Source organism: Cuculus canorus, chromosome 2 (assembly GCF_017976375.1).
Source record: "Cuculus canorus isolate bCucCan1 chromosome 2, bCucCan1.pri, whole genome shotgun sequence".
Lineage (NCBI taxonomy): Eukaryota > Metazoa > Chordata > Aves > Cuculiformes > Cuculidae > Cuculus > Cuculus canorus.
Genome location: NC_071402.1, coordinates 69,616,773 through 69,905,130, shown reverse-complemented (window position 1 = coordinate 69,905,130; position 288,358 = coordinate 69,616,773). Strand labels below are relative to the sequence as shown.

The 288,358-nt window shown below is 41.0% G+C and overlaps 3 protein-coding genes across 15 annotated transcripts in view; 1 reads left to right on the top strand and 2 right to left on the bottom strand.

The window, feature by feature from the left end:
- The window catches only part of LOC104061761 (pleckstrin homology domain-containing family G member 7), a 40,016-nt gene extending 18,865 nt beyond the window's left edge, over nucleotides 1-21,151 (top strand). For 7 of the 10 annotated variants that reach the window (XM_054060321.1, XM_054060319.1, XM_054060318.1 and 4 more), the window contains 10 exons: nucleotides 1,344-1,439; nucleotides 3,692-3,787; nucleotides 5,407-5,520; nucleotides 7,154-7,331; nucleotides 9,127-9,242; nucleotides 10,013-10,106; nucleotides 12,778-12,857; nucleotides 13,957-14,116; nucleotides 14,972-15,069; nucleotides 17,667-21,151. In XM_054060321.1, the coding sequence (XP_053916296.1) occupies nucleotides 1,344-1,439; nucleotides 3,692-3,787; nucleotides 5,407-5,520; nucleotides 7,154-7,331; nucleotides 9,127-9,242; nucleotides 10,013-10,106; nucleotides 12,778-12,857; nucleotides 13,957-14,116; nucleotides 14,972-15,069; nucleotides 17,667-17,774 (1,140 nt within the window). In that variant the 3' untranslated portion in view covers nucleotides 17,775-21,151. The remainder of the gene's footprint in view (nucleotides 1-1,343; nucleotides 1,440-3,691; nucleotides 3,788-5,406; nucleotides 5,521-7,153; nucleotides 7,332-9,126; nucleotides 9,243-10,012; nucleotides 10,107-12,777; nucleotides 12,858-13,956; nucleotides 14,117-14,971; nucleotides 15,070-17,666) is intronic. The other 3 variants (XM_054060325.1, XM_054060322.1, XM_054060326.1) reach the window with 2 other exon arrangements.
- Nucleotides 21,152-33,288: 12,137 nt separating this feature from the next.
- Nucleotides 33,289-48,010, bottom strand: FRRS1L (ferric chelate reductase 1 like). The gene is made up of 5 exons (XM_054060165.1): nucleotides 47,788-48,010; nucleotides 45,762-45,846; nucleotides 45,128-45,266; nucleotides 41,602-41,848; nucleotides 33,289-41,129 (listed from the first exon to the last, which is right to left on the bottom strand). Exons 1-5 carry the CDS (start codon nucleotides 47,993-47,995, stop codon nucleotides 40,957-40,959), a joined length of 852 nt encoding a protein of 283 aa, XP_053916140.1. The 5' UTR covers nucleotides 47,996-48,010; the 3' UTR covers nucleotides 33,289-40,956.
- Nucleotides 48,011-76,344: 28,334 nt separating this feature from the next.
- On the bottom strand, nucleotides 76,345-254,985 carry EPB41L4B (erythrocyte membrane protein band 4.1 like 4B). Of its 4 annotated transcripts, XM_054058998.1 has the most exons (25): nucleotides 254,645-254,985; nucleotides 201,995-202,099; nucleotides 191,330-191,372; nucleotides 189,094-189,172; nucleotides 185,711-185,755; nucleotides 184,971-185,023; nucleotides 182,012-182,132; nucleotides 181,292-181,379; nucleotides 180,285-180,373; nucleotides 179,899-179,968; nucleotides 179,566-179,735; nucleotides 179,353-179,462; nucleotides 177,282-177,312; nucleotides 176,737-176,770; nucleotides 175,836-175,903; nucleotides 157,931-158,112; nucleotides 151,659-151,774; nucleotides 141,901-142,026; nucleotides 130,646-130,713; nucleotides 116,953-117,057; nucleotides 111,563-111,692; nucleotides 111,036-111,113; nucleotides 86,925-86,993; nucleotides 82,777-82,940; nucleotides 76,345-81,435 (listed from the first exon to the last, which is right to left on the bottom strand). In XM_054058998.1, the coding sequence occupies exons 1-25, from the start codon at nucleotides 254,927-254,929 to the stop codon at nucleotides 81,366-81,368; spliced, it is 2,499 nt and encodes an 832-aa protein (XP_053914973.1). In that variant the 5' UTR covers nucleotides 254,930-254,985; the 3' UTR covers nucleotides 76,345-81,365. The 4 variants fall into 4 exon arrangements, with proteins under 4 accessions (XP_053914973.1, XP_053914974.1, XP_053914975.1 ...); XM_054058999.1 differs by lacking the exon at nucleotides 86,925-86,993; XM_054059000.1 differs by lacking the exons at nucleotides 76,345-81,435; nucleotides 82,777-82,940; nucleotides 86,925-86,993 and adding an exon at nucleotides 94,295-94,315 and having other exon boundaries at nucleotides 254,645-254,984.
- Nucleotides 254,986-288,358: the final 33,373 nt, after the last annotated feature.

Below are 288,358 nucleotides of genomic sequence, written 5' to 3'. Positions count from 1 at the left end.
CAATTTAAGCACTTGGGTTTTCTCCTACGTTGCCTGCTCATTCTGCTTTCCAAAATTCCCTTTGGCTTTTATCTTCTAGATGTGTCTCTTCTTCTGGACATCACTTTCTAGTGCTTTTAAACACCATCTCTTTGCAGATTCTTCTAGTAATTTCAGCTGTTGTTTTTCAACTTTTTCTCTCACTAGCTCTGAACTGAAGCCACTTTCCAATTTACTGTACTGGATATTTCAGCAATGCTGAAAAGTTAGCCGAGGCAGTTCAAGAACTATTGCAAAGTAAAGGCGATAAATAGTGGAGTGGGTTGAATTCCTCTCTGGTGGGACGGAACAGGAAGAGAGAGGAAGGAAGTCAACAGGACCAGCTGTAAGTCCAAGGCAGGATGGAAGTGTCCTTCCTTCTAGACTCTTTCTCCTGAAAAGATAAAAAATAGGTGGTTCCGGGAAAGGGTGAGGACATGCAGGTCCCTTGATGAGTCTAATGTAGGAACCCACAGAACTCTAAGTACTTCTGATACAGCAATATTCCACTGATTTTAATGAATCTGCACAGAGAACTTTAAGACCACTGTAAAACTTCTTTAAGCTGTCAGGTCAGCTCTTCATGGCAAATGAAGAATCACACAAGGGTAAGCAAACACAGCCACCAGCTCTTCAGTCATAGCACCTGGACGACGTTTGGTTTTTTGTTATTAATGCTTCTCACATATAAACAAATAATTCTACTTGGTAATCTACATTTTATAAGCCTCATTCAGATTTAGGTCAGATTCAGCACAGCTCCAAGATCATCATAAGAGCTTAAATAATATAAAACCTTAAACAGCCAATAAATACATGTGCATTTATCACTCAATACAGGTTAACGATTTGAAGAGATTCAAAACCTTCATGAACCCTCTGCTTATGCTATTCCAACATTCCCCTCACTCCCGAGTCCCTCTAATCAACTGATATATCAGCAGTTGCATGAAGTAGGAAAGAAAGCATTTGGAAAAGTCATAGAAATCTGCAGCTCCAACTGTGATGTTATTAATTCCTTCACATGGATCTGCAGGGGGCTCAGTTGCCCCTGTTCAGCCAGAGAGCACAGCTGGGACATAGCTACCTCTGTGATGGCTGCAAAGATACCCTAGAGATATCACTTATACCCCAGTGCTCACACAAAGCCCAATATTTAGCCTTCAGGCAGGTAATTAAATGTTTCTCAGAGTGTCATCTTCTGCCCTCCATAAATCAAATGATCATTTCACGAGACTTACAAAGCAAAAACATTCTTTTGGGAAAAAATAAGATACATTGAATTGGAATAAATAGTGAATAACACAGATTTGCTTTGTTTAAAGGTATTTATGAACACTCTAAAATACCTCCAAAGTAATGAATTACTCTTGGATGTGGATTTGTGGAGGCTTTTTGCAAACCTAGAAGAGTTAAACAAGGTGAGTAAAAAAATAAAAGTCTTACTGAGTTCAGAAATCCACCAGCCCAATAAAAGGAGATGAGAAACCATCTGTAAAGCTTCTATTCAGTTTCCAAGCCCACATTCAGAACTTAGTTCAAATAGTTAGCCTTTCCTTCATTTCTGTTTGTTCTATAAAGTGGGGGTCAAATTTTGCCGCTGTAAGTTATTTTCATGTGCCTCCAGCAAAAGATAAACAGGCATTTGAACAGAGGAGAGCTGATTTGGCAGTTGTTTCTGAAGTAAAGACAAATTTAAGACTAATTCTTAAAAGCAGCACCCTTTTAAAAAAGATTTGTTAAGGTAAACTCTGGCTGCACTATCCTTACAGCAAAACAGTAAGAATGGCAAAATAACTACAATAAGTTTGCATTCACAAAGAGAGGGGCACAAGGACTTTGCAATCAACTATGCCACTCCAGTACAGCCAGTGAAAATGATATGATGACCACTTCTCTCCATTTAGGATTTCCCTCAGTGTTGGTGGGAGGCTGTCTCCCACACAGAGCAGATCCTCAGTGTTCATGTGCTACTTACCCTCCAGCTTCCAGGAGGAGGGGGACCACAAGGCTTGGCTCTGACAGGCTCACACCTTTGCTGCTTATGGCTAGCTCCTGAAAGTTAAAGGAGCCGTAAGTCCAAATTAGCTTTTAGATAACTTTAGAAGCAAACCAGAAGGGTTTTTTTAGCTCAAGAGCTCTTTTGCAGGACTGCAGAGATAAACCCAGCAAACACCTCACCCTTAATAGCAAAACGAATTTTGGAAGGCACTCTTCAGCTGCATACATTGAATAATTGCTCACAATCACATCACATGCCCTAAACAAACTGCTTATTTCAAGTTCTTTCCTTTATTGTAAATGCCTTGCAGTAACAGTTAACATGTCCAGTTCTAGCAAAAACAAGAAAAGCAGGAAAAATCTTCAGATTAGAGACAATTAACCAGAGCTCAAACACATGAGCAAGTTACTTTTTCTCAGTCACTGACCACACACTAGGTGAACTCCTGTAAGTAACCACCTGAGCAGGCTTGGAGATACAAGGAAAGAGATTTTTAGCCGATGTGTTTCACCTTGCACTTCTCATGAGCTAAGACCATACATGCAGCCAAATACAAGAGTTCAGTCAATGTGTGGTTGCCAATTCCTTCCTTCTTCTTCAAAGAAAGGAGTGAGGTATATTGCTGTGTGCCATTTGGTGACCACAAAAGCTTTGAGCTCGGCTGGAGCTTGGTAATGTCTTGAGACAACTATCTTAAATAAATTCTCTGTTTTCTAATTTTATTGTTCTTATTAATTAAGATTATAAATGATCATCTATTATGCGTACTTGTATATGAAATAGTAATCAAATGTAGGAGAAAGTGGCTGGTCTCGATGCCTTTTATACTTATTTAATGCATTTTACAGCATACATTTCTTCTTGACAGCAGGCTGAATTCATGAAAAAAATGCATGCTGTAAAAGGTGTAAAATGCACCCCTGTCAAAATGAAAGAATAAGCATTCCTGCCCACATAAATACACCTAACAAAACAGTGCATTCAGCTACCACAGTAGTTCATAGCAGTATCACAGAGGATGATGTTCCCTTTTGGCCTAAAATTTGGCCTAAACCTGAGCCTGGTCATGAAATTGTGTGCAAATATGAAATGTGTTCAGGAGGCAAGCGTGGGCTTGGGAGCAGGCTTTCACCCACATCTGACAGACAGTGTGGGCACCCTTGAATCTAGTGCAGACATATCATGTTAACTTATGGGAACTTTTTAAAGCATTTTATAGAAATTTCCCTCTTCTCCAATAGCATGAAACAAACTCAGATTATAAAAGATGGTATCTTCTTCAAATGACCATGAAGACTTCCTTAATTGTCACAGCTCTATCATGCAATGTTTTCCAGCAAATACTATTCACCCACTGTAATTTTTCATGTCAATTCACACTGAATACAGCTGCTACTCTAAAATAAGTTTAAGCAGAGTAACTAATATTATTTCAAATCTTTTGCCGTATTGCATTATCACAGAGTACGTGGGTATTTGTATAGATTTGTCTTAACTTCTAACTAATTAAAGCATTCCTGGCTTAATTCTGAGGCAGTGCCAGGGAGATAAGTTTAGGCATCCTATTAGGCTTGAAGCCTTTGGAGAGACCAGGGATGGAAATAACACTTTATACATTTAACTTCAGAAGATCACAGATGCTGATGTCTCCTTTTTGTCCCCGTTACTTAGATAAGTCTCAGCTTTGTGAAAAATTTTTTTGAGTTTGTGAAGAAGCATGTCAGCAAATCAGACTCTCCTATGGATTTCAGCTCTATACTCAGAAAGGTAACATAATTACAAGTATTCTTGCTTAATCTCAGCTTGTCCTTGCAGCAGAGTGTTCATCATAGCATGCAGATGCTTTATAACAACCAAGTCATTCAAGGGCATGCAGTATGTCACATGCAGTTTGATCTCAGCCTCAAACACCTGCTGTCAGTAGGATGTTCTTCTTTTTATTGATTCACATGCTTGAAGTGGTCATGGAAAGGTGCTCTATTGCGGAACAAAGTGTGGAAAGATTTTCCTTTCCTGGTGAACAGTAACCCAGAACTTGAGTAGACTTTGCCAGTAGATGAGAGCTTTTCCCTCTATGAAGATGCTTTCCTGAGACCAGACAGCAGCCCCACTGCTGGATGTTTCCTGCCTCTCTCCAATCCATCACGTAGATCCCTCCTTTGCTCCATGGACCAAACACACAAGGGTATTTAAGTGCTTAAGAGCTCAGTGGGGTTGAAATACCTCTTGGATTTTGGCCTGTGTCTGCTAAGTAACTGTCCCACCACTGCCGAGCACTGCTGTGCAACCCTTCTGCGTAGTCTTCATGGTAAAAAGTCAGTTGTCCAGACATTATTCAGGGGCTCTACCACATGTATAGTATTTCCTGCACAAGTTCTTGTTTAGCCTAGAGAAAAGAAGGCTCTTAGGGAGACCTTATAGCAGCCTTCCAGTACTTAAAAGGGAGCCTACAGGAAAACTGGGGAGGGGCTTTTTGTCAGGGAGTGCAGTGATAGGATGAAAGGTAGCAGTTTTAAACTGAGAGATGGGAGGTTTCGAGTAGATATTAGGAAGAAATTTTTTTACTGTGAGGGTAGTGAGGCACTGGAACAGGTTGCCCTGAGAAGTTGTAGATGCCCCATCCCTGGAGGTGTTCAAGGCCAGGTTGGATGAGTCTTTGAGCAACCTGATATACTGGAGAGTGCCCGTGGCAAAAGGGCTGGAGCTAGATGATCTTCAAGGTCCCTTCCAGCCCAAATCATTCTATGATTCTGTGAAATATCAATACAGACAGAAAACCAATTCATAGACCTGAACTTTCCCTAGCAGTAGATTCTACTAGATAACTTCTGGGAAAATTTTAAAATAGACCCCATCTCGGGATTAGGATATTAAAAAGGGAAAGGGAGGCTAAAGTTTGGCTTCTCACACCTTTTACCTCTGACTTCAGATGTTCTTATAGATATTTTTTGTGTGAGAGAGAAAAAATCCCAGAAAAAAGTTTTATCATTGATGTCTTTCAACATTTTTAAGAGCTATCTACAATACTTGTGTATAAAGTGACATGCTATATGAGGCTATGTAAAGCTTTTGCATTGATAGTGGGTTTTATGTTCTGCTTCTATCTGAATTTCATATAATTTATTTGTATTGAGAACAAATTCTGATAATGCTTCTTGCCCCGGCAGAACTATTAGACCTGTGCTCCCAGGCATTGCTTGAGCACTGTTGTGGATTTTTTACTACTGTACCACTTGCCCTTTTTACTTTTTTAAATCCCCTTTTCCCTGTTTTCCTAGGTATGAGGAAATCTCAGGTAAAATGCATGTTACAAAACGAAAACAGTTGCTTTTTCCTTTATAATGGCATTTTTCATTTGTTGATAAATTTCCAAATATTTTGTGCAGTTTTTTCAGGGTGATCTCTGCCAGACGCACCAGATTTATTGCCTTAATTATGCGTCAGCTGTCTTCTACTTGGAAAACCTGAGACAGAGAGAAGATTTTGGCATCTACCTGAAAGTAAAGTGATGGTTTTGTTGTTGTTGTTGGCTTTAGCTTTCCTGCCTTATGACAGAATTTTAACATCAGATTAGGAAATTTGCTGGGAGCAAAACTATGTAGACAGCATTTTACACAGATCTTTTTTGAACTGCAGAGGTTATCATAGATATGAAGTCACTCTTCTGAGTGTATGTTCCCCTACACATGTGAAAGTCCATATTTGTGATCTAGAACAGGCAAGGGAGGAGGGGGGGGAGAAGTCAGAATGGAACAATTGGTTGCATTTTTGCAGGCAGAAAATATGTACTACCAGCCTCTATCATTAATATGTTTTGTACATAATGCATTGACTTGAAGGCCTCTACCTTAGCAAAATGAAACTGTTACAGAAAAAAAAAAGAATGAGGCACATTATAAAATCTCTCTTGAGTATTTTACTTTGATATATCCTGCATATCAGCTTGGTTTAGATGTTGGGTGGCACCACAATATGTAGGATATTATGTGCTTTAGACACTCCCTGTGTACAAAACAGCCTGTGTGCTATGCCACATCAGCAGGGACACAGACAAACCTCAAAACTGGAGAAGCATATCATGATTTCTTTCACTTGAGGAAAAGGGTACAGGACACAAGCCAAAACAGGGGGAAGAGAAAGCCAGGAGTGTGTCTATGCTTTCATGTGTCTTGGGAGCCTGTGGTGAGAAAGTAAGGTGGATTTGGTGATAAAGTAAGGTGGATTTGGTGAGAAATCCAGGCTGCTTTCTTTGCTCATGTGTATTCACAGACCCATGTGCCCACAAGGAGGAGTCCACCCCTCTACAATGGCTGTAGTTTAGCTCCTGTAACAGGTTTTGCTTGACCATAGGTGAAGCAAATGTAAATTTTGCTATCAAAACACCACCAGTAAGCATAGAGAGGAAGGCTCTCTCACATAAGGCAGGAAAGAGCGATCAATGATCTCTTTGTAAAGTTACAGCACTAAAGTGTTGTCTTTGCCAGCACTGCCTCTGCCTGAAAGCCACAACCCCAGCCAGCACAGTGATGGGGCTCCCAGCCAGAGAGCTCTGCTCTTTCTGACTTATCATAAGCAGGCCACTGTGTCCTGTAAATACTTAAAATTGATCTTAAATATTACAAGCTTAGAAAGAGAAACCTGAAGAAGTGGGCTTTTCTCACAGGCAGCCCAAGATCTGTAGGACACCACATTGTAGTGAAATGCACGAAAACTGCAGCATTCATGGCCTGGGAGGTTCACATCACTCTCTGCCTGTCAAGGATTTCAGGCGCTCATGGCTAGGAAGAAGGTCCCCCGCGGGAAGCAGCAAGTGACCCTAAAAAATAAGGTGGCCCTCAGATGTAACTGAGATCATCCTTATGAGATTCAAGTGGCAGATAAATAAGAGCATTGCTTGATCCACTAGCACAGCCAGAGCATGCAAAATAGGAAGCAATGATGCAGAAAGAGAATCTGAAGGAGTGATGTGATTCCCCTTGTAGAGAGCCTTTACACTGCCCTTGCTCTCACTGTGTGAGAAGGTTCATCGTTAGCCAGTCCCTGTCTCATTAGAGTCAGCTGATGATGCAGAAAACTGTTTACTACCTCCCTGCCATGGAGCTGATGCCTGAGGCAGGTTTTCCTTGTCTTCAGCAGTGGTGTGAACAAAATGAACAGTGTAAGAGGCTGCATCTGCCAGAGCTGCTGGTCGCTCCTTTGCAACGACTGACGCGCTATCCTCTCCTCCTTAACAACATCTGGAAGAGGAGCGTTGATGAAGCAGAGAAAAGCTTTATCTGGTCTCTTAAAGAGAAGGTGGAAAAGTCCATATGTAAGTAACTAAGGTTAAAAGTCAAGTGTGCAGTTAACGGTTAGCAAGTTCTGTGGCCTTTTTGGGCATGTACTTTGAGTGTGGATGCGTCCAGCCTCCCTGTGGAGATGAAATGAGGATGTGCATGCCTTTCTACAATCCTGAGCATTTCCTCATTCTGTAGGAAGTGATTGGTGCCATCTTTGAGCTTCTCTGAGGAAGGTCACAGGACTCTCAAATCAGTGAGTCAGTTGTATTTGCTCAGAATCTTCTGCAGTGACATTCAAACAATTAAGAGCAGGTAAAAAATTGGAACAAATCAAGAAAGATCTCAAACAAAGAAGTTTTTCAGTTGGATTTATGTCTAGGGAGGATTTGTTTGGGCTAATCCTTAATAGGATAAAATTGCACTCACAAGGGGAATATTATGTCAGTGACCTTTTACTAAAAGACAAGAGTCTTACCACACAAAGTAGCTGAAGAGATATCTCAGCTACAGATTTTCTCTAGCTGTTATGAAAAAAGAAGGGGTTGGACCAGGAAGAATTTTTTTTTTTCCTGTGTTAAGTAAATAATTTATCTCAGGAAGCCATAAATGTATCTTTAAGTGTCTTATAGTCATATAGTACATCAGCAGATAATTTTTTTCTCCAAAGGCCTCATGCAGCTCCCACTGAAATCACAGACAAGACAGTGCATCAGCAAAATGCCCATCCTGCCACTCTTGTCAGGGAGAGGCACCAGGCAGTGCTCATGTCAACCAGCAGCACACCAGGGCCACGACACTGCCTTGAGACACCCAGCATGGTGGCACTCTCTCTGCCTCTGTCCTTCTCCCTCTCCTTGAGATTGAAGACTCAAACATCTCCTTGGGAGATGAAGCAAAGAGTCTTCTAAAGATAGATAAATCCATGACTGCTGCTTCATGGGTAAATACTCCGATGACAGAATTACCACCTTAAAGAGACACTCGTGTTGTTTTTCTTCTTGCCAAGTCTTATGAGGAGTCTAGCCTAATGGCCACAGAAAGAGCACACTTTCTGGCACAAAATGAGTCCAACAGGAAAATAAGATGGTTTTGTCTCTGGTCTGGGGACTTCTGCTGGGAGGACAGCGATTTTAAGTATGGCCCTGAAAGACCGTGTGCTATCTGGGGAACATCACTGGCATAGAAAGAAGTCATTCCAGAGTTTAGATACCTCTGGTCCAAGGAAACTAAAGATAGAGGGGTGACCCCTCTTTATTCACAAACCTGACAAAAATCTGCCTTCATTTTCTGATCAGTGAATCAGTGACATAAGGAACCATAATGGCCTTGAATCAGCAAAGACTTAGTCCCCACTTTTTACAATGTGAGGGACCTCCATCTCAGTTAAATACTTCAGTTACTTCTGGCACCCCTTCACTTGATATTAATTCTCATTAATTTCAACAGTCTTTTGATCAGGCTGTATATAATGAAAATTATTTTTCTCACACTACTCCAGATAGTTTAGAAAGGTGGGATTGTTTTTAAAGAACTTCTTGAGTTTAATTGAGTTTTACATGATACCTCTTCTTCCTCAGTCAGATTAGTAAACACAATCCTTGCAATTAGCAGTGAATTTAAGCCTGTTTGAATGCATGGTTTGAAACTCTGGCTTTGCCAGCCTAAGAAGAGTTTAGTCATTTCTTACGATGAGGCCAAGATTTCGTTTGGGGCTTTACATGTGAGGTGCTCTGGCTTCTAACTGGATAAAATCAGTTGTTCAGCATCTTCTAGAAACAGGACTGGTTTTGCCAGCCTTGGCAGTAACTGGTATTTCGCATATTTCAGGGGATCTAGAAGGTAAAGTCAAATGGTTGGACAACTTTCAAAAGCTGAGGCAGTTGCAAGAGATCATAATGTGGCCTCAAGTCTGGGATCGCGACAAGAGATTTTTTGTTCCAGAGGTAAGTGGTTTTAAAGGGCATTTTTCCTGGTGGAAGATTTAGTTCCTTATCTTTATAATGTGTTCTGAAGCAGGCAGGCTGCCTATATTCTAGTTGCTGGGAGTGGCTCTGCTCTAACAGGAGCAGATGCAGCCTGAGCTTTGTAGCTGAACACGCAGGCTGTGCCTTGGATGGCAGCATGGGTTGCTCTCTGCTAGCACCTGAGAGAATACAATTGTATGATCCAGGAGCACTCTCCAGCATTTGCTTTTAGGGGACAGAATGAAATGGAATGGATGTAAATATTGCTACCTTTTTATAAGGAAGATACAAAGTAGAAATTATTTGCCTTTTTCATTCATCAAGCTGAGCGAAAGAAATTTCTGGTTTCATTAAAATAGCATTAAAAATATATACAACATACCTAGGAACATGAGGACTTTTCTGCTGTGGTTGCCCCCTTACCCATACTGACAGACCTTAAGCAGCATTACATTAACATCATCAAGCAGGTCTTAACTCAAGGATTATGTCTGTTTATTGGCAGGGCTGCAAAAACCATTAAACTCACTCCAGAAAAGAAAAACCCCAGCTTAACATTTCGAAAGCATAAACACATTGCAGCAAGAGCACTGCTGAAGTGACTCAGTCATGCTCGGTTATTAACTGTGTGATGTGTTTAGTCTGAGATAACAGTACCAACGTGCTCAGTTTATTTAACTGCTGGTTGCCTCCAGTTGATCACCAGATATGCAAGATTCCCCATTCTCTCTCTCTTTTTTTGGGTCAAGTGTTTGAAGCAAAGCTTAAGAGAAAACAGCAGTGAAAACATTTTGTCTTCAGCGAACAGACTTCTCCTTCATGAAGGGAGGCTAACGCTAGCAGGTAATGTTCCTAAATGTCCCAGTATCAGGTATTAACTTAACAGAATCGTATCTTGTTATGGCAGCTCCAAATGAACCTCTGCAGCAGTATTTGGGCAGGTGCAGGAAAGAGAAAACAAATGTACAGGTTGTCAGAGAGAGATTGAGAAACAGCCAGACTGCTAAAAGGATGAATAATCTGCGTATTCAGGCTACTAGTTCTGAAGAAATGAGCCTGACTAGCCAATGCTTTCCACCAAAGGGGAAGTTTTACTGTCATGTTCAAAAACATGGCAAAAGTCAAACAGGAAGTCTACACTGTCCTATAGAAGGTGCCTCACGTGTCCAGGGACTGATGTCAACATACCTCACCTCTCTGGCACTGTTTCTGCGATGTGTTTCATTGAAAATTACTGAAAAGTCCAGAGGTTTTTCCTATTTTTATTTCATACTTCATCTCTGCTAAGGCTGCTGTTTTGATGGAGACCTTGGAACAAGAAGATGTTATCCTGCTGTGTCATTTCCCTTTTGTGAACATAGCACTCGTACAACATGCTATTAACTCCACAGGTAGCACCGTGGTCCCACGAGAGCACGTTGATTTCTACACCAGCACTCGCAGCTTTCTGTCACCCCAGCAGAGTGGAGACTCATGCCTCCAGACATACGGGCTCCATTTTGTAGCAGGATAGAGGCTGCTTTGCTGGGGAGCTGCTGCACAATTTCTATCTGCAGGGGAGAAAATTTCTGCCTTGCATGAACAGGAAGCAGACCCTAGGCAGTTTGGAGAGGACCATCGTCTGAAAGGATGCTGATGCTGCATGCCATGGTGGCTGCAGGGCTGTAGCAATGAATTGACAGAAATGAGCATGGCCCATATCTTACATTTCCTTTACTACCTCCTCAGGAGCAGAGGTGAAGGCAGGCACAGAATACTTTCTGACTCCCACCACCAATATTACTGTTATGAAGGGAGCAGCAAAAGGGACGCAGTCCATTTTTCGGTGGTTTTGTTTTCTTTCCCACATAAGGAGAATTATAGTAGCAGAGGAGAAGGCGCACCATCAGGAACTTGGAGAGCAGAAGAAAAAGTTGCTGATGATGTTTGTGGGGATGAGACACAGAGTCTTCTACTGCTAGTCCTTCTCTCTGCACTTATTGCCCCCCTGATGAGGGTTCACCTCCTGGTGTAGGAAGTAAGACTGGCTGTAAGGTGTCCATATTTCTTTCTGCAATACATAATTAGAAAAATGGAAAAGGAAGCATGGGTGTAACTCATATCCACTAAGACAGCCAGCTGCCCACAATCTGCAATACAAAAGTGCTTGGCATTTGGCCACTTACCTGAATGAAGTATCTTTTAAGACAAAAATGAAATCACTAATCAAATATAATGCCACACAATCATTATAAGCATGTTGTAAAGTTCCTAAACTCTGAACAGTCTCATACAAATTTGGTGTTAAGGTGAACTGTGCTTATTTGAATTAAACTGAGATCGCCGAGACAACAGTTGCATGTTTTATCTGTAATCCTGTAACTGAGATTAGGAGCAGCTGAGAGAATTGGGATTGCTTAAATCTAGGAAGAGAAGGCCCAGAGAAGACATTAGTGTGGTCTTCAACTGCCTAATGGTTGGTTTAAGGCAGATGGAGGTAAAGAGAGTTGCAGAGAGAAAGGATTAGACGTAACAGTGCAAGTTGCACCATGAGGTGTTGTGTCATTAGATATTTGGGAAAACTTGTTAACACTTAGGGTGGTGAAATGGTGGTATGGGGGACCAGAGGGGTTGCAGAGTCTCCTTGCTTAGATATAGTCAAAGCTTGACTGAAAAACCTGCTCTAGGTTTGCCTGCTTGGAGCGGTGGGTTGGACCAGAGACCTCCAGAGGTTCCTTCCAACAAATGCCATTCAACATCTCTGTGAATGCACTATAAATCAAAGAAACAGAAAAGTTTATCCGTGGAAGACAATAGAGTTTACAACAAATAATTCCTTCCTGTGTAATGCCCATAAAAGCCTGTGGCTGTACAAGAGATGCTGCAGAGAACCTCCTATCAAGTTTTTGAATTAATAGAAACTTACAGAAAGTAAAGTTACACTTTAACTTGCTTGTTTATAGTCTTCTGAATTGCCACTGGCACATAAAAAGGTCCTGATGGTAGTTTCTTTCTTGTCCAGGCAGCTGACCAATGACCTAGTTAAAGTTTTAATTTTCAGTAGTTACTGATATTGCTTTCTACAACATTAACAAGACAAAAAGTTTTCAAGCCAAACTTTTCAGAACCAGACACCCAAGAAAGTATTTTAGAATCCTGCAAGATTCCCTGAAAGCAATAGCTCTGATCAACCACATTTGCTGTGAAGAGTAACTGGGCATTTTCATGCCTTCATTTCACACGCTCTATTAGTACAAAGTAGCCAGAGGACAGATAATGAAGAATAATGCCTGCAGCAGAAAAATGAGGTGATTCTGAAGGTGAAAAAGGGTAGTAAGTTGGGACATATGCATTTTTAAGTGCTGCATTTGAAAGTATGGTCTAGGGGATGAGTTGTGTACTGTACTGGAAATCATGTTTCTTTGTTAAAAGCATTTTGTAAGATGCAGTGATTCATAGATGTGCCTGATCTTGGAAGCAGCAATTCCTTGAGATAACCATGCCATCGAACTGATTTTTTTGTTTTCCTCCTCAGAAAGCACAAGACTGCTTGAAGTCTACCTCTTCTTATTTGATGATTTTCTATTAATTACCAAAATTAAACATAACAAAAAGGTAATAATGGATACAGATGTACAAGCTTGTGGTTGTTATAATTTTTTAGATTATTAAATATTTTGAATATACTTTGGAAGACTGATCTAACGATAAAGATACAAAATGACTTATCAGCACGAAGGATGGGTGATAATTCCTTATGCTAATAGCAAAACACAACACTGATTCAAAACCCTGCTTCTAGGCTTAGTACGTTACAGGAATACTACGACAGGCAGAATTTAAATCACAAGACCTTAATATTTCCTGGTGTGGTGTTGTTTGATGTGCTGGATTCCCAGAGCTCAGTAAAGTTTCAAGAACATCAGAATTTTTTAAATTTTTTTACTGCTTCTCTCATGACTTAGTCCAACAACCTGAGAAATTTTTATCCCAGAATTACCAGAACTGCTGGAAAGAAGTTAAAAAAAGGGAAGAAAACAGGGAAATGCTAAAATAGATGGAAGGTTTGCCTTATTCCGAGTTCCAACACAGCCTGTTGTATGTGTTCTCTCTTTGCCCTGGTTTCCCCTAGCTTAAAATGGAGATACAATGACTCTTCTTAAGAATTTTTTTATTGATGAAAGATACAATAGACTGAGTTCTATAGATGATCAATATCTGTATTTAGCCGCCAAAAAACGGCACTGGATGACGTGAAATTCGTAAAGCTTCAGTGTAGGCGGGTGGATCTGGCTGAATAAATTTATGAAGATGATTTAAATTAAGGCTAAGTGGACCTGTGCTAAGTCTCAAGAAGTTTTTGTCTGATTTAAAGACTTCTTGTGTTTGCCTTATTTTTAAAGAAGCACCTGTTCTGCCTTTGTATGAGAACAGTGAGAACAGCATGCCTTTGTAGGCATACAGTGAGAGACGGTAGAACAGCAGTACCATTGGTTAGCAATGGGGTGGATGAAGGGAGCAGGAATTTAAGGGAACTAGTGCCCTTGGGCAAATCTTTTTGAGGATTGCCCCACATATGTGTGTTGCTAAACCTTCTGTGAAAGGGTGCAACCCATCTCATTGATAAGAGAAAGTGCATAATTTAGGGCTATTTTGCACCTGTATTTCATAAGCAGATGACAAACAGCTAATCAACTTCATTTTCTATTCCCAGAAACACGGGGGCTCAGATACCAACTTAATCCCAGTCTGTCCTTCGCTCACTCCTGAGCTGCAGTCATTCATAAGAGAGGGTGGGATTTGCACGGTCCTAGACCAGCCCATCCCACTAGACAGACTGATACTGAAAAACACTGACCCCGTTCACATTACAGGTATGTACCCACGTGTATTTAAACACCTTCATAAACACCATCTGTGCCCATTAATAAGCTATATAAAAACCCCCAAACAGTAGTGCTATGTGAACCTGGTGCATTAAAATGGGCTGCTGTGCCCCCTCCCTGCTACTAGCAGCCCACCCAAGCACGCCCGCTATCTGCCCCAGGAATTTGATTACTGGAATATGCTTTCACCTCCTCCTCCCCTAAGCTTGCTCCACAGCAGACTTAAGCCACATCTTCACTCCAGACATGTGACAGCAGTGCCCATTTGTCCCCTCACAGGGAAACCTGCTACATGATGATCAGAGTAAACCACAGGGCCTGGGAGATGCTGCTGTCACCGATTAACTTTTCCTGCAGAAGTTTGGCAGGAACCAGAGCGCTGCTGGCAACATGCCCTGGGCAGCAGCACCAGCTCATGCACACATCCCACAGAGAGCCCAAACCCACCATCAGCCTGAGTGTAGCCATCATACAGACCTGTTTGAAATAAAATAAAAATGGGTCATTTATGTTAATTTTTGATATTTGTTTTTCTCTAACACCAGTTATGATTTAGTCCACATTGAACGGAAACTTCTTTTAATGATCCCTAGCTAGACTCAAAAGCACCTTAGCTGCACAATGATTAAGTAAGTTAAAATAAAACAAACGCAAGCAGAATTAACTTTTTGAAATAACAAAGCTTCTCGCACAACAAAAACCCTAACTCTATGGAGGTGCTCTTGAATCGGAAAATAGGCTTACATGCATAATTTCTTCAATCAAAATCAGACAATGTGATATAAAATCTGACTGACAGATGCATGAGGGAATTTATATAATTTCTCCATATTTTTTCCACAGTCTTCAGCCTGCGAAATGCTTTCCTATTACAGCATGAAAACAGGTATCGCCAGTGCATAGCAGTCTTCTTGCTACAAGCTCAGACAGAGACCAGCAAGGTAAGTAGCACGCAATTTTTTTCTTCTCTACAGAACTATGCTTTACCTAAATGAGGATCTTGGCCTAAAAATGGCTATGTTGTGCTAAGAATCTATTACAATTGTGACATTTGACCAAAACCAAACCAAAATATCCCAGTGCTCTGGCTCACACATTTATTACAGAATTATTACTGTTGAATATCTACCAATTTTATATCACTGTTGAGAGCAGGTCATACTCTTGTTGAAAAACATTATCATTTCTAATTACTAAATAAAAAATACCATTTCTTGCATAACAGGAATGGAGATGGGCAGCCCCTTCAGAGAAACCAACAACAAAACAACACACACACACACACATAACTTATATGTAGTAGTACTCAGATCAGAAAATCAAATCACACTCATCTATGCACAGCAGACATCTTGCAATTTCGAATCGAGCAGATGGTATGATTAATTCCACTGTTACATAACTTTGCCCCTCATTTTCATACCACATCACATTTCTAGTAAGAGTGCTGTATATAACATCTGAAAGTTTGATAGGCACTTCATAGAAGTATTTTTCTCCTCTAAGTTGAGTGTTCCATTTCCAAGTCACTGGTTAGTACCTTGAATAGGTACCTACTACAGGTGTCTACTCAAGAAGTCATTACCTCCTTCTGTTATTGAAATACTACCTTTCTCTTACAAAGCTTCCTTTACAGAAGGTGGCTACCATCTTCTTCTCAATGTCTCCCAAGCCCAGTTTACCAAATGAGAAAACCCTGCAGTAAAAGGTTCTTTTTAACTTGGATGTGATGTCATTACTGCATTTTGTTGCCTTTGAGCTCTCTGAGCCCTAGGAAAGGCAGACTTTCTAGTACCGGCTGAATGAAGCGAACCACCTTATTTCAGCTCCCAAGGATCCCAATCTCAATGCGATCAATATATTTTTTAAAGAAACTTTGCTGGCCACAATGAGCTGCTGGGTTTAGCTGATTTGATTCTGTAAGGCAGAAAGGAAGATGATCTGGTTAAGATCAATACTGGTGAGAACCATCGGATCAGGACCTCAACCTAGCTATGCTATGTCAAAGGGAGACAGAAAACTGAACGAAGCTCTAAGTGCCACAGTCTCATTGACTTGTGCCAAGCAGAGGGCTGTTACTTTGTCAGCTACCTCTTAGATCTCCTAATGTTTGCAAGGTGCCTGCCTCAGCTCCCAGCTCACCCTGCCTGCCCACCTCTCGCTGCCATACTGTGCTCTACCGACTGCATGGGGAGCACACTCAATGCATTGGACACAGGTGCAGTGAATCCCTTGCCCCACTTCCACCTGTCTCCAGAGACTCAATACTCAGCAGACATGTGAGAACACCAACCTGAAACGCGCTGCTGTTGCCCAGCCTGCCCATACCACTGCCCTGCCCTCTGTTCCCTTCCCCTGTGCCCTGCTCTCCTTCCTGAGCCTTCACAAGCTCAACAGTTTACATCCTGCCTCCTATGGGTCCACTAATACCTGGCAAACCCCTGTGTAACCACCACCGCACTGCATGTCGGACTCCACGCCACCAGCAGTTCCAGGGGAGCCAGAGCAGCCACCTCACGCTGAAGCCAGGCTGCGTGCTCTGCCAGACACACATGGGTTGTGCACGTGTACTCTGCTGGCATCCACTCCTGGGGCTCCTTAGATCTATTGGTCATGCAATTTATCTCTCCAGCTTTCTTTCTTTTCTTTTTTTTTTCAAATTGATGTATTTAACTTATTCAGGGTGTAAACACACACGAAAAACAATCAGATAGGTCAATAACAAAAATCTATGAATCCCAGCGTGGCATGAAGAGGAAAAGGCTGCCCCTTCTCATGCATTTCTACTCTTTGCACCAGAACTCATTGTCTCTACATGCACTACAGCAGGGAGAGCAGTCCCTGACTAGGCAAAGTAAAAATTCCGAGGTGGGAGATGCACAGCTAGACCTTAAGCTCATATTACTGCCAACTGATTTTTAATGTCTAATTATAGCAATGCAGAGACAGCTCAGCTTCTGTGACCCAGACCATCTGGGCTAGCACAAAGAGAAGGAAGTTATGTATTTTAAATCTCTCCAGCATCATCCCCTACCCTCTCACCTGGATGACAGCAGTTATAGAGCTGAATGCTGTCAGCATGATGCTAGAAACTGAAATTCAGTGGCAGCGCATGACAGATCTTGGAGGGGGACAGAACTTGTAATGCTGATAGCATCCGAGCTGTCTTAATCAGAGGAACAGGGAGCCCAAACTGCAAGCACAGTTAAATTAATAAATATTACACAAAAATGTGTGAAATAGCCTGCAGCGAGCTTTACCATTTCAAAAAAAAAAAAAAAAGGAACATGATAATGCTACCTTCCAAGCAAAAAGAAAATCTTCACTGGAAATCCTTGGCCCCAGACACAGAATCAAGTGGTGTGTAATGTCCTGAGCAACTGTGAGAGTCTCAGTTCTGGGATGATTGATATTCAGTTCAGGAATTATGAGCCTGGGTATGAAGAAAAACTAAAATAAAGGCTCTGCTTGGCTTTTATCAGAATTGCTGGAACTTTTTGAGATTGTCTGGGTTTACAAATCTTTTCTTGTGTTACAGAAAACGTGGATGTCACAGATAGAAATGGCAATCTCCAATTACACCACACAACATGAAACCAAGCAAAGCACAACTTTCTGCTTCCCAGCTGAATCCTCTGAAATTTAATAATGTCAGCACAGCACCAACAGATTCAGTGGAAGACTACTGTGCTGAAAACACACTTATTTCTCCCAGCATGCCTTAAGTTTCTGAAGCTAACAGATTTGACTTGACTAGACAGAGGTGATGAGTTTTGACCACAGGATGTTGGAATAAACTGCAAGGGGAAAATGAGCCATGCAACAAACAGTTCGCTCTTAGATACATTTTTGTTGCAGCTAGAGGAAGGCTCTTTCCATCCAGGGAAGTTTTAATAAAGCTTGTCTTTTTCTAGAGAGCAGGATGGGGAAAACCTACATTGGTGAGGAGAAGTTATTCCAGAAAAGTTTAGAAAGTTTATTCCAAGATCAAGCAAACTGTATTAATAAATTTCACAAAATTGAAATTGTGTAGCCATAGCTCCCTATAGTTACCTCTACCTATTAAAGATGTTGAGGCTTTGGAATGTCTCCACAGAAGAGCAACAAAGCTGGTGAAGGGGCTGGAGAACAAGTCTTATGAGGAGCGGCTGAGGGAGCTGGGGTTGTTTAGCCTGGAGAAGAGGAGGCTGAGGGGAGACCTTATTACTCTCTACAACTACCTGAAAGGAGGTTGCGGAGAGGAGGGACCTGGCTTCTTCTCCCAAGTGACAGGGGACAAGGGGGAATGGCCTCAAGCTGCATCAGGGGAGGTTCAGGCTGGACATCAGAAAAAAATTTTTTCACAGAAAGGTTCACCGGGCACTGGCAGAGGCTGCCCAGGGAGGGGGTTGAGTCCCCATCCCTGGAGGTATTTGAAAGACAGGTAGATGAGGTGCTTAGGGGCATTGTTTAGTGGTTGATAGGAATGGTTGGACACGACGATCCAAGAGGTCTTTTCCAACCTAGTGATTCTATGATTCTATGTTTTCTGAATTAACATTGAGCTTGTGGAGGCAGATCGGTAAAAGCACGTATTGTGTTGACTCCCCACTAATTTTTAAAGAGAGTTTATTTAATTTACTTTGAAAAAGTTCGTAAGTATATATAACATTCTGTTAAACTAGAGATGGTACAGAATATGTAAACAGAACAAAAACGCAATGATGCCCTGTTTTATTGGGATTTTTTTTTAATCTGAGGTCTTTCACTACTTGATTAACAGCAGATATGTTATTATGCCTTGCTTACGCTCATTGCAGCCTTTAGAGTTCAAATTGCTTCACAAACTTGAGTGTTCCTTTTACATTAAACCATTTGATACTTAACTGCTATCCCAGATCTGTGGTTCACATAGCACGCGTGCCCCTGTTAATCACTTCTTTCCCTCCCTTTTTTTTGAGTTACTGGAAGATACCCACATCACAGCCTGAAACCGCTTTCTACAACATTCATTCAGGCTGCTACCTTGGAAGGAGGCTGGTCTCACCAGGTTAGCTGAGCCCTTGAGATTAGCCATAGTCAAAGGAGAAAGGGAGACTTCCCTAAAGCCACTCTTAAGTGGCTCTGTCAATTCTCTCACTTTCTGTGCCCAATCAACTAGTCTCCCACAGCAGAGGTTAGTTGGACCTTAGAATAGCCCCTCAGTGTCAGAAATTACTTCAGGGGGCATCAAACGCAGATGAGTACTGAAGAAATAGTAGAAGCACCATTCCAGCTGTTTGTATCATTCATGGGGAAATCAGCATTCACTTTACATTCACCTCTACTCCACAGTGGAATTACTCATGAGTTCAGGTGTTGCCCCTAACCCAGCTCCTTCCAGCTCCACCCGTTAGGATGTGACAGTACATTTTATCCACTTGAGCTGGTTTACCTGTACATATGAACTACGATCTGGAAGCTGTATGTCTGTACTTACCTGGTTCAGCACCTTCCAGATGCAGCCTAGGCCCCTGCAGTACACACTCCTGCTCTTCAGCCTGTGCCTGTGATGGACAAGCTTTTGTCACAGCTTCCTAGGAAAAAAAACAGGCTCTGTGCCAAATGGTTTATGAGTAAGGCAGGAGAGCAGAATAGAGTGGAGACAGTAGATCTGCTCCAGGACACCATGCAAGCTGCAAACACATAGCCACAACTTGGCTTACACAGCTGCACTGAATGTCCCTGTGATCCCAGAATCTGCTGCACACTGTGTCAGACACTCCCCTGTCCACCTGTCCTTCTGCAATGGTACATTCATGTTCAGTACTATACAATACCTTTGTCCAATTCCTGGAGCTCAACATATCTGTTGGGGAGGGAAGCGGGAGGTGAAGCCCTAAGGAGTTTAGAATAATGCCAGGCAGCCCTTCCCTAAAGCTCTGTAGTGCAAATGAAAAAATAGAAAGCTAAAACTTCAGTCCTGAAACCTAGGGTACATGAAACCGTAGAATAACAAGATGTCAGGAATCCCTCACATCCACAAATCTCAACAGGACAGAGGATACCAGGAACCCTAGAGAAACTCCAGGCATTCCCTCATGTAAGCTGCAGAACTCCGCCTGAACCCCACTTCACTAGTTAAGAGGAACCTGTATTTATAGAATCATAGAATAGTTAGGGTTGGAAGGGACCTTAAAGATCATCTAGTTCCAACCCTCTGCTATGGGCAGGGACATCCCACTAGACAAGGCTGCCCAAGGCCACATCTTCCCCGGGCAACCTGTGCCAGTGGCTCACTGCTCTCATGGTGAAGAAATTCTTCCTTATATCAGGCCTAAATCTGCCCCTCTCCAGTTAGTACCTGTTCCCCCTTGTCCTATCACCGCAAGCCTTTATGAACAGTCCCTCCCCAGCTTTCTTGTAGCCCCCTTTCAGGTAGTGGAAGGTCGCCATAAGATCTCCTCGGAGCCTTCTCTTCTTCAGGCTGAGCAACCCCAACTCTCTCAGCCTGTCCTCGTATGGAAGGTGCTCCATCCCTCTGATCATCCTTGTAGCCCTCCTCCTCTGGACCCATTCCAACAGCTCCACATCCTTCTTACGTTGAGGATTCCATACCTGGACACAGTACTCCAGGTGAGGTCTCACAAGAGAGGAACAGAGGGGCAGAATCACTTCCCTCGACCTGCTAGCTACACTTCTTTTGATGCAGCCCAGGATACAGTTGGCCTTCTGGGCTGCAAGCGCACATTGCCAGCTCATGTTGAGCTTCTCATCAATGAGGACCCCCAGGTCATTCTCCGCAGGGCTGCTCTCAATCACGTCATCCCCCATCTTGTATTGAAACCAAGGATTGCCCTGACCCAGGTGTCGGACCTTGCGCTTGGCCTTGTTGAACCTCATGACATTCACACAGGCCCACTTTTCCTGTCCAGGTCCCTCTGGACGACATCCCATCCTTCCACTGTGGCAACTGCACCACTCACTTTGGTGTATTTTTTCTGCCACAATCCTAAAAATCCTTCTAATCTGTAATACTGCGTCAGATGCATGAGAAACAGGTGATTTAATTAACAACATAAATGTGTATATTTGATTTTCATTATTATCAAATCAATATCAGCCAATGTAAGTTTCCAGCTGCTTTTTAATTGTAGTTGGAAATAGGGCATGAACATTTAAATACTTGGCTGGATAATTAAGTGCTAAGATTAATACAGCCTTCAGTATAATTAGAAGCAGCTCAACTCTGACGCAAAAGCACATGCACACATGCTCTTCTGGTGACAGATAACCTTCCCCTCCACGAGCTGAATTAATACCAGAATTATATGATCAACTTCATGGTGCTTGAACAGGTCCTCAGCTGATCCATGAAACTTCACACACCAACATACTTCAAACACAGAGGACAAATAAAGCCCTGCTATAAAAAGAAAAAGGAAAAAAGGAGTGAGAAACAGAATTTTAATTTTTCCATCTAAGAATTCTAAATTTTGTTTGTGCATGTAAAAGGTAGCAGATACAATCATTAGGATTAAGTAGATACATTTGTTAAGAACCATACCGATTATTGGTAATTAAAAAGTTAAAAAATGCCCACAAAATAATGTTCCATTTTTCAGTGGGTTTTGTCCCAACAGCATTACATACTAACAACAAAACCTTTATGACGAAACATAAGAAGTCTCTACTGAAGGACTGCTCTGCAATTTCTTCTCTCCCACCTCCAAGAAAAGAGTTTTTTGTATTACTTTTCAGATTCTTCTTCCATAGAGGAAAGAGAGTTTGGAGTTTGATCTTAGAAAAAAAAGGAGATACCAAACACCACTCTAAAACACAGCTATTCATATGCTTACTACCACTATATTGAAGCTACTGATTATAATATGAGCTTAAGAACTACTTTTTACCTTACATATTATTAATTAGTAAATGCAATTCAAAGAAGTGGTACCTCAAGAAAACTAGATCTCTACAGCCTGAAGAATCAGGGATCGTTCATTTCAATTCCAGCATATTTACTGAAAACTTACCAGAGTAAAAATTCAGCAGAGCAATACCCTCATTCTACCCATTAGCACACAGACAAAAAAACCCTGTAAATATTATGTGCCTCTAAACATTTGTGGAGTGTCCAAACTGCCCTTTATCAGAAGCACCATCCATCTCATTTTATCTAGCAACTTATTACACCTGCTTTTAAGGGCTGTTTCTCTTTCAGGTGGATACCTGTGAGCCATGCCTAGCACCCAGCACCTCCACAGTAACATACTGGTTGTGGTGGGACAGGTCTTCCTTGATGCAAAAACTCCAAAATGTACCAGTATCACTTGGAGCAGAACAGAAATTGTTATGTAGGAGTCTGTTAGGAAAGTATTTTGCCTCAGCTTGAGTTGTAATGCCAAACTTCACAAAATATCAGACTCCATGGAAGCACCAGAAGATTCTTTACTTGCCCTTCTCAAGAAAGACTTGTGAATAGGATCATAGAAGAATATTTGTAGCTATTTTTCTCCCTTCTAACTGTTAAGATTTACTTTCAGACCTGTTAAAGTTAAGCTTCTCCATGCTCTCTTTCCTAAAAGGCACATGAGAAAAATTATTACTTTCAGGTAAAATTAATATTCAAACAAATCATTAATACAGCATTCCTGAAGTATGCCGGGATGCTAAATGCAACACTGGAAGGAAACTCTTATCACAAGCACTACCACGTTCTTTTTACTGTACCAATATAGTTTACAGGGCTATCAACTGTCAGAAAAACTTCAGCCTCCCACATCAAAACACTCTGCCCAGTGAGAGCAGGAGCACAGTCCCACAGTGTAGAACCAGACTGACCGAAGGCTATTGTAGAGCCCTCCTAATCCTCAGAATATTTTAAAACTGATTCAGAAATAGCTTACATAACATAAAAATATAATAAATCGAACTGAATAGATTCTGTTTCTCTGGCTTTTCCTTGTATGAATCTGTGAGACTAGGGGGGAACGGGATGGTGGTGTAAAAGTTTATTTCTGAAAATTTCATTCTTCTCAGAATATTGTCTCACTTGTAATGGTGTTTTCCTCGCTGTTCTGTACAAAACTGATCTAATGAAGTTGTTTAGTGTGACAAGACAAGTGGAAAAGAAATATTTTCATTGCTCTCTTACAAAGAAAATTGAAGAGTTTCAAAGATACTCCTTCAACAGGTTGAAGCCTCTCTCTTGAGGTTTAAAAAATAACCAAACATTTACATGTAGGTGTCTATTTCCAACCCACTATCAATGGAGATCAGTTCAGCACTGTTAAAGAGAAAGAAACCAGTCAGCTGACCTAAAAAATGTGTATACCTCATGTAGGGTCAGCTTAATTGCTCCCTGGGCTCCATCATCAATAACTGGAGCTTGAGAAGCCTACATATACATGCATTAAATATGTCTTCATCTGCCAACTGCTCTTTTTTCCCCAGACCTTTAATGAAACAGTCTTTTTATGAAATCTTGTTTTAAGTAACCACTAATCAGAAAAGTCTCCTTTTTCATAAATTAAAACTGGCAGAAAGATGATGACACTTCTTAAAGAACAGTCCCATGGGCAAAGCAGTTTTTACAGGATGGAATTCAGCTTTGCTTGTATAGATGGAGTCCCAGAAAAAAGATATCCTATTTAAATTTGAAAGTCACAGCCATAGTTACACAGATTCCTTAGCATTTTCATGTAATATCTAATGTCTGGCTAGTCTGTTTTCCAATCCCCTTTTAATGCTGTGTAGAACTGAACAAGTGGTCCCATTTAGGCTGCTACAATTGCTGCTGGTCTACAGCTGTATGTAGTAGAGGACGATATAGCACAAATAGAATCATAGAATCACTAGGTTGGAAGGGACCCACTGGGTCATCGAGTCCAACCATTCCTAACACTCCCTAAACCATGCCCCTCAGCACCTTGTCCACCTTTCCCTTAAACACCTCCAGGGAAGGTGACTCAACCACCTCCTGGGCAGCCTCTGCCAGTGCCCAATGACTCTATCTGTGAAAAATTTGTTCCTGATGTCCAGCCTGAACCTCCCCTGGTGCAGCTTCAGGCCATTCCCCCTTGTCCTGTCCCCTGTCACTTGGGAGAAGAGGTCAGCTCCCTCCTCTCCCCCAACCTCCTTTCAGGTAGTTGTAGAGAGCAATAAGGTCTCCTCTTCTCAAGGCTAAACAACCCCAGCTCTCCCAGCTGCTCCTCATAAGATTTGTTCTCCCGCCCCCCTCACCAGCTTCATTGCTTTTCTCTGGACACGCTCCAGAGCCTCAACAGCCTTCTTGTGGTGAGGGGCCCAGAACCGAACACAGTACTCAAGGTGTGGTCTCACCAGTGTCGAGTACAGAGGGAGAGTAACCTCCCTGGACCTGCTGGTCACGCCATTTCTGATACAAGCCAAGATGCCATTGGCCTTCTTGGCCACCTGGGCACACTGCTGGCTCATGTTCAGTCATCTGTCAACCAACACCCGCAGGTCCTTCTCCTCTAGGCAGCTTTCTAGCCATACTTCTCCTAGTCTGTAGCACTGCATAGGGTTGTTATGCCCCAAGCGCAGGACCCGACATTTGGCCTTGTTAAACCTCATGCCATTGGTCTCAGCCCAGCGGTCCAGCCTGTTCAGATCCCTTTGCAGAGCCTCCCTACCCTCCAGCAGATCCACGCTTCCACCCAGCTTAGTGTCATCTGCAAACTTGCTAAGGGTGCACTCGATGCCTTCATCCAGGTCATTGATAAAGACATTGAACAGGGCTGGACCCAGTACCGAGCCCTGAGGAACTCCACTTGTGACTGGCCTCCAGCTGGAGTTAACTCCATTGACCACCACTCTCTGGGCTCGGCCATCCAACCAATTTTCAACCCAGGAGAGTGTGCACCTGTCCAGTCCAGAGGCTGACAGTTTCTGAAGCAGAATGCTGTGAGAAATTGTATCAAAGGCTTTACTGAAGCCCAAGAAGACTACATCCACAGCCTTTCCTTGTCTTCCCACTGGATAGTGGTCGAGTCACTTTGTCATAGAAGGCGATCAGGTTAGTTTGGCAAGACCTGCCTTTCATGAACCCATGTTGACTGGGCCTGATCACCCGGTTCTCTTGCATGTGCTTCATGATAGCACTCAAGATCACCTGTTCCTTGACTTTCCCCAGCACTGAGGTCAGACTGACAGGCTTGTAGTTCCCTGGATCCTCCCTGCAACACTTCTTGTAGATGGGCACAACATCAGCCAGCCTCCAGTCCAGTGGAACTTCCCCAGTCAGCCAGGACCACTGGAAGATGATGGAAAGGGGTTTGGAAAGGACATCCGCCAGCTCCTTCAATACTGTTGAGTGGATCCCATCTGGCCCCATAGACTTGTGGGTGTCTAGCTGGATGAGCAAGTCTCTAAGTGCCTCCTCTTGGATCATGGGAGCCTCATTCTGCTCCTCTAACTCCTGGGTTTGTAAACAGGGGGAACAACTTCCCTTACTATTAAAGACTGAGGCAAAAAAGGCATTAAGTACCTCAGCCTTGTCCTTATCCCCTGTCACTGTTGTTCCTTCTGCATCCAGTAGGGACTGAATGTTCTCCCTAGTCCTCCTTTTCTTGTTAATGTATTTGTAGAAAGATTTTTTATTATCTTTCACAGACGTAGCCAGTTTGATTTCTAGTTGGGCCTTAGCCCTCCTGATTTTTTCCCTGGACGATCTCATTTCCTCCCTGTAGTCTACCCAAGATGCCTGTCCCTTCTTCCAAAGCTCATAGACATTCCTCTTCTTTTTGATATCTCTCAAGATCTCCCTACTCAACCAAGCTGTTGTTTTCCCCTGCCGGCTCCTTTTCCGGAACGTGGGGCTGGCTTGCTCCTGAACTGCTAGGATTTTATTTTTGAAGAGCACTCAGCCCTCGTGGGCTCCCTTGTCCTTACGGACTGTTTCCCATGGGACTTTGCTAACCAGCCTTCTGAACAGTCCAAAGTCTGCCCTCTGCAAGTTTAATGTTACTGTTTTGCTAATCCCTTTCTTCATCCCACCTAGAACTGATAACCCTATCATCTCATGATCGCTTTGTCCCAGGCGTCCTCAAACCGTCACATCCCCCACAAGGCCTTCTCTGTCCACAAACAGCAGGTCAAGGAGGGCACCCTCCCTCGTCGGCTCACTCACCAGTTGTGTGAGGAAATTGTCTTCCATGCAATCCAGGAACCTCCTAGACTGCTTCCTTTCTGCTGTACTGTACTTCCAGCAGATATCAGGAAGATCAAAGTCTCCCATGAAGACAAGAGGTAGCAATCTAGAGACTAACCCCAGCTGTTTATAGGAGAGCTCATCAGCTGCTTCTTCTTGGCTGGGTGGTCTGTAGCAGACTCCCATCACAATGTTTGCCTTCTTGTGGGCTCCTCTGATTTTAACCTATAAGCACTCAGTCCGTTCCTCACCGTAACTGAGCTCAAGGGTATCAAAGCACTCTCTAACATAGAGGGCTACACCACCTCCTCTCCTACCCTTCCTGTCCTGCCTGAAGAGTTTATACCCCCCATAGCTGCACTCCAGTTATACGAGTCATCCCACCATGTTTCCATGATGGCAACAACATCGTAGTCACCTTGCCCTACAACAGCTTCCAACTCCTCCTTCTTATTGCCCTTACTGCGTGCATTGGTGTAAATGCACTTGGGCTGGTGAACCTTCAGCCCTCATAAAGGGAATAGAGTTCATTCCCAATTGACTGGTCCTTGGAATAACTAACGCCACAGTGCCAGTTTCATCCTTACTGTCCCCAGGTATAATCGCCCCCACGTGCTCTGAGGTGATGTACTGGTGGTCCTCTCCAGCACACCATCTCTCAGTCACTGGAGTCCTACTTCCAGGCTCACTCCTAACTAGCCTGGTCTCGTCCCCCCTTCCCCTTCACATCTAGTTTAAAGCTCTATTTAAGAGCAGAGCTAGATTTTTAGTAAGGACTTTAGTTCCCCTAGGAGACAAGTGTGTCCCATCCCTAGTAAGAAAGCCTGGGGGTGGGTGGGTCACCCTATGATCAAAGAACCCAAAGCCTTTCTCCTCACGTGAGCCTCGAAGCCAGGCATTAATCAACTGTTTCTCTTTGACCTCCTGCTCCTCATTCCTTAGCGTTGGAATGGAACTAAACACTACTTGTGCCCCAGAGCGCTCCATCGTTCTCCCTAGAGTCCTGAAGTCTCTCCTGATGGCTTTCAGCTTTCTGCGCTGTATGTCATCATTACAGATTTGAAATACTACCAGAGGGTAATAATCTGTCTCTTTGACCAAGGAAGGAACTTTTCTAGTTACATCCTTCACTGATGCCCCCGGTAAGCAGCAGACCTCCTTGTGGAGCGGGTACAGTCTGCATATGGGTCCCTCTGTTCCTTTTAGAAGGGAATCCCCTAAGACAATCACTCTCCTCTTCTTATTTATGGAGGATGTTTTTGTGGTTGTCTGAGGATGGTTCAGCCTAGGGAATGTTTCTAGGCTGTGGGATCCATCTTCTTCATCCTTGGGGATGGGTTCCACCTGCAGTGGTGCATATTTGTTCCTCAGGGGGATCTTGGGGCTTGTTGTCTGGGTGGGGGGAGCAGGTTTCCTGTGCCGGGCAGGAACTTGCTGCCATTCCCCATCTTTTGTTCCCCCAACCTTACAGTTCGCAGGTGGGAGTTGCTCAGCTGCACTAACTCAAGCAGCCTGCTGATCTTGTGAGAGGGTGCTGCTCCAGTGATCCATCTCCCTCTCACATTCCCTGATGGTCCTTAGTCTATTCACCTCCTCCCTCAGATCTGCCACCAGGCAAAGGAGTTCCCACACACGAGCTCAGCTTTCACAAGTGGAGCAGAGCCAGAGGTGTAAGCTGATGTGGGAGGGGAGCACTGCCTACAGCCCAGGCTCTGGGGAGCTGCATGGACTCACTGAGGCTCTGTCTGGGTGGTAACATCCATCCTGCTCGCTGCAGCATTTGGAGTGGTTTTAATCTTCTGCCGACTTGCCACCATGGTCCATGGTCCCTTCTGGACGGCCTCCAGCCCCTCCCTGCACCCTCCCTGCTCAAACTGCCGCTCAAACTGCCCCGTTACACTAACGTGCCACACTCGTCTTCGCCATGCTCCGGGTCACCGTGCTCCCAAGGGACTCTATTTGCTAATACACACAGAGCTCCTGCAACATCTTGAATTTGTATTCCAGCAATGTCATGAGTCAAGCTTAAAGAACCAAGTAACTTTGCTGCTTTCCACTGAGAAGTCAGTTTTATTTCACAACCACTCTTCTTGGAGAACGTTTAAGTACCGTGGTGAACAACAACAATTAAAAAAACCCACCAAAACAAAAAAAAAAAACTCCACAGAATTTCAATATAATTGATAATTTTACCATGTGGAAAAGATGAGTAACTATTCTGCCATAGGACAGAATTATTCTGCCATAGGAATTAGTCCAATTCAATATGCATTTTAACATAATTGGCATTCACATGAACAGGCTTTAAGTTGAAATAAACTTGATTTTCTGGGCTTCATCTTTGACCTTCCAGGAATACTGGGTCAGCACTCAAGCCTACAGCCTTTTTCCTGTGAGGCACATGAACAAAAAGCAATATTTGTGATTCAGGCCCAAAGTTTTAACACCTTCCAGTGACAAACTATGTTTGCCCATTTCTCAGGATGCAGACTTACATTAAAAACTCTTTTAAAACAATATTGGTATGACGAGCTGTATGCTGTGAATAAAGTCCAGCATGATTAAAAACTGAAAGTAAGTTCAAGACTTGGTTCATGGCATGGTCATGCGCTCAGAGGCGTAAGTTACAGGAATTTGGGGTTTTTTTCCCCCCCTTATTTTTCCCCTCTTTTTTTTAGGATTTACATGCAAATTATGTACCTTTATGGTACTTTTGTGCCTACTAGGACTTTGGTGGAGCGTTTCTTGCATGATACAGATGTCTAAATGCTGAAATTACCCTGAGCGCAATTGTTTTAAACTTGTAAAACAGGAACACAACTGTTCATACCCAGGCTTTTAAAGCCAGAGCAATATAAAGACAAGAGACTATAGCTGAGAGCTATCCCTATAGTCATTTCAAGGAGGAAAGGTAGTGTTTTTCTCCACACACCTCCTGTACCAGCATTGCAACCTATAGCTGTAGGCAAGGCTCGGTCCAGCCAGTTTCCTAGAGCTTTTGCCTTGTGGTTCCTACTTTTACGTGCTGCAAAGCCTTTCCTGACAGTTATACACTCGTTCATGCTTATAAGTCCCTCTTGGCTCTTGCAGCTCCTTGTTTTCCATTGCTGAACAGTTCACATTTAAATTTGACAAAGCGCTTTAATTTCATGCAGTGGAGGCATTTATAGACCTACAGGTAACTTGTTTCATCCTGGCAGTGTTGAGGAGCTACAAGGAGTTGTCCATATGAGAAGCTTTTATTGCAGTTGAAAACGATACTGTCGCTCACTGCTCTTTGATCAAATAGATCTGCCTCCTGGGAGGGTGTTGAAATAGGTAACAAGCATGCATCACTACCTGAACCTTTTCTCTTTGGTTCTTGCACAGTGGAGGAATCATGCCAAAACCAGATTCTGATGGCTCATTATAATACTTTTTTTTTTTGCATTAAAATTCAACTAGCAAGTGTCAGTTAAGGTTTACGTGGGGGGGAGTTGAGAGTACAAATGCTTCTGTTAGATAAGCAGAGATGCCAGCAAATCAAATCTTCACAGGTACATCTTTATTCCTTTGATTTTTCTTAACAGACTCAGGCAGTCATGTTTTTCACAAATAGAAATTAATGTCACCTCTTTGACTTGCGTGAAGCTATAAACATGGATTTACATAAGCTGAGGATTTGGTCCCTGCTGCAGAAAATCTTCCCTTCACAATTCTGTGTTTCAATATTTGTTAAAAACAACTAAATGTATCAGAAATAAAATTAAAAAAACCACCAAACAACACATAATGCAATAATATAAAGATTTCTAACTCAAGTACTGTCACAACATGAAAATTTAAGAGCACAGGTATGACCATAAAACAATCACTAAGGTGACAGCTGAGGGAGGATGGGTGATTTTCACAGGACAAACCTCAAACTCTAAACATTTAATTCCACAACATATTTCAAATCTTAAACAAAGCCAGCTGTTAAGGCTGCAGTGATTGAAATGGTGTGTGATTTTAGATTAGACGCAAATTTAGGTATAAATTGTGCTGAAACATTGTGATTTACGCATTTTTATGGCCATAGATAAATAGTGCACTTCAGGGCCCTATACTACCAGAAATTCTCCAGCTGTCCCTAAGAATGTATTTTTGCTATTAGTATTTCCTCAAGAAGAGGGCAGCAAAGGAATGCTTTTGCGTCGATGTAGAACACATATATGGGCCTAAAACTACATGCGTTAAAATCCTCAGTGTTCTGTAGAGGGAAATATGAAATGAGCTGTTAACTAGTAAGAGAAGCTTGTAACTTATTGCTGCTGCACTAGCACCCATGATTTTGTGCACTGAACTGAAGCTTTTAAATTCCTCCTCAAGAAGATCCCAGATACGCTTAGTTTTTATTCGCTCAATGTGCGGTCAAAGCCCAAAGTTACAAGGTGTCTTAAGTGAGATACAAAAATACCAGGTACTGAGGTGGCCATGAAGCACAGGAGGCAGACAAGAGCAAATTGGTCATCATTTATACCTGAAATAACCACATGAAGTTATTAAATAACTCAGTAATGAAGCCACAAGGTGTCAGCACTGGCCTGTGTATTTAGAAAGTAACTCCTATCCCTGTATGTGAAACTTTTCTTCTATTTTAAGCCGTGTTACTGAACATTTGTGAACATTCAGTTGAGGTTAATCCCACTTCATCAATTCACCTCAGCTTAATGACAAAGTAATATTCTCTTCAGACGAATGAAAATTACTCAATGTAAATTACTATAGATTCAATAGTAGCAGGACCAAAATAAAAATATGTAATAAAAATACACAATCTGTAAACTTCATCTTTAAGATATAAATTTTATATCTTGAGGTCATCAGAATGTACCTTTGTATTTTGGGTTAAAAAAAAATTATATTTTATGCAGATTAACTACTAAATGAGATTACTCCAGATTAAACATAATTTACAAAATAGCAGTAATACGACAATGAAAACCAGCTCTTGGGAACACCAGCTCTGGTTGTACTCACTGATTACAGCAATAACTGACTTTATTGCAGAAACAATTTTGTTCAGTATCTGATATATTAAAGTTAATGGTATTATCAGCAGCTTTATACTCGAATGATTCATGGAGAAGACTGTGAATCTTATTCATTTTAAAAGGGGAATGAAATGCGTGGTAGTAAAGCAAAGCAGTCAAAAACACCAACACAAAGATGTTCTCCCAGTGGGCCAGCATGTAAAACACAGCACTCGTTAAGACGCTGGGATGAACAACACCAGGAGAGCTCCCTTGCAGGGTCAGCCCATATGGTAGTTGCGTGCATGGAACTATGGTTGGATATATAGAGATCTGAGTAACAGAAGAATATTTCGGCCTTGTCAGGTTTGGGACAAAAATGCCTTGTCAGGCTGTCAGACGTTATGTAGCACAAACAGAAAAGAATTTAAGACCCTCTACTGACTATACTTAAGGCCTCTATTGATTGTTATCAGTTGGACAGTACACAAGCAGCTAACACCCACGAGATCCATCCTTTCTTGCAGCCTGCAACTACAGGGTAGTGATACTACAAACACCACAACCAGAGCACACAGTGTAAAAAAGCAATATATTTCTTGGTGCCTTGAGCCAACTCTTCTCATTACGCTAGTAAGGAGCACTAAAATAGCTGCTCAAACCTGAGCGATTTCAGAAACTGAACCATATCTGTTTGAGAAACTCACCTACTTTTTCTTGCTGAGAATTATGGGAATTCCTCCTGTCTGTTCTCAATCTCTAATGTAATTGCATCACCACCTTTTCTGCAAAAGCCTTTTCTGACTACTTCAGGAGCTATTCCATCTGGCCAACCCATGGGGCAGTGATGACAGTAGATAAAGAACACCCAGATTTGTGATATTGGCAACTTAACTGCATCAGATAGGGTACAAAAACACAGCATATAGGTCACCACAAGAACCTCTACACTCTACTTAAAACTTCGTTAAAATACAGAAGATTACATTTATTTACAGCTTCCCTGTGATCATGATGGTGACAGGAAAAAAAATGTAACTGTAATGTAATGTGAAAGAATTGTTCAGACAGGGTAGCAGCAGAGACTTCTTTAGCCTCACAGAGACCTTTTATTCCCTTTTTATAAATGCCACACCACACATTTTCTTAGACTAAAAAGGCATTTATTATAACAGGTTTATAAACATTGTTTTCTGTCACTGTCAAATAGCTAACAAGGCTCACTGGAACACCAACATTGAGTATAAAACAGATGTTACAAAGCAATTATTTCAGAGCATGCACTGATTGTAACGTAGTTCTGCAGGTCATCATAATTCCATTATATGTATTCATCGAGTGTTATTTTTCTGAAAACACAAGTGCATAAATACACAGAAATTTGATGATTACTTCTGGACTACAAGACACCAGTTCTGTGCTCCTACCCAGCCAAGCACTCATTGACTTCACATGGATACTGGGGATTGGCATACAGAACTGAGCCTAGCATAAAGGATGCAGAACACCGCCTAACACTATAGTTGCAAGTTGCTTTTTTGTATGTTTTACCTATGTATTAGTCTTGAGAACACTGAACACAGTCCAAAGGTAGAGATGACATTTCAGGTTTGACCATTACACTTCATGTAATACAAAACAAAGTGTCAAGAGTTAACATAGTTATAACAGCCTGCTTATTTGCAAAGAGGTTAAAGCAAACCAGGATTCAGGATATATTAATCTAGAAATACCAAGGCCTACAAGGAATCTGTTTTAACCTAAACAAAACTCATGATGCTTCACATATGCTAACTAAATAAATCTGCCTAAATAATGCTGGGGACATCACACAAATATCAGGGCCCCATCATTTAATTTTTCTAATTAGTTAATAGGTTTGGAATTTAATCTCTGACTATCTGTCTCAAGACATGAATGATAATTCCAGCTTAACAGAAAATCTAGTGCAGCAATTTTTTTTCTATTTCAGTTTTTATCACTGGTTTCATATCACCAACTGTAAAAAACCTGAAAAAAAGAAATCATTTTATATGTGAAGTCAAATATTTCAAAAGCAGATATCACATTTTATATGTAAATAATAAGTTTTTTTCCCCCCTATATTTACATATGGCATCTGTGCTTCCTCTCCTATTATCCTAATACTCTACGACAGTATTGTCTTGACTTACTGAACTTATCCTCTTTTCATCTTGGCTGGGAAAGAAAGAAAGATAATACTGTAAAAAACCTAATGTGTGGTTAATTTTTGCACTGAAGAAGGTGGCAAAAGGTTAATATATAAAAGCTGGTAACATCTCAGTATTCTATATATTCTTCCATATCACTCTGCCCTCCAATAAATCAGCTAGGAGTCAGGGAACATGTAGGATTCTATGTTTTGTCTTCTTTTCTCTCTAAAGCAGAGTCTACCTTTTTGTTTTTAAACTCTCTAATATAATTCTCAAACTCACACACACACACAAATACCTTCATCAAATTTACATTGCCTAAATATTAAACCTGAGAATAATTAATAATTAATAATTAATAATTTTTCATTAGTCTAAACTTTGCAGATCACTGTTGTAAAATGTCTGCAACAATATTTTTATTCCTCAGTACACAAACTAAGTTAATTGTTCCTTTACTTAGTCTTCCATTATTACCATCTTATGAAATTGAACTGAACGTTGTCAAGCATAAAAGAGAGATGTGAAAGTAAATTAGGCAATACATTGCAATTACCATTTGCCATAAAACAGTCTCTGTCCTCAGTAGCCATTGGAACCATAAAAGATTTGCAGCTGCTCGGCGCTTTTGAAAAATCCAATTAATTCTTTAAAAATGTAAAAATGAATTTAAGCAAGCATAATTTAAAAACAGCTCAGAAAAGTACTGCTATCAGGTAATTCTGTAATGCTTTAGTCTATAAAGAGTGCAAGATTTTTAAAGAGAGTTTCTTAAGAGTACCACATAAAAGCTCACCTTGTAAGGGCATTCCTAAGTAGCCTCTGATTACAGATCAAAAGTAGCCTAGATGGAGCAGCAGCTGTTCTAACATAGCGTCTGTGATGTTTTGCACGTATTCCAACCTCACATGGTTTGAAAGAGCATTCTTACTTAGAGACAAAATGCAGAAGTGGGGCAAAAGAACAGTTGTGAGTGACTACGAAGGTCTGTCAGGGGAAGTTCAGATTGGACATTAGGAAAATGTTCTTCACCGCGAGGATGTTTGGTCACTGGAACAGGCTCTTCAGGGAAGCGATCATGGCACCAAGTCTGACAGAATTCTAGGAGCATCTAGACGAAGTTTAGCCATATGGCTTCATTGCAGGCAGTCCGGCTGGGAGCAAGGAGTTGGACTCAACAATCCTTATAGGTCCCTTCCAACTTGAAATATTCTGAGTCTATGAGTGCAATTCAAACTACTTAGCAATGAAAGAAAAGAAAAAAAACAACCTGCCCTTTTCCTTACAGCAGATTCACTGTTACTGCCAACTCAAATCACAGATTTTCAAAGAAAGTAATGTCTTTCCAGTTTGATTTTTCACACCTATCAGCTCCACAAGCTGCACACGTCCTCCTCGACATTTCAAAATTACACTGGTTTTGCCTAACAATCTGAGCCCAAATTAGATGAGTTAAATAACCAAGTTCAAGTATACATAATTTTACCAAACCGACTATAAAAATCAAAATACAAAAAGGAAGTTACCTAAATGATTATTTCATACTAATAAAATAGGTTTAGAAAAGGAAAGTTTACCTAGCTCTTACTTTGTATCTGCAAAAATCAGATACTTTGACATATAAATTACACAGAAGTAATTAGATACAGAAAAAGATGTGGCAAGAAGTTGACATATCATCAATAAATAGAAGAGATGTAGAGCCTCCATCTTTTGATATTCCTGCTGCTCCAGCAGTAGTTTGTAAAATGGCCAGTGAGCAGGTACAGAGGCAGCAGCCAACTGTCACTACTGTCTACAGGGTCTTGACAGGTTCTCATACTTCCAAAGGCAAGTTTGATCCTCTAGCTCTTACCTTGGAGTTTCATGGGAGTACACATCTTGAGGCACAATCCGATCTTCTGCCCACACTGGCCCTTATACTGGTAGAACTTGCATAAAAGCTAACTTCTCATTGAAGTCAATTCTCTTCCTTCTAGTCACATCAAGTAATATTTGCTTGTGATTAAAAGTAACAGGTATGCTCTGCCACATGTAAACTCATGCAAAAACAGGACATATGCCAAAACCACTAGCTCTTCCTTGTGATTCAGCCTTACCACTAGTCTTTCTGCTCCTCTATCCCAAACTGTTTGAGGTCACCTATGCCTTGCTGTATAGTATTCAAGCAGATCACTTTGACTATTCATTACACATTGTGGAGTCAGGGCTGAAAAGGAGGGGGCCAATTCACGCAAGTTATGTACATACACAGGCCCATGAAGCACTGAAACAATGGTAATAGGTATTTTTCTGCTTCTATCATAAATCTAAGACTCTAGACCAGTTCTACCTCATATAACTGGTATAACTCATATAACTCAGCACTCTCAAAAACAGGTATCTCTGAAAACAAGTGATATTAGACTTCTTGTAAATCTGTAAAATACATGCTTCCTTCTCTTAAAGCTATTACCCAACACTTTTCTTTGAGGAAACTATTTGAAGATGCTAAATAAAGGGGGGAGGCATAAACCCACTTCACTGGGTGGCCAAACCATCAAAACCACAGAGTCACGAAATGGAATTTAATGCTAGTAAAAGTTACGAAGCTTGCATATAAGCTTTAATTCTGCCTATACAGTACAGCATAGTGAAAACTTCCATTGGTCTCAGAAGAGATGAAACAGACCAGACAGAGGGTCTGTTCCCCAAAAGGAGAATAATTTGCTTCTTTGTAAATGCCTGATGTGTTGGAGGGATGGGAAAATAAGAAAAAAACAGACAAAAACCAGGCAGATGCGTCTCTTCCCTTTCCCTTACTCTTAGAACAGTCATTTACTTACAGGTAACTGGAGTGTCATCAATGACACAGGTTTCGAATTGTGACCTGGATAACCAGGAAGACAGCTGTGTGTCAGTCCACCTTACCCACTAACTCCTCTTCACAGCTGGACTAGGATTTCTCGGGATCACCTCAAGAAACAGCATAAGGCAGCTGTGGAAAAGGGGACAGGATGCAGGCCACTGACAAGGAGCACAGTACTTTTCAGAGGACGACTAGGCATAAAAACTCACAGTAAAAACACCATCCGCAGTTTGGTAAAAGAAGATAGACGTATTTAAGGGATTTGGTGCAGGCTGAGTTGTGCTGTTCGTTATTTCCATTTTGCAGTAGCCACTGAGCATATGGAAGTACTTGCAGGACTCCTCTTCTTGGTTCAGACCCAGGATATGGTGCTCCAAGCCAGCTTCAAAACTGCTGCTTGGGTTTACTAATATACACGACACTCCAGTCATTCTCTAACCCCTGCATTGAAGACTGGAAAGGTCAGTGACAAATAAAACTTTGATAACTTTTAACCCAATCTGGGGGTTTCTTCAGATTAGGAAAACTACAAGTGTTTATTTTCTTCTTGTCCAAGTATTTAAAAATCAATCAAGAAGGACAAGAAGGCCACAGAGGGATTTCAAACTTTTCTCATCAATATGTTCTCTTTCAAACCCAGAGTATTTCCCTTACAATAACAGAATTCTCAAGACAGCACCATCCAGTATCCATTGAAATCATCAAATCAGATAGGCATTTGGGGGGTGGGGGGTGAATTATTATGTGGGAGTATCTCACCTATGCATAAAAATACATATAGCTATTTTATTACAGTGAATTAAACAAAAACATTACAACTGCTTTTCCTTGCCACTTATTTTTCTCTCTCTCCTATCCCACTTTTTATTAATGTGATTTTAAGCCTAGCTTACTATTTGTAGCAGCGTACCAGTCAGACATTACAGTCAAAAACATAAGGACCCTTTGCAATACCGTCACAAATATAAGTAGCTGATTTCACTTCCACCTGACTTACAAAAAAAGTATAAAACATTCTAGATAAGATGGGCAGAGTAAGGAAAGGGTGGTGATATGGTTAATGTATTGCAATGGTGAGCAATGGTCACAACTAAATTTTGCTCTACATGGAAGGAGCATATTCAAGGACATTAACTGAAGCCCTAAGATCTTTGCCAGTACTATCTTTGTAATTAATAATCAAAGTTAAATTTCCAAAGGACACCAAACTCTAAACAGGCACTTTCTAAACTCTATGCATCTGTGTCAGGTCACCCTGCAGCAAGTAATTCTCAAAATAAAAGTACTTTGAAAATGTGTTCGGTAACAGCTGCTTGCTAGTAGTCACCATAAGGGAACTAAAAATTAATTTGATTTATAGAAGGAAATGTCTGCTTTTCTTTCTGAGGGAGACATTTTCCTTTGGTTGGTGTTGATACCTGCTAATTAGAGAAATCCAACAAACTATCTGCCATGTCATAAACACTTAAAAATTACTTTGAAGAAAGTTAATTTGTAGTAACTTTGTGTAGCATGGATCAATTCTACTTTTCCATGTTAAAAAGAAAAAAACATATGAAAACCAGAAAACCTTCCATGACGTCACTATGCCCACTCAAATGTTAAGACTTACGAAGTATCATACAAAGTTAAGTACTACTGATAAAGCCTCCTCATTTCTCTTATGCCCATTTTGTTCTCATATTTCTTCCCAACTACTAGTTTCCAAGCACCCACACCTTTCTTTGCCTACTTAACTCTCCCATTCCTGCTTTTCCCAATCTGAAGAGCACCTCTCAGATAAAATGCCACAAGACAGCAAACTTCTTTCACTAAAAGAAACTTACCCCAACCCCTGCTTCTAACCTGCCACAGCTATTCTGAGCTCTCCTTAAACTTTCGTCTATTTGACCTCTGCTACGAGCAAAGTGTTCAAAGCTGGATTTATGGTTTTTGATACCTGGGAAGTAGTATGCAAAATTTTGGAATAGTTTATTAATGAATAATAATAAAGCTAAACTCAACCATCAGTTGAAATGTAAATAATAGATTGCTTGACTGCTTGTTGTGGGCTTCTGTTTCCTCTCATTTGATTAAAAACACATAATTAGTGATAGTTAAGTATTTTGAAGCTTGTGTGAGTTTTTTAAAAAAGTGCAGGTTTCTGCCAATGCTTCAAAAAAGAACATACAACAAAACCCACCAGACAGCACACTTAACAAGCAACCTGAAAAGGGAAATAAACTTACTTTTACCCTAACTGAGAACGTGCATAATGCAGCTGAAGACTGAAGCAGTTTATACTTTGCAGTGGACATATACTGTCCGCCACAAAAACCAGCTGTGCCTCTACTCTGCATTTGCTATTGCTTTAGAGCCTGAACTTTAAACACAGCTGATTCCACGTAAGTGGAAAGCAGGTTTAAGGGTGTTGCATGTTTACTTTCATATTATAATTGTCATCTTTACTGTACCTCCATGCTTGGACCCAGCCAGCTATCCTAAATCTAGCACTGTACTATAGAAGAAAAGAGGAGCCAAAATGGGTTTTTCTCCTACTTCAATACCTTTAAATGATTAGATTAGCCCTTTAGCCAGTAATCAGGTAAATACCTGAAACTAAAACAGTAAATACAAGGCCATAAACTAAAGCAACCCTGAGGCTACTTAAAATAGCTGTAATCTCTGAGAAGGAACTGCAGTACTTCAGCTATCACAGCTGCATATAAATTAGCACAAAGGAAAAAGAATTTGCCCTAATCATTTCTTCACCTGGTTGCTGAATACCGAACTCATTATTCAAGGCTTCAAGCCCCTGCTTCAGCCAATCTTAAGTCTTAGTTTCACAGCCACGATAGAACAAAGCCAGTCTTCCTCATTAAGTGGTCTCCACTATGTATATCATCAAATGATGAGTAGATTATTCAACTTGGGAAAGGTAATTTATTCTACGTAAAGCTATTATATGTATTTTCAAAGTTCACTTCATTCTGAATTTCTCTCCGCCCTCTTGAACTTAATCCAGCAATTTTAAGTGAGCAAAGTCTTAAAGACATCAATGAAAACGCATATTACTAAGCAATCTTTCTTCTGAAATAGGGATAAAGTGTGATGGAGAGAAATTCCTTTTCAAAACTAGATAATATACTAATATGCTATAAGCATAGGTTTGAAGAATGCAGAAAGTGAAAAAAAAGATTGTCTAAGAACTTCAGTCCATGAATAACAATGCTAATCCAGCAAGGGTAGTGAATGCTCTTCACTCTATGCAGCAAGGACAATAGAAAGAAGGTCCATCGTATCCTTTACCAGATCCTATGTTACAGAGTCCTCAAGCATACTACATCAGGTAGAACTTTGATACAATTTAAATTTTAATTCTATTTAAAGAGAATTTTAATGCAAGTTAGAACCTTACCTAAGCACTCATATACATATGTCATACACTTCCTATTATGTGAAGAATGTAAATTCTCCACAAGAAATCAAAGTTTTTCATATTATTCTGTGGCTCATAAATACATTTTGACTTTCCATTTTGGTAATATTTAGCTTTCATCTTTGTAATATTTATTGGTGATAGAAAAAAATGCTATATTTTCTTTTTATCTCATCTTTTCCCACAGTAACTACATTTTAGCAATGGTTTGATGAAACCAAAGATGCTGCTTTTCTTATCCCTATCTTTCCTTACAAATAATCTCAATTATATTTTCATTTATTTGTAAGTTAACACTAGCTGCCCATATTCATATTTAACATGAATGGGATATACAGGCATAAAACACAGAAAACCAGATTACTTCATGCTACTACACAACGGCTTAAAAACATATTTACATGTCAGCAATATTACTGTTTTTTCATAAAAAGAAAAAGAATTATTTAATCTATTGGGAGGACGTCCTATGGCTTGTTGGGAACTTCTGTATCCTCTATGTTTTACACCTGTTCTGCCTGTGTATGGAGAATTTACATTACTTGATTGCCCCTGTATCAATAACTTTATACCTTACTCATAAAAGAAGTGGCTATTTCTTTCAAGAAGGCTGTTGAAACACCACCGTTATGAAGACATTCATCACCTCTTTTCTATTCAATAATAAGTCACATTAATGCTTGATTATGCAGGTTTAGTTTTGGAAAGTGCCAGAGTAAGTAAACTTTTATAAATATCAAAAAAGAAAGGGAGAACTGTCGATTATTGAAGGGCAGATTTTATATTGCTGTGTCGGTATTCAGATCTTAAGTTCTGAAACTATACCTGGAGTCATTCTGTCTCCTCCAGAAGTACCAACCAGCATTCTAATATTTTCCCAAATTTGCTTTTTGGAAGCAATTTGGAAGGCAATGTTGTTATTTGATAAGATGTTCATCATCAAATTCACCTAAATACCCATACAGACACCCCCCCCAAAGCACACATATGCACACACACGCATTGATTTTACAAAAGTAAGTAGTCACAACACTGAAAATATTCTCCTATGTGTTCACTGATTATTCTAAAATGATTTTTCCCCACTCTGCCACTCAAAGCAGATGGTTATTTCATTCTTCTGAGAAGCTAACTATGTTCAAAAGCAGCTAGATGATGGTGATGATGTGATATAAATCCCAATACAAAAATGCATCGTCCATCTGTATAGCTGTCCATCCTGAGAAACTTCCACTGACAAATTCTTGGTATTTTCCATCAGTCATGGGGTTCCCATCAATAAATAGAAGGTCAGTGCAACAATGAGGAGCAAGCAGAATGGAGAAGAGAAGGTCTGATAGGCAGCTGATGGCATGAAAATGTCTTCATACTTGTAAATACTGACAACACGCTCTGATACCGGTGGTGAGTCTATATCATGACGAGTTATAGAACCTTTAATAGGTAAGGGCAGAAAGAAATAATGTCAGATGCTTTTTTTTTTTGCTATAACCAAATAAACAGGTAGAAAGCCAGGTAATTGTCAAACCTACAGCAGCATGCAAGATTACACTGTCAGTGAGTAGGGTCATTTCTCTGCTTTCTGAAATTAAACTCCTGCATAAACCAAATGAAATTCATGTAAACAATAAACATCCTTCAGAGGAATTCAGAACTTTTAGTCATGAAAGAATTCTAAATTTAGCTTTTGGAAGTAAGAATAATAACTATGTAGTCAGGAAAACACAACATGTAGGACTGTTATTTATCCCGTCTTCCTTCTTATCTGTTTTTCAGCCTCATGCTGCCACAATTTTAGTTCATTAAAGAAAGGGGCGCGGGGGCTGTCTAGTAAGAATAATGTAATTGAAAGACATTTATCAATCTTGGCACCTGAGTTCTGTTGACAACACAGAAATCAACTTACCCTGAATTGCTGGACCCCAAGCAAACAGATAGTACCAACTCAAGTGCAGATCTACAATGGTTTCTTCTCGGGGAACATATACAGGACGCTTGAATCGACATGTTACACGATTGTTTTCAAAAACCCCTTCTTCATCTCTAGCAGGATTCCTCTGGATTTCTTTAGCCCACTGACCGACATTATAAAAGTGCTGTATTCGGACCCTTCCATTATCATCATGAACACAAGCCATGACATCATCTCCTCCCTACATGGTAAAAACATGTTAGTAGAAGGAAAACAATAGTTTCACAAACCTGTTCATTTATTTATGTAATTTTAATTACTAAAAATGATTACTGGGGCTTTCACTCCCTTTTTCAAAGTTACATACACAGAAATGTTTGTTTCCCTGACAATGTGTCAATCAACCTGATGGAACAGCACAAAGTCGATAGTAATATTTACTTACTCTTACTATCTCTGAATGCTCTTCTGGATCTTTCTGAGAGTTATTTTGCTTAACACATATAAGATATTTGTAAGGCATGATATCACCCCGATGTCACCCAACTAATTGATCTGTGGAAGGCTGTTTTCTTTTGTAATTTGTTCTGGGATCCTGTTTCATAAAAACTGACAGTCCTGAATCCTTGACGTGTACAAAATCCACTGCACAAAATCACTGACAGAAATCCAATATAATTTAGTAAATTAGGGGAGATTAATTTACTAAATCTGGACAAATAATAGTATAAATTGAGGTGTGTGTTTTCTAATGTCTTTTCATGTTCACTTAAGGGGATATCGCTACTTTTATCTCTCAAGAGAAAATAAAAAACGTTCAGCACGTAGTAACAGAATATAGAACACCATAAGATACAAAAAGAGAGTAATAAATATGTCCTTCTTCACATAGCATAAACAGCCACTAAGCATTACAATCAAGCAAAGAAATAACGGACAGAAGGAAGTGTAAGACAATTGTTTGTAGAAGTCATTCATAGAAATATTAAGCCAGTTGCTACAACAGTTACTCACGGTCACTGCCAAAGTGATAGGGCAGTGTTATCACTAAGGGACTAGCATTAATTTTAGAAGTACTATCTCACAGAAGCCTTAGAACCATTAAAACACTGTGCAAGTTGTATGAATGGCATTTTACTAAAGACCACTATCTCACAGGTATCTGTGTCATATTAAATACAGGTCCTGTTCCTCCACCGCTAATCTTTCTGATATGTCATGCCGATAATAGACAAAGATGCTCACTAGCGTTATCATCTCTGAGTTCTTTGTTACAGGGAAAGGAGAAAAAAAGGGTGCAGTTCAGCTGTCTGGCAATATTGCTATATGGATTTGCAAAAGATGTGCCAAAAGTGAGGGAAAAAGAGGACAACTAAGTAAAACACATGCTTGAAAAGTTTCTGCATCTCAGTTCTGCTGCAGTCGACCTTTCCAGTTTCCATCTTGAACCTATCTTTGCTCTCCATAACTTATTTTCCAAGTTTAATTTTCATACATCTGAGTACAAATCCCTCATTTTTAAGTACTGAGGCAAAAATAAAGCTGGTTTCACATGGAAAAAGATAAAAAAAAGAAAGAAAACCCCCATTCTCAGTTAATAGAATAACATCACAAAATACTGCCTAAGCACAAAAGCCTGCAAGTGGAAAATCATAAAGCTATTTGAGACAAAGAAATAGGTCACAGGACTTAAAAAAATCTATTTAGGACAGAAAATACATTTTTTTTTCCAGAACTTCCGTAGCTATCCAGGCCACACCACTTTGATTGGGGCCTCCAAGGCACAGCCCACTTCTCATAGCCAAGCTGTTTTGACCAAGAGTCATTTTACCATTACAGTCTCTGTATCCCAGGACACCAAAAAATCCTGTGAGTTATGACAAAGAACGAGGTCAGCAGGGGAACAAGTGAGGAAGACAAATGCTATCCAGTTCAGTTCAGCTGACTGACAGGCATTAGTTTACATATGTAGCAAATGTGGAAGCAAACCCTTTTACTATATACTTTATTCTTCCTATTGGAAGGAGAAACTTACCACGCTGTTTGGTGTGCCTGGGCTGGTAAGACGCAGGTAGTGGGATCTACTGCAGGTATTTCAGAGTTACAAACTGATAACAGGATCTCTGATAGCTTAGGGCCACATACTTAAAGGTGATGAGCTGCTTGGAAGACTCTGTTGAGTACGTGCATTGGTAGGCATGCAAACTCTTCCCAATATTTTCCTGATAAACCACTCCTCACAACATTAAATGTGAACTGATTCGTATGATATGAACTGTACTTTATGATACAAAAGACTGCCAGCTTTATTGTGTTTATTTACAGTATCATATTAAAACATATATTGCAATGAGTGAAAACCACCTGCCATCACATATTCTTTCTGTTTCTCATTTTGGGTCTGATAAAAAAGTTATTCAGTCCATGCAAGTCTTGCCACTGATTTTTGTGAGTCCTAGCCTAGGACTTCTATATTCCATATTTCTTTCAGACTACTGCTTACAACTATACAAGAAACGTCCCTGCTCTCTGAGTTGTGATTTAGGATTTACGCTCAGTATTTTATTTGTGGAGTGTTTCTGCATATGAACACCAACATTATGAACTGCATTTTAATCCTAAACATTTTACCACAGATCAGAGACAAGACATGTCTGCATTAGTCATCTGTTGCTCAGATTTTTTTTAAGTCTGTACAGTATATGTTTGCTCCTGTTTTGCTCATCCAGACACAATGAAAAATGAAGCTTTCGAATGAAAATATAAGTACAGTGATAAGCATAAAACCAATTAAATAAAATCCAAGACAGACTGAAGAAGAAATCTTGACAAGATTGCTTTCTAGAGCATGTTTAAATTTGCAGTAATCATTTTGTCGCTCATTTGTGGCTTCCCCGGGACAACACACAGATACAAAAAACCTCAAAAATATTTCCAAAGTTGAATAGTAAAAGCTATATTCATATCACTGAAAGTCAGTTGATTTACTGAAGAATAAAATTATCTGCTACTTAGTTTCTGATGTGCCTTTTGGCCAAAGAACACTGCCATGAAGCATTGACAGGACCTTTTCATGTGAACTAGCTTACCCGTGAGGGCTTTTCTAATACAAAAGCAAAGAGCTAATAACATTGAGAGCTTGACTGAAATAGCATTATAATTCTCAGTGAATCATAGAATGGTTTGGGTTGGAAGAGACCTTAAAGATCATCCAGTTCCAAACCCCCCTACTATGGTCAGCGAACACCTTCCAACTAGATCAGGTTGCTCATAGCCTCATCCCAGCTGGTCTTGAACACTTCCAGAAGAAGGGGAAAGACATGTTAGGAAGGATGAGTCAGTTTTCTGGGAGGCAGTAGGTCTAGTTTCTCCTCCCTGCCTGCTTATCAAAAGGTGCTTTGTTTTCAGCAAGTCAGTTTTAACTCACATGCTCTGTTTGTGACACATCAAATCTATATCACTTGTATAATAGTACATAAAAGAGTACACTTTTCCACATGAAGAACTGTACATATCTTACCATTTTCTTGTCTGAGGAAAATCCCACTGCCACCCAGCCATCAGTATCGGCACTCAGCTCAAATTCAACATCAGCTCCAATTCTACGGTAACTTAGAAAGTAGTCACAAGTCTCTGCATTGCATCCAGGTTTACCGTACCTAAATGAATTGCAAATACATGTAACTTTTCCTTGCAATTCCCTGTTATGGAACTTAAATAAGTTTCTGCAAGAAAAAAACTAAAAGAAAGCATTTTGGTATAATGGCAGTAAAACATTATATTATGCTATACACAAAGTATCATTAATTAAATCTTTGCAATTATTACTCTTCTAGTGGAAGGAAGTATAGTATTTAAACAGTATGGCAAGCAATTAATTACAGACTGCATTACTCTGTTGACCTTCCTAGCCCTGGCTGTGTAAGCGCTTCATGAAAATACAAGAAATACTAAATAATTTCACGACCATTACTATGACGTATATTCTTAAATAACATAGTTTCTTCAAATAATACAGTCCATAACTAAAAAGCACATTCTTAAATAATAAACTTCTATGAAAATGAATAAAGAACATCTACCAAAGTCTCTAATGCAATTAGCCAGCATTTGCGAACATCATAAAGATATCTGCACTCTTATTGCAGACTGACCTGAAGCATCCCTTGGTTTTTCCACAGTCATCCACTCTGATTTTTGCAAAAGGATCCACAGGAGGAGCAGTAGGGAAAGGGTAACCTGTGTAATAAGAATAAATCATTACTAAATAAATAACAAGGAATAAAAAGCAATACTACTAAAGAGGAAGGTTTCCAAGAGCATTTACTTTGGCTTCTGATAACTGGGCTGTTCAGATGAGGGACTACTTTGTCACATACACAATCCCTTGCTCAGATGGTCCTGGATGCAGGTACCAAGGTAACACTGGTAAGTGAAAACAAAAGTCTTCTCAGGTTTCCTACATTTGTCAAGAAGGGAGAAGGATGCTTGATCAGGCTTTGCTACAGCAAGGGCAAAAGTTAACTTAAGGGAGCAGGCACACAAAGCAGTGAAGTCAACTAACAGTTAGGGATTTCCACTCAGCTATCTCATTGTCCACTCTCAGTGCCACTCAGCTATCTCACTGTCCACTCTTAGTGCCCTCAAGATATCTGCAAGGGAACTAAATCTGACTCCTTAACTATAAACAACAGTTTTAAGCATAAATTCAGGACACCAGATCTCTCGGAAAGAATACTGAAAGGACCCTATGATACATCCTCCATAACAAGTAAAATAAAGTATGCAGAGAATTAAAAGGCAAGAGTATAAAGATGGGTCATTGCCTGCAGTGATGACCTGCAATTACATGTGAAGTAATACCCAGAAAAGACACAACGAAAGCCATGACTCCAAACAATCCGTGTTTCCTGCACGACAGCGTGAACACTTGCAAACAGACTTTTTAAGTCTTGGCTTTTAGAAGTTTGTGTCTGTGGCATGAACACAGATACTTTAATAGGATGTTCTTTTATTTAGTCAACTGGAAACCAAATGGCCAGTTGTGAAACTACAGAGTCCTCTGAAAGTGCTTCATCGAATAGGAAACAAACACTGCAGTGAGGTACAGCATCTACGAACAGTTAACCCACACAACTTTAGGCATCTGGGAGTCCTGATTCGCTTTCCTAGATTTCTGACAATGCCAGTGGGGAAAGAAAGCATGCTGTAAACTGCAAACTATAGCCTCCGTTAAGTGGATCGGGGGCCTGGGTGAATTACCTAGCATAAGCACACAAATCTGGCAAAATTTTACTGCAGCATCCCCAAGAGACTGGTCACAAGGTGCCCTGTCTTCTCACTTCCTCCTTTTATTTTTTTCCCCCCCAAATATATCAAACAACCAGTTTTCAACGCAGCCTCCCCACAAAATTGGAGTTTTAACATCCAGTCATTTATAACTCAAAACAAGAAACCCATAAGACCCAGATGCAACCACAACGTGCCTTAGCACTCAACACATCACACGGCATTTAGAAAACCACAAAAAAACCCCAGAACTCCTTCTCAGTTAGCAGCCCAGAAAGCTTTCCACAAGCAGGTGTGCACCTTGGAAGGCGAGCCACCGCCAGCCTGCCCCGCTCAGCGGGATGGGGACGGGGACAGCGATGGGGACGGGGAGAGAGATGAGGACAATCACGGGACAGGGATGGGGATGGATGTTGGGGCAGAGATAGGGGCAATCCCGGGGCAGGGACGGGGGCGATCCCGGGGCTAGGACAAGGGCGATCTCAGGACCAGGGACGGGGATGATCCCGGGGCAGGGATGCGGTCGAATCCCGGGCAGGGATGGGGCCGATCCCGCGGCAGGGATGCGGACAGGGACGATCCCGGGCAAGAATGCGGGCGATCCCGGGCAGGGATGCGGTTGCTCCCCGGGCAGGGATACGGGCGATCCGGGCAGCGATGGGGCCGATCCCGGGGGCAGGATGCGGCCGATCTCGGGGGCATGATAGGGCCGATCCCTGGCAGGGATGGGGCCGATCCCGGGCAGGGACGCCGCCGCCTCCCGGCTCGCGGCTCGGCAGCGCTGCCGTCCCGGTGCGGAAGATGGCGGCGGGCGCTGGCCTTTGTGCTGAACGCCTCCGCCCCGACCCGCGAAGCTGCCCCCCCGGCCCGCGCTCCCCGCGGCCGCCGCACCCTCCTCGGAGAGGTAGCGCAGGTCGTAGAACTCGTTGGCGAAGGTGCCGTACGAGGAGTCGTGGTGGGGCCGCGCCGCCTCCTCGCCTTGCTCGCCGCCGCCCGCCTCCCGCCGCCCGCCGCCCTCCTCTGCGGGGCTGGCGGCCGAGCCGGCCAGCAGCAGCAGCAGCACCAACCCCCGCCCGGCGCCGCGGCTCCGCTCCGCCATGGCCGCTCCGAGCGGGGGCGGCGCGGCGCGGGGGGACCGGCCCCGGGGACGGGCGGGGCGGGGGACGGGGGAGATGGGAGCGTGGCAGCCCTCAGCGTTGCGGCTGTGCACTGTGCATGGGGGCTGTGTGCGTGGGAGATGGGAGCATGGGAGCCCTTAAGCGTTGCAGATGTGCATTGTGCGTGGGAGCCGTGTGCGTGGGAGATGTGAGCGTGGGAGCCGTGAGCATTGCAACTGTGCGCTGTGCGTGGGAGCCGTGTGCGTCGGACGTGGGACCCCTAAGTGTTGCAGCTGTGTGCTGCGTATGGGAGCTGGGCGCGTGGGAACCGTGTGTGTGGGAGCCGTGTGCTGTGCGTGGCAGCCGTGTGTGGGAGATGGGAGCATGGGAGCCATGAGCGTTGCAGCTGTGCATGGGAGCTGTGTGCTTAGGAAACGTTTGTGTGGAAGCCATGTACTGTGCGTGAGAGCAGTGCGCATCCGAGCCATGTGTGTGGGTGTTGTGTGTGTGTGAGAGACGTGTTCATGGGCTATTTGAGCATGGGAGCATTGAGCGCTGCAGCTGTGCACTGTGCATGGGAGCCGTGTGCTTGGGAACCCTGTGTTCAGGAGCTGTGTGCATGGGCCTTGTGTGTGTGAGAGCCATTTTCTTGGGAGATGTGAACATGGGAGCCTTGAGCGTTGCAGCTGTGGACTGTGCATGGGAGCTGTCTTGGGAACCATGTGTGTGTGCGCCATGTTCATGGGCCGTGTGTGTGTGTTTGTGAGTTATGTTCATGGGAGATGTGAGCATGGGAGCCTTGCAGCTGTACACTGTGCATGGTAGTCATATCTGTGGGAGCTGTGTGTTGTGCATGGGAGCCATGTGTGTGGGAGGTCGGAGCGTGGGAGCCTTGAGTGTTGCAGCTGTGCACTGTGCGTGGGAGCCATGTGCTTGGGAACCATGTGCATGGGAGTCAAGGAGTCATGTGCTGTGCGTGGGAGCTGTGTATGTGAGCTGTGCGCCGTGTCTGGGAGCCGTGTGCACATGAGCCGTGCTGTGCATGGGAGACAGATGCATGGGAGCTGTGTGCATAGGAGCATTGCAGCTGTGCAGTGTGCATGGCAGCTGTGCATGAGAGTCGTGTGCTGTCCGTGGGAGCTGTGTATTTGAGAGCAATGTGCTCTTCATGGGAGCCATGTGCGGGAGCAGTGTACGTGGAAGCTTTGTGCTGCGTATGGGAGCCAAGAGCATGGGAGCTCTGTGCATAAGATTTGTGTACTGTGCATGGGAGCTGTGAGTGTGGGAGCTGCGTGCATGGGAACTGTGTGCTGTGCATGAGAGCTGTGTGCATGGGAGCTGTGTGCTGTGTGTGGGAGCTGTGCACGTAGGACCCTTAAGCACTGCAGCTGTGCACTGTGCATGGGAGCTGTGCATGAGAGCTGTGTGCGTAGGAGCTGAGTGCATAGGAGTCATGCTGTGCGTGGGAGCTGTGTGCCTGGGAGAAGTATGCGTTAGAGCCATGTGGTTGGAGCCATGTGCTGTGCGTGGGAACTGTGTCATATGCCAGGGAGCCATGTGCACGGGAGCCATGAGCATGGGAGCTATGTGCATGACAGCCATGTGCTGCACATGGGAGCCATGTGCGTCATAGCCGTGTGCTGTATGTGGGAGCTGTGTACTGTGTGTAGGAACTTTATGTGTGGGAGACTTGTACTGTGCGTGAGAGCTCTGTGGGGGAGCCATTTGCTGTGTGCTGTGCATAGGAGTTGGGTGCACAGGGATCTTGTGCTGCGTATGGGAGCTGTGTATGTGAGAGCTGTGCACTGTTTATGGGAGCTGTGTGAGTGGGAACCATGCGTGTGGGAGTCATGCTGTGCGTGGGAGCTGTGTGCGTGGGAGGACCATGTGTGTTGGAGCTGTGAGTGGGAGCTATGTGCATGGGACCTCTGTGTATGAGGGCCATGTGCATGGGAACTGTGTGTGTGGGAGCTGTGAGCATGGGAGCCTTGAGCATTGCAGCTGTGCTGTGCATGGGACCTGTGTGTATGACAGCTGTGTGTGTGGGAGCCATATACAAGGAGGCTGTGCACTGTGCGTGGGAGCCATGTGTGCATGGGAGCCTTGTGCTGTGCGTGGGGCTGTGTGCTGTCCAAAGGAGATGTGTGCGTGAGAACTATGTGCGTGAGACATGTGAGCATGGGAGCTGTGTGGTTGGAGCCACGTGCATGGGGTCCGTGAGCATGGGAGACATGTACTGTGGGGGGGGAGCTATGTGCCTGGGAGATGTGTGCATGGGAGCTGTATGTGGGGGGGGTTGGAGTCATGTGCTGTGTAGGGGAGCTGTGTGCGTGGGAGCTGTGTGCATGGGAGCTGCGTGTGTGGGACCTGTTCACTGTGCATGCGAGTCATGTGCGTGGGAGCTCTGTGTGTAGTTGTGTGCTGGGAGTGGGAGCCATGTGTGGGGGTGGTGCAAGTCATCCCCAGCTCTGTCCCAGGCAGAGCCCTCATGGCACTGAGCCCTCCTGTAGGGACCACCACCAAAAGGACGCATAATGGCCTTCCTGCTTGCCACCTTCCCACCCTTGCCAGCCCTATTCCTGCACAGCCCATCCCACATGGCAGTGTCTGTGCTGCTGGGACACTGTCTCCGGTAGACCATTGCACATATCTTGTGGAGCAGCATCAGGCCCTCCCCGTCTGCCCCCATGGCCTCAATTCACCAAAACCTCTCAGCATGTGCTTCAAAAGGACGTGATAAATCCTGCTCAGTAGTCGCTGGGTGAACTTATCTCTTTTCTTAATTTTTATTTTTAATGACTTCTGCGATGGGACTGAAGGCACAGTGCGACTTCACATTCATTTCAGGTAAAACCCAATGCTAGTGAGAGCTTGCTATCTGATTGTTCTTGCTTTCTGTTTTACGCAATATTACTGCAGTGATACAATCATGCTGAAAACTTCGCAGAACTGGAAGAAAGCCCAGCCTGTGCCCCCAAAGTTTGCTTGGACTCTTGTAACTGATGCTGGACTTGCAACTAAGTGATAAGGATACCTTAGTGTTCTCAGCTGTGCCGTGGTATCTACCAGTTGGTGGACGAACAATAACCTTTCATCCCCTGTGTTCACAGAAGTGGCTCTTTTCTCAGGTTTGGATCGTCATCTTCTGATTATAACTTTAATTTCTTTAATATATTGTTATACGTAGTTACACTCCCTCCTCTGAGAGTCTAGATGAAAATACAGCAAGACATTGAGGGGGAGGGAGGCAGAAGAAGATGCAGCAGTCGGCAATATTCTGAAAATTAAAATAACTCTCAATTTAAGTATTTTCTTTTAGTAGCGATGACTGAACTGAATTACTTTGTGATGGGGCACAGAGACTGCCCAAGACATAGGCTGTGTAAGGGATAAGTTCATTCCCTTGGCCTGAGTGGTTGCTTGTAATACCAGAGTGTGCTCTGCTGCCTCAAGTGGGGAACGTTAATTCACATCTCCCCTTTGCAGTCCAGGGAATAGCATGCAATCTCTCACTCCAAATAGAGGAACAGTCAGATAGATGTAAAAAATAAGTCACAAAAGTGGTTTTGATTGCATGTAAATTCAACATGTTCCATAGTAGCATATGGGAAAAGCTATGGGAGAGAAACACTGAGCTCAAGTGCAGAATAGTGAGTTCTTTCTTGCTACCTTGCTGAGCTTGGCAAACTTTACCAGGTCATGGAAAACAAGCAAACAATTGGCAATAGAAAAGCCCTTATAAATCAGGCTAACAGGAAATAAGGCTGCAGCTTATTCTTTCTGGCAATAATCAACTCTGATGAAGGCCCCCTGTCTCCTTTTTTGAAATAGCTAGCCAAGGGTTATGATGCCTGTGAAGAAGCATTTGCTTAGCAAAGGAACAGCTGTCAGCTGCATGCTGTTTTTTCCTCCCTGGAAACAGGCTTTAGCGCACTAAGATACAAGTGATGCTTCGCAGCAATAGTAAATGCTTAGGATGCTTATCATGTGTTGCTTGTACCTACATGACACCTATAATTTTAAATTTGACAGCTGAGATAACTGTCTGTGATTACAGCGAGGCGGTAAGGTAAAGATATGCCTGAGAGACTGACCTTGTTGCATGTGCCTCCCTCCTAGTAAATCCTTAAAAATGAAAATTAAAATAATACCAGATACATGGATTTTTTTCCCTAAAACCTCTAGTGTTTGCCTGAAGGTTGTCCCTATCACATGGGGACAACCCTTCTTATAGGAAGCAACATCATATTGAGGCTGCTGGAGCATTAATGGATACCTTCAGTTTTCAGCAGACAGAAAGGTCTGCGCTGCAACTGGTAGCACTGGCTGTGCAGCAGCAGTTCTGTGGGAAAAATCTTTATCTGATTAAGTAATTTAGGCTACCATCAAAAAAAGCATTAGCAGAAGGAGTCCAAACTGCCATTGCATGAGCAGCCTTGATCCTTGAACACCTGTGTGTTCTGAATGCTGTATTTTGCAGTTTATACATGCTGGTAATGCCTTTCTTCAATACACATGCTACCTCATATACGAACTGCATGGTGGAAGGCATCGCCATCCTCTGACAGCTGAAGTCCTCTTGTTTTTGGTGCATTTGAGATGTCTTTTTACCACTTCTTGTGCCATAACCTCCTGCCTTGAATCCAGCAGTCAAATTCCCTGCAAAATTTAAGTGGTTTCCCTAGTTTGGGCAATTCTCTGGTGCTAGTGCTGAGTCTAGTGGTGTCTTCCCAGAGCTGGAGACTGGGATTATCACCAGCTGTCCCTTAAGGCCCATCCTGCCTCCTCTCTTGGCTGTTTGTCACCCAACCTTTTTCATGGAGGCTAACACATTTGGTGGTATTTGAACTAAATATTTCAGGAACAATCCATAGTTTACATAGCAGACACTCGGAAAAAACAAAAAAAAAACTTGCCTCAAAGTCTCTAACTCAAGAGTGGCTGCAGCTCCTGTATTGGAGTTGGGGGAGGAAGGTGAAACCCCAGTAGTCATGTGAGACCGTGACCTGACTAAGGAAGAGAGGAGTGGGGAGAGGCTAGCAGTGCTGGCAGAGCATTAGGCTACAGAAACCCCTAATACAGCATCCTTTGTGTCCACTCTTCCTTTGGGACCACCTGTGTCAAACAAGTTCCCACCACTCCCTGCTGCTGTGTGGTGGGATCCAGTTAGGCTGGATCCTGCATGATCCAATTGCTTTTGTGCTGTTGTGCATGATCTCTTGAGTTTTCTCCATTTGCTAGTCCTCTTACAAAAGGCTCAACTTCCTTATTCAGCTCTTGATGAGTTATTGCTCACCCCATTTCACCCCCAAAATCCAAAGCTGCTCAAGTTCATATTGCCCTGTCTCTTCCCAGCTCCTTCCTCAGCATATCCATGCCTCAGGAACAGCTCCTTCAAGTCTAGTGCTCCTGGTTATTTCCATCAGATCAGTGTGTATGGAGAAATCAGTATGTATCCACCAGTGCTGACTAACTAAATGGTTCCTGAGACAGCAGATTTCTTACAATAACTCTGCAATAACCTGAACCAGAATTTGTAATTCATCCCCAGTTTTCTCAAACATTTACAAAAATCTTGTTCAATATGGCTAATGTATCTACTCTATCAGTAATTTGTCTTGGGCTTTCCTTTATTAAAAAAACAGTACAAATTTTACAAATTGAGAAATTGCCTTGATTTCACTAATAGTAATTTGTCCCGTGCACTAATTAATTACGTGTGACTCTAGAGAAACATGCTTGCTGTGTTACTTAGACTAAGATATGGGAGAAAATATGCTAGGAATTTCCTGCAAACAGAGCTTTTTCACAATGTTCTACAAAAAACAACTGATGAATAAAAAATGTCAAATACCAATTCATTAATAATATCTCCTATGAGAAAAGTAAAAGCTAAGTAATCGCCTTAGGAAAACCAAAACACTGTGGAGAAAAAACCTGTCTGCTATTTCTGAGAGCTGCTAGACAAAAAGATGAGTGAGACTTTTCAAGGCACGGTACTGCTTCAGGTCTTTTGGAGAAAGGCAAGAAAATAAACCCTCTAAATATGCTGTCATCCAAATAAAAACTCCATTAGGTCATTAGATCATCTTTCGCTCAGCACTGGTAAATCTTTCTTTTGCTGCCTTCCTTGAGTTACATATCTGGTCTTGCTTCAAGGGCAGTTGTGCCTCTGCTGCCAATACTGCTCACATCAGCACTCTTTCTATAAAATTAATCTAATGTAGCAAAAAAGCAGTATCCTCAAATTCTTTTCTGAAAACATGACGTACGCCAATCTAAAGTTGTAGTCCAGAGGTCTTAAACACTAAATCAACATGAGTTTTATTTCAGTGAGCACTCTGGCCCCTTCCCAAGGTACATTAAAACTATGCAGCTTTTTCGTTCTTATATTCCTTTACATCAGGCAGCTTATGTCTTTTCTCCCAAGACTGCATTTTTCACATCTCTGGCACTCTTTGCTACCCCCAGCATGGATGCAGTGCAGCAAGGTAGATCTGCCCTGAAAGCCAGATCTGCCAGATGGTGGCACAATGTGCACCAGCAGGTTCTGGAGCAAAACTTTTCACATTTTTAAAAAAAGTCCTTGTTACAAAGAGGCTATTTATAGAGTTATTCTAATAAGGAGCCAAAACAGAGCAGCCTTTATTAGAACTCGCAATAGAGGGCATTACATTGAGGCCTCCGTGTGCATAAATACCACTTACTTATTGTGAAAAATTGGCCTAGAGAGCTAAAAAATTCAGCTTGTATTAGCAAAGAACTCATTTAGGTAGGAATGTTTTAAAGAGTTTAAGCAGTACTGGCAGAATTCAATTAATTCTCTGCGTGACAATGTCATTTCATCCTAATTAGTTAAGAACTCAGAAAGAAAGAGAAAAAAAAAAACGATAAAACACTGTCCCCTCATGGGACTCCATTTGAAGAGTTATGATGAAAGTTCTGTAAGTTTGCCTGCTGGAAAACAGTCATTTAAAACAGCCTTTCCTCAGCCCGCACTCAGACTGCTCTCAGTCTAAGAAATGTTAATAATAATATCCTTATCTTCCAGCTGAACATAAGCGGGTAGGAGAAATCAGCACAGAAGCTCCTTCTGGATTGCTTCTCTGCAGTGAAGTTGCTTTCTCTATGTCCTAACCGAGGCAGCCAAGGAACATGAGGACCCTAGGTTATTCCTTTTCCGCTCTTGGGTAAAAGCTACAAGAGGGAATGCTTTGCTTCAAACAGCCCAGGGAAAAACTCCGGGATTAGAGAAGTTTTCTCTTCCTCCCAGGGATGCTGGAAGGCTTTAGGCTCCAGGGGCATGCCCCAAGTCTGGCTTTGGGCTGGAGCACCTTGGTTACCCCCAGCTGCCCCCTGGCACTGCACAGCCCAAAACCACCAAGTGCCATCTCCACTCTTTTTCTGGGGCTTGGGTTTCAAGACGGACTCTTTCTTATCTACAAATGAGTTAAAGCCTTACTTCATAGCTATAGAGAGAGAATCATAGAATCAGAGAATGCTTCAGGTTGGAAGGGACCTTTACAGGTCATACAGTCCAACTGCCCTGCAATAAGCAGGGACATCTTTAATTAGATCAGGTTGCTCAGAGCCCCATCCAGCCTGACCTTGAATGTTTCCAGGGATGGCATCTCCACTGCCTTCCTGGGCAACCTGTTCCAGTGTTTCACCAAACTGTATACATGTATGTACATATACAGAATCGTAGAATAGTTTGGGTTGGAAGGGACCTTAAATCTCATCCAGTTCCAACCCCCCTGCCATGGGCAGGGATATCCCACCAGATCAGGCTGCCCAAGACCCCATCCAACCTGGCCTTGAACACCTCCAGGGATGGGGCAGCCACAGCTTCCCTGGGCGACCTGTGCCAGTGCCTCACCACTCTCACCGTGAAGAAATTCTTCATTATGTCTAGTCTACATCTGTGCCTCTCCAGTTTATACCCATTATAAACAACCCCAGTTCCCTCATCCCCTTCTCCTAAGACGGCTAGAGGCAGGGGTGACCCCAGCTGCCCCAATTCCCCCACACTGGCCGTGAGGAGACAGCTCTCGGTTACCCGCGCAGCCGAGCAAACTCGGGAGTTTGTGGGAGAGGAAAGGAGATTGGGGGAGTATAGAGAAGAAATCGGGTAGAAAGAGGCGAGTTTCCCTGGGACACACCCTTTCCCCCCTCGGCTCCGCTCTGGGGCGGGTGCAGCGTGCGGGGCTGCCTCCTGCCCCCTTTCCCACCGTCCCGGCCGTGCCCCTCCAGCCCCTTCCCGAGGCGCAGCGGGTTGGCAGCAGCCGCCGCCGGGGGGCACCACCTGACCGGAGGAGCGCCGGAGCCGCGCAAACTCAACCCGGTGGAGGCGGCGGAGCGCGAGCGGCGGCTGCGCGGGGATCCGAGAGGTGTCTCCTCACTGGCAGTGTGGGGGAATTGGGGGAGCTGGGGTCACCCCTGCCTCTCGCCGTCTTAGGAGAAGGGGCTGAGGGAACTGGGGTTGTTTAGCCTGGAGAAGGAGGGGAGACCTTGTCACTCTCCACAACTCCCTGAAAGGAGGTTATAGGGAGGTGGGTTCTGGTCTCTTCTCCCAAGTGAAGAGTGATAGGATGGGAGGGAATGGCCTCAAGTTGTGTCAGGGGAGGTTTAGGCTGGATATTAGAAAAAAATTCTTTACTGACTGGTCAAGCACTGGCACGGGCTGCCCGCGGGAGTGGCGGGGTCTCCATCCCTGGAGGTGTTCAGAAAGCGTGTAGATGTGGCACTTCAGGACATGGTTTAATAAGCACAGTGGTGTTGGGCTGGCAGTTGGACTTGATGATCTTAGAAGTCTTTTCCACCTTCTGTTATTCTATTTAAATCCATATAAACTAATTTGTTAGAGCTGTCAGCTATTAGAGGAATGGACTTCAGTAAGAGTAGGGTTGGAACTAAATGATCTTTAGGGTCCCTCCCACCTCAAACTATTCTATGATTCTAAGGCATACACACGTATGTCTGGAAAACATCTGTGGGACTGCAGGAGGCAGCCTTCTCTGTCTTTAAACAGCAGTGAGGTACAGGCTTCTTGGGCAGTTGGCCGAGTTACACAGCACTGAAGGAAATAACAGTGCAAATTCCAGCTTTTGCCTCAAGCTTCTCTTTTTTGCATGTCATTATCAATAAGCATGTCGTTACCTGCAGTCACTTGGACAGCAGAGAGAGTGGGGTGCACAAGTGGCTTTGCTGACTAGAAAAATCTGTTCTCCTTGCATTTAAACAAGAGAAAATCACTTGTGCTGAAGGCTTTGGGTACTAAAGAGGTACGCTAATGGGGAAGGTTTAAGCATCTCAAAAGCCTCACTGTAAGTTTTGTTAACATCCATAAGGTACTTAAGAGACTTTGAAACTTTGATGCAGGAGTGAACTAAGCATAAAACCATTTACCCTGGTGTAGAAAAGATCCCAGACATCTGCCAATGGTATAACAACAAGCAGCTTTGGAGAGCTTGGATATATTGTTTTGAAATGCTTGTAAACTAAGTTTTAAAAAAAGAGGAATTTTTGATATTTTAATTTACTGAAGCTGTTACTAATTACTAATGAGAATTTTTTTACGGTAAGGGTGGGGAAGCACTGGCATAGGTTGTCCAGAGGAGTCATAGAAGCCCAATCCCTGTGGTGTTCACGGCCAGGTTTGATGAGGCTTTGAGCAACCTGATCTAGTGGAAGATGTCCCTGCCCATGGCAAGGGGATTGGTACTGGATGATCTTTAGGGCCCCTTCCAATCAAAACCATTCTATGATTCTGTGGTTTAAATTAGTGAAGTCAGATTTACTTCCTACAATGCTAATGAAGTCAGAGTCCAACATTTATTTATCCAGAGATGCTCAATATATATATCGTTTTGTAAAAATACAAAAATGCTTTATAAAACACAGCATTAGTGTGTAATGGTCAAGATTTAGAAACACTTATACTTAGTGTGGGGATAAAAGCATTGTGTTGGAGGGTTGTTAGAGAAGTTACTTCCTTGAGAGAGGATCTCTAACCACGGTTACATCTCTGATTTCTGCTAATGAAAAAGCCTTGATCAATGGTTGTGAGTTTCTTGTTAAGATCTTCATGTGACAACAGCAATAAATAATACTAAACATATGTTTTCTTGTTTCTACTGTGCAGCTACATAATATATCCTGAGGTTACTTCAGTGTTTTTCATACAGATGTTTACAAGAATAAACCTGATTAAAGAACAAGTATTTAACTGGCTTATTGTCATTTGGCAGTCGACATGCAGACAGAGGAAAGGTTTCCAACAGCCTAAGGTGTATACTGTGCAATAACCCCTTCCCTTACACTTCAAATAAGTGAGAGCATATTATGAATTCTGAAGCCATTTCAGTATGTCATTAAGTTGATGCTTTTGAGTTTTGTACTGATGCTGTTGCTATGCCAATTTGAGACAGGAAAACAGCCTTTAAGCATTTACTGAAAACAGTGCTCATCAACAGGGGAAAAAGAAAGCAGAGAAAAAATCCAGACACTAGTCTAGTACTCGGAGAGAAATCCAGACTCTCCTGTTCTGATGGCTGATTATCCCACATGTGCATAGAATCCTATCCCTGCCATTTTAGAGTTTATGTATGTCAACACCCCCAAAATGTAACAGTGGAGAGTGAAAAAGCACTAAGCTGAGGCTTTCTCACCTTTCCTTATAGGCAGTCACAGTGTTCTTTTGCTGGCACCCAACCAACTGCTTTACTGAGCTTAGGTCACTCTGGGGCGAGGTCCTTTTTCTACATAGAAATAAACGTGCACAAATCTTGAACCCAAACATAAAATAAAAGCAGTTCATCTGGCATTTGCTGCATGACACTTTTGATCTGCCATCTGAGTTTTCTTCTAGACATTTCCAAGGGAGATTAGTTTGCCCACTCCCTTACCCTTTTGTACCTTGCCCATATGCTGAAGAGAGATATCCCAGGTGGATAGTGTTCTATGACTGGCTGAGGAGGTGCCGTCATGGAATTGTGCAGGCTCCAGGCAAAATGGTAACTATCAGGCAGGGACCAGATGCTGCTATGATCCCAGCTCCAGGTAACTCACTCAAGGATGGAGTTAATGTTGTGTGGCACTAGTACTTGCGCAATAGCATGTCATTTTCCATCTGTAGTAAGCAATGCTGCTTCTTATGAAATGTCTCAGCATTTAATTGGAGCATTTTCAGAAGCATTAACATTTGCCAAATCAACACAAAACAAAAAAAACTCAAATTCATCAGATCTCTCATTTGTATTGAAGTATCAATACTGTTTTCAAATATTTTCGAAGTGAAAGTCAAGAACAAGGTTTCAGTTTCCTTATTTCCATTAGGAAATCAGAGTTCTTGTTTGATTCTATCATTTTTCTCAAAGTCATGACATCATACTGTTCTTATTAGATTCATATTTATTTTGTTTGCCATTATCCAAAGAGTTTAACACCATCAGAAACCCAAGTTTGGATACTTCGTTTAGTTTTATCCACTGGAAATTTCTCCTTTTCATTCCCAGCTAGGAGAAGGTTCTCAAACCACAACAAATTCCTACTTCTGACCAGTTCTTCTCTGAAGATCAGTCCATGGTGAAGTTAAAGTTGCTGGCAGTCACCCCAGCCCCTCCACTAAGCTCCCTGCCCTCGCATTATGACTCAGCTTCTAATGACATATGAGTTTTTCTGCAGCACCTGTCCTATTTGACAATCTGCAGTGAATGAAAGGATTGAGTGATGTTTATTTTTATCTTCTCTTTTCTATTTGAGCCCTACTTTGGGGGCAACTGCCAAAAGCCTATTTCACTGCTTGCTTCTAAAAACTTGCATGCATGCTTCCAGTTGTGGCCCTACGCTTATGAAATTGACCTTCAGAACTACAGATAAACAAAGTCACATTCCTCAGTAGAAGAATATTTTGCTTTACTTTTCCAATTATATTAAGGAAGGGACCCAGTAGCATTTTGTATTTCTCATAAGGGAACTGAGAGACCTAAATTGGCTTGAGATGCAGTATTTATATTTCAGCTCTGGGGGATGAAGGGAGCTTCTCCAGCTCTTCCACAGCACTGTAGTTTTAACAGAGAGAGTCATCCTGCCCTGTTTCAGAGCAGAACACTGTTAAAGGTATTGCACTTAAAACGTTTAGCAGGACAGCAGGCCACGGGCCCGAGGGACTCACACAGACAACACAAGCTGTGCTGACAAGCGCGAGCTTAACAAGTGTGTAGGCAGGACGGCAAAAATAAACATTTCTTGTGCTTCCCTGATCCTTGTTTGAACAATTGATACTCACTTCACTTCCCTTCTTCTTCGCTGATCATCCTCTGTCATCAGAAGTCTCATCTCCTTGTGCTGCTTTCCTTCTAACTGTTCCCATCCTGGGAGGGTTTAACAGATAGATACCTGACTCCAAGAAGGGGCTGGCAGAAGGCCTGAAAGGTTGCTGGGTGCTCTCTGTAAATCCTGAACACCTTCTCCTATCTCAGAATTTTCTTTTCAGCCCTGGCTTTTCTTCCCCTGCAAGCCCACCCACCCACTCCCACTCCTAGGCGTTTGCACGCAGGAATCATAGACTCATAGAATAGTTGGAAGAGACCTTAAAGATCATCCAGTTCCATCCCCCCTGTGATGGGCAGGGACACTTCCCACTAGATCAGGCTGCCCAAAGCCCTATCCAATCTGGCCTTAAACACCTCCAGGAATGGGGCAGCCACAACTTCCCTGGGCAACCTGTGCCAGTGCCTCACCACCCCCATTATGAAGAATTTCACCCTTATGTGTAGTCTAAATCTTCCCCTCTCCAATTTTAGCCTTCCTCTGGCTGCACATGACCACAACAGGCAAGAGCTTAACTGGCTGCCTGCTCCAGCTCATCAGGTGTGCTGCTCAGCCAACAGAAATAGCAAAGCATATACCCTTTGAGTATAAGAAACATACAGTGAAACCTTTGCTGTCTAACTCTTGCATAGGCAAGAGCGCCAAGCATTTCGATCCATTCGTCAACTGCTTTCACTTCTCCATTTCCTGGAAGGAGTGAATGCGATGACCATTTTGGGGCTGTGCAGGGGACTGAATGTTCAGCTTTGGCGCTCTGGAATGATAGTTTCCATTAGCTTACATCAACCATTGTTTACAGATTAGTCCTGCAAACCTCCATGTCTGGTCAGCAAAGGAGCAATTCAGCCACAGAGGATCATAAAATTCATTAACCCTGACCAGGTTCATTGTTTTTCTCTGGCGTGATGAGTAAACAGAGTGGCTAGTTTCCTAACACACACGTGAGCACCTGTGTTCCCTGTTTGTACAGCTGTGTATCCTTCTGGTGAGCTGCTCATCTAACCTGAACTACTAGGTGCTTGAACTGAGTAAAGTATAGAACTGAGTAAAAAGGAAAGTGCTCCTGGATGCAATTACATACAGTGACTCCCAGTGCACACCGCTTTGCTGTGGTAGAAGCAAGCAGAAAGTAAAGTTAAGGCTACATTTACAGTAGCCATCAGTGGGAAAAAAAGGGAGGCTTTATAAAACAAAAAATCTTTTTCTGTTATAATTCACATTCACATCTAACCTGCCCATCCCACCGCTTTTCTTCTCTCTCAGATTTACACTCAGTAGATACTACAGGGTAAAAAGTGATCTTTAACCAAGATCACTGTTTATAAGCTATTGGTGGTTATTGTCATATGAGGCCCACAGATGAAATCAAGGCTTCATTGTTCCAGGTGATGCATCCATATGGATGTCATGGGTCCCTGCTGTAAGGGCTGGCACTGAAATGAGGCAGCAATTCATAGCGTGCTTCAAAATACTACCTCTAGCTGCTAGTCCATGGTTCAAATAAGCCAGTGGAGTCCCCAGAGAGAGGCATTACCAAAGTCTTTTGGTGAGCTGACTCCACAGGCTAGAAGGGAAGAATAATATTTCAAATAAGTGAACTGGCAGAGTTCAAAGGGATAATAAGCATTTAGATGCAACATGAAAGACATCTGCAGAGCTTTAGGATGGAATGTAGCCAAGCAGATAAACTATTTAAAAGCTCCTTTAATCAAGACTATTAGCATGGAGATTTTTGTCTCCATTAAAAACATCCCTCTCTTCAATCACATTAAAGAGACAGTGATACAAAATGTAATTTGTTTTTCTATTTGCATTTTGTTAAAAATAACAGTAAAAATATTTTTTCCTTGCAGAAAATCATATCACTGCTAGAAGTTATCTTTGAGAGAAGATTCATTTAATTTATTACATTGCTTACAATTTAATTTGAACTGTTGCACTCATATTTTAATGAAAAATGTAGAATGCCTACTTATTTGCTTCCAAAGTGTTTCATTTTCTTATCATAAGTAATAGAGACAACCAGACAACCTAAAGGGAAAATTTTTCTTCTCACAAATTTCCTGGGGTCTCAAAAGATTCTGTAGAAAACAATGCTAGGTCATGTATAAAAAGCAAAGCAGCCAGAATATTATCATGGACTTGTATTCAGCAAAGCTTTTAAGTGAGTAATAAAAAGGGAATTCAACCCTTCAGCAGCCAGAGAGGACTACCAACACCTTTCTCCTTTTCTCAGTAAGGTTCTCGAAGTCCTGCTTGCCAGCAAGCTCTGCTCTTCACTCCAAAATAACCATTGACTATTTAGCTTACAATGATGAAGAACAACTGAAAAATGAATAGGACCAGAGATGCTCTTACAGAATGGCCATGGCAGGGATATTTTACCTGGAGGCATGGCTTCTGAATGGAAATGAGCAGTCTTTGGAAGGACTAGGGTTACTGTTCACTTTATTTTCAGCCACATTTGCAGACCTATGTGGTTACAGAGGAAAAGCAGCATATGGGATATGCGTGAAACCTTATTGGACCTCCTACATGGTGCTAAGCCTGCCTGCTGAGAAACTTAACCCTAGGCAGGGAAAATATCAGCATCTGACAGAACTTTGCCATTGTGAAAATGCGTTTCTCACAAACTTAGAAGTGGTTCAGTGGGACAGCTGTGGTGAAGCTGAGGACACATACCATTAGTGCTACTAGAACAGAAGAGGTTGCAGGGTCATGTGCTCGTTAAGCTCCTATTGCTTTGCAGTCCTCAGACTTTTAGATAATGCCTTTGCTGTGAATCCATCTGCCTTCTCAAGTTGATACTGACTAAACTGGCAAGTCCAGAAGAAGGAGCATATACAGCAATATATCAGTGCAGCACTACATCTGCTTTACAGCACAGCTGTGTTCTATCTCAGCTACGTTACTTTGACTCTCAGACTTGCTTGATTAGCTTCTTCGAAAAGCCTTTTCTCCCTTTAAAATAGCTTTGAAAATGCCCCATGTTATCTATGCTATCTTGAGCAATGTAAAGTCAAGGTCTTTCTAACCCTTTCATGTTTCCCAAAGTGAACAAACATCTCCTTTCCTGAACTGAGCAGTGCTGGAGCAGCAGCATTAACCAACCGTCTGCTTGATAAGATGGAACATCCCCACACAACAACTCATCCATACAGCCTGGTTCTTTTTATCCTCCTCAGCGCTACCACACTTTGCAAGACTAGCTTCAAATGGCAAACATTTCAGCTTCACTGTCATGCAATAGTCACCTTAACTTTGTCCTGGTGTAGCTGCCCTATTTGGGCAGGAGAACATATGTTGTATGGCTACTGTATTCTAAGGCTGCTGCCTGCCAGGGCTCTTCAAAGAGCAAAGCTGCTCCCTGGAGGTCACTAAAAAATTATATGTGTGTTTCTTGTCCTTCAGGTCTATATGTGTACAGAACAGCATCCACCTTTTTATAGAGTGGAAGCATCTGCATCACCATAGCTTTCTACAAACTTAATGTAATCTTTTCCAAGCAGGTCTAAATCACTGGCATCATCTTGCTTTACTTGGTGACTTAGTCCTCTACCTTAGCCCTTCAGGAATGTAATGAAATATGCTAATTTCTACCAGGCTCTATTTGCTCCCGTTTCTTAGAAAGTATTTGTACCAGCTTACAGCAGCAGGCATCTGGCCTCTACCCTCTTGTGCGCCATGGTAAGACTTGCTTACTAAACCTTGAGCATTGCCTTGTGCATTACAGAAAACCTACCCTTGAGCACACATATCTGGATGAACAGAAAAGGAAGGATCTGCCTGATGTGTCTGGATGGTTCCTAGACATTAGATCTATTTAATTGCTACTTGCATTTCCATTTCAGGATTGCTTGATGACTTTGGTTAATTAACCAGGCTTTTATTTGATGCTGGTTACTCTTACATTCAATTAGAAAAAAAGATTATTTCCAGTATTAGCTCCTTTTTCTGATATAAACGCCTCTTAGTAAGTAGTCAAGAAAGATTCATTATTGCCTCTTGGAGATAAAGAAATGTGAAAGGTATTAAACATTGACATTTTGTTGCAGCAAGATCTATGAGATCAGTCAGACAGCTGCCTGAAGGCAAGCTCCAAGATTACTCATCTGATTTTGTTGCTGTGGTATGGTATCGTGGCATACAATTGCTGTGACTCACTGCCTCCCCTGTCAAGCTGCATGCAAATGGCTTTGCCCCACTTGTTGTGGTTATAACGGACTCAAAAGGGTCAGCACTAGAAACCACTTGTGGTATTGATTTTGATGGTGAAATAGGACCTTGCTAGAATCTGTATTTCTGTACCAGGACAAAATGAAATGCTGCACATGACCTGATCAACATGTCCTGAGAAAAACAGTGTAAAATTCTTTGGATGCAGGAAGTTTGGATAGCTCATCAATGTCTAGATGCCCTAAGAAAAGATTATTTCTTCTAAATTACTCTACTTCCTTCCTTCCTTCCTTCCTTCCTTCCTTCCTTCCTTCCTTCCTTCCTTCCTTCCTTCCTTCCTTCCTTCCTTCCTTCCTTCCTTCCTTCCTTCCTTCCTTCCTTCCTTCCTTCCCTTCACCTTTCCTAGTCGCATTTTCGTTTTATTATAGTTCTTTCTAAGAACATTGAGAAGGCAAAATGAAAAAAACCATGCTTGGTGAGAAGACCTTGCCTGCCTGTGTGTCCAAGATGCCCAGTCTTCTTGCTTACCTGCTGTGGACTCTGGCTAAAGTCCAGCTATAGCTCTGTCCTTCAGCCTTGTGCTGGTGCCTTTAAGCTTACCTTTGCCCCTGTTTTTGATCTTGCTTGAATTAGACTGTGCAAAGGCAAAGAACAGTCACCCAGCATGTAGAAGGAGCCTCTGTTTCTCTGTCTGATGGCCAGGATAGGCTGTGAGATGCCCTCGCCTTAATTCACCGGTATTCCAGGCTGCCCGAAACTGTCACAGATCACAGTGAGGCAACAATTACACTAGCACATTTTTTCCCTTTCTTTAAGTATATGTTTTAGAGACATTGAATAGTTCTGGGCATCAGTTTTGTTTTGACAGAAAAAAACAGGACAAGTAGCTTTTTTGACAGTTTGAAAACCACAAATTTACTTTCCTCCATTTCTTTGTTAAAGCATGTGGTAAGAGACGTGCTCTAGCAGTATAGTAGTGAGAGTCATCTCACAGTCATTCCTTCTTCCCTAACCTACACTCAGCTGGGCACACAAACCAGTGCAAAAGCAGAGGCCTGAGTAACATTAGGAAATACCTTTCCTCAAATCTGCACTTTTGAATTAGAATGGATTTTAGGATCAAAAATTACACCACCACCATCACTGCAGTCTTCACAGAGTAAGGAAACTCTACTTAAGCTACAGCAAGACTTTACTGCCTTCTCACCAACGATGTTCTTTGTCTAGGTGTTTCCACTGCATTTTGTGCAACAGTTCAGAGCAGTGCAGTAAGGTCCAGGAAATGCACTTTTACCCAGCTAAATATTTTTTCAGCCTTACCTATATTTTGGAAGTTTTTTAAGTCCAACCCACACAGGAGCATGGTACCTTTACAGATTAAGGTTGTGTGTTTTTTTCTAAGCTAAGTAGTAGCAGATGTTCTCAGAGTTTCTCTCTCACCCACAGTATGCAAAGTCTTGTCTCCATGGTCACAGTAAAAGTCAAATGGGAAGACGGTTTCTTCTCACCTGGAGTACTGCGTTTGGTTCTGGAGTCCTCAGCACAGGAAGGAATCTGTTACAGCGAGTCCAGAGGAGGACTACGAAGATGATCAGAGGACTGGAACAAATCCCCCCCCCCCCCCCCGCCCCCCGTATGAGGACAGGGTGAGAAAATTTGGGCTGAAAAAGAGGAGGCTCCAGGGAGACCTTTTAGCAGCTTTCCAGTACTTGAAGGGGGCCTACAGAAAAGATGGGGAGGGACTTTCTCAGGGATAGTAGTGATAGGACAAGGGATAATGGCTTTAAGCTGAAAGATGGCAGATTTAGTTTAGATGTTAGGAAGAATTTTTTCACTGTTAGGGTGGTGAAGCACTGGAACAAGTTGCTCAGAGAAGTCATGGATGCCCCATCCCTGGGGCACCCATTCAAGACCAGGTTGGATTGAGCTTTGAGCAACCTGATCCAGTGGAAGGTGTCCCTGCCCATGGGCTTTAAGGTCCTTTCCAATCCAAATCATTCTATGATTTTATGATACTATGAGTCTAAATCTTTTTCCATCCCCAAAGCCCCCCAAACTCTTTCTCTGAGCCTGACCTCAAGGGATAAGTTGGCACTCTTTGTGCCTGAGGTCTCGTGGCTGCTTTTCCTCCTGTTCTGATTCTGCCTTTGCCCTTACAGACCATGGTAGCTCTGGAGAAAAGCAAACAGTAAATCCTCTTCAATAGAATTGGTACAGCCACACCTTGCTAGCTTTCATGTGGAGCAGATGATAGCTCTGCCGACAAAAGGCCTTTATTCTGTTGTGTATTTACCATCACCTGCTACCTCTGTGAAGTACAAAGGAGAGCGGGCTGAGGGTAAACCCTTTGGGCAGAAAGAAAGTCCATGGATTAGAGAATACAAGTATGATGGTGGATAAAGCCTTTTCCAGCATGTTTGGAAAGCCACCAAAGCAAATACAGTCAGTTGTTTATTCCTCATTGGTATTATATAGATTTCTTTGCAGGTGTGGACATGAGCATTTATTCATGCATGGTGAGTTATTCTAGTTCTGCCTTTTTATTTCTTAGGATTTTAGCTTTTCTACTGGTTTCCCTCTCTAAGTATTTCTGAAACACTGGTTAGGCTGCAATATGACATCCCCTGGTTAGTGCCAACCCTCAAGTCTTCTTTCTCATGAGAAGGAGAGACCCTGCAGTTTCGAATGATGGTTTGGTTTTTTTCCAGAGCAGAGGCAATGCTATATTCCTGTCAGCTTCTGAACAAGCCTGACAACTGCAGGGTGTATGTTGTAGTCACAGGAAAGGGATTTACATTGGTCTCCATTCCTGTGGAGATGTTCAGCCAAGGAAGCTCTACCAAGATGTAACCTTCTAACTCTTCCCAAACTCTCAACTGTGGGTACCTCTATGGTAACCCATGCTATCGACAATGTCTGTCCATTTTCAAATGTCTCAGTAGTGAGCCCTCTCCCTGACTCCCAAGAGCCCAAAGGAAAGGAAAACCCATTCAGTAGGGCTAATCTGACTGTGGGCTTCAGTTTTGTGCGTGATCTTATGTTAATCACCAGCCTTTGGAAGGATCCCAAATACCTCAATGCCAATGCACCCTGCTTATGCATCTCTTGCTGGGGTGACATCTGGGCTTTCTGCAGCAGAACTATTTTCAGACAACAAGAGCTGAAGCAGTCTGCTGTTCTTTATATCTCAGTGGCATTTTACCCAATAGTAATTCTGTTAACCAATTGCAATTTTCACATCTTCAAGACAAATTCATGATGCTGGCAAGCCAGAATTTTTCAAGGTTAGTTGTTTAGACATCATCCTCTGTGGTGACAGCCCAAGTGCTCCAGACTGGGTCACAACTGTGCTTTTGTAAGGAGGTTGCTGCATTTTTCCAATGTCTTTCTCCTGAAGGAATGCCAGTACAAGGATTTTCTTTAGCTTTCCCTACACCTCTTCTTGTTTTTTGAGAGATCACACTTCTAAGGATTTGATATCCAGTTGACATTTATATGTCCATTGCTCATCTTTCCAAAGTGATCCCATTTCCATGTAGATGCTACAGATGAAATCCCATTGTTTAAAGTTTATTTCTGTGGCAACCATGTACACAAAAGTAGGAGAAACCCAGAAACACAAAAATAAGTCAAGTATGGCAGAGTTAACACTGCAAGCCATAAGCTACCTTTTATTGCAGAAAAGGCCTGGAGAACTATTTCTCCTGTCTCTCAAGTCCACTTCCACTCACTAACACACAATTTTAAATTATCATATTAACAAATAATAAAAGGAAAGAACCCCATGGGTTAACATAGCATGCGGGGCTTATCTATTTGTACTAAAACAAAAAAAATCACCATTCACCATGAAGCAACCAGTTTTCTGCTGTCCACACAGACTTTGATGCAAGTCTCTTTCCTGTTCCATTCCTCTCCTCCAGCTCAGAAAAATGGAAGACTGGTAAGACCTCCATTGTGCTTCCTGGTAACTTTTCCTGGTGGCCATAAAGCCCCTGCACCAGGAAGGGACAACTCTGTGCAGCCAACTCTCTATGGAACAACTCTCCACCAGGACAAGTCTCCACAGGGATCCACTAGAGTTAAGGTTAGGTTTATGGTTAGGCTCAGGGTCAGACTTAGGGTTTGTGTTGTCCTCATAGAGAGTTGTCCTGTAGAGAGTGGCTGTGGAGAGTTGTCTAAGAGCTCTTAGAGAGCTACCTGTGCTGTGCTCTGTCTGCTTTTGCAGGAAGGAAATGGACCAGGCACTTGTACCACTGCCTACTTCTCTCCTGGTCCAAGAAGAACATCTCCTCTTCTCTAACTGGGGGTTCAGCCAAACTATTTTGAGGAATATCCTCTGAAATACAGTCAATGACTTATAGAAGTGCTTTATCTCTCAAGCAGTTCAGCCCCATCAGGCTTTTGCTCAGCCATTGCTGAGGAGTTTACTTTGTGTTTGGGCTCTTACTGCCTCTCAGAAATGTCCACAAAACAAAGAGAGGTGAGCTGCTCTGTCTGCATTTGAATTTTGGTGGCTCAAGTCTCCATGAGATATTTCATGAGAGCCCTCAACCATTCCTCACTTCTCCCTTGCTGGAAAGCAATCATGGCTGCGGTGGCAGCAGGTATGGTCACTTCCCTGAGGAGGAAAAGGAAAGAAAACAGCCGGGTCACCCTGGGCTCTGCAAGCCAGAGGTCATAAATGCATTTTGATGTGGCTCACATTTGAATGGAAAGCTTCTATAGACTCAGTTTGTGAAACATATCCTGTTCCCAGGCGTCTTTTGACATCCCCTCTTCCTCGCTTAAGTTTCACACTCAGATCTTGAGCTTGATTATCTATCCTGTCTTCAGATAAGATACCCTGGAGTATTCCTAAAAGCCTCTTGCTGTGTGTCCAGGGCCAGATGCAACTTGCAGGCGGCCTCAAACCTGTAAGGAGAGCCAAGGTTCACGGTGATGTGTGTGACAAGAACTTAACCAAGAAAGGGACATCACCGAATAAACAACAGTAGCTCAAACCACAGCTTTCAGTTCTCTCTCCTCTGTCTGTAGATTCCCCTGCCTTCAGGGTGCAGAGAATGCGACATACGCCCTATAGCGCACACTAGCAAAAGGTGAACCCTCCTCCCAGCGTTTCTGCCCCAACATCCCCATAGCCTCCATCCTGCTGCAGCAGATGATCAAGGTCCGTGCACATCCTGAGTCAGTGCAGGCTGAAGAGGCAAGGCTCAGCCCTGAAGATTTATCTGAACCTGACCACGCAAGGAACGGAGACGAAAATAACTCTCCATATCTTTCTCAGAGCAGGCTGCAGCTTCTTGCCTTCATTATGTATTATTCCTGTCATCAGCAAAAATGCATGCCGGAAGACAGCCGAGCATAACTTACTAAATGTGCCTGGTAAGAATATTTCATGATTTAAAGCCTTGGCACAGCATGCAGCACAGGCAAGCGCTTTCACTGTGACTGTTGGAATTACCCCTAACTATTTTGGAGGGAGGTGGGGGGAAAGCAGTCCTACCCTGGAGCTGGGCACGTGTAAATGCCTTGCTGAACACAGGCCAAAGTTTCCCTAGAAGAAAAAGACAGAGTTTGTATTATATAAGCACGAAAAAAAAAAAAAACAACCCCAAACTTGTCCATCCTGTATTCCAAATGGCATAGAAATGAGGAAGAAATGAGTAAATAGCTAGAGATTAACATTTGGATTCAGAATTCATAAGCTTGCACATGTGGCTGATAACAAGGCATGATTTATTGCAAACTAACAAGATGTATGGGCCTCTATTAAGTGATTAGGGAGACAAATTTCCCTCCCCCTGTCACTTCCTTTCCTGTTTTAATTTCATAATGGACAGTTTGAATTTTCTACAAACACTAATGGGATCTGTTTTCTCCCATGGGATTTTGCTCCACCACACTTGCTAAACAAAGACATGAGAAGGAAGCAGCCTTTAGCAGAAGATTGATGGTGCAGCCCTGGGCACAATTTGCCAGGATGAGCTTGGCAAAGCTGCAGAGAGCAACCTTCTGCCTTGACAGGGAAGATTTTCTGTTTACCCCAAAGGACAGCAAAGAGTTTATAAAGAGACTCTCTTGCATATTAATGAAATAGCTTGCTTTAAGTTTGCTGAAAGCTGAGCCAAGCCCCACACATCTGATGGGGACATTAGGCACCATGGAGTGGGGATGGCAGTGCTGGCTCTGGGATGCTCTGGGGAGCTGCAGGTGCTGGGACCTTTCCACCACCTAGCCCTGTCCTCTTGTCCTGTCCCTGCTGCGCTGCTGCAGTTCTCAGCTGGTCTGTGGGCCTACATAAGGCTTTATAACCCAGAACTGCAGGATGCTGCCACCTGCATGGCCCCAAGCAGGGCAGGTGTTGGTAGCCCACCCCAATTCTTTCCTTCTCAGCGACTCCCTGCCCTCAAATAGTGTGATTTTAAAGTCTGATGTTGTAGAAGTTGCCCAAGAGGCAGTCTCCAGTCCCCCATAGGGGACACTGGTGGGACGAGATTCACATCCTTTGACAGGTGTCAGAGCAGAAAAGCAAAGGTAACTCCAAGCAAACCCCATATATGTCCTTGTTTACTCTCGTAAAAATTCAGCTGGAGGTGTTAGGTGGTGAGTGAGAAATTAAGCAGCCATGAGTTTCACACAGTACCTAGAGTTGAATGTACTCAGATAATGCTCAAGCCCACACAGTTACAGACTGTGGAAGAGATACATGCATAATTCATATACTTTAATTAAATGGTAGTATCTTTCAGTATATTGCATTTATTGTAATTACATTTATCTCTTCACACTCTTTGACATCACTTGTTTTTTCTTTCAGTTACGATGTGAGCATAAACAACACTGATTGGACTTGAGGACTAGACCTGCTGAAGGACACCCAGAGCTGTGCCAGGCTCTCTCCACTGGAGAGAGCAGTGCCAGAACAGGATGTCCAAGACATACTTGGGGAGATATGAGCTGCCCTTAGCTGGCCTACAGCTGCAGGAAACAAGTCCTGCATGTCCTAAAGCTCCTCTCTGGGGTTTGGGCACAGTGTCAATGGAAGGGTTTTCAAGCAAGCAAAGCTGTCCTGCAATAGTGCTGTTTTCAGTGTCTTAATGTTGCAGAAAGATTTCTTTCAGGAGTAGCATGTCCCTAGAAGGTGGAGGCTCATGTTTTGCCATTCAGTTCATAGGTAATGCACACAGCTCAAAGACTGCAGAGACCTACTAAGGCATGTGCTTCTCTCCAAATTCATGCTGGGCTCCCCAAGGTCTTAAGCTGGGAACCATCAGTCACAGTGAAGGCAGCAGCTTAAGTGAAACTCCCAGTGTTTAGGTCTGCTGAACTGGGTAGGTGATGACACAGCAGCTGGGAGTTAACTGCTGAATGGGGAGATGTTTCAAGCCACTGTGGGTAGGACACAGGACCAGCAGTGCAGGGGTTCAAGTTACTGCACTAATGCAGCTTTTTCAGGGAAGGAACCAAGACCGTGTTGCTGGGGAGACTGGGAGATGGAAATCCCACAAGTGGAGAAGGAGTGCAGATTTCTGGGGAACATCCTTCTGACTGCCAGAGGCAGGATTTTTTACCCTCCAGGAAGAAATTTAACAGTTCCAGTTTGTTAGATGCTGCTCTGTCAGGCTGATTTGTTTTATTTTTCTCAGCACACACACACAAAGGGAAAAAAAAGAATTTAAAAGAGTTTCACTGAGACTTAATTGTATGTTTCTCCTGTGAGACCAGGTGGGCAAACCTAGAAGTTCGTTTTTTATTGCATTGCTAGAGCAAGTAGTTTGGGCTTGAGTTTGGCAGGTGAGAGGTTGTACATCTTAAAAAAGCAAAAGAAAAGAAGACAAAAAGAAAGGCACTGAACTTGGGCTGCCCTCACAATTTATTACCACTCAATATACAGCGAGATTAATTCTAGCTGTTGTGCTTTGCAAAGAGAGCACTTGACATTAGAACACCTGAAAGGGATTAATGAGTTGGCAGTTTGACTTTATGAAGAGATGAGACCCTCTTCCACCCTGTCCCCCATCTCTTTCCAGTGGTTCAGAGTTTAGCATGGCAATATGTAGCAGCATAGCTGAAGACCTCATCTAACTGTAAGGAGGATAAAGGGATGGCCCTGGCTACCTTGCAGGAATATGGAGAGGAGAGGGAGATTGCTGAAACATGCTACTTGAAGCAAGCAGAATGAAGGCAGGCAAGGGTATCTTTGGTCATGTTTCTTCAGAGTGCCTCCGTTCACTAATGCCTTGTTGTTAAAATGGAACCTAACCTTACAAAATGTGAGAACAAACCCACTCATTTCTATGGGCACAGCAAATACTAGTCTCTCCTCTTTAAAAATGCTCCTCTATACCCTTCCTGCCTCTGGTACTCTGGAATAGGTAGGAGCATCACTAAGGCATGGTCCTACACCCACAGGTATTTAGGGTGGACCTGAGGAGAGCCCTGGCAGCTGTAGCTGATGGCAAACCCTCCTCAGGCAGCTGGTCCCTAATGAGAGATCTTTTCATGGGAGTTTTCTGGCTGACAAGAAAACCTGTTGTTCCGTAATGGCTGTCAGATGCTGCTCCCTGGGAAGGCTGGAGACCTGATAGCCATGAGCAGGCAGTGAGCTGAGCCATCTGGGAGAGGGAGGTAACTGTGCCATGGGCAGAGCTGGCCAGACATGGGACAGACAAAGGAAAGGTGAAAAGATGAGTGAGACGGGGGGGGGGGGGGGGGGTGGAAGAGCAGCAGATAAGTTTGGTTGGAGGAGCACCTACTGAGGGTCAGAGAAAGCAAGGGCTGACAAGGGGCTTCAGAAATGCAAAAGATTTTAATCTTGAAAGAGGTATCAGTATGGGAGGCGTGCTCATGGCGGTGACAGAAGCAGATAACTTTGAACCAGTCAGCGGTAAGTGCTGAGAAAAGAAGGGAGGAAGATTAGCAGGAAGGTGTGGAGACACACGAAGGGGCAAAGAAGCAGGTGGTTTGAGGAGATACCTTCTCTTTCCTGAAGTTTGTGGTAACCAGGGCAAGTTGTCAAGCTGGCTAAACCCCTCACTAAGCCTTGGCTTGTCAGGCTGGAGATAGAAAATGGGAATGCTCGGGCTGCAAAGCTAAGTCGGCTCCAGCACTCTCCCTGCCTGTCTTCATACACTGGCAGTATCAGCAGAGGTGATTCTTGGGGTCTGTTGTCCATGTTGCTTCAAAAGAGCTTTGATCCAATGCGATGAGGGTGCTGCTGGTCTTGTTTGGTACTGCTGAAGGCACCAGCCACAGCCCTCCTGCAGACCTCACTCTGTTCCTTCAGTATAGACTGGCCCCGTGGGCTTTAATCAGCTGTGGAGGGTACAGGTAAGAAACTCTTTTGCAGGAGGGAGAAGTGACCAGTCTCACAATGATGTCCCTGCAATAAAATCTTTAACTTCACATACCCAAATAGAGGGCAGTTCATGCTGATTGCCCTTTCCAGGGCATCTCTTCACACCTGCACAATCTGGGAGCAACATAGCCTCCAAAATCTCCAGAGCCCCAGTTGTTAGGTGAGCCTTTTATATACACTTATGCAGGTCTCAGCCTCAACAGCCTCAAACCTCCCTGGGTGACCCCAGAGCTGCAAACATCTCCCCACCTCCCAGCGAGGCAGTGCAGGTCCCACCCTGGAGGATACAGCAGCTGTGTTGGCCACAGCAAGGAATGTACTGCAGGAGGGAAGGAAGTGCTTGGGGTTGTTGGCAGTCCACGTTCTGCCCAAAAAAAAATGAGCCTTGTCCCCCCCCACTGAGCTGCACTATGCTCTTGCCAAGCCTGGCACTGCTGGAGAGGACCAGCAGCCAGGGTGGAGTTATCACAGAAATCACATTGTTGTTGTTGTTTTCGAAAGCAGCAAGATAAATGCTTTTAAAAAAATGATACTTGAGTTCTTCACATCATTGAGGCTCTGTGATGCTAAGCATCACTGACTTAATATCTTTAAAGAAAAGAATTTGTGCTATATTTTCCTTGGATTTTCAAAAGAGTTTGCTAATGAAAGGCAGAGAAGAACGATGGCAGGAGGATAAGCGGCTCTCCGCTTCAAGAGCTGAATAATCAGTGCATGAAACAGTAAAGGTCCATGTAACTTCTATGCCTCACTGCTGTGCCAGATACTGCAATGGCAGAGCTGTGTAGTCACTGGCATTGTTTACCACACTGTAGAGAAATTAATTTTAAAATATATATAATCAGTATCAATTGCATATTACCTATGCAATGATGCAATTTTATATAGGTAGTTTTAAAATAAGTTAAAAAGGCAAATATTGGTTTAGGCAGTGTTTTTTTGTCAGGCCACCCAACACGTGATGGTGTAGGTTGTTTGCTGCTTTCTTTCTCCTTGTTGTTTTCCTCCCTTCTCCCCTGGCTGACCCTAAGACCTGGAGACAGACGACACCACACATACCATATGTGCTAGTGGCAGCATATAAGCCGTAGCCGTAGTGGTCAGGGTTGTCAAACACATCTGATGCCACACCTAAGCCAATCTGATGCCCAGTTTCACATAAAAAGGGCAAGCCTGCTCTCCTCATCTGGCATCAGCAGCTAGGGATGCTCCTGTGAGTCTGTCATGGGATGGCTGGGGGAGGACAATGCTTGATCTTTTATTTCCATCATTCCCTGGCACCTCCTCTGGTGGGTCTGGTGACAGCCAGCCCCGACACTGGGTTTGCTGTAGGGTTTCCCTTTAAAGCAAGTTGCACTTGGGCATGGGGATCCCATTGCGTGCCAGCCTTGAGGACTTCACTGCGGTTGGTGAGAGCATGGCCATCACTTTTTGCAAGAGCTGGAGTTTGTTTGACCAGCCTGCATCTGCACCTGTATGGGCACCTTCAGGCCCTGCTGCTGCAGCAGGATTCGTGCAACACAGCCAGGCTGGTAACTATTGCCTCATCTTCCCCCCCTTCCCCGGGTTAATAGTCCCTGCATGCAAAGTCTGTTTTCAGCTCTAAAAAGTATGTCCCCTGTGAAAAAGAATTTATCTCAATGACCTCGTGCCTATTCCCATAGATCAGTCACCTGATAATAAATAAAAAAATTGTTGAGATTTACATCTCCGAAGTCCTCACACTTCTCAGTTGCAGCCAAGTTACACGGGAGTCTTTGCTGACCTTTCAGTGCACAGCTTCTCATTCCCTTATACTCCAGAACAGTATTTCTTTAGCAAAGACATATTAAGGGGAATTAATTAAGTAGGTTTGCTGTCTAGATAATCAATTTTCTTGGTATAAATTGAGTTCTGATGGAAGAACGTTGATCTGTTGCTCCCTCTGCTTTCCCTCCACAGAGATTAAAAATAGATGAATACGCAGTTGGAGAAATTGGGATGGGAATATATTCCTTCCGAATATAGAGTCTTGGCAACCTCAGAAAATGGGGTGAATATTACTGGGATTTCATTTCATAAGCGCACCGGGAAAGTTAATGTCAAAATGTCCTGATTTAGGGATCTTTCAACAAAAGAAAATGGAAATGTCTCACTCTGAAGCAACTTTCCACTTAGATATTTAAAGAATGGCAAAATCAAGGGCGAAAATCTGAATGAAATGTTTTAATTGTGTTAAGACAAAAAATATTTACAATGAACAGGCTTCGTGTGTTGTTTGGTTTTGTTTGTTTTTTTGTAAATTTTCCTTCGTGAAGTAGTTTTATTACTTGGGGTCCCGCAGGCCTGTGTGAAAAGGAAGATTTCTACCCACCCATACCACTTCAGCAGGGCTTTTTGCCACCTTATGAGCCCCAGCTGAAAGACTAGCAATGTGGCATGTTTTGTGTTTCTCTACCTTGGTCCAGCCAGTTGTTTTTCCAGCTCTGGTATTCAGCAAAGTGTGACCCAGCTGATGACCCAACAGATGACTGGCATCCCACAGGACTGGTCTGTAACTTTAAGCTGGGCTTTTTGAGGATATTTTCTGGGGGTTGGGTTGTTTTTTTTTGCATGGGATGTATTTTGTTTATGAAGGTGGATCCACTTAATTAGCAACCAAATGTTTCCTTTAATTGGCATACTGCCCTGTGCCTCCTAAATTACTGGTTTGACTACAAATTGCTCAGACTCTGTGATTCATTTTTCATCTTATTTATTGCAGGCATGAATACAGGAACAGGTAAACAGCTGAGCCGTAAAAGTTTCTCTCTAGGCATGTTTTCAACAAAATGCCATCATACACTGTCTGATGATACACGCTGCTACTCAGATGAAACAAAATGGTGTGAGCAATCTTACTTTAAAGCTGCCATCCACCAGTCAAAGCTGCAGCTGCCCAAGAAGCCTTCTCCTCCACCTAATCTCTCCCTTCCCTCCTTCTCCATGTCATCTACAGGTTCTTTTACGGCACTTAACTTTACAAAACACAGTTGTGAGGCTGATCTTACATGCAATTACAGATCAACCTCAGTATATTTATTGCAAACTCCTTGAACATTAGGACATTAAAAAAAAAAAAAAAAAGAAATAAATAATAATCCATTGCATAATTTTGACTAGGTTTTTGTAGCCAATGAACCAGAAATGTATTCAGAAAAAAAAAAAAAAGAAAAAAGAAAGTCAACCAAAGGATATTTGTAAACAGTTCAAATAAAACATGACGCTGCCTCCAATGAAACATTTCACTGCATTGCCAGCTCTGTTTCAAATGGGCACGTAGGCATCCTGTTGTAAGAGAGTTGTGAAGCCACAAACTGAAACTTCAGAGGAGTTAATTTTCAAATATTGCACTTTCAGGGCCTAAGTATGTTTGAAAAATGAAAATTCTGCATACACCGTTGGTGCTGATAGAGATGTGGGATCTCAACGTTACTAAAGAAAACCTAGATATTCCTTTTAAAACAAAATTGTGAAAACAGCTGAATCACAAACAAAATAAAAGCACAATTGGTTGGCTTCCATAAGAAATTGCAATATGAGAAAATATTTAACTCCTTGCATGGTTATTTAAATGGCCAATAAATTTTGCTGGAGTCACCTGAATATGACAACATTGCATTCTGCCACTTAGAGACTTCACACTGGAAAGCTGGGGTCTGCTGACTGGGTCAAAGCATCGCTTTGGGCACTGTTAAAAGCCAGGGCCACCCTCAGTAGACTTTGCCGGCATGGTTATAGCAGGAGGTTTCATTGACCAGCTACTCCCAGACTGGGCACAAATCTAACAATGCATCTGTGTCCTTATGCCACTGTAGGCTTCACCAGCTCTCTGTTTTTCCCATAAGTGATAAATGCTGTTCTGACAACAGGGTGTAGCTGGTAGTATATTTACACCTAACGCGCAAGTCTTTTGCTGGCAGAGCTACGCTGATCACAAATCATACCTGAAAGCACCCCTGAATGATGTAGCCGTGTCAGCAAGGGTTTGCAATGTAGACCTAACCAGAGGGATGGAGAGCAGGATTCATCTCACTTAACTTTAAGCAACATAAAGGTAGACATTTAAGTCAGAGGCACCTCCAGAAGGCAGTTCCTTTGTTCTCCCATCAAATGAGAGTTGGGCATATTAACATTAGGTGAGATGAACCCTTTTCTCAGGAGAGCTGAGGAGACAAACTCTCTTCAGTCACCCTTTCCTGTTACCAGCTCTGGACACTATGCTTCAGAAGGCTGTTCAAATGCGTTGTCTTTACACGTGTCAATGTACATGATAATGATAGCCTGTGCTGGGCATCATGCTGCCACAACTACATATGCAAGCTCATTAAAGCTAGCTCGGATACTTCTGCACTATAATATAGACATACCTTCGGGCAAAGTATCCTTTAACACCTGTTAAGTTAAAGTCTAGGGGCAAATTTGGACTATCTGCCCTTCAGCATGTGTTTACGTTGACATTGTATTGTCTACAGTAGTTTTGGGTAACAGGTGTCCTAACACTGTAATTCCCAACCAGAGGTAAGCCAGAAGTGTTTATTCAGAGAATGTGAAAACTGAGATGCTTAAGCGTGGCTGAAGAAGGTATGTAGTAAGAAAGAACAAGGTGATGACACTCTGCAGTTAAAAGTTTAGTTTTATATCAGTCAAACAGTTTTAATAAAGCTCCATTAGACTGCAGAAAAGGAAACAGTGGCAGCCAGTAGATAAGACACTAAAACAAGACAAGGCAACGTAGTTGGGGTTTTTCTGTGGAAAACATCTGACGGGAACTAAGTGGCCGTGCAAGCCTTTCCCCCCTCTCCTAGTGGGAACCAAGGTGAGAGGAGTGTCTGCTCTTCCTCAGCTATGCCAAAGCACTCCTCAGCTATAAAGGTCCCTGTGAAGTAACCTTGATTCACATTTCTTGTTTTCCAGTTCCAACTATTAGAGCTGAAGAATTTTTATACAATGGGAGAAAAATTGTTGTATTTAAAATAATAAACTAATAGCTTGTTTATGAGCCAGAACATCTGATGGGCTGGTCTGAGTCAGGCATTCGTTTTTGCTGAAGGATTTTGTGTATGTGACCAGACTGCCCTAAATGCAGGCAATTGAATCTGTTTGCCCCCAAACCTGAAGGCATTTCGGAAGTTTCTCAAAGTCCTCTCTATGGCAATCAGTACAACTGAACTGCGTGTTCAGATCTGAGTTTTTTTTTTCTCATTTTCTTTGACAATGACTTTGTGAAACCTCTACCAGATCACACACAACTGAGCGTTGCCTAACAGCAGGCGGAAGACCAGTTTGAGCTAGTCAGTGCTGTCGCATTCTCAACCTTACTTTGCTTTCCTCTCCCAAAACAGCACCTCTAATTAAAATTTTCTTTTATTTGTTCTTCACAATGTTCACTTTTACTCAGGCACAGACAAAATCTGCTGCTGCTTCACCTTCCCTCAGTACCTTCTGGGAAGTGGTGAGAGAAGAGTAAGAAGACATGGAAGATGCAGCCTCTTGCATCTGTTGCATTTTAGCCTCCTTTCTGATTTCTTCACAGGGGTTTAATGTTCCTAATCAATTTTTAGTGACTTTGGATTGATGGAGTAGTACATTAAAATACAAGGAACAGAAGCTTTCTGTAACTGGAAGGTGGACAGTGTACAAGCATCTGATTACCCAGCAAAGTCACCTGAGCAATCTGATATCTGCAGCTCAGATGTATTTCTATGGCTCCTTGTGCCCATTCCTCATGTTGAGCTGCTTCATTACATTTTGTATTGTGAGTTTCTACTTAACAGTTGTGCTGTACGTTTTGCCACATTTTAGGGCGACCACAAAGGTTTGGGTTTGGTGGATTTAACTGAGGACCCTAATGTTAATTTCTTGTCCTGGTAAATGTAAAATAGACAAGTCATTTTATACCTCCACATTGCAATCTGCAGTCCTATGATGCTGTCAACAACTCTCATTTCAGAAAAAGAGCACAAACTAACTCTGAAGGAAACCCAGTCTCACAGCAGTCACTTCCCAGACTCCACACAAACAAACTGCTTAAGCTGATATAAAGCCATCGTAATCAGTATCAAATTAAGGGCAATCATTTATCTTAATACAAATAAGAGAACGTAGTATACAGAGTAACAGAAAAATATATATCTTCAGCCATACAAAACGCACAAATGCTTTCCTGTTGGAAGAGTACATTGTAGCTGACAGTCAGTTGTTGGTAGCTTTCTAGATGACCCTGCACTACTGAACAGGGGGAAATGGAGAACTTCCTCCTTTTTTTTTTTCCTAGGACATAGTTGGTAGCATTACCTGTATACCATAAACACCCTCCCTGGGGCTGTGGTTCTGCTAGCACTGGACCACCCACCCCATCTGATGCCTGAGATAGCTCCACTGAATGTCGAGGCTGCTTGCCTGCTGGAGGTGAACAGGACGTATAGCCAGGCATACCCTCCACAGGTTTAACACTAGACACGTGCTGATTAGTAGAGTGAAAAAAATGGGTATAGACACACCTATGCCATAAACTACCATTGTTATTATTCTTTAAAATGATCAATCAATTCATGTCAGTCAGGGAGGTGGTTTATCTACCCAGGAAAGAAAAAAATCCTCCCTGTGCAAGCTACATCCACACCACTGAGGCTCTTCAGCCTTCAGTGCTGGGGCAAAGCTGTCTGAGTGTGGGTGAGCCCTAATACCTAGGCAATCTGGAGAAGGTAAAACCTCACTTAGTTAAAAAAAGTCAGTATCAAGCTAGAAAGTCAGTAGCAAATTTCTTTAAACAACTGATTCTTTTTCATTAATGGAAATACAGCAAGATTTAGTTGAAGGTTTAAGTCAAGATGACAATCTATAGAGATTGTTGGGTGCGTATACCTGTATGGTGGGGTGTCTTTCCCCCTTGCAGCTATTTATATCTCTGAGTGAATATTAAGGTTAGGAATTTAATAAGACAGCCGTATATTTTTTCTGTGGAGACTAACAGTCCTGGGGTTAGGATGTAATAACCGTTCTTCTGCTTTAAAAATGGTTCGTTAACAAATAGCAGTAGCTCATTGCAATTTTCAGTTGTACAAAATGACATATTTTCTGTTACTATCAAAATATTCTGCATAACATTAATTTCTGTGCATTTATTAACATATGTACAGAACAGTGTTTTCCAATAGAAATCAGTATGCTCCTTGCTGATCCTTTTTGCCCTAAATTTACCAAAACCAAACCTGAAATTAATTCTGTTAATAGTATAAAATCTCAGGAGAGATAAAGGATTGAAGGTTTATTTCCCAGCAGCAAATGAATAAAGGAACTTCTTCAAGTTAAAGTCTAGCCAGGACTTAATTTTAACCAACTGTGGTGAATCCAGGCAAGCCAGGAATATCACACATTTTCCCGATGCCGTTATGTTGAGTACACAGAAGCCGAGGAATGTAAACAGACAGAAGGCACATGAAAGGCCCCAATCCATTCTCCATCTGATGGAACTGTGAATTTCATAATTCTGTCATTAAGAGTCTTTTCATCATTTTCTCTCTCTCAAGTTCACGCCTCAGAGTCTCAGCGCTGTGTAATTAAAACACAAACAGCCAATTATGGAAACAACAATAAGTCTCAGATTTCAATTTAAAATAATTAACACTTTCAAAATACCAAAGGAGGGGGGAAAAGGTCAGATTTGATTCAGTGAAAAGGGTGATAATTGATGGCTCTTTCAAAAACAAGTATCAGTTGATATTTCTGAAGAGCAAACAGAGGCAAGAAAAAAGACATAAAAATAGCCACATGTCAAAGGAGTTTAGTATTTAGTCTCACCCCCATTAAAAGCTACTGCTTTCGAAGGAAGCTGGACTAGGACTCTAAAAATGAAACGGCTACAGTAAATGCCATCACAAAAGGCTGGTGTTACAGCCTTCTCCTTCTCAGCATGGCCTGATATTGGATAACACCTATATACTTTGAATTTATTACAGTCATGCATATGTATACAGTCCTGTGTACAGGGTGTGGGAAGCCGAGCCTGAAGTCCTTGCTCTCACACATCAAATACTTGAGAACCTGCAGGCTCTGCAACACTGGAAATGACCTGGGTTAGTGATTCCATTTCTTAATAAATAGTGTGGGGAAAACAACCATGTTCACTGTGTCACTCTGAGAAATAAGTGCATAACACTCATAAAACAGTTTGGAGATTTAAACTGCAGTGCAGAAACTTTGCAGCCCATTCATGGACAGCAGGGGTGGAATCACCCACTTGTGCTTGAGACATTCTACAGAAGCTGAGTTCAGCACTACAGCTTCAGAACTGCATTTTCACCGGAACAATAATTTTTTTAGATGAATTAGCAATGTTGAACAAGTGTGCAGGTGCAAGTAAATCAACATCTGCCAAAAAAATCCACCCTAGGCCTTTTTGTTTTCTAGAAGTACTGAATATATCCACTCCTATGTTTGTACTCAGTAAATTATGAGCTTGGGAAATTCATCTTTGATTAAATTCTAGAATAGGAAGTCAGTATGCAAAACCAGTAGAATTGAAGAATAGAAAACTGAAAGCAGGCTGCCTGTGGAAAGATAGGATGGCTGCTTGTTTCCTAAAGAAACTACATGAAAGACTGCTGTAGCTTGATATTACTAAAAAAAAAAAAAAAAAAAAAAAAGGAAAAAGAAAGAGAACCAGTGCCCATTTTTCATTTAGAAAAGCAGACATCAGACATTTCTCAATTTCAGCTTTTCCTTGTGGACATTTAATTTAAAAAAAAACAACAACAAACCAAATTGCAACAGTAGTCTTTTGTCATCAGGGGAAATGGCACTTCCTGGTAATTATGATAGAAAAGGAGAAATCGGGCTGATTCCAATAGTGCAGAGAGCATCATAGTATTCAGTGAAAAAACTGCACAGTACCTGTCTGCCAGAGAGATTGGTTTATGTGATGTATATACTGTCTGGACCGTTGGATTCGGTATAGTCTCTGGCAAAGATCTCAGAATGGGTGATGGAGTTACTGGTGTTATCTTAGGAGATGACTGTACCACACAGCATTGTAACTTGCCGTCTGTAAATTCTGCCTACAAAAAAAGGTATATAGAAACACAGAAAGAAAAAAAGCATAGATTAGATTTTACTGCTTTTGCTACCTTTTATCATCCAATTAACCGCAAAACACTCAGTAACAACAACTAATAATGAGAACAAAGAGGATGTTGTAGCTATAGCTGCTCAGTGTAACCTCTGTAGATACTGAACAGCCACCTCTTTTGATGGCTCCTTACTGAGGGAAAAGCCTGATGGCAACATGCAGTAAGTGGAATGAAATTCCACATATGGGACTGGCAGTATTCGATACAAGATGTAATTAGTTTGGTGAATGCTGCTTATTTTTATTCTGATTTCCCTAGATCTGATGCAGAATGCTGACCACATGAGATTTCTGGACTGTTCTTCAGAAATCCTATGCAATTTGCTGGTGGGTCCTCTGACTACTCTGTGTTTTGTAACAACCTGGAGTCCGGGTTTCAAAGTATCCATCCCTTTCCCACATTTGCTAACTGAAACATGCCTCAAGAGAACTATTTTTGCAGTCTCAAATGACAGGCAATGTTAAAGCAATATTGGAAGTGCTGGTTTAAGACAAAGAGCAAGCAACCATCTCTTGTGTTTCAGGCCTAACAGCACTGCAATATTACAGCAAAGACTGGGCCAGCCCTATAGACCTGGAGGGGGACGATCTCTAAAAATAAAACAGCCAAACAACCCTGTTTTGCTTTTTGGCATGGACTGCTTTTCATGCCGAACCACAGCAGCTAGTGCCTGTGGCGCATGTATGACCCTGACCTGGGAAAAGCACAGAGCAACTGCAGTTTGTCAGTGCATCAGGACTATTGGGGTGCGCTCCTGCTGGTATCAGTGGTATTTCTGTCTTGACAACTTTTGCTTCTGAACTTGGTTCAGACTTTAAGGCAGGGAGAAATAAAAAGTCACCACCATAAGGTAGCAGATATTTGAATAGCAACTTTCTTTTTCTTTCTCTGAATTGGTTCTCAAATTCTGCAAGCCACACAGGATCAATGCTAAACACAAACAAATGAGTTTAGTCAGTGGGACAATCACTTGAGCCCAGGAGAGAATGGCTGTGTTTGGTTTGTCTGCTTATTGTCATTTTTTAACTTCTCTGCACACATTTCAGCTAAACACATCTGATATGCTCCAAAACAACCTCTGAAGCAAAAGGAATTCTATTAATTCAATTAAATTAGTAAAATGAAAAATGTAAAACCAACTAAAGAAACTCTCCCTCTAACCTTGGCCAATTAGGTGTGCAAATACTGGCTAATACAACTTGTTCAAACATCTCCATCATTTAACTTGTAGAACTCAATCTTTACAAGCTGCAGGAGGTATCAGATTTGGTGTTTCTCATGCAGGATCCCTGTCCTCCGAGGACTGTCAGATCTCACTTCCTGGCATGAGAAGGAGACACCACTCTGTGAGGCTGATGTAAATTCTCCCAGCCTTAATGAAACCAGCAGAGAAATGACAAATTACACTTGCTGAAGATTTGTCCTGAGTCCTAAAGTGTGTTTGCTCTGGATAATGCTTTTACGGTATATATCCAAAGCATCTTTATATATATAAATATATATCTGGTTGAACAGTATGTTTGAGCCAAATATTTAACTGGTCTAGACAGATATCATTTAATTAATTTGAACCTATGTGACTCATACCAGCCTGAGAATATGATCATCAAGCTTGTAATTTCTCTACATAAATCTCCAAAATTCATAGGGGTTCCTGGTATGAAGCTTATTTTTAAACTTTCCAGGCAACAAATTTCTCTGATTTTCTCTCTGATAAAATCAACACAACTATATATAGCACCAAACTAGAAGCCTTATACAAAAGGGAAAGTCTTGCAAATGTCAGTCTTTATAGTTTTTTTCCCCTCAATAACATTTGAATGTTTTGTTCCAAGCAAAAAAAAAAAAAGAAGAAAAAAAAGTGAAGGGGAAGCAAGGAAAGAAAAACAAAAAACAACTAAGGAAAAAGATTAATGAATGTTACCATCTAGGACTCTGTGTGACTAGACAGTCGGGGTTAGGTCTGCAAGTCCTAGCACTGATCTAGACCTTTCCCTTACAGCTCCCACCTGTGGCACAGCTGTCTTCAAGCCCCTGGCAGAGCTAATGCGTCAGGATGAACTGAAATGCTGCTGGGGAGAAGCACGTCTCTTTGGGCTGGGATGGAGGACCATGAAACACAGGACTAAAGTGTAATTAACCTCCCTAATTATTTTCCAATCTTTTTGCATTCCTCTAGGGAGCTGCAATTTTACCACAGATATTTGTACATAATTCTCTTAAAGGACTGCATGATGGATCACACACTACTGGATTTTTATTGCAATGTTTTTTTAAAATATTTGCAATCTAGATTCTCCCTCCACCCTGCCCAGGGAAATGGGACTCTATGGAGAGAGAAGGAAATTTCAGAAAGATTAGTTTGAACTTCACTTTGCTTCTTCTCTCCCGACAGAGCACAACAAAAATCCAACGTTTGAATTTGCTATGAAACAGCCGTTTTCTTCAAGATGAATATTTCTTTAGGGAAGTATATCAGGGTAGCTTCTGTTTATATTTTAAAGTTCTATCACCCCAATGATGAAAAAATATTTTATATAGTCCTCCTAAATTTTACTTTCATCATAACTGTCATAAGCAGTGAAATAATTTCCTGACAATTGTCACTTATTGGTGTTAAAGCAACTCTGGGCATATCTTTTGCCTTATATATAGTACTATGAAAGATACAAACACTGTAACTTTAGTTTAGCTTTTACCACGATTGTGCTATCCAGACTTCACTGACCTAGTGAAAAGTTGTTGTAACATATTCCTATGTGTTTTCAGGTACCTTTAATTAGACCTCGGCAGTGGCACTGACAGCTTGGGAAGCCTAACTAACTCTAGCTTTAAAATACATATTTGGAGAAAAACAACATTTAGATCAAATCTCACGATCAGGTTTATTGTGAAAGATAAGCTTCTTTCTTTATATCATTAAGTACAGACAGTTACTACACACGTCCCAACAGCGATTGAAGTTACTTATCTCTGATTATATGCCAGATATAGATTGCTGCTGCCAGCATAAGTTAAGGTTAAAGTCTGAAATGCTTCATTTTGTGAATATAATTTAGAAACTATACGTCAGTTACTGTGTTTTATGATTATAATCAGATACTCTTTCTTATAGATCAGAATCACTTCACACTCTGAAAAGGACAGAAAGGGTTATAATCAGATCCACATGACATACTCAGTTATATCAAGTCCTCCAAAAACATTTTCAAATGCTCTGAATTGCTTGAATAGGTAATTCTGTCGTTATTACATGATGCCCCTACCCTTAAAGTAGGACTTACTTTTAAATTGTCAAATAATTGTTTCATGCTTGTACGTACCTTACCTTACCAAAACCACTAAATCCTGATTTCCATGGAAGTTTAACAAGATTTAGGTTCAAACTCAATCTAAGTTATTAAGTAAACATGAGAGTCTATATAAGGATACCACTGTAGTCATCAACACACTAATTTTAATTCTTCCTTAAAATTCACATGTAAATTCAACGAAAATTAGGCCGTTTCTTGTGACGGCACAGCAGGCTGTTTCAGGCAGGAGGCCATGCAGTTGCTAAACAGAGGACTAAGACTTCCTACCTCTTTATTGTTCCTTGGAAAGGTACTCTGGAACTTCACAAGTGTCATTTACGGGCCTGAACTGAACAACATTTTGGAACGGACTGCAGTAGCAGTGAGCCTTGACCTTTAACTTTTAGGCCTCTGTCTAGTAAGCAGCAATGTCTGAATGCAGGCAAATTAATTATTTGTATAATGGGAATCTTTGACTGATTTTCACTCTAACTTCTACTTGGAATTTATCTTTTTTTTATTTTTTTTGAGGAATGCTTAGCACATGAGTCTCTGACACTTAAAAAATCAGTTGGAATTGTGTTAAATACACTGTTTTTTAGTTGCATGTTCTACTTACAGAAAACTGTGGTACTGTTGTAAAAGGATCGAAAAAAGGATTAGATGTATCAGCAGGGAATGTCTTTATCTTTAAAAAAGATAAAGAAAAAGGTGTTACTGTCAGAGCATAAAAATGCAAAAGGAAAAAAAAAAGCAGCAAAGCATTGCAACTACAGTAACATATCCAACAAATTAGAGCAGTTCAGCAGTGCTTGGACTAGACAAAAAAAGACCTTTAAAAATGCATACAGAAACCTGATGATGAATAGTCAAAGCATAAATATGAAAACTTAAGAGATTAATTTTACCATGGAAGTAAATGGTGGTGTAAATATGGAGCTGATTGCATACAATGCATCTTCCAATTCTGTCAACAGCCATTGGATCATTACCTGCTTTCTTCAGCAAGCACTACATTTTAAAATATGTAACACGTACTGCAGGAACAAATTCTGCAGTGCAGGAACTCTGGCTAAAGAACTTGTGCTTTGTATGGTTTAGACTTCCAGATTTTCAGTTACACACTTGCTGCCTATGACAAACAATCACAAAAGGTGAGATCAAAAGGAAAACATATATAAAAAAAGGACCAGGAACAACTGTTTTTTTCAGGCAGCTAAGAAGTCCGGTGCCAAGAGGAGGGCTGTGGATAAAGGATAACCTTAGGAGGCTCTTTCAAAAGGCACCTGGAGAGGGAGAGGTGAGAGCCCAAAACATCCATGTGCTGGGAAGCCTGATAGCTCCAAGAGCTCAGTCCAGGAGCGCATGGTCACTGGTTTGACCAGACCCTGCTGGAAGTCGCTTCTGCCCTTAAAATAATTTCAAACATTAACTGAAGTTAAAAAAATATTAAAAGCAGCAACAATCTCTGTCCCACTTCATTGTGAACACTGTTTTCTATGATTTTCCTCTTTAGAATGCAGACTTACTCATTCATTCAAAGGCAGGACAACATTTAAAAAAAAGATATCATTTTGAGCTGGACATCATGCTTTCCGCTTGGAAAAAGGCATTTTTTTTTCACTGTAAAGATATGTTTTTCACTTCAATATTGAAACTTCTGTACATTTGGTTTTATGTCTTCAAGCACAATTCACTAACTACAGCTATATAACTACTGTTTAATAATGAAGAAAGCTATCTGTAGGAAGCCAAAGCAAAACCTGAAATTATGACATCAAATATAATTAAGTAAATGTATAGTGTTTATTTTGTAAATAAAACCCCAGAAACATTATAGGGATGCCAAGGGAAACTAACAGCCATCTATGGGCCCACTTCTGCAAACATGCGGAGTTAATCTTGGCATTCATTGTTGGACTTCTTACACAAGTATTATGGATGGCAAAGATAGAGTTAAGCATGTAAATAACTATTTAATAGAAAAAAGGTGTTTATAAGTCATTTACACAAGCACAAATGAACAAAGAACTGTGCAAGGGAGAAATTATTTTAAATCACGATTTTCACTGCAAACACAATAAAGAAAATTTCACACTCCTTTTATACTCCTATATTACTGCCCATTAGCAAAGCATATGTATTCTACATCGCTGATTGAACCTACTCATTGGATCAAAGCAATAGCTCCTTGCAAGTTTATAATGTCACACCCAGAGCCAAGTCTGTCAACACAAAACATGTACAGCTGTAGCAAGCTTCATTCTTCTGAGAAAATACCTGTAAGCCTGAGTTGTCATTCTCAGGTTATAAAGAATTTACAGTAAAATGTTACAGTACAAAACAGAAGCACATTCCATTGCAAACATGCTCTTTGAGCCAAAGGCAAACAGGGATGGGAAATTGGTTGCTCATATGCAGCATGAGTTTGATATGCTACAGCCAAAATCTCTCTAATTTTGCAGGTTGGTCTCATTATGGAAACAGTTACTGAATATAGAAAAGAAAAATGACGCAGAACAATATTCAAGAGCCCACTGAGATTTGGCACCAGAGGCATATAAGAGGAGTCAGCCCTGATTGCACGCTGCGCCGCACAGCCGTGGAGAAGACTCTTGCAAAATCAGTACTGCAATCTGTAGAAGTGCCGGAGGCCAGCCTATGTATCAAATACAGTAAAACCCAGTTAATCTGGTTTAGTTATTGGTTTGAGTTCCTCTCTTGGGAAGTTCTGCTTATTTAAGCTCAGAAATAAGACAATCTCAACAAATGAAAGGGTTTCTCGGTTCTAAGCCCACCAGTTTCCAGCATTTTAAAGGAACTGAAAACTGAAATGAAAGAATAGAGGGGAAAAAAACATACTTGTGTTCAACTTAAGAATGATAAACAGAAACCATCATGCTCAGCCTTTAGGATTTACTCTTTCTTCCTCTAATCTATTCTTTCTTTGAAAACTGACCATTGCTACTCAAATGGCGTGATAGAGTCTACTGGTTTGTGCCAGGCCTCAATACCAGTGCTGCTGTCAGCTCCCACATGCAAAGTACAGGCACACTATTGTCTCTTCAGCACTGGTGAAAGGTTCTTATCTATTGCTTGGCTTGGCTTTCTAGAGTAAGAAGTAAGTACAACATCTTGGTCCACACAATAGCAGAAAAATTCCATATATTTGAAGAACACTTCTCAGACTGTGACTATGTAGAGTGGAGAGACCATAGCATGGAAGACATCAGCTGAGCAACCGGCTTGTGTAAAGCTGCACATAATTGGAAATTTGAAAAGCCTTTTCACCTGGGAGTACACTTTGGCCTGCCTGTCATGCATGTCCACCATGGCCAGCAGTCTACTGATGACAGCAGCAGTAGCCATCACCTGGAGGAGGAAGATAACCTTGTGATTCCTACCACACAAGGAAAGCAGCATTATAGCTGAGTTTCCTCCTGACCTCTGTCTTGGGGTTGGGTTTATTGCATGAAGTCAAAACTCTCAAAGTAGCTCAGAAAGCAAAACAACTCTCTGACCAGAGCAGGAAGTGAAGACCTAAATGTTATTCATTCCCCGCAAAGGGCATAGCCTCTCTCCCTGCTCTAGGAGGAAGAGAACATCTTTTGTTCTCTTACCTTTGAACGTCTTCTGACTCGTGGCAGAAGGAGTCCTTAAACTTTTCCTGGGTGCTTTCTCCTCCCTGCTGCAGTAGCATCTGTTGAAAGATGCCAACTAAGGTCTGAGAAAGGAAGAAGAGCAGGGCCATTTCCACCAAATACTGCAAACCTGTGGTCCCTCCAGCTTCTGGATAACTTCAGCAGCTTCCAAACTTCAGTTGGGATTGCAAATATGAGGGGAAAAGGAAAAAGGAAGAGCAAGTGGGCAGCCATGTGTGTGGACAGTCTCATGAAGCTGAATTACAGCTGCTCAGACTAGCAAAACACAGTCCTTGTTGTGCGTTGAGTGCCTATAGACAAGCTGCTGAGGCATTCTATCTATTTTAGTACAAGACAAAACAAGAGAAATAATGGCTTTGAAATCCACAATTGAACACAAAAATTCCTATGGGATGGGTGGAGTAGCAATCCTGTCCACATTGCAGAGCTGCTCAGATGAACATTTTATGTTAAAGTCAGGTTCTTCCAGAGGAGCAAAAGGGACTAATTGGTGTCTCAGGGGCTACAGATATATTAGGAGCAAATCAAGATCAGAACTTTGCTCTCAATAAAAACATAGACAGACTTTTAATTATAAATCTTGATTTCAAGCACACCTGCTCTCTCTGCGGAAGTGAAAAACAGTTTTGCAGCCAAAGTCACAACTATAAAACTTTTAAAGCAGGTCTTATAAGTAACTGTCATGTCACGGGGCATCGCATGAAAGGGAAGTGAAGGTGTTTCTGCATTCTAGTGGCATCTCACATGTTCAGAGCTTGTTTCACAACCTCAAATGCCCCTTGTTTGAAAGGTCAGGGTGCATTACCATAGCACAGCTACTTGGACAAACATCTCCTTGTCTAGAATATTTAGCTTGGCAAGTTGAGAATTTAAGCTTAAAAGAAGAGTTGAGACTTAACAAAAAGAAAGAAAAAAGAAAAGAATAATACAAAAAGGATCATTTCAGCCTCAGGAAAAGTCCACTAGTTGAGTAATCTTTAAGGAAAAAAAATCTGAAAACCAGTCAATGTAACAGTCACATTGATATTGTGGGGAAAAGAGTGAAATTTTATTCCTCTGTGAATAATTTTCTTATAGTACTCAAAGATTCCTGTTAGGTGTATTAGGGTGTCATATTTTGGAGGTATGTTTGCCACAACAAGAAAAAATTAATGGCACTAATTTTCCTTGATATTTATACTGCAAAGAAGAATGCAGGAGGGTGAAAGAAGAAAAGGGACAACAGGACAAGAACCTTCTCATTTTCTTTGTATTTCTGCAAAGAGTTTTTCTAGACAGAATTCAAAACCTCAGTAAAACCAACTGCACTTTCCTGAAACACCTTTAGGATGGGCTAGGAGAAAAAAACCCAAACACCTCTAATGCTCTTATAAAAGGAAACAGAAGTGGAGGGACACAAGTAAAGAGAATTCCCACCTGACATGAAAAAAGCAGGAGACTTGTGGAAAAATGAGTCAGTGGTTGGAATGTGTTAATTGATATAAAATTAGCTATTTTTGATGTTTCTGTCAGAGGGGAATACTACAAATGTCCTTGCTGTGCTAAAAAAATACCACTTTGGGGAGAAGTGGGCTTAGTTTGGATATGTGCTCTTACATTTAGGGTACTCATATTCACCGTCCTGCCACAACTTACTTTCCTTCTACAAAAGTCTAGTAACATTTTCTGCGGTTGATACTTCACTCCAGCCTTTGCACCTTGACTGGAGGCTTTTATGACCTTACGGAGAAAAATATGCAATCTCAGTGGGTTTGTGCTGTCACTTTGTATGCCAGCCAGATGGGAGACAAACTTCAGGCCAAACACCTCACTACATTCCTGTGCATTGCAGCAGAAGCAGAGCTGCTAACACATGAAGTGGTGTCATAAACATGGCTCTCAGTATACACATACAGCCAGTGGAATATTCCGTAGTGCTTTATTTAAAAATACATGCTTTAAGTTGAATATCATCACATCCATACAGCGTCGACACTTGTTTCTACTCATCAACATAGAAAACACCAACAACCGAAGCTAGTGGAGTATATTGTGTTAGCATTTCCCAGGCCTGACGTGTGATGTGACTTTAAAAATCATCAATTAACTATTAGACCTGGTTTCCAAATCCAGTGATAAGATTCTTGTCTGCTGTCATACCACTTCAATGGCTGAAATTAATAACGAGGAGGAAAATGTAAAACCAAAGAGTTTCTGATATTTTTCACCATGCAGTACCCCAGGGCCAAACAAATTCTTTTGAGTGAAAGTAGTCCCTGGCTCCAATGACTGATCACTCAGGTAATGTCAAACCCAGTTCACTCTATTTGCATGTGGCAACAAAACAAGCGTGATAGCAGGCAGTCATAATCACTGCCTGGTTCCACAAGGCAAAATTCAGACCAAACCAGAGCATTCCAATAAACTTCTAACAGGATGGAGATTTAAATCAGCAATACTATTGGTTAATCAGTCTTGGAAAAGGCTGTGGGAACTAAATGTCTTGATGCGAATCCCATGCATATTGCATCATGTATCGTCTTCTCTTCACAGGACGCAGGGTTTTTTCCACTTGTTGAAATGATATCCAGGTGTCAGTGTTAGCAGACAGATTTCATTCACACACATTAAAAACATGTAGTTTTGCAGAAATCTACCATTGAAAACATCCTAAGGCACCCAATGTGAAGTTTCTGAAGAGGATAGGTTTCTATGCAAGCCACCAAGCCAGGGAAACACTAAATGTTCAGAATCTCCCTGCCTACAGTCGCTCCCTCTGGGGAGATAACACTGTGAAATCTCCCTCCTAACTCCATCTGGTCTTCAGGTCTGCCTTGCTCGTCTTGCAAATAACTGGCAGAGACTGGAGTTCAAGGAAATGCTTCCGACAACATCCATTGACTTCTAAGAACCAACATAAGTGGATCCAACTGTTTGACTCATCTGACTTATCTTCTTGGTGCTAGTTTCCACAGAACTGCAGGACTGAGTCATCCTCCCCACAGGTACCATACAACTCCATTTGGTAAACTGAGAAAGTTCTATCTTGAAGATAATGTTCACCCTGTGATCAAGTTCTCTCGGGGCGCCCTCAAATGGTGAATTTGCCGTTACTTTACTCACTGACGTACACCAGCTCTTCTCTGGACCTTGCTGCAGGCTGAGTCCACCTGTCCCAGAACATGCTCCAGCAGCATACACTGTGTTCTTGATGTCTTGTTGGGTGTTTGTATAACAGGGCTAATACTTTCCTCTCCATTAGCAATTTTCCTTCATCTTATAGTCACTTTGTGCAACCCTTCCTAATACAAAGGTTTTACCAGGAGGTGGTTATGTGTCTCCTTGGCCATGCTCCAGTGATTTCTGGCTCCCAAATGGATGCTCAAGGGAGTTCACGGGAGTGATGTACAAGGTTCAGCCTCTGCTGAAGCTTGCCTTTGCTGCAGCTATAGCATTTCAGAGATACTTAACGCATAGCAGTTTGTGGCTACAGTATACACTGTACACTATTTACAAGTAGGTATACCTAAAACAGTAATTGAGATGGCCCAGATAAAATCCTGAATCTTCATGCTAACTTCTATACTAAATTGCAAGAGTGGCCCTGTAAACTGTGTTGGTGCTAGTATCTCTCTTCTGCTGCTTTTGAAGATGAAGTACTCTGTTGATCTTCACTCTAAGGACTGTAATAATTAGTTGCTAGCAAAGTCATTTCAGAGGTATTGGGTGGGGATATAGGATGACAGTAGTATTATTAAGTAAGCCCAGCATCTCTACAGCACATCAGCAGGGAATACATGTCCTGGATGATTTTTTAAAATGTAGCTTTCACTTGAGACTATTTTGGAGAAGACATTCTTCAAAAGAATACAGAATAATGACAATGCAGATGTTAACAAAAGCAGGGCAGTGTCCATGCTTTCACAGTCTTCAGGATTTTCAGTGCTCTTTTGCTGATGCTGTAGAGGTGAGCAAACTTAAGCAGAGCATAACCTCAGCATGGGATGTCAGCCCAGTCACCATTCCCTGAGGAAAATGTGGCAAGGCAAAACAATGTCCTGGTCGTGATGTGTTGGCTAAAAGGCAGGCTAAAGATTGCAGCATTTGCTTGGTCTTTGTTTAAAACATGGAAATGCAGCAAACAAAAAGTGGTAGGTATACTCGGTGGATATGTTTGCCCTCCAGCATTGCTGCAGAATAAGATAGTTGCATTGCTAGGACAGCTAATGCAAAGTTATTTTTTTTGTCCCTTGGTCTTTACCAATGAAATCAATGGTGATCCAGTGCCAAATGCCTATTTCTCACACACTGCCAATAAAATCAAGTAGCATCTTCTGCAGATGGAGGATGTTCTTATAGAAGAAAATCACTAAAGATGGATAACATGAAGAGGAAGAAATGAGTACTGTGATTCCTGCCAGTTGAGAGTACCCCAGGTAAGCCATATATTTCCCGGTTTCACTGTCAGCGAGCAGGTTGTACATGCATTTTGTTCCAGATGGAAACTCACCACTAACCACACCTGATTGTTTCTAAGCGTAGACACTGACAGCTCATCATCCAATAGGTTTACTGTGTCCTAATAACACTGAGACTTCAAAGGCAGGGATATTTCAACAAATGTTGACTAAAAACAACATAACATACATGCACTTTTTCAAAAGCATAAGGATCATATTTGTCTATTGAAACGTTATGATAGATTGACTCAGAGCACTGACTAACCCTTGATTAACAGAAACAAATTGTTCGGCTTTCTACTATAATCAATCTCTAGTTATTTAAGAACAAAAGCTGTCTGAAAGTCCTTAAGTGTCCAGAAACTCAACCAATCACAGTCTCCTTGAATGTCGGGATAGAAGAAATACTTTGCATTAATTTTTCATCCCACTTTTCTGGGCTATTGAGCTCTGCAAAAATCCCCAGGAGTTTATACAGTTCATTATTCTAAAGGAAAAGAATAGCACAGGTAGATTAAAGTCAGAAGAGCTGCAGAAAAGTGTTAAAATGACAAACTGGTGCACTACTTTTATATATCTATGCAGGAAGACACTTGAGCATATTTTCAACTTCAGCATATGACTTGTTCCAGTGACTACTGCAGCCTTTATCTGTGCATGTGCCTACAAATTTTGGTGACCTGTCATGGATTAGGACCTACTCAAATACACATAGGAATGCTGACTGATGTGCTGTGCTGTGGTTTGCCAGTCTCACTACCCTAAAAGTCTTCTCTGAATTAAGCTCCTCTATTACAACAATCTTTTCCCATCATAATATGCTACCCTTTCCAAAACACATTGTGGAAACAGCACTACTTCTTTAAATGTAGTGGGTACAAAACTATTTGATCCTATCAACAAGACCAACTGGAGTCAAAGCTAAAAGAGTATAAAGAACAACAGTTTGCTTGGTTTGAGAGTTGTGCATGAAGAAACCCAATCTCATATCTACTAAATCTTTTGTGATACTGTGTATAAGACCCTATTTATTCACAACATCGTGCCCTCGGCTATGGAATCATTCATATCACCAGCCACCAAGCATTTTTAAGCCACATAGATTCTGTTTTAACTGCAAGTAAAATCTTGCTGTGTTCTAACTCAACAGCTCATTAGGCATATACATGAGACACATCAGATGCCTCTGTGTGTGTCTCATTAACGCAATGCAGCATCAAAGTAAATCTATCATTCATTTTCTCATGTTATTCCAGCCTTTTCAATAACAAGTTGGAATGCTACCTTAAAAGCCATTCTCCCTGTGTGAGACACTGTGCTCAGGCATGTTTCATATCTAAAGAGATTAGACCCAGCCAAAGGATAATCCAAATCGATTAGGGCTATTAGCACATAGCTTACTCTTGCCCATACTTAATTACAGCAGAAATTTCTCCTTTGGACTGAGAGGAAAAGTACAGAACTCTTCTGCTTAGCCCCGGAATTACAGCAGTTTCAATGCCAGAAGGCTTCTCTGTCATTTGAGCAGAGCTCCACTTCCCCATAATTTGTTTACTGGGCAAAGGGATCCATTATTAAAGACATCTCTGTGAAAGCAACTGAAGAAGATTATAACACTGCAGTGAACAGGAAAAGAAAAGGGAAATGGGAGAGAGGCCAGACAATGACAGTCCTCTTTCTGGAGGTCTGCTTGTGGCACTTCTTTGGGGAAAGAAATATATTATGAATAAAATGTCACAGGGAGATCCTTGTCCCCAGTCAGTGACTTCCTGCTCATCCCAGCAGGAGCGGAGGTTTCCAGCACCACTGCGTCCAGGGCCTCTTCCCAGGACCATGTGGTGATAGAGGAGGCCAAAACACACTGTTGTCCAACAAGCTCTGCTGATATTATGCTCCCTGAGAAGATTATAATTAACTCATTAGATTCACAAAAATCCTGAAATCTTTTTAAAATGTAAAAGGGGCAGAAATTGGTCCTGTCAACTTCATAACTGGGGAACAATGAGGGGACATACAGCAATTACTATTAACTTTCTCCAAAAGAGCTCTGGGACTGCTGAAGACTAAGACCCTGGAAACTCTCTATTCTTGGGAGAGGGATGTGTGGGTATGTGTGTCATTCAAATTTGTTATCCTGTTTTAGGTTTTGGTTTGGGTTTTTTTTTCAATAATCCTGCGCCCTCTGCTTTTACAGTGTGCTCTTCGTGAGCTTGGGATCTAACTGTTCTTGCTGCAGGAATATGCCCATTTCAGCTACACTGTAAATGTGATCAAAAGCCTTTATCCATACTGCCTCAGTGCCCCTGTTCTTGCTGAAGGAGGAAGGAGAAAGCAAGGTTTCTTGTACCCTTTTTCCAAACTCCTAGCAGCAAGATAGAAAGAGGGCATCATCATTTTAAAGGCCTACAAAAACATGGGCTCTGCTGACCACAGACACTTTTAAGAAAGCAAGCTTTTTCTGATGCTTGGGCAGCTCAAACACTGATGCAAATACATGGGCTCTGCCTGGATGCAAACATTTGAGCTTCATTGTTATTGATTTTGACAGTTTGCTATGCTCAGATGCAGCATGACATGAGTGCCAAATTGTGCACAAATTCAGGTGGTCAGAAGTCCACTGTACTTGGCACACAATTTCCAGTCTCCAGCACTGCCAACGGGATTCTCAGCAGAGCATGTGGACAAGGCTTGGTGTGTGTGCCAGATGGCATGGGCAGATTCTTCATCAAAATCCATCTTGGTAATATCTGGCACTTTGTCTCAAGTGGCCAGGTGATGTTCTACAGCATTGGAGCATTTCCTAGACTCTAGCCAATATTTTTGCAGAGGAACAATAAATGACATTAACTTGCTAAATAGGTTTTGTAGAGGTTCATTTTCCTGACCTCACAGGCTGTTCATCTAAGGAGGGTTCAGTCTTGGACTGCTGAACATGAGATAAATGCCATACTATAAAGCAAGCCATAAACCCACAGTTCTTTCATAATTATGGTTTTATGGCAAAATTCCAAGGAATAACTCTAAGGAGTACGCAAGAACTGTTTTCTAGTCATCAGGTTTAAATGGGACGTACAAGATATCTACCTCTATAAACATTCTTCCTCAGCCCAGAACAGTTCAGCATTTTGTTCTTCAGAGGGTGATACAAGGGGTATCTTCCTGGGGCCTTGGTTAGAGGTATAGCGAGAAAACTACCAACTCTAGCCAGTCTCACGGATAATTAACCGTTACTAATCTTCCAATTAGGTAGTAATGAAATCTCAACAAAAAATTTGTGACTAATTAAAAGGGACTTCAGGGCCCTGGGAAGTATGGTGAAAGGTTTGGGGCCGCAAGTTGTTTTCTCCCCTATCACTCCTACTACTGACAATGATGAAAGAAAGATTAGGAAGTCCTGGGAAATAAATAACTGCCTACAAATCTGGTGTGAGGACCAGAACTTTGGGTTCTTTGATCATGGGCTGACGGGAAAATCATCAGATTTGCTATCCAACGATGAGGTACACCTGACTCCTAGGGGCAAAAAGGTACTCACCAAGAAGACAGCAGGGCTCATTAATAGAGTTTTAAACCAGATGTGAAGGGGGAGGGAGACATAATCAGGCTTGATTGAAAAAAAGCCTGGGAGTGGCACTCCAGTTTCTGAGGGATGGTGTGCTGGCAAGGACCCTTGGTCTGTGCCTCACAAGAAATGAGGAATAGCACTTCAAATGGCTCCACAGAAGGATTAGATAATTCTGTGGGTAGTTGCTTAGGAATTAAGACTGTTCCCCTCAGGAGTGTAGCAGGATCAGCAGCCCAACTGAAGTGCATCTACACCACTGCACGCAGAATGGACAATAAACAAGAGGAGCTAGAAGTTATTGTAAGGCAGGGGGACTATGATATAATTGCTCTCACAGAAACTTGGTGGGATGACTTACATAACTGGAGTGCTGCCATGGAAGGCTACAGACTCTTCAGGCGGAATAGGCAAGGAAGGAGAGGCAGTGCAGTAGCCCTCTATGTTAGAGAGAGTTTTGACAGCTTTGAACTCGTTGACAGTGATGATAGGGTTGAATGTCCATAGGTGAAAATCAGAGGTACACCTAATAAGGCAGATATCATGGTGGGAGTCTGCTATAGAACATCCAGCCAGATGAGAAGGCTGAAGAGTTATTCTGTAAGAAACTGGGAGAAGTCTCACAATCGCTAGCCCTTGTCCTTGTGGGAGATTTCAACTTACCAGATGTCTGCCGGAAGTATAATACAGCAGAGAGGAAACCATCTAGGAGGTTTCTGGAGTCTGTGGAAGACAACTTACTGACATAACTGGTGACTAAGCCAACTAGAGAAGGTGCCCCGCTGGACCTACTGTTTGTTAACAGAGAAGGGCTTGTGGGATATGTGACAGTTGGAGGATGCCTGGAGCATAGCGATCATGAGATGGTAGAATTCTCAGTTCTAGGAGAAGCAAGGTGGGGTTCAGTAGAACGGCCACCTTGGAGTTCCAGAGAGCAGACTTTGGTCTGTTCAGAAGGCTACTTGATCAGGTTCCATGGGAGACAGTCTTTAAGGGCAAAGGAGCTCATGAGGGCCGATTGCTTTTTAAAAAGGAATTCCCAGTGGCACAAGAGCAGGCCATCCCCGTGTGCAGAAAATAAGCCGTCGGGAAAGAAAACCAGCCTGGCTGAGTAAAGAGCTGTGGATGGAAATCATGAAAAAGAGGAAAATATACAAACTGTGAAAGAAGGGGCAGGCAACTCGTGAGGACTACAAAGATGAAGTGACATCCTGTAAAGATAAAATCAGAAGGGCTAAAGACCAACTAGAACTTAGATTGGCCCATTCTATGAAAGATAATAAAAAAATCCTTGTACAAATATCTCAATAGCAAAATAAGGACCAAGGAGAATCTCCGTCCCTTACTGGATGCAAGGGGAACAGTAGTGACAAAGGACGAGGATAAGGCTGAGGTGCTTAATGCTTTCTTTACCTGAGTCTTTAACAGTAAGGTGAAATGTTCCCTGGATACTCAGTCTGCTGAGCCAGAAGACAGGGAAGAAGAGCAGAACAAAGCTCCCTTGATCCAAGAGGAAATGGTTAGAGACCTGTTACGCAAATTAGACATTCACAGTTCTATGGGGCTAGATGGGATCCACCCAAGGGTATTAAGGGAGCTGGAGGAGGTGCTTGCCAAATCTCTTTCCATCATCTACCAGCAGTCCTGGCTGACTGGGGAAGTTCCATTGGACTGGAGGCTGGCAGATGTTACAACCATTTACAAGAATGGGCTGGAGAGAAGATCCAGAAAACTACAGGCCTGTCAGTCTGACCTCAGTGCCAGGGAAGGTGATGGAGCAGGTGATCTTGGGTGCCATCTCACAGCACACACAGGACAATTGAGTAATTAGGCACAGTCATCATGGGCTTCTGAAAGGCAGGTCCTGCCAGACTAAGCTGATCACCTTCCATGACAAGGTGACCCGCTTGATGGGTGAGGGAAAGGTTGTGGACATAGTGTACCTGGACTTTAGTAAAGCCTTTGACACAGTTTCTCACAGTATCCTACTTGAGAAACTGGCTTCCACTGGCCTGGACTGGTGCACACTCTCCTGGGTGAAAAACTGGTTTGCAGGTGACACTAAACTGGGAGGAAGTGTTGATCTGCTGGAGGGTAAGGAGGCTCTACAGAGGGATCTGAACAGGCTGAATTGATGGGCTGAGGCCAATGGGATGAGGTTCAAAAAGGTCAAGTGCAGAGTCCTGCACTTGGGGCACAACAACCCTGTGCAGAGCTACAGGCTTGGGGAAGAGTGGCTACAAAGCTGCCTGGAGGAGAAGGAACTGGGGGTGTTGATTGACAGAACATGAGCTAGCCGGGTGCCCAGGTGGCTAACAAAGCCAATGACATCTTGGCTTGTATCAGAAATATATCAGAATGCAGGACCAGGGAAGTGATCCTCCCCCTGTACTCTGCACTGCTGAGGCTGTACCTTGAATACTGCGTTCAGTTCTGGGCTCCTCACTATAAGAAAGACATTGAGGTCCTGGAGCGTGTCCAGAGAAGAGCAACGAAATTGGTGATGGGGCTGGAAAACAAGTCTTAAGAGGAGTGACTGAGAGAACTGAGGTTGTTTAGCCTGGAGAAGAGGAGGCTGAGAGGAGACTTTATTGCTTTCTACAATACCTAAAGGTAGGTTGTAGAGAGATGGGTGTTGGTCTGTTCACCCAAGTGGTAGGTGATAGGATAAGAGGGAATGGCCTCAAGCTGTGTCAGGAGAAGTTTAGATTGGATATTAGGAAAAATTTCTTCATAGAAAGGGTCCTCAAGCATTGGAACAGGCTGCCCAGGGAGGTGGTTGGGTCATCATCCCTGGAGGTGTTTAAGAGACAGGTGGATGAGGTGCTTGGGGACATGATTTAGTAGTAGACAGGTATGGTTGGAGCTGATAATCTCTAAGGTCCTTTCCAAAATAATGATTCTATGATTCTATGAACAGAAGAGGACCCTTTCTACTAAATTCAATAGGTTTAAATCCAGTTGCCATGACAGTTGATTAGATGAAATAAAGCAACTCCTGTTTTCTTCCTTCCATGATTAAATTACAGTTTTCCTCTATGATCTCCAATATTCAGGACAAGGCACAGAAACTGTGGAGTTGTCACAGACTTGCTGAGATTTATGCAAAGTTCAGTTTACTCGTCCAACTTACTGGTTACTTATACTATTGCCACTCCTCTGAATTACAAGACTTGTATTAGGCTCTGTAAAATTCAAAGCAAAAAGCATGTCCTGAGGTAAATCTCACAAGCCAGTGACTGGGCCTCTGTTTTGGTTTTGCTTGCTAGTAGACAGACCACAATAAGTTAAATAGATAATATGCCTTGGTAGGGGATTTTCCCATTGTGGTGAGTAAGAGTAAAAGGCAGAGGACAAATCAGTAGATGGACCACAAGAGAAAGTTGATGGTCACTTAGGTACTGCTTGTGGTTCATCAGAAGAGACTACTATTGGAAGTGCTTAGGAATTCTCTTCAGAAAATGCCTGTTCATTCAAACTGAATGTGCTACAAAGGAATTGGTGCTGTTTCAATTTTTTCTATACCTGGAAAAAAATAATAATTAGAAATAGTTTTATCTCAGCATTTTGTGAGAGGATGTTTTAGTGCCTAGCTTAAAATGATGTTTTGGTTGAAAACATGAGCTCATTGAAATTAATTAACAAATGTTATTTAAGCTGAAACAGTTCACAACTGCTAAAATAAAACATTCCAAACTGGTCCAATCCTTCTCTCTACCCTTATCACTCTCTGACATTTGATTCAGGATGTTTTCCACAATACAGGCTTTTGAAAGAATATGTAGACAAGTAGATTTTACATTAATCAAAGAAGGAAAAAAATATTTCCTTTCAGTTCTGATTGTTCAATTGAGTGACAAATAAAAGGAAAGTTTACTTGCTCATTTTGCTGAATTTACAAGTTGAGTCACCCAGCCAGTCAAAAAACAGCTCGGAAAGCAGATGTTTCCATTTTCTGTGGGAACTCGGAGGCATTCAATTGAAATTCCACAGAACAGCCAAGCAGTTAGCATCACACTTGCTATCACACTGAAAACATGTGAATTAGAATTACACATACATCAATTCATTAGTGAGTTGGAAAGAAAATAAACACACAATAGTTACTCTCTGAAGTCTAAATTCAATTGTCACTAATCACAGTGAGGAAGAGAGATTATGAACTTCACAGCTGCTGAGACAAAAGGAATTGTATACATCTCAGGCCAAAGGAGAGGTGAATAACATGCCTTTATCAAAAGATTTTGAGACGTAATAACTTCATCATTATATTTGTCTTGTTGAGAGCAAACATAAAAAGACATATCTAGTTTCAAGTAGCTTTTGCACAGAAGCTGAACATTTTTCTGTTACAAGGATTACTATAGAGTGGAAAAGGAAACTCGGCCATTACATCCAAAAAGTTGATTCTCTATGTCTGAAAAGCCCTGTCTATCTGTTGTTCACTTTTACTTTTCTTAGGCTGATGTTATACCTGCTTACTGTTGCTAGGGACATGAAACACATTCACTTGAAAAGTAAAGCAATAACTGAAATAAAAAGATACCGAGAAAAAAGTGTGATTGAACATATCAGACTTGATTTACAACAATACGCAGATTCTAACAGATTTACTAAATATTTGCTTTCTCAGTTTGCAGCAGGATGCAGATATCAGCCAGTTTAAAATCCGTCTGCTTGCATTTACTTGATCCCCTTCACTTATCTGGTGTTGATTTCAAGTAAGAGAGAAAGCTCTTACTGTCACATAATGATCACGTTTTTGATGAGGAGGCAGGAGTAAGGGATTGCAGGTAACATTTTCTTCTTCTATTTTTCTTTTTTAAATTACAATAATATTTATGATTATGAAGTTTTCTGACTTTCCTAACCACTGCTGAAGTGGTGGCAATCTATACAGCTTCAGAGGCACTTAGAAAAGCTTTGGACTAAAAAACGTTATTGCACCAACTACACAAAAAGAGAAGCACACATACCGTCTTGCACAGCCTTGTCGATGGTGTTTGGTATTTTCAGATGCTCTGCATAGTTAGGGAGCAGCCTCCCTAGGATCTTGCCTGTCAATCAGCACCAAGTCACTCTTATCACAGTCAAGCACATCCTAGACTCCCTCACATAAATTGATAAAACTTTACATTAAAATTATTTCAATAACCACGTTAGTCCAATTTGGAGTACTACTCCAGAAACTACACTGCTTGCAAATGTACTTTATCACTCCCACGGTCCTCAGGAGAAGCACCTATGAAACAGATTATTTGACCTAAAGCTAAATCATTTTGTTTGTGGGGTTAGGGTTCAGCTGGATCAATGAGCTGATCCAGTTCCTGTTACAGACCTACTAGAGAATGTGGGACAGATAAAATCATCCAGCACCCTTCCGCAGAAAGACCTGCATGTACCACTGTGACAACACAACTTTAATCCTCCAGCTTCATAGATGAGTCTGTAAATGGCCTTCAAACCATCCACCGTATAGGAACAGCAAATGTCCTACCACAAGGCAACAAACTCACAGACTTTAGTTACAGAGCACTAGTGGTTCTCTAAGCTATTTTCTTAACTGTATTTCCCTGCAGACACACAGGTGAAAGGTCATCCACTATTTTTTTTGGTGTAAATATCTTCTCAGGTGAGCTCCCACCATATGGCAGGCCTGCTATGGAGTCCAGACAAAGTTTTAAGTTCCAAGGCCAGCTCTGCTTGCGTGATTTGGCAAAAACCAGATTTATGGTTAAGCCTTTCCTTGTTTTATAATTTCAACAGGCATGGGGCAGGCACATGGAATGTTGTTTTAGGACAACATCTTAAAATGCACAGAGACGACTAAATGTGATTGTACATGGCAGATTTTGTCACTTCTCCATGTAAAAGCTTACAGTCTCTTGATCCAAATTACCTTCTGACATTCCACCTTTACCATTCACAAGTTTTATTAAAAGTTAGCCAGTGGGTAATTCAGTATTTAAAGCAGTGAATTAGAAAAAGTAGGCACAACGCAGCATCATGCCTGCACTTTTTCCCACTTAACACCTTCTTGGTGTCTTTTCTTGCTCGTGTCCACATCACACCCAATTTATCACACTGTCCACTGGTGCGAAGTCAGCAATGGATTTCAGCTTGTGGGGTTTTTTTTATTTCTTGCAGAATTCACTTTCAATTAGTGAAAAAAATAAGGAAGTGTTGAGTCATCTGTCATACATTTACAGAGTTGTTCTGCTAAGCACACACATGACAGGGAAAAAGCATTCATTTGAATCAATGAAGTTAAATAACTTCAAGTAGGGGTGAAATAAATAGTAAATCTAGCTGTTTACAGTTAATCTTTTAGTATTCTCTTATTTTGTTTCTAACTCTGTGTGTCCTATATAATGGAAGGATGAATGGAAGAATTACTCCAAATAGTTGGGCAGCAGCCACAGAGTTTTACATTTTTAAGTGAGTGTTAAACTAAGATCCAAGAGGGAGTCTCTGAGCCTTACTGTATTCCCAGACACTCAATTATCTTGCATGTTAGTAATTCAATAAACTGCTTATGAGACCGTCATCCACCAGTAAAGCCCTGTGCTTGAACGTGCAGATCTACATATTAGTTGCAAGTCTTATTTGCAGTGTTTTATCTATGTGTACTATAAGAAACAGCTTTCAGGGAGTGTGAAAGTTCTATCCAAAATGTATCGACCCAGTATTCCAGTTGCCCAAGTGGCATGGTTATTTTTGAAAACGTACTAAGTCCCCTTCTAGTTGTTAGCGTGCTGTATATAACTTAAATGATGTTCAGATAATTTGCATTTTCTCGATTTGCATGCCTGTGTGCTTTCAGGAGCCTTGCAGTGCAAGCAGCACTGAGCACTTTCTGCAAACTCCCAGCCTAATATCTCATACTCAATTTGACTGAGCACTACAGTGCACCCCTTTGAATTGTGTTCCTATCTGATTGATGACCTTTTCTTGCAGCAGAAAAAAAGGTCCTTTGCAATATAAGTACATTTAAAATATTACTTGAGTTCCTGTGGAACTAGATTCATTGCCTGTTGTTACAAGGTTTTTGCATTAAAGTTGTTTGCTTTAGCAATTGCTGCTCTTTGCTTTTTCTTATTTTAATACGGAGTGAAAGGGCATGAACTTGAAACTAAATGTACATTTAATATGTTGCTTACTTCTTTGAGTTCTTATCTGTACATATAACTGTACATATAACGGACAGACTGCTTCTTTGTGCAGATTCTTTTGCTCATAATTGGCCATTGCATGTAAGCTTGAATGTGCAAATACTGTTAATTGAGAGGCCAGCTTAGAAAACAGGATTTGTCAACATTCTCCTTTGAATCCATGCTTCCAAATTTTTTCTTGCTATGTGAAGATGTAAAAGTAGAAAGCTTCTAATTCTGTAATATAGCACATAGCCTTCCTAAGTTTTTTAAGAAGACTCTTTTTATCCTCAGGATGTAGTTCACCATAAATAAAGCATTTATAAATCTGCCACTGACTGAGATGTTGTAAAGACCTCTGGGGCATGTAAGAGATACTCGATGCACACTTTCAGTGAGTTAGATGGTAGATACGTGCTATCTAATGCTCTTATCAAACATTAGTCTTGAATTCCGTTATAGCTCCTTTTGCTCAGAATTCAAAGCCGAAAAGACTAATTATGGAACTATTAGAGTTTGATAAAGGTTTCCTATTTTCCACTGAGAAATTGCTTTGCACGGTAAGCAAAAAGGTCTTCAAAATGAATGCAAGATATACCGAACTCATTTCCCATTCTGTTATTCAGTATACTGCAGCCTTGCAAAATTGTCGTTAAAATTTAGTGACTAAAAATCCAATCAACTCTTCTTTATAATATAACAAACATTAATTGGGAATGTAATGAGAAGATCTTTTGCTCATTCTCCTCTATTGACTGATCCTCAGTGAGACTCAGTGATATTACTTCAAATGAATAGGATTTCTTACACTAGTAATGCTATCACTAAAATAAAGGCATTTTTTCCAACTCATCCTAAAGACAAATATCTAGTTTTACACTGAAGGCTATTTAATTTTCATTTTTAAACTATCATACAAAAGGAGAGTTTACTCCTTTTAAATGTTAAATCTCATATTTTGAAGAGGCAAATACTTTTCTACTTACTGCTTTCCACCAATAGATGGCAGATGAAGCCCTAGAAATTTATTCACTAGATACAGCATGAAGTAAGACCACATCGTTCTCATTTTCCAGCTATAAATCAGTGCTCTCTGATATGTCTTTAGACGTGATCATAGTTTAGTCCTAGCCCATCCACCTTGCATTGTAAACCTTGGTCCAAGTTTAGAAATAGCTACATTTTGCATGTAAGACTGTTAATTCTTTTTTATTTTGCCCTACTCTACCAGATCAAACTGAAGTTTGCACACATCGTCTTTCTTGCTTGGGAATATATTTGTCAGCATAGCATAGCAGCAGTTACATTCATTAAGGGTCTTAGGACTAAGCTTTCTATAATGAAAGAAGGAAGCTTTGCATTCATACAGAATAGCTTGGAGCTCAAGCTTTGATTTGTAGTTCCATGAAATCTAGAAACACTAGGAGGAGAGAGGGAGAGAGAGAGAGAGAGAATTTTGTGGCAGAAAGAGCCTATGACAGTGATACAACTAATTTTAATGAACTACAATAATGATGCTCATAATGCGATGCTATAATCCTTCATATGTAATGCTGTATATTTTTAACAATCCAGTTCTTTTCTGAGTCACAGAATGCAGGAGGGATTGGATCTTGTTTATATATAAGCCAGGTACAGTGCCTAAAATCACAGTGAAGTGGTATAAAATGATAGGGATTTTCTTCTGCACATTATAATGAATTTAAGGACAGCATGGATTGTGTTGTAATCAATTAATTGTAGGATTTCCTTGAAAAAAATGAATAGAAGCGTGCCTAAACCACATGGTTTGAGGATTGCAGACCACAAAAAGATATCTTCCCTTCTAGGCACCCTGCATTAGTAAACGTACGTTATTTCTCCTGCAAAATGATTTCCTGAAACCAGTCTGCCTCACAATTAGCCTGCCAGTAACAGCAGGGTAAGTATTGATGACTAAGTGACCATTAGAGCTCAGCTGGTTATTGTGTGTATCACAGTAGCTCCTCCATACTGACTGAGTAGACAAATTTGACTGCTCTGATCCCTGCATGGCAGCCTGGATGAATCCCAGTAATCCAAAATAGTCACTTCAATTTTTATAAGGTAGTCTGGGTTTGTGAGGTCTACTTCTAACTAAACTGTAACTCTTAGCATTTATTAAAGCTCCCACTGTATGAGCAACAGCAGCAAAACACAGATAAAATCCAAGGCCATCAAGAAGCATCAATGACCAGACACTGAACAACGAAGATCATGCAGTTGAGTCAGAGACTATTAATCACTCTCTGCCAGTAATGTTATAAAAGAGAAAGGCAGATTTCTGAAACTGCTTCAAATTAACCGCTCTCCAGTGAACTGGAGAAGCTTGGCAGCATGTATCATGACAAAAATTTTTTTTTAAAGTTGATTTTAAGTGTCCAGTGTAGGTGTCTTAGTCTGTCTAGTCCAGACAACAGACAGCTGTTTGCCTCTCTGCAGAAAAAACCTTGACTATGTAGGAATCTGAATTTCCAACCTTATCACTTCAGGCAAATACCCCAAATCAGGCAGTGTGAATGACCCCTGAATGTGAAACAAATGGGTTCAACTAACAAGCAGCTTCCCGAGGGCCAGGTCATAGCATGCAAAAACAGCACTCTACCACTGACTTGACATAACAAAACTGCTGTTCTGCATGATCTTGAACCTCAAATGACAGCACGTATTATTTCAAAAGAATTATTAAATAATCAGGCTGGCTCAAAGTTATGCATTTCCTCTTAGCTTGCTTTTGTTTGGAGTCTCCCCCCTTAAGAATAAACTTTTCATTCAAACCTCAGTAGAGAGCAGCCTGTAGACAGTGAAACTGCAGAGAAAGGTCTGTAAACAATAACTGCTCTGTAGAGAACAAGCTGACCTTTATAGATGTTAAACAAAACAAGAAGGGTTGATTGATGCTGTGCAGTACAGGCTCTCTGAAATATTAAAACACAGAAAGTAATGTAAGGTTAAGTTTATGAACATACAGTGTGATGTATTATGTCAGCAAATGGTGGGGTAAGAAAAGGGAGAGCACGACCAGGTAAAATATTTAGGGAAAAAAGTCTGTGTCCTCATCTGGAAAAGGAAAAGTGTATAATGCTGATTTCTATTAAATGGAAACAAACCCTAAACTTATGTTATCTAGAGTGAGTCAGTTATTGAAGTGTCCATGAGTAATTTAAAAAAATTCTCATTAGTACAGTAAGATATGGTATAATGATTTTAGAATAAGAAATCTATTAGTAAACTCCAAAGGATAATTACTTAGAGTTTAGCTACAAGCATGTTACTAATACAGAGAAGGACAATCTAACCTATTTACAATTGTAGAATCATTTAAGTTGAAAAAGACTCTTAGGATCATCAAGTCCAATGTTAACCTAACACTGCCAACTCCATCACTAAACTGACATTCCTAAGCACTACAACTACATCTCTTTTAAATACCTTCAGGGATGGTGACTCAACCAATTCCCTGGGCATCCAGCTCCAATGTTAGATAACCTTGTCGGTGAAGAAATTTTTCCTAATATCCAATATAAAACTCCCCTGGCTCAACCCGAGGGCATTTCCTCTCATCTTATAATTTTTTTCTTGGGAAGAGACCAACACCCAACTCCCTGCAACCTCCTTTCAGGTATAATAGATTCAGTTCCAGGCTACCTGTGTCTTGTCAACCCAAACTACAGACAAAGACTGCAGAATGCTGAATTTGTTTCTCCTTCCTTTGCTCCCCTCCTCCAGAAATGTACAGGGGCCAGGAAGGGTAGTTGATCATCTTAAATACATCTCTTTCTGGAACTGGATAGTTTCATCATCCATCACCTCAAGGAGGTTCCAGATAAACCTCATTTCTGTAGCTGCTGCTCAGTCTGCAATAGTTTTTTCCAGTGCAAAAGCAAGTCACTCCTATATGGAACATGTCCAGTGGAGGGCCACGAACATGATCAAAGGGCTGAGCCACCTCTACTATGAGGACAGGCTGAGAGAGTTGGGGTTGTTCAGCCTGGAGAAGTCTCCAGGGAGACCTTATAGCAGCCTTCCAGTACCTGAAGGGGGCCTACAGGAAAGCTGGAGAGGGACTTTTTGCAAGGGCATGTAGTGATAGGATTAGGGGGAATAGCTATAAATTAGAAAGGAGAAGAGTCAGATTTGACATTAGGAAGAAATTGATCACGATGAGGGTGGTGAGACACTGGCATGGATTGCCCAGGGAGGTTATGGTTTACCCATCCCTGGAAGTGTTCAAGGCCAGTCTGGATGGGGCTTTGAGCAGCCTGGTCTGGTGGGAGGTGTTCCTGCCCATGGCAGGGGGGTTGGAACTGAATGTCTTTAAGGTCCCTTCCAATCTAAACCATTCTATGATTCCATGCTATGGTGGATGTAAGAGCAGTAAGCACTGTACTGTCATTGCAAACTGCTGAAACAGTTTCTCGGGTCTCAAGGAGCTAGAGGGAGGCATAAATTTTGTTTTGCAACAGTTTAGAGGTTCAACATCTGCACTAGAAAAGCCTTGAGGCACAAGTACTGTCCAGCTGAGCCAGGTTGAAGGGCAAAGATAAGAAGGGAGTCAGCAGGAACAGGGTGGGAGCTGATAGCACATTGATGGCAAGTGAAGAACATTCTTATTGAGACACCATCAAATCCCCTCAGGGACTTACTGAAGAAACAACCCCACAGGCTTAAAATGAGAGAGAACAGCTATGCAGATCTCTCTGTCCTTCAAGGGCCACTGTCCATTTCCAAAGCACAGTGTATCAGTGACAGTCACAGATGCTCCTTGGCTCCTGCATTGTCCCCTGTATAAAACCTGTCTTCCCACAGTAGCAAGTCTCTAGGCATAGTACACCCCATGCTCATCTTAATGTGCCTCTAAGGCCAAAAAGCCATGGCTGAATACTCACATCCCTTCAGCAAGTAGGGAGGGATCTAGGAGGGATAAGCCTTCACTTCACCAGACTTGCAGGGGAAGTCAGTCTCTCATCCAGTGGTAACAGTACACAAGCAGTTATTTACAAACCAGTACCATACTGTCTCTGAAGCAAAACACACACTCCCACAGAACTTATATGATACTGTAATCAAGGACCTGACTGTGTAGTGAAAGCAATGCCCAGAACAGAAGCAATTTAATATAAAAATATTTATGCCAAAAATGTAGTGCTGCCCCTGTCATGCTTTTAAATGCTTTAAACATGGTTTCAAGAAGACAACAAAGATAGGTTTGGACAGCAAAAGAGCTATCTGGCATTAGAGCTATTTGCAATGCAGGATGACTTGGAGAAAGTTAAGGATCATCCTTCAGGTAATCTGTTGGGAATCTGAAGTGAAAGCCTGAGATCACTGACGTCAAGAGGCATTTTGACTTCAGTGGGAGCAGCATCTCTCCTTGGCTTTTAAGCGAAAATACAAATCACATACCTCTAACAAAACTAGTTAATAATCAACATGTTGTATACTATTTTATCTTGAAGTGAAGCAAAGCACACTGCTAATGGAACATGAAAATGCAGGTACACGTCTTTGGATTGGCTATTGGGTAAGGTCTGAGCAAAACTTGTTGGGAGGAGAAGGGACTTTCCAGACAAATCTATGTTAAAGGGATAAAGAAGCTTGTGAAACCGGTGCAGCAGGGTGTAAAGATACTCAGGTAGGACAGAGAAATGACAAGTCACCCAACAAGAAAGAATCACATTCAAAAGCTCAGCCATAATATTTGTTGGTATGGACTTATCTTCAGAGATCCTGATCCGACTTTGACAGATGCTCAGGATCACCAAATATCAAGGAAACTTACTTCATTCCTATTTATGCACACCATCCAACACACTGCATACTGTCTCATTCATTTTAGCTGCAGGCAAATTATTGAAAACTTTTACATTTTCCTGACTGCAAACTGAAACTATTTACCATAGGTGTGGCCTCTGTGAAATCCATCAGGAGGTCACCCGGCTCCAAAGCAAACGTACTTCCAGCATCTGTGGTACTCTAAAGGCAAAGAACAAACCTAGCATTGAAAAAAACATTTAATTTCTGTAATTTGTTAGTTGGTTTTTGTTTTGTTATGTTTTATTCTGTAAAGCATAGATTGCCAAATGGATTTCAAATTTCAGACCATGTTATTTATATATGGCTGCTCAGAAAATACAGAGAACAATATTATGCATTCTTAATATCAAGGTAAATATTAATTTCATCCTGACCCACTGCCCCTAATGTTGATGAAAAACAATTATTGATTTTATTTGGATCTTTGAGCAGCCTCTAAATATTTCCTTACACAACAGGTTAAACATATTAATTACTACAGCTCTGCACTAAAAACTTCCTTTAAATGTAGAATTACTCCATCTAAGGAAAATATGTTATCTGTAACTGCCTTCTACCCTTCCTGAATACTCTCTGAACTGACATAATCTCATCTCATTGCATATTACCTTGCCACCAGGCGAAACTTGTGTTTGTCCTTCTGATGTCTGTGGCGTACACGTTTTCTGTGAACCAGGAGATGCTGCAGGTGTTGATGCTGCTGCTGCTGCCAGTGCTGGAGGAAGATCATCTTCATCACTGCAGTTGATAAAAGCAGATAGATCTTCTCATTAGAAAATGTCACCAGACTGACCATACATGCAAACCAGCATACGAGCTGTAGTGTTTTGGAGTTAAGTTCTGTTTTACTCTTTCATCTGTAATGCAGCTAACTTTTCAAGTAAATTGGATTTTTTAAGCTTTAAAGATTCCTCAAGAGTCAATTGTCTAGATAACTTTCATCTGTGAATGGAAATCTTATGGACATTATGTGCAAGTATTGTTTCTATGGAGTATGTATATATGAATATACGAACTGATTTGATATTGCTCTGCTTTAATGCTTATTTAATTCTACCAAGGCTGGCTGTATTGATAAGAACAGATCTGGTTAGATCCATCCATGGGACTGAGTGTTTCTTTCGCTTTAGACCAACAGGAGATTTGATACCCATTATTCAGCTAGTCTGAGCTATTTCTTTCAAGCTGTTCTTAAAGGACTTCAATTAAGTCCAGAAAGGAGCTCTTTAGAAACATTCTTGCAAGGCTCTTTTCCCTGTCCTGTTTATTCTGTTTACAGAGAAAACGTTTTATTTAAAACCAAGTTGCATACTCCCCTTGGGCTCTCAGTCACCAAGCTGAGCTCCTTCCTTCTCACCTACTGTCACCACTAAACAAAAGCCAGTAGAGAATATTATATCTTCATTTACTTTTGTAGAACCCCATTGACTACTAATCACTGGAATCAGTCAGGCCTGAGTCAGGATGTTTCCAATTGTTGCTTGCAATTGTACTGAGGTAAACAGAGTCACACTTTGGCCTACAGGACTTTTATTGCTGGGAATGATGTATGAGAAGGAAAGATAACAGTTTGACACTTTAAAGAACATGGGAAAACTATGAGAAAAATTATTTCTGCTCATAAAATGACACTAATTTTACCTATCAATTAGGTAGCCACAGCACATAGATGTTTGCCATGCCAATTTGAACGACACTTCCAGAACATACCTGTACTTGTGTAGGCAGCATGCCTGGGCAACACAACACTTCAAAACTACATGACATGCAGTGTACACAAACTTATGGTGGGTTGTTTGGGTGACAGCAGTGTGGGTTTTATTACAATAGAATGCTAGGGTGATTAATGATATATTTTCCATTCTTCATTCTTTATTTCTTCAAGGTAAGGATAGAATTCAAAACAAGAGCATGTTAAATACACATTTTCTATGGTGGAAAGAAAATACAAAATCATTTGGACCTATTGAGTAGAGGTTTTATTAATTCAACAAGCTAGAGCTGGGCTGTTGACCTAGTTAATCTCTCTTTCAGAAACATGTAGCTGACGTTTTCTTAGTCCTTGGTCCCCACTCTCGGCAGGAATACACTGGCACCCTCCCCATCCTTGCTGGGTAAAGCTGCTTTGCTGTATACAAGGAAATGGAAAATTATCAAGAACTTCCCAGTTTAGGCAGGCTTCTTAGCATCTGAGAACCAATGCTAAGGGTTAGGGCCTGGTCTTATCAGTCATTGAGCTATCAGCATGCAAGCCTAAAGTCTGAGAATTGGCCACCTTCATTGTATTCTTTCACAATACTTCCTCACTATGTCTTTCATTTCCCATATTGGCAGTCCAGGCACAAGATAATTTAAATTTAATAGAACTTCGGTGTATGAAACAAAAAAAATCACAGCCTGTATTTTTAATCGTAGAGTCTTCAGCCCTACACATGGCCATAGCATAGGTGACATCTGTGGTTAGATGTTTTAATGTGCATTTGAGGTGCTGATCCTCATACCTAACACTGAAAATGCACATGGGCGCAAGATATGCTCAAAACTGTTTCCTCAAAAACTAACCAATCAAAACCTGATAATTCACTTCTGAATATAAAAATATTTTTCAAAAAGATATACTGTTTAAATGTTGCTTTTCTCTCTGTATGCAAAACAGTATTGATTTTTCCACTGCACAAGCTTGCCTCTAGTCTCTTTCCCATCCCACTTACCTCCCACTGCACTATTCATCACTTCAGCTCTTGCCTTCCCAAGTTCTGCTCTTCCCAGACACTGCTGAATTCTTTGTGATACCATTACCACTAGTGCCCTTAGCATCCTTTCCCTTCTCTCTAGTACAACCTCTCACTAATTTTCATTTACCCTCACTGCTTTTCCTCAGTGCCATTCTCGGGTGTGGGGCCACTCACTCTGCAGGTGCTCAGCAGCTCTGGGGAACTGTCATGTACAGAAATGGAAGGTACTTAGTCTCCGGACCAAAGATTTTCTCTTTGCCCTTGAAGAACATGTTGGTTAAACACTTTCTCAGACAAGAATCATCTAGGAATAGCTGATTCTTTCTCAACGATGACCCTTTGAAGTACCCATTTTCATTGTTCTATGTCCTAGTACCTATGCGTCTCCTTTGGATATCATCTTCTATTTCTTGGTAAACACACTTTCTCCAGCTGTCACATACCCTAGAGCAATTTTCGTCACCCAGATTCTTAAAAATTTATTTCTTACTAGCTCTGCTGCCTTCAACAATAACTTATCCTACTGCCTTCCTTTGATCATCCGATGGGAAATCTCCTGCTTCTGCATGCATAGCACCACATAGGTAACCTTACATAAAAATTGTCTACACATTCTGTTCTCTTTGTTTGCCGCATAGCAGTATTTAAGGACCAAGTTTAACAACCTGCTTAGGTCAAAACTTAAATAAAAATTTTACAAGTCTGCATACAGAACCTGTGACTATACTTGCAATAGCACATGGATTTCTCAGTTGTCCTTACACACTTGTGTGCTTAATGAACAGGATCACCCACCACACCCTTTTCATTACCTGCCATATGAACTATCAATTAACTGGCCCTCTAAGTGCCACAGCCTTTTCCTTTGCTGACTGCTGTCTACAAGTCCCTGCATTATATAAAATTCAGAAAAATCATATGCATCTTGAAATACATAGGAGGTGTCCTTCCTCTGGTTTCTAGAAAAAGAGGTAGTAGAAGCGGTGTCTCATTCAAGAAAAGCACACTGTTAACTGAGCTATGATGGGCAGAGTGAGCAAGCAGGCTTCATCCAGGCCTTGCAAAACTGCTCTTACCAAAAACCAGCAAGTTCCTTGTCACACATTACCTTCAGGAAAAGCAGGCAGCAAGGGAAGCTGGGTTCTCTTCCTAGTTTGAGCTGTCAATTCCCACCTCCTCTCATGTTTAAACCATATCGGTTGATGTACCATAGTAAAAGAGAACATGTTATGTGGCCTGCTGACCAAGCTGTGGCTACGTGTTCCCATATGTTAGACTTGGTCTCTTGAACAAATACCCACTTGGCTGACTGCTTATATTCCTCCTTGTCTGAATTCGATTCACTCTTTTGTTTCTTCTCCTAAATAATTTTCCAGTTTAGGTGATGTAGACTGTTACCTTTTCTCCATAACAAGAGCCATTCCTAATAGTGAGACAGAAAATGACTACATATTGATATTTATTGAAATTCTTTCGGAGAGAAGGAAAACTTTTGACAATGTTCACAGAATCACACAATCACTAGGTTGGAAAAGACCTCCTGGATCATCGAGGACAACCATTCCTATCAACCACCAAACCATGCCCCTGAGTACCTCATCCACCCGTCTTTTAAATACCTCCAGGGATGGTGATCCATCACCTCCTTGGGCAGCCTTTGCCAGTGCCCAATGACCCTCTCCATAAAAAATTTTCTCCTGATGTCCAGCCTGAACCTCCCCTGGTGGAGCTTCAGTCCATTCCCCCTTGTCCTGTTCTCTGTCACTTGGGAGAAGAGGTCAGCTCCCTCCTCTCCCCCAACCTCCTTTCAGGTAGTTGTAGAGAGCAATAAGGTCTCCCCTCAGCCTCCTCTTCTCCAGGCTAAACAACCCCAGCTCTCTCAGCTGCTACTCATAAGACTTGTTCTCCAGCCCCTTCACCAGCTTCGTTGCTTTTCTCTGGACACGCTCCAGAGCCTCAACATCCTTCTTGTGGTGAGGGGCCCAGAACTGAACACAGTACTCAAGGTGTGGTCTCACCGGTGCTGAGTACAGAGGGAGAATAACCTCCCTGGACCTGCTGGTCACACCGTTTCTGATACAAGCCAAGATGCCATTGGCCTTCTTGGCCACCTGGGCACATTGCTGGCTCATGTTCAGTTCAGTCAGTTGTCAACAAAGACCCCCAGGCCCTTCTCCTCTAGGCAGCTTTCTAGCCAGACTTCTCCTAGTAGCACTGCATAGGGTTGTTGTGCCCCAAGTGCAGGACCCATCATTTGGCCTTGTTAAACCTCATGCCATTGGTCTCAGCCCAGCAGTCCAGCCTGTTCCCTTTGCAGAGCCTCCCTACCCTCCAGCTTCCACCCAGCTTAGTGTCGTCTGCAAACTTACTAAGGGTGCATTCAAGCCCCTTCTCCAGGTCATTGATAAAGATATTGAACAGGACCGGACCCAGCACTGAGCCGTGGGGGACACCCTTGTGACTGGCCTCCAGCTGGAGTTAACTCCATGTTGCTATATATTTAGTGACACTAGAATGTAAATTGCTGGAGGGATGAGCAGTTGCCATTCTATGAAGAAAGCATGCAATGTTTTTCTTCATTATGGTGTTGGTGTTCTTGTACTAAAAAGTTTACGTTGACATTGTCCCTTTTTTCCTTAGTTTCTGGTGGCCTTGTCTATCCTTTCACATGAAGGACAAATCAAGAAACTGATGTCCACATCTCTTCAGTACTTCACATCTCTAGAGGCTCTCAAATCAGATGAATTATGTGTAAATGGGATGCCAAAGTCCTACAGGCACAGATCACTTTTATGGCTGTAGCTGTAGCAGGCTCAGCAATTTCTGCATGTGAAAGAATAACAGAGCGGGGAGAGAGGGTGCATTTTCTGAGGAGGAATGGCTGACAGCACCCCTTGACCATCCAACAACTAAGGACAACTGTTTTTCTTATTTTGCAAATGGACTTGTAATGAAGCAGACAGAAGAACTTGCTGCAGCTCACACCAGGTCTTTGACATTTCATGTAGCAAAGAGGTTTTTTATTCCTAACCTATAAGCTTAGAAAAAGACAGACGTAATTCTGAGGGTTGGCTGCATAGGGATGCCATGTTTTGTATTAAAAACTTAAAGTTTCTCAGTGATGAAAAGAACGGTATCAGTATAAGATCATTATCATATAATTGCACTCACGCCTTTCAGAAAGCATAGCTAGAGCAATAATTAGCACCCCCTTTCATTTTCAGTGTAGTAGGCAAAAACATATAGAGCCATACGTTACTCACAAACTGTACTGCCTTGTTAACTTCCTCACACGAGACGCTTTAATCTCCTGCTTTTCTGTAGGGCCAGTTGATGGCGTAGTTTCAGGTCGCACTGGAGCTGGACTTCTAAAAATAACAAGAAAAATATATGTGGCACAGTCTTTATTTAAACTACTTCAGGCATATCAACAAGGTTCTAACTCATCAACACATATTTATCTTGCAAAGTGGCAAGTGCCCATTGAGGTTCATCCTTTTGTTCCATTTATAGTCCAGACGCCACTGTGCATGAACAGAAAAGGATGTGCGAACTCACTCTCATGTGTGTTGCATACCATTTATAAAAACGGCAACTGATTACAAATACAGATCCTATGTAAAGAGACCATGTGGAAATCATTGTTTCCAAAATACAACATTGTAATAACAGTCCAGCAGTTCAGTCACGTCAGAAATATTTTTACAAAAAATATCTTTAACAAAACCTATTTTACTAATTGTGAAACCAGTCCTGCTTAAAATATTTTTTACCTGAAATTAAACACTATTCTTCTGCATTTGAAAGAGCAGCTCAAAGGAAACTAACCTATTGTTTCGATTCTCAAAAAGGATACTTGCCAGAAAGAAAGCAAAATTCAGATGTTTCAGATGTTCCTGAATGCTCATGCAGAGATCCAGCAAAGGACAGAAATGAAGATGAGGAAACTCACATAAAAGGATCTTCTCTTTAACCATTTATCAGTAGAGATAACTAAGGCTTGAATGCAAATAGCACAAAAACTAAATACAAAATCTTCATGACCTTGGGAGGAAAAAATTTCAATCATATGCTTGAGTGGCATGAAGACACATTAATTATCTTAAATACTACTTATATCTGAAGCAACACATTAAATACAACATAGGTGTATTTGAAATGCTATATGCATAGTAAACATGCCAAACATTAAAGGAGTAATTTGAAAATCTTGATTAATAACATGTGAAATGGTCTTCTGACATCTAATCTGAAGTCAGATACTAAGTTAGTATTTCAGCAGACCTATTGATTGCTGGTGGAACTGCTTATGCACTGAGGCACATTCCACAACCGGCAAAAGTGGCATAATCTTCTTTCTTATGTTAGAAATTAAGGTTGAATTTTTCAAGTCTACTTGCAGCCTATTAAGACTTCTAAAGCCATAATAACAGAAGCATATTTAATCTTCACAACTGCAGTTCCATTTGATGCCCCTGCAGGTTTTAAGCTTCATTAACTCTCTCTGATAACTTCTGAACCTGCTGTCCAGCTACAAATGAACCCACTGAGATGGTGTAGCCATCTTCAATATATCTTCAGTTTTTCTATGTGTTTTTTAGTCTTTGGGGAGGCCACAGAGCATAAGATGGAGGAATAGAAAGTAGGAGAGTACAAAGGACATGAATCATAACCCCAACTCTACTAGTACTTCTCATGGAACAACTTTTGTCAATTCTTGTTCTGTTTTTTTGATCCCATTAATTTCAGGAAGTCTGTACAGATAGTAGCAATATTCATGTCTTGCCCCTTCCCAAACCCAGTTTCAAGGTTCATTTATATCTCAGATTTGCAATGAGATTAGTGCAGAACAATCCAACTAGGTTTTCAGACTTTTTGGTAAGTTTCTTATGCTGGCAAATAAGGGACGATAAGCGAAGAGAAAAGTCCCAACATTCTTGCTTTAATCTTGAAGTCAGTGTGTCTGATCTAGACATCTGTGAATCAACATCACGATGGAAACCTCCATCACGTTATTTTCATCAACTCAGGCTTCGCAGTGGATGGCTGCTTTAGCTATTCTTTTTTTAGACACCTTGAGCTAAAACAAAGGTAGCTTTTGACAACTGAAAAAAATCACTAGTTCAATTTACCCAAAGCGATTTTCAATTCAAATTCTGACATAAGCAATATAAATACGTTAAGACCTGTTCAATGACTGGATCTGATGGTCAAATCCTCAAGGGACGTGAATGTGTGTAATGCCGTTATTCCAGCTCAAACCTTCTGAAATACATTAGCTGAAATTCTTGCTCTGAATGAGCAGGTCCAACAATTCTCCAATAGCTTTCCAAGACAGTAGTTACAAGTTTTAAAGCTTTTCATCAGCCCAGTAAAAGCAGGAACAAAAATAGTGGTATCAACTACATGAGAGCTGAAAAATGTTTGCTTAAAAAGATAATAAGCAGTGAAATCAAGAGGCTCAGGAAACACCACAGTGTGGAACAGCAAAGCTAGTTAGAAATCTATTTCTAGTTCATGTCTACTTCAAGTTTCACAAGACAACATTATAATCTGTAATGAAACTAAATAAGGACTTTTCACACAAAATAAAATTTGAAATTATAATTTCAGTTCCTTTATAAAGTTTAATTTTACAAAGCCTGTGTATCTCCTTTTGATTCTCATCATTTGCAGTTTTAAAAAAGGTGAGTAGGCAGGACTTTTGAAGTAGTTATTTCAATTGCCAAAATAAAACTATTTGAAAAGATATGTGCAATTTTGTAACTAAAGTATCTTATAATGATTTCAAAGCAAATTATGAAACTGATTTGTATATATGAAAAGTTTTAAAGTTCTAAGTCTGAATTCATCTTGAAAAATGTTTCACGTGAAAAATTTCACTCAGCTTAGATTAAAAGTGTTTGAGAACCAAACAGGACCTCCTCTCTAAGCTAATAAATAGATGAAAAACTTATTTTCTTCTTCTGAATGCTGCAAATTTTCAGGTGTACAATATGGTAAAAAAATAAAGCCAAGTCAGAGTACCACCAGATACTTCTACTTGTATTTCAGTGACTGTAACTACTCAGATAAACTTTACTTGTATTATTACCACAGTAAAGCACCTCACTTATTTCACAAAACCAGTACAATTTTAAGAGAAAAAAAACTATTTCCCTTTATTATAAAATGTTGCAATCATTTTTATTAGAGGCTGGATGCAGTGACTATATATCTTTCTCCTGATAGGAGAGACAAAACCACCATTTAATTGTACCTTCGGGCAAGCTGCTGGTTAGCTGGAGTGTAAATTGAAACTGCCTCTGAGTGAAAAGGAACAGTGACAATGCCTCTACCCAAAGAGACTGACTAAATCCAGCCTGCTGTAAGCATGAGATGAATATTAGACCAGTTCTACCAACTGCACAGCTGGATTCTTGCACTCATTAAAACCTTGCTAAGTTCGCTTTTTCCACACCAGACTTAAAAGTCTGTGACAGCTCCTGTTTCATGTCTAAACACTCTTCCTCAGTCTGAACATGCTCAAAATTGTTGCTACTCTCACTTTAGCAACCAGATGCAAGACGTGCTCAGCTTGATCAACACAGAGCCTGATCTGTTTTAGAAATGGCAGGCTTTTAATATCACAGAAACTCTTACAAAAGATCTCATTGATATTCCTGAAAAAGAAGCAACAATAAAGGAGAATAATTTCTATTGTTATCTTTTGAGTTCTACGGGCAGAATATATTATCTTATGTAGAAAGATAAGATTGTTGAAGAGAAGCCTTGCAATTATTTTGGCTATTTAAGTAGAGTTATTATGTGCAGATATTGCCGTTTGTAGTGTAAAGTCCAATATGTATTGACTTGTGTGAGCATGAAAAAAACTGAAGTGTTGGAGGACCAATGGCGCTCAGACTTAAAAAAAAAAAAAAAAGAAGATGAGAAAAAGTGCAATGTGATTTCAATTTAATTAATTCACAGGAAAACTTTTTTCTGTATCAGTATCCAACAAGTATAGCATTAAAATGAAGGTACTGAACCAAGAAAGAGTTACTTAATGACCTGGCACCTTACATAAAAATCTGTCACTTCCTGGTGAGAATGACAATAACAGCCATGAATGTCAGCATGCAGTGGCAGGTCGTCAGAAACTGCCTGTGCACTGAGAGCCTCCGCACACTCCTGAGCAGCAGCCAGCATGTTCTACTGAACCAGCTTCAGCCCATTTCACAAGCCTGCACAGAAACACAAACGAGTCCTAGAGAACGATCCCCCCCAAAACCAATAAAATAATTTTGTTCTCAGAGTAGCAGCCAATAGGGCTACTGACACCAAAACTGCTTACAAAAAAATATGCACTCTGGAAGATTTCAAGTGACCACAGATGTTCACTATGTTAGCTTGAAACTTCTTTGGGGACATGATGTAAATGCTTGTGCCGAGCGACTTGAGGGACCCATCTTGGCTTAGGAAGCATAGTACACAGGGCTGGAGATACGAGGCTGCCTGCACCACCCCTCTGCATACCAAGGCTTCCACAGACTGACATGACTTCCTTGTCCCCTGCTAAGCTGGCTCCCAGCAGGCCTCCAAATTTGTTTGAAACACGGCCAGTGGGCCATGTGGGAGGAAAAAATTCTGCACCTAATAAGCTGTGAGGGATAAAATAATTTGCCTTTCCCTGGAAGATACAGTTTGGAATTCGAAAACCACCCAAGTCTGCTGGGGAAATCTGATTTCTGCATTTTTCTTTTACAGGTTTTATCCTCTATGCTCCTGTCCATGCCTTTTTTTTGCCGTATGGAACAATCTCTCTCCCTCTGTGCTCCCAATCTAAGGCCAACAGGTAGAGGCTAAAAGCGCCATTATTTGCAAGGATACAGCCATCTGCAGGAATGTTGACCTGCCTTCAGGCACTGACTCATGGGGAAAAAAAAAACGATAAAAACCACTGGCTGATATTTTGGCTTCTGACATCGCTTTGTGCGGGAATATGGTAGTGAAATCTTCGGAAGAAAAAGCAAGGAAGAAAGACAAAATATTTGATAGGTGTCCTCTCTTGTGTATCAAAGACATAGCCTAATAAGTTCGGCAAACACACACACACAATCAAACCTTTTCTCAATCCATGCTCAAAAGGTTTCACAATTTTAATTCTTTTTCAAAGTTAAGGCCATCTGACACTAATAAACAATAATATGTACCTTTTCACGCTGATATGGTAGCTTTCCTAAGAAGACAGGGTAGCTGTCCAAAAGGTTATTTGGATTATTGAAAGCTATTGCTAGTATCAGACTTTCTGAATAAAGGTTTTTCCTTAAACTGGTATTGCATATAGATTGCAGATGTACAACAAAGCCCCTTGCTACAGAGCAGCAGCCTGATCCAAAACCAGCTTATCTGCTTCACTTGAGTTCTGTTTCTTTTAAAGGAAAAAAATTCCCTCCCATCCTTTGTCGTTGTAATGAAAAAGTACCTGCAGTCTAGACAAAAAAGTGATGCTCCTGTGGTCTGACAGACAATGATGACAGAAAAACTGTTCTTTTCACCTGTTACCCAGTGTAATGCTGCAGGCCGACATCCAGTATAAAAGGTCAAATTTAGCTACAAATCCCACCTCTCTGTACAGCAACCAGGACAGCCATGCTGTGGTTCCCAAAAGGTCTAGGTGCAGTTTAAGAGACTGTCAAACAAATGTCCCTCGAGTGGGGTATTTCATCAGCTTAAACTCATCTGACAGATCTGACGACTGCTCGTTTGTCTGTAGTTCAGAGAATAAGAATACAATTCCAAACAATCTGTCAAAATCTGACTTCAGGCAACAGGTCAAAGAGGTCTTTAATACTCAAAATGAAGTCAAAGAACATACCTAGGTGTCCTGTGTGCAATCTGTAATGCAGAGTGTCATGCAAAGGGTATGCAAGAGTTCAGCCTGAAGTTATGACTTTGATGCAGAAATTACTGGTTGAGGTTCCTATAAAATGCCATAGTAACAGATCCATTAACTTGTCCACTGGACTGAGGTCAGGCTGATGGGTACTTAGCTATTTACTTCGGTTTTGGAAACATTGGTTGAAATTTTTGATATGGAGAATGACTTTTTTTTTATTTTTGAGGACAAATATTGAATGAAAAAGCAGCTTTTTAAAAGCAATTAATATTTGTTAGGAAGAAGTCAATGTAGATAATGTTTTTAGTTTTCCTAGAGTATTTCACAATACGTTTAGAAGGGGATATTTAAATGTTAAGTTTCAGACTCTGCCTCATAGAGTTAAATCCGTTCTGATTCTAAGAAAACACAACCTGCTTGGATTCACTGAAGTTCATGTCAGGTAAACCGAAGCACTTAATTTCTGATCAGCTTCTGTTCTGACCTGCCTGAAGTCTTTTGTATATGTCTGTTTTCCTAGGGAACTGAAGTCTTTGACTTGAAGAAACAAGCTGTCCATAATCATTCAGGTGACATGCCTATTCTTAGTCTCCAAATGTCAATGTGGACACCTCCCGCTACAGCTCTTGCTGGATGGCTGCTTCAAAACTTCAGCTCTGTGATGCTTAGAAACTACCTACCTAGAAACTGTACATGGATAAGGCCCCAGACTTGAAGACCTGGTGTCGGTTTGCAGTCTTTGCAAGAACTGTTGATAGATAGAGCATCCAAGAGAGCTTCATGGGCCACAGTTATTTCTATAAGTCAAAAATTCTAAATGAAAATCAGTTCATGTTCCTTTAAGTCTTGAGCAGCTGATAAGTAAGTGTACAATAAATCCCACTTCTCTGAGGGCACAATTACCACTTCAGAACCCTTGCTTTCCTTAAAAAAACTAGAAGCTGGCTTTTTTTTTCTTAAAAAAAATAGTCTTGAGTTATGATTCCAAAGAGTCCTGAGTCCCTGTCACTAGTAGGAAAAGGCAGTGCGCAGAGTACATATTGCTGGATAAGCTAAAACAAACTCCCTGTGCACGTGCCTACATGCTGTTGGAAAGCTACCCTGATATTCACTGGAAGCGTATGCATAAAGACAGATATTGAGCTTTCAGATCCAAAATGTATACCATTTAGGCACATGTCAGTATGTTTTGTACCTTGCTCATATTGTCATATGAGCAGAGAGCAAAAAACTGGCTGAGATTCACACTGCACCAAGCACTTCAGCAGGATGTTATCTCACATAGCAAGAAATAGTCATTCAAATTCTAATATAGTCCGTGCAGGTGAGAAAGGAAAGGGAAAAATACAAGAAAGCAGACATTACTTTGAGTGACTCTCCTCCCTTGTTGATACAGAGAAATCATATGGAAGTAAAGGGTCAGAAAATGTGTAGGAAATATCTGTAAAATTTGAAAGGCAGCCCAACTCAAAGCCTAGTGTACATCAGGTGCACAAACCACAGCAGGGCAATCTAATTCTGACAATCTGTATGAGCAATGCTTGCTCTGCATTGAGCACTCAGAAGAGTGTCTGTGATTGCTTCTCCTGATTCATCTGTACCCTGTATAACTTGATATAATTTAATATTTTCCATCCTTCTTTTCTGGTGTGCAGCATCATCAAGCTCTGTGAGATAACATTTAATTTTATGTTACATGTTGAGCAGCTCCTAATGTAATTAGTCTTAATGTAATAGCATAATTTGGTTTTGGATGGGAAGATTTACAAAGAAAATTAGAATAAATGAATGCACAAAGCACCAGCTGGTGCTTATACCTACTCCCACATAAGAAGAATATTGCTATTTGCAATCCTATGAAAGATGATATAATTTGGATAACAAGGATCAACAAAGGGTGATGCAGCAGTTGGTCTAAATTGAAAGAAATCCACAGACAAATCCTAAACCATGTGGGAAGTAAAGCATGCCAAAGCTGGTAGCAATCCAAAAGCATGTTATAAGGGAAAGTAAATATTGCAGTCCACAAGTGTACCACGTGGTGCACAACAACAAGTGGCAACAGTGACAAGAACAGTAATAACTGACCAGCCAAATTGAGGGCTTCAGTTGAAGAGGGCTTTTCACTAGCAATACTTGGTTACCTGCCTCAGAAATGCAGGAACTTATGTTCACACATTTGAACAGTATTTTCCGTAAGAGGCTGTATAATCTCCATCCTTGGAAGTTTTCAAAATTCAGCCAGGCAAAACCATGGCTGATCTGATCTAGTGTTGGTGACAGTCTTGCTTTGAGCATGAGGCTGGACGAGATAACCTCCAAATGTCCCTTCCAAAGAACAGTTCTATAAATCTCTGATAAATAAAATTTCTCAGACGCAACATCAATTACTATTTCAGTTTTTCAAAATAACCTCAAAAGACTGTATCTAAACAATTTTAACATCTGGATAGTCTTTTGCGTCTGTAACAATAAACAGCTACTCACAAAATGAAGAACAACGTTTACCCTATGATGAAGAAGGTGTTAGTGTTTACATGTACCAGCTCTTGAAGACCTTCTGCCAGATCACCCAAATCAGATGTGTATTACATCTAAACTCTCCCGAGTTCCAAGTCACCATGATGAAAAACGTATCTTATCAGCATATCCGATAAATATCAGAAAATTCCTGCCTTACAAATTTTATTTCAGTTGCTTACTCAGCTTTCTGTAGCTTTAGGTATTTTTGCTACATTTCCATTGCCTGACTTGTCCCAAAATGAAAGTTTGGCTTGGTAAACAGGCTATGCCTGAGAACAACAAGTATTTCATCTGGTCCCATAGTATTAGCAATTCTCAACTTCTGTACTAAATTGGTCTGATTCTTCACAAACTAGAATTACCGAAGCTGATGCAGCAGAATTATACCAGGGATTACATTCAGCCATATTTGAAGAAGACAACAAAATAAGAAATGTTAAATTTCACATTAAGTATAACCAAACTCTGTGTGTGACAATGTGTGCACATGCACTCGTATATACACTATAGGCTTACCCAGGTGGTCACAGCCAGAGAGAAAACAGATACTTCAAAGAGTTTTCAGAAGAAGTTTGTGTAAAGGCATTGTGGAAGTTGTACAGATACTGCTTCTGTCTGGCAAAGCTTTGAATAAGGAGAGGAATAATGGAAGGAATTATCTTGATGGGGTTCTGTGGTTAGCCATATATTTATTACATGTAACAAAAGAAGCAGGCTGGCAATTAGGTGGAAATTTTTCTGGAAAGAAAGTTCAAGAGGTTATCTTTCTAGCAGCCCATCCCTTTACTAAGAAATGGGTGAGGTTTATAAAAAGGTGAAAGGTGACTATGTGACTCATATTCACTTGATGTGCCGGAGAAGAGAAACTTCTGCATCCCTGGTCGCTAGGTGGGCAGGGACTCTAAGCACAAGAGTGTGACCAGAGGCGATAACAAACTAGGTGACTACATTTTCATTTGATATTTCCTACAATAAATTATACTTCCTTCATTATACAAATATTCTAGCAGACAGCCTGAACCCTGGTCTCTCAAGGCTAAAAGAATCAAATTAAAAAATCCCAGTTGGAGGCAGGTGATGAGAGCCTTACCAAAACTATACATCAAAACATGCAGTCATCTTAAACCTGAATTAAATTAGATAGCTAATCAGCGAATTCTCCCTCAACACTTCCATCTGGACACTGAACTAGATACCTGGGTATAAGGAAGTTTCCAACAGACAGGGAAATACTTTCTCATAATTATTTCCTCATAGTCCTTTCCGGCCCATTCGGCACCATAACAGGTCCTCCTCTTAAAACAGTAAAGAAGAAAATGTTCTGTTAGAGTGACTTTTCTCGCTCTAGCAGAAGATGAGGTCCTCTTGTTGGTCATAAAAGGGACTGACATGATCACAGCCTCCTTTGCAGACTTTGGCCCTACATCCCAAAAGAATTACTGTTAAAAATCATTGCAAAAATTACTGGTATTCCAAATTCCAAACTAGACCAATGTTCACACAAACAAACATATTATTGTTTTATACATAAATAACACAATTTCCAGGTATTTATTCTTCTGTAAACTAACATTATGTTCTGTCTTGTCCAAAATGCTTATGCCCCAGCAAAACATCTGGGCTGTACTTCTCTGTACATATTATTTGGGTATTGATGAAAACGTGTGTGCTTTTAAGTCTGTTAAAACAGCTGTAATAAGGATATGTTAAACTCTACTTGTGTCTTACCAAGATAACTCATGGCTCTCCTATTTAATCTACATTTGAAAATCCCCTCCCATTAATTGCACTCATTTGACTTTGTTCAGCTAAGAGCTCTGTTTTATGCAGCCCAGATGGATCCAGTCGAGGTACCCATACAACTTCCTCTACTGCCACCATCCAGATCTGCTGCTCTGATAGGGGCTATTTGCAAAGAAGCAGGATCAGCAATGGGAATGTATGACTGTGTCCCAATTCATAGTGCACTATATCAGTCTTAACTGTGGAATAAGCAGAGTGTAAGCTAGGACAGGGCAGCACGTATTCGGTTAATGACTCACCAGCTTTTTCCTCACTGAATGTGGGAACCAGCACTTGAAACAGTCTGAGAGAAAAAAAGAAATCCTATACAGAGGAAGGAAAGCCATAGAGACACACAGAACTGCTTTCCAAAAGCAGGAAGGAGAGAGAACTGCACCCTTCTGTGGTCCCATATCCTCCTGCAGCTTTAATCTGACATGTACAGGTTTGCTATTAACATAAGGAAGATCAGGAGACAACCTTACACTTCCAAACCAAATGACAGAGCAAATTTCACAAGCTTTCTCCTCTGAGAGCTGATAAAATAGAGCAAATTCAGCTTCAGCTGTGGGGTTTTTTCCCCCTCATATTTAAAATGAGTTAGATACAGAAGGATCTGCCGTTTGCCACAGACACAATAAACAGGTGAATAAACTGACTGATGCATGATGATTTTGCATAACCACAACATTGTTCTGAGACAAATATAACAAAATATAACAAAATGACTTGAGACCTGCTCATAGTGAAAGTGGCTATACCACACATACATATGAGTAATTACTAGCTGAACCAGAACTAATTCTACAAAGAGCTATAGCAATTGTTAGCCAAATTGAGTCTGCTGTGGCAGATGCTAAAATAATTGCTCAGGGGGATTACAGGCCATATCCAAGCAGTTAATTCATTAGAAGTGTAATCTTCAGAGTGGCAATGGACAAATAGATAAAATGGTAGCAAAACCAGTACTGTTCCTCAATCATACAAGGAGGCACTACTGCCCTCCTTCCTCAGCTTCCATTTCCCTGTTTGCATGAACGATTCACGCTTCAGTCAATGATCAAAACTGTATATGTTTGCTTACTAGCTCACCTAAACACGTTTCCCAATGTCTTGGGTTTGGAAAAAACAGTATTTTACTAGTGCATTGTACAGTCATCAGTAATCAAATACATGAAGTCACTGTCCCTGCTATAAATGCCTTGCATGAAAAGAGTGCAGTATTGTTAAATACTTGTGACAGATAATTGTTTCAAATGGCAAGATATTTCAGCAAACAAACATTCTTCAAACATTCACACACATGTTGACTACAGAAATGTCTGCATGGTTACTTGCAGGAAAAATATATATATTCCACAGGGAGGGCTTTTTCACCAAGGACACTTGTGTATTTCTCGACTAAAGAAGAGAAAAACTCTCAAGTGTCTTTTCTGACCAGTTTGAACTAATCTTTGGATCTACTCAGATGCAATTCCTTGCAGAGTAAAGACTCATTTATGTCCATCCAAGTCCAAAAAACAGAGGTTATAGAGGATATTATTGGCAAATAGGTCACCTCCTGGCTGTCTGCAAAGGTGCATACGTCCCTGCAGAAAGGGGAGCCACTTGAAGGAGAAAGAGAATTGGTTAGACGCTGAATTTATTTTGCATTATTCTCTGAGTTTTGAGTGCAGGCTGTTAAACTTGGTCTATCCCTGAGCATCGATTACTCGTATATTTTCACCTCCAGTACACAAACACAAAGCAATAAAACAATATAATTTCATTTGGCACAACTGACTGTAGAGGAAACGGTGCTTGACATAAACCAGATAAAAATAAATATAGACAAATATACACTAGACTGCTGCATACTGAGAGTTCCAAAGTGGCTCTTATGAGTTTATAAGCTTGGGTGAGTGCAAAAGAAAACAGTAATATTAGCTTTGCAGCCAGGTTGCCATCCTTACTCATGCTGAGCAGTACTTCACCTCTCAAAGCATACAACTCATTTACAGCTCAGGATGATGGTGAAGGAGAGACTCTACTACAAAATATAAAATAGAAAGGCGTTTCTACAAATGTTATGCAAAAATTCAGCAAGGGTGAATAAGAAAAACAAGTCTTCAGTCACATTCCAGATCACACAGGGCTGTACAAACCAGGTCCTCCTGAACTGCTTCTGGAATTGACAGCAATCCAAAAAAGGCTATTGTGGCAAAGACAATATTTGAAACTCATTTACATTAAACAAAGAAATAGGTTACTGTGTAACATACATGCGATCCAAATACAGTGCCCCTAAGAAAGTTTTGCAGAGGTATAGAAAGGGCAATGGCATAAGAGAAAACTAGATGATTCTAAATATTAGTAGACTTCGCAGCCCCTTGAACAAACAAATAGGAAAATTATGGCCTGCCAGGCTAGAAGTTAAAGCTCTGGAGGGGGTCCCAAGATGAGAGACATCTAAGGAACTAAGAATCACAGCTGTACTGCAGGCAACCCAGGGACTGCCACAGAAAGCAATTGCATCGCCTCTTATGTGTGTTCCTGCCTCAGCACCAGTAACCATCCTCACTGGTTCTACGTAGCTGCTTTCCCTAAGCAAAACTAGCAGTTCTGCTATTGCAATCTTATCAGAAAGGAATTTTTGAAAGAAAAGCTTTTTGAAGACTATTGTCAATATGATTATAGGAAAGGAACGCATTTGAAAAAAAGGGTTGACAAATTTTCACAACTATAACTATTTCTTTTTTAGTTCAGAAAATTAATATGTCAAACACAATTAATTACCCCCTCATCCAGCCTTTTCTATAAGATGCTTAAATGTCTGCTTCCAGTCACAAGACACCACCAGAAAGTTATAAAATCAAATCATGTGATGACTAGTGCTCCAGTTCATATGCATATTGCATTTGCATAAACATATACAGCATATACACTGGCATAAGTAGCTGATTAACAGCCAGTGTGATTGCCATGCTTTAAATCCATAATTTTTTTAAATCAAATTCTTCTCTCATATTTGGACACTAAAGATGTCCAAAGTGATGGCACTACCATACATATGCAGGGAGGCAATTTCCAATTACTCATGCTGTAACCTAATCACTCCCTGAAAGACAGCACACTGTGCCATGCAAATAATGTTTATACTTAATATGGCTCTTCAAAATCATAGAATCATAGAATGACTAGGTTGGAAGGGACCCACTGGGTCATCAAGTCCAACCATAAATGGTCACCTCAAAAAAGAAAGACTACAATTCACTATCAATAGAACAGAAGTACAATCAAAGTAGTCACTACTACCTGCAAATAAGCCATTTTTCTGAAGGCTGTATATCAAATACCTTTTCGTCTGAAAAAAAAAAAATACCCAAAACTTGTACAAATCAGTAAACCACAAACACAAGGACATTCCAGTTTGGACACCTAGCGTGTTTCTGATCCAAAAGCTAGGAAAATTGACTTATTTTTATATAAGTTTTTCTATGTTTTTCACTAGACCCGATTTTATACCTTGAGCTTTTATCAATTGTTTAAGTATATACACTTGGTCTGATTTTTGAAGTTGAGCTTTTATTACTTCTTCAACTGTATCTGATAAATACGTATAAAATAAGCTCTCTTCTGACATCTTCTCCTTATGTCATTGCTTAGTGAACTTCACACAGCAATTTGGTGATGGACAAATTGTCCTGTAACACCTGTTTGAGATAATGTTTGGAAAATATTCACTATAGCATGCATTTATTTGATGTTTTCCCTACGGACAAGAAGTAACAGACCTTACATTAGGATCCTGCAGGCCGGAGGTCTTACTGGGATTTACAAAAGAGGTCTCTTCTTTCACAGCCTGAAAAAGAAGGAGCCGAGGTTTAGTACAACATCCATACACTTATGGTAGTACATGTGCTTATTACAAAAAAATTCCTGTAATCACACCAGAAAACTGCAATACCTGAAAACTCCACTCTTTGCAGATTTAAAAGGCACATAAATTTTTCTTTTCACCTCCTACTGTTGAGATTCACTGTGATGAACTGCAATGTATAATGTGCAGAGCAATAGCGTTAGGAAGAGATTGAATAGGAATGAAGGAGGAGAAAGAAAGGAATAATGAAATTTCTAGTTCCTTCAGAAAGCATTTGAGGACAAATAATAAGGAACAATGCAGACAAACATACTGTAGTTGAGGTGTTCTTTCACTTGGATTAGAAGAAACATTTATACCGTCTAATCAAAATAATGAGGACAACTTTTCATTCAGCCTCTGAAAAATGAATTGAAAAATGGGATTCACTACATATAATCACTCTGTACATGCAATTCACAGAAACTTTCACCCACTACTGCTCTCTGCAGTCCTGTCTCTCACATACCATTTGTCTACAGAGTTGAAAATACGAGTATTGCAAAATAACTTACATGAAAACTGCTTGATTACCGAGGAAATACACAATAAGGGCAGGTGATGGTAGATTACATTCTTCAACTGCAATGCAGGGCTCCACAATCCATGTGTAAATGTCAGTGGCAGCGCAACACTGCACCCCTCTACAGAAAATACTGGCTGAAGACACAAGAGTATCTCCAAATCAGTAATGGACTTGACAGGCTTCTGCTAAACAGGTAGAAGGGAACTGATGTGTGTCTAAGATACAATGATTTTCAGTGTTCAATATCTGAACCATAATAATTAGAGACCATTGGTTCAGATTAAATTGAATTAAATGTATCAGTCTCATCCTTTTCAAAAAGGATGAGACAGGTTCCTTCAAATCCATAAAATCCAAATCAAAGGATTTTAGGCATGTAAAAATATTGCAAATTTGACATGAGACCTTCCATTCAACGCCAACTGGTATATTCCATTTGAAAGTACTCATAAGAAAAAGAAACAAAATGAAAGCTAGGTTTCTTCCATACCTTAGCAGTGAACTACAAAATATCAGTAGGGATACTCAGTGCTTGGGAAATTGCCCAAGTTGTGATAGTTTCAGTTTTCTTTCCCCCTTGTGCCAAAGAGATCAAAACTCTCATTGCCACTTTTGAGGTCATTGTTTTCCAGAGCATCAGCCATGGTGGGAACAGACTGTTCCAGCTCGTACACACAGTTAAGTGCAGGCAACTAAACTGGAACCAGTGGTAGCCTAGCAGAAAGTAAACTCTGTCCTGGGCCTACTCCAGCCCAGTAGTACCCACAGTGATTATTTAGGGAACATTTTGAGACAAGTCTCTGCGTAAACCTTTCTGTTAGAGTTGTTGCATCTGTTGCATATTGATATTGAAAGCATTAGCAGCAGAGAGGGGAACCTATGAACTTCATAAGTGGGTTGTCCCTTTCCTAGAGGGCTAGTTTACATAGAGGAAGCTAGTTAACAGCTAGTATACACAGAGGATAATAGGATTAGCAGTAGGTACTGGAAAATCTCCACCCCAGTGTAGTGCTCTTACACGTTTGGGTTTAATCTCCCTTTGCCAGAGGCTTCCTTAGTTCTGGGCAAATGCTCTAAATATTAAGGAATCAGATAGAAGTGGGACATAATCACACTGTCACCACCATTGTAATTCAGCCACCAAATGTTTTGCAGCAAAGGTTTTCAGTGAGTTAGCATCACACTGTGAATAATTACAGGACCAGGGGTACAATTTTTAAATTATTATAAGTTCATAACTAAGAACCTTAGCTCAGCTCTAGAAAACTTCTTTTTTCTTGTCTTTTAGTAGCTCTGTCTAGCACAATATTTATTCAAAATCTAGTGCTTTCTTGAAAAGAAATAAAAAGATTTTTAAGGAATTGAGAGAAAGCATTGAAAATCATTCTTTGTTAGCATAGATGGACACTGAAGTATTATTTCTTTGTTCTACAGAAATTATCATGCCTTTTATAAAGCTGTTGGGTTTCTGAAAGCTGTAAACATGAATCCAGCTGTCAGAAACTTAATACACAGCCTCTTCTTCCATGCTGATGTCTTAACAACATTTTATTGTTGAGTCTGACAAGCTTACTGCTTATTATATGTCAAATTGGCTACTTTTTAAAACCATAAATTTTACTTTATTCCAATTTTCACCATATTAATTGAGCTCCATTCTAAGAAGCACTGGAACACAACAATATAAAAGAGAATACAGTGATCAAGGATGCAATGCAGGGGCTGTGACCAGGAATGAAATGTTTAAAATTACACTCACTTAAACACTACAAGCCATGGACCCCATTAGACAGTTCAGAGCACTTCTCTCTATTAGTTCCAAATAGCTGACCCTGGGTTTTCTTTTAGCTCTGTGACTATATTACCACTTTCTTGTCTTCTCTGCATTGGGAGGCTAAGCCTGTGATCTCAAGAAATGAGTGTGTCTGAAGCATACTGAGAAACTTCTTTTGGTATTAATTGTTCCATTATTACTCATGCTTTAGAGAACAGAAAAGAATCCTGTACCCACAAAATTAAGTACTAAAGACCAGTGAACAACTAATACCAGTCTAAACTGGAGGGAGAGAAGGAGCATGTAAAGGAATGGACAGGCCTGAGCAGTCTTGGGTGTTGCAGACATGCACACTGGGTGCCACAAGTGTGCATTGGTGGGTACCTATAAGCTAATTCGCTTTGCCCTGTGCTTGTCCTCCATGCCCATGGGTCAATAGACATCAGAAAACGTTATACCCGCAAACATTTCTGCAGAGGGTTTCAGCCATCAGGAACTGTACTGCCCTTGCTTTACTTGTTGGCTTGTTGAGTTTTGCTTTGTTGGACTGTTTTCAAACGGAGGCCAGTCAGTCATTAGGTGACAGTATGTTTCTTTTAACTCCTAAGTCAGCAAATCACACTTACTGATCACACAAGGACTCTGTAACCCTTCCTGAACAGATGTGAATGTAAAACAAGGCCTATACTTGCACTCAACTCCCACAATGTTGAGATGTTTTTTCTTTCACAAAACCCAGATGGTTTGCCTTCATTTGAAAACAATTGCATCTTGTTAGGGCCAGGCTTTGGGCTTCCACTGCAGGATACCCTTCCATTGGTGGAATACTGGAGTTTAGCCAAGGCTAGCAGGAGGTACCTAGTGGGGAATGTATGTAGTGAGCTAGGCTCTGTCACCCACAGAAAGCACAGCACTGAGCTGTGTAAGGAAAGAAGCAGCAGCATGGAGCTGCTCAGATCTCCGTAACTAAGGCACATTTTCCCCTCACCCAGAGCCAGCTGCACTGGGAGGGAGAGGTTTCAGGGCATAATGGACCTGGAAACTTCATTTATACGAAGCAGATTCATCTAATTACCTACAGAGAAACAATCTGTCTCTTCTGGCTACCAGACTGCAAAACATCCAAAATTAAATGTCGATCCATATAATCCATCCACACAATGCCATTCTCTTTTCTTATCTGCACTGGGCTCAGAGCAAAAGAAACATTATTAATGTTCCAATTTCATATGCCATTAAATTTCTGGCGAGTGTTAGAAACAAAGGTAGAATGTTACTCTAGCATACTAGAGACCACAAACATGCCTGGACAGAAACGCTATTGTACAGGCTCTCTTCATAGATGATTGCTAAGAAAGACTAGTTTCACTAAAAGATGAAAAGAGGGTAAAAGCTGTATTCCATACAGCTGCCTAAGTTATCTGAGCAGGCTGATTTGGGCAGTTTTCAGACTGCTTTTTGACTCCTGAGCACCCAGAACGCCTGCTGCAGTCCCAACAGTCAGGTCCTTTGGAGCTTTTAGGAGGAGGTGCTCCAGGGATGCTACATTAGATCTTGCTGAGCTTTCCAGCAGGAGTAGGAATAGTTTCTGGCCTTTGGGAGCCACGCCACATATGAATGCATAAGCTCCAGTGTCTGGATTTGCCTAGTAAACAGCAGCTCCTTCTGTTTGCTTCTAAAGGAAGAGTTAGCCCCAGGATGATGGGGAACTCAAAATATGAATTCATAGAATCATAGAATTGTTTAGGTTGGAAGAGACCTTAAAGGCCATCTCATTCCAACCCCCCTGCCATGGGCAGGGACACTTCCCACCAGATCAGGCTGCTCAGGGCCCCATCCAACCTGGCCTTGAACACCAGGCATGTATCAAGTGGGAGAACACAGGAAAGACGCAACTTTGGCTGAGGTCTTCTGTGCTTCTGCACAGATGACTAATCCTGGCTGGGGCTGTGCACTGGTGAACCTTCAGTGGGGCACTGGGTAAAGCAGGCTCTGTTCTTCAAAACTCAAGCAAGTGTCTTGGAGAGCTAGTGCCCTCTATGTCCCTCCTCCATGACAAGGGGCACGGCTACAGCTCTCATCCCATGTGATCCACAACAGGAATATCTTGATTCAGCAAATAAGACTGCATGAAGAATCTGATCATTGCAGCTAGGGAGGGGTGCCAGATTCTTATAAGAAAGACAAGGGTGTGGAAGGCTTATATGATGCACATGATGTCTCTTACTTAGCAGTTTCACAAAGGTTCCAGCTAGACAAAGGAGGGGGGAAGCACAACTTTCACGCGTTCTTTTGGTGATCTTCAAAGGCAAGGAGGTAATGGCTCTCACTGTAGCGGCCTGGAAGTACTTTTCTGTCTTCACTCCTTCTGGCTCTGTAAGATTCTAAGGAGGCATGAAGCACGACAGATGTTTCAGTTCTTCCTGAGCATTTTTGCTATTTGCCAGCCATGGTGATTGTTAGTTGACCTCATTAGATAGAACAGGCTAAGCAACATATCATCAGGAAGAATGCCCTGCCAAGGTAAACCTACCTTGGTGATTTAATATGTCAAATGTATCCTTTCAGGCAGAAAAGCATTGATGTTAGGTCTCCTGGGAACAGACTACTCTGTTATTCTCCCTCTGAGCAGAGCCTGGCACCATGTGTCTCCTGAACTATGGCGGGGCTCCTACACATCATTGCGATTAACAGAACTTCTTTCATCACATACTAGCATTTACAGACATGCCAGCTAGGAGACAGAGCTGACATATCCACAATGCATTGTCACAGTCTTGTGACACCACTGCCACATTTGCCTCCAGTATTCCAGGGAATAAATGAAAGATTTCCCTTTTCCCACATTCTGTTTACCTAAATCCTCCCTCCCCCTCTGTACCTCTGTAAGGCTGTTGCATCATTTCCTCAGCTCCTTCCCTGACTTTCAGGTATCACTGCTGACACACTTCCAATGAGCTGCCATGTATCATATACTGATCATCCTGGCCCACACACATTAAAAATGTTGTATTTTTATACCTTTGACACCCTTCATTTCCTGTAGCCTCACTCTTAAAGCTGAGCAAACCTGTTTCCCCATAGTGACAGAACACAGAGGATTTGAAGCTGAACCATTTTTAAATTCCATTGTTCTGAGCAATTATAGCTGACACGATGTTGCACTCGCTGCTGTTCCAGTTGAGTCCCAGTGCGGTTGCTTCTTTTACTTAGCCTGAAATTTGCCAGTGAGTTTATTGCTCATCCAAGTGGGTGACTAACAGCAACAGCTCTGCTAAAGCATCATGTACATAAGGATCCGTGCAAGCTTCCCCCACAGCACGAACACCTCAGCTGTGACCTGTTATACACACGTAAATCCAGATCTGATCTCTGTATGAAGACTGTCAAATTGTGCAGTAGCTCTGCACCGTGAATAAGAGTGAGTGAAGGGAGGGAGGAAAGAAGGAGGGGGAAGCAAACGGCTTCTAATTCATGATGGAAAGAGGTTAAAATATTGGAAAAGCTGATCCGTTCAAGGTACTTAAGTCAACATCTAGTGAAAGCTAGGAACTGTGCTGGGGATCCAGGAGGATTTGTTTAATTCCTATTATAAGAAAGATCACATAAGATTATAAATCCTCAAGTGTCTTCCCCTCACCTACTTTATTTTCATTCATGACCTGATTAGGGTTTGAATCCAGATCCCCTTAAGTGAATAAAGCTCCAAAGACACAGCTCACATAAAGACAGTGATTTTTTTTCTAGAAATACACAGCAAAAGCACACGGGCTTTGAAGCTGACAAGTCCTTACACTTGAACCTTTCCTTAAAGGAGACATCACAACGAAAAACCCAAAGAATCATAAAAAATGTAGCTAAGACAGACTAGCACTCTGAGTCACCTCACTTATGTCCCCTTTCTAACATAAATAATGCATAGATCCCCGTCTCATTTACATTTGCATCCAGGGCTTGCATCTGTATAGAGAGCACAGGCTGCAGGATGACATCTGTACCCACGCGTGTCCTGAGACGTTTTCTCTACCACAGTCCAGTCCTTTCCTCAAGGCAAGTCGAGACAGCACAAGCCATCCACACTTACGTATTTGCAATACTTAAAGCAAAACGACATGATCATGGGTCTGTACCTGTTTCCAGGACAGGGAGGAAAAAGAGAGAGATGGCAATCGACCTGGCCTAAAAATTTGCATGTGTATAAGCTTGTGAAGAACGTTAGTGTGTGAAACAGGCTAGAGGATTGAATGTCTCTTTGTTCAGCCTAAATGTCCCTTTGTGTACTGAGAACCAAGGCAGGGGAATCAATTGCTCAAGAACCCAAAATTGGCTGATAGACAATACCTCTTGCCAGCCAAGAGTTTCCCTTGGGGTTCACAAAGCAGAAGCAAATTGTTTTTCATATGGTATTTGTAAATAACCCCACATCCCCAAACTAGCTTTTCCTAACATTTTTCTTAACAAATCACCTGCAATGCTCAGTGAGGAACAGCTTAATGGTAACGTCATCTCTGTTTGTCTTCTGTAAACTGAACAGCAAAAATGTATCTTAAAATTGGCCATTCCTCGATGGCAGACAAAGATGCGAGTAATGCAAAAATCAGCTGCAGTAGATATCTATGAGAAGCGGAATCTCAGATCCTTCCTTGTGCTAACCTACTAGACTTACAGCAACCCAAGGATTTGGGAAAGCTTGAGTAACAGGTGGAGAATACAAAGACCGCTTGTTGAGGACAAACTACCAACACGCAACACACAGTGCCGGCCAAAAAGAAAAAAACCCTGCTGAGGTAGCTGTACATTTGTTCAGGAGCCTGTGCTTAATTCTAAGGATAATTAGGATCTGCCCAGAGCCAAAGTGGATATAAATAGTAACTGAAACCTGCAAGTATCTCTCTCCCATCAGTTAGCCCTTGAACTGTTTGGCAAAAGGGACTCTTTGTGATACTAACAAATTGTCTGATCAATCACAGCATATCAGCACTGACTCATGCAAGCTGCAAAGGGGTTTTAAATGCCAGAGAGAGCTGGTCTTTTGTATTCTGGCAGCTCCTCACTGCTGCTTTATACCACTCCCTCTCAAATGAAGAGTCTGGAATAAATGCAAAAGAAAGGAAGGAGAAAAAAAAAGAAGAAAATATGTCAGTTGTTTCACAATGTTTAGTGTGCCCCTGGAGCTTAATTATGTGGGAACTGTGATATGCAGTCTGTCAGCTAGAAGGTGGCAGATCCCTGTGGCACAGTTTGAAAGGTGTGTTGTGAAACACTACTTGTTTGCTCTAGACCTACAGATACTGTATGACACGCTCTGTGCAAACCACAGGTTCCCACAGTCGTGTGTGGGTTCCTCACATTTCTCACTTGTGGTGTCTGTGGCAGTGTGCTCCCAGGTTCAGCTTCCAGCATCCCCATGCACACTGTGGTTTGATTCTCCAGTCAGCACAATGGCACATAAACATCTCCATCCTCACCAAAGAAATAAACTCACTTGTGTTATCTTCCTGCTGCTCTGTAACTCTAAACCACATGCAGGGCTCAGTGATCGGCACCAAAAACTCACGAATTTTTCATCTCTAAGTCAGGACTATAGCTATGGGAGACAGTGTATTGCCCCCTAGGAATGTGATAAACAGTTCTTCAGCATCATTCCGAAATGAAACAGTGCAAAGATCATCTTCTGGAATATATTTCTAAATGTATTGCATAATTTTCTCAGGGTTTTTATTTTTTAAATTATAGGCACTAGAACCATTCATTTCTAAGGCTCTCACTTGAGCTGCTGTCTAGCTGCCATAAAGAAAACTACAGAAATTTTCCTGTCCCAGTTTTTATATTCCACTTGTAAACATTCACTTCATTCTCAGAATTAAAAGGGAACAGCTTCCTCTTCTACTACATGCAGGAGGTGCCTTCATAAATTTGTCACATCCTGATGTTAGTAGCATATGGTATTGAAAATGTTCCTACTGCTTAGAGAGAGAGCTGTTACAAATATTTCAAGCAACAGTTTGTTAAATTTGGATCCAGTCCTATTGTGCACCAATATTTTTCTCATGCTTTCACACCTAACTGTATAACAAAGACACCCCATGAAGTTTCATAAAGGATTAGTTAGACCATAGATATTTGGAGCCTTTAAAAGAGCATTTAATTTCAAATAGTATGTGCATAAGGCTGAGTCTGGTTCTTTCTTCTTTCTTTTACAATGTACAGAGGAACAAATCCTCATCTTTTTTGTGACACCATGAAATAAAAGAAGATCTACGCTGTACATGAAGAAAATCAGCCTGTCTTGCTTTACAGCTGGAGGAACATATGCTGTGCCTTACAGAAACTAAGATATAGTTCTTGCCCTGGGTGCCTTGGAAGTTGAAATATGACAGAACAGAAAACAAGGGATGAGAAATTGGAGTTTTAAGAATAAGGCCAGAAGGCAGGACTTCTCAGGGATTTAATATAGAACTGCCATCAAAAGACAGGACTGGGGAGAGGATAACATGGTTAGTCCTCCAGACTGGGTAGCAGGATATGTCATAAGGAGTCAAAGAGGGGCAGAATCACAGCCCTGGAGGAATACATGGAGTTAAATGTTTGTCTTCCATGAAGAAACTATTTCTAATCTGTTCCCTCAAAAGGATGCTGTGTCTCTGGGCAGTGCAATGCTACCCTGAATCAATTTTCCCAGAAGACAACTGAACAGTCACTCGGAAATGGCTGAGCTACTGGTATTTGGCTAGATGTTTGGGTAGGGGGAGTACAGAAGATAACTGAGTGGTTTTATGGCCTGCTGGTACAGTGGTTTACCAGGGCTTCCTGTAGACCCTCCCTTCCCTTCTTCCATGTTTTAGGTGGAAAATGGTGTGGTTTCTCCTCATTCCTTCACCACGAACATGTTGCCTACCCTTCCCAGGGCTTATGTAGCCACAGCTGCTCGCTGTAACAGTTAACTGTTGCCTGGTCTCTGATTACTTACTTGTGCAATGTATCGGGGAAGGATGATCTTTCATACTTGACAGCAGGGAAGCTCAAGTGCAGAAGAACTCATCTCTAGTTGCCCAAGCAATTTTGTGGCTAAGCAGGGAGTTGAATTAGGGTTTCCATGATTAAGGTGAGGTCCTGACTTACTGGCTATAACTCTTAAGCCATACATCGTTAGCACTGAAAATTCAAGGGTTTAAATTGAACCATGCATCATTATTTTTCCACAATATGTGCTATCCTGCAACAATCTTGCTTCCCCTCCTTCTCCCTGAAATTATATGACTTTTCTCATTGGGGCCAAACCTACAGACACCTACTTAATCCAATTTGACTGCTAAAGCCTTGTGCAAAACAATGCAGGTAAGAAGGAAACGAGGAATGCTCAGCTTGCTCTGAAATTTATTTACAACATAGCAGCAGCTAAAGAATACAGGTATGGCATGCATGAAAAGGCAGCCCAGGATGTTCTCCCTTGAAAAATTAAGGCAGGGCAAGTGGAATTGAAATATGCATAAGTTTAGTACATTTCCTATCTCACCTTAGTAATGCTGTACTCTGAATGCAACAGCAAGCACTGTTTCTAGTCTTAAACTATCCATTCACACATGACCACTAAGCATATTCAGGAGAAAATACGAATGTAAGAAATATAGTATGATATTCTGTAGAAAAGACACACGCAAAAAAAACAGAGGGCAAACCCAAAGGCAATCAAACAAGAAACATGCCGCATAAAACACAGTGGATACAACACAGAATTCACAGAGGTGAGAGCACTGCTTTAAGCAAAAACTGAAAGGGAAAACCCAGCCTCCTTCCTTCACGTGCTGTCAGATTTAACATTTCTGTTCCTGATATCTAAAGCAATCAGAATAACCACAATTTAATACTTCTTAGGTCTAACTAGACCAGATGTAACCTAGCTCTCAGATGAAAGATCTACCAGGGAACAACAAATACACAAAGATAATTGTTAACAAAATCCTTTGCAGGACAAGTTGACCCGATACATTATTTTGAAAAGAAACAAAATGATTCAAGCATCAAAATAATTTGCATTCAACAGGAATAGTATGTACAAGGATACCACAGGAACTTGGGATAACAGTCATACTAATCTTTCTGCCTCTACTTTTGTTTCTAAAGCATTCTATTTGGCTTTATTTTTGCCACAAACAACCTTATCTTTTGTCCACAAATCACCCTTGAAAAGAATCAAGTATTTCAGGTTTCACTTAGATTTACCTCTGACTGGGAAATTAGCTTTTCATAATCTTACCACCTAGCAGCATTTTTTGGTTGCAGGACTTTGTCACAAGTCTTGAAGTATTTTTGAAACAGGACGTACCCACTTTAAATACTGACCAAGCAGTGAAAATAGCAGCTTGAAATTTAGTTAAAAGCACACAAGCGAGTAAAAAAACAATACACTAGCTAACATTTCACATTCAGACACCTAAAGTGAGATGGATGAATAGATTCTGTCTTCAGAACACCCTTAAAGACCATTTCCACGAGTGGTGGGTAGCCTCAGAAAACTCCAGAGGTTCTTGTTTCTCAGCTACAAAGTAAAAACTACAGTGATAAAATCAAAACATGGCGATTTCCTGGGGCCTTCTCTCCTATTTTCTCAGCATTTTTTGGCTGTATTGATCATATTGTTGGGACAAATTTCCTACTTCCATCATATCAGTCATTTGAGTTACCTGAAGAAACTGTAGAGCAGCTATAAAAAGTTAGGTTGATGTGGATACTTGAGGTAAAATAAGGCGCAGCCTCAGGAACTATGTGATTTTGGAAAACTGGCCTAAGTTATGCCAGAACTAGAAAGGTGAAATATTAAACAGATTACCTGTGTGCCTACTCTAAAAGCAGCTTCCACTTGAGCCTTAAGGATGTTGCACTTCATGTGGTCAGGTACAGAGGATGGTGACACAGGTGCATGAAGAGTCTTTTCAGACACTTTCTTGTCTTCAACCTAGATTTAATATAAAAGAAAAGCATGATGACATACATTAGAAAGATAAGGTTGCAAAATTGTCAAAGGTAAATTTTTTACTTGTAACAACATGATTCAACAATACTGGAAAAAATCTCCATGCTTACACCAATAGATACATATTACAATAAAAAGTTTTCAAAATATTTAGTGATTTGATAATTTTTTCAAGACAAAAAAACCCAGCCTGAGTGATAGAAGCAAGAAACTGATGTGGAGTGAAGATACATGGAAAAAGCCCAGCCAGGGCCTGGAGTGGTTGTCCCTACCTTTGGTAACTCTAAGGAAAGCATTGTCTGAAAATATCCCACTGCCAGCAGAAGGAAAAGTTCACAACACATCAGCTGTAGTGAATGTTGATTTCTTGCATCATCCTAAGAATGTAAAGGGGCTTTACAAATCTAACCAGAGATTTGAAGGGATGTCCATATAATTTCAAGCCAAGCAAAATCTCCTTAATCAGAAAGAAAAAAATAATATCTAGGGAGTTTAAACATTGCTGCTGCTATTTTCACCTGATATCAACTCCTTACCTATGCAGTGATCTGGGTCAGAAATCTAAAGCCTTAGAAAGGCCAGTTTAGTGACCTCTTCAAACATGACCTAAAGGTTTTGTGCCTTGAACAAACTACATCCAGCAGAAATCCAGTATTAACAAACTTCCCATGCAGAAAAGGGAAAAAAAAAAACCTAAAAGAACAACATAATACTAATGTTTAAACAAACAGGATATCAATAAGACCAGGATTATAAATGTGAACTCTTAAACAATCAAACTGTAATATCTTATATATTTTAAAAGAAGAGTTGGTTAATGCCAAACCTTCCTATTCTTCCAGAAAATCTTCCAGAGACCTTATCACTGTTTACTGCTCCCTGAAAGGAGGTTGTAGTGACATGGGTATTGATCTCTTCTCCCAAGTAACAAGTGACAGGATGAGAGGAAATGGAAATTGGGAAAAAATTCTTCACCAAAAGGGCTATCAGGCACTGGCAGAGGCTGCTGAGGGAAGTAGTTGAGTCACCATCCCAGGAGGTATTTAAAAGATGCATAGATGAGGGATAGGGGATATGGTTTAGTAGTGGACAGATATGGTTGGATTTGATGATCTCAAAGGTCTTTTCCAACCAAACAATTTTATGATTCTATGACAATGAGACCTGAATTACAACTGAGTAACAGTCTAGACTATGCACTCACTTTCCAGTTTCATTGCTGCAAAGAGCGAGCAATCGTATGTACATGGACTGAACGGATATGTAACGCTGTCATTCAGATTTCATTCAAAACAGGGACAAGGCACCAGTAAACCAAGTCCAGGATATCCTTGAGGTTCACCACTGACAAAGTATTTCAAGACAGAACTAGTCATTTTTAAGCCACTGAAACTACTATGTTATTAGCCCTTTAACTTCAATGTCTATCTCTTTTTATCCTTCCTTCTGCCCTCCCCAGGGCATCCCACTAGGGTTGGTAGTCTTAAGGTAGTCTTACTGACTCTTAGGTCTGCAAGCAATCACAAACAAAAGGGAACATCAAGACTGGGGTGGAGGGGGCTGGAGGCACTTTCTGCAAGTGGAGCAAATCACAAATGCAATTATGTTGCCTCAGGAAACTGTTCTGTAAGCACTGGGGAGGGATAGAGCCAGACCTCTGTAGAAATGCTATGGAGACTGCAAGATATTTCTCATGCATAAACAAAGTTGGTCCAAAAAACTTCTGCATCCAAAATGCCATAGCTGCCAGGTATGATTTTGAGCCAGTGTCTGTTAAAGGGTTGCCCGTCAAGAGATTTTTTTCCCTCTGGAAAATTTCCAGTAATTACATGTTTATTTGCCTACCCACATTTGTTGTTTTTAATGGAAGATATTTTTTGACTTTTCATTCTCCCCACTTTCCTCCTAAGCAAACCAGAAGATACTTAAAATGAAAAGTGACAGCATCTAACTAGAACAACTTATGGAACTGTAATCATTTGTTCAGTCTTGAATATAATGGTAGTTCTGGCAAACATACAAAAAAGACCCATGAAGTACTCATTTGCCATGGGTGGCTTTTCTGGGATACTCAATAGTCTGAGAAGTGGAAATAACCAAAAGGACAAAATTGACTGTAAAGAAAGCACAAATTTTCATTGACCAATAGTCTTGGTAGCCATGGTGCGCTACTACAGACTTTAAAAGGGCTGCTGTTATTATCAACTTTTAAGTATATTGATTTTTAACAGCAGACAGAACAATGCATGAAGCAGTGACATTTCTAAAGGCCATGCAAAATCCCACCTTTGATTTAACACTAGATATTAATTAAATATCATTTCAGTCAAGCAAGATTAAACAACTGTATTTTACTAGCTAGTAAAAGGCAACCAATGCTTATTTAGGACACAAGGTGGTTTTGCAACTTGAAAACTTCCAAAGTCGTCCATCTGTTGTTCCGATAGACGTAACTATTTTTCAGTCCTCGTGTTCTTCCTTCCCTGACTAATTACCCCATATTGACCAAGAGCATGATAAGAGCCCTCAGGGCTACCCTATAGTTGGCAACCCTCATAAAGCCTAAAATTTCTGCTGTAGGATTCAGGGTTATACCAAACGACTCCACATAATGGAGGTATTCCCAGTGCAGTGACTGATGTGCAAGTCTCATTTCAAGATTCTCATAACTTGAGAAGTCCAAATGCTGATGTTCACTCCCCTGACTGAAAAGGAAAGCTGCAGTCAATGCTGGAGGTTGCAGTCTTCTTGGAAGCCATTCCTAGCATTTAGTTTTGCTTTAGCCCTTTTTTGGGTCAGGCTATAAGGGTTTCAACCTTCAAGCAAGCAAAATTTGCTCTGCTTGCACCCCACTAGGAGCAGCAGCACCTTTAGTGACTGTTCACAGATGAAGAGGTCATTGCTGCAGTCAGGGCCTCATCCTGCTCACCAGATGCAGAGCCAGCAGTTGAGGGCCACGACCTCTCCCTGCCCCAGTAGTAGTGCTACTGCATAGAAATCCCATACAGGGCTTGAGAGCGCTCAGCCTCACCCAGACCTCCCCTATCTTCTGAATATATGTGAAAAGCAAACATTTCTTTGCCATCTTGCCTTGGTAACGATGGACTTTTCTGCCACAGTGCAGGCCATCCTGAATAATTTCTGAATTCTGCTCTCACACAGCTGATTAGCTGAGACTATTACACACATTTGTGCAATGTCATTGTATATCCGGTCTAAAAGAGAACTCAAATCACAGCACAAAGTAGCACCTCCTTACTGCAGACTACTGGCACTTCTAAGCATCTACAAAAGTTCCTATTGTTCCTTAATGCCACTAATCTTCAAATGTAACCCCATTGTTCATCCTCCAATTTAACTCCTAAAATATAACTGTCATCAAGAGAACAAAATAAAAAAATATTTCAGGACTATACCAAAACAAATAGTACCTTCTATGGTTCACTTCACTGCTTTATAAGAAAATCAAAGATCTAAGCCTGCCTGCATTAGCAATCTCTATATATTGTTGTTGCAAGAATGAAAGATGTAATCTACTTTATTTTGCTGTATAATAAAGAAGTCTTACATTTCCAGAATCCTTACTGCTTGCAATCATGAGTGAAGCATAAAGATACCAGCTGGATATTCAAATATTGTACCAGGTTGGCAGTTATTAAAATTTTATTTACATTTATAAACCAATGCATTCTGTACAGAAGTAATTCGAATATTAAACATGGTAGTAGCGTTAATGAGAATTCCAATTTTATAATTTCTTATTATGTAATTCCGAAAAATCTGAGATCCCCCTTTTAATTGAAAGTCTGAAACTTAAGCTTGCATTTGCAAGGAATAATCTTCTTGCTTAAAACTGCAATCTAAACTTATGCTAAAAGGTTCAGAAAAAAAGGAAAAAGCCCCATTAAGTAAAGATACCTGGTAACACTCCAATTTTCCATCTGTAGTTCTGCTGGTGCTAAAAAATAGCAATGTGTTCACAACAGTTTCACCATTGATGCAGAACTTCATTTTTCCAGAGGAGAACACTGGAGAATTGTGTTTAAATGTATTTGATAGAAGTGGGTTGAACAGGTTCAGATATACACACCCATAAAACTAGATGCCTTTTTTTGTTTATATATAATTCAGGTCTTAGGTTTGCTTTTCTCCACCAAATGTTTACTTTAAATTCAATTACATTTGCTGATACTAGAACAAAAGGCAGATTTGTACAGTGTTAGATAATGATGACACTGTATTTGGTTTGCAAAGCTAACTGAATACTAAGTACGCATAAAGAATATAAAATAGTTGTATGAAACACAGCAACACCACTCCTGTTTCAATTCTCTCTGCTTTGAAAAGTTCATGCTTTGTTCCACATTAAACTTTGCAAGAGCAAGATTCATGACCTTTTGCCTTTGTGAATCTATCAATAGTCTCTTTACCCAAACAGTATGTTTAAAACATGTATTCAGTTGTAAACATCTGGAAAATAGAATATGTTGTTTAGGAATACAGGTTTATTCTTTGTTGCTAGTCATCATGGCATTTGGGAGGTAAAATTTTAATGAAGACAACGCAGATATGTAGGTTCACATTAGCTATGTGAGGTCAAACTCTTTGGTTTCCTGGGACTCAACTACATCTGCTAATGTGCATGAAAAAATACAGACTCTTTCTCCCCCTTTCCACTAGTAGGTTTATTGATTTTTTTTCTCATGTGAAATCTAGCACCAATTACAAAAAGACACTATAATGGTAAGACCTGTATGATTATGTGCTATTTTTATTTGAGGCAAAGTTTGCAAGCAGAAGCTGCATCTTTTATGGGAAAACTACACTTGGAAAAACAAAGAAAGAAACCAACCCCTTATTGAGCCATCAGACACACAAGACCTTCGTCAGTTCAGCTATCAGTTGGTCTAATGAAAGTTATAACTCCCAATTAATCTTGTTTTGCTTATACCCTTGGAGCAAGACTCTTGGTATCGTATTTACTTTATAAAATGCTATTGCTCAATATTATTAGATCCTGCCTGTCAGTGACAAGTTTCATGATAGCCATAATGGGTCATGGTAGCCACATTTGCTGGGGTATACCCTCTGATCACTGTATCACACAGAAGAGTCTCAGATATATCAACAAAAGGAGTTGGTCTTGTGGGGTTTTTTAACCCCCAAACAATATTTGGAACTGCAGTAGGTTTAGGCTTTGCAGTTGTGGACAGGGCAGGTGCCTTCACAGCTTATTTGCAAGTGGTGTCATTTACAGGCAGTCAGCGGCATAACTGGATAGCCCTGTAATATGATATTGTCGTGCTAGCAAAAGGCCATAAACTTTGAACTGAATTTGCAAAGCCATTGAGGCTCATCAGGCTCACTCTCTCCAAATCTTTTTTGATCTGCCTGCAGCTTTGTTTTACTAGGTTTAGCTGTAACAGTAATAACACAAGCAGTTGTTCTTTGTAGAATCAGATATTTATGACTCTAACACAATGATATAGTATAAAGTAACACAGGACCGGTATAATAACCAGAGGCCTTGTGAAGCAGAGACACAGGAGGCTGTGTAGGAGAGCTCACACTTGCGGTGATAATGCAAGGGGTGTAGGCTGGCCCGGAGAAAGAATGGTTATAAACCACTCACCAATGACCAGTTAAAGAAACGCAGACCTAGAGCTGAATAATACTTGCTTTCAGGGCAATGAAGAATGTGAACACATATTATCTAGCATGTATACATAAAAGTCACCATGTATAGTGAATTCTTGTGTAGTAATGCAAAGATGCAGATCAATGAAGAAAGAGCAAGGTGCAAAAGCACATTTGCAAACAGAAAAGGACATGAAGCAGATCTTAGAGTGGAAACCATGAATGTGACCATCACAACATCCCCTCTGCTCCCCACCAGAATGAAATCACCAACATTAGGATGCAGGTTGACAGGGGAATGGTGAACGTAACATCAAGAAAAGGGCCAGAGACAATTTGAACTGTATTAGTATTTTTTCTTTTTATGTCATAGTTACACCTGGACTAATAATTACTAGAATTCCAAGATTTCAGAAATGCTAAGAGCACATTCTTGGCTTTATATGTCTTTATATATATATACACACAGACACACACACACACATATACACATACACACATGGAGCAAAGAGGGATGGGAGAATGTATTTTTCTAAGGAAAGGTTTGAAAGAGAGAAAATCAGAAATACATGCACAGCTACAGCACTTAGGATTGCTCTTCTGGAGATTAAGGAGTCCACTAGCACCAAAGGGCACAAAACACACGTTGAAACTGACTTTTATCATTCAGTAGGTAGACAGACATGTCCACTATAGCTAACAGTTCTGGAAAAGAGGTTGGACAGATCCATTCATCATTCCCATGAGACGAAGTCTGCTGTAGCGGGCAATCAAATTAATTAACTGCTGAATCTAATTTACCCAATTTCTTGGTAATACTCCTATGAGTTGATTATTAAGCCTGACAAATTCCAGCCCCAAAGCACTTTGCTTAAAAAAAAAATAATTAGCAACAGGAAGAGAAGGAGGGAAAGTTGAGACTCCATAATAGATGTGGAAACCATTGCTTTATTTTCAGAAATAGAGCAATTGAAGCAGCTTTATAACTGCTTCACCAATTTTTTTCAGCATAATATTTCAGAGGATGCAAAACTAGGGAATAAAAAGCACTTAGTAGAACAGAAATCAATGGAGTGGTGCAGGAGAGCTGTTACCATTTTATTTTTTGGCCAGAAACTAGACACACTGACCACCTATTAGAATCGCTTTGCTGCTGGAATGAGTAGTTAGTTACCATAACCAAAGGAGATACAAAGGCCACACTCATAATGAAAAATGCTTGTCACAGTTCAGGGCTGTCCAATCCTGTCTAACTTGCACTGCTGCCTTTGTGCTGGGTGATGCTCCATAGCATTTCAGCCCAGAGTTAACTGAATATTTACAGCACGTCCCTCCCTTTCATTGGAAAAGCCATCTGCTGAGACAACTCCAGGCTCTGCCCAAAGACCTGCAGTTTGTTTGTTTTAATTTTATGAACTCTGTGTACACATTTCACTAGGATCCAGGTCAGAAAATGGTGCTTGGAGAAGAAAACACAAGCAAAGGGCCAAAAGAACTTCAGAATGGTTTGTCGGTCACAACCCACAGCCTGTAATGTGAGGGCTTGATCGCTGAAGTGCTTTCTGGTGGTGACTCTCGGCATGTTTCAAGAACATGTACAATATTTAGATGGTTCAAAAACGGGAACTTTAACACATTTTGAGGGAATGGCTTCCTCTGCATTCACACGGAAATTGCCGCTCACGGGATTGCTGCCCAGCTCCTAAACCTAAATCCTCTACGACTGCCAGTAGAGGATTTTCATTAGACAGCCCATGTCTCTAGCCTTGCCTTCTGTTGAGCTTCTGCCAGAAACTGAAGCATTTAGAAGCTCCTGGTGGTCATTGCAAGACATTTTCATCAGCTAAACTTTGACTGATGGAAGTCTTACCACACCAGACACAGGCTGCATTTACTATGCAGCTGCATTTACTGTGAAGAACTGACTTGCTGTGATACTGGTTTCTGCTAATTAGTTCTTAAATAAATAATCCATTCGACTGTGGACAAGATTCTAGAGCTGTCAGAACAAGTCAAAGAAAACCGTTAATTATAGGAGAACTGAATGCTCCCTCCATGGATTTTCAGAGAAGAAAGAAGAGCAAGAGGATCAAAGGTCAGACTTTGCCAGGCAGAAGTCACAGGGACTCTTTTGGGACTACTTGCACACTACAGTGGAACACAGGACCAAAGTGGTTTAAGCTTTTATTGAAAGAAAGAACAAAGACCATAGATCTACTCATTTTCAGATCACAAGCGTACCATTGAGGGCACTGCTTGAATTTTTTTCCATACACAAGCCGGACTTTTTTATCTACTTGTGCACTGTGGTCAACACAGAGGAAGTCCTTTCACTTCTTTGCTTCAGCTATTTATATATGCCAGACTCGGCTGTCAATAAGCTCAGTGGTGTAGAACCATCCTTTAAAGCATATTTGAGGTATCGCACCTAAGTGAATGTTCTCAGCTGGCTTTAAGATGGAGTACTAGTACTCACATCAGAACTACAGTGTTCCTCTCACAAGACCTGAGTATTCACTGGATGAATCCATGAGATGAAGAATTTTCCTTTGGCAAACTATGTCAAAACTTAATTAGCTTTGCCTATAAAAAACTGCACTTATTTCCAGTTAAGTGTATTTCTAGAAGAAGAATCTGACAAATGTCCAAGGGGAAAAAAAAAAAAGACTTATTTTCCATTTCACCTTAGTTTGTCTGCTGTGTGATTTAACTATTCCTCACTCAAACCAACCAGTTAGACAAAATGAAAACTCCTCCCAGTTGAAAGTTAAATCAATTTAGAAAAAGTCTAAAATATTCCACTTTGATTTGTCAATTTGGTAGTCTCCAAAAGTCAGAACATAGGTCATTGCTGCATGACCACCTTCATAACGTATAAGTCTTTAGGTGAACTACACAACCACCCCATGACACCTCCTGAATGTGATTCTTCAAGCAAATCTTCATAACAGAAAAAATGTTGCATTATGGATTAACCTCAATTAACTAGAATGTTGAAAAAAAATCCAATATTTCCTTTTTATTGGAAACACCTGACCCACTGATTTGCATTCTTGACTTCCATTTCCTGGATTCTCTCATCCAAAAACCAGAAAGATTATGTTACATAGATATACAGCCCTCTTATGCTTGTATTTTTGATACACTACCACCTCTCCTTTGATTTTCGTTTTCCTAACACTTACTGACATAATATCAAGAACAAGAGGCTGTCTGTAAACTCAAAGTAAAGCAATTTAATTGACTTATTTCTTGAATTAGCAGAAAACTCTCAATACACCACTTTTCTTTTAATGGGTCTGTACAGTTACTGAGGGCCCAGACCCACCTCATTTGAAGGCAGTGGCAATGCTCTTATTGGCTTCACTGGGTTCAGCTCAGGACTGATGTGGTTGAAAACCAGAGCTTCAGGTCTCTGTGTCTCTATCCAGACTCAGCACAAGGCACTCCACAGTGCAGGCATAGCGGATTTTTCCTCACACGGATACAAGGAGCCACTGACCTGGTGGCCTCTGATCTCTGGCAGAAAAAGTGGGACGTGGCTGTTTTCCCTCCCCTGCAAAAACTCACTCATAAAACACCCGCTAACATCAGATGCAAGGGGCAGGGCTGGGGAGGGGAGATAAGGCATAACACAGACTTCTGATGTAGAAAAACAAGAGGGTTTTTTTATCACTTAAAGTGTTATTCTTTTACAGCTCTGGGCTGCCTAGATGACTAACTCTTCACAACTAAACTACATCGTAACATAGTTGCAGCAGCTTCTGAAATTTTAAAAGGCAAAGTTGAAGGAAATGCTAAATCTAAAAACCAAATCCCAGTCCCATGAGGCTAAGGTGAGAGGTGATTAAAAAGCAAGTCAGTTGCAGATGAATGTTGATTTGAATTGGAGGTGAAAAGGCAAAAGCTTTTGATTATGAAACCATAAAGGGGCTTTCTGGCACATGAATGTAGAAGTATATATGTATATGCTATACCTTGTTCATGCTGACGTGCAGGGCTGGCCATGGTCCAACTACCTTCACACTCTCCGTTTCTATTTTCTTCAGATGGGGAGTTTCATCATAAAGAAGGGGAAGTCCTGAGCTCAGTTCTAAAAGATGCCCGAAAGAAAGAAAGAAAGAAAAAAACAGAGTCTGAAGGGAGGCTACAGAAGAATCAAAGAGCAAGACACTCAGCTGCATCTGAAGAGACAGAGGTCAGCAAATCATCTTCCCTGTAGGACCACCTAAATTGTTTTGTAATTATGCCTGTCAAATATTTTCTTCCTTTTTCTATTTAGCAGACAATTCCTCCCCCTCCTTCTCTCCCATGCCTACGTTTCAGCAGGGCTTTTGCCACCTCTGGACTAGATACTTCTCTCCTTACACCCCCCTTCCTGCCTCCTGCAATATAGTCTAAAACTCAGTTGACACCAGAGGGATTATTTGTGCAGCCAAGGTGCCACTCTCAGAACACGTGATGTGTAAAGAGATCAGAGTATCTCTTTTGGCTTCTCTCAGACATCTTTATTTATATGCCAGTCTCCTTAAGACTGTTGTCAGGAATTTGCTGTGCTTTGTCAACATAGATTTTGAGTAAACCACCGACAAAAAAAGATAAGGAAAAATATTTTTTGAGACAGCCCTGAAAGGTCTCTGATGACATCTTGGGGATGGTGCAGCATGTATAGGTATATCTGCAAGTACTCTGAGAAAAACGAGCTTCATCATGTGATGATTTAATGATTTCCTGTGTCCTCCTGCATTTCTTTTTGCCACGGAGTCTAGGTAGTAACAGTTAGGAACAATCCGGTAATCTCTGGAGCCTGATTCAAAGTTCACTAACATCAATAAAAACTTTGCACTGGCTGCAGTTTTATTTGGATAAGGTTCTTAAGCTGTCTTGAGAATATTAAATATTACTCCCTCAAGATCTAATTCTACAGCTGTTTAAAAATACATTAAGGGCTTTGCTGACTAGAGACAAACTGCTAAAACCAGCGTATAGGGATGTAATCAAAAAGCTGGTTTTGGCATTGATACCATATTATCAGACCCTGAGATAATAATGTCCTGGAAGGGGTTACAACATCAGCATTGACCTCCCTTCGGTGGTCTCTCATCACAAGTTAGTGATGAGTTTCGCATTTCTCACATCACAGCTGCTTCCATGGTTGTGAGACTGTGAAACTCCCCATTGATACATGGGAATAAATTACCAAAGACATAAGATAAGACATGATGATGTTGGAGTTTTTTTTGAAGACACACAGTTATTCTATATTCCTGTTGAGAAAGAACACAGAAATGGAAAAATGCCACTTTAAAATTATTCAAGTTTCCTATGATTTAAATCTGATTTTTAAGCTGTTTTTTTTTGCTTAAAGGGAGAGCTGTGGAAAAGAAGGTAGCCAACTTAGCCTTTTAACTCAGCCTTGAAAATGGATTTTTAAAAAGGTAAAAAAACTGAATTCTCACAAAAGGCATACATTTCCTGAGACAGCATTAAGTCTTGGTAAAACCAGGCTATTATTTCAAGAAAGGATCTGGATGCACTGTCATCTTTCAAAGCAATATTTTCAGCCTGAAACTCAGTCTGTATTATACCATTCTCTGCTCAGAGTTACACAAGGGCTTTTGAAACAATCAGTTCAGGCATAAAGGATGTCTTTTTGTAAGTGATAACCTGCAAGCTGAGCCCAGAGTTCAAGAGGCAAGCTGGGCCCCTTCTTCTCATTCACCATCTTCCGTCAAAAAAGTTCTGTGGGCTATGTTGCACACTTGTTGGCATCTGTTTTTGGCGACAGTCTCAGCTGCTGCCAGTGGATCTGCTCATGTGCACCTGATAATCCATGCACAACGTTGCCATGCCAATTAGGCTTAGCAAGCAGCTCACCCTCTCTGTGGGAAGACGTGGGTGCTGTGAGGGTAGCTGCTCTTCAATACAGTGGTCCCTGGGACTGGGATTCTGTAAACACATCAGGGAAAGATCTGCTGCATAAAAGGATATGATCCGCATATGTAAGCTTTGAGGCAAAGGGCAGCATTGCAAATATAATAATAAGGCTGAATGCAGGAAAACAACATCTTCTGTTGAACTGCCTTCATAAACACACATGTCAGATTTGTTTCACTGGATTTCACTTGTTCCAGTAATTCAAGTAGACAAATTACTTGGAATGTGAAATATCAGTCAGGTCTCGCCCAGGTTTGTTTTCTGAAACAAAATCCCAGGCTGTGTGCTTGCTGTGATACATGCACCCATATTTAAAGGGAGCTTTGGTCCTCTATTTTGCAATTTCCCTCTCTCCTGCCCACGTACTGCAAATTGTGCTGAAACTTTGGAATTTATTGGAATAGGCATAAGTGGAGGAAAGGCAGCAGATGCCTTCTCCCTCTCTCAATCCAGTGCTGGGTATGTATGAGTGGGTCACCGCACTTTCTGCTTCAGATGAATTTAAAACCACCTCAGAGCCCAGAGGTGAGTCCAGTCCACAGGAACAGGAAAAAGTCACGAAATGCCCATGGTCTCTTGGAAAGCCACAAGGTATCAGAACTGATGTGCTAGTGTGCACAGCTTTACCTCTGTCAGCCTCATGTGGAATTTTTCCAGTAGGAGAGCAGATTCTCCCCACAGAGAGACCTTTTGGCTCTCTAGACACTTCCACTTGAGATATTTTCATCACAAGCACCCTCTTCCCCAAAAGTGTCCCCGGGTTAGTGACAACTTACTTCCTAGAAACACTTTCCCAGCAGCGGCCTTTCCACACAGCCTGGAGCCAGACATCAGTCCCTGTGCCCGCGGGTTCCTGATGCAGACCCCTGATATCAGCTCCTGTCTGCCTGAGTTTTCTTGTCCCAAGCAGTCTGCCATGTGTGCCACCCTAGACAACCAAGAGCCAGCCAGCATGCTCCTAACCGCTTCAGCACATACACTATGAGCCTCTTCCACAGGCTCCCTACAAGAGTTTTCTCAGCTGAAACAGCTTGAGCAGCATTTTAACGAATCCATTAAAAACAAACAAAGAGAAGACAAGCCTGCTGAGTACCAACCTTACAAAGGCACTCCCAGACCTTTCATCCCACATGGCAAATGAGTAACCGACTCTGTTTTAAGGCAAGTGGTCCTATCGATACCATCATGGATCTAATGGCATAAACACGCCAGGTCTAACAGTAGACTGGCCTTTCAAGGGAAATCAGCTTTGCGCCTTCAGCCGTGTGCATGGACATAGGTTCCTCAGCGGATGAGCGATGGGGTGTGGTGGAGCAGTATGCCTGTATTAAGACAAACCAGCACAAGGTACACACAGCCACCTGAGCAGCTCAAATGGACACAGCCAACGTGCCCACACTACAGCTTCCCCTTGGAGGTGACCATGTCCCTTTCTGTTCCCTTAGAGAAACCATGAATTGGCATTTGAAGGGTAATGAAGCTGGTGAAGAGGCTGGAGAACAAGTCTTATGAGGAGCAGCTGAGGGGACTGGGGTTGTTTAGCCTGAAGAAAAGGAGACTGACCTTATCACTGACTACAACTACCTAAAAGGAGGTTGTAGCAATGTGGATGTTGGTCTCTTCTCCCAAAAGACAGGCAATAGGATGATAGGAAATGGCCTCAAGTTGTGCCAGGGGAGGTTCAGATTAGACATCAGTAAAAATTTCTTCACCGAAGGGTTACCAGGCACTGGAACAGGCTGTCCAGGGAGGTGGTTGAGTCACCATTGCCAGATGTATTCAAAAGACAGGTAGATGAAGTGCTCAGGGATATGGTTTAGTAGTGGACAAGTGCAGTTGGACTCGATGATCTCAAAGGTCTTTTCCAACCAAGCAATTCTATGATTTGGCACTACTGGCATGAGGCCGTGTTACTAATGGCATGAAACCATGTTAGGAACCAGCACCGGCTACCTTTTCTCTAATCAAATAGTTAGCACGAACCAGCTGCAAGCAAACAAAATGAAGATAAAGGTAAATCTACCTCCAGGAATGGGTGCTACGTGAGTGTCTCAGCTGTTGGAAGTCCTCTTCAGAGAACTGCAACTGCTGGACAGGCCAGTGAGGCTGAGCCCCCCAAGTGGTGTGGGATTTAGGGAGAGAGCTTGTCCTGCCTGTGTCCAGGTGGACAGCCTCCAGGGCCCCACATTTCATCTTGCAGGTAACACTCACTGGACACAAACAGAACTGCTCCTGATGTTTGCCCTTATGCTTTTTTTAAGCTTTTTCTAAGCTTATTTCACCAACAAGAAGGAGTAGGAAAGCAATGTAGCCTAAGAGGAGACACAGAGCTGGAATAAATATCCTGTATTGGTTTTTGCTATTATTTCTTTCATCACCTTCTGCTCTATGGGTGGTCCCAGCTCAGCAGGACCCATGCCATGGCTATAGGGAGCTGGAGACCGGCCCTGCTGTGGTGTTGCTGAGGCAGGCATTGAAACCCTGGTGAGGGGGCTGACATAGGACCTGGGGCTGTGGGCAGGACAAGAGAGCTCTCAGGATGGGGGAGAGGAACAGTAGGACCTGCAGTACCCTCAGGGCTGGGACACTGGGCAGCAGCAAAGGCTGGCTGTGACTGAATTTCCTGGCATGCTTCAGCTCTAATTTGGGAAAGAAAAATAGGTGCTGGCACAGCCCCCAGAAAGGTCACTGCCTCCTGCTGCACCAGGCTGACAGCCTGGGCAAAGCCTTCCAGCTCAGCCTTGCCAACGTCTCTCCACTGCCAGCGCTCAGCTGCTGCTCATGGCAGCCTGTGCACAGCCGGCCAAAGCTCAGCAGGTGCACGTTCAGGGTGAACTGCCCAGCAGGTATCCAACAGGGTGCTCTGTGCTGGCGTAGGTTGCTGCAGACCATGGCTGAGATGCAGGAGTGCCCAGTGGCCTGCCTTGCGCTGCTGTGGCAGCACTGGGCACAGGGAAGCTGCATTGGTGGTGTGCCATGCCAGCCCCATGCACTCCACACCATGAAGCTAAACCAGCATGGAGCATAAAATCAATGAAAGATAGAGAAGCACAGCATGTCTCCTGGAGGCTGCTCTTAAGGACCAGCTTCAGTGAAAGCCCCAGCAAGCAATTTGTACTGCTGCTCTAGGATTCCTTTCTAAATCATCTACGATGCCTTGCATTTTATTTCTTGAGCTTCCTTCCTAAAACCTGTTATCTCCTTCTCCTTGGGAAAGTAAGTTAAAGAAAACGTTTCTGGGTTTCTGAAAGAAAGTCTGATTAAAGTGCCTGTGCAGGCAGATGCCTGTGCGTTACTGCTGAGATAGTACAGCCTACAGTTGAGGTGACCCAGCACTGTCCATTACAAGATCCTGGTTTCAGAAATTTGAAAGTTGTCAGATTATCTGCCTAGGTTGAAAGTGTCCATAACAGATGCCTATCTCAGGGTGAATTACAATAATAAAGGCAAAAAATGGGCAAAGGAAGAACTGATTGTCCGTTTGAGAGAAGGAAAATAAAAGATGATACCCTGTTTTGCCCATCTTCTGAAATTCTCACACAGCTTCAGCATCTCACACACCGCAGAGTGCAGAGATTAAAAATTTGGAGGGCAAGAAGTGGGATTGTTCAATGGCAGGGATGTTTCTCTTTCAGTTCCTTTGTAAACCTACAAGCATTTGGCCAAGCTATTTACCCTTAAAAAAGGCCTGTACATGTTCAGCAGCAGAGACCCAAACTCCCCCCAAGGTTGCATCAGGAACAGATAGGCTTCTTTGCTTTCTACAAGCCAAGAATTTCTCCACTGAGCATGCAAGCATACTCCAGTCATTGTAAGTAGGGCTGAGCAGGAATTGTTCCCATTACCCAAACTAAGAGCAAGACATTGCTTGTCCAGTGCTCCAAAATTTTTGCTGTTTGTTCCCAGACATGAAAGCAAGAGTCAGATCCAAACCATGAGTGCTAAAGGCCAGCTGGGCAGATCAGCAAAAGGTAACGGCAGATGAAGACAGGTTTGTGAAACTAGAGGAATGAATATCAATAATGAAAAAATAGCCTGTGCCAGGTGACCAGAGACTCAACATCTGTGACTAACTGGGTTTTTGTTGAGCTATGGAACACCAATCTAACACCAAATCCTGCAACCCTGTAGCAAAGCCAGGAAATTGCAAATCTTGTCTCATTTGCACATACTACAAAGCCAGCAAATAATAACAGGAAGCATATTCTTCAAGGAGAAAAAACAAAATGTGTTGTTTTCCTTTGCCTTCTTGCCAGAGACAAATCTAGAAGCAGCACAGTTACTGAAATTACATGCACTGCAGTGGACTTACTGTTTGGGTTTGGAACTCCAGAAACAATGTCTTTGTTGTCAGGAGCAAGAGCGCCATAATTCGCGTGATGGTGGTGATGACGGTGGTGGTGGTGGTGCCTTGCAGGCATTTTTGCAGTATATGGTGTTCCACCATTCTCCTCAATGTTGAACTGATGCAGGTCACTGTTGTTCAAGGGGTAGCTACAAAATAAAATCAGCTCATGTTAGAGTGGCAAGCAGCAGGACAAATTGTACATCTGGAGAGACAGAGTGCAAACTTCCTTGAAAAAAAAATGCATAGCTGGTTTGTAAATTTTTGTTTAACAAGGTATATCTCAAATATTTACAGGTTTCTGTTATCAAGAGACTCGTAAGGTGAGAAAAAAGGATGTCTCTGCTTGCTTGGCATGACTTTAAAATCAGCATTATTTTTTCTTTTAGACGCTTCACAACCTTTGCTAGACTCTCACGCTGAGTCAAATTCTGACTGGCTTATGAAATATGATTCTCAAAACCATCAACATTTATACTGCAGGAATTTGCAACTTCACCTGGATTGTGTCAGGCAGAAAACAATAACTCCTTTAAAGCGAAATTGTCAGAAGAGCAAACCAAGGAACAGTCCCAGAACAGCATTACATTCCTGAGAAAGTTTGGGCCTCCAAATTTATGGTGCAAAATACCTGTATGAAAAAATAGTGACTTGGGAAAAAAACAGAGAAAGATCCCATTGGAAATAAAAGATTTTACTGGTAACAACACACAAAATAGCACTTAGTAAAAAAGGAATCATACCTATGCTGGTAAACTAACAGTTTTTTTGGATGTGTTTAGCTAAGAGATTAACTGTTGTCAGTCTACAATATACAGACACATGGGAACACACTGAAATTTTGGTTCATCATCTCTAACTTAGAGGTGTCAAATGTCACTTGATTTTCTTCAATAGTTTTAACTGATGCTGTTTCAGTTTACTGTTTGAAATGGGGAATTTCCAGAAACAGTATTTTGTCTCCATGCCAGCAACCCAAAAGACTGAGATAAATCCACATAAGTACTCCAAATGACTTCAATATGCTTTCCTCAGGGGAGTGCTTAAAATTTTTATAACGTTTTAACGTATTCTATAGTATTACAATAGATAGTAGTTGCAGTAAACCAATTTATTTCAGAAAAAGATGAATCCCCAGCCCATTTGAAACATGCTAAAGAAATTATATCTTCAGCTGCATGCGTTTTCTGTTTGCTCTTATTACTAACAGCAGCTGAAAACCTGACATTACAGAATAAAGAAAACCAGAATAATTAAAGGAACAATGAATAAATTATACCTAGCTATTCGCCACATATGTTGTTTGCAGATTACTTATTGATTCAAAGCAAAATTAACCAGTCATCTGCAAATAAACGCATCTGTATAATTTCTAAAGATATGCTGAAACATGCAACTCGGTACATCATTAATAACCACTGTCTTCTTAGTAACAACTTCTGACAATATGAGTTTTCCAACTGGGTAGTAATTGAATAACACTTCTATACTGGTTACTTTTTGAAAGCAGGAGGTGGAGAGGGGAATGTTTTTTATATTAATCTTGGCGGGTTCCGGACATGTAGCAACGACTGCCAATAAAGGCACCTCTGATGCCTTACTTGCCTTAAGAAAACAATACAAATAGGGGTCTAATCCACAGAGGACAGCTTTGGTGAGCTCAGATAATCCAGGACTGGTCTGTCTTTTGAAACTGCGCTATATCTTCACTGCTATAATCAAATCAAGCAAGCGTCTACTGGGGAAAAATGTTACAGCCTAACAAGATTGCACACTAATTGTAACAGCTCTCCTGCACTCCTCCTTCAAGCGCCTTGGATTGAAGTGACATTTTTTGACTGTGAGGATAGCTGGGTTTTTTTACACAGTTAAAAACCTTATTGGAAATAAGATCAGGTTTGGGCTGAAGCCTCCGCATATCCTTTTCTTTCAGTCTATGATTTAATTTTTTTTTTCAAGACACAAACCCCACTGCACTTGGGAGTTGCTTTCATTTCACCTGCTGGCAGGCTGGCATAGCAGATTTTTGACCAGCCTTTTCAAAACCAATGCGATCACAACAAATCCTTATATTGACTCCCCATATTTCTGCGGGCATGAGGTAGCTTCCACGCAAAAATGTGAATGATCTGAGCAACTGAATGAGCCAAAATCACTCTGGCATGAGGTCAAACATGCACCAAATTCTCTAGATGCATTTCTTGATTGGCCAAAGAGCAGTGCTCACACAACGTAAACTGCAGGGCAACCATTCCTTCGAAGAAGTAAATAGCTAGCCCAGCAAAGCTGATGTTCAGCTGAGCACTGAAGTCCTTGAGGCCAATAAGTCACAAAGCTCCAGTCAAGATGTCAACACTCAGGCCATGCACCCTGGTGTGAAATCCCACATTGAAACTGCTGGCCCATTGAAAAGAATGCAGTCATCTGCACTCTTCCAAGGCTGACAACAACTAACAGATATTGAGGCAAACTCATCTCAGTGGTCAGTCAACTCTCGTGCTTCTGATGGATATGGGGTTGGAGTGAGGAAGACTTTTGCACCCATACCCTCAGTACTAAGTTGATGAGTTATGAACAATCATAACAACAGGGCCTGCGACAGCCCCAGAGCCAGTTTACTAGAAGAGTGGACAATACCCAAACAAAAATACCATTTGTAGTCTTTTCTGTGTACTCTCTAGTATATAATTTAGGGGCACATGGGACATCTTGGTGCAGTTTCTACAAGGCAGCATCATTATTATCATATATCACATCTGTTTTTCACTTATTTTTCTGTTCTTCCGCTGTCTTAAATCTAGAAACTTGAGACTTTTCCCCCCAATGCATCTCTGCCATTATTGCTTGCTTCCACCTGGCTTACCTGAATAGATAACGTGCTCACACACCCTTCCTGACTCATTAATGCAAATATATCACTACTTTCAATGAACCAACATTCTGACTACATCCTAAGCCTTCGAGGTTTTCATACTTGTTCCCCAGACATCAAGTAATGCTCTCAGACTATATGCATATATGGACAGGTATCAATTTTAATACTTTCTCTTGTACATGTATTCTGGCCCTCCCACTATGCCAATGTTACACTTTTGTTTTACCTTGTAAAAGTCAATTGGCTGTCCTGCAGGTTTCCTCTTTTTCCTCTGTCATTTACCAGACTTATTTTCTCAACAAGCTTCAGCTGCTTCCTATACAACTAGCTCCTGTTCTTCAAGAAAGATAGGGCAAAGGCCTACAGACTCTTCTGTAAAGGAAGAAATGTTTCTTCCTTCTTCATCCCTCTCTCAGGCAAAGCACTCCTGAGGATTTAGCTACCGGAGGCTGAACCTTCAAAAAAGCAGCTGAAAGTTCACAAGATACTTGGTATTGCTTTTAGCCCCAATCTTACACACTTCCTTTCTTCTGACCAGGAAGGCAGCATATGGCAGAACAGGGCAAATAATATGTAACATCTGGTTACTTCTTCAATTTTAAAAATTTTATTTACATTACTAGCCTTCTATCCCAATGTTATTCCCCTCACTCTTTGCTTTAAAAGCAATTCTCAGTTGACATTCCTACCTTTCACGTGCTCCAGCCACCTGCACCCTTACCAAACCATGCCTCTAGTGTACGACTGAGACATAACATAGTGTTATGAGATCACAGAAAAATGGGGAACAGAAAGGTGTTTGAAATATTGAATTATCCACCTCTCCCCTCAGAGCAGAACAACACAGGCCTTTGTTGCCCCAATTGATTGGCTGAAAGGAATCTTCGATACCTTCCCTAGCTGAGACTCCATGCCTACCCTGTGTAACCAGCTTCAGGGTCTCCCCATGCCTACACACACATTCTTTGTTTATCTTGTCTCCTTTACTACAATTTAAGCCTTCTATTTCCTCTCTCATCTATCACAGGCACAGGGAACACGGTATTTTTGCTACAGAAATCTGTGTTTTTGAAAAAGGCTCTTCATATCTCCCTTCAGAGTCTGAAGAGCTCTGTTCTTCAGTAATCCCTCACAAGTCACACATTTCATAGAGCTCTGGTATGTCTTACCATCCCCATCTGCCCCTTGCTCTGCCTCTGACATGTGGCACTCAGAACTGGGCACCCCATTCCAGCTGGGGCTTTGTGAATGCTTCACAAAGAGGAAGGGTTTCTTCCCACACCCTGTTGTATCTACTCTTGTTTCTACACTGGAACATGATATTTGCTTTTACTTAAATAAAGTTGACAACAACCTGGGGTTGTTGACTTATGTTCAACTTCCGATCTTCAAAAACAGCAGATCCTTTCCTGAACTGGCCAAGTTTCCACTCCCTACAGCCTCAGCTGTGAAGCAGGTTATTCCTACCTAGCAGTACAAACATACTGTCTTTCCCACTGAACTGCAGACTTCTCATGTGCTAAGATTATAACCCATTCAGGACTTTTCTCTCATCCATGACAGGCCTGGTGTGAGAGGATTTCCAGTTTTGGTGTAACCAGTGAGTGATAAGAGAATTTTTGAAAAGTATTAGTCTTTCCATGCCATCCTCGTTCTCCTGCCATTCTCCAGCTGCCATTCTCATTCTCCTGTAGAACACTACTGTGCAGACCTGCACAAACATCTTTCTCCTGTGTCCTAGAGAAAGCTTATTCCTGTACCCTGTCTGTAACTGTTCTTCCACATACTTCTTGTAAGCATCTCCCACTTGTATGAAGCTACACTTGGAGAACAAATGGGGGGGGGGGCATGTCTCTTCTCCTCCCTCCCTGAGGACGCCAGTGGGCAAGAGCAGAAAGCAGGCTCAAACTTTTGTGCCTCTTGGGTTTTTCTCTGTTGATTTTAGACCCTTCCTGTTACAGCCGAACAGTAGTTTAAAAAAATCACAGGCTTGTAGGGCTAGTGATACTTTTCTAATAACCTTCAACAAACACCACATCCATCACTACCCCATACTTCAAAAGAAGTTAAAAAAACACCCAGACAAACCAAACTGAATTTTCAGCCTAACTTCCTCTAATCACGTTCAGAATCTCACACACCTCTTGTGTTGCTAGTGCGTGTAAAGGAGCACAGAGACTATAGGAATTCTGCATAATCTTGAAGTTTCCCTGTGAAGAGTAATGAAGAGGCAATGAGATAGAAACAAGGTGGTGTTCTGCATGAGTATCAATTAATAGCCAGAACCATTGGGCTGAAGGAAAAGATTGAAAGGACCCAGCATTACACAAGAAGAGGAGAGAGACCATGGCAGGAGGATTTCTTATAAAACAAAGAGGATTACGTTTCATTTATACAACCAAAGACTAGGACACATAAAAGACACATAAAAGAAACAAGTGTTCCCAAGTAAAAGAATATTGAGATCACTAAAACCAAACTTAGGTTGCTTTTTATTTTTCCTGTACCATGCCTGTAACCAAGACCCCTGTGCTGGCCAGAAATAGCTTCCCTAACTGTTACACTTCCATGCTCTGCCCTGACACCACCAGATGACTGGAGAGCTGGACTGTTTGCATACTTTATGAAAGAACAGGGAAGATGTGTTGCAGATTTCTCTCCTCGCTGCCAGAGATGATCAGCAGCCCCATCCATTCCTAGGGACACCTCAGAAAGCAGAGCAGGCAGCCAGCAACCTTCTCCCAGAAAGACAAACCAACCTTGGAAGGAAGAAGAAAATGGTGATGAGGAAGTGGTTGTTCAGAAACAGTGATGGAGCAGCAAAAATTTCTACTGTAGGACATAAAAGCATACGCAGCAGCTTCCTGCATTACAAGATGCTGAACTCAGATTTGAAGCAGGAGTAATCTCGAATTCTCCAAAAGAAGAACAGAGCCTGCGGCAAAGCATGTTCTAATAAAACACAGATAATAACAAGAAACAGATCTTGACTCGACAAAGCCATTGTCCTCACAGATTTCACCTTATCTACATAAAGATCATTAAAAAAACACTGCCTTGCAAAACTATCATGCAAAATATGCCCTCGAGGGAAATAAACTTGCATTTCTTCATTTATGAATGGTTTTAATTAATGATAAGGATAGCTAATGATATTTAATCACCTGTCAAAAACATTCATTGTCCCAGATGTCCTTGCAGATGAGAAGAACTCTGAAAAGCAGACACAAGATTTTCTAAGACAGATGAAATCCTCCCCCAAGTCAGTGCTGCCTTCTCCTTTCAGTCACAGACAATGTATGCCTGTCCTTGAGAAATAAAGTAACTTGGGGTGGCTAATCCATGCACGCTAAATCAGGTTAAAATACAAAATCAAAAACAAGCAAGGAACTTAGGTCTCCAAGACAGCCTGCAGCTGATCTTGGGTTGCTAACTATGCTACAGCTTTTTCCACAGCTTAACCCATTAAATAACTCAGGTCCTCCTAGCTAAGCACATCCCTGTCTCACTTCTCCTTACTCAGTATCACATACCTGCCAAAAAATGTGGAAAGAGATGCAGGCACAGGCCTGAAGCTTATCTAAAAGAGGAGAATGTGAGACACTAAAGGATGTGACAGAAGTGACTGCTGGACTTTACACATGAAAGCTTAAGCAGCTAACAAATATTACACGGAGCATGCCCTGAGGACTGCTGGATATCACAGGGAGTTTTAGGAGAGCTACATGAGAAATGGTCAGTCTTGACACAGCAGTGATGGGGAATATTAAGAGTCTTTTTGGTGAGAACCTTGTGAGGCCCCCACTGACTAGGAAACCATAGCAGTAATACCACATAAGGCACAAACTACCTAGGTAGCCGTGGGAAATGTACAGACTTAGCAAGACTGGGAGCAATACAGAGAAAAAGCAGGGGTAACTAAGAATATACAAAGGAAGGAAATGGGAGAACCTGTGTGCATTAGGGAAGAAACATGGGGAAAAAGAAGAGGAGGGGATGAAAAGGGAGGAGCCTCAAGTAAGGAAGCTTCTGGTCAGTATGCTTGGCTGGTCAAGCCCAAATCACTGCAGTCTAGGCCATCTTCTTGACTGTAGTCCTGTTTTCTGTGGGGTTGTGTGCATACAGGATTGAGCTCCGTACTGCGCCATGTTTGTTTGCTGCTCTTTGTGTCTGTGGGTGCTGGTAAAAGGCACTCCTCTCTACCTCTTCTGCTCTGCATGGCTGGCTGAATGTGTGCTCTGTGTGTATTTACATCTCTGGAACACATGTTCAGCATCTCTACAGGCTGGGCTCAGAACCAAGGAACTACAGCAGCCTCAGATCTAGCAGATTACGAAGGTGACATCACTTTAGCCTTCAAACCAATCCACTGGATTTGGCTTTCCCTAACAATATGCTCCCATGTTAGAAAATCTCCTTTCTGCCTCTGTCCTCCCAAGCTGAAATTCCTTGAAAAAAACACATTTTAAAATAAATTAATCTAACTGTAGAAGTTTCATGCTTCTAAAGTATTCAGATTCTGAATGTTTTTAATTCTCTACAAAGAAATGCAGTCTTCTGAATTTTTAGTAATTCGCCGTAACTTTGAAGTTCAGCATGAACATACCTGACAGCATTGCTACACAAATGACTTCAATTTAGGTTACATATTTCTGCTCTTTTAACATGTCACCAGTTAAGCCACTGAACAGATACAGCGTACAGCAAGTAAAAACTCTTCTCAAGGCAAGACGTAATTTTTCACTTAGTTGCTGCGAAGGCAGCATTAATAGGTAAAAGTAACATAAAATCAATCACTCAGCATAGCAAGGGCTTTCTTATTTATGAACTTGCAACCTGTCCTACCTCTTTTCTCACTGCAACACTTATGCAACTAATCTGACTTACGGCAAGAAATTTTTCCTTTTATTGTAAATGCAACTTTCAGATTTTTTTTTGAGTCAGAAATTGCAAATGTAAATGCAACAGTAGAATATGAAAATTAATGATAACACACAGAAACCTCCTGGGCTCAAGATTTTTATACAGAAGCAACATCCAGTTTTACACTTCAGTTCCTTGAGGTCTTGCCTCAAATCAGCCTTGCTTCCTGATTCAGTGAACTCCAGGTGCTGAAGACACGGATACTTAAGCCTTTAAGTTCCCTTGCCTCTTTCATTCCTCTTCACCATTCCCACCGTCGCCTTTCCCAGCTCCACTGTAAAACTCAGTTTCTCCTAAACTCTCTGCTTGAGCTTATTGTCTCCCTGGCTCATTTTTTTCCCTGAGCTCTTCCTTCCTTCCTGACTCCTACACTCCTACTGATGAGAGAGATTCAGCTCAGGGACATCAAGATACTAGCCCTGCTGCTTGCCAACAAGGTCTCACAACTCAAAGGCTTGGCCCCTGGAGACAAAAAGGAATACAGGCACTTTTGTTATCTGCTTAGCTACCGAGGTCATTGCTACCTCATAACATAATTTAGAGAGCACTAGAGCTGTAGGAATATTTTGTATTTCTACTTCTCTGAGTTTCTCAAACTGCAAAAATTGGTAATGGCAGATAAACCACTGCAATTCTCATTCCAGCACAGATTTCTACGGTTTTAGTGGGAAATAAATAAATAATTAAACAAATGGCTTTTAATCTGGAGTTTAAATTGTATTAGATCAGTACTTCCTACTACTAATTAAGTGTGGCTACTTCTTTCACTTTCTTCAGAAGGCAGAAAGTAAAGGATGTTTTTCACTGTCTCATTAAAAAAAACACTAGTTTTTACAATCTTTCAACATATGGCATCGCTAAGCCAGGAACTACATGTTTTCCAAACTGGTCCTTCATGAAACATCTGTTCTTCCTTAATGCAATTAATCTTCACCTTTGATATGATGAGCTGCAGGTTTTGTTGTTTGATAGTTTAAAGCTGAAGGTCACACTACTGCAAGGGAAAATAGAAAAGACAAAAAATGAAAAAGAAAAAAATGAAAAAGAAAAAAAACCCCAAGCACATTACAAATTTAGAAAGTACAAAACCTAATCAAAAGCAAAAATGTAATTGTAGTGGCAATTTGAAAACAACCCTAGGGGCATTTCCACTGCTTCCCCAACAGCCTCAGCTCAACATTAATCTTATTTTTAAATTGGAAGATTCCTCAGTTCTCAGAAGGTATGATAACTAAAGTAGTTATCATGAATGCTGCTTCTGCCACAGAGGCAATGAACTGAGTATCTTCAAAAAAGGCACATGCAACAGATCACAGGAGGTAAGACACCCCCAAACCAAAGGCAGTAGTCCCACAGAGTCAACAGAAAGCCATTAATCAAGAAACGCAAAACAAAGAAATACCATTGGATCTATGATATCAGGCTAGTGGAACTTCTCATCTCAACCAACCTCCCCTCTGTGCCAAGTCTGCCAAGACTCCAACCCAGGAAAAAAAAAAAAAAATCACCATCTTTAGAAAGGTGAATGGGAGATATTGTGTTTTTTTTAAAGATGACCTTCTCCTCCAGTTCAAAACTGAAGGTTATTAAATGCTGAAGTTAGGAGCAATATGCAAGTTATTACAGACATATTTCCATTTTCTGTAGTAGCCTACAAATATAGTGCACAGAGAAGCCTGCTTTGTGAACTTTACAACTAAATACAGATTTCCACTTGTGAAACTGTTTCAAAATAAGTTGTTTTGCTTTAAAGCACAGTCATGAAGCAGTCATTAGTAAGTAGTTGAGAGCAGCATTTAGTCTCCACAAGCTTTATTAGTGGAAGTGACTCATATCAGGTGAGGAACTCCAGCTGAATCAAGTTTTTAATCTGTTTTTTTTTTTTGTGATGCAGTGGCAACAAAAGCAACAGAAAGCAATCCTGTTTGACCAGTCACTTCAAGGTACAACAGTGTGTTGAAAACACAGGAAGCTGAACAAGGCTCTCATCATTATCATGCGCTGCTTTGCAATGCAGAAGTCAGAGAGAAAGCTGTTATCTGTCTCTTTACGTTGTGTTTTTGTCTTATCTACTTTGGATAGTATATTTTTCTCCAAAAGCTGGATCTTTCTGTGTGTCTGCTGCCTGCTGAGGAAGGAGGGCTGGTTTTCCTGCAGGTCCTTCAACACTAAAACTTGGAAGCACACTTAACAGCACTTGTTTTCCAAGCATTTGCAGTCTGAATGTAAAATAGGAAAAAGCATTCTGAAATGGTTTAAAATCTCAATCTTCACACTGTAGCAGAAATTCAGCTAGGGTGGAGAGACTTGATCAGGGTTCAAGCTGGCTCTCAAAGGAGATTCTTGGCTAGCAAAGTCTTAACAAAAGTAGTAGGTCCCAATGGATCTGTCCCTTTTCAAAGCATAACACACAGCGCAAGATCAATTTCAAAAACTACAGTTCCTATTTTATGTCCATTAAAGACAGCTGGTCTGTAGCAGCTCAGGCTTGAACAGTCTCTTTGGCTGCCATTAACAATGTCTGCTTTCCTTGGTTCTCCTTCACAGAGTAAGAGGAAAGCCACTCATTGTCCACAGTCTTTCCAGAGATCTGGCGTATCAGGTTAAATGGATGTGCGCTGAAACTTCTATCCTTTGAGCTAGGTAGCCCTGCCTGCTTGATGCACAAACTAAATGACTTGTGGAAAACCTCCTCTGAAGAAAGGGGATTGTGACACTGAACTGTCTTCCTTCTCCCCTTCAGAGATCTCCATCTAGCCAACCTTGACATCTGAGAAGCACGTGATATACTAAATTTCACTTTTTTTCCCGTCTTTGATGCTCCCCAGCTCATTCCTTGCCATCAGATGAAGTTCCATTTTCAAAATTACTTGCAACCTCTAACACTTTCTCTTGCAGGCCTAAGAGACGTCTTCTGCAACACTCATCCAGAAGGAAAGAAAAACAACATTTTACATCAAAAGGCCACAATATGCACATGGTTCCTATCCATAATGTGAGAAAGCAATCCTCCTTTTGGTCAATTTGCACATAGGTTCACTGATAAAAGGGTCTGGAAGGACTTGATTCTTTTCCTTAAGTGTGCAAAGGCTCAAATACCAGCTTTGAAAATACATTACAAAATCCGATCCCTTTGTTCACTTTGCCTGTGACTCACATGAGCTAGAGAAAAATAGCTGAAAATGAAAGTTTAAAGAAAAAGCCCACACTAAAACAATTTACCGAAAGCACCAACGCTTCCAGTATTGTATTTCAGTACTCAATATTAGTCACTAGTTTGCATGCCAGGGACTGTGGCTGGGACTGAAGAGGTATATATTTCAGCCCAAGTTACAGATGTGTTGTCTCCTGCTTTCCGATTCCCCCATCACTTCCTGGGAGAGAAGATATAGGACTACAGTTATTATAGGGCAAAAGTAATCTTGCTGTAGATCAGAATACACAGAGTGGCAAGACAGCCCTAAGTTCTGCTGGGAAAGAACTGGTTTTCAGCTTTAATAAACACTGGAGGAAGGTATGCCTGAAAACGATCAGAAGAGACCCTCAGCCAAGATGTATCAAGCAGTTCTGTAGCATGTGGAAGAACGCAGGACTTCAGATCAGTGTAATTTATCAGATGCCTAGCACCGTACTAACACCACCCTCCCGTCCCTCCCAAGCCGATGTGAGGATAGCGTTTCTCACCTGTAATCAAATTACAGAAGAGTTTAAGCGTATGCTGGACCTCTAAAAAGATTATTTTAGACTTGCACAATGAATCGATTTCAGAATGGGGTCAGAAAATTTCCACACACAGTTCAACGAGTAGCCTTGAGAAGGTGCTTCATTTGGATTCAGAAGATAGTACCTCCTTCAGGAAGTTTGCAAGGCTTTTTCTCAAAACACATCCCTGTATATTTAGAAGACATTCAAAATGTGTTGATTTCTCTGTACCTAGAGTGACTGTATAACATGATCTTCAGTTAAAATTCCTCTCCTGAGGAACTCCTAGTTAAAGTAATTCAACACAATGTATAAACACTCACATAGCAGGGCTATCAATCACAGAATCATAGAATAGTTAGGGTTGGAAGGGACCTTAAAGATCATCTAGTTCCAACCCCCCTGCCACGGGCAGGGACATGCCACTAAATCAGGCTGCCCAAGGACCCATCCAGCCTGGCCTTGAGCACCTCCAGGGATGGGACAACCACAACTTCCCTGGGCAACCTCTGCCAGTGCCTCACCACTCTGACGGTGAAGAAATTCTTCCTAATGTCTAGTCTAAATCTGCCCCTCTCCAGTTTATACCCGTTGCCCCTTGTGCTACCACTACAAACCTTTGTGAACAGTCCCTCTGCGGCTTTCCTGTAGCCCCCTTCAGCTACTGGAAGGTTGCTGTAAGGTCTCCTCGGGGCGCTCTCCTCTCCAGGCTGAACAAACCCAACTCTTTCAGCCTGTCCTCATATGGGAGGGGCTTCAGCCCTCTGATCATCTTTGTGGCCCTCCTCTGGACCCGTTCCAACAGCTCCATATCCTTCTTACACTGAGGATCCCAGAACTGGACACAGTATTCCAGATGAGGTTTCACAAGAGAGCAATAGAGGGGCAGAATGACTTTCCTCGACTTGCTGGCCACGCTTCTTTTAATGCAGCTCAGGATACGGCTGGCTTTCTGGGCTGCAAGCGCAAGTATCAAGTCCCAGTATATTAAGTTTCTGCATCTATAAACTACCTGTGGCTTCCTAAAGTGGAATGAACCTGGGATGTGGTATAGATTACATTGCCAGAGCTTCCCCATATTTTATTTTTAAACAAAAAGGGCTACTACATTTAACAGCTGAGTTAATTCCGCATTTTCTACCTTTCTCCTCTCTCCCCATGTCATTTAGTTTTCACCTGCAGTATTTTATGCTGCTTCAAACACAAAATTGTATTCCTGACATCACAAGGCCTGTATTAGTCACTTGTTCAAACCAATAGTTTGTAAGTAATGAGTGTGCTAATTTTACAAAAAAAAAAAAAAAAAAAAACACAAAAAAAAAAACCCCCAAAAAAACAAAAAAAAACCCAAACCACAAAATAAGCTTTTAAATTTAAAGCAACTTATTTGTATTGCCTAGTTCAGTGCAGGGACACCTGTAACCATCTCTGTTCAGGTCAGTCAGAACAATGTTGGGGTCAGAGAGAAGGCAGGCAGAAACGCTCCCTCTTCCCAACCACATCCTGGCCCATTTGCTACAAGCCAAACAGGACTAGAGCAAGGAAAGACAGAGAAATTGATCTCTTCTTACCTATCTGATCACTTGGTGACTTTGCTGGTATAGATTTCTGCAGACAATAAGGAAGATGTTGGATGAGGAAGTGAAAGGGAAATGGAGGGTGCATGAGCTGCTTCTCCAGAGAAACAGAATGACAAGTGCCTCCCTTGCAGTGACTTAAACAAATTACAGCACACAAGTCCCACAGGTTGTTCATCACCCATGAGCACACTGCCTGCACAACGCATTTTAACACTTAAGAACCACTTAGGTCTTGTGCTCTTTTCCTGACATCTGTCAGGAAGATCCCTCAGCTGTTCCTTCAGCAATAAACCAAACCAGATGACACCACACAAAGAGGAACAACACTGACAACACAGAAACCAATGACGTTACATGACAAGAACGACACTGTATTATGAATGTAAGTGTGTGAATCATGAGGCAACCATGTTCAACTTTAATGTGAATATTTAAAACCACTTCCTCCAGAAGGCACTGAGAGCAGCAGCTAAACTAGGCTCTTGTTCCAATGGCTCCAACAAAGTTTCTCTTTCTTTCTTTCTTTCACAAATAAAGTGCTGCTGAAATAGAGGAAGACTAGCCTAGGGACACTGAAGTCAGCAACTGTGATTACCCACCTTAGGCTTATCCTGGCATTTTCACATCTTGGTGCACAATTGCTTTATTGTTTTCCTCCCTCTACAGACAACAGTGAAAACATTAATCCAGCACAGGATTAGAGATTCCAGGGCAAACCAGGTACAAGTATAAGGTGTATCATCACATCTATCCACTCTCCCCCAAAATCTTTCGAAAATGAATAATGCATCATAACCAGAATAAGAAGATTGTAAATTTTTATTTGTACTTAGCACATACAGGAAAGATCAAAACAAATATTAAAAGATAGCATTTGTAAACAAATATATTTCACAAAAAGTTACACACTATCAAATTTGCTCTGAAAAAAATCATAGTTACAGCTGTTTATAAATGTGTATTTATCAAAATCAAGTTAAAAACTACTTAATTTTTAAAATATCCCAAATGAAGATTCATTCATTCCAACAACTTCAGAGAGACAAATGCATGAATGAAGATGGCACTATGATTTCCAGTTTTAAAAAAAATAAATCGGCAAGTAATGAAAATATCAGCCAAGCCTATTTAAAGACACAGGTTTGTAAAATATACATTCAACTTTGCAAATGTCTAACTTAAAAAAATAGAGCTATTTCACTGGATTGTCCTCATCTTGTTGTGTATCGATATGAGCTGTGTTTGAATCCACTCAGAGAAGTTATCAGTAGGTAGTTTTATGCGATTGTACAGTTCACATCCATAATCACATTAAAAATAAGAAGAGAGCAGCACCCTTTTCAGCAAGGATTCATTTTAAACATTCTTGCCTTTATAGCAGCAGGTATGGTTTGGGGGGATGTTATCAATGTAATCAGTAGGTCAAAAAAAACGAATACACATACCCCATGAAGTTTATTATAGTGTTCTTTCCCTATATTTGTTTTCAAAGTTAGGCAAGCACCTCTATTTTACCTCAGAACACAAAAATTAAAAACAAATGACATCAAATGACTAACTCAGTAGGCTCCCTTTGTTGGTGGTCCACAAGCCATTTTGATCGCCAGTGTTAATTCTGTTTTTTACTCCCTCTAATCTCCTATTTGTATATCAACTAGAAGACAAAGTTTCTCAAACTTCATCTCCTAATTTGACTCAAAAGAAACAAGGCAATGAAAATAACTAAGGCTCAAATGGCTGATCTTCAGTAGCAGAGGGTCACATATTCGAAAGTACAGTAGAATATAAATCCCCAGAAATATTTCTGGTCCCCTTGCACTAAAAATTCTTATCAGCTTTCACAAAAGGTTTTCCAAGACCTTTTACAAAGATAGGGAACATACTTTTCCCAAGATGTCCATGAACACTTAACAGGGATGGATGTACATACAAAGAGACACACGTTATGCACAATAAACTTTGAACATACTGCAGACAGACACGGACCATGGAATGCAATGATCGTCTAAGATGGCAGGTGAAATGAAGATGACTTTTTCAGAGAGTCGTCATGAGTTTATCTTGGTACACCATACTTTGCACTCCTCCTAAATTCTTCTGATTCTGCTCCTGGATATATCGTAAATGGCTGTCCTCTCCACTTGTGGGGGGGATCCAGTATGGCCTGTCATCATGATAGGGTGGCCTGTACCATTTGCACAGTTATTGGTTAGTGAGAGATGGAAGTAAACTTATGAGTGCTACACAGTAACATGAGTTCATCCAGCAAGTGCTAAGCATGCATACAGTGGGATGGCAGCTATCGGTAAGGGAAGGACATGGTGACAGACCTATGGGTCTGATGCAGAAGCCACAGAAGGATATGGGAATCTTTTAGCTGATTTCAAAAGGCTTTGAATCAGAGCCCAGTCATCAAAAACTCTCCCTGTTTTAAAGTGTTACAGACAAGTGTCATGCATTAATGCTCCTGAATCCCAGAGGGATGGCGGGGAGGGGGGAGGAGGCTATAAGAAAACTAAATGCGTACAACAAATCAGTAAAATAAACCATATAATGGAAAAAGTTGAGCTCATGAAAATACATCCCTAAGGCCTAAAAAATTAAGAAAGGCAATGCTATTAAAATTAAAATTTATTTTCTGTAAATACTGTCATCAGTTCAGGACTGGTGCAGTTAATTACACTGAAGCAGATTACACTGAAGCAGTCTGTAAGTTAGAGAGTTGCATTTTGTTAAGACAAACACCTATGCTCTATAGCTAGTACAGGTACTCCTCTGTGACTACATAGTGAAACTCACAAAAGCACTTAAGGAAAAAGTATTTTTCCTCTTATTTGCTCCTTAATTATTGCTGCTTAGAGATATGAACCTCAACCACTCCTACAATGCCTCTTGAATCATTGTCCCCCCCCAAATAAATACATTTGAAGCACAAATTGTAAGCAACCACAATATTTCAGATTCGCTCATTATCAAACTGAAGTTGCAATGAATCTTCTCAGAAGACTGAGCATTAAGTTAACTGCAAAGAAATAATTTCACTGAAAAGATTTCGCTAAGAAGAGTCACAATTCCACATATTATTAAAAATATACATACAGCATGCATTGCACAGGTAGGTTCATTTTAGCCCTTGGCTCATTCTAGACTTGCATGCCCAGCAGAAAGAATTTCATGTATCTGTGGTTTGAGCTCAAGTCCACAATCCGATGGAGTAAGCTTTCTCAAATCAAGCTATCCAAGATGCTAAACATCCAACTCTTCCACTTTGACACCAAGTTAGAATAAACTGAAGGTCCTACTTTAACCACACATTTAAATATGTTTGAGCATCTTTTCCACTGTACTGGCACAACTGAGCTTTTAAATATGGTTTTTAGACTTACAAGCCTAGCTATAAAAAAGCCATTGTTCGTATTTCACTGACCTTAATCTTTGCCCAGGCAGCAGAGGGGCTGAAGGGAGAGGTTGTCTACACGTATTATAATACATTATTATGCTTATTTCTATAGCAATCTGCTCTATTTGGCTTTAAAATTTTAGAGACTAGTATCACAAGTGAAGAAATCTTTAGAAGAACTTCAGCAAAACCTCACAATTTATAAATTCATTAACATCTCTTGGCAATCACTCTTTCATTAAGTCAAATCGTATGTCTTAAATTACACACAAAAAAAAGGACAAGTAAAACCTAGAACCAGCAATAATCTTGAACATGAAGCACAAGCAAAGTCATTTACCCAATTTAAAGAGTCAACTCTTTCTACCATGAATTTAGTATCTGCTTTACTGCTGTATGCTAGGAATTTTGAGCTGAGAATGGGTATGCTTGTGCCTCTGCCTAGTAAGTATTTCTAATAACATATTTGCCTTTTTCCTGCATTCTTTGACTCAAGCTTGGACCAAATTGTCTTTTCAGCCATTCTAAGCTCAGACTCATCTCCAGAGCCTGCCTACACTAAGAACAAAAGCTTCCTATCCTAATGTCAGATGAATACCAATGAAGATAAGGGTATTGGTATTTTTCAGTCAAAACAGTAATTATTTGTCTAAAAAACTGAGTAATCTAAAAAGGTTACTTTTTATTAGGACAAAGTAACAGCTGATTTCTATCATGTGTACATGCACAGACACATATTGACCAGCAGGTGTGTGCCTCCACCGTATGTTCCACCAAGCTGATTCTAACTTGGACTGAATTTCTCTCATTACTAGTTATGAAATAAAAATTACGCGAGAAGATAGCACAGTAACACATACAGGAATATTTTTGTGAAACAGCTTTCAAAAATTCAATGCTGTAACTTCACTGACATTAATTATCTGTAAAAGTCCCTGATACATTGTTCCATGTATATGTTAGTTTTTCCATATGCATTTCTACCAAAGATCAGTAAGTGTTGAAATGCAAGAATCTGTTCAGTCATAATTTAACTTTATCCTAAAATGAGTTTCTTCTTTGTTTTCAGAGATTAAACGTTGATCAAATTGCAATTAGTTTTATCGAAGCACTGAGCATCTTCTCATCCAACATACTTTCTACAGACATACACTAAAGTCGTATTTCAAATTCTGAATTAAAAATCAACCTGAAAAAATTTCATCAAGGAGATTAGGACATTGTGAAGCAAAATCTAAATAGAAAGTATTTAATACTGCCTCTACTTCACATATATCCAATTTCTGTTTGCTGTTCATGTGCAGAAAATCACCCAGTATGTCCACCAAACCTTCACGCCAACAGATTAAGATAAAGAAAGACATAATCATCTTTTTCGTTAAGATTGCTTACCTTACATTCACAGGTGTATGCGGATGCCAGTGTGGCTGAGCAGGATGGATATTAGGATGATATGGCGGCTGCAAGTGAAAACATTGAAACTGGTTAGTGAAATCATATAAAATAATCTCACTACCTTTTTTTTTCCTGCTGGAAAAAAAAGCCATGAGGAATATGCTCCCTATGAGCTCTAGAAACCCCACTGTTTCAGACCTTCTCCAATGCTATTCAGAATATCCATGAGACCTCTTGGTGATGAGCTTTCTTGTTAGGACACACTCATGGGAGAATGCAAAGAAAATTGCTTTTCTATTTGAGAGACAACCTGGTGCATCTACTGCTTCTCTTAGAAAGCACATTGAAAGAATGTCAGTTTTAATCAAAGGTGGAGAGTGAGAAAGGTTACTATTAAAATAGGAGACTTCAGAAGGTCACCTGTCTTTGATGAAAGTATTTCTCATATCCATGAGATCTTGAAGACAAACAGTGAAATGAAATCACTAGAGAAGCTTTAAGTAAAAACAAGTGTTAAGACTAAGTTCTCACACACTCAGTTTGGATGAAAGCACAGCTTGCTTTCTCAGTAGCACTGACTGCTAGTATCCCAGATGAAAACTAGGTAAGATTTTCCTCTCAAGTGTATAAAGGAGCTTGTTTAAAAAAAATCAAAACCAACCAACAAACATTTGACCAGCAATGAACTCCTTAAGTGTTGTGATGGGGGAAGATAATTGCAACTGTGAACTTGTTGACAGGGACCATCCAATGTGAGAGGCTGCTCTAGATAAAGGTGTTGCTCACAGAGCAGTTTCATGTGGTCTAACATATTCACAGTCCCAAAGGCTTTATAACCTGTTATTTCAAAGGGAACAGCAAAGAGGAACAGAGAAGATAATAACTATTAGGCTCTTACCTGGTAGTTAAGGACTTCAGGAGTATTTTTAGCACTACGGGAGAAAAAAAAAATAGCTTTTATGTAATCAATACATCTATGTCACTATTTCCTATAGTTCAGGGTTTTTCTCTTCAGGGAAGCATTACAGTGAAGTAAAATTCATATTTTTAAGGACATCAATATTTTATTCAAGATATACACCACAATAATTAGGGTGTAAGAATGAAGGGTGAAAAATTTTTTCTTCATTTTACATTTATAGAACAGGAAAAAATAATGTTAGATAAGTTACCATAATAGTAATGAGTAGAAACGAAAAATGCTTTACTTTAGTCCAATCTCAAACAGAAAAAGAAACAAAACAAACCCAAAACAAAAATGGAAGGACTTTAAGTCTTATAGGTAGTCACCAAGAATAATGCTGCATAATGAGAAATCCCAAAGCAATTTAGCCCACACCAGAGAATTTGTTTCAACAAACCCTAGTATAGAAATGGTCATCAGAATCCTTTAAGCCTGACAATAGCAATTGAGAGATAGAGAGAACTTGGGCAGTCACTTACCACAGTTGCGCTGCTTTCACAGGATTGTTTGCTTAAAAACAGAACAAAACAAAAAACAACAAAAAAATCCTTAAGATGTGAAATATCCATAAGTTTGCAGCTATCGTGATTGGGATGTTACATTATAGCTCAAGTGAACCCTCATACAGATATACTTGCCCAACTGCATCAGAATGGTTAAGTGCAGCATTGTGCTTTCTAGCATTCCTGTGTGAGTACATAAAGGATGAGGCAGATAAAAACCTCCCTCTGTTTCTGCAAGAGTCAAAGTCCACCAAAGAATACAGCAGAGGAGAGTATTCTTCACAAATGTCACAAAATTTCAGCAGACTGAGTTCTGCACTATTTTACTCACCTTGCTGTAGCTACCACATCAACACCATTGAGTCCCTAAAAAATGAGACACTACCCCTCACATCAATTCTGTATCTTATAGAAACAAGAGTAGTCCTGAAGTTAGCAATGGTCTCATTACAGTGAACCATGGTAGTAAAAAACCCACATTGGTTGGGAATATGGCAAGGCACTGAGCATGAGCAACAAGGTCTTGACTTGTGCTTAGAACAGAGTGGAAAGAATCTTGAAGACAGCAGTTGAATAACTGGGATGTATGATTTCTATTTCCTGACAAGCAGCATATTTTTCAAGAGCATTGAAAAATTGCCAAGTGATAAAGCTGAATATCCAATTCTCTGCTGAATGCATAAAGTGGATAACAAAATTAACAAGACATTGCAGAAGTCTCAAAAGAGACTGAGCTAGTACAGAATCAAATGCTTTTGGGCTGCAACTACGTACAGGTTTTAGTGGCCAAGAGATGTGTGAAAGACAATGATCTAAAGGGAGTTTTTGTGTTAACAAACATGCTGTTGAGCTCTCTGGAACAAGATCACTGGGGTTTGACAGCAGTTCTACTTGACTGCTGTGCAGCACAGAGAACTAAACAAAGCATAAGCCACACTTTCTCTCTTTTCCCTCCATGTCACAGATGTAAGTATAGAAGCACTGAGACACAAGGTATAACCTGCAGGCCTGACAGATCCTGTTATTGTAAAAATAAACTTAAATTAATTTATGCTTCTATTTGTGAAATTATCCCCACTTACCATATAATTGACTCTCATGTATCACACTGTAGTACCTCAGAAATTCAATACATTCGCATTCTGGAAAAAACTGAGATGTACTAAGGAAGGGCATGTGGAGGGTCATAACAACCTCTAGAAAGCACACATGCTTGCCACCCTTTTCCTCTCATTATATATGAGAAATAAAAGTGCCTCCACAATACCACAAGGATTTTTCATGGAACTGAGCTTCTTATTCTAGGAATGCAAAGGAGTGCAGAGACTTCCCAAGGGAATATCAGCTCACCCTGCTCCATACAGCAACTACATCCCTAGCCTCAAATAACACAAAATTTAGAGGGGGTTCTCTTGCAACTCTCCTTCCTAGGTTTTTCCACAGGGAATAAAAGTCTTATCTGAAGTTTTGAAGGAAAAATGACAAAACCACAAGGGAAATAAATTCCTTGTCATTCCATTCAAATTCAGCACATTTCAAATCCCAGAGAAAGCTGATTAAGGTCAGATAAGTGAATAACATGCCATTATAGTCACCAAAGAAGCAACAATCGTATAATGAGACTGCTTAACAACCCTAAAACTGTCTGGCCAGATAAGCAAGTCAGCAAGGCTGACTTTTGGACACTGCTCTCCTCTACATGACAAATGTACTTTTTCAAATAAAATGTTACATGTTTTCCCTCATTGAGTTTGACGTAATTTTTCTTCCCTCCTCAGTGGAGCAACAAAAGAAACCTTAGGTACCCTCATACTCCATAGATGGCAGATAGAATTAAGTGTAGACAGAGATTAAAAGTGGTAGATATGAACACTGGACTTTGACTTTGGAGAAAAAAAACCCCAAACCATACATTCTGGTATTTTAGGTGTCCTGACACGGTTTTCTTTTTATACTGTGGTACAGATTTTATCGTTGTAATATGACATTTATGAGTTAACAGGACACCCGCATGACCGGTTCAGTGAACGCATGTACAAACACTTACCTTTGAAAGTTGAATGCCTTCGGGAAGGATATCTCTTGCTGGGCCTTCTTTCAAATGTACTAGTTCTGCGTAATCTTGTTCCATGTGTTGCCTGATACTCTGTCCGCCCACTTAAAACACAGAAATAAACAAAGTTAACTACTATCCTTTGCTGGATGGTGTACCTCTTCCTTTGCATAAACATAAATGCATTCCTGTTACTTCGCTGAATACCTGAATCTGAAGCGTGATCCCAGCCTTATGAAGTCGGATCTACTAGATTTACTATTTGCTGGAGCTCTCAATCTGAAGAAAGCATGGTGCTCCACTGCACACTTCCACAAGTGTTTGCATGTTTTGGCACTATCTAACCGGAAAACAAATGTGTGCTCTTGCTCTCTGCCCTAAATGCAGAAAGAAAAGACATGGAAGTTGACATGCATTATATAAGTTACTGTCCTCGGAAGGAAGAATATAGCCTGGGCCAACAGTGTGCTGAGTCTCCCTTGTGTTCTGAGCACATACTACACTTTGTTGGATCAAGCCCAAGGAAGGGAAGAAAGTTACCTGTTCATCATCTTCTACAACCACAAGTGTTAGTTTGCTCTTTTTAAAGTCCATTTTTGTGATTTTAGGCCTAAACATAAGAAGCAAAAAGAAAATTAATTGAAAAATAATATTTTTGTAATCTAGGAAAATTCTCCAAGATATATGAGTGATTTGCAATGTTGGAATGCTTCAGGAATCACAATAAAAGTCTGATTTCCTGGAAATGTGACTATTTCTCAACAAACATTTCACACTTGAGAGTTGTACTTGTAACCAGGCCAATTTAACTTCAGTTTTAAATCTTGTAGATTCAATTTACACTACAAAATATGGTCAGGAGCCCATTATGTAAAGGATGATTTCAGCATTTTAACAGAAAGGAATATAATACAAAAGCAGATTACCAAAAGAATAAGCCTATTTTGTTGGCTCCTTCAAAGATCAATATGCCTGTTGGTGTCAGTCCAAGAGCATATTCACAACCGTCTCTTCCCTGCAAGCAAGCATAGAATCAGTAATCAATATGCCATTAGTAGCGTAAATCTTACTACAGTATGTCAAAATCCATAGGTTTTAAACTAAACAAGATTTGCGTATTTTTTTAACATAACTGAGCAGAAGAACATACATCTTACTGGGTGCAAACCGGCAGGTTTTGGCAATAGAGGCCTGCAGGGTGCCCTTTGTGGAAGGAGGCCATGTGCTGCTGCAGATGGCTCCAATGCCTTTGGCAATGGCCCTGCACCAACACTGTGGCCACAGGAGCCCACAACTTGGCTCACGTGTGTTTAAGAGCAAGCAGCAGTTGTCAGGGGAAGAAGACACAAAAAGAAAGATCTGAGGGACATATGAAAAAGCATGTGGAAAGAGACACTGTCAGGGACATGGCTGAAGATGTACTTTTGGGAGGAGGTCCTTCTGAGGGACTATGATCCAGGGGGAACCCCAGACTGAAACAGGGACACCCCTGAGGGACTGCAGCCCACAGAGAACCCGTACCCAGGTAGGGAGCTCCCTGAGGGACAGTGGCCTGTGGGTGACCCCTGGAGCAGCAAGAGGCACATGTCAGCAGAGGAAAATGAGTGAGGAAAGCAGAAAGCAGCACAAAGAAATTGTGCGGATGGCCCCAACCTTGTGGGCTGCCTTGGGAGGTACTGAGTATTACCTGCAGGGAAAACAAGAGGAGATAATACTAGGAAGAGGGAATAGGGGAGGAAATGTGTTGGACTGAATTTGAGCTGGAGGAGGAGCTCAAATTGGATTACCCAAATCAGTAATTAAATGCTTATGTTAATTGGCAGTGTATTATATTACGTGCAATTCCCTGAGTCGACACTGTTTTGCCTGAGACGGCATCACCTTCACTGTTCTGACCCCATATTCATAAAATAAAGTATAACATGGATCTTACCTTAACTACATGCATATCTACACCGTACATTTCTAGCCATTTAGCTTTGTTCAAGTAGCACAATTCGGCCTGCGCTGGGCTCTTTCCCCTAAGAACATAAAATGTATTTATACGCCAAGGTAGGAAATTTTTGCCCGTTTTTAAATCTTCTAAAATTTTTTCCCTTCTCTTTGAGCCCTCAATCTTAGTGACATTAAATGGTACTTTAAGCTTTACTTATATTTTTACCCCCTTCCCTCCAAAGGAAAACAAAACAGAGGGATAAAATTGAAAAAGGTCTAAAATTGCCGATAAGGATGAAAATTCAGGTAAGACAGCATAGCCAACATGTACCATATTAATTAACAGGAATTAATTGACAGGAAAAACTATTTGTTGCTACCCTGAACACAAAAATTGATGTGCACAGGCATCATAAAGAGAATTGTTTAAAACTCAAACAGAGTAAAAAAAAAAAAAAATCAGACTGCTTAAACTGTTATGAAATCACCTGAAGAAAAACAAACAGAAAAAGAAAAGCTTACCCTACTAATCTTCCCTAAATTACTGCTTGCCATTTCTAAGGAGGGGGAGGGTTTAAAGTCTGCCTATAATAGTTTCAATTGATAAACATAATTGCCATTTTAAGTCTGTTGAAGGAGTTCTTGTGGATATATTTGATTTTGGAATAGAAGAAAACCTTCTGTTGCTAGAGACACCACTCCCACACAGGTACCCTACCTGCACTCTTTCCATTTCTGAAAAATGTCAAATTCCATTGCTTCGGTCTGGTTTGGTGCAAATCTGAATTCAGACACAAGTTCTGGCGTGTGCTCTGGGTGCTCACACTCTCCCAGCTCAGCTGCAATCAATCAGTTAAAAAGTTAAAATGATAAAGATCATGGGATGTCTAGAAACATTTAATTCCATAATCTGAAAAGGACAATTATAGTTTTTAAGTTTCTAAGTGTGCTGTGGAAGTTTCTAAGGGTGCTGATGATGCAAGTTAAAAAGAAAACAAAACAAAAAAAAACCCCCCGAATTCAAACCAGACTGTAAAGCAAAAGTTAGACAAACGCATTTGCAGGAGCACTGTTAGTTTATGGTACAGAATTCTGACATTTAACAACTTTAGAACTAAACCAGCTTAACTAAAGTTGCTTCTCTGGATTTTAAAGCATTTAAAGGAAATAAAGTTCCTATTAAAAACAAAAATCAATGCACTACTGTTTCAGAAGAAGTTACTTTGAAACTCCCTCTCATTGCAATGAAGCGATTCCTTTCATTCCAAGTCACTTTCAATTCTATTGCATGCTTTGTTACATTACTGTTAGTGCCAAAAAATGACAATAATACCTCAAGAAACTGAAAAATTGTGGGTTTTTTTTTTGTTTTGTTTATTTATTTATTTATTTTTCTGGAAAGAAATGCTGAAGCCGTAACATAACTGAGGTGCCACTTTCCACTTAGGGCCTGGTATCTTCTTTTCTAGAAGCAGAACACTTTGCATTTCTACTAAGCTCAGCAGGAGATGCAAGTGCTGAGCATCTCAGTGAATTACACCCTTAAGTCTTACGCCTGCGATACGCTTTGCTCCTAGAATCTTCTCAGCTGTAGAAAGTGACTGCAGCATCACTGCTGCAGGACTGAGAGAAGAACATCAATGGCAAATACAATGTTCAGCCATACCACGTATCAACATGCGCATGATGTGATTCCAAATCAGGCCTTTGTCGGTCAGTGTTTCTTGACTACTGTTACTACAGTTTTATTGCTTCAGGACACTGCTACACAAGAGTTGCAAAATTTAATTCACTATCAGTCCCTCAAAATACCTAGCAGGATACGTTAGATCATAGGAAGCTACATTCCAAATGCAATCTGTTAACTAATACACCTGCGAGGCAGTTTTGCCACTTGAACTTCACTGAAACATTTAGCACTCCTGAGGATATTGAACAGATAGAAATGAACCATCAGTGAACTGAAACTGCTGCCTCACACACATTTTTTCTATCCAACAGTAATCTTCCATGGCGAGTTACAGTATTCTTATCTATATATCTTTTCCTTTAACAGAGTATCTCAGCTCTGCTGCTGTTTCATCTAAGTTGGAAGCCTATTTAACACAGGTTTTGCTAAGAATTACTGGCAGTCCAGTCTCCAGTATGTAACAGGGAGCCACAACAAATGCATTAGCAAGAAGGACTTCAGGGAAAAAAAGCAAGGAACTGAAGTTTGATGTGTTCACAACCATCTAGGAAAAACATGGGAGATTTCTCTACTAGTCAACTGAGAGTGAAGGCAGGGCATGAAGGCTGACTGTGCTGTAAAGAGGATGTGTAAGGATGTGAAGACACATGAGCTCACAGGACAAAAGATACACAGGGAAGCTAGGGCAGAAGTACAAGAAAAATAATCATCCTTGTTTCTCAATAGCTGCACTCACTTTTTATTCACTTTCAGTCAAACAAACGATGTCATTACTTCGATCTTTAAGAAATAGGTCTTAAACGGAAAAAAAACCTAGTAACAGCCTCATCGGTTCCCCACACAGGGTAGGAGGGCACTGGAAGAAGGGGGAAGCATGGGCTCCTCACAAGGATGCTCTCACTAGTGTCTTTTCTGGTGGAAGTATGTTCCCTGAATGGCTCAGCAGCACTAATATTTTTCTACACATGGGCACAGCAGAGGACCCATCTCTTCATTTGCAGTTTTATGACAAAGTATCATGCTTCGGCACACCCTGCCTCCAGTCTGTTTTTTTTGTGGGGAGGGAGTGTATATATAACATATGTATATACATTGTCTCTGTTGTTTAATAAATAACTGCATAAAATGGGGGATATTTTTAAAAGGAAGTTTTCTAGAATGTTTTTGAAAACCGTAGAAACTTGTTTATCTGCAAATATATTGTTGACTCTCTTACAGAGAAGAAAAAAGAAGTTTGCACTAACCCATAAAGGTGGGTTTGCACTAACCCATAATTAGAACTGAAAACTGGAGTGCTCAGAAAGAAGTTCTTGTTTTCAGTTTAGTTACTAGTTTCAAAAGTACTACCATGTTCACCAATAAAAAAAAATACATTTTCCTACAATAAGCTAATGAAACCTACTGTCCTACTGGGATTTTTTAATCTTGTAACTCCTGATCCCGATACATAAATAATGTTAGATCTTACCTTTCCATGTAATTCTCTTGTCTGCAGTACATGCCATCCCCTCCCTCCTGAAATCATGCCATGTCACACGCCATGGAGGCTTGCTCTCCCAAGCAGGCCACCCATGTTCAAAATTACACCTGCAGACACCTGCCTGTCACAAAACCTGTGCTGAAGGGACAGCTGCTGCTCCTTCAGGCTGAAGAGGTAACTCCGTGCACACAACACACCTTCTCCCTCAGCAAGGAAGTATTTGGGATCTTTCTTTTCCAGTTAACTCATGGTTTCCTGAAAGGTGTGTCTATCCATGTATTTGACACTCCTTCCCTTCAGCAAGTGCGCTGACACTAGCTAATGAAGTTCTGAAGTCATGAATGGAGGGAAAAGAGGAAAGCAGTTTCCCTAAAATTGTTCTTCTCAGGTAAAGAAATGCTATTTATGTATGATCAAGAAGAAATCATTAGTGCCAAAGAGTAAAAAGAAATTACTAGATGAATTTTTTAATATATTAAGACAAATCACTTTCAAAAGATTGCATACCTTGAAGACAGAGAGCTGCTAGTTCAACAGCAGTTTCATACGGGCATTTCAATCTTAAAAAGAAAATAAAACAAACTATAAATCCCACGTCTTTTCTCGGTGAGCAATGAAGTTAAAAAGTATTCTTACATATGACATAGAAATATTAGCTTCCACAAGCTATTAATGATACGAAGCATCTGAAATGAATTTAATTTAGTATCATTCTTTCCTAATGCGGTACATTCTAATTACCACTAAACACATGATAGAGCACCATAAAACAAGCCTGAACTAACAGAGACAACATTAAATTGACTAAGAAACCATTTTTTCTCCAACATTATATTTTAGAACAAGGGGGTTTGAAGATTTTTTTTTTTTGTAATTAAAAAGTGTTCCACTTCATCATCTTTTCCTCCTCAATTTTACCTACCATACTGAAAAATATGGCAAATTAATGTTACATTTTCAAGTCACAAAAATCAGGACAGTCTTTTCTCTCTTTATACTTCTTCATACCTGATCAAACTATGAAAGGCATTTATGCATTCCATTTGTCAATAACATAATGATGATGCACACAGGCCATATGTACCTCTATTCTAAGGGAAAAAGTCCACATAGCACTGTAAACTGTGTTTAGAATCCGTGCACAAATACTGTAAGGAACTAAAATGATCACACAGTTCAAGTAAAATTTTAAATCGTTAAGAGACTAACTAGCATAAATACAGCTGCAAGATCAAAGAGGTACTTACTTCCCTGAAAGAATGTCTTGCCGGAGCTGCAATACAAACAGGTACCTGACAAATAAAAATTCAGAAAGTCAAAAGTATATAAGTCGTCATCTTTCTAGTCCCAATGGCTGGAAAAATATTCCAATTCATTAAGTAGTTAGAACACTGTCATTAACTTACTTTAAATAAAAAGGGCTTTTGGGATCACTTAAATACAACCTATAACCTTTAAAGTTCCCATAGATTTCACTAAAATCAAGAACAACAGAACATTTCTCACCTACTGGCTGTGCAGGACATGTCCAAAGCCTCACTTTGTTAGGATGTTTAGGGATGTGCTCTACTCTGAGCATACACCACAGCAACCTAAATGTGTTACTGACACTCCAGTGTTGTTCTGAACTGGGCCTTGCCCAATTAAAACAAGAATTAACTATAGCATCTAGAGACAAAACACAGATAAAGGTATGAAGACTTCAGGACTACCTTCTCAAACAGAAATACAGAACATGGAAGAAGTCCAAACTGTGCAAAAGGAAAAGCTCAGACTGAAGTTTCATGTAATATAGCAGCAAAGTTTTGAATAAAAGCAACTTGAATTCCATAGAGCCCACGGGTTTATTTAAAAGTAGGAACTTACAGCCTTCAAACTGTAGTACTATTTTAAACTCTTGCTAATCTTCAATTCTAGGCATTCTTCATATTTTACAACCACTCAGAATTGAGGTTTGAGGCATTCAGAAGCACCCCAGGCCATGCAAGAGCTGTGTACAGGACAGGCTCTGCACTGCTCTGGACACTACTGGGTGAGGCTTGCAAGAAGGAGCAACTCAAGAAAGAATGTTGAAGTACTCCTGAGAGTCAACCCAGCAAACACAAATGTAAACCTCTCTCATCCTTACAAAGGATGCTAGAAAGACTTGTTTTTCATCACAGAGGATGTGTTGTGAACGTGGTGAAGGATGAATAATTGGAATCAGACAGGAAAACAGAAATGAAGATTAAAAACATTTCTCACGATGCACTAAAGCATAATCAGATGTATCCATGTTAGCCCTTTGTCACATCTTTGATTCACATTCTTAGCTAACACCTGACTTGTCTACCCTTAATCTACGCATGCAAGTACCCAGGTTTGATTGACAAGTATATAGTTTCTGTTCTTACTTTTTTCCCCTGATGATTCATAACCCCATGAACTCTTCTACATTTGCAATGAAAACATGAGCAGTGCTTCCATCAGTGTCAGCCAACCTGTGCAGAGCTGCAGCTCTGCTCTGGTTGGTATGGCTTACTCTTGCTCCTTTTCTGCATGCAGGCTGTCAAGCTTCAGCATCTCAGTTGCTGATATTCCCCAAATCAGCAAAATACCATAGAAATTTCTCCACAACACACACTTAGAGGCACATTCCTCTGTTGTTTCCCTAACTAAACTAACTCATTGGATCCCATAAAAGTGACAGAAGAGGCCACCGCACTGGATTTCAACCATGTTTTTAAACTGGAAAAAGATAGGAGTGGGTGAAGAGTTTCAGCGCTTTCCCATTACTGTTCTATTTATGAGAATGTGATTTTTACAGCTTCACTAGAAATTGGAGTCTACTAGAAAAGGGGTCTCCACAAGGAATTTTGAACACCTTTCCAACCAGGCCAGTTCATGATGACTGTTAATAATTATTACTCTTCCTCCTCTTACTCCCATTCCATTTCCACTTGGAATACTTCTGAGCATATAGTTGCTAATCTTTACTATTTACTCAACATTTGGCTGGAAAATATGATCCAGCCAAAACAAAGATTCTTAAAGCACCAGCAACATTTAAAATTACTTCTTCCAACAAAAAGAAAAATGCAACTATTTGTCCATGGTAAAAACAATTTCCAGCACATTTTCATTTTCTTTTTATAGTTTCAGGGTGGTCTTCTGTCAAGCTTACATTTAAAAAACAACAACAATGTTCAGAACACTGACAACATAGCTCACTAAACTGTTTTTCTAATTAAAACAATCTTCCAAAATGTAATCTTTCAGCAATAATTAGATTACAAAGCATCAGAGGCTAATATTTTCAGAGAAAATGTCTCACTCAAACACAGCAACAACCACATAGCTCAGAAACACACATCTCACTCCGATTAGGATCATGTGCTTCAGAAGATAAAGCAAGAAATCTTGTGGTAGACAGTAATGAAATAATTTGACCACAGGGAAAATGTAATACTTGTCAGATATGCACCCTGATATATGAAGATTTACATCAATTTTTAGGAAACGTATATTATTCCTACTAATTTAACAGCATTTTCATTAACTTTTTTTGAACTCTCAAAGATCTTATACTCAATTACATAAATGGTAGGGAGTTCCATAGGTTAATCATACATTGTACAAGAACATGCCCTTTTATTGAATTAACACTGCTGCACTAAATTCATAACGGATATTAAAACCACCTCATCAGGTGGTGACAATTAGCTTTTTGATGATGTCTCAGGCACTGAAAAAAACTGTATGGTCAAAACAGGAGATATGAAAGGAGAAGTAAACATACGGCTGCAGGCATAAACATCAAACGCACCTGAACTAAAACAATCTTAAAACACCTTAGGCCGATTGGGATTACAGTGATTATTTCCAAACAAATTAGAAGACATAAAAAGTGCCCTACAGTGAGAAGCAGAACAACAACAACAAGAATAAGATAAAATAACATTAAGGTAGATGATTACTATACAAAGAAGACACAAAGTTGGCAGATGTAAAAGGTAAGTAAAACCTTCCCGTTTACAAAATATCCCCTAGATCACACCAGGGCGCTAGAAACCTAGCAAGGTTCAGTCCTCACAGCCCAGAAAACAGCCCAACCAGACTGAAACAAGAGACCTTCAGGTATTCTAAGGTGACTTTATACAATGCAGTCTTTACACCTTTTGCACCACAGAGAACTTGCAGAGAAGTGGAAGAGATTCAATCAAGCATCAACCAAGAACTCAAGTTGTCCCCACAATTCTGTTGCTTTTCTACCATTATGAAATCACCCCAAAGTCTCAGAGCAAGGGGGACAAAGCAGAGCATTTCTGCAAGACATAATGGAAAATCCTCTCAGGGGCACAGCAGATATCAGTGTAAAGAGCTCTCCCCACCTAACACTGCCTTTCTTTGCTAACTTCAAAGTACTGGAACACATTATCTTCTACAGATGCTTGGAGAGGCCTATGAATGGTTCTTTGCAGAAAATAAGGTGATGTTTCTGGTGTTTTTCTTAGGAAAACACCTAAGAAATCAGACAAAATGACCACTCCTAGTAGGAAAGCTCAAATCACCTGCTTACAGTAACCCCATATACCTTAGAGATGTTTTTTACGCCCCACCAGTCACCCAGTTAACCATGCATAGTTCCTACCTTGTAAACTCCTCATGAAGGTTGTTCGGTTCCGATGAATAGTACTTAATTCGAAAATGCAACGTGTATGGAGGTCCAACTGCACATGCAGAGATTTTAAATGGGGGGAAGAAAGAGTTTACACTAGTTGCGGTTCTGCTAAGGCAGAAAAAACAATCACCACCCCACAACCTAAGAAAGTCAAAATGAAGGCTTTTTCTCAAGTTCTTCAAATAAGCAAATACATTACGTTTTTTAATTCAGAAATGCATGCAATAAAAAAATAGATTATTACCATACTTCATGATACTCCAATCATTAGATGTATCAAGCAACAGTCCATTTGGCAAACATGTTGTTCAGAGGTGAGCCCAGTAGCACACTGTGAATGACAGCATGCTCCAGGTATACTGCCTATGACTAGGGGCAGGGGGAGATGGAAGGGAAAGGAAGGGAGAGGGTGATGCCTCTTGTTACCAGGCACAAACACAGCTCCAAAAGAAGACCCTCACCTGATAGATCAGCTGTCAATTAATAAACATGAATGAGAAAAGGTAAGAAAAATAAGGTGAAAAGTGCTGGAGAGGACTCTGGAAGGCACCCATGAAAGCAGAAAGCTAACAATTTACAAGAGGTGGAGTTGCAAGAATTGTTTTCTAATGCCAGAAAGTGAGTGCTAGGTCTGACTTTCTATGTCACACAGATAATAAAATGTTACCCAGCTATCCTGAGACTGTGCCCAATGCATCCTCATCTGCCTAAGCCTCATCTTCCAGACTCTTTTCCACACCTTTATAAGTTTTCTGTAACACCATATCAATGCAGTATATATGTGTATATTAATGATCCATTCTACTAAATGATGTGCAGCCAAACCTAATAATAAGCGCTTTGACATTGTCTCAAATGATAGCTCCTAGAAGACAGATTATAGTACTCTAGGCTGACAGCTGGGCACCATTGGTAAGGTCTGCCTCAGTGAGATAATGACTCTTACCTGCCCACTGCTGGAAAAAAAAAGAGCAGTGAGCAACATCCATCATGAAAGAGGAACTCTTCTCAAAGCACCCGCTGAATGCAAGGTAAATAAAAGTATCCTGTTGTGAGACAGACCTTTACAATAATCATCAAATTGCTTCCCTCTCCGGCATTCCTCAAGGCAGGGCTTGGCCAATTTCTTTTTAAAACAGGCCCTTCATAGATTAAACACAGACAAAACAGTGCAACTAAACTGGTTGAAGGTGTTACAGAATTATTGGTTTTCTGCATCTTAGACAGATCAAGAAAAGGACAAAGCTACCACAGAAAGTGCACCTGCAAATCATTTAGTCATGTAAGATAAAGCAGTCCAGGACGCGATGAAAAGACGAGAGAAAGCCAACCACCAAAACCTTACCCATAGCAACTCTCCTTACTATCTGTTTTAGCATACTGACACCCACACTCTGTAGGGTGAAAGCAAACTGTCCTAAAGGCCTTTGAAGAACTCCACCATCATTTGCAAAAATTGTCTAGATATTTGGATGCTTAGCAGAAAGAAAGGCAAAACACCACTGAAGCAATCAAGACCCATCTTGGTGAGGTCCTGCAAGGGTATCAATGATCTCCTTGCAAAGCAATCTGTTTTAATCTCACAGGAGTGATATTGTCAATTGGTCTAATGCCTGTTCCCAACTGCAGTATGTTCACAAAACACATTTGTGCCAGTGCTGTACTCTACCCAAGCCTGCAACCAGATTATTGGAGATCCAGGAACAACTTGCCCGCCTTAGCCAATTCCACAAAAAACTCAATGGCCAAACCAAATCTTTCCACCCGAACTCCTTCTGATGAAACAACAGATATTTCTGCTAGTTTTATTTATTATATATAAATAATGAATTATTTTCCATTTACTCTTTGGAAAAAAAAACCCAACAACCATGAAATCTGTTCCGGATCAGCAGCAATGACAGAAACTGCGAACTGTGTCCAGGCAACCTGATTTCACAAATCAGAGTGAAATTACCTGTCAACCCACTCTGCCTCAGACAAACAGCACATGTTTAATGAGAGCTACCAAAGGCTGGTCTATCGCTTATAAGTGCTCATGCACTAAGGCATAACATAGACAATTACCCATTAAATTATATCTACTTCCTAAGAAAAATCTGTTCTTTTAAAAGCCGTATTTAAACATTCATAATCATGTTAAAATATTCAAATTTTAAATTCTGAAGGAAGTAACAAAATAAACAGACAGAGACATGGTACTTACTTTTTATTTGCTTCTTAATGAATTTTGATTGGTCCAACCAGTGCTAAAAATGAAAGAAAAATCCTCATTTAAAAGCAGTTCTATTTCAAGATTTTGTTGACACAATAAATAATTACAGTAAAATTTAACAGACAGAAATATCTAGAAAGGAAATACTGCCATGTTTGTTTACTAAACTTCTACACATCTGCAAAAGTATTTACTTGCACATTCTCCAACTTACCTTCTTTCATGGGGGAAAGCTTGACTTGTAAATTAATCAGTACTGCCAGGGAAGTTTCACTCTTCCAGACAAGAAACTTCAAAATCCAAAGCCACAAATCAGTGGTACATAAGGAAAATACACTTTCATTCCCAGGTTTAACAGTTGCCTCTGAGGAGAGCAAGCCAACTCCCTGGGTTTCATTTTCTTTTCCACTTCCCTGTTTCATGGAGACCCTCCCGATCCTGTACTGTCCTGCCTTCCATTGCTCCACAGCCAATTTTTTTTTTCAAGATAAGGATGAAGATTTAAGCCCTAATAAAAGCATTTGGGAAATACTGATGCATACCCCAGCTCCCCTTTTTAAACCAATGGCACAAGATCTTGAATGGACACAACTATGATGACAAAAAAAAAAAAAAAAAAAAGAGTATGACTCTCAGCAAAGTTTATGCATTATCTTGTCAGTGCAGGTTGCATCTAAAGAAGAGTAGCAATAAACACTCTGGTGTAAATTTAGCTTGAATCTTTGACATTTGAATCTCTGCACAGTGTCCTACCCAAGGCTGCGATCTGCTTTGAAGCAACTGCATTTAAATGCTCCTGTTGCACAAGGTAATAAAACAGTATTTGGACTAGTCCTAGAAATGTTTTTCTATATGTATATATTATCTTAAAAGAATAAACTAGGTAATATGGAACAAAATCTTAGAAGACAAACTCTTCCTTTCTCCCTATTAAAGCATTCGTGCTTTCAGAAAAGGGAGAACATCTGAATGACTACTTTTCATTTCACTAACACTTTGCTGCCATGGCTACATAAATGTGAAAAATTATTTGTTTAATAGCAGTGCTAGTATTTATTTACTAAGTATGTCCTAAGCCAAGGCAAAAATTTAGTTATCACAGGTATAGAAGTGTTCAGATGAAAAGTCTGGCAACTTACAACCCTCGAAGTAAATAAATCTCACAAAAAAAGGAAAGAGAGAAAGAGAAATGAAGTAATTATTCTGAAGGTGCTTTTATTTGCATGAGACTTGCTAGACTCCTGTAGGTGAAGCTGCCAAGGAATCCATCCTTACAATCTGAGAAATCTCTACCAGAATGGCCATAAAACATTACAGCAGCTCATACAAATACACACCTTAGAGATACAAGTCATTTATTCTGTTTCTACTTTGGTCTCTTATGAAGAATTACAGCAGAAACTACAGCAGTTCACAAAAACTTTGTGAAAAGTGAAATTTCAAATTTTTCATAAGGAAAAATATCAACATAGAAATTTTGTTGTTTTAACTGAAATCATACAAGTCTTATCTTCACATATCCAGGGCAGATAAAGTTTTTATACTTCAAACACATAGCTACAAAAATGTCTCTCTCCTCAATATTTATTTTGACTATAGATAATGAATTCACAAAGACAAATATGTTTATTCCATTTTCTATTAAAAGAAAAATTTAGCTTTGTGTTAAATAAAACCAAATATTCGTAACATCTATATTACAGGCAAACCCCACAGAATAGTTTGGGTTGGAAGGGACCTTAAAGATCATCTAGTTCCAACCGCCCAATGATACAACCCTCTCCAATAACTTTTCATTTATGCCACATGTTAGTACCATGTTCAGAAATAAGCATCTGAACTACATAATTCCCAATGAAATAACAGCTGATAGTTCCAATCTTGGAATGTGGTGTTTTAGGGGTATTAAAACTCAAAAACTAGAAAGTTTGAAACATCATTTGGCAAGTGTAAATGCTTCAAAGAAGGTTTAAAAATAACTAACAATTCTAGGAATTGCTTGTACAGACCATTAAATGAGATCATAGCCTAGACATGAGGCTATCAGGCACCCTCCATACCCAAGTAGCCAGACGCAGACGGCTCCAGGAGATAAAACACAGCAAGCATTAAATTCACCTCTCTTCAGAAGCAAGGAAGAGCTCCTGTTTTACCCCCATCCCACACTGCACGTCACGGCCTTGTACGTTGCGGCCACCACACAGATCACAAATAAAAATACAGAGGAATAACAAAGACTGGCAGTAGTATTGGTCCAGAGTTCCCTGGCCTGGTGGTTTTCATACAGATTTGTAAGCCAACACCAAATTAAGAGTCAGGCATTTTGTGCAACTTCTGTGAAAATCAGGCTGAATTTCAATTCTCCTTTGCCTCAGATAGCATTGGAGGGCTTCTTCACACCAGAAATCACTCCAGCTTTCCAGATGTCCCTCTGAGTTCAAGAAGTTTCATAACATTCTAGCTAAAGGCAAAATAAGGTTTGGGTTTGACTATGTGCTTCTTCCTGACTCAAGAACAGGAAAGTGAAAGCAATGAATTCTGTCTGAAGTTTCAATAAGAAGCTGAATAAAAACAGAGGGGACTTTTGCTCTCTCAGTACCTGTGACTGTCCAGGCTCTGCCTGATCTTGTGCTGTGGCTAAACAAACTGTGCATCATTTCAGGACTAAAACTCAAAGAGACTTAACTACGGACCTCACAGCGTAGGACTGAAGCTGACCACAGTCAATTCAAGTGTACAAGACCACATTCCCCATATCCAATCTGGATGCAGAAGCATCAGTGCAGAACAGGAAGGAAAGGGATTAATCGTTTCAGGATTGTGTTATGATAGGAAGACAATATCTAAGCCTCTTTGCTCATATGAGGGGGAAAAAAAAAATCCGCAAACCTGGTCAAACTTCAGGTAATCAAGATTCTGTGATTACTTTAGAACAGAATACAATAGAATAAAACAGAATCAACAGTTCGGTTGGAACGTATCTACAATGATCATCTAGTCTAACTGGCTGACCACTTCATGTTATAAAGGTCATTGTCCAAATTCCTCTTAAACATTGACAGTCTTTGGGACATTGACTACCTCTCTAGGAAACTTGTTCCAGTGTTTGACCACCCTCTTGGTAAAGAAATGCTTCCTAATGTCCAGTTTAAAGCTCCCCAATGCAGCTGTGGGCTATTGCCACACATCCTGTTATGGCATCCCAGGGAGAAAAGATCAGCACTTTCATCTCCACTTTCTCTCTTCAGGAAGCTTTAGAGAGCAATGAGGTTGCTCCTTTAATTCTTTCAGGTAAACTGGAAGTTCAAATGTTGAATTAACTTCCCTTTATTCTTGTTTAGTCCTAGTAATATTTCTTTGCTTTGCCAAATGAATAATGTTTCCTGTGGTATTAACTGATGTAAAACAGTAGTCACCAGTTGGGATTCCTGTATTAAAAACAAACACCAATCAATTCCACATGAAAAGAAAACCATGTTTAAAGAAGATTTATCTCAGAATGAGACAAAGAGTTTATCTCTTCTGTTGATCACTCACTTTATCTAATTGAAGAGGAAAAAAATAAGTACCTCAACACTTCATAAGTGGTAGCAATCAGTATTTTCTCAAAATAATCATGCAGCAAGGAAAAGATGTATTTGTGTCAAGATATAGCAGATAAACTATAACTACTGGAGCAGTCTATGCAAATACCACAGTGACTGCCAAATAAAGACTGAAAGGGGGAGTACCACAGGTTGACACAAACCCATCACACACCTGAGCTTTGCAATTTCCATCGCCTCTCCACTTGCTTCCTAAAAGAATGAAAAATCCTTGTCTTGATCTATACAGCCCTCAAAGGTGACCTGAAAAGGAAAAAAATTGCATTTGACCCTTTTTAGTTGGCTTGCTTTGCTTGTTTAAAATGCATGATGAAAGTCTTGGATAGACTGTTTTCCCTTTTGTTTGTTTATATACTTAACTGTCCGTAAGAGAAAGACCATCCTTACCAGCAGTTTTATTTGCCCTCTGAAAAATACTGCTTAAAAATGCTTTCTCAAGTCTTACCTGGAGGGAGAACCATGCTAAACGCTCAGATTCAGAAAAGAAGATGTGCTAAACAAAAGCTGTCACTTTTAAAACCAGAAGTCATCTATGCCTTCAACTGTCCCCTGGCTGTCTGATTTCCTAGGGACCCGAATCCTACTGAGTGCTCTGCCATTAGCCACATGGCCTTCTAAAGAGGAGAGGATAGAAACATATGTAACACACAGGATTAAGAAGCCAATACAATCTCAGCCAACAAATCACAGTTTGGGGTCTTTTCTATATGTACAAAGTTAAAAAGTAACAAAGCAGAAGAAAAGTTTTCCCCTTTTCTTCTGAAGGTCACCTTTTAAATAATATTGTCGAAGTAACAGAAAACCAAATGAGAATTTGGGTCATGTAGAAATTCAGGGACTTCACAAGCGTATACTTAGAAATGTGTAAGCTCCCAAGAGTTCACAGCTTAAAAGGATGAGAAGATTGTTCTTTACGCTCATATAAGTCTCTTTGATCCATCCTAGAAAGTTATGCTCCTCTTGAAAGTATAGATGTAGAGGAAAAACTGCTTTTAGATAAAAAGCTCAGATATAACTCAAGATTTAATGAACACCAGTGGTAATACTGGTTAGTATTTTCAATAGGAAGATGGGACACAATGCACCTCCAAAGGACTACTAATGACTCCAAACTGCAGAGAGAGTGAGAGCTGAAACACAGAAAGGCATTCCTAAACTGGCTGGAGAAATTATTCAAATAAGCATTCTGAGAGATCAACACAGACAGTTACAGCACTTCTAAATTACAGGTTGAGCCCCAAGGGAGACAGGAGGAGAAGACGTGGCTTCTATTGGGCTGCTGTGCCAGGGTGACAAGAGAAGACTCTCAGAGGGCCACCGAGACTGTTGGGGCCTGAAGGTGGTGGAGGAGGGGGGCATCAGTCTGAGGACAAGAAGCCTACCCAAGGGGTGACTGAAGATGCTAGACCTTCTGCAGCGCCGCACAACAAAGAGCAACAGATCAAGCAAAGAATTCAGAGAGAGCTTTTGCTTCGGTGTGGTGGTTTGGCTTTGGCTGGCGACCAGGGGTTCATGAAGCTGCTCTATCATTCTACTTCGTCAACTAGACAGGGGAGTAAAAATGCAACATGCTCATAGGTGAAGATAACAACAAGAAGGGATCACTCAGCAATTACTATCACAGACAAAAGAGACTCCTCTTAGGGAAATTTAAATGAACATATTACCAATCAAAGTGGAGTAGGATCATAAGAAATAAGAAGAAATCCTAATAGACCTTCCTCCCACTCTTTCCCTCTTCCCAGGCCCAACTTTACTCCCGATTTTCTCTACCTCTTTCCCGAAGCAGTGCAGGGGGGGCAGGAATGGGGTTTTGGTCTGCTTCTGCCGCTCCTTCCTCCTCACACTCTTCCCATACTCCATCATGGACTTCCTCCGATGGTCCTCCACGAACTTCTCCAATGTGAGTCCTTCCCACAGGTTGCAGTTTTTCATCAACTGCTCCAGCGTGGGTCCCTTCTATAGGGTACAGTCCATCAGGAGCAGACTTCTCCAACATGGGTCCCCCATGGTGTCACAGTTTCTTCCAGAACACCTGCTCCAGCATGGGCTCCTTTCTCCACTGGTCCTGCTAGGTGGCCTGCTCCAGTGTCGGGTTTCCATGGGGTCACAGCCTCCTTCTGGCACATTGTTGTGGTTTGAGCTAAACTAGTCAGTTTTGTGACCTTAGCTGCTGTAAGAAACTTCATTTTCTGAAAGCTAACTGCACATTTTTGAGACAGTGCTCTTTTCCTGAAGTAGCAACAGCAGAACATTGGTATGCAAAAAGGCTAATGCTTATACTTCTCCCTACAGTAACCAAAGTCATTCTGGAACTGGTGGAAAAAGGGCTACACGTGCAGGGAGGGGAAGACAGTACACGTGACCTCAAAATTATCAACAGAGTATTCTACCCCATGCATGTCATACTCAGTATAAAATAGAGAGATCGCGAGGGTCTCACACTATTCTGCGATGGCTGACGTCCAGTGAGGACCTTGTTCGTCTGATTGCTCTTGATCCGGGATCTGTGTGTTCCTGAATTCAGTTTGTGGCTCTCTCCTAGCCACAGATCCATTCCCTCATGTCTGCTCTACAGTATTTGTGGTGATGTATAGTCGAGGAGTACGGCGGGGGCGTGATCTCATATTTGTATATATTTTATTACTAATTATTTTCATTATTATTGTTATTATTTCATTAAAGCTGTAGGCTCAGTTTCCAAACTGCAAATCTTTTTCCTCCCATTTCTCTCTCCCCCTTTCCCTGGGCGTGGGGAAAGGAAGGGATTTGGGAGCCCAACTGCATAGTTTTAGCTGCTGAAATTTAGCTGGGCGAGGGCTAAACCACGACACACATCCACTTGCTCTGGCTTGGGGGGGAGGTGGTCCTCCACATGCTGCACGGTGAAAGTCTGTTCAACTGTGGACCTTTCAGGCTGCATGCAACTCCCCTGGTCACCATGGTCTTCTCCACAGTATATTTCCCCATCTAGGAAAGGTTGTTCCATTCAGACTCTCATTAAGCCAAGGGACCTTTGTGATGTTAGAGATCAGACATAAAGAACTTAAATGATCACTGCATGAGATGCACGTAAGAAAAGTGTTTTTTTAATTCTTCTGCTGCCATGCATTCCCAACTGAGGTTTCACACCTCAAGGATTATAGCAGCTTGTTTGCAAAATGGAAAAAAAAAAAATGTCTCCTAAATCTTCTCTCCCTCAATTACTCTATAATTGTTGTGATCAGAAACAAAATCATGAGGGAGACAGAAGCAAATTCCAAGTTAATCAACATGGGCAGTTCTTCTGTTCTGCATTCCTGTAAAACAGTGGGGGCTGAGAGATATCCACGTTTTGCTGTAAAAGGACAGACAACTGGAACAAAGAATGCAACTGTAGAAATGGAGAGATCTATATCCTGAGTGAAACCTATAATATGTTGCAGCTCATAAGGAGCTGTAACCCACAGAAACTCATTTTCCTTCAATGATCCTGAATTAGAGACAAAGAAAGGATAAGCCTGGACAGAAGATTAATAAACATTAGCTACTAGCAGCCTAAAATAAATGACAAGTATCCAAACAAACCACAGAACATGTTGCACATGACCAGTTTTTGCAGAGATCAACAAAATACTTCCTCATGGCAACTCAACTTAGATAGTATGGTCCCACAAGATTTTATTATTGCTATTTCCCAACTCCATTAAAGCTTTCCAGATTTCCTGCTTTGCTAGAACACACAGACCATAGTAAAAGTAACTTAAAAAACAAACAAGTTTTACATTTCCTCTAAACTATTGCACATATCTCCTACATAAGAGTGACACTCTTCTATCACCCCAAGCACTACTTCTTTGTTGGAGTCCTGTATGTTAGCTGAACAAGAAATTATTGCTTTGATTCTTATTTCCTTCCTTCACTCCTCCTTTCCGTCACTTCCCCCCACCCCCTGCCCTCTCTTTCACAAATGGGAGGAAGGGAAAAGAGCAGCTTTTATTACAAAATGGTGGGAAGATCTGAAGGGCCTTAGAATGTTCACCGGCTCATTAGAGCTGTCCTACAGCAGTGATCTCCAACCTTTTTTGATGATGCAAAAAGTAAAGTTTTTCAGCACACACCTCCAACATACGTGTATTTATCAATCATATATATGTCCCACTGTACACCCCTATGTGATGCACAGTATAAAACATATATGAAAGTAGAAACTATAAAAGAATGAGAACGATGGAAGAACCAACACTAGAACAACTGAGGAGCACTGCCTCAGGAATTTTGTAACTGAGTCTGGTAGAAAAAAAAAAAAAAGAGTTGGTCCAAAGCTGTTATAATGCAACTACAGTAAAATGCAGTTTTATTCCCTGCCGTAACCTATAAAAATGGTGATGAGTCAAGGCGCTGAACACCAGCAGTCAATGTATATGTGCTGCTTTTTAAACCTCACTTATGAATAAAGGTCCTCCACTAGATCAAGTTCTTCCACATGCTAAAAATACTTAACAACCTCTTCCCCTAGAAGTCTTTCTGCTTCCGGAGTCAATACCAGATAACTTAAAATACAACAGTACACAAAGCTTTGCTTTAGAATAAACTGTTAGATGATTGTCTGCATCCCATTATTAATGGATGTCTTCAAAGAGCACAAGATACAAACTGATGCAGAGTCCACTGAATAGGTTTTACAGTATTTTTTTGTCTTACTCTCACAACTTTATGGTTTTTGGTTGTATTGAGAAAATATTTTTTGGAGGTATTAAAAATAACCTGTTCAAACAAACCCCAAAAATTTCTCTTGCAGAACAGATAAGCTCTACTGATGATTTTCTTTTCTAAATCACAGCTATCAACACTGCTTGCCTCAGCTCTTTGGCAAAGTTACAGGACTGAAAGAAACAGTGCACTCAAAAAGCTGTTGGCCTTGGAACACATGGAAGCAGTCTCCACTATTCAAAGATTATTTTGTGCTCTCTTTTTTAGAATGATGGCTTAAAGATGTTTAGCACTTAACAATACATAATAAAGACAAAGGCTTAGAGCCTCAAGGAGTTTACACAACTTTAATCTCCCAATTCCGAAGTTGCCACTGTGTGGCTGGGCTGGCACTAAAGCAGAAGCTGCAGGGAGGTGATGCATTAATTGCTATGCAAATGAGATGAGTGGGTCACAAGTTCAAAACAGACCAAGAAAGGATATGAAAGCATGGCACAGGGTGCTGGGGATGTTAAAAGCATATGCCTTGAAGCTCTTTAAGCTTTACTTTCTGCCCTGCTTCAGCCAGACCTAAAAAAAAACCCAGCCAAACCAATGAGAACTTTCAGCCTTGCACCCCCGTGGAGATTAAGAACTCTGCCCTCAAAATCCTTCGTGATCCAGGAAACCACAGCCCTACTATCAAAGCCCTGCAACTAGTGTTGGCCTTTTCAGGCCCCTCAGAAGTCCTTACACCTCTTGTAACTGTTATTACTTCCCTTCCATACAGAGGAAAGAAATAAAACATAAAAAAGCTATTTCTAAAACACTTGCACATATAGGCACATTTTGCCCTCAACACCATGAATAGAGCTATCTATGGAAAAACGTATTTGCTTACATCTTTGCTTCATCTTTCCTTCCATTCAAAAGAGCTCTTCAGTTTTGCAAATATACAAGAAAATAAACATTTTCTGCCCCCTCAGCCAGATCTTCTGCTTCTGATCTGCCCTCAATCTTGCTAAGAAAGGATGTTCCACTCTCTGCTTCTCTTCTTTCAAAACCTTACAGAATTTGCTAGGTAACTATTTCTAGCTATCAGGTTCCCAAACAGGTGATTTGACAGTCAGTGACAATATCATCTGTTTTTCATATTTTGAACAGGCTTTGCTTTATTAGCAATGTCCTTATGATTATTAGCTCCACCATAAAAAGACTCACAGTTTATGTAATATAAATTTTATCAATAACACCCACATTAAACTTCCTAAAAGCCTCAAACTCAGTAAAGACAAACTCCACTCAAACATCATTTTCCAGTAATAAACACATACTCTTAAATCAGCTGGGATATTAGGATAATGTTTGAACAGGTAATACCAGCTTTCTCTTCCTCAAAGGCACTGACTCCCTTTTTCAATATCAAGTCATTATAGTAATTGGACAGGCTTCCAGTTTGTTGTTTCAAGTAAACAAATCGGTAAAACGCGTGCTGGTAAAACACTGGTTTGACTTAATCACACTGACCCATGCTTGCTAGAGAATATCATCAGCTTTAAAGTTAGAACCTACTTTTCACAATATGTCAATACTGTGGCTACATTTTCCCATTATTTTATTCTAATAGTGTAGAATATATTTGTCTTCTGGGTTTTTTTAATTGAAAAAACATTTACATACTGACCAGATAACCTAAAAATAGACACTTATTTTCCAAGCCTATATATTCTGTCGACAATCAAGGTTGCTGTCATACGGGCACCTCAGCACATAAGGTACATAGGCAAAGATTAAATATATAGCAATACAGTTTAACCACAAGGTTGCAGTCTTTTAATCCTATCTTGTTAAAATATCTATCTACCTGCATCTGTAAATATGTGCCTCTTCTCCTCCCTCCTTTTTTTTTTTCTTTAATCTGTAGATGCTGTGGGTCATTGGATAGGGAAGAAAAGGAAAATTTCTCTCTATTGTAAATGAAACTAAATCTGACAAGTGACATAATCGGTGCATGAAATAGCCAAGATAGGAGCTACAAAAAACCCTTGGTCACAAGGGATTTAACTAATTTTTGAATACCATGAGCCTACTAAACATAAAGCACATTTTTATTTATGAAATTATTGCTTTTTAATTAATGTGTCATCAAGACGTGCATTTCATATAAAGTGAGAGATGTCTCAGAGGACTCGGCTTTTCATATAAAGTGAGAGATGCCTCAGAGGACTTGGCTTTATGTGCAAGAACCAAATGATATCGGTTGTTTCAGCAGTGTACCCCCTAATATATACATCTCTCCATGAAACTCCACCAGTAACATGTTTATAATAGGCAACAAAAACTACTGAAAAACATCAAAATTATCTGAAGTTATACTTACTGTAACCTGGGAAGCATCCATGAATTGTAGGCCAAAGTAATCCGTTTCCACAAGGTCCAAATGATATACAATCTGATCAAACAACTCCTGTCCCTTTGCATTTTTCTGTAACAGAAAAGAAATTTGTCTTTTTGTGGTTAGGTGTGTGTGTGTTTGTTTGGGTGCTTTTCTTTTCAAATTCAAAAGGGGGCGAGGAGTTGCACAATGGAAAATAATATCTAAAAAGTAATTCTATTTCTTCTGAAGAACTGCATTCACATTTCTTCAAGAAACATACAGTGACACATTCCTGTCTGTAGCTATTCAACAGCATCCAACTGCGCTCTCGAAGAAAACTTTCAAAGCTTCCTATAACTCAAAGCATAGGAGAGAAAGCAAAGGCTTATATCCTGTAAGAGTCCCAAATCAAAGACACAACATTTTAAACCTCAGGGAGATAGAAGCTTCCTTGATACACTACTTGAAATGTGCTAGCTGTTACCACATATCAACTGCAGCCATGCAGTCACACACCACCACTCAAGCTTCAAAGTAAGTTCTGGAGGAAAACTTGAACAGCATTGTGAGGAAAATTAATGGGGCTTGATAAGAATATTTCAATAATGTTGCTGATTGCAATCATATTTGCAGCTTTAAATGGAGAAACAAAAAAAAAAAAGGCAACCCTCTCCCCCCCCAATAATTTTTACTTCGCATGCCATCTGAAACACACAGGCATGGAAACAAAACTAACCCCAGTCCTGGACCAAGTGTACTAACAGAAAAATTAGCTGATCTTAAAGCCAGGCTGCACTGTCCCGTACTCGTTCTGAGGTCAAGCCAAGAATTTAGATATCCAGTGGTTCACCTTCAAATACTAAAAGAACTAAAGTTTGGAGGTTACAGGTGGGTGGGAGGAAGAAGGAATAACAAACCAATGTTTTGTGTTACTCGGGGAAGGAAGTTTTCAAGTTTCTGAGGAAAAAAAAAAATTAGCCCTGGCTAAAAATACATGAGATGACCATAAATCTCAGTAAGAGACTACGTTACAGGTGTATTTTTCACAGGAAAGTAGAGATCTGGAACCATTTTTGTGCTTGCTGCCCCCCATCTACTTTTGAAGACTTTTTAGTAAGCTCTACCATATTAGGCATTCTCACTTCACCCCAAATTGTAGCAAAACTCACTGATTTCAGCTGAAAGAGAGCTAAATAGTGTTCCGTCCCTTGAGTATGGTCTTCAGCACAAAAGCAGCATCAATTGTAATTGCAGAACTCCTGACCAGGATTCCAAGCTGTCTAAAATCTGTCTTCTCCAGCAAAAGACAAGATGAAGAATTTCATGTCTCTACTTTTCAAGAAATATGGAAAGCTTAGGTGCAAGCTTACGCTCAAGCAAGCTCAGGTGTAGGTAGTAAATTTTATTTAAATTCACGTTTTGAGGTTTTCATTTTGGGTGCATGTGGGTGTTTGGCTTGGTTTGGGTTTTTTTAAACTAACAAAGCAGAAGCACATGAAGTGAATCTTATAAAATTTCAGGAACAGCATTTCTAGCTCCAATAAAACAGCATTGTAAGATCCTGCTTTATAATTTATGGGGGCAAGAGGTCAATAACAGACATTCTTAAACATACTTCAACATACTAGAGAAAGCAGATGAGAACAAAACAGCTTCTTAAAAGCAGTACATTGCTAAGAAACCATCATCTTTAGATGTACAATAGTCGCTATAAACCAAAAGTTATCTAAAAATTACACAGAACATATTTTCTCATATGTAGTAAATTCAGCATTTGTTAAAAGAAGCCAAAAGCACAACAGAATTTAAACTGAATCTGCTCGAATGAGGGAGAAGAAAAACCTCCAAAGTAATAGGAAAGGAAGACATGAAAAATTCACAAAAATGGGAAAAACTGATTTGATGCCATATGATCGCTCTGTTCCTAGTTACTTGCTTTATGGCATTAGCTGCCAGTATGTTTATCTTCACCTACCACACACCCAATAGGAATCAGAGAGAGCACACTCCACCTTCTGTACCCAAATAGTAGTTAATGTTCAACATATGCGTTACAGGGAGAATAGCTCTGCACTGCACGACTAGACCATAAAACGCAGTATTACATACATAGCTTACAGGAGATTGTAACATTTAACTTGTCACTAAATGAGCTTTCCCAACAACTCATAACATTTGGATGATAAAGCTGCTGCAGCAAACAAATTGCTGACAAAAAACTTTGTGATGTTACACTAAAGCGGGAGATAAAAGTGACTAACTCCTTTCCTCTACTAACAGTAAAGGGTGACCTGCCCTCCTGTCTTGTGCCTCTTCACTGCCAGACAAGGGTGGTATCGGCAAAATAGAAGGGTTTTCCCTCAGGAACTGCACATGTTCATATGCATAAAAGGGGTCTCTAAGGACAAAAACGTCCATATTATGAGCAACTTCTGATTGTTATAGTCTTTTTCTCCTCCTCTGCTTGTAGATAACACAGAAGCTAAAAAAAATGCTTCCTACATCAAAGCCAGGTACCACAAAGAATATGAAACCGATTTCTTACAAGAAAAAAAATCCAAGTAGATCAAATCAGTTGGAATTTATCAATGTCACTTTATCTACAGGCCTTCAATTGTGCATATTTTTGGAAGACGCATTAAAAAAAGCAACCTTAAACTAGAAATATTTTACAGTTCTACCTTGCTGGAAAGACAGTTTAGAACTGTCAGACATAAAAGACCTGTATATACTCCTATCTCAGAGATGGGAGTATATGGCAACAAACAATATACACATACTACTGTATACAGTTAGTTACTACTTCATTGTTATGAAAGTGACTACAGTTGTGAACAGTGATGTAAGAAAAGTTGCAAAACCTTGTTTGTTTGAGGGGAGAGGGATTATTTGGTTAGTTGGTTGCTTTAAAAAAAAAAAAAACAACTAAACTACTGCCAATTTCTGGTGAAGCACTCCTTGGAACCCAGAAGAACTTGTGTGGGCACCATGATACCTCACAGGCAAACACTGGGAAGGCATTTCAAATGTCCAGCTTACAAAAAAAACCTACAGCTGCAACCCAGGGTGAAACTGAACTAGTGCGAGGCAGTCACTCGTGTTCCCTTTTGCATTTTTGTCCTTGCAGAAACACAGAAGGACTGAATTACACTTGCAGGTCAAGAATCTCCATGATAATGAGAAACTACTGAGAGAAAGGAAAATAAAAATAAAAGGTGTCTGTCATGTCAGTCAGTCCTGTTTTGCCATGACAGATAGCCAGTTTCCTCCACTCCATCCTGGAATCTCTTCTCAAATATACAACATCAAGGAAAATTCTTATGTTTAATGAGGACTCATTGCTGCGTGCTCTTACAAGGACTCAAATCTGTATGAGTATAAAGCTTGCTGTAGAGTCACAGTGAGAAAGCCGCATGGCCTGTAGTTGCAACAGGCTCGATTTTCAGCTGCCAAAGACTTCTGGTCTCAGTGAATCTATGGAAATATTTGTCAGCTAAAACCTGGCAAAACAAAGATTAAATTCTCCAACCAGAAACTCTTCCAGACTTGACATGCAAATAGGCAGAGGTTCTAACGTGCATTTGGTGGGCACGAAGGCAATAGGAAATTCATCAGGCAGGGACATTTTGGTCCAAGCAGGTTAATCAGTGTTGATTTTACCTGTCCCAGAGTTGTTTGAAAAGTTTTTGCCAAAAGGCACAAAAAGAGGACATAAAACCCAGTAAAGTCACAGTAGTGCGGATACAGTGCAAGAATGCCAAGATCACTCTCAGAGCACACACAGCAAAGCTGGAGAGCTTCTGTGCACACCTTCCCCAAACTGACGTGCAGTATGTAGCAGCCAAGCACAGTGCACTACATGAACTCAAGTGGAGTGGCTGAAATTGTTCAGTCACACTAAAGAGTTCAGATTACAGCATTACAAAAGAAATAGCTGAATTGTGCTTGGGAAAACAATCTGTCAGGAAGCCCTGGAGTACATGAAATATAATTTTGTCAACTTGTAGGCTAATGAAAAAAAAAAAAAAGGAAAATAAACTACTGCCAAGAAAAAAGTCAAAGCCAATTAATAGTAATGTGTCCCAAACCTAATAGTCAGAAACGAGTAGACAGGGCAGATTTAGTTTCTTTTTCTAAAGAAAGCACAGAATTATGTATTCTGTAATACATAATTCCCACTCTACAAATTTTTGTAGAGTGGGCTACTATGACCTCATAAAAACACTAGGCTTTATCTTCTGGTGAGTTAGTAAAAGAGCATTTGTAGCTAGCAATCCTCTGCTCTGCAGGTCTGATATCACTCTAACGGCAACAGCATTGCCTCTCCTTGGCGTTTCCTGGAACAAGGTATCTCAGCATGTTCTGCTTGGTCCTTTTACACCTGAACTGTTATTAACTCATTCTTTACACCTCCAGCTAAGGCTTCACCTGCTGGCCATACTGCTTACTGGTGGGAGCTTGCTTTGCCTTTTAGCAGTCACTGTAACAGTAACAATGTTGTTTCCCAGCATTTCAGACATACTACAGGCTATATAGGCCTAAAACTGTGTGGACTTCTAATTAGCCATGACTCCTGGTACTCATTGTCTTCTGTCCGTTAACTTGCCTTCCTCTAATCAAGCCCATAGTTCCTCAGATACATTCACCTGTACTGAGAGAAAGCAGTATTTGCATAATCCTAAGCATAAAGATGCAACTCTTCCTATATTCTTACAAATCTGTTAATTAAGTCCACTGGGAAGAACATGGGAAAGACACCATCCTCTAGGTTGGGTCACAGGGAGGAAGTATGTCACTACAGTGAAGTCATGGATCATGACTCTTGTAGGCACATCAGAGCTAGCTCTTAACTAAAAAAAAGCTGCATATTAAACAACACAATTACTACAACATCTAACACATCTTCAGCCACATACATATTTGAGGCCATGGCTGGGCTTGCAAAAGCTGCACTAAAATCTGCTATGCTGTTACAGGTAGTATTGTCAAAGGTAGTAACATTTTCTCCCAAGTTCCAGTTTCCATTCTGCCACCCCAAGATGACACTTCGCAGAGGGTATGCAGTTCCCTGCAAACTAGCCATGACCTCGATGCCTGTCCCAACCTTCTCCCAAGGAACACAATGAACAGAATTGGAAGAATACAGAAAGAGATGCATTTTTTGTCCTTAAAATTAAGCAAATACTGCTTTGATATACAAAAATTTCAGTGTTAAGACTAAAAGAAAAGTAAGTAGTTTCTTAACACATCATATTTCCCATAGAGCTAACTAACTTGCTCAAGCTCCTTTAAGATGTTAGGTTATTTTCTTACCAGTCAACCACTAACTCAAGTATTCAGTTCTGGCTCGGTGCTCAATTAAAAATACGTCACTCTTCAAATGACCATTAAGCCTCTCATCCTGTCATGGCAGTAACAGCAGCATTGCTTCAGAGCCTGCTACTGCATCCAAATTATGTTCAAGTGTACCTCGGACCATAGAAACAAGCAGCATTCCTGAACGTGCCCAGAAGAAAATGTAACTGATGACGCATGTGAACGTTTAACTAAAGGACAACAAAATTCATTCTAGCCCCACTGAGAAATAAGAGCTCAAATCCCCTCAGCCACTCCTCATAAAAATCCCCAAACCAAACAACAAAAAAATGCCAGCCATTATACATACACCACCAAAACCCCAGCCCTTAATCAGGAGACAAAAGCTCCCCCAAATGGCATTTACTTATAACTTTGAAAGCATAAACTTTTTGCTCCAAGTCATTTTTGTCAAGGCACCAAACTAAAATTGCTATTTCCTCAGCAAAAGAAGCTTATGGAAAAAAACCAACCAAAAAACTATCCCCACAAACCAAAAAAACATCAAAGCAAAAAATGAAAATCCACCACAAGAGACCAAGCCACTTCCTTCAAATTACTCTCAAAGTCCATAACAAGACTAGCAACTCACACCCCATCAAGGGGATAGGGGGAACCTCAAATAAAGAAACAGCACGCTGCCATTTAAGTACATTCTCTCTGCTGGTAGATTGGCACTAACAGTGTAAGCAAGCTTGGTTTCTGTGACTAAGATGCCAGTGAGAATTTGCAGACAGATACTGAGGAAAAAAAATAAAACATCAAACAGTTGGTATAATAAACCTCACTATTGCTGCACAGCAGCATTTCTCAACAGCACTCAAAACTCTTCTTTCTACCAGTTACTGGCAAGAAGAATCATTGCTCACTCCCTGCTAAAGATGATGGAAATAGGTATTAATGAGTGCAAAAGACAAGTAGCACTTTTACTCCTTTTCACAGAACAGCAAGGATTGAAGGTAGAAAGTCTATAGAACTAGTAGAGAGGAGAAGCCTGAACAAGAACTAATAAATAGATAGATCACCATATTTTATATCTACCAAGCAAGGCACTACATAAACCCAAATGGCTAGCATGACACTGGCCAAGTCTCTCATTATCAGTCTAAGCTTTCTAACTGCTATGTAAGTGCAGTCACCTGTGAATTTAAAAAAAAAAAAAAAAAAAAAACAAAAAAACCCACAAAAAAATACAAAACCAAGAAACTCAAACCACAAAGAAATCCACATGGGGAAGAATAATGTGCTAATTTCAAGCTCTGCAATAGGAATGAAGAAAAGATTTTTAATTATTCATAGAGTACAAACTGATTGAGATGAATCAAAGATTGGATTGGCAGCACAGTATCATAAAGAATATACAGAAAATACAGCAGAAAGGGACCTTACATACAGAACAGTCACTGAAGAGCCCAAAAATATGCCAAACAACTCCTTGGAAAGATGTAATACGTACAGCAATATTTAAAACATTAAGCAGATTAAAGAAAGTGAGGTGAGATTTGAAGGCTGAGTATTGGGCTTCCTTTGCCAGTTCGTGCATCCCTGCTTAAAGTCACCTCCCTCCCCACCTCTAAAACACATTCCAGCTCTTCCTCTAGCAGGCAAGCACAAGTGGATCAGCTTTGTAAAATGATCTGTACAATGTTAACTTTCTCTGAAAGTGATTTCCCACAGCTGTTTTCAACACATGAAATTCACTAAGCTTTACAGTACAGCCCTTCAAAACCTAATTATATTAGCATACCTAGGGCTTCAGCAGTTCATTCGGCAGGAAAAAAGGAGCATGAAACTATCATGTCTCAAGACCTACATTATCTAGAAGGGAGAATTTCACCACTTCCTTAGTTTTTTAAGGGAAGACATACCTCATACTGGACACAGCTGGTTCCACCCATTCCACAAAGTACCAACCCACTGGCTGTGGTGGGAAGGAAGTGGGTATAAAAGTCAGGAGTGGATCCGAGTCTGGGAAAGAACTTGATTCACAAGCTTTCTTGTCCCTGTTATTTCTCCATATATTTTTCACCCATCCTGCTGATAGAGGACTAACTGAGGGGCTGGGTGGGAGACCAAGCATTGGCTAAGGCTAACCCAGGACAGTGGGGAAACCCTTAGGCAAGGCAATTTTATATTTCTACCAAGTCAGAGGTCGTCTGAAGGGCATGCTGTCTTTGAAGAACCTTTAATGCCTCCAAAAGCCACAGGAAGGCCACACAGACACTACTGTGATAGGTGCTCTATAAAGTGCAACTACTATTGGCAACTTAATATCAGCACTTACATTTAAATTTTATTGGACTCAGATGAAGGTGACAGTTTCTGTTTACTGTCCCTATCACCCATATGTACTGCTGGCAACACAGATGTCTTCCAAGAGAAAAGCACTGTCAACACTTTTAAAATGGTATCCTCAGGCAACAGATAAAACCCACCATCAGCCACAAAATGAAGCAATAAAAAAAAAAAAATCCTTACTTGTAACTTTATGTTCTAGAAGTGGGTTCGGACTCCTGTTATTTCAGATACAGACAGGCTACCCCATCACATTTCTACATTCAGAGAAACATAAAAGAGTTGTTATTTGTATGCAAAGAAGATTTCTTTTCGACCCCTAGACTGCCAGCTCCCTCTCCTGACCTGGTTGAACTACTACATGCACCTTAGGTTCCAGCAGGCAGCTGAAGAAGCACAAAGTAGCTAGGATGAGAACAAAAATCTATGCTGAGACTTCTCAACCTACGTGATTCCACTTGAGATATAACTGACAGTTCTGCTTCCCCTCGGGAAGAGGAAGAACTTGATAAAGCCAAGCTGTGGGTGTTGAAGTGGCAGCCACCTCTAAGAGAAGATACCATCAAACACATAACGTTATGTTTCTCTTGCCTGGCTTCCCAATGCCCTCCTGCACAAATAACAGTATCATTTTGCTGGAGATCTAGAGAAGGTTACAACTTCATATCACATTTGAGAAATAACATAGAACACTGGCATAAGCTAATTTAACCTAAAAGAGAAGAAAGAGAAAGAGGCAAACGCTACTAGAAGAGAATCTCAAGACAGGCTCTCCGTTTTCTTATGCTAATGGCAGTACCAAAGTTTCAGAAGACATCTTTGCTTCCTGATACATCTGCACTTGAACACTTCAGAAGTAGAAATGGTTTTAAATAGACACAATTCTACAAACAGGATTTTCCATAAGGACATGTCTTTCACATACTTTTGCATGCATGTGAGCCTTGACTCAACTAATTCCAATTTTTTAAACTTGTTTTTAAATAAAACACTTATGATCATCTACAACAGAAAGGTTTACCAATAAGGCTCTACAGATAATCTTCCTCTGGCATAGATGCAGCCAAGACCAGCAGTAATGCCCAGTCAGACACATGCAATACAAGCCAGAAACACTTTATACAAAGGAAGCCTGCAGGGTCCTTGTCATCCCAGCCAGCTAAGTCACAGGTTTTGTTTCCAATTCTTCCCCAAGAGGTTTGTCAGGGCAGCTGTACAGCTATACGCCTTAGTGAAGAAGAGCCTGCAGGGGGAAGTTACCTCAGTATAACATCACTGCTGATGTAAGCTAGCAGTGCTTTTCAACACACTCAATCACACAAAAATTTACTCAACGGGCTGCTGGTAAGATCCTGTTGAGCCAAAAGCTGTTTCTCAAATGCTGGGTAATGGGACACAGAGGAGGCCACAAAGCTGTGTCATGAGTGGGAGGCAAAACCTAGGTGGTCTGCCCTAAGAACAGACATCTTACATGCATATAGATCACTGCTTTTAGCATATAGACCAGGATCTGTCAAAGCAAAAAGGTGCAGATTCCTTTAGGCATATCACATCACGCATGCTGCAGGAATTCACTTTTATCTATATCTGGATAAAACTAGTCCCTTAGAACCACTCCTGTCTTGTGGCATAGGCACTGCATAATGTTTATGCTCACGTAATTCACGTTCAAGTCTTTCTATATATACTTTTGAACTGAAATAATACATACTATTTGTGATACTTTTCATAGCTGAAAATTAATTCCACATGTGTCCTAACATTAGCATTAGCTACCTATTCCCTTATCATAGAATCACCAGGTTGGAAAAGACCTCTTGGATCATAAAGTCCAACCACTATTTGGCACGGACTTATGAAGTGCTAAACCATACGTATAAATCACTAATTATTGATCACCCTGACAGTTATAGCGACTAAAAGAAGTTCAAATGTGAATGTAGAACCAGTGACCACAAAGAGAGCTTAAAACTTGAAGACAAATCTCTAAGGTAGTCCTTCCTCAGAAACACTACATATTTAAAATGCAAACAAACTCTTTTAGAAATTACCTATTTAATTCAGGCAGCCAACAGGCTTCAGCACTCTTCACTCCTTGTTCTTCCATACACTAAGTCACAGGACCTCTCCAAAGAATCAACTCCTACTATTTGCTTTTCTCCAAGAGAACCAGAAATCCAGAGTTTTAGAAAGCCAGTAAAACCTCTGAAACTGCAGGTTTATAATCACCAGTTAAAGAAAAACAGAGAAAGACTAGGGAAGTTTGCCACTAAAAATATTTAATTTAGTGGGCAGTCAGGAAGACAATTTGTTTTAAACACAAATGTAATTAGCCAAGTATATGCAATTAAGGAAGATCACTAAAAATAATGTTTCTTTCTAGAATGACAGAAGATGCAATAAGAACAGGCATGTGGTTTTTATAAAAAGTCTCACTAGTATAAATTTAAGTTACAATAAATAACAGTTAAAGCTTACAGAAACCGTCTTTCTCTGATGATGCCATCGCTCAGTGGAAAAAAAATAAATATTATGTCAGACCTAGGTTTATTATATTGAAAAGAAGTCCAGCATTCTAACCTTCTCACTGCAGCAAAGGAATTGTATGAGACAAGATAAGTTCTCGTCATGCTACAGAACTTAACTTTTTGCTCCATTATAAATATTCAGATCTGAAGAAGAAATGAACACACTGCACTGAAATAAGCAGAATTTTGTACTGCCATGCCTATCTTCATTCTGAAGAATGAACAAGGACTGATGTGCCTGCTTTTTTTTCTAACTAAGGAAAAATCATATTTAAGTTAGAAATTCTGGATGTCAACATGAAGAGCAGAAAGACTAGGCTATAGCTAAAACTGATTTTTTATAGATTATGTCAACCAAGACATCATCCAAACAATTTAAGTAAGAAGATGAAAAGATAAATGTAGTGATTATTAACAAAACTCTGACCCACAGTTAGTATGCAGAAAAGGAACAGTATTGGTCAGAACCTGGAAAACTGAAATTTTCAAAAAAGACAGACAGAAAAGACGAACCACAAATGTGCACAAGTGTCAGACTTTTCCCCAGTCAGGTTCCCTGCAAGCTGCAATTTTTGCTGCCTACTTGGTGGGAATATCATATGCCAGTACTTCCTTTGGATGTACTCTGAAAGGCTGCCTTCAGAGTTTAGACAAAAATACAAACGAAAATACAAGAGCAAAGGTACATGCTATATGTACCGCCCCCCCACCCCCTTCCCAAGGAGTTTTGACTTCCTCCTTGAGGTTTGGCTACCCCACCTGTCTCCATGTCATTAAATGGATTTACCTGTCCAGGGAACTAAAATCCAAAAGACTATAGTAGAAATTAGACCTAAGCACCACAAAGGAGTAAAAAAATAAAGTACTGGTTTTTCAGCTTGCTTATTTTACCTGTGTATTAACCACGCCTAAACAGAAGCTTACACCCTGAATTCAGACCACCACACAAACACAGGAAAACTTCGCTATTGCCACAGCGGCTGCCAGAGTTTCAGTAGAACTTACGCTGGCAGTGCTCCCAGTTTACTGTGACGGGTTAATGAGGCATTCCTTGTAGCTGGCTCTTTCCACCTGGGCATTTTACCTCAACAGAAGTTTTGCTATGCTTGGCAACTTCTGCAAGAATCTTTCTCGGAGTCTGGATCTTAAGATAGATAAGATCAAACACTCTAAACTGACCCGTCATACATGGCTTAACTACTAGAGTTGTTTTAAACTGTAACTTGGTCTTCCAGTCATTTTCTATTTTTTTTTCCAGTTCAAGGAAGCAAATGGCAAGAAACGCACCAACTCCTTATTCACAGTATGAATATATAAGACCATGCTAGCAGAGTCAAGTTCATATCCAAAAGCCACTGTAACATGAAGCCACTTCACAGCGTAGCTTTTAGTTAGAGGGAGAACAAACCAGCTAAAAATGCAATTTCTCTGTGGTTTCCCCACAAAGGTTGGGCCATCAGTCCTTTGGAGTCCCAAAGGTGCCTCCACACAGATATTAACAAAAACCTTTGTTTATAAAACAAACAAACAATATTATAAGGGGCTCTTTATCACAGAAGGATTTTATTTCACAATGAAAGTGAACAGAGGAGCAGAGAATTCCTACAAACTCACAATGCTTCAACTAAATATTCAAACAATATTCGATTGAACATAAACCACCAGCATTAACACCAAGCATTCTGACCATTTGAAAATTGATTCAGTCACTAGAGGATCAGATTTTGCTGTCTTAATTCCCTATTCTACTACTAACAGAAAGAATGTTTCTCATTTCCAAACTTGCAGCCTGGGACAACATTAAAGAGCAAACTCTGGTCCTCCCATTGAAGCAAATTTATGCAAGACAAACTCTGACCCTTTGGTGCCTAATGGCTTTTGAATGGCACTGACAACTCAGCTGACTTCAAAGTCATACACATACAGCCAGCAGAGCCTTTAACTGCCACCGAACACAATGCTTTACCAATGACGCAGGAAAGACAAGTGTCAACCTCACTTGTTCAGCTGCAGCAATTCAGAAAAAGACAGCATGTGATGAAGTTTATTCAGGCTGAGAAACAAAGCACATATGACTGTTTACACAGCTAGAGAGCCTGAAGATTAAAAGAGACTCAGTTTTTCAACTCACTGTATAGAAAATACCATATGTTGGGGGAAAACAAGCAATTCAGATGAAAAGAGTGATAAGCTGAATTCTCAATCACTTGCCTACCAAGCACACTGAAGATTTTAATTTATACCCTCTTTTTAAATCTTGGGTTTAAGAGCAGCAAAAGTTGTTTATCTAAACTATTGGATTTTCAACATGGTTTCCCACAATCTACTTGCATGTAAGCTGGAACATTATAGTATACATAGGTGGACTACTGTGAGTGAAAAATGGCTAGATCACTGCACTACCTGGAAATCAGTTATAACTGGAATTCCTCAGGGATCTGTCCAGGAACCTATTTTGTTTGACACCACCTGCCACATGAAGGATGAGATGGAATACATCTTCATTGACCACCCTGAAGATGCCAAGACAAGGTGTGAAGTCAGCTTGTGTGAAGCCAGTATACGAGGACCCTGCAAACCAGAGCTCAGGAAAGGGCTGAGATGGTGTTCAGAGACTGGATCACATGCCCCGTCAGAAGCAGCTTAGTGAACTGGGCTCAGTTACTCTGGAGGAGGGAAGGTTAAGGGCACCTAAGAAAAGCCTTTCTATATCTATTGTATTGTTACCGAAAAGTCAGAGCCAAGCTCCTGAAAGTAAGAGATTGTGAATATCAATTCAAATAGTGAAGGTTCAACTGATACACGGAAAAAAGTTATAGTATGAGTATAACTAAACATTAGAATACGTTGCTCAGAGAGGGCATGGAATCTCCATGCTTGGAGGTTTCCAAAGCCTCACTGGATAAAGCCCTGAACAACCACATCTGAATTTAGTGATGACCCTCTGAGCAGGAAAACGGACTGGATAGCCTCCTTAGGTCCTTCCCAGCCTGTTATTCTGTGGCTCTGTGACTGGAATCAGTTTCCCTTTCCGCATAACTTCCTAGAATTTCTAACAGTATTGTACTTCGTACACATTTATAAAACTGATACAACATGTCGCACCAACATATGCTGTAATGTTACCTACATTTTAAAGAGCACTTTTTCACCTATTTTAAACTAGCTTGGAATCCACATCCTTTCCTTTGGAGCAGGAGGAGGGGCCTGACAAGTCTTTTTTTAACTCCAAACAAAACCACTGTTGAACTGTTTCACAAATGTCTCTAGGCTTGCTTCTCAACTCCCAACAGAAACAATTAATCTGTCATAACTAGAGTTAAAACTAATGCTCAAGAAGAAAAGCTGGAAACTGCTTGACCCGGATGCACAGAAAACTTTGGAAGTATGCTGCTTCATCTCTGTGTCTAATTCTCGGACGCTGTGGTGGGTTAACCTTCGCTAGCCACCAGGTGCCTACCAAGCTGCTCTCTCACTCCCCTGTCTCAGCAAGACATGGAGAGAAGATAATATGGAAATGCTCGTGGGCTGAGATAAATACTAATTTAATTGATTGCCAGTTAATAACAGAGTAAGATAGTGTGAAATAAAAGCATAACTTAAACCACCCTATCCCCACCCATTCTCTTCTTTCCAGGCTCAACCTCATGACTCCTCTACCTCCTTCCCACCAAGTGGCACTGAGGAACAATGGTAGTAGTCAGTTCATAGCACTCTATCTCTTCTGCTCCAGCAGAAGAGATGGGAGACAGTCCTTCAAGTAACTTTTCCAACACAAGAACTTCCCACAGCCTGCAGGTCAAGAATGGCTCCAGCAGGGAACTTTCCCACTAGGCACAGTCCTTGTGGAACAGACTGATCTGCTGTGTGTCACCCCACTGGCCACAGCTCCTTCCAGGAGCCTGCTCCAATGCAGGCTTTCCACAGGCTGCATCTTCCTTCAGGGTGTATCCACCGGGCCCAATGTGGGGTCCTCCATGAGCTGCAGGGTGGATATCTGCTCCAAAGTGGTCCTCCACAGATTTCAGGGGACAACCCACATCACCATGGTTGTCCTCGCAGGTTGCAGGGGAATCTCTGTTCTGGTGCCTGGAGCATCCATTCCCTCTCCTTCTCCACTGACTTGGGTGTCTGCAGTGCTGTTTCTTTCACATTTTTCTTGCTCCTCTCTCACAGCTGTTGAGCAGAAGTTTTTAATGCCTTAGATATGTTATCACAGAGATGCTACCAATGTCAGTGATGGATTCAGCTTTAGCCAGCAGCGGGTCTGTCTTGGAGCCGGCTGGAACTGGCTCTGTCTGACAAAAGGATGGCTTCTGGCTTCTTCTCACAGAAGCAATCCCTGCAGCCCCTTTGCTATGCAAATCTTGCCATGAAAACCCAGCACAAATACCTACTTGCCGTCACAGACTCCACAGTCTTGACCTTGGTATCTAGGCTTCTCATACATTACATACAGATTACTAGGCCTTCAGTATGACATTTAAAACAGCCAGTGTTTAGGGGGAAGGTGGAGAGCAGGGACTCACCTTAGTCACTCTTGCTGTTCTAGCTGAAGACAAGGTTATCTTACACCTGCCATACTTATCGTTACTGAAAAACAATACAGAGCACTGAACTCATATCCTCAATGAGTGATAAAACCTTTCACTTTGACAAACAGCATGGCTTCTCTTTCTCTCTCTCCTATCCTCCCTTCCCACCCCCAACATTCATAGGAGGAAATGACTTTACTCTGTTATTTAATAACTGTGGGCATTCAATTAAAAAACAACTCTTTTAATATATTTACTGACACAATCAGTCCACCAAATATAGGTTATTTTGATGTGAGAACAGTCTCCTTCCTGCTCAGTGATTCCACGCAAAATCAAGTGCCCAGACTCCATCAGCCACAGAGTCGGTGGGGAATGCGTCTGTGCCTGCAAGCAACACTAAATGCTTTCCAGCCTCATTTTCACAACTTCCAGGGGCTTAAAAATCTGGTGCATCTGAAACTATCCCTCCTTAGCCTGAGTTATTCTCTATTTCCCTGTGAATCCATTTTCCCCAATGAATCATGAAGGCACAAAATTTACAAACTACAACATGACAAATATTTTACACTTAAAAAGCACTTTTTTAAAGCTTTCAGTTACTGTAAATGTAGGTTTAGATTTATTCCCTCCAACCCATGCGAGTCAAACTCTCCCACTTTCCCCCACCCCCTAATTTAAGCTTCCTGCAAGTGAACAGATACAAGACTGACAGTTTGTTGGTAACAAAGCCTTTCTTTATCTTGTGTGTAACTCATACTGAATTAATGCAGTTTTGTTTACAATGCAGCATTTAGAAACAAAGCATTTTCTTATGTTATGTTACAATTGTCTTCCAGCTTTCATCACTGTTAAAGCTGCCTGTTTTTCCAAATTTTCAGGATAAACCATAAACTAGGGTAAGTATCAAATTGTAGGATTTTGCTGAAGAACAAGGATAATGGTAGACATCAAACTCTGATTTAGACAATCATCTCCATTATTGCACTCCAAAAAGTCTATTTAGTCAAGTGTAAGTGCATGAAAAAATGGATGTCTAACTACACAAAGTAAACATTAGGAAAAAAGAAATCCATTGATGTAATACATCTGGTTCCCAAGGCATACAAAACCAAATAATTTTCAGAAAGGTGCATGTCTAACGAATTTGTTTCAACCCAACAGAATTAATACTTAAAACATCATTTTCCAGAGACCCACCAGTTGCCTTAAAGACCTTGGAAGCTATACACAGATGAAGGAGTGGGTTACAGCTGGCTTTACCTTTTGGATCCTGACCATGAAAGCTTGGGAAAGCATCACCTTAAGATAAGTGACATTCCAGTTCCCTCATGGAGAGGTTATGCTACAAGCTATTTACCCTGGCGTAACTTCTGCACCTTGGAAAGAGTAAGTTCTCAGGAAGGTGAGCGCTCAAATAAGAATAGGAGGTCTGCTAAGCAACCACAGCAGACCATCTCTGCTAGAACTACTATGGCTAAGTTTCTTATGTTATTAAGCCTAAATGCCAAAAACTAGGTTAAATGCCTATAATTTTCCACTGCATAATGAGACTGAGTCACCAAAGATTAAAAAGGGTTCAAAGGGAATACCAAAGAGACTGCTCAAAATAAAGAAATCCCTAACAAAAATAGCCTACCAACAGTCCTCAATCTAACTTATCAAGACAAATAAGAACTGAGTGTACTATGTATTCAGTGGTGTTTTTCACAAGTGATGTTTACATCATACTTTGAGATGAGAATTTAAACAAATTGCAAACACCTCCCTCATTTTGGAGGATATCAGCAGGTGTGCTGCACTGTTTCCAGAGCTTCATGAGGAAAAGAGAACTACCTTATTTACATGTCAGAACAAGCTGGCACACGTATAGCACTGTGTAATGGAACAGACATCACATACCGTGTTTTTATTAGATATTAAAACCACGTCTTAACATTTTTTCAACAGTTGCAGATGGCATCTGTATTTTTTGCACTTTGTAGCAGCTCAGCTGTTGATCCTATATTCTTTTTTCCAGCATCCTAATAAACTGATTAAATCTTAGTTGTTTTCATACAGGGTCAGGGCTAGTAAAACCAAATAATCTTTTGTTCATGTAGTGTTATGGTATTAATACAAAAAGATTATTTTTGTCTGTATCAAACATAGCAGGAAGATCGGCTAACTGGCAAAGAAAAGATTCAATTCCAAGACTATACATCTAACATCTCATACACTACTGATCCAGAAAATGACGAATAACAAAGTCATTGCTGTGAAGCAGAGGAGAAAGACCTTAACTGGAAGAAGTGAAGGCTGCAACTATGTGGAGCATTTAAGAATCAAGAGAAGATAGCAATAAAACTGAAAAGAAGTGAACAAGAACCACAGAGAAGCAGGTGAAAATTTTGACATAGACAAGGTAAATCATAGAATAGCTAGGGTTGGAAGGGACCTTAAAGATCATCTAGTTCCAACCCCCCTCCCATGGGCAGGGACATCCCACTAAAGCAGGCTGCCCAAGGCGCCATCCAACCTGGCCTTGAACACCTCCAGAAATAAGGCATCCATGACTTCCTTGGAAACTTGTCCCAGTGCCTCACCACTCTCATGGTGAAGAAATTCTTCCTAATGTCCAGTCCAAATCTGCCCCTCTCCAGTTTGTACCCATTGCCCCTCGTCCTATCACCACAAGCCTTTAAAATTGAGCAACGCAACTTGTGGAAAAGACAATGTGGAGAAAGGCAGAAAACCAGATGGTCACCTACTAGCTTGGGACCCACAAGAACTGCTAGTACTAACACAATAAATACTTTTTCTATTAGATAACTTTACTGAGCCTTACAAGATCTGTTTAAGGTCACAAATTTATCTTGCTGCCTGATCTTGCAGTTCCTGGTACAACCATGCCTTAATGGTGCCTGGTTAGGCATCATTAACATGATCTAGATGTTCATACCACAGGCCTTGCACAGCTGTAAGACTTGAGAGGAGATATTCTATCTAAGTTTTGCTTAAACACAGTTATTCTAGATTTAAGGTACTTAAGAAGAACTTCTTTAACTACAAAAAACAAATGTAAAAGTCAAATCTGCAGGCCCCAGAGAAAGGAAGTAGATGGTATTAGAAAAATAACACAGACAAGATATTTATGGACAAAATTTATTCAGATTGATAAAAATTTTCCAAAACTAACAAAATTCTTCCATGTGTAAATAATTGTACCAGAGAACAGATTGCAAGAGAAGAATCAAGGTACAGGAGGGAAATGAATTGGGCAATCAGTTGGCAGAAGGCCCTTAATCAACAGCCCATAGTCAAAAGATTGCCCAAGCAACACATTGCCCAGACAAACAGCTTGAGAAAAATTGTGTAATGAACTCTCTAGTCCCAGTGCCTCAAATTAAAGAAAGTAGTAGAGCTCTCACACAACCCACTACCCTGCTATGGCTTTCAAACACTAATTCACGAGCAACTCAAGTTTCATGCTTTGTGTTCACAACACATACCCACTACGGAATAGCTGGACTTAAAAGATTAGCATGAAATCACTATCAGTTTCAGACAAAAATAACAGGTGTAGAGGTATGGCATACTACTCCTGAGAGAAAATAATTAAACACCAACTAAGATGAAAGTAGGGGCATAATTAGTGGGGTACTAGTCAGAAGAGAGGATCATTTCATATTAAACATATAACCACAGACATTTGGATTACGCTGCTACAGCAATCTGATGTTTATCCACAAAAAGTAAATTCAGTCTTCTGAACAAATATAGAGAGTCTTCACTAACTCTTGAAGCCACAGACAGGGATTACTAAACAAGCTCTCTACTGCTTTCAAGTTTCTTGCTTCCCATTATGCTCAACTTGAACTGCCATCCGTCAGCGACAGAGAAAGTCTCTGTGACAGAAATCACAATTTAGTGAAATACAAGACATTTAGGACAAAATTGCTCTGAAGAATTCCCAGGTCCCCAAAATAGTCAAATGCGTGCATTGGCGCACATGTGAAGACACTCAACGCACACTTAAGATCCCACTTTCTCAGCCCCTTTACAGTCAAGAGGCTGATTTGAAGCAACGAAGCCTATAAGGATACTAAGAATGCCTCAACAGCACTGCTAGAATTCCACTACTAGGAGGAAATTTCTCATCATTATGGGGAGGATAAAAAAAATATTCCAGAAAGCCTTGCCTAGTAGAATGCTGCCTAGACTCCAGTCCCTTGATAGGAAGAAAAGCCAGAAAGCAATCCTGAAGCCAGAAAGATTACCATGCTCCCCTAAGACAAAGCCCAAAAGACTACTGGTGCCAATGCTGAACAAAGCGTTCTTGTTCAAAGGGACACAACTATGTTTTTTTCTTTCTTCAGCTCTCCCCCTGCACACTGGAGGTACATTAATTAACTGCAAAGCATGCTGTTAGAGCATGTTAAAGCATCTCCACTGAATTCAGAGGTTTCACATCTACACGCACACTCCCAAGCAAAATAAAAGAAAACCAAACCAAAAATAATGTAAAATTATCAAAGGACAGGAAGCTCCAATGTACCCCTTGTATTGCAGATCCTGACACAATAAGGATAAACAGATAGGTAGATCCATCAGCCAGGTCCTGAAACCCTTTAAAGGTAGAGATCTCAAGGCTTCTCTGAATAACCTGCTCTGCAATTACTCTGTCTTTCCAGTGGAGAATTTTTTCGTAAGGTCTAGTGTGAACCTTTCAAGCTGAAAACAGGTCTTTGGTCTTGTTACATCATCTGCCACTACCAGGATGTGCTTGGCTCCACTGTCTTTGTAACTGCCCTGCAAATAGTCGCAGTTTACTATTGGGTCACCCCTCAGCCTACTCTAAATCAGACAAAGTTCACTCTCTCAGCCAACCCTTGCAGGTCATGCAGACCACACAAGGTTATCGTCCACTGAGACATCTGCAGTTTCTTGACATTTATTTTAAACTAGTGGGCCCAAATGGAATCTTCCTAGTGAAGGGTCTTCAGTGCCAAATACAATAATTTTCCTGGATCTGCTGGTTATGCTCCAAATGTAGCATAGTACAAGAATTATTGACAGTGACAGCATACTACTGGTTCATATTCCGCTTGGTTTCAACTATAAGCCTCAGTCCCTTCAAGCAAAGCTGCCACTTAGCCCATCATTTCCCAGCCTGTACTGATCCATGGTGTTGTTACACTTCAGGTGCACTTTGCACTTTGTGTTCAACTTCATGAAGCCTTTGATGGACCAGTCCTTAAGTCTCTCAAGATCCCTAGGGATTTATGTTTTGCCATACATCATGCCATCCACTCCCACTAACTTAGTGTCATTTGCAAATATAAATCACCATCCAAATCACTAGGTATTGAAAACTATGGACCCCAGAATCAACACTTGGCGTACTGCACACAGTCATCTGCCAGCTGGATGTCGAGCTATTGATAATGGTCCAGCTGATTTTCAACCCATTAAGCAGTCTGTTCATCCAGTCCATACTTCCCTCAACTTCTAAATGAGAATGCAGTCGCAGACAGCGTCCAAAACCTCAGTAAACTCAAAAGGTCATATACTCACTGTTCTTCTATCATTCACACAGCCAGTCATTTTGCCACAGACGGTAATGGAGTTGGTTAGGCATGGACTTTATAAAAGCACACTGGCTATTAGGCATTAATTTCCTGATCATGTATTGGGAAATAGAACCCAAGGGAGACAAGCTATGATCCTTCCAGGGACTGAAATCAGGCTGACAAGCCTGTAACTTTCAGAGTCTTCCCTGACTTTCTTGCAAATGGGTGTAGCATTAGTCTTTTTTCATAATGTTTCACCCTGTACTGACATTGGCAACTCTTTCAGCTTCCTCAGGTGAATTTGACCCAGCACCATGGATCTCAGCATATCCAGTTGGTTTAAGTAGTCTCTAACCTGTTGCTCCCAAATGTGATCTGTCCAAATCCTTCCCTGTCTTCACTACTACACACAAAAGATATGAGAATTGGCTCTTACTTGCAAAGAAGGCTACAAGAAAGGCTCTAAATAGAGCAACCCTTCCCACACCATCCATCACCAGGTTGTCTCCCTCATCCCACTAGTGGATCTGCACTCTCCCTGAATTTTTTTTTTTCCTAATAGCATACTTGTTGAAGGCCTTCTTGTTAATTTTCATTAGCCTTGACTTTGGCCTTCCAGTTTTAATCCTTAAACACCTGAGTAATGTTTTATACTCCTCTTCTGCTGCTGGTCCATATTTCAACATCTCATATGTCCATTTTCTGTGGTCTTGTTCATCAAGAACTTGCTTCTTGCTCAGTCAAATGGGTTTTCTGTTCTGATCTGCCTGGAAAATGAGTTGGTCTGCTGTCCATTTTCTTTAAAGAGTTTTCTAAATTTCTTTTTAAGCTCTTTACTGACTACCTCCCCAGGGACTCTACTTTAGCAAATCCTCAGAATAAGCCACAGTCCATAGGCCTGATTTTACTGCTAAGCTTCCGGGCCTTCTTCAAATCCTCATCCCAGTCACCGCATGATTATTTAAACTCAAGATCCATCAGCTTCTTCCATTTTTGTGGTCAAATAGAGCATTACCCCTGGCTGCTAGGAAATCATCATCTACACCTTCAAGGAACTTCCAACATTGCCTGCCCAGTTTTGAGGCCTTTCCAGTAAGTATCTGGAGAGCTGAAAGACTCTGAAGACAATGGGCAGGAGACAGCTAGTTGTTGCAGAAAGCACTAACCACAACTTCCACCTTGTCAGGCTACCATCTGTAAAAACTCCCAAACAATATTGCTTGTGTTCCCTCCTTGCTGATCCTGTCTCACAGCTTAACAAGCACGTCTCTGTTTTTGTACTAGAGCTCTACATAGACAAGGAGCTACTTAAGTTAGAGTGGAGCTTCCTCTTGGTCTTCACTGAGATACAAGGAATAAGAAAGACGCAAATCAAAATAGGAAAGGTTCCAACTAGACATACTAAGAAATTTCACAGTAGGCTGCCCAGAAAAGTTGCAGAATCTCCATCCTTCTAAGTTTTCAAGACAGGACAAAGCCCTCACAGTCTGAATTTAAAACAACCAAAAACCCCAAAAGAAACAAACAAAGCCTCCAAAACAAACAAACAACCTCCAACAAATAAAAACCTCAAAACAAACAAACAAAACCCCAAACCTCAAACCAGAAAAAAAAAAAAAAAAAAACACTGGCCAAAATTCAGTTCTGACTCTGCTTCGAGTAAGAGTTTGGATTATCATTCCAACCCACGTGACTATGAACTGAAAGTATTTGGAAAGGTCTCCACAAGAATATTCTCTAATTACACTAAGCATTTTCCTGTTTAAGTTGCTCTAAAGAAATGAGTTTTGGACAACAACTTTAACCTCTTTGTAAACCACATCATATTTTCTCCCACTAGAGAAATCCAATTGCTTTCATAACTTCAGTATTTTGCAGTTCTGTAGGTTATGAGGTATCAACATATGACACTTCATTATGGACTCTGAACTTATACTACACCAAAGAAAATTCTGAATTCAAGGAGAGAAGGAGAACATCTCTACACATCAAGATAGTTCAAGGTCATTACGTGACAAAAAAAAAGATCGGAATGAATATCTGTATCTACTGATAGAAGGAGGGATTTGAAAATATTTCAAATATTTTAGAAGGATATCTGTACTGAAAAAGAAACAAGATTCCATGTGTTGCAAGATGAGACACGAGCACACACATCACAGTATCTTCCTACCCCCAGCAGAAGAGGGAGCATTTTCAGTTCTTGATCCTTTTTGACATGAGTAGAAAGGCTAATAAAAATACTGCACTGGCCAGCAATGAACAGAACAACGCTTAATATGTGCTTAGAGATCTATGCAATAGATGGCATTTCCTGGAGGAATGAAGAAATGGCATTTCCTGCAGAAGACTGGAATAACTAATTTCAAAGTAACAGTGAACAATGAGGTCCCTCTTCATTAGCAGACACTCCATCAAGCATCTGCTTTACTGTGTCTATAGTTCCTTCCAGAAGAGGCCAAGATAAGAATCCTTCTGCTCTATTATAGATGGAGGGATCCAAATGCAATTATACCTCAGCAACACAAGTCCAAAGATGTCTGCTGTCTTGCTTCCTCCAGAAATGAAGAGTGCTCCAGGACACTGCAATTGCACAGTCACACTGTCAGGCAGAGGGAACAATCCATGGGTGTCTGAATGACTTAGAAATCTGCAGTTAGAAAGCAGCTTTGCTCTGCTAATGCCAACCCATCTTCCATATGCCATTTTTCAAGAGTTCCTACTATTTAAAAAAGCATATTAGTCTATTTCTTTTTCTTTATCAACCTAAGATAGAAGAGCGAGAAGAGCAAAGCTGCTTCCATAACCAATTCTTCTACGAAAAAAATTATCACTGAAGCAGAAAACAGCAAATTCCAAAGTAAATCCTCATAATAACAGAGTGGCACTTCAGTGAGATAAATACCAAAGGAAAAGCTCCCAATATATATAAAGGTCCACACCAAGAAAGCAGTTAAGTAAGCCCTTCAACAGCAGTGGATCCTATCTCTACTCGTTACTAGCAAGCAAACCCACGCTAAAAAGGAAAAAAAAACACCTCTGATATACAAATAAGGTAGCATGTTCCCTTAGAACAGAGATCCTCATCAAATACATTTTAAAATTAATTTATTTATTGTCAGTAAGCCTGGGGGGGGGTGATTTGTTCAGAAAACATTACAGCAAATAGTATGAAGACAACTGCATTTATGAGCTAGAAGCCTATTGATACACTATTTCTTCCATCCTACTACTTAAATAAAAAGCCAAAACTCTTAAGCACTACTTTCTCCAGTTTGTGGCCTCTATCAGAATAGGAGAGGATTGCCCTATTTCCATAGTTAGAATGGATTATTGCTGCATATTCTCTGTATTTCAGGTTTCACTGTAAAAATACTTGGCTTCTCTTCACAGACAGAAAACTATGCAACAGACAGCACTTCCTCCCAGCTCCAAACAAGAGCATTTCAAGTATTTCCATGGGACGTATTACTTTCAAGTTTTCCATAGGGATCCAAGTCTCCCACTTCAGAGCCCAAATGGCCACAATGCAAAAGATATAACCTCACCTCAAACCCATTCTTTCTATTTCAACAGAGCAATTAACCCAAAGGCCAAAAGGAAAGCTACAGGTGAAATATAGTTCAATGTTAATAGGATCCCAACATAAATTTCCCTAAATACTCTCATAAACAAGTTAGAGAAATAGGATCTAAAATACAACTGTGGGGACTCAGATTGCTGATCAACTGCACTCATAAGATAGCAGCTAAATAACTTAAGATGCCCTTCTGCTGGTTATTTCCTGGATCTGATTCTCTCCAACAGTTTAATTAGTGGTTTGGATGACAGAATAGGTATGCTTTAAAACATTCATAGATGGCATCAAGACAGACTGTAGCTCAAAAAACTTAGGCAAAAAAAGTCCAAAATAAACAATTCTGTACCAAGAACTTTTTTAAAAGCTTACAGTAAAAATTCAAAGTGGCACTAATAAAGTAAATATTGACCACAAGAGGTTCAAACACAACCACCACCACCCCACAATGTAAAATACTTTATGAAGCATATAAATCAATGAAGCAATACAGGAGAGGAAAATGGGTGGCTCACAGCAGCTTAAAACTGCACACAACCAATACTAGACTGTTGCCAAAAGAAATAAGTTCCATTTCTGGGGAGAGTGTTATCCTAGACAATAAGTGAGGTCTAGAAAGCAATTATAGTTCCTTGGCACCAATAACAAATAACAGTTGGAATGCTATACTTTTGGGGGGCTCCATGTTTTAAACTGCTGACAGATAAACAAAAGCACTCATGAGAAAACTGTAAGGATAAAGGTTTTAGCAAATGTGTCTTATAAGGAACAAGCAACAAGGTTGTTTGGATGTTTGTCTCAAAAATGCAAAAGACTATCCTGCCTCCCATCTAAGAACCCACAGCTCAACCACAACAATCTAAATGTATACTCTTTCAATACACAGAAGTGTGTTACAAAGAGGACAGTAATCGGCCATGTTCTGGACAGGAAAGTTTAAATGTGCAGCTGAGATTATTTGGATTAGAATAAAGTTTTAATAGTTAGAACACTAGAGCAAATGAATAAGATACCTAAGGACATTGTAGGATCTCTTGCCTTCAATGATTTGCAAGAACAAGACTAATGAATAGTCCAGAGAAACTTGATTCTGCCCCAGTATCATGACCAAATGAACAGCATCCCTTGCATTTCTGTGGTCCAAAATTCCTTTGTAGTATTAAGTCCCTGATATCTTTAGAGCTCATTCTTTAGTTTAACAAATACTTACGTTAGGAACAGCATCAGAATGGCTGAGGTTGGAAGGGACCTCTGGAGGTCATCTGGTCCAACCTCCCTGCTCGGGTAGGGCTACCTACAGCTGGCTGTGCAGCGCCATGTCAAAACAGCTCTTTAATATCTCCAAGGATGGAGACTCCACTATGTCTCTAAACAACCTGCTCCAGTGCTTGGTCACCCTCAGTTGAAAAAAAAAAAAAAAGGCTTTTTCTGATGTTCAGAAGGACTCTCCTGTGTTTTAGTTTGTGCCTATTGCCTTCAGTCCTGTCACTAGGCACCACTAGAAAGAGCCTGGCTCCAACTTCTTTGCACCTTCCCTTCAGGTATTTATACACGTTGGCAAGAATCCCACCCCCAAGTCCTCCCTTCTCCAGGCTAAACACTCCATCTCTCTCAGCTTTTCCTTCTATGACAGATGCTCCAGTCCCTTAATCACCTTAGCAGCCCCTCACTTGACTCTGTTAGCTCCATACCTCTCTTATACTGTTGAGCCCAGAAGTAGACCCAGCACTCCCAAGGCGTTGCCTCTCCAGTGCTGAGCAGAGGGGATAGATCATTTCCCTTGACCTGCTGGCAGCACTACCCCTCATGCAGCCTAGGATGCCATTAGCCTTCCTTGCAGCAAGGGCACATTGTTGGCTCAGGTTCCACTTGGTGTCCACCAGATGCCCCAGGTCATTTTCTGCTTTCCAGTCAGTCACCAGCATGTACTGGTGCCTGGGACTGTTCCTCCTTAGGTGCACGACATGACACTTGCATTTGCTAAGGAACAGGAATACAAAGGCAAGACATCCTACCAAATAACCAAAGGAAAAGTCAGTCTATGACTCCCAACAAAGATAAAAGACTAAATGGTTTCTAGATTCTGTGTTCCCATCGATGCTCTAAGAACTTTACAGAGATGACATGCATTCTTTTTCCATGCTTTAGTGCAAGAGTTAAGAGTCACAAAATACAAAGAAAGTCCTGACAGATCTGTTCAAACCACTGAAGTCTCACCCACACATACATGAGAATGTGCACAATGTCACACAGCATTCAGGAATATTTTAAGAGGAGAAGACTGGAATACTCTTTTCTTCTTGTTCACTCCACTTTTTAATATCTACTTCATAATTTTTACTGGTTTTCATCCTTTCTAGTAGCTCAGCTTTAACGTAAACAGCAGAACCATCTATAAGTTATACTCTTCTACTCAAGACTGACTTGAGCAATCTGTTTCCCAACTGTCTTATTTTATACTTTATTCATTCTCTATCGTCTTCCTTAATCTTCTACGAAATCTTTCTGTTCTCTGCATCATTTCAACAACTCTTAATACTGCTCTTCAGAGCTGTAGACTTACAGATCACATCTGGTTTCCTACAACTTATATTTCAAGATCCTGTCAAACCCGTTCTTCAATGTGCACACACCTTCAAGCTAAATGAAATATATTTAAATGAAGTCTGAAATTGCTAGTTGATAAACAGCATTGCATTTCTACACTGTCAGATGTGACTCATCTCTACCAGCTAATATATATGCATGCCAAGATCAAATTTTACAAAACAAATGCCACCAAAATTAAAAAGAAACACACATGCAGAGAGGTTGGTATTACAAGGCAGCCCAAAGGAGCGTGCGCTCAGCTGAAATTAAGTGAAATTTGGGCACAAGCCACCACCCTCCAAGGCACATAACCTTCAGCTATACTTCAGGTTCAAATAAAGAACAAAAAACTAAAATAAAAAAATCAAGGCAACAACATACAGAAATAACTCAGCCCTAGGAGGCAGACTTCCAGTTTTAAACCCTAGATTTTGCTATTGCTTCAGTTCCTTATCTTTCTGATTTGTTTAACAGCTGTCCGAAGTTTTGAGATGTAAACAATGTAGAGTACAGGCAGAGGTCTATACTGCTTTCAATTTCAATATTAAGCTTGCACAGTATTAAAATAAATTGATTTGGAACATAGTTTATAAAAAGCTGTATTTGTTCCTACTATTTTTGCCAGCGATATTGTTGTTTATTCTGTGTCACTATATAGCTCTGTCTGCTTCCAAGTACAGATGCAAATTCTCAGTTATTACTCTGCTCTTTCAACACCCAAAACTTGGGTGAATGGAGAAATTCAGGCTTGTGATGATTCTTTCTACATTAGTTTCTCCTGTGCATTACACTTTACTGCGAGCAAGCTACAACTGGCAGAAGCCTGCTTTATTCCACGTGATTTAATAGCACTGAGTTTATATTTCCTCCAACATATGAGGAACATTTCTTGATAATACACATCAGATAATCCTGGAATGTGAGTTCAGCTTTCACCCGAAGCACTGCTACTTTATTACAAGCAATCAGGCCAGTTTCTACACACTTAAAATGCTCCAATTTACTAAGACTTCTGACTTCTCTGCTGTCTGGGATTTCAGCACATTTATTGGCAGAAAAGTGTTTCATAACCTTCCAGTTTACTTTGGGGGAAAATGAATTTATCTGTACTACATATGTCATTGTTCATAAGGCTTTAATTCTCTCACTAATTCATTCTCATACATGAAAAGCTAAAACAAAAAAAATAAAGCATTTGGGTTTTTTTTTTTTTAGATGCCATCAGCTCTTCAGAAAAGATTTACTGTATTTAGAAAATCAAAGTGACATGTAGATGTTTATGTGGAATAAGATTAAGGGTCCTTTATTCCAACAGTGAATAAAGTAAGTACATCAAGAAATTCACCAAAATTAGTTTTCTTCAAAATTACACAAAAAAAAGAGAAACCTCTCCTAGCAGTTGAGTCACTTAGGAGTCGAAAAAGACAACAATCAGGAATCAAAACAGGTATCACTAGTAAAGAACTGTAGCGTAAACCTCTTCTTCAATTTGCACATACCACATACACAAGAACAAAACAACATTCCAGCCTCATTCAGGTTTAAATTAAGATTCAGAATACCTAAGAACTGTTATGAAAGCATCCATTAATTCAGCCTTTTTTGAGAGGAGGAGGAGGGGAAAAGACACAAGCTCTCATTTATTTAAGCAGCTACTCCAAGAAAACTGATTATCTTTCTAAGGGTATGTTAATTCTTCCATCTTTTCATCCAGCAACCAATCAACAAGTCACACATACCTAGGTTACATAACAGGATTGAGGCACACACGCAAAAAAATAAAAAACTTTTTGGATGCTTTCAGCAAAATTTTAATTATATGGTAAGAGATTAAAAAGAGATGGAAATGTTTGTACTACTCGCTTCTTCACAGTAAGTCATAGCACAAGTATGCAGTGAACACACTGGAGACTTGTCAGAGTACAGCAGAAGTAGAACACCACTAGAAATCTGCATCTTAGCTTGAAACATAGTAAAACCTAGACTGCAATACATATGCGTGCTCTGAAACCCTATCTTGTTACCATAGGCAAGCATGGTAACTGTGCAAATTATAAACCTTGCCAAAGGCCATTTGTGATGACCAGATGGTTATAAAGCTATCTGCAACTGATATATCGTGTGGATAGTGCTGCGATATATTCTTCTTCCATACACAAACACTTAGGCAACAAATAAAACAAAGACTCCAGCACAATTAGCATAAAAATCATCCTGTGCTTCTGTTATGTTCTGGGTGGCTAATTTTAATACAATACATACATTATGACATGAAAAGACATATATCAAAGCACAGAGTTGTGAAATTTAGCTGCAGCTTTCATGTTTATCAGAAGGCAGTCAGGAGATAAGAGAATCAAAACCTCATTTTGGTTTCAATGCCCAGCAACATTCCTCTGCTCTGAACCTGTGCTCAACACAGCAGCTTCTGTGCCTTCTCACTCTCGGAAAGGGCAGGACATAGCACCATTTTGTACACAGGAATAAGGCTCCCCACCGTTACCTCTCTTCAGTAACTGGGTCTCTATAAAAAAAACATGCCTCTGTGGATTCCACGTCTCCCAGGAGAGAACCTCTGACTTTTCCAGCTGGCACTGTCTATGGAGGAGACTGCTCGCCTGTGCAAAACATAGGCTCTAGAACTTCTCAATCATCCCAGAGGCATGGGTTCTATATAAAGGTAGCTTAGTCTCTGCTGTTCCACTTCCCTTGCTAATGCCTCATCTCAGCATCAACCACGCTGAAGAAACGGGGGCAGAGGAGGAATGCAAGCCAAGTAAGACTTGCAGAGAGTCCGAAAAACCACAGGTTGTATAAGATCTGTTCCCTCACATTCTGCCTACTCTCATCCCACTTGTGGCAACAAATAGTAAATCTCAAAGTCTGCAAGATAAGAATCAGTTGAGTCTTAGCTACCTTTAGCCACCTAAATAAGAACAAAAGAACTGGGCTCCTTCTGAATGGTTTTGGGGAAAGGAACACCCAGGATAAGGCAGCAGCCCTGCAAGTATCCAATAAACAAACACTTTTTTATGCAGATAGAAGCTGCCATGACTTCTTTTTGAAGTGGTAGACAGCGTCACTGTTAGCTCGCATTCTTCTTGGTCAAACTAGGAACAAAGTCCTCATATGCTCAAGTATTTCCCTACCAACAAAACTAATGGACCTACAGATCTCGCAGATGTAAAAGTGACTTGGGGAAGAATGAGCATAACAAACATTCTGGTTTAACTGAAACAAATACAACATGATATATAACTGGAAAGCATGGCAAAAGGATGCGGAAGAATCACAGCAGCACCTTAGCCCAAGTTAACTAAAGCTGAATAGTGGCTTACAAAACTCTTCAGACTGAATTGATCTCAGATAGCTGGGCTTCAAGAACAAGGAACTGAAGAGAGTAGATTACCAGGGCTAGAAAATGGCTTACTATGCAGCCTATAACTGCTGAAGACAAATGAACTGGAGCTAGCATAAAACAGCCCTCCTGGAAGTTTTTAAATAGTGAAATGTAAAGGATGAGCTCAGGTGAAAAACATCTATTTTTATCAGTAACGCAAGCATGAAAAAGGTTTCTATTGCACAGTAGAGCAGTTTTGGCTTAGTCTCTTAACAAACCAGTTTCCAAAACAGAAGATAATAAACTCAAAGGGCATCTAAATGCTGTTGGCTGCTAGATTTGCACTTACTCTCCACTTTCTCAAATTCTCACACCTCCCCCCCAGCCCAAACCGTACTTAAAAAGAACTAGGACATAGAGAAGATGGAGACAAAGGCAGTCTGAAGCTTGACACCTGCTTCAGAGCACAAAGCATGGAGTTTTCTCTATTGAGAAAGAGATCTACGTAGAATCTGAACAATGGAAAATAAATTCATCGTGGTTGGCTGCATATCATCTGACAGGATAGCCTACCAGAAGATCTGTGTTTGCTCTGGGCAGGTGAAAGGCCTATTGAGGTATTACTGTTTGCACTGCCTGCTTGTCTCCTGACAAGGGTGGAGCACTGGAATAAGCAGGTCCCAGCTTGTTGGCACAACAATAAACCAGGAAATACTCCTCTTTCTTTGGTTCTGTCCAAAAATCTTCCTTGATTCATTCCTGAGTTTCAAGTACAGCGTTGAGGAGTCAGAGGGCTGTCTGGGACCAAGAACTAGAATGAAATCAGATCTGAAGCATTGGTTCAAGCAGGGGAATACAACAGCATACAGGCTATATACATGATGCTGCTACTGGACGAAAAGAACGCAATACCCAAAGCGTACACCATCAAAAAAGGACCTATGCAGTAAAAAATAGCCAATTCCAAACTACTACAATTCACCTACATTAGCAATGACATACTTTCACCACAAGCCCCTATTTAAACAGCAGTCCTAAGGCCACTCACACTCAGTATTAACATTGATAGTATGAGACCAGAACAACTTGCTTAGATCCCTTAATTAAAGGGACACATTACAATGTTTCCTTAAGTGTCTTTTCTCTCTCTGCCTCCCACCTACTTACCTCACAGCCTTTGGGAAAATAAAATTAACACACAACAGCTAAAACATCCTTCCACTGTCATAAGCAGCTATCTTACATTTTCAGTATGAATGAACACTGGCCTTATTCTAAGGCCCATTTACAGTACAGCTGGATCAGTTCTTTCCTAGTTCATTTGCTTTCAATAGGGGCTTAATTCCTAATTCAAATGACAAATTACTCCAGCAACCGCACATACACATGGCTTCCTCAAGCCAGGCATTTTTAGGTTTAATAGAGCCTTTTAAATTGCCAATGTTTTAATTACTATATAACATTATATGCATGTTAATTGCTTTGGAAGACCTGTGCAAAATAGACAAGCGTTCAACTTTAATACATAAATATCGCAGCCAACAATGATGTTTTAGCTACTGAGAAGAGTTCATATTGTTGATTCATTTCATTTTTGATGCGTTTTCCTGGCAAAAAGCTTCTAACAACACGAACTAAAAGAACATAATCCCTTAAGTATCAGGAATAAACTCAACTCTGTTGACCTGAATCTGTTTCCATCAACTTCCTTTACCTGAAAACTAGCACTCATGTTAAATGGACAATATATATAACAGCATTTAATGACTGATGGTTCCTGAATAAGCTGGCTCTGCTTTTCCAAATCACTCTAGGGAACCAGTGTATTTGTTAAAGTAATGATCTTATTTAGATATTGCACTCTACTAAATACTTTCCTTCTTGCTCATTTTGTGCTGCCGGAATTCTTCATTTCAGAAGAAAGATGGCACAATCATTCCAGATTCTTGACAAAATAACATCACAATCTGTACTTTATTTTGCTGGACTTTCAATTGTACAAATTGCTTGTGAAAACCTTTATTACCGGACATCATAATTACTGCAGGAGGAAGAGGGTAGAAAGGAGAATCAGGATTGGATTATGCTACAGATGCATACCTTGCCTGCATTTCTTACCAGCAAAGTGTAACATTCACTGTGAAGCATGAATTCTGCTTCATTCTGACACTGGCAGAAGCGCACTGAGGTGATGACTATCAACAAAGTGAGCTTGTGATCTGAAGCCATTAAAAGGTGCACACACGCGGCAGCCAGACACCAAAGTCACATTCTTACTGCTGTTGCCCTTCCTCTCACTTTTACTGCTCTTTTATTCATGTGACATTTTAAATTAACATAAACTTCCCAACCTTTACACCACAGTTTCCACAGCAGAGGCTGTGGCCTTATTAGTTTCCAGAAACCTTATGTCAACCCCCATCTTAAAAATTGTTAACATAAAATTTCTGAGAAAAAAAAAATTGCAACACTAGAAAATTCAACCTAACTTATAAAAGAAAAGATCCTCTGGCCGTCTATAACAGAGCCTCTGTAACAAAGGCAATCAGAAATTATTTGACCACTACTTGCCCACAGGAGATGATTATCCTAATGACAGCAGTCAAGTTTTTCTGTATCAGAGAATCTTTTCCTTTCACGGAGGCAAGTCTGGTTTTGACTGCAATCCTTTTCTTTCTTCCTCCACTTCTTCCCTCAAACTAAACAAGTACATCAGTGACAAGGGAAGAACAAATGCAACAATTTCTCTTCTTTTTCTAAATAAACTCATTGTTTATCTTCCCAAGTTCAGGTTAGCTTTTACATCAAAGACAGTTTTCCCAACAACGTGCTAAGTACTGGTGCCAGTTTATTTATCTACTGATTCAGAAGCAAGTTTTTATCACTCTGTAAATCTTCAGGTCCCAGAGCTGCACTTGGAGTTTCCTTTGCCCAAAGCAAGTACATATGCATGAACATTCAATTACAACAGGAAGTCAGGAAACAGTCATTAAAAATTCATGTGAAAAGCACAACAGCTTCAGGAAGAGAATGTAAACAAACCTCAAAATTGTTAAGTCTCATGAGTTTGGTTTGTCACCACAGTCCATCTCCAAATGAGTCACAGTAACTCATAACAGAGAGCATCAGATAGTCACAAAGCCTACACAGCAAAGTTGTATTGGAACAACAGGTGTACTTTAGCATTATTAGAGTAAAAACACCAAGTTACTGCATTCTGCAAGCATAAGATCACTGAGGAATGCAGCAGATTTTATTCAAATTTACCAAGTGTGTGTGTATTTTTCAAAAAAAAAACTTTCCCAACCACATCATCTCACATCTGCACATTTTTCTATGAGTTAGCAAACACCCTCAAATTCTTAAGGGTGTGGAAAAACATGTCTGACAATCTCAAATTGATTTTTCTTTCCTAAAACCATGCAGCAAATTAAAGACATTTTTTTCTCAAGACTGTTGCAGGAGTATGCAAATTCAACGTGTCAAAATGAAGAATGACTGAGGAGTTGAATGGTTTTCAACATTCTTTCTTACTACTATAAACTAATTATGACAATTTCACAGGCTACCAGTACAGCTAATGCAATCTCTGCCTTTAATACAAAAACATAGGACTTCATAATTGTTTCAAAAAATGCACTTTGAATGGATTGCCATAAGCTGTTCAGTTTATAACTTCGGTATTTTGCCATTAATCTTTTCATGTGTTAATGCTTAACATTCCATTTAACTAAATCCAAATATCACTGAGGCTATAAAAAAACAGTTTAACCCACCTTTTGACTATTATTTCTTTACTTCAAGACATAGTCATACTTTACTAGTCAAGTCTCCACAGAAGGCAGTTTACAACATTTGCCCTCATCTAATAAAAACAAATACAATAATCCTACTTCGCCAATTGTTTAAGATTACATTAATGGTCTCAGATCAGCAGCATCATTCTCCTGCATTTGTTCTTAAAAGACACTTTACAGATGACATATGCCCTCCAAAGAAATGAAACTATAGTTTTCGAAGGAGCCAGGTTCCTCAAAAACCAGAATCCCAGATGAAGTTAAGCCATAGACAGCAAACACTTCTTCCACATACTGTAGCCAAGTATCAAAAAAACCCCACTTTATATCATAAAAAACACAAGTTCTAGCTTTGAAACATTTCTAACAGAAGATGAAGTTCAACACAAAATATCAAGAGAAAAGAGTACGCTTCTGGAGATGGAAGAAGGTAACTAATTACTGCTTGACTGACTCATTTCGCACAGTAATTATGCAAGTACACATTCTCTCCACTAGGCTATACAACAATACGCTATGAGCTTGGCATACCAGACCCTAGAGCATTTCAAATCCAGAGAAAGAAACACACACAGCACACAGAACTTGTGTGAGAAGGATAATCTCTAGGGAAGACGGGTTAGCTCTACTAGAACCATACCAAGACAAAAACCCAGCTACAGCACCAGAAACATTAACGCAGTCTTGCACGTATTAGCCAATGCAGTTGAATCTGATGGAAAACGATTATAGAATCATAGAACAGTTAGGGTTGTAAGGGACCGTAAAGATTATCACAGTAAAATTGCTGTCTCCTGTGTCAGCAGCATAAAATTTGGAGAAGGGTGCAGTGACCACTTTGCCAATTCTTCACTATTTGCGTATCAAAAAAGTAACATATGTGTCTTTTAAATACTGCTCAGGAAAATGTGGAAAACCAATAAACTAGAGACTAATAAGAAAAGTAAGTGGCGATATCCCTCTTCCATCCTTACCAATGAGGAAAGGAAAAAAAAAGCAGAACCGCCTTAAAAGCAGCTCTATTTAAATGGTATCTTTGAAAAAGGACATGATTCGAATTCCTTGTTTTGAGTATATTAATTTCTGTTCAACCTGTTACCCATATACAAAGCCACTAACAATTCAGGTTACACATGTCATGCTGATATCAAATTTAGGACTCAGATGATGGCTGAAATGTTGATCATAATTTATTGTGACAACTTCATACTAAAAGTATAAAAAAAAATAAGAAAAGCTCTAATTAGAACAAGATATCAGGTCGAATTGGTAGGATGATCAGCTTAGAGACAGAAGGAGAGGAGGAACAGAAAAGAGGAAAAGAAGAGGTGGTTCTTCCTCTCCTTGATTCCTTAATGTAAGATTTAATTAACAACATTCAACTCCACAGCACTACAGGAATGACATTTTTCAGACCAAGGATATCCCTGAAAAGGCATGTAAAGATGATAAATAAAAACACTAGGAGCAACACTAACCATTTTCTACTCTGTAGTTAGGTCCTCAATGCCAGAAGTACTACAAAGCTTTTATACCTGGGCCTAGCACGCCCAACCAAAGGCAACAGGGTTTCACACTTCAATACAGAAGCCTAAAAGCAGCACTGGCAATAAGTAGGGAAAGCACTTCTTTTCTTTCTGGCAGAAAAGAAGGAGCTTAGCTACAAGGTTCTGGCAATCCTTTGGGCCAATGCAGCTCTACCACAAAGTACACTGAGATTTAGCTAAGTCAGTTTCCCACCCTTAAACACATGATTATTAGAAACCACATACAAGCTTATATACATATATAGACATATAGAAAGAAAGCTACAAACACACAAATGGCTCATGACTGAATTGTTGACTATTACAACTGCAGACAGTCCTCATGCTACTAGTTAATCTGCACTGCACTCTCTGAACCCAGCAGTTACAGTGAAATAAATTTGACAGCAGTCTGCCAATTTACAAGCACACACCTATGTCATCAGGACTGGTAAAGTTGTAAAAAAAATATATTAAAATATCTTGTGCAACATCTAAAATGCACGTATTGCATTTAGACTTTGACTGTTTTATTTTACACTGACAGAATAAACTGATAATTTATGTGTTCAGACAAGTCATAAGTTTATACAAATTTAGATGTTTCCTCCTCCTCTCAGAATCAGCAGAAATGTTTAACAACAGTCTCAAAGCAATCAGAGGGCTTAACTTCATTAATATGGAATTGCCTCCCTGATTCCACCCTTCTACCCTGTTAACCTAAAACATTTGTGCTGGGGGAATACCAAACCAAATTTTACCATCAATCTGAAGAGTTCATGACACATGCTTGGTTTTCTGTAATTACAAGTGTGTAACAAGTCCCTAACACATATTCATAATACCTATAGCCTGTCTAGATTAGCTGTGGTACAGACAGATCTTATTTTAGGAAATGATCAGCTTGGTTTGTGCTTTAGCACTATTGTTAAAATTCTTCACAGAAAACCTTCCTGTAAAAAAAAAAAAAAAAAAAAACCAAACAAAAAACAACAAACCTTTAAGTTCCTAATTTAGGCTTACTGGGTGTTTCACAAGGAAAGCTCATCTTTTCCACCCTATGAGGTTATCACAAGATGTCACTTCAATCCAATAAAGAATGTCAAAGCAAAAGGAACTTTGCACTGTAACAATGCAATACCTTTAGTCAACTCCCATTATTTGTGTAAGGTGAAATAGTGCTTCTAGAACAAAGTCCAGATAAAAAAGCACTACAGCTAAGCTAACTTCCTCAGACTCATGCTAGTCAAGAGTCTCCGCATCTACACAGCATGTTTTATATTTTTGTAGCTTACTAGCCCAATGAAGAGCCCACCTCTCTTGTGGACAGTGTTTACAGATGCCATTTTGGCCAGTAAAAAAACCCTCAAAATTCATTCCAGAAGTACGTTTGTAGTAGTTTCCATTGCTCTCCCCAGACAAAAATCCCTCTAGGGCAATACCGTGGACGCAGGAAGAGCAGTACAGACCTGTACAGAGAAGCTTGAACAGGGCAAGTTATCAATGCTCCCAGCTCCTCAGAGGACCACAACACTGCTCAGCTCCCATGACATTGCTAATACTACAAGCACAGAGCTGCTAAACTAAAATAGTGAGATCACAGTAACACAACAACAAAGTACTTGGGGGTTCTTTGCTGGTGAAGTAGACCTTTCCTCATTAAGATGGAGGCCCAAATTGACAATATTACTGCAGCTGTTGAACAGATCACTGCTCACTACAAAGCACACGCTCCCGTGACTCTGCTGGAGAACACCACTTCCTCAATAACACAAAACATACACTTTTTTTTTTTTTCTCAGTCACTGCAGTGCAGTATCTCGTGGTTTAAACTCATATCTGGTTATTCAACAGACTTGCTAAGATACAGGTGCACACATTCTTCTGACAGTTGAGTCATAGAGTGAGACATCTGAAGGCAATAACATCTTAGGCAATCTCCACTAATCTTTTTGCAGAAGTTTATCGAAGACTCAAGTCTTTCTGTCCAGAAGGAGATTACAGACCTCATCACCTTACTACCCAGACAGTAAAACATCTTCAAAGGTGCTTTGAAGGAGCAAATTTATTATTTGCTGCTCCTCACAAGAGGAACAGCAAATGCTTGTGGCTTAAAAGAAATAAATCATAATAAAAGAAATAATCATCTCTTAAATAAATTGGAAACTTTCACCCATGAACGTGAAAACCAGCACCTCCCAGCTCAAGTAATGACCGTAAGAAGATCGTTTCAGTCCTGGTTCTATTTGAAACTCCTCACATAGAACCTAAAAAAAGGTGACCTCTAAAATCCCTAGAAACTTTCTAATTTCAGTATTGGCTTTGTTAGCCTTATCAATTATCTGGCCTATCAAATATCTGGCTCCCTATTAGATCCTGAAAATAAAAACTTATCATGGACAGGTCCAGTCAGCAATAAAGTAAGTAGCAATATAATTTATACTACTCATCATAATTGCAAGAAAATTAAGCCTCATAAAACAAATCTAATTTCTTCCTCCATAAGACCATACATTTATTTGATTGCAGCAAGACGGAACCTTAGAATATGTTTCTGCAAGATATCCAACTTTGGCACAGCTCAGCTCCTGCAGATCCAGTTTGAGCTACTTCCCCCTATTTCTTCCACTAAATTACACTGCTGCAACTAAGCATTTCTTCTCCAACTTCACAGTAATCTGCCTGACTTCAGTGGGGCAGGCGAAGAGCACTCATGATCAAACTATGTACGTGAATCAAACCTTTCCTAAGTGATTATTTATACCGTCAAGGCCCAACTCAACAACATCAGGGATTTTTACAGCACTTCCTCCTTAAAGAGCTCCCAATCTGAACATAGGTAAGTCTATGGGACCTGATGAGATGCATCCCAGAGTCCTGAGGGAATTGGCTGATGTAGCTGCCAAGCCACTCCCCACAACATTTGAAAAGTCACGGCAACCAGGAGAAGACCCTGGTGACTGGAAGAAAGGTAACATTGTGCCCAGTTTTAAAAAGAGTATAAAAGACGACCCTACTGACCTGTCAGCCTCACCTCTGTGCCTGGGAAGATGATGGAACAGACCCTCCTAGAAGCTATGCTAAAGCGCATGCAGGACATAGAGGTGATTAATGGCATCCGCACGGCTTCACTGGGGCAAATCCTGTCTGACCAACTTAGTGGCTTTCTATGATGGGGTAACTGCAGCAGGGGACACAGGTAAACCAACGAATGTGATCTATCTGGACTGCTGTAAAGCCTTTGACACAGTCCCCCACAACATCCTTCTCCCTAAAGTGGAGAGATATGGATTCGATGGGTGGGCAGTAAGGTGGATAAGAACCTGGCTGGCTGGTTGTATTCAAAGTGTAGCGCTCAATGGCTCAAAGTCTAGTGGAATGTGTCCCTGCCCACAGCAGGAGCGTTGGAACCAGATGACCTTCGAGGTCCCTTCCAGTCCAAACTATTCTATGATTCTATGATATTCTCTGTCACTACTGCTTTGCCCCTTACTTATGCCATACCTGTAACAAATTTATGATATTGATATTCAATGCTGAAAAAAAGCATTTTCTAGAGCGAAATAACCTTGGATCTGATCCCTGAGCTGGCTTTCAGCACAGTCCCACAAACATCTGAAAGGGCAGGTATCTGCCTGCAGCACCAGGATGGGAATGAGAAGCCAAGAATTCTTTGAAGGTGTATTGAGCATGAAACACCTGTACTCTCAATACACAGCTTATGAGACAGTCCAACAAACCAAGCATAAACATTCCAAAAACAGATGTGTGCAATCCATGACAGGCAGATTTTTTTTTTTTTTTTTTAAAGAAACTAATCAGGAAGGGAAAGGAGGAGAGCAGCCAGCCAGCTGCACTGTCTGTGCAACCCTGAAGTGTTCTGCTCACAATAAACTATGCAAAACTGGATAGTTTTCCCTCGGAGGAAACTAATAAAATCACTCACGCCTGACCTTCACAAAACTGGCACAGTAGGAGGAGAAGACTGATCTTGTTGGTTGTACACATGGATTTGCATCTCTTGGGGGTGCAGAATTGCATCAAAATGCTGCAGCTGAATTCAGTGAAACCACAGATCACACACAGGAACAAAAGTTTTACCTGTACTTACTAGGTCAAAAATAGTGCCCTGGATTTCAGCAGCATTGTAATGACTCTGGTGTAATAAGAGAAAAACAACTGACCACGAGCTCTCAGTGTAAAGCTACAGCCAAGAAATTAAACATGAGCCTTGAATGCATAACAAGGTAACATGAAGTTAGGGAACAATGCTATTTCCTATACTATTCAGCAAACATTCTAACAACATTGCTGTGCCCAGCTCAAATGTCTGCACATTATGCACAAAGTCAGAAAAAATACTACAAAGAATAATTTTGAGTCTGAAAAGCATCTGGATGTATATGTTGGGTTTTATCTATTTAGACAATCAAAGGTAAGGCTAAGAGGTGACTTGGATGTGAATTTCACATACCTTCACTTGGAGAAAGTTTTTCCCCTGTAGTCCCAGGACTTTTCATTGCATGAGTGCCCAGTTAGCATGACAGGGGATAACAAGGACCATAAAAATATCTGGTATGATAGAAGACCTGTTATTATTCTCAAGAGTCCAGGTACAACTTGAATAAGTAACTGCTTCTCATTAAAGACTCTTAAAGGCAGACATACTAATGATATCCAAGGAGAGAAGTAATGCTAAAAAGTGACAGACTTAAAATATTCCTGAAAGAAGTTTTAGAGACTGATCAGTGAAGAAGAGAATAAGCATTCACAATGATCCTTTTCTGACCTGAAACAAATCTACTGTTCAGAATCTATTAATTTAAAGGCCATCCATGTGACTAATATAATATAAAAGACTGATAGTCCAAATGATACATAGGGAGAACAGTCAGTTGACTTCCATTTAACATCATGACAGCCTTAACAAAAGATCTTAAAAGAAGGAACAAATGGGAACCGAGACAGCTGGAACCTGTGCTAGCCACTTACTCAAAGCAATTTTTCTCAGACAGCAAATATGGTAGCTCTATCCATGTGTTGATGAAACTGCCAGAGCTTCAGAGAGATGGGTGGGGGATGTGAACAGGTAACAATAATCATATTTGTGATTTTCTGCAAATATTTCATTTTAACAATTGCCTTTGAAAAATAATTGCTTGTAAAAACAGTTAAGTTCTCTTAGTATGTGTAAGTTTGTATCCGTTTAGTAAGGCCATAATAAAACCACCTCATTCTCTACCTACCCCGGCACAAAAGTACAAAAATAAATCCTAGCTACTCAAACATCAGTTCCATCGATTACTGCCACCAGGAACCCGCAGTCTCACAACAGCTTTTGAGATACGAAAGTCACTTTGAATAACACCATAAATTCATTTAGCTCTGAAACCAAAGCTGCACCCTTGCCTCCTAACATTAGGGTGCCTGTTTCTGCATTTATAAACTATCTTTTAACTATAAAACCACTCCAAGCTTATTAGCACTGTAGATTACATTCAGACATAGGACATAAACAGAAGCATAGTCCAGAGCACACATTTCATCATCAGCCCTGCACCCAGTCTCCCATCTGTGGTTTGCCTCTTCCTCTACTGTCTGTGCAGAGGCGGAGGTTACCCAAAATATACTTTTCAAGCAAAGGAGGTGACAGTCTTGGAAGTACATGAAGTGGTCACATCTTGTCCCTCTGGAACCACACTAAATTCGTATTTTGCCCTCAGGGACATATTTTCAGCACCAAAAAATGCTGTTGGATTGCACAGGGACAGAGAAGTATCTGGCTGTTTCCAATGAGTGCTTTCACTTCATGTACAAGTCCACAGAAATAAAAGAACTTGGTTTTCCATCTCACCTGTATGAGCTCTGCGATACAGACAGACTAGTGTGCCCTTTTACAAAATAGTAAATAAAATTTGTAGTTATTCTGAGAGCTACAAATGAAAAGGCGAGAGAGAAGCTTTCTCCTCGGATGTATTGGGACTTGGAGTCTGACTTAAAACTCCTGCAGAAAAGCAGGCAGCACTGTTCTGAGAGCTGCTATTTGTAGGGAGAGCTCCCCAGGCCTGGGGATGTCTCATGGAATCTGTATTTGATGGCTCTCAAGTCATTTAATGCCACTCTTGTCTTAACAGCCTGTAATGAGGTTAGTGCATATGCAATAAAGAAGAATTAGTACTCTTTAAATATTGTCCTAACTTTCTTGCAACCTAATCATTCATTTACCCTGTAGCTTGCAAAAAAAAAAATAAAAATCCCAGCTTTTCTGAATACTTTGCTAAAGATTTTGGTATTACTTAAAAGCTCCTTAAATTAAGAGATCGGTATTTATTTCAGTAAATGGTAAGATGCCTTAGAAATCCTGAAAGCAAAAGAAATAAAGTTCATTTTGAAGGCTATTCTTCAAGATAGCACTTGCACTTTAGTTTGCCCAGTCTCAGCAGCTACTGAAAGTCACAGTGAAGCCACAGAGCTTCTTCGGACTATTTTCTCATACTAGAAAGTTTCCAACATTCAGCTTACTGACATGGGTGGGACAGTTCTCCACTCCTGGCATTACACAAATGCTGAGAAACTAGAAGTTGTAACGGGGAAAAATCTGCTTTCTGAAATGAACTTTTGATAAACAACATTTTCTATTTATAAAAGACCACATTTTTACTTCATCTAACAATTTTTCAGATTACAAATGTGCTGTAAATGTTATCAGATCATCTGCTTCTCCCTGTCAAAGAAAGATAAAATTCTTCCAGAAGAAATACTTCCATTGGTATCTATTACCATAACATGGGAGGAAGAAATCAAGGTCCTCTTTCCTGGCCATAAACACACTCTTAAAGCAAAATCTGCCAAAAAAACTGAATTTTTTTTTTAAAAAATATACTTCACGATCAAACTATAAACGAAAATATGCAGGTGTTTAATGTGAGAATACATCAAAATCCAGGCACACAAACTGTAAAATGAGAATATCTGCTGGCAAATCTCAATAGCAGCAAACAAAAACCATTTCTGTTGCACAGCACTGAATTTTTCTATTTCCACTCCCTTCAGAGAAATGTACTCATCAACTTCAGTCTGGTTTTGCTGATACAGACAAATGCTCAAACTCTTTCCTCATGTTTCCCATATTTTGTAAACATCTTTACTTTTAAAGCCAGAAAAGATGCATCAGAAAGGTTTTACTACAGGATAAATTTATAATGCAAATACTAGAATCAACATGCTACACAGGAAGAAAAGCGATTGAGCAATACCAGCAAAAGAGAGGATGGCTCAGAGAATTCAGGAGGAAAAAGTAGTGAAGGCAGTGACTAACTTCAGCCTGTTTCCAATTCTAAGTATAAGAATACCAAAAAAATACTTGTGTACAGATTATGTCTCATAGAATGATCTCCTAAATTCATTTAATAAATTACCAAAATCCATCAGTTAATAAAAATTTCCCCTTCTCAGTGCCTACTGTTCACAACAAACAATTTGAATACTGTGACATATGTTTGAATTTCCCAAAGGCTCCCCTATTCTAACACCTAAACCCAAGGTTTTGATTCCCTATTTCACAAGTTTTGCATCAGTTCATCCAACATAGAAAAGTCAAAAGTGAGATATCATTTTATAGGAGGAAAAGAGTGAAGGGAGACAGACAAAGGCAGGTGATGGCTTAAGTACTCAGCTTAAAGGAAGAAAGGAAAAGTCAACATTTAAAGGCTTCACTGGCCTCTGTACCAGGCATCAGTGATCTCTGCTGCCTTAGCAAGAAGGTTGCCCTATTAAAAAGAAAACCCATCAAAATTAACACTTTCTGATAAATTTGAAGTCAAGAACGGAACTTCAATGTGCTGCCAAAAGCTGCACACAGAATTAATGATGCAAAGCAGACACTGGGCACATGTAGAAGTCACCCTGCAGCTGGGTGTTCCAAACCACAGCTCACATGTGGCCTTGGTAGATGAGGCTTGCAGGCTTAGGAGCGGTCATGGAGCAGGGCTGAAAAGACTCCTCCCCAGAGAAAGGAGATATCAGTAATAAATAAGAAAACATCCCATCACCCTCTCTTCATTGCTGAAGAGCACGGAAAGAAAATAAAACACTAAATCAAGGCAAATATATGAAATAGCAGGAAGAGGGTTGAAAATTAATGAAGCCTTTTGCACAACAGATAAGTTACACTGCTGTACTATTACACCAGCCCTTCTCTCCACAGAGCTACAGCAGGAAGTCTGGCTTGACATAGATACGCATCGGCATCCAAAGATGATGACATGACAGAAGGTAAGTGGATACTGCCCACTGGACTTCACACTTCAAGCAAGGGTGCTGCCTACCCTAGTGATACAACCTATTTTGAAGAATACCACCCCTCTTCATTTATTTGCTTAATTCAAAGAGATAACAGACTCATCATTCATCATCTCTCAAAGCAAAGCACTCATGGAAGGTTCGTTATTCAGGAAGAATTTCTACTTACTGAGTAGCCTGAATATAAAACCTACATACTGCAGATTTGCATCTTTACTGAATAGGGATCTTTGTTGAACGATTGTACAGAGCACTGACAGTTTCAGATCTCTTTATAAAAATGGAATTTTATGGGTCTGGTCTTTTTACAGAAATGCATGTCCTCAGTTTAAAATCACACCATATCACAGCTCCAGGAACCACTAGCAAGGTATGAAAGAGATTTATTACACATTTAAATGACAGAAAACAACCTAAATCAATTCTGGGTAGGAACATGGAGAAGGAAAAACTTAAAAGAACTGCTCCTTTTCTCAGAAAAAGGTGGAAAATATTCACTTGCCCAGTTAAAGCAGGTAACATTTGGACATTAAGTAATTTTGTTTGGACTTAACATCAACAAGAAAAAAGAAACAATGCAGTTAGCACGTTTATTTTATCCAACAATATTAAAATGAGAATTTGTTCACAGTCTAGGATAATGTTAAAGCTTATCCTCTAACACAACCTACCAGACCCCACACAGTGAAATATACACAGTAAGAAACTTTAAACTGAAAAATGGGAAGCGTTCTCCTCATTCACTCTCAAGGTTAAGTGTCCTTAGGCAGAAAAAGAAACAGGTGTTTTCCCAGACAAGACTGCTAAGTTACAAAATTCCTCTCAAGTCCACTTGCTTTTTCAATATATGTGATGCTTAGGGACATGGTTTAGTGGTGAACTTGGCAGTGTTGGGTTTACAGTTGGACTTGATCTCAAAGGTCTTTCCAACCTAAATAATTCTATGATAAAGCACTAATGAAAATAACACATACAATCATTACTACTGCTATGAAGAAGCATTATTTTCAAACAGCCATGAAAGAACTCCTCCTTGGAAATAATGCTTCAGTCCACAATAATTTAATTACAGGTTATAATCCTTAAGTTATAACGCTATGATTTTCTAACTGTATATTTGATGCTGGCACATTCACACAAGTTCAAGTTCTTCAAAAGAAAGATCCTACACCCTGCACATATTTGTGTAGAGTTATTTGCTATATTTCGCAAACATCAAATTGAATCCTCTATTAGGATTTCTAGTCTCTAATTATCATATAAACTGTACCACATGTATTAAAATAATGAAATATTAGTAGCATCTCAATTCAATCTGTTTATTGGTATGCCAAGAAAACAAACAAACAAATAAAAACCAAAGAAAAGATGACATTTGGTGTTTGTTTGGGTAAATTATCTGTGTTTCCATAACAAACAAGGAAGGGATATAACCTGAATCTGTACAGATCAAAAACATGAACAGTCAATATAAACTAACTCTTAATATTTTCCATGCTTCATAGCTGGAGTCTGAGGCTGGAACTTCAATAAATATTTCAAAATAATATCATCACAGTATAGCTAATGGTCCAGGACATACCGAAATTGATGCATAGAAATAATTGGAAATGAAGAGCAGATGGCCACTCTAAACACTTCATTACCCTCCAACCTTTATATTTCTAACGCAGAAAGAAAAAAAGAACATTTACCACAGTATGCACTGGAAAAGAAATACTAAAAAACCCCATGCATTTCTCAAGTAATTTAAAATGATGGAAATGCTGTATGTACACTCAACAGCTGTCAACGTCATCCTTCTAGCAAACAATAATAGAAGTTCTTTGTATTTATCCTTATATTTTACATTGTAAAGGGTCTACAATTCAATTATGTATATATTCTCCATTCTTCTCTCAACCTCCTTCCCATAGCATTTCAGTTTTCAGGTGCATTTTGTTGTCTAAAATGAAACCATGCATTTTTAATGTGAGAAGTTTTAATCTTTGAATTAACTGTTTCACCAATAGCTACCAATGTTCCTCTAATGCCTGCTCCAGAACTGGGAATGTTCAACACAAGCTGTCACCTGCATCACTTGCGCCCTGACAGACAGGGCACTCTGTTAGTCAAACTGGCTGAATAAGCTGCTGAGCCAGCCACAGATCCCTGGCCACAGCTGGGAAATTGCATTTTTGTGGGAAAGATGCAGGACTGAGGACTGCTGTCAACTTTTACAACTGCAAAGAAGCAAGAGTAGAGTCTTCCTCTCTCTGCTTCAAAAGATAACTGGACACACAATACATCCCATACTTTAGACACAACTTCTAGCTTCTTCAACATTTCAGTCTGTTTCTTCCTATACTACCTTCTGCAATCCAAACAAAACTAGTCCTCTGCTTGCTCTTACATATGGGCTGCACTGATAAAGTATCTTTGTTCCTATTTCCTGCCTCACAGGAACTTTATACATGCTCAGGCATTCTTTTTCTTCTTCAGGACTGCTACCGAGAGCCTGAAGCTACAGGTGTGCTACCTAGCAACATAATCTAGAACACAACTACTGGGGGAAAAAAAACCCAACATATTAGCTGTATACACAGTATACAAAAAAAAAAAAACATTCTGAAAGTCTTCAAGTTTTCTTCTTAATTACCATCTTTATTCAAATCCATCGTGGTCTTCAGAGTTTCTCCAATGTTTATGATCGCATAGCTCACAACCCAGTATGAAGAGCTGCTACTGAAATAAATTTTTGTGCTAACAACCAACAGGTCCAGCCACATTGACAGTTTACACAGTTACTTCCTAGGCACAGCTGTGTTCTAGTCCACAGTAAAAAGGCATCTGAAAGAATGCATACAACCCCCTTATTTTCCCCCCATCTCTTCAGAGGCATAAGCTCTCCATCAGAGAATTAGTACCAGCTGCTCATGATTGTGTCTTTGCAGTGTACTGCTCCCACCATTGGCTTTCTCCCCCTCACTGTGTCAGCTCTTTGCAGCAGCAGTCCTGTTATCCTATCTGTGTTGCATTGAAAAATGGTATTGGTTTCCATAAATAACTAATGGAATTCACAAGCAGAACTTATCTAACATATGCCAAAACACAACACTGTTCATAGTCTCCCCTTTTTACTATGTACTGTTGAAATGTCTTTTATCTGCTGTAGATTTATTTGGAATGTTTGGTAAGCACATCGAGGGCCTAAAATTCCCTCTTCTCTCTCAAGAGCCTAACACCATGCTTTTCTGAAGCCGAGCTGCAGTCATGTGCTCATACCCCATCTCTTTCCCATTTCTCTGGGGCTGTGCATGTCCCTGACTCAGTACGTGATTCTACTATGAATGCTTTTCACACACCTTCAGTGTACACAGCAATGCATCAAAGTATATGGTACATGGATAACATAATTAAAGGCTACTGCCAGAAGACAGCACATCCAGTCCCAGCTAGTTTCTTGATCAGAGCTGTAAGGTAATGAAAAGACATTTCAACATAAGCTGCAGAAGCAAAATACTCAGCTCCTTCTAAAAATGGAGCTTGATCAGTTTATGAAGGGGATTACAGCTGCTGGTGCTCACAGGAGTTCATGTACATGAGGGGCCTTTCCAGCTGCAAACATGCTTTTAACATTCTCCAGCAAGTACTCTAATTTTATGTTGTTGAAATGTAACTTCTGTAAAGAAGGCATATTACCAATTTCCTCCATCTGATGTAATATATCTTCTATTTGTGTGGGGGCAACCCTTCAGTTAGCAGACTCCGGAGAATGACTTGAATCTAAGCATCCACATGAATATTAGCAGATTTTTCTAGAGTTAATATTCTTGAAATGTCATGTGTGATGTAAAAGAAAGAAAAAAAAAAAAAAAAAAAAAGAGTTTTACTTCTCTCCCAATATTCCTAAGGTTAGTAAGTCAAACACACTAACCAATAATTATAAGAAAGAGATGACCATTCAGGAGTTAATTTAACGTTTACTTTTGATGTAAGCATAGAGGCCAGATAGTAAGTTTTGTTATGTTCATGTTACTCCGGAGGAAAAAAAAAAAAAGGATACAACAGAGAAGATCAGAGAATAGAAAAGGGTATTGAAGAACATTTACTATCTCTATCCTGAAGCGTTTCCATAGCAGCCGTAACAATTATTAAAACAGATACACCAAAAGGAAGGCAAAGTAGTAATACAAAAGCTATCCATCTGAAAACAATTCATAGATTTGAAGAGTTATATTTGACTTATTCATTCATTTAATCATTAAATATCATCTCCTATCTAACATATCACAGGTCTTTGGAATAATGTTCACTGCATTACAGAAATTTATCAGAGCAAGGAGATTTTTAGAAAGGAGTATTTATGACGGACAACATGTTGACTGATGTGGCTTCATGTCACAGAAAATGTAAAGTATCCTGTATCTGCCTTGCAGGATGATGATTTCCACAGTGGAGAAGTTCCCAAGAACACTCTACATGTGTTCATTCCCTTCCTGCCCTCCCTCAGCTCATCAGACAATAGTGTTTTCAGTGGCATTAAGAAAAGGGACTTTAATTCCTGCTACTCTGGACAGTCCCACTGAATAGGCATCTTTCATATCGTCCCTTTAAGCTTTCATAAGATGCACTGAATTAAAAACCAGAGACTCAGTTTTTAGAAATGTCATCAGCCATGTCTGCAGTCAACAACAATTTGGCTTTTTGGCCTCATCTGGGAGCCATCCATAGACTGTTCTGTTTACATATTAACTAGCAGGCATCATCACCACTGCGTAAATGTCAATGCTCTTTCCCTGCATTCTTTATGTAAGAGCATCGCATCATTTCCAACTAGTTTTTCATTCATTAAACTCATAAGTCCTCCAGAAAAACACAAGCAAGATTGTTTTGACAGCAGCGAGCAAGCAGCCTTTCATCTACCTAGAGCCGAGTTACAAACCCCGAACAAGTAACAGCCTCCAACGCTAGGGAAGATGCAACACAAAAGATTCTAAACAGGTTCTCAATGGCATTATTAAAAGAAATACACTGATACCTATGTGAGAGGAAGGAAAGGGTGAATTCTAATGTAAGTTTTTCTTTCTCCTTGCTTCAATTCTTATAACTAAATTTCAGATGGGCAGACATGTGGTGTCAGGTCAAGAGGAAGTAATGATACCATTTATGCTCCCCTTCCCATGGGAAATCACCCCACAGCAAAAGAACTGGTCAACCGCCACTCACTACTATACAACGGATACAATCTTAATAGCATCTCACATTCAATACAGATCCCTGAGGACCTTGTGGGTTTGAAAAGCCATCCAGTACATTATTCTATTTAGAAAGAATACTTTCAAAGTACATGATTCTTGCCTTAAGAGTGAACAGAAAAGCCAACACCATTAAGAAATCCTTGAAATTTCATGCAAGAAGTTGACTATAGATACCATTATCAAGAGGTATCTACAGTGCTTAGAATAATCATACGCTGACATTTGTATAGGGATAGCTGGGTAGGAAGCAGATTCAGGAAAGCCAGAGAACACCTGCCAGTTAAAAAGTACACAACACCATAGGAGGGTGGGCTAGCAGATCGGGTAGTCTGAGGGCAGGGGACGTGCAGGAAGAAAGAACAAAGCACAAATGCCACAGAAATAAGCGGGTGTGGAAATGCAGATAAACAAGAAAGGTAACTCTGGTCACAACATTGCTGGTACAGCCCAGAGAAGGACAAGCGAAGGAGAAATCAGGGCAGAACTCTACTTCTGTTACTACCATAGGCAGACAAGAACTTACCAGATGTGTAGTTCCTAATACAGATACTGTCACAAAAATGCTAATGTTAACCCCAAAGACAGTTACCAACCTACTGATGGAGGATTTATTTTTCCCACCACTACCACCAGCACTCACATATGAGAAAACATTCTGGCAAAACCTGATATATTTAACCTGGACAAAAGTTTTGCGGTTTTAGCTTCACATTAATATTGAAATAAAACAAAACAATAGCTAAACAAACAAAAAAAAATTGAAACTTTTTTCCTACACGTATAGCTATAGTTTTCCTTCACTCATGTCTTTTTTGTCATTCTTCCACACAAACAAACAGATCCTTTAGCATTTAAAAACTAATAAATCTTTCAATTACTTATACATGAAGTCTTAGCAGCCTAAAAAGTTGTAATTACAAGAGTATCATGTTCTAACATCAACAAGTTCCTTTTTCCTTGAGAAAGGCAATCAGGGTGTAATGTTAGCAAGTAGTAAAAGGACTGCACTTTACAGATGCCAACATCTCCTGAAACAAGTGCTTGTGAATCTATTCAGAAGCACAGTTAAGTCCTCTGCAATGATCTACGTACTTGACTTCATGTGTAAGCTGCTTACTGGTGATGAAGCCCACAATCCCTCCTTTTCCATAAAATTTGAGCTGAAATGGAGAGAAACCACCACACACTATTCTATTTTTTAAGTGCAAAGGACAGTACTTGGCTCATTCTGCTTAACTGGTACTGTACCACAGCTTCCAAGCATTAAAGCATATTCTGTTTCAGACCCTAATCCCATAAAAACATAGAGCTGTATGCAAAGCTCAGAAACTTTACTGATCAACCTCCATAAATGGTGCAACACCACTTTCAGTGTTTCTGACTCTCAGTGAGGGTGTCCCTTTCCGTGGAAGAAAGGAAAAAAACACGAGGAACAGATATGGATTTCAATATAACAGTTTTTAATCCTCAAAACACTGACAGCTACTACATGCTCCAATCCTCCAAAAGTCTAGGGATTTCGGTGGAAATAAAACAAAAATCCAACCAACTTTTACCTTGCCTTTGGACAAATGAACTACAATCACCATGTATGCAGCTCACATTCTGAAAACATTGGCAGTCTAGGCTTTGTTTGGAGGTCAAATTCAAGAAAAAGTGATCAACAGCTGCTTCACTGGACCAAGCAGATACCTCCATATAAATTCAATACTCAAGAAGCAAGAAGAGTGCCATTGCCTCATTTTCTGATGCTTCAAATCCACATCATTTTCTTTTTTTCTCATTTTTTGACAGACTATCTCAAACAGGCTCTACAGCAACAGCTGAACTCTGATACATCAGAGGGAGTATAACCTTAGGCAAAATATTTACTGAGCTTATCTACATAGAGCTCTGTAAGTAAATCCTTAGCGTGCTGATAACATTCATCAAGTCTTCTTTAGAAAAGATTTCTGCTGAGATGTTAGAAAGACTGCAGCAAGTTGTGAAGAACATGCAAGGAGAGGAAACACATTAGCACTTCCAATATCTGGAAATGCGTGATCCAGTCTGCAAGGCAAGGGAGGACAGGTAATTCTGCAGCAAGAATCTCTAGGTGGCTCCATTCACACACTTCTATGTTCATTTGTAAGAGTCTTACTCCATCTCTTCAGTTTCTTTTAAGCAGAAACCATGGGGTTGCCAAATTCCATGTTTCAGTGAAATGATGCCAATATATACAGATGATTATTAATATGAAAGGCACCTAACAAGATTCAAAATGTACTCAAAAAAATTCAAACTCTCTCTTTCAGACTACTGGAGATTAAAGTAGGTGCAATTTATCAGGCTGTTACACTCATTATTAGCAAGTCCTCACACACACCTGCTTTTGTAGATCAAGCTTAATGGTTGGCTGGTGATCATTTGGGTTGAAACGGAACGGAAATGTAAATGTTTTTCAAATACGATAAACTTCCATACAATTTCATGGGAAACTTGGTTCTCAAGAGGGAGGGAAAAGGTTATCAAAAAAACGATGGGCGTCGAGTATTTAGCAGCTGTTGCAAAACCCAAACTCTGTAAATTAGTAACAATCACCGCTTCCTTTCAGAGAGATACAAGGGCGCACGACGGGCTCCGTGGATGCTGGAACACCCACAAAGGCAGCCCAACTTCACCAAGGAGGCAAAACCAAACACAAACACACCGTCCCTTCTTCATTCCTCCAGCACAGCAGCAGGACGGGGAGAAGTTCTGCGTCCAATGACGGGGATCTCCCGGCTCGGGAGTGCTGCTCCCGTCCCGGGCAAGCGGAATCCCTCTTGCCCGGGACGGGAGCAGCATCCCCGAGCCGGGAGACCCCCGCAGACGGGCGGTGATAGCAAAGAAGAGATCAGGTGCCGCCTGCAGGGCGAGGGGCCGCTCCTAGCCGGAGGGCAGCGAAGCCAAAGGCACCGGAGCCTCCGGTCCCCGCAACCCCAACCGTGCCGTCGGGTGACGGCTGCGGGCAGACCCCACCGAGCAAGGGCTGCAGGCAAACCCCACCCCCTTCCACCGGGCAGGGGATGCGGAAAGCCCCCCGACCCCTTCCATCATGCAGCCGGGCAGGGGATGCAGGAAGACCCCCGACCCCTTCCACCACGTAGCTGAGCAGGGTCTGCCACGAAGCCCCCCCGCCTCCTTCCGTCACACAGCCGAGAAAGGTCTGCGGGAAGCCCCCCTTGCACCATGCAAAGGCTGCGGGAAGCCTCCTCCACCACGCAGCCGACTAAGATCCGCAGGTAACCCCTCGCCGCCGGGCAGGGGATGCGGGACACCCCCATTCCACAACGCAGAGGATGCGAGAAGCCCCCCGACCCCTTCCGTCACGCAGGCGGGCAGGGGCTGCAGGAAGCTCCCCTTCCATCACGCAGGGAATGCGCGAAGCCCCCGACCCCTCCACCACACAGCTGGGTAGGGGCTGCGCGAAGCCCCCCCTTCCATCACGCAGAAGCTGCGGGAAGCCCCCCACCCCCTTCCATCACACAGCCGGGCAGGAATGCGGGAAGCCCCCCGCCCCCTTCCATCACATAGCCGGGCAGGAATGCGGGAAGCCCCCCGCCCCCTTCCATCACGCGGCTCAGCAGGGGCTGCAGGTAAACCCCTCGCCGCCGCAGGTATCGCACCGCACCGCAGGGGCGGCCCCTCCCGGGAGAGGCGCCCCTGAAGGCACCGCTGCAGGGGGGGGATGAGGAGGGTTGTTTTTTGGCCACGGGGAGGAGGGGAGAGCAGAGCAGGTGCCCGCCTCCCCGCTCGCTCCGGGGAAAGGGAAGAGGCTCTCCGGCGGCTCCAGGCGGGGGGGGGCGGTGATGGCGAGGAGCGCACGGCGCGCACCTGGCGGCAGGTGCAGCAGAGAAACACGCGAGGCTTGTGCGGAGAACAGCGAGGAGGGGAACGGCGGGACCCGCGGGTGGCTGTCAGCAGGAACGGGGGGGGGACACAGGCGATGCGGAGGAGGGGAGAGGGCTGCTTTGGAAGGCAAGCGCACGCTACTCACCGGCAGCTCCACGCTGACTTCGGTGCCGTCCAGCAGCAGGACGCGGCACTGCAGCACCGGCTTGCTGCCGCCCGCTGCCGCGATGTGCACGGGGGCTGCGGCGCCGTGCGCTGCCCCGCCGGGGTGCGGCGAGGACGGGAACCCCCCCGAGGCGCCGGCGGCCCCGCGCAGTCCCCCGTCCCGCTCGTCCCCGTCGAGCCCCCCTCGCCCGGCTCCGCGCCCGGCTCCTCGCCCGTAGCGCTGCATCGACCGCCGGCCAAAGGTCCTGCGCAGGAACCGCAGCATCCTGGGGCGCCCTGCCCGGCCGCTCACACCCCGCCGCTCCGCGCCCGGCCCCGCGGCGCCTCCCGGAGCGACGCAGCAGCGCCGCCCGCCGGGAGCCCGAGCGCCGGGGCCGCCCGCGCCCGCCCCTCCGCAGCGCCGCCCCGGCACCGCCCCTCGCCACCGCCTCCGGGCGCCTCGGCAGAGCTCGGGCGCCGCCTTCGCTGCCCGTTTTGGGGGGGAGGGAGCACCGCACTGGCGGGGCTGTCCCGGGAGGGAGAAGGCGCTCCCGCGTTGATCATTGCGGTCACCGCGGTCTGGTGGCGTAGGGAAGCGTGGGAAAAACAGACCCTTCCTGGGGTTTTGCTCCCTTTTTCGTTTCTGCCGCTGTAAGTGAGGAAGGAGTGCGGGTTTATTGAACTGCCATAGCGAGCGGCGTGGCCGTCAGGTCCAGGGAGGTGATTCTGCCCCTGTACTCGGCACTGGTGAGACCACACCTCCAATACTGTGTTCAGTTCTGGGCCCCTCACCACAAGAAGGATGTTGAGGCTCTGGAGTGTGTCCAGAGAAGAGCAACAAAGCTGGTGAGGGGGCTGGAGAACAAGTCTTATGAGGAGTGGCTGAGAGAACTGAGGTTGTTTAGCCTGGAGAAGAGGAGGCTGAGGGGAGACCTTATTGCTCTCTACAACTACCTGAAAGGAAGTTGTGGAGAGGAGGGAGCTGGCCTCTTCTCCCAAGTGACGGGGGACAGGACAAGGGGGAATGGCCTCAAACTGCGCCAGGGGAGGTTCAGGCTGGACATCAGGACACAGATTTTTACGGAAAGGGTCATGCGGCACTGGCAGAGGCTGCCCAAGGAGGGGGTTGAGTCACCATCCCTGGAGGTGTTTAAAAGACAGGTAGACGAGGTGCTCAGGGACATGGTTTAGTGGCAGATAGGATTGGTTGGACGCGATGATCCAAGGGGTATTTTCCAACCTGGTGATTCTATGATGCAATGTATAGGTACAAATGCTCTCTCACAGAGTCGCTTTGCCAATAAGTTAAGTACCTAGGTATTCTGGCTCAGGTGGGAGCACTTTTGCTGCATTGCCGTGTATAAAATACTGGATGTGAATCGTGCCTCGTGGAAACACTCAATGAGACTGTCACCGGAAGGTTAGATGTGATCTAAGAGGCTTAGAGGCAGTAATTTTTTTTTTCAGTTCAAAAGTTTTTCCTACTGTGGATTTATTTCCGTTAACCTTGCTTCCAGGCTGGTTTACACAAGCGTTGTTCTATTAGGTATTCGGAAAGTCTGCCAAAATGTCTCAGCTTGTCATTTTTTATTGAGACTTGATAGCATTAGGTAACTGCCTGCTGCTTCTGCATCCTTTTCCGTGTTTCTACAATGCACCGGATCAGGTCTTGAATTGTTTCATCATCAGCCAAGACTGCCACAAAACTGCATGATCTTTGGCAGGGATGCATCTGCAGCCCTTCTGCACTGTGTAGCTGGGTAAAAGAGCTTTTATAGAAACAGAGTGGAGAACTGCTAATCTTTGCCTGCTAATGTTCACTATCAAGAGTAGACACTTATTACAGATTATGGGGTTTGCATTTGTTTCTTTTCTCTTTTGGAATAGGAGGGCAGTTTGAGTTTTCTTTCAGGTCCTGAATGATGCAGCATACATTGGGGTTCTTTCACTGCTTTGAACACTGTGAAGATATCACCATCCCATAAAGCTCATTTGCATACACAAATTACCTTAAGGACTGGAAATCCAGCAGGAATACTGTTGTCTCTTGAGGGAGTAATTCTGGTGCAAACGAGAGTGGGGTGGAAGGGTGGTCCGGCATCGTTCAGGACTGGCCTAGTAGAAAACAGAACAAGTCTTTTGAAGTGCTAAAAAGCTTCTTTCCTCACCTGTGAGACTGGAGTCCTTTGTCTCTTTCAACTTTTGTCATGGAAACAGAAGTCTGATATTTTAAAATATGTACACCTAGGCTTGCTTGACTTGCGTGAATTTACAGAACTGACGTAGAGATGCTGAGGTCCCATTAAATCTGATGTTAAGCGATGTAAGATAATGCTTCTGGTAAAGGGTCTTCTGTAGGGAGTTGGTGATGGGAGGAAATGATTTCTTAGTACCCGGACACTCTTGGAATAAAACAATTCCACCGTTATATTGTCTCGTGTTATGAGCAGAGCTATCTTCAGCCTTGAAACAAGAGCCTTGAGGAATAGTAGTTACTGAGGATGCCATGATACATTTATTGCAAGATGACAAGTACTTAAACTAGCATTTACCTTTGAGTTTGTACTGTTTCACCCACCTACATCCTCTCTTTATTTTCAGGTGGCCAAGCCCTAAGGTGATTCAGTTTGCTGATACCCCTGTCCTGCAGTCCCTCTCCAGAGTGCCTACTACTTGCTTGCTTTCCAATGACAGGCAGAAGCAGAAACTGCTGTGGTCCTCATCTGTGGTCCTGCTGTAGTTAAAGGCGTAATTTCTAAATCTTCAACGAAATAGCCCTCCATTGCAACATCTACCTCCCATAGAGTACTCTAGTGTTCCCTGGGAGTCATGATTTGGTCGTTGCCTCAGGAAAGATAGTGACCTAGGTGGTCTGTTTGTACTAACCCATATCGCTGTTCTGGTAGCAGTCCCTGACAGTAACCAGCCTCACCAATGATTTTGCCATAATGCCGAGCAACGTGTAAGTGAGAGAGTATTTTTCACAATCGTTACTGACAATTGTGTAGTAGCAGTAAGATGGGGGAAATCTGTAACCATTGCAGACGCTGTTGCTGGTCGCAGCTAAATAGAAGTGTGATAAGCACTTTATTGCCCTTTTGTTGAGAGTTTTAGTTTTGTTCAAATCTTGTCTGATTGCTTTTTGAAAGCCTTGTAATGGAGGTAGCCATCTAATGGGGATGGGGAGTGAACTGCTGACAGTCCCAGGAAGATAATTCTCCCTCACTGGGCACACACATGCTGCCTGGACATCAGCGACCTCTTCCTTGTTTTGCCTTGTTTTGCCAGGTGATTACCCCTGCAATCACATTTATGGATTCTTTTCCTGGCCTGCCAGGCTTTCACTATCTGCAAAGGAGTGATCTAAATTTAATCTGCAGGCAGCTAGAATTTCCTTTTCTGCAGTTATGAGGAAATGTTATCTTTACTGAGTAACTTAAACAGGCTTATATTTTGCAGGCTTTTGCTGGAATATATTTTGTTACACTTGCTACTAAAGGAAACTGATTTAAAGGATTCAAAGAGCAAGCGTTGGTGTGAACACAAATGCCTGTGTTAATAAACAGAGGGGTGAAAGAAACTCGAGTTGTAGCATACATTCACTCAGACTTTCAGATATTAATTTGTTGGGGTTTGTTATTTAAACTTATAAATGAAATTAAATTGTTTTGTCAAAAACATGCACTGAAGGAGATACTTTTAATCATGAACGTTCATGTAGCACATGGCAGTTGTATCTGTTTATTTCCCCCCTAAGCATGTCAGTTGTGTGAGCAGAACTAATTTCACTGTCTTTCAGAATTGCTTTATATACAGATACAGCTCAAGAATAAAATCCAGAGGTAATTCTGAGTTATGTGGCTAAGGATAATTTGCATTTCAATGCTAACATTCAGCTACAGAGATCCCAAAGCAGTTTCATTAAAAAGAAAAAAAAGAAAGGAAAATTATGTGTAGAACTATTTCACCAACACTGAAATGCATCAGTTGTTTAACAGGAGAGAAAAATATTGTGTCTCTTATACAATTGTAATGGAAATATGAATTTGGATAGGCAGAAAGTTATCATGCTAATCAGACAGCCATGATGCTGGGGCTAGTGGATATATTCCTGCAAAAGGAACCACCTGGTTGTAGGTAGTCAAGGCTTTCGTTTATAACACATCAACTATTTCTTCCAAGCACTGGAAAAGAACTGCATTAGGAAATGTATTTAATACTTCTCCATTTGGATTAATCCCAGGTTTACAGTAGGCATGAATTTCAGCAGCTTTTGCTCTTCACGTTAATCTTTATAATTTGGAAAAAAAATATTTCTTTTTTTTGTGTTAGAATAAAAAACTAACTCATTCCAGAATAAGTGTGTCCACTCAAAAAAAACTAACTCATTCCAGAATAAGTGTGTCCACTAATAAGAGGTTTGTTGATAAAGAAGTAAGAGCAAAAACCTTTCCATTAGAAAATCTACAGAAATAAAACATTTCTTGCTGAGTTAACACATTGCAACAGCTTCTGTCCACCTAATAGGTTCAATATGACTTAATACTTAATCATAAGTTCTTTCTTTTAGTGAGGATTTTATCAGGTTTGTAGTGACCTCAATTCATAGAAATTATTTATATTCAAACCTATGGTTGGTTTTAAAGCACTGAAATAAAAGTTTTCAATGCTGTGTTAAACTGCAATTTTCAGATGCTCAACTGAAAAATGAAGGCATCTTTCCACTGGTTAATTGTTTTGTTTTAGTCTTAGGGAAGCCTAGAAGGCACTGCTCAGACTATTACCTGTAAACAAACATAACATGCTGAAACACTAATTTATCCTTGAAATATTTTCTAACAGCGATTATGTGTCTTTTAATTATATCTCCACTGAAAAGAGCTACCTTTGGCTTCTTGTGCTGTGCAGGAATTAATAAGATCTGAATTTTGCAATAAACATCCGTCTGACTGGCTCTGCAATGCTGAATGGCACCTTGTGTAGGTATGATGGGGCACTGAACTGTTTGTGAAAACCTCTGGAAACCTTCAACATCTGTTGAAAACCATCCTAGAAATAAAACAAGTGTGAAAGTTATAATGAATAAACATCACATTAGATTCGGATAATTAAAAGAAGCTTAAGTCGTATGCTCAAGAGTTCTTACTCCACTGAAAGGACATTGAGCTGGCAGCAGAAAGGAGATTCTCTCCTCATGTGGAGACTAGGACTCTTCATTTCTTTGATCGTTTCAGTGTCAGAGAACAAGGGACACAAAAAGGGCAGGGCACTGTAATTGCAAGAGGAGGAACTCGTTGGAGGCAAACCAGTCAACAAGTGAATAGCCAAGTCAAGAAATGTAAGTATTTCTAAGGGAATAAAAAAGGAAAAGCAACAAAAAAGATTCAGCCACTGACATGGCTGCCAAGCCAGTTTATTTGTCTTGTGTCTACCAATAAAAAGAAAACGTGAACGAAAAACCAGGGCTGAAGGACTGAACCATCAGTGCCAATGGTTTAATTACAAAAAAGAGTAGAATCTTTCTTTCCAGTTTGTAAACTTACGTTATCTAGAACAGGTTTTGCTGAAACATGGGCATATAGAACCAAGCTGTTGAATTGTTACAAAGTTGCCTCATAAAGTAGAAACATTCTGTAACTCCTTTTTTTCAGAAACTGAGTTTTCATAGGCAGAAACAGCTCATTTTAAAATGTAATATATATATTAAATATAGTCTTTATCTGTCTGATAACCTAAGTATAAAATAATATAAAATAAAATAACATCATCTGCTTTCCATTGAATAAGAATCTGCCACACAAGTGGAACTTGCATTGGTGTTCAAAAAAGCAAAATCGAAGGAGGACTGAATCATTTATTCTCCTCGCAACATGGCTTTTCATTTCTGTTGTATGGCATATTGATAGGAAAATGTATAATCCCCGTGTACATGGACTTTAGCTTCCAAGATTGATTGTCAGGCATAAATACAAGTTTATTTTACATTAAAAAAAATCCAACAACCAAACATGGTTGGAGATGCGGTTGGAGAACTATATTTATATGATATAACCTGGAAGAGAAAATTATTTTAAAGCTGTTAAGGACCTAACAACTACGTGATCACTTCAGTTTTCTGACGTGCTGTTTTCCTACCAAGTTTGTGGGCCTTTTGTTTCCTAAGAATACAGCTTCAGCTTGAAGATGGTATCTTCTGAACCCTTCTCCTCTCACGCCCCTCCTCCAGCAAATATTAATATATATATGTATTGTCAGCAGAGGTTCCTTCTTACCCAACATTTTCCTGTTCTTATTGCCCTGCACCATGCTATGCACACTGTCCTATGCCATCTTGCAATGATGGCATCAGAATACTCTTCTGAGGCTGTTTCATTTCTTTTTTTCACATAAGTGCATTTTTATTTAAAAGTAATTTTATTCTCCCTAGATCCTCAGTCTGATGATGGCAGTGTAAGGTGGAGATATGCTTAGATCACAGAAAGAGCCATGAAGCTGCTGAGGGTTGAAGAGGGTTCTGTTCACAGAAAGAGTCTCATCTTTCTCATGCTTAAGGCAACTTACCAGTGGGAGTCACTGGACAAAACTTCTGGCAGGTTTGCAGAGCCCTTTCTTAAATCTAAAAATATAGTAATGTGGGCTGGCATGCAGAAAGATCAGAAAGATCCTTCTTACTTCACTGGAAGGAAATCTGTACCCTGTGCATTTAGTCAGGAGGCAAGGTCCCAGCATGCAGATAAATTCATTTTTCTTGTCTTTCTAAAGCCAGATAGTGATACAAAAGGATATGTTTTCTCTAAAAGGGAAACATTGAAAGGCAACTCATCAAGGACTGCTGCTGCTGAGAAGGCATGTCTGCATAATGACATACAGCAAAGTCCTGGGTACCACATCATGACCAGGGCATGTTAAACCGAAAAGTATGATTAATGTCATATGCATCCCTTACACATATCCCAGTATATAATTATACAAAAAAGTTTTTGTGATACTTTCATAAGAAAGCTTGATAGCTTTGGTAATATTGTCACACAATGCTGAAGAGACAGAAACAACTAGTTGTTTACCTGAATTTTCCTTCAGTGTAGTCCAAGCTACAGCACACAAGAAATCTCTCTTAAAAATTCAGTCACTCTAAAATCAAATATGACTGATAAAGAGAATTCTGCCTGAAATGAACAATGCATTTACACACCTTCATTTTTTATAAGAACAATAATCCCCGTAGGTATTTTCCCCAAAATACTTGGCATGCTTTCAGCCACACCTGAATTCAGTTGATTGGGCGCAGATATATTTAAATACCACGGCCCAACTCCTTTACAAGTTTCAACATATGAACTCTTCTAACAGCTGTGGCACAGAAAACATCTGTCTTAAACTCTGATGAATGGGATCAATCGCCGACATGGCAAAGTCACTGTGTGGCTTTAGTCAAAGCTGGGAGCATTCCTTTCTTGTTCACTGGTGTGAAGCCATGCAGAGAGAAGTTTTCTGGGCTAGGCGGGATTTTTTTTACCCTGGCAGCTCATGAAAGAGTAAGGCATGTGTCATCCAAATTATTAATATATAGCGAAAATAATTGTAAGCCTATTTAAATGTAAGTTCTTTTATATTGTGGGTAAGATCATTGTGTTAAACCTCTTAGCAATTAAGAAAAAAGAAAATCCAAGCCAGAAATATAGAAAATGTTAGTAGTTTTACCTCACTGTAATCCCTTCTCCTGTTGAAAGCACAACAGATGTTTGATTCCCATGTTTACAGTTTTGGAGGCAGGCGTAAAAAACTGTGCTAACAGGCAGGCAACCATAAGTATTCTCTGTTTGGATATTTAAGTATTCTCACTATTGTAGATGAGCAAAAGGAGGTGGAAAAATAGACAGGGCTATAAACTTTTGTCCATCAAGGTTGTCCTGCATGGAGCGATGCAGAGGATTGGTGATATGCAGGAAATATCTCTAGCTGCTTCACAGAAACAGTGAGAGTCACCAGCTCCTCCCCTCCTGTGCTCCAGGGAGATGAGGGGACCTTTTGAAGAAAGGTGGGAAGAAAAGGGAGATCTCAGCTCTTCTAGACCTGGACCTCCATAGGTGTATAGCACTGTGCTACTGTCTCAGCCAGGGCACTACTTGTACAAAACTTATCCCAGGACCATCAAGCCACTTGTTAGAGGCTAACAACCTGGAACTCTGTAACGCTCAGCCTCCACTGTATTCAGGTTGGGATCGTATTTAGCGGAGAACTGGAGCCAACATATTTTATTTGACCTGAGTGTAAGAGTTTCAGTGTGCTACTGGTATGTCTCTTGAATGTGGAGAAATGGACTGCTTACTTTTTGTCAGGAACTTTAATGTCTTCCTGGGCTTTGCTGGGAGAGTAAATTAAAACTGAAAAAATCAGGGGTTTCTGCTTTTTTTTTTTTTTTTTTTTCAGTGTCTTTTGAAACTGCTGAGCAGGTTTATGCAGTTATCCAGAGAAAGGTGAACATAAAGATACTGTATTAGGTTTACAGTAGACATCAGGATAAAGCATTATGATTTAAATCTTGCTTTCACCGTCTCTCTTAGATGCTAGCAGCTGATGTTGTGTATTCTCAGCAATTAATGTTTTATTTACTTGAAAACTGAAGCAGAGGGACTCAAACACAGAGCTGCAACAAGTACATTGAATGACAGAGGCCAACAAAACTCAATTCAGAATTGAAGTAGAGACAAATACTGATCACAGTGATCCAGCCTAAGCCAGTGGCAGAGCGCAGTCTGAAGACAGCTGTTGGATGTGGTGGGACGCCGGCATCGCATCCTTCCCCGCGGTGTGGGAACACCAGAGCTGCATTTGCATAATGGTACAAGCTAATATTAGGAATGGCTGAGCTTCCGAGCAAGAGTTTACCAAGGGTTCCTTCACTGTGGGAGGAAGATTCACCTCTCAGGTTAAGATTAAAAAAAAAAAAGAAGTAGGACAGAGATGAGCTTTTACTTGTTGATGCACAAAGATCTTTGAAAGACCGTCTTAATTGAGAATTGTGCTTTGAATGAATGTACCTAGCCCCCTCAGCCAGTCAGATGGTGCCTGTGAAAGACCTGCTTAGGCATGGGGAGAAAAGGTGATATCGTTTTATCTTTCAAGAGCAACAGACAAAATGGGATTGTGCATAGCCTTATCTAGTGCTCAGATCTGCCTTTTACTATGTGCTCCGAGTGTTGTGCTGTGGCCTCTCACGAACTGCCCTTCCCTCGAACGCTGAAACTAAGCATGCATTTCATTCTTCCTCTCGTCCAATCATAAAAATTTAAGGTGTTTGTATGGATGAAAACGCTGAAGTTTTCAAGCACATTGAACAGAAAGATCCTACTTTAGAGGCTTCAGATAACTCAGATAGGAATGTTGTCAGGTATTAGGTAGAATTGAGACGTAGCTCTCTGGAAAGCTGTCTCTTATCTACCTGCATAACAAGGGTCATCTCCGTCTTGCATGTGAAGTAGCTCCTACTTGCCAAGATCAAATGTGTAGCTGAGGTATTTATTGAGTTCCTTAAAGCATACCTATAGCTTCCTGGAGGCACTTCTATACAGACTGCAGAGCTGTTTATGTAAAAACAAGAAAGGGAACCCAGAACATTATAGACTTCTCCAGCAAAAAGTCAGACCAAAACATCCCACTCACTCGTGAGGACCAAAACCCCTCTAGGCCTGGCTTCAGGCGAAAAAACCTTCAGAGATAAGATAAGCTTGGCAGCAATCCCAAACTGGATCCCAAACTGGAACTCTGCCCAGCCAACTGGAAGAGCTGGGAGCCCTCCAGGGATAATACCTCCCACTCTGAGATATAGAGCAAGTATCAAGAGGGGTAAGAAATGGTCCCCAGCTGCTTCTGTGGCTGATGGGGAAAAAGTGTGACCAGAGAGGTAGCTACAGTCCAGATCATAAATAACCTTACTGCAGACTTAAACCACCAATTGAGGGGAGACTGCAGCCTGTGAGACACCAGCACTGAGTTTTCCCCAACAGGAGTACATCGTTACAGATAAGTAGCTGGGCTAGTGGTGTCTGTGGGTGGCCTTGAAGTCCAATCCCCGGTAAAGTGCATCCTCAATGATAATGCAGGACATAGCTAATTAACATAGTAACAAACATGACAGTATGTATTTGGCTTTCTGGCTTGAATTTTCTACTGCTCCTTTAGGCAGGCATAATTAATAGTGTAGTTATAGATCTTGGCTATCAGCTAATGTATGATTTTGCAGATCTCAATCGGCATCTGATGAGAACCCCACTGCCAGCGTGAAACCTGACTCTCCGCCCATCAAGCAGCAGGACTGTCCAGCAAGCCCATTCTAGTCTTCCTAAAACAGAGAGATTTGGAGGAGACATTTGGAGGTATAAGGTAACTCAAAATTAAAAATACTCAAAATAATTTAAAATAAAAATTTCAAATAAGATTTGAAATAATTAAAAATAAAATAAATTAATCTGACAATGTGAACATGGTAAAGAAGAGAGTAAGACTCCAAAGAATAGAATTAGACAAATATGTGACTGCTTTTCTGTTCTCTAGCATGTCCACCTTGTGTTGTAGTAGCATGGAAAAGAGTTAAAGCTTCAGTAGTCTCCCTCTTGAAAAGCATCATGAGAGACGGGTGCCTGTCCTTCCTTCTCTGCCTGTAGAGAGGCATATTCCTATTGCTTCCATATATCCAGAGGTCGGCAAGTTATGATATCCCACCTACAAGCGAAAGAGGAGGAGTGATGGTCATACAGCTTGCCAAACACTTGTTTCAGAAACACCGTTATTTGTGCATTGGGAAAAGGAAAGGTTGCACTCTTGGAGTTTTTAGTGAAGTTGCTTGCTAGTTCAAAGCTTGTGCTAACCTCAGCAGCAGCACACCAGGATATATCAGCTCATCAGACCTCTCTGCTTGGTAAGGCTGGGTTCTCTGCCTCTCTTCAGCTTTGCGTGGGAAGAGAGGGTCTTGCGTGGGTTACGCTGTCTCCTGTATGAAGGGAAGGGTTCCCCTGTGTGGTTGCAGAGAAGTTATCATTCTCCTCCTCTTCCTTCTTTCCCACAAGCACAAGGATAGATATAATAAGACATGTTGTGGAGTGAAGGGTATGCTTGAAGAGTGGGGCTCTTTTGTCAATTACAAAACAGCTACAGCTCAGGCATACTTCAGTTTGCCTTATTTAGGTGGAATTCATAGAGATCAGTGTTCCCCCTTCCTCAGTCTATTCCTGGCTTTTGCTAGTTCATGTAACAGAACTTTCAAATCGGTTTGGGCCCAGATGCCATAAAAGTATTCTGGCCAAATTTGAACGTTAGCTGAAGGTCACAAGAAAATGGAAATAAATACACAGCCAGCAGTGCACTGGTGGCAGAGCAATGGACTGAATGACCTTTCTAATGACAAGATCTTCAATTTTATCTGACTTGGCTGTTCAGGGAAAAGTGACAGGAACATTTGAGAGCTACTCACTCGATATGCCAATATGCAAGCACCTTTGTTTTTCTGAGCTAGAGTTCTATTGTCTTAAGACACCCCAAAATTATAAAATAAAATGAAGCAAAACCCAGATATAAAACCTCACAGCAGTGCTGAACTTTGCACAATTTAATTAAAATGCTTAATTGGATTAGCAAACAATAATTTGGTTTATTGGATTTGCCAAGCGATAGTTTTCAAATGTATGATGGATCCCAAAAAATACAAATACTCTCTGTTAAGTGGGGCAGTAGCTGGAGTTCTCTTATTCTTCCTCTATAAAGCAAACATTTTCTGAAACCTTCATTAAAAACTAACAAATGAAAAATGGAAGTAGGTTTTTTCTCAGGAGCACTTAAAAGAAAAGAACTTGATGGAAACTGTGCTCTGAGTCCATTATTATCAATAAGATCTACTAATTTGTTATGCCTGACTTGTAGCTCACTTCAGCAGCTTGTTTTTTTAGGCTATGCTAAACATTTCTCCTTTGAAAATGTGTCCGTATATACCTTGTCAAATATGTAAGCTGAGCAGAAACATCAAGCATTTAAAATCATTAATCTCAGGCTAGTGTCATTTCTCAGATTCTGTATCCATTGCTTTGAATGATCTTGTCTAAAAATTAAAAGAAGATGTTGTGTTAATGCTTAATCTTGAGAATACCTGGGGGCCAAGGTGTCTGTGTAGAACCAGCAAACAAACAGCATGAATTTAGCTAGATTAGTGGCGGCTGATATTTCCAGACAATAATCTTTCACGTTTGACAAAAGGAAAACTGATTTAGAGGTCTGACATTTTGCAAACATGGTTAAAATTTAAAGAACAGAAACACAAGGTGGAAATCTGGCACTTGTGAAAATAGAAAACCCCAAAGCCAGTCAGATGTCTGGTTCCTAAAGAAATGCCTAAGAATTGGAAATGTTGTGAATAGATTTTTACTGTAGAAGCTTGCTGTAAATGTCACCAAAATATGATTCCCAGTAATTATTTGTAAGCCTAGACAAGTATCACTGTTCCTGACCAGCAGTGTGAAAATAACATGAAGTGAATATGTGGAATTCTGTTGAAAACAAACAGCTCAACATTATTTGCTCAGCTAGAGAGGACTATTGTTTCGGTGAATAACAGCCATAATAGAAGTTTGAGAACACTATTTCAATAATAGCTTAAATAATCCTTGATCAAAGACCAAAGGGGTGGTATTAAGAACCAGACTGATTAAATCTTCCTCAGAGAAGAATATGGAGTCTCAGGCCTCACTACTACTCCAAATGAATTAAATGGAGGGATTGGTCCTTTCTTGCTCTCCTGGGTGATGTAAGAAGGCAGTGAGTGAGCAGATAGGGAAGAGGGTCACTGGGCAAGGCTGCAGTGACACCTACACCTCTGCAGAAAGATGTTGAAGGGTCCCCACTGAGACATATATTGACTTGCAGTGTCCCTGTGACTGCCTGTCTCCTGTGGTCTGAGGGACTAGAGGCATATCTTGGGCCTGGATTACCTTCGGCTGCCAGATTTGAAGTGCTGGTCCCAGACCTGCCTCTGGTGGGGATGCCTTTTCCGCCTTCTTACTCAATTTTTCAGTGTAGCTTACAGCAGTTAATTCTTTCCTGGCCCAAAAAGTAAAAAGAGAATTCATAGAAAGATGTGAAGATGACGGAGTTATCACCTGCTACCTGCTGTTAAGGTGCAAAAAGAAAGGTAGTGTCTGGATGGACTTACACCTGTGAGACAGGGTATTGAATAGATATATGTGAGTCACCCCTCTGCTGAGTACTGCCAGATGCCCAAAGCCTTGCTGGCTGGCTTCCCAGAATAGGGAAAATAGTGACATGAGGCCTGAATGCATGTGAAGCGTTGGAGACAGCAGGCTGGGCAATCCCTTCCATCTTCCTGAAGCTCACTGCTGAGATACTGCTTTATTCCCTGTGAGAAACTCTGCCTCAGCCACCTTACAGGAGTTACAGTCCATGGCAGAGGAGGGTCTGTGACTGCATGTTGAGAGCAAAACAGAGCGGCTCCATCACAAAACGTCACACGCTGAGGGAAAGATGTTTGGATGAAATGCAATTCACTTTGTAATACCTGCCATTGCAGTACAGAAATTGTTCAGTTTCCTACCTGTGTGTGTACCTGTGGCTTTCCCTGTACGCCAAAACAGGGGATCAGAAAGAGCATTCTTCATTCAGCCCTTTGAATTGCAGATTATCCCACTATCTGACTTTCTGCCTCATTTTATGGTAGCTCTTGGTAAATCAAAGTTGTTTTCCATCTGCAAAATAAGGGAAAACAATGTAAGCAATGAATTTAAGTGCTGTGTGCCACTATGCTTAGGAAGAGACACTGAATCCTGCCTGCCCAAGACCCAAACCTTGCAATGCTAATTTTTGAAGGTGCACAGAATAACAGTCAGTAGTGTGTACATATAGATCCTAAGTTATTTGAGCAAGTCTGGCAGCACCACATCACCCAGCTTAACCAAATAATCTACTTGTTCTTAGTGCTTTCCCTCATTAAAGTGTTTTACAAACCCTGCCTTAATTAAAGTTCACAGCAGTCCTACGAGTTAGTAAAATGTCATTATCCCAATTTTACAGATGAAAAAATTGCAACAGAGAGGTGAAATGCTGTGCTTGAGGCTGCAAAAGGAGACAATTTTAGGGACAGGATTAGCCGTTGGGAGCTCTTTGCTTTGTGCAACATAGCCAGTCGCTGAAGGCACTCAACAAGCTCTCAGAGAGATGCTGAAAACACCTCTCCCTTCTTAGAGCTCCCTTGCAGCCTCTGTGTGCTGGCTCTAAGATGGCAAAGGAGACTGATCTGGGTGCTGACATCTCCTGTTATCCCACACTTACTTCCCAGAACAGAGCCATGCCTGGTGTGTGCCAAGGAGAAGTAGGAAATCAGCAATGTGACCTTGTTCAGGCTATTGTGGAGTTTCAGACAGCTGCCCTGTGAACAAAGAGGTCAGAAACAAATTACAGCAGCCTTGAGACTGGGCCAAGCCACAGCAAGCACTGTACCACCTTTGACCGCCGCTGCTGGATTCAGGAGCAGCTCAGGACTTAATCTCCAAAACATGCTGCCTCAACATGCTGCCTTGCTGAGCTAAAAACATAGTGGTGACCGCAAACATATTAAGGATGATTAGCAAGGTGATGCAAACACTGATCCAAATGGTGTGCCATTTGCAACCCATCTGGAATGATGCAGTGTGCAAACTTCTACTCTGAGTCATGCAGCAGACACTTGAAGATAGGTCTTCCACCTCTCGAGCCACCACCCTTGCCAGGAGGCTCAGGTGGGTGCAGCTTTCCAAGAGGAAAGGAAAACTCCTTTCTACATGTTAAAAAAAATCACCACAAAGCAGGATCATCACCCACTATTCAGAAGAACATAAAACATTTCAGTCAAAAGACACCTCAGCACATCTCTAGTCTCACCCCCTGCTCAAAGCAGGGTCAGCTCTGAGACTGAGTTGCTCAGGGTTTTATCCAGTTGCATTTTGAAAAACATCCAAGGATGAAGATTGCACAACAGCCCTGGGCAACCTGATCCAATGCTAATTTTCCTCATGGTGATTTGCTTTTCCTTATAGCCAGCTGAAGCCAGTTGGACTGTTGTCCTAGGAAGAAGTGTGCCATTTCACCTGCTTGTGTCCAACACTAGTAATTTTTTTTCTCCTTTGTTTGAACCTCTGCTTAAAAATAATGAAAACTAAAGACTGCAGGAACTTTTCAGTGTGGATTTCAGCACAGTAGCACACTGTCAAGATCTCGTGCTGCAGGGTCATGATTACACCAAAAATCTGGTAAGAAGATATTTTTTTTTGAGGCAGAATGCAGCATTTTTTAAAGACCCAGGTGTTATTTCATTTTCCTCCCCTTGTTTTAATAAGGCACTGCTTTCAGATCCCTGTAAAAGAATACAGATCAGAGGTCTCTAAAGCTCTCAAGTTTACATCACGTCTTAATACCCTGAGGTATAGGTATCATGATTGTGATTTATGGCTAAAATTCACCTGTTATATTAATGTTGTATCAGTAATATTAGTCACCTTTTACTTTCTGGAAATTCTTTTGTAGAAACATAATACTAAAATCTTGTGGAGTTCTTTCTGTATTTACTTTCCTGATTTGTGGGAAGGGGACAAGAAAAAAGTGTAGTGCAGGTTCTAAACCTCTCCTGAATCACTCCTTAGTAATTATGCACACACCAAACCCAGGAACTCAGTGTGCTGTGTGAGTGAAGGAAGAACACAGGTCTCATTTAGCTTTGACTGTTGTAACAAACTGCATCGTAATTCTATGTTAGAATAACTAACATCCATTTGGTTGTGCCCATAGCTGTGTATGGAATAGCTGTGAAATACTCTGCTGTGTTTACTTTATCCTGTGTGCAGGAGTTACTGTACCCACCTGCCAGAAGGCAGTGCTGTGGCTGGGCCCCAGGCAACCACGATCCAGCTGAGCATGTACCAGAGCTGCAGCCAGAGCCACCTGTGGGAGGACCATAAGTTGTGCCATTTACCTGGAACATTAAATGCTGATGTCTGGAGTAGTGTCAAAGAGAGACAAAATGTCTTTTTTTTCAGTTCACTGATGTTTTCCTTTGTCTGGTAGGCAAGAGTGTGGCACGGGCTTTACCAGAAATTAATAACAAGAATGTGAGTAATTGGGATCAACTGATGGGAGGTGGGAGGCAAAAGTAAGGACAGGTTATTCTTCCTTTCTTCTGAGTGGAGGGTTGTTAATGGAAAGATTCTTCCCATGGAAAGAAATACGGAGGGATACGGTGCTAAAGCTAGCATGGTTCAGCCTTCAGACACTGCTGTTTGCTCCATATGTCTTGAGGTCCGTGGCCTTTATCACCTCAGAGACTGCAAATGAAAGAGTGGACACACTTACCAGTGATTACTGAAACCCCAGTGTGAGTCATCCAAGACCTTGCTCTGCTTTCTTCTCCTTCACGAGTTCCTTGCTGCCATCACTGTCTTTCCCATCTCTCTCAGCTTTCATCTGACCTGCACTGCATCAGCAGGAGGAAAACATGCAGGGCAGCCAGCTCTTCTGTGCCTGGAAAAGAGAACAGGGAATCCTGATCAGACTAACCTGATTTATGCCCTCGAGGAGCAAAAAGGGTCAGAGTCCTAAACTGTGGCTCACCAGTTACCCCAGAGAGGCTGCCATGACTGCCCTTGCTCTGGAGAATATTTTGGTTTTGCAATTTTCACTGGTTCTTTCCCCTCTGTTTTTGCTCTTTGCCCTGTTCCTTCACATTGGTTAGGGTCAGACAGATGTAGCTAGAAGCTGGCTTAGGCACTGCTTGGACCATAGGTGTGGCAGTGATGCTGCCCAAGGAGCTAGCTGATGGGAGAGGTGAATCTGCACTGAGCTCCCTGCTGCCAAGGCAGGCCTGGGAGCAGTATCCAGCCAGCGAGCTGAAGCCTAAATCGGGTTTGCTCAGGCAACTTGTGGTGGCTGCAGTGTAGACATATGGTCTGTTTTGCTGGGGGCTGAAAAGTAACAGTTATTTATACCTGAGTCTTAAGTATAGGACAGGACTCTCTTATTCCTCACCAAGATGAGAAGGGTGGAATAAGACTCTTACTCTCATCCTCTCTTTCTTCTCATCCCTCCCTAAAAGGAAGATTTTGGTTATTTTCTAATGTGTTTGTTTTGAACAATCACATGGTTTCAGTGTGAAAGTGTTTGACATGAACAATACCTCTCTGTACTTTTACAGAAGTCTTCTAACATCTCAATAGAATGAAGTCCATGTATTTGTAAGCACAAAATTGATGTTTACTGTTCAAAGTTTTGCAAGTAGCCAGCTGTATAAACATTAGTATTTCACTGAAAATCAATACAGAAATTCTTACCTGCTTTTATGCAGATGCCCTCTTCAAACAAAATGGTCAAGGGGAGCCCATGTCCTTTGAAAGGCAGCCAGTGACTCTCTTGGTAAATGGGACATGCAATCCTATCAAGTCTATTATCCTTCTAGAGTGAAGTGAAACTGAATTAAATACTGAGAAAAAAAAAATCAATAAAGTATTGTGGAGTTCCCCTAAATTTAGCTGTGAGGATCTTATTTGTGCTTGAAGCTTCAGCGTGTTGTCCCTGGCATCTTACACTGGAGGCTAAAATACACTCAAAGCATGGGCATATGTTCATCAGAGCTCATAAATGGGGGAGGGCAGCACACTGATTAGGACCCAAAAATCTGCAGCCTTAAGAAATGAGAGCAATGCGCACAGTGACTTGTAAAATATGTGCTGCTGGTGCTCCTGGTGGTTTTGAGGTTGATGACAGCCTCAGAAGAAGAGCTGATGCTGATTTTTCTCCCTTCTGCATCAAGATCTAGGAAGCAGCATTAATGCACTGATGGCTGTTGCTCACAGAGGTGCACAGGGCTTTCACCAAACACAGCTCAAACTGAATTTTTGCTGTGCTGATATACATTGTGCCTGAGGCCACGTTTTGACTGCTGAATGGATCCTTGCACAATCCTTGCTCTGTGAGGAGACTCCTTGAAGTCAGGGGGGGTCCATACAGAGTAATATCTTACCCACCATGAATAAATGCACCACAATGTGTTTCACATAATAGTCAAGGGCCCAAATCCAAAAAAGCACATCTGCAGCTACCAGAAACTGTATCAGGAGGGACGTTTCCCTGATTTCAGTAGCGTTACCTGCAAGGATGGAATTGCCCGCATCTGTAAGTCAGATCAGGGCCTTTAAGCATATTTCTCCTAGGGCAAGGATTGCTTATCTGCATTTTGTGAGAATAATTGGATAGTCTACCCTTGCTGAAAGTGGTAGATCCAATCCCTTGTATCTGGAAGAAGTCTCATAAGTCTGCTTTCTTGCCCTGCCCTGTTTTCACAGGCCAAATGCATGCTGTAGGAAAAATACAAAAAAGTAAAAGCAACGTCCCGCACCTTCTGCTGTGGGTGCTACTAGAAATGTTCCAGTTGCTAAAGATTTGTTCTATAACCAATAATTGAGTACCCTCTCAATCCACAAGATGTATACTGAAAGCAAGCAAGTAAGTAAACACAACAGGGTTTGAATCTTACCACTGTTTTATTAGAAGTATTATTTGGATTCTATGTTCCTTTCATATCCGTAACAAAATATTTTTAATTAGGAAAGAAGATTTATGTAAGAAAGTGCTTATACCTGTAAATCCATAGTGCTGAAGCATATAGGATATATTAGGCACTTTGTGTCATTGAAGTTATGGAGCAAGTATGTGTAGGGAGACAGTTATCAGCAAAAGTGTCTATCATAAAATAACGTCTCTAATACTAATATACTACTAGTCCAAACATAAGGTTTGAGAAAGGTGATTTCCTTTCCTTCTCTTTCCTTGTCCCCAAATTGCCACCTATTTCATACCTGTTTGAAGGTGGAAGTTATCAGCTGCCTTTGATCTCTAACAGGAAAACTCAGAATCAAGTGAAAAGGTGTATATATTTAACAGATACTTAATGTCTCCCCTAATAAGCGCAGCCTGAAGAAGCAGAGGCCAGCAATTAACACCTGCACTAGAAACTCCATCTTTCTGCAGTGGTGCCTAGTTTACATTAATTATGTCTATAACCATTACACCTGGCACTAGCGTGGGTTTCTGTAAGCAAGTGGGAGATGCCACAGCTGTATCAAGAGTTTTGCCTTGTCTGACAGTGAGTTGGGCTTTCTGTCCTTGAGTAGAGTGCCCTTTTACCAGGTGTTCAGTAGCCATTTTTTTCAAGGTTCGATTGACAGCAAAAGTTCTCTGTTTATAATTTTTAACATTGCACAAAAAGCATTCTGCGACCTGGAAGTGATTATAAGTATGAAGGTATTTAAATGACATTTGAAATGCTGAATTGCATTTCAATATGTAAGATTTGCAAGTTGTGGTTAGTTATACATACCAAAAATAGCTTTTCAAGAATGTTCAGCCAAATGTTTTTCTTTTATACAAGAATATAGACAGAGAGCAAGCTAACAAAATTTCAGATTTAGTCAAGAAGCTATTGCTTAAAAATCAGCCAACATTTTCATATAATTGCAATGTGAGCTGCAGAAGAAATCTTGAAGTGATTTTGCTCTGAAACTGTTAGCAGTTTTATGAATTTTTTTCCTTCTCCCTATGAATATATGCAAAGTCCTGCAAGACAGCTGCCTTGCTTTGCTGGTGAGTTGTCCTGCAACACACTGTGCTAACCTGCAACGCAGAACTGCTTGGGACTTTCTGTTCTGATACAAAACAAGTGTAACAATCATTTACCTGCTCTGTTGTATGTTTTATCAAAAGAATCTGAAATATTATGTGTGTATGAAATATATTATATACTTATATATACCAGCTATAATAGATACAATATATTCTATATAAAAGATAAAATATTAAAAAATGCATAGACAAGTCAACTTTCTGCAGACCTTCTAAAAGGAGAGACTGTCCTGACACACAGAAACTTCAGGAATCCTCTGTTCATAGAATAGTAGAATGGTTTGGGTTGGAAAGGACCTTAATGACCATCCAGTTGAAAACCCCCCTGCCGTGGGCAGGAGCACCTTCCACTAGATCAGGCTGCTCAAAGCCTCTATTTTCTAAACATTTGAGTTACTGTTTCCACAGTGGTTCTGAGGCTAAAAGTGACTAAAATGTAACCATTTTTACTACCACCAGAATAGCATAATTATTCCCCATCAATTTCATATACTCATGAATATACATGCGCTACTACTTTCTTCACAAAATAGGAGAAATGTGAGAAAACTAACTTTTGTCTCTAGAATATATTAAATATTTCACTTACAGGAATCCATGAAGACAGATATTTCCCTCCCTTGGTGGATTCTGCCAACAACAGGAATTGATTCGCTGCACTCCCTCAGAGCAGAGGTGCTTGGCATAGCTAGAAAGTGGGTCTAATAACAATGCATACATAGATTATGCATGTGTGTGTATATACATACAATAAAGTACCATTTCTTGGAAAAGCTGTTGGGGGCACATACAGCATTTTGCTTGGGCCTACCAGGCTTAGCACTGAGAATATCTGCTGGAGATGTCAAGAATTGAAAAAGAGAGTTCCACCAAAAATAGCAAAACCACCAGCAGCACTGCCTACTAGTTAGTCCTCATTGCAAGAGGGCTTGACAATCCTACACGCTGTTGTATCAGTGAACATCAAAGGAGGTGCAAGCTGATGGTTTGAAAAACATATTCTTGTTTCTTCCGGTCCACCAGGTTTCTCCTCAGCTCCCCACTCCCAGGAGATGTTTGCTAGCAAGGTAGAAACTTGTGCTGCAGTTGTGGAGATTAAGAAACAGGCCATCACCAGTCCTGGCAGAAGCCGGCATTGCCTACCTGACCAGCCTACCAACCAATGTGGACACACAGCGCATTTTCAATGCTGCTGCTGACATTAGCACAGGCAGAAGGGTTTCTATGTAGCACCATCAGTGCTGACTGCCTTACTTGTTAAAAAATGAGCCTGAAAAATTTATTAGATGGAGCCATCTGCTTCTCAGCCATTCTCCTACACTACCCCTGACAGTGACTGACAGGAGAGAAACAATGAATTTAAGGCGGCGGGTGAAAATAAATTGCATTTCTGATCCCTGGAGCATCTGGTAATACATCTCTTCTGAACTTTTGGGGTGTAGAGTGAGTATTCACGATTACTTTTACTTTACTCTGCAAGAACAATGAAGAAAAGCCTGCAAAGGAGTTAAGTGTTTGCAATCATTATTGTTAATCAAGCAAACAAAAGGACAGCTTCCTAACAGCTCTATGGTTTTCTTTTCTTTTAAAATAAATCCTTTCAAAGCTAATTTGTATCTTATTGATATACATCTGCTCATTTAAATACATGGGTATGGATGTATGCTCCTTGAATAAGGAGTTTTCGTTAACTGATTCCACTCTGAAACAAATGCATAATTTTCATGGGAAAATGACTTTTGCTTATGAACGCTTCTTTTGACCATCTTTATCCCATTAAAACATTGTAGGTTTTTTCTGATATTTAGCTGATGAGAAAATCAGGTGCAAAAAGTCATGAAGTTTTGTTGAAACAAGGGAAGAAATGACTTTGATTCACTTATATTGCAAAAGAAATCTATTAGTTATGCTCCTTCTACTCTGGACCTAAAAAAGAAACCATATGTCCCAAACCTTGGCTACTTTTTAAACTATATCTATGGATTTAACTAACAACAATACTTTTGCCCACAAATGTCATATGATGAAAATATGGACTCTGCTGAAGTTAAGCAGTAATTTAAGGCAGCAGTGTAGTCTATTTGTTTCAGCTAAAAGAACAGATGAAAGAAGCTGCTGCCATTTCTAAAGGCTGATTCCTGTGTCCTCAGGAGTTAGTTGTTTACCTGCTGCACATGCTGTGTATATTCTTGATGGATGTTTATGGAGGAAGCTTTTCATGAGCAAGGAGAAATACCAGCAGTAGCTCAGTAAAGACAGGAGCCCTTGGGCTAGCTGCTGCGTAAGGCTTTCATGGAATGTAGGTGCCTGCCCTTTGCGGTGCTTGCAAGCTCAGTAGCACACACAAGGTCTGCTAGATGGGGTCTCCTTTTCTCATTAGTTTGCCTGCCCTCATCAAGGGCCTGCCTTCACCCTGGGCTGGCTGGGCTGCATGGGTTTTCTCTTCTCCTGGCAAGCAGCACTCCACTGGCACCTCGCTGCCAAGCAGCCACTGGTGGCCAGTTGTCCAGAAGTAAAAATTCCTGAGACTGGTATCTGCCTCTTGAGCAGGGTATATCCTATAGCACAGCTCATGGGTTCTGTCTGTCTAATGCCTTGCTTGTGCTGCTGGCATGGCCACCCACTCAGCAGTGCTCACCATGGGCTAGAAAACAGACAGCACAAGTGGGCCAAAACCAGGCAGCATCCCGTCTGTGTTGGTTGCTATTGCCACTGATGCAGGGCTGCCCATATGACCATTGCTCACCTTCCTGGGAGCTTGTTTCCTGTATTTCTGTGTGCTCTGCTGCTCTCCTCTATTTTAGGATGCTCTGAGTGACAGCTAGGCTCATTCACATTTAAGAAGGCCCAAGCCCAAGGCAGGGCAGTGCCCAGGTTGACTTGGTGACCTGTGGTGGAGCTGACGGGTGCTGGAGGAGTCACCGTGCCAACCGGCAGGCTTGCAAAGTAGCCCAAAGAAAACATACAGGATAGGGTGTGCCATAAGCCCTGCCCACCCCAGGGCAGAGTGCCAGGACCAACTGCTGTCTTAAAATTTGGCAAGTCTTTCTTCTGGAGAAGAATGCCTAAATTTCTTATAAAATCCTCCCTGTTGTATTTTTGAAGTATTTTGGTGTTACAAATACATCAGTAGCCAGTGATGCAGCCAGATAGGGAAAGGTGTTCCATGCTCAAGACAGCTTAGATCGGTTTCTCTCCAGGCTGTAACACATGTAGAGATGGAACTTGGGACATTCGTGCTTCTCTCTGGAGAAGCTGTCTCTCTTTTTGTGGTATTGCTAAACACCAAGTGGAAGAGAGAAAGAGATCACAGATGACCCTGAGGCAACAAAGTCACAACATTCCTCTGGGTATAGAGGACAGACTGTGCTCCAAGACCTTCCTCTGGAGCACATCTCAGATTCCGCCTCCCCCCTGCACAAGCTCCCCAGCTGTAACTGTAGCTGTAAAGGGGCAAGTTCATTCTTGTGCTCTTTCTTGCCCTCAGAAACATTTATTTATCCCATGCAAAAGGGAGAAACATAAATAAAGGACTGTGCCTTCCTGGAGAAAAGCAGTCATGTGTACCTGGCTGTCACAGCACATTCCTGGGCAGGAGTTTGATGTTGCCCTTGAATCAGGTTCTGCTAGTGGGACAGGGAGAGGCGCATCAGGCCCGAAACTCCCTGGAAGGGAGGTGTGTGATAAGATACAGGCTCCTGCATTGCTCAGCATCATCAAGGCAGGAGCACATGAGGGAGTGCTGAGAAACAAGAACGTGAAGACACCCAAAACCATGAGTACGGGAAGCACTGAGGTGTTCAAAATGAAGATACTATGTCAATTTTGGGGAAAAGAAAAGCTACAGAAACAGTTCATCTATTGTTTGGATGTAGCTTATGGTATCAGGAAGTGCAAAGTGGATACAGTGAAACTAGGAGGTATTTGCACATTAGGTCACCAGAGAAAGTGAGAAAGAAACATGGTGTACTGAGCAATGCAATGATTATATTCTTAAGCCTACCAGAGACAAATGAGTGATTTATAAAAGAAGGGGGAGAAAAATATCATGTTATTTGTTGGAATTGCTGCAAGGTCATGAAAGTGATTTGCAGAAATACCTGCAACTCACCAAGAGATACTGCCTCTGTCATATCCCATCCATAGCAGAAGAATGGTGGTATATGCAGAGCTTCTTGTTAAAAGCACTGAGTGCATCCTTTCTCTTCTGCCTAACCCGTTAGTGTAAAAAAAAATTTGAGCTTTCACTGAAATCAAGAGTTGAGATCATTTAACATCTACCTGAACTGTTTTGCATCTTGAAATTTATGTGCTATGGGGTTGGTTTTTTTTTTTACCCATGCTGTACAGGGTACGTTTTCCTCTTGAATGACAGCAAGTGCCAGAAAGCAGAAGATGAAGTATTTTCCAGCACACTCTGGAGCAGTTCAGCTCTAGCTCCAGCAATCTGTGTTTTTAAAACAGTACCCTCTCCCTATGGTATCTTAGCACTTGCTAAGGAGTAATCTCAGAGAGTAAATACATGTCCTCTTCTCTGGATTGGATTTGTCCTTTAATTCCATGTTCTGGTGAGATTGCTTATGTAACGGATTGTTTTTCTTCATTAAACTAAGTTTATAATTCCATGGTCTGGAGAATTAGGCAAACATTTCATATAATAAAACTGCAGCCTGCAGGTGTGAAGGACTTTAGGTCAGCATCTCTGGACAGACAAATGTTTTTTTTGTCATTTTCAGGAATTGGGAAATCAGCAGGTTACACAGAGATGAGAAATAGTAAATGTGTTTCATTAAAAATTATTTTCTTGAGATGGTTTCAACAAAAATATTGAAAATGTTGTTACACCTTTTCCAGCATCACAAACTCAAGCCTGAAGGCCTGTTTTAAAGGAGTAAGGAAGAGATATAGAAATATAAGTGGATAAAAAGCTTTCAAATACTCCCAAATGTGTATTTACTTCTTGGTCAAACAATCAGTTTAACACACGTGTTGATGGAGAGGATGATTTCATAGAGAAAGAAAAAACACTTTCTGCTCGGAAGAAGGACTTTACATGCAAAATTTTCAATGGTTGCATCAGGGACACATGCATAGAGTCATTTTGGTGTCTCGGCTTGGGATGGCTTACTGAGGAGTGGTGGAAACCACTCATGAGCAAGACCGTAACTGCCCTCTGTGATTCTTTCTAGAAATGCTCATTAGACTGACTGAAAAGGCTAATGCATGTAGGGTAGTGTCCTCTTTTTGTAGATCTGGGCAGCATCTACAGAGTCTGAATGTGAGCAGGTCCCCATTCAAAGATGGACAACCTGCTAATCCCTGGCAGGATGTTTTCTTCTAGTACCCCTATTTTATTCATCTTCTATTCCTTGGACACAAAGGACAAAATTAGGACAAACCTGACAATTCCACTTGCTCTTGCCAGCCCTGCAATTAGAAAAGTAGAAGTTTTGGCTCAAGTTGGAGTGGTTCTGTGGCTTATGTTTCCTCAATGACTTTGAGACCAACCCTCCCACTCAGTTGGGGATGGGGTATGACTAGGGCTGGTGGAGCAATTGGCATAGGAAGCCATCATCACCTCTCAGAACTATCGAAGTCAAAGGGGCACTTGAGCAGATTTTGAGTGGTGTGAAGCACGGCCAACACTGCCTTTCAAAGAGGAGAGAAGTGATTAATTAGCTGTCCAGGCGGGGTTGCTTTCCTCTGCAAAGTAATCCCTCCTTTGAAGCTGGGAGATAGATTGTTGATGATGCTTTATCACTCATTCAGGATGCCAAGGTATAGGCTCGCTGCAGCCCTAAGAATACAGTCAGGGCTTGGGAGGGTAATATCAGATTCCTGCACTGCTATTGCAGCTCTGGCAGGTTTGCTATGGGTCCACAAGCTGATCGTTTCTGTCTTTCTGCCTTCATTTGCCCACCTGAACGAGTTAGTAGATAGGCTTTGTGAACTACTTATTTAATAAATTCCATTGTGCTTTGCACATGCAGCACATGATTTAAGCATCGTTGTGGCTGTACATGTTCATTGAAAGCCCAGGAGCGGTTATATTGCAACAGGTGAGTGCATTTTGGCAGCCCCCGTTTCATAGACACATGAGATTGCAAACACAATTTAATGTGATTTCAAATAAACCATCTGAAAATGTTACAGGCTCTTCCTATTTGTTTGGATTACCATAAGCTCTTCCTCCCCGTCATCTCATTTCCCACATGTTTAAACTACAAATACAGCTGAATTTAAATGTAATCCTCATGTCTTTACCAACTCATCTTAACTGAAAAAAGCACATCATTAAGAAATAGTAGTGTAAGGGGGGACTAGTCCTCGTTTCCAAATGTGATAAAAGCAAACATATACAAGACCGTGTTAGTGATTTAAATTTGTCCCCTAAGCACAATAAAATTGGTATCACAGAGCTTGCAGATGCAAAAAAAATCTGAGTTCACGTTTACTAAAGCATTTCTGTAATTTTGGGATGCCTTCCTCAGTTCATAAACACTTATTACATGTGAGCAGACCTGGTGCCCGAGGAAAATGTGCAGTTTAATCTATTATTGATTATTTCTGCATTCCTCAAAAGCAGCTAGATTGTATCTCAGGGCAGAAATGGAGAAGCTGAACCTGCCAGTTCCACCTGCAAAGTGACAAAGGGTTGATCCAAACCCAGTGCTCCTGCGAAGAGAGAGCAGTCGTAACCTGATACTCTGATTCAGTAGCAGTGTGCAGTCAAACAGTGTGTGTTTGTTTTGAGGCTGGGAGGTTTTTTCTTTAGTACAAGGCGAGCTTATGTAAGAGCTCTTACTTTTAACCAGGGAGTGACTAGGACCTGAAGCAACTCATCACCGAGAAGTTGTGGAGAGAGCCCTGAAAAACGGTCTATCTGTGCCTTGCTTTGCCCTGGCCAAGGCTGGGACAGTGGAAAGTACAACCAAAGGTACCAACAACCTGAAAGTGATTATCAGAGTGAACGATGTCAGCAAAGGAAACTAAAAATCACTTTTCAGGAAGGCTTCTTACCAGAGGGAAGACATACGTGCTAAAATCTTCAGTAAAACACTGTTTTTTTTCTACAGTTTAGCTACTCAGATTCCACTCTGTTGTTGCCTTCCCTGCCTTGGAGAAGATAGTGAGCATTGGAAGAGATCGTCACTGGAAGTACACAGAAAAATGTAGCTTGATCACAACCAGCTGTCTCAATAGAAACAGAGAGAACTGAGGCACCAGGAGTGGCCTGGTACAACTCTTGTGGCAAGAGGAACTGTGGCAAGAGGAAATGTACAGGGAAACCTGCGGCACATGTACATCATCAGAGATGTCAGTGGCCATACTGAGTCAGACTATTTGTCAATTTGGCCCAGTGTTGAGCCTTTGACTACGGTCATAGAGGACACATAAACAAGAGTACAAGAACAGGTTTGGTAGGTTTTCCCCGAATATTCTTCCAGCCTTCGAAAACTTGCAGCCCCTGATCTAAAAGGGTTAGTCTGATACTTAGAAGCCTGCACTGAGTGTTTTTTAATTCAACCAGTTGTTTTTCATCCAATGTGAATATTTTACCCTGTCTCTGCGAAGAACCATTTCCTTTTGCAACTTCTGTCCTGGCCACCCTCTGGTGTTGTTGGGAAACCAAGCTCATGTGGGACAACCAACAGTCATTCCCTGCTCACCTTCCCATGCCACCTGGTGGACCTCTAGCACCTTCATCCTTGAACATATCTTTTCCTGAGCTGCTGTCCTGATCTCTGTGGATGTTCCTGGTGTAAAAGCCATTCCTCACCACTGAAGATCTTGGTTACCCATCTCTGAATCATTTACCATCCTCTCATGTTTGTGATGAGGATAGATGTGCCCTTTCCTGAGTGATAATGCAGTTATGAGGTGCCAGCACTATCTCGGTAGTTGTGAGACAAGCCTTGCATCCAGTACCAGATAGACCAGGCCTGCCTTGATTCCTCTGCCATGCTCCTTCTCCTCTCCCACAGCCATTATGACTCACCTGAGGCTGTGCAGGGGATGCTGCACTTGCATTCCTCTTTCTGTCACCTCTTCTGATGATGCCTGTCACCTCTGTGGCTGAGGATGACAGCAAAGTTGAGCTGCAGGGCACTCACCACCACCCCCCCAGCGGGAGTGGGTGCCGCTGGGGTGGACAGTTGTGCCACCACTTCTCCTCCTTGGAGGGAGTTCACCCCAGGAAGCAGGTCTGTGAGATGGAGGTCTGTAAGAGAGAAGCCTTTCACTCTGAGGTCACTGGCCCCTTCTTGAGAAGTCTGATACTCATAGCATAGCAATAGACTTTACGCATAGCATGTCGGTCCTGTAAGATGAATGTCATCCTTCTCACATTGCCCAGACTTGCAGCCATGAGCCTTGCTCTTACAAACTGCCCAGTCTTATTGCTGTGCCACGCTGTGAGGTTGTAGATGGTTTTCTGGCTTTGCTCCACATCATTTTCCCCAGAACTTTTCCGGTGTTGCTACTTTCCAAACACCTTCAGCTCATTCAAACAGCTACACATTTCTTCATTTCTTCTGGGTGTATTAACTTGTGTTGCCCAGGTTGGATTTTATTACTATATCCTCCAGATAAGGCTACTGCCTGCATGATAGAGTCTTTGCCTCCTTCTATGAGATTAGCTGCAAATTTAATTTGAGAGCTATTCATCCCTTTTTGACTCCTACCATTAACAACAATAAAAGTAGGATTCAACAACTGAGATTCGTAGCACCCTTCTAGGTGCTTGTCCTTATTTCCGTATACAGTTGTTGATCGTTCAGTTTTATCTGTTTACAGTCCTTCAAGTAGTGTTTGCTATACAGAGCAGCTGTCTGACATGCTATTAATCACATTATTTGAAACGACTGTAGAAAAGATATTGGGCTGTGAGCCACTACTTTTGGGATCATGTTAACGGTTTGCCATCGTATTTCCATCACTTATGCTGTGCAAAATAACCTAAGATGTCCCTCCCTCAGGGTATTAAGAAAAGATTGCAGCTCTTGTGATAAGTGAAGATTCTGACAAGCATTAATGTCAGGCAACAGTTTGGTGGGAAATAAAGGGCAAGAGCATCACCAAACAGCCTTTTTTTGTGCAGAGGTGCTTTATGTAGGTGCACGTACATTTTGGGAAGAACCTTGTTTCCCCAGCATTCTCTCACTTCTATGCCTATTGGGGTATGTTCGGGTGGTTTTCAGTATCTAGAGCTTTATGCAGATTTAGAAAATCCTTAATTAAACAACAGAAGGCATATTATCTTGTCTCCATCCATCAGCTTGGTATCCATCAACTACAGCTGGCACAAACCAATTATCCCTGTGGCAACCACAGCTTTTGACAGCTCTTGACAGAGACCGCTTTCAACTTGTAGGCACCCCATGCTATTTTTGTACTTGTGTAGATGATTGAGTCCTCTGCTGTGCACCTGCTTTTCTTTGGGGAAGAGCTGTTTGACTTAAGCAGTGATGGGAGGCAGGAGAGGGCCTTCGAAGCTGGTGGTGGTGCAGCATAAAAGTTGGTTGTCCTCATACTCAGAAAGGAGGATGCTTCTATCAGGTTGAAGCTGATGCTCCAAATTTCTTATGGTGGCTGTGATTCCCTGTGATCCAGTGCTGCCAGGGTCAGTGATGGGTACCCTGAAATAAGCCAGTGTGGTGGGGCAAGCCTCCTATTTTTTGATAGGAGTATAATGCACACTCCACCACTCAGGCTCTGAGAGATGGGATGTTGTCTCAGGCTGTCCACAAAGAACCGTAGTCACCTGTGGGCTGTGGAGCAGTACATAAAGCACCCAAAACCTGCTGCGATGTTTTAGAGGAGGGGAAAAAAAGTAGTACTGGGACATCTTTCAAGGCATAAATGTCAGTTCATGGCTAATTAGAGGGCAGGAATCTTCCTGAGCTAGTGACCAGACTCGCTCAGCTTCGTGGCTGCTCTACATCTGACAACAAGCTGTAGGTGACTGGAAACACAGGCACTGGGATGGACATCTCCACCTGACTTGATGGCAAAGGCAAAGCCAGCCAGCAGCCTTACAGCCCACACAAAGATGGTCTCCCGGCTTAAAAGGAGATTTAACATTTTTCTTAGTTTGATCCACTTATCCTACTCCGAGTGCCCGAGCCAAAAGCTATCGATTTAAATGGGCTTTACATCAGGTTCCTAGTTTGTTGGAATGAGGTGCAGATGAAATGGTCCCAAATGTCCTTGCTTATAAAAATATTACATACTTCCCTCTGTGCTTGATTACATGACCAACCTAACAAACATGTGAAATGTGTAGTAGGACGTAGTCACTATCTTAAGGACAAAATATTGTATTTTATTTTGCAACACCTGCCCACATATTTTTAGTCTAAATCTTCTGTCATGGAAGTCAATGAGTATTTTAGAAGTGAGATCAAAGAGGATCCAGAGCAGAATCCCTCAACACTTTTTGTTTACTTCAATAAGCTACAGCTCTGAACTGCAAACCTGGGTTTACGTTTGCACACTTTTCTCCATTTTTTAACAGAGACCTTTGTTGGTGAAATTTCTGGATAAATCTGCAATATACAGGCTTTTAAAGAATCAATATAGAGATTGTCAAAGAATCAAGGGTCTGATTTCCCATACATACAGACGTTATATTCTTTAAGAACGAGAAACAAGATCCCAAATACTAGTCTGTATAGTAGAACTTTTATTTTACCAAATACAGAACGTCCTCAGATTCCTGGAATTTACAATTAAAGGAGATGCTTAAGAACTTGAGATTGATATTTTATATGTTGAATTTGGGGCAGTTTTCTGAAAAGAACTAGTTTGATGTTTTGGGTTTTTTTTTTCTAAAGTAATTCTCTACGTGTTCTCAACTGGATCAACCTTTTAAAAATTGTCTCTCTGTAAACAGGTAACATTTTGTAAAATGCCATATTAAAATTGGATTTTTTTGGAAGTCTGAAGATATCAACAGATGTTTGGATACCTCTTAAGGCATTGATAATTTAGGCTCTATATTTTTAGCCACTGGAGGGCTCCCCAATTTTTTAATTAATTTAGTAGGACATACAGGATGAAAGAATGGAGGAAGCAACTAAAGCCAGGTGGTCCCAATCGCTACCACAACCTCTACAAATACTAAATTTCATGCGAATTCCAAGTATGCTGCTGTGTGTTCCTCAATCCAAATACTGGAATAAAATAATTTTAGTACTTCTGGTAGAATAACTATTCCACTACAAACTGGCCGACCAGCAAGACTGGGTGTAACTGATTAGATAGCTATACATCAAAACACAAGAAAAATGAAGTCTCAGAACTTATTAACAACAAACAATCAGGCAAATTCCCCACAAGCTTTACTTAAATGTATGTTAATAATATGTCATATAATCAGTATATTTTTTGTGTGGATGATTTCCATTATCATTGCAGCCCCCCATAGTTCCAGCCTGCCAACTCAACCTTGTGCTGCAGTTCGACCTCTATGTTCCTCAGAGGCAGCTGGCCAGAGAAACATTCTTGGTTTTTGGTGTTTTTTTTTTTTATTATTAATAATTACCTACATAATCTATACTGAAGATAGTTGCTCATGACCAGATCACGTAGCAGCACAGAACGATGTCTACTCCTGCGTCTCACTCTGGCTGTTGCACGCTGAGCATCGAGCTAGCCATCTTCATAGATCCTATTCTTCACTCAAGGAACTGCTTTCCTTTAAATAGAAGAAAGAAAGGAGACTGAAGAGAAGACAGCAGGCATGCCAAGATGAAATCAAATTAGGAGTGCCTGGTGAACCAAGAGCATTCTGCTTTTCCAGAAGTGGAGATGTTCCAGACTGCCTAGGGCACAGTTTCCTGCAGTAACACATAGAGTATCTGCTTTGCTGGTATACGGGTGACCATAAAGGTGGTACCATTCTGTTTCACCCCTCTGGATGCATAGTCCACCCAAGAAACTAACGAAGTTTTACTCCAGCTTCACAGACTTCAGCTTCAGGAAAAAGCAGAATCTCCCCAAATCATGGTGTTCTCCTGTAACTGCTGTGGTCAAAAGACACGCTGGTTGCCCTACCACACCCTTGCCCAGTCTTGTCAGAGGCCGGGTTGTATGCCTCTGGCCAGAAGGCCATGCAAAGTGCCTATTGCCAAAGACACTGCACTGTGTTCCCTACAGAAGAAGAGGTCGATAACCTTTTGCGATGAAACATTTGCTGGTCAATACAGTTGAACAAATCATGGGCATGCCTGTCCCAGCAGCAAGCACTTTGTCAGAGCTAAACTTGAACTACGTCTATATGTAGTGTTGCAAACTACTCCATCTCACTGACCTGCAAGCTGACTTGCCAGCGCTATTCTGATCAAGCACAGACCCAGCAGTCTGGTGCAATTAGGATGATGCAGCTACGCAGAGGTTGCTATGTACTGCAGAACGTAATGTGAATGGGGGGAAAAGCTGAATTATGTGGCTCAGACTTGAAAAACAGGGCACAGAGAAAACAAACACCCGTCAATGTGGAAGCAATTGGCCCATCCTTAGGAAAGAGGAAATGTTTCCCTCAACTCTTGTCTTTCGTACTGCCTCTGTGCGAGTGGACCTGTATCTCACCACAATGAGCAGTAGTTGTAGGCTGCTTAGCAGAGAGGTATATTTGCTGCTAATAAAATATTAACCCAGATGAAGCACTGGCAAAATGTTTAAATATCAGGCATTCCTCTACTCTTCAGCTTCTCACTTGGCACAAATCACTTGCACAATTTGGAGTCTGATCAAACATGTTTCATAGGTACAAAGGGTCTAATTTATAAAGCAGGATTAATCCCTCTACAAGACCAGGCTGGTTGGAATTTCTGTTTTCCCTTTTCATGCTGCAAGGCTCTCAAACTTTTTCCATACAGCACTTTTGTGAAGAATTTTTTTACCAACATGACTTACAGCTGTTTGAGGCCATGTGTTTTAATTCAGAGGCGCAGCAGATGAAAATTCCTATTTATCCACAAAGCAAGTATTATTTTGTCCTTGACACTATGAACATCTTTGCGGTAACCCTTCAGCGTACTTTGAGCTTAATCCGTAGAAGGGTAGACAAGGTCACGGTGGCCTCTAGGACCAGAAGAGATAATGAGTGATTGTGGTAAGTCATGCCAAATGTAGTGTGGATACCTAAAGGTGGTGCAAATGAAGTTCCCTTAGGACATGGGAAGTGAGCAGAAACATGGCAACCTTCACCTCATGTAATGGATGTACACATACCTTGGTGATGAAAGCCGCATTTCAGTTATAGATGGTGTAGAACAGTGTTACTTTTTGCTTTAAATGGGATGCCCCATCATTTATCTGGGTGCCTGTTAGCATTCCATGAGAAATCCCATATTATGATTTCCTATGCATTGTTCTCCCACCTTTTCTGAGCATGGAGGCTTCTGTTCCTTTTTCCTTTTTTCTCCATCAAGAATCATCAGAAATTTCTTATGTCCTCACCAATGGAATCAATACAGTGAAAAAACCACAACTGCAGTTTTAAGGGGGTGGGGGGATTTCTTCACGATAGGACTAGAGTTTGGGATTGATTACTTTCCCTTACTTAGCTTACCTCTTTCCTTGGATTACTATTTCTCACTTCAAACTTGAGCTAGCTGACTTCAGAACAAAGCTGTGTTAAGCCTGTTGGGGTCACCTACAGAGGCACAGCCCATGTGCTGCAGACTTTTTCATCTAAATGACCAGAGTCAGAGGATGGGAAAAGGGAAGCAATGGTATAACTCCTCCGGGAGGGGAAATGACCTCAAAACCACATGAGAAGCAATTCGCTAGAGCAAGCTGTGGAAGTTACTGTAGATCTTTATCTCTTGGTCAACGCTCCCCACACACACTCTCAAACCCCTTACCCAAGTGAGATTCCCTGCTGCGATGCCTTCCCCCAGGATACTCATCTCCAGCTCTGTAGGGAAGTCCTGCCCCACACGTCAGCCACAGAGATCAAAGTTCCCGTACTTGCCCCATCCTGCTGTTGCTGGTTGACTTCTCT

What these genes read in the sequence shown, in the direction of transcription:
- FRRS1L (XM_054060165.1), bottom strand. Translation starts at nt 47,995, where the DNA reads ATGGCGGAGCGGAGCCGCGGCGCCGGGCGGGGGTTGGTGCTGCTGCTG. An exon ending in AAAACCAAGGGATGCTTCAG is followed by an intron (nt 45,267 to 45,761) that starts GTCAGTCTGCAA and finishes CAATTCATTTAG; the next exon opens with GTACGGTAAACCTGGATGCA. An exon ending in TTTCCTCAGACAAGAAAATG is followed by an intron (nt 41,849 to 45,127) that starts GTAAGATATGTA and finishes TTTACCATGTAG; the next exon opens with GGAGGAGATGATGTCATGGC.
- EPB41L4B (XM_054058998.1), bottom strand. Translation starts at nt 254,929, where the DNA reads ATGCTGCGGTTCCTGCGCAGGACCTTTGGCCGGCGGTCGATGCAGCGC. An exon ending in TAGATATGCATGTAGTTAAG is followed by an intron (nt 180,374 to 181,291) that starts GTAAGATCCATG and finishes GCTTGCTTGCAG; the next exon opens with GGAAGAGACGGTTGTGAATA. An exon ending in AAAATAGGCTTATTCTTTTG is followed by an intron (nt 179,969 to 180,284) that starts GTAATCTGCTTT and finishes TCTTATGTTTAG; the next exon opens with GCCTAAAATCACAAAAATGG.